General features: G+C 39.3%; 3 protein-coding genes across 15 annotated transcripts; 1 reads left to right on the forward strand and 2 right to left on the reverse strand.

Annotated features, from left to right (window-relative positions):
- Positions 1–8363: 8363 nt before the first annotated feature.
- Positions 8364–10028, forward strand: LOC5576487 (probable cytosolic iron-sulfur protein assembly protein Ciao1). Its single transcript, XM_001662630.2, has 2 exons — positions 8364–8776; positions 9196–10028. The coding sequence occupies exons 1-2, from the start codon at positions 8503–8505 to the stop codon at positions 9933–9935; spliced, it is 1014 nt and encodes a 337-aa protein (XP_001662680.2). The 5' UTR covers positions 8364–8502; the 3' UTR covers positions 9936–10028.
- An 18795-nt stretch (positions 10029–28823) lies between these two features.
- LOC5576488 lies at positions 28824–30239 on the reverse strand. The gene is made up of 3 exons (XM_001662631.2): positions 30133–30239; positions 30004–30074; positions 28824–29909 (listed from the first exon to the last, which is right to left on the reverse strand). The coding sequence occupies exons 1-3, from the start codon at positions 30148–30150 to the stop codon at positions 29015–29017; spliced, it is 984 nt and encodes a 327-aa protein (XP_001662681.2). The 5' UTR covers positions 30151–30239; the 3' UTR covers positions 28824–29014.
- A 39716-nt stretch (positions 30240–69955) lies between these two features.
- Positions 69956–198321, reverse strand: LOC5575639 (5-hydroxytryptamine receptor 2B). 13 transcript variants are annotated; one of them, XM_021845004.1, is made up of 8 exons: positions 198192–198321; positions 197205–197689; positions 189652–190225; positions 104588–105094; positions 92875–93338; positions 83025–83233; positions 82440–82965; positions 69956–71118 (listed from the first exon to the last, which is right to left on the reverse strand). In XM_021845004.1, the coding sequence occupies exons 5-8, from the start codon at positions 93332–93334 to the stop codon at positions 70073–70075; spliced, it is 2241 nt and encodes a 746-aa protein (XP_021700696.1). In that variant the 5' UTR covers positions 93335–93338; positions 104588–105094; positions 189652–190225; positions 197205–197689; positions 198192–198321; the 3' UTR covers positions 69956–70072. The 13 variants fall into 13 exon arrangements, 12 of the variants coding, with proteins under 12 accessions (XP_021700696.1, XP_021700727.1, XP_021700709.1 ...); XM_021845035.1 differs by lacking the exon at positions 198192–198321 and having other exon boundaries at positions 197205–197332; positions 197514–197720; XM_021845017.1 differs by lacking the exon at positions 198192–198321 and having other exon boundaries at positions 189652–190034; positions 190139–190225; positions 197205–197720.
- Positions 198322–288358: the final 90037 nt, after the last annotated feature.

The following is a 288358-nucleotide window of genomic DNA, read 5'->3' on the forward strand; positions in this document are numbered from 1 at the left end:
TGTTTTTATTTGCAATTAGGGCTTATTCACAAATTTCATAACGCTGCAGGCGGTAGGTGGGTGTTCTCAAAATGTTACAACTCATACAAAATTTGAAAATAACATTCATACAAAAATTTCTACAAGGGGGCAGGTGGGTGTCAAAAATGTCAGTTTTCTGCGTTACAAAATAAGCTTCTACCAATAAAGCCTATGTGTGAGAGAAACATAAAAAATATTGAAACTTCGTCAAATAATGAGTATGGTCAAGAAATGTCCTACAGTGAGCTCCATTTGAATTGACATTTATTGGAAGAAATTTCCCACGCATCGAGATAGGCGATTACTTTTCTGTTGAAGTGCATACTTCGTTTAAAGCTAAGTATGCTGTTCCGCTCAAGAAAAGTAAAAATTTCTGCGGAAGAAATGGTCAAGAAATTTTTTTACAACAAATTCAAAACCAAAAATTTTAGTCAATTTCTTTATGTTTTGCTCCAAAATGTATATACATAATCCATAGTTAATGTTCCTATCAAAACATTGCGTAATTATCATTTTTAATTTACATTTTACTACCAAACATGATTATAGAGATTTATAGAATAAATATTATTGCCATAACCGCAACACAAACGTTTTTTAAAATGATGAAAACAACAGGATATATTCTATTAAATAGTACATTAATGCTCTCTGCTCATTCAAGTTATTTTGTATTTTTCTTATAAAATCAATAAATTGCAAAATAGGGTGCTATTTTGAATATAATTTGAATATTATTTCAAAGATAATTGAATATTACGATGACATCAATTATGTGGAGGTATGTACAGCGAAGTTTAGGGTACTTTATTGTAAAACGAAGTTCGTAGTTCAAATTATTTTTACAGACAAATTCAAAATCAACATTTACCTGTTGTTTACAATGAAAATTTGGTTTACATTGATTAAAAATATCATTTTAGAAGAGTTTTGAACTTATGGCACAACAATTTTTTGAACTCAAAAGGGATAAAAACTGTTTATGATTTCTGTAAACTATATATATTTCAACTAAATTTCTATCAGAGCTTACGAGTATAATCTATAGATTGGATACAATGACAAAAATAAACGTTATTGTTCGAATTATAGGATTTAATAGCAAAAATCATTGGAAAACTGGCATTTCTCATAACTTTACCTAAATTTCATATATGTCCACTAATAAATTGTCCAAATGTATTTCACTACATCTGAACATCATAATAAAGCATTTCAGTAATCAAATAGAGCTTCTAAATTTATTTTTGAACGTTGTGCGTATGAATTTTGGTAGGTGTACGAATATGGAATTGGGTGAATTTTAGACATCAATTCAATACTTTTCTATTAATTCAAAGATGAATATAAATAGAAACATTTTGTGATTGGCAAACAATGGATGACACCTGTTACCTTCAATGTGGATAAAGTATTTGTAACTCAATACTTCATTTAATAGTTTTTTACTAACTTGATGTGGAGACAGTATCCTGTACGAATATGAAATTGGGCCACTGTATAAACTATCAAGACTGAGTATTATCACTTTGGAATTGCAAGCTGTAAAGTCATCAGGGTTTATTCACAAATTTCATAACGCCAAAAATGGCCATTTTTGACACCCACCCACCCCCTCGTAACGCTTTTTGTATGAAGATTTTACAAATTTTGTATGAGCCGTAACACCACGAGGACACCCACCCACCCCCTTTCGCGTTATGAAATTTGTGAATGGGCCCTCATTGCTGCCAAAACGAATGACGGGCTACTTAGCCTTAAGCCACAGCCTAGAGGTTTTTGCGTGTCCATGATTCCGAATAATCGCGCAGAAGACAACAAAATCATTTGAAGTAGCTGCGGCGATCTACAAGCATTTTAAGATGTTTTCAAGATCGTCGTCGCGATAAATAATCTCTCAATGCACAGTATATACTGCGATTTTCGAACAACTTCGCCGAGTCACGAGTCACTTCGCTATAGTGCGCATCTATGCCCTCCACCGTATGCATTATGCACACTATTGAGAAACGAGTTGCGACGCGGCTAAGTTGGTCAAAAATCAAACTTCGCACGTTGGTTATCCCATTTTTCAACGCAAGGCAGTATATATTGTCGCACCGCCACCAAACTGGATCGCGCCAGTGAGACTCGCGACGCGCTTCAACTCGCCGCATTTTGAAATCAGTTTTTTAGTGTTGTACCGCGTTGCCGTTCACATTGTGCTTGGGGCCTTACGTTTTTTATGTACTGCTTCGCGGCTAAAAATGGGTCAAAAATCTAACTTCGCAAGTTTGTTCACCCATTTTTGTCGCGAAGCAACCTGTAAACCTTGCATTACCCTTTAAGGTGTAAAAAGTACCCTCTATTTTCTGATATATGAAGCTGTCAAAATAAAGGGTAGTTCAAAATTTTGCATAGTGGGTAAATTTTGCCCATTTGTAAGTTCCGATGGTTTACCCTTTAATGAGTGAAAAAATTCTTAAGATATTTTGGCGGATGCTGTCAGTCCGTTATGTTTCATTGTAACTAAAGTCGCATCTGGGTCGTTGATATTGGAGGAGTATCTAGAATTGCAGGTGAGTCCAAAATCGAAAAACATTATTCATCTCATTTCTTCGCTGTTGTTTTTACAGAATGGATTGGGGAACCAAAAACTTCGTTGCTGTTCGTTCAGTTAGGAGCATGATACCAGATAGGAAACTGCGGCCAAACGCCCGAGAGCCGGTCGTGACACGCAGCATCCCAGAAGAAATTTTACATTACTTTTATATATAACTTGATGCTAATATCAAACAAAAGCAATATTTATTGAACTTAATAAAGTGCAAAACTGCTGTATGTTTTTTGTCCCTTATTTATTATTATTATTCATAAATTGATTTCGAAGAATTATTATAAGTCGTAAAACTAGAAAAAGAGTAAAATTTACTCTCTTCCCTAACTGAATTCATTTCGAATAGTGGGTAAAATTTACTCGTTAGATTGACGTACAAGCCGTTTACTCTTTAATGGGTACAGGCCCGAAACGGCGAGTGGGTTAATGGCGCAGGTTGCCCCCGTCCCGTAAAACCGTGGCAGGCCTTAGAGTACGTTCCAAATCCGTCGCCTGGTTGTTCCAACTGGGCGGGAGTAGGCTCAGATGCCATTACCTGACCTGCGCCGATCTGGCTCTGAACATAGTACCTCATAAAGGACTATGTCAACCCTAGCATGGCCTCCCTGCTTGCATAGATAACCATGGGATCATAAAGGCGACTATTCCAGCGGAGATGGATAGCGGCTCTTAGGGGGACCCATAAGAGATGATCAACCAAAACAAACAACCAGCGGAATGTGAAGGAGAGGCTTCTGGACCTATCAGTAACCGGCTAAGGTTCCCGCCAAGGAAGGAGGCGACCAACTTTATTGAAAACAGTGTGGGCAAAAGCCTAGATACTGTGACGACGGCAGGCACTGGCCGCTCCAGTGCAACATGTGTGGTGACCGATGGCCCGGGACTAATCGAGGCCATGGATCGCAATAGGGAGTACCTCCCTAAAATGCAGGTAGTTGCTGAGCAACTTGATGTCATCATCGAGTATGTTAAGAGCAAAACAAATATCAGCAAAGACTTGAAAACAAGTCTACTGAAATTGCGACAATCAGTCCTAGCTGCAAAGCAGGACTACGAGAAAGCCAAGGAACAACTTGGCAAGGTAGAAGGCCAAAAAGACACTAGGTCGTGTCAGACCGAAGTGTTTTCCTTCACAGGCAACGCGAATATATCTGATGATATTATTCGATATGCGATGCGGAAGAGGGAAGCTTCCGGGGATGAATACGTGGCGAAAAGACGTATGGTTGCTAAGGGAAAAGTGACCTACGCGGCCGTCCTCCAGAGCGGAAAAGCTGGCACGAGCCAAGCACCGCGATCAAGAGGACATGGCAACAAAGGAGAGGCCAACACCAAGCCTAAGGCCAAGAAAGCCAAGAAAAAGGAGCCACGGGTTAACCGGAACCAGGCAGTGCATCCACAGGAACCACGGGCGCAAGGCAACAGCAACCCGTGGATACGAGTTGGAAATAAGAAAAAACAGAGGAAACCGAAAACGGAGCCCAAGGAGAGCGCTAAACCGAAAACAGCGAAACGTAGGAATTTAGGCGAAGCCCTCGTTATCAAAACGGAGGAAGCAAAATACGCCGAGGTTCTGAAGGCGATGCGAAGCACAGAGAAGCTATCGCCATTGGGCGCAGACGTGCGAAGCATAAGGCGAACTAGGATTGGTGAAATGATCCTAGTCTTAAAGAAGGACGCCAAGGAAAAGGGTGCAGTCTATAAGCAACTGGCACAAGAAGTACTTGGTGACGAGGTTGATGTAAGATCCCTTACTGCTGAAGCGACTCTCCAGTGTAAAAATCTGGATGAGGTCACCGATGCAGCGGAGGTCTCGGCTGCCCTCAAAGAGCAGTGTGACATCGACGTAGCCAGTAAGGCCATCCACCTTAGAAAGGGCCCGCAGGGCACCCAGGTGGCGGCGATCAGGCTGCCGGTCGCAGAGGCCAACAAAGCGAAGAACTTGGGCATACTCAAGGTAGGCTGGTCGGTTTGCCGGCTGAGCATACAACAGCCTCCTGAAGTTTGCTTCAAGTGTTTCGGGAAGGGCCATAAGTCGTGGAATTGCAATGGTCCCGACAGAAGTAAGATGTGCAGAAAATGCGGCGCTGAAGGCCATAGGGCAAGCGATTGTAAGCAAATCGCTAAGTGCCTAATATGTATCGACAGAGCAGACAACGGACACTTAACGGGCGGACCCAAATGTCCGGGCACAAGCGGAGTATCAAAGCAGCCAAAACGGAAGTAACACAGTTAAATTTAAACCACTGTGATGCAGCCCAGCAGCTGCTTTGGCAGTCAGTCTCGGAAACCAAGACTGACGTGGTGTTACTATCGGACCCATACCGAATACCAGCCAACAACGGGAACTGGGTGGCGGATAGGTCTCAACAGTTAGCAGCTATAGGGACGACAGGACGATACCCAATCCAAGAAGTAGTCTCTAGCTCAAATGACGGTTATGCGATAGCAAAAATCAACGGCGTGTTCTATTGCAGTTGTTACGCGCCCCCAAGGTGGTCGATTGAGGAATTTTCCCACATGGTCGACAGGATGATAGCCGAACTAGCTAATCGGCAGCCAGTAGTGATAGCTGGCGACTTTAATGCATGGGCAGTGGAGTGGGGTAGCCGCTGCACCAATCAAAGAGGCCAACTATTGCTGGAATCCCTGGCCGCTTTAAATGTAGAGCTGGCAAATGTGGGTACAGTGAGTACCTTCCGCAGAAATGGTGCAGAATCGATTATCGACGTGACGTTTTGTAGTCCTAACCTTTTAGGTACCATGAACTGGCGCGTTGATGACGGTTATACTCATAGCGATCATCAATCGATTCGCTATAGTATAATACCAGGCGGGCGGAAGGCAGCGCGATGTAACTCGACCCATGCCCGAGGATGGAAAACAGCGCGCTTCGACGGCGAAGTATTCACTGAAGCCCTGAGGCGCGAACGGAACACTCTGGACCTAAACGGTGAAGAGCTAGTTGCTGTGATATCACGAGCGTGTGATGCTTCCATGCCGAGAAAAGCCCCTCCTAGAGAGAACAGGCCGCCGGTGTATTGGTGGTGCGAATCAATTGCAAATCTTCGAGCAATCTGCCTTCGGGCTAGACGAAGAATGCAACGCGCACGCACAGAAGCACAAAAAGAGGAACGCGGTGCAGCATTCAGAGAGGCAAAGTTGGCTCTCAAAAAAGGAAATCAAGAGTCGGAAACGGGCATGCTTTGAAAGCCTATGCGAGAGTGCCAATTCTAGTCCATGGGGTGACGCCTACAGAATGGTAATGGCTAAGACCAAAGGAGCCATAGCGCCCCAAGAGAAATCGCCCGAGTTGCTGCGATCGATAATCGATGTACTTTTCCCGCACCATCCCATAAGCCCATGGCCCCCAGCGCCGTATGCGGCAGATGAAGAAGAAGAAGTGGCGAGAGTGACGAACGAAGAGCTGGCAGAAGTCGTGAAATCATTCGCGTCAAACAAGGCACCGGGACCCGATGGTATCCCGAATGTTGCCTTAAAAGCGGCAGTGAACACGGATCCGGACATGTTCAGAACCACGATGCAACGCTGCATTGATCAAGGAATCTTCCCGGATGTATGGAAGCGACAGAAATTGGTGCTACTACCAAAGGCGGGGAAACCACCAGGTGACCCGTCGGCGTATAGACCTATCTGTCTACTAGATACGACGGGCAAGTTATTGGAGAGGTTGATTCTCAACAGACTAGTACCGTATACGGAGAGTGCGGACGGCCTGTCCAACAACCAGTTTGGATTCAGAAAAGGTAAATCTACTCTGGACGCCATCCAGTCGGTCGTTCAAACAGCTGAGGTGGCAATCGAGCATAAAAGGAGCGGCATCCGTTACTGCGCGGTTGTCACTCTGGATGTGAAGAATGCGTTCAACAGCGCAAGCTGGGAAGCAATAGCACACGCGCTTCACCGCCTCAAGGTACCGGTGCAGTTGTGTAAGCTTCTAGAAAGCTATTTTGATGGTAGGATTCTACTGTATGACACAGAGGAGGGGCAGAAAAGCGTTCGAATTACCGCGGGAGTACCTCAAGGTTCAATCCTGGGCCCGCTGTTATGGAATGCGATGTACGATGACGTACTGAGGCTGCCCCTTCCGACGGGTGTTAAGATTGTTGGCTTCGCCGACGATATCACCCTAGTGGTCTATGGTGAATCGATGGAGGAAGTAGAGTTGACAGCAGCGCACTCTATTTCCCTGGTTGAGGAATGGATGAAGTCTAGGAAACTAGGACTGGCCCGTCACAAGACTGAGGTGGTGGTGGTCAACAACCGCAAGTCCGAGCAACGGGCGCTTATCTCGGTAGGTGATTGCACCATAGAGTCCAAACGATCCCTTAGGCATCTTGGGGTAATGATTGATGACAAGCTGAGCTTCGCTAGCCACGTTGAATATGCCTGTAAAAGGGCATCTACGGCTATAGCGGCGCTTTCGAGGATGATGTCTAACAGCTCTGCTGTAATTGCCAGCAAACGCAAGCTGCTGGCAAGCGTGGCGCTATCCATACTAAGGTATGGAGGACCAATCTGGTCAAAAGCGCTTATAACGAGAAGAAACCTAAAGCGGTTGGAAAGCACGTACAGGATAATGTGCTTAAGAGTAGCAAGTGCATACCGGACGGTATCTAAAGAGGCCGTGTGCGTCATAGCCGGGATGACGCCCATCGGGCTCATCATCAAGGAAGATGCTCAATGCTTCAACCAAAGGGGTACCAGAGGAGTCCGCGACACGTGTAAAGAGGAAACGCTCAGAAGCTGGCAGCAGGAATGGGATAACTCCACTAAGGGTAGATGGACCCATCGGCTAATACCAAATGTGTCAGATTGGTATGGTAGAAGCCATGGGGAAGTGAACTTCCACCTGACGCAGTTTCTGTCAGGACATGGTTGCTATAGACAGTACCTGCATAGGTTCGGGCACTCAGAATCTCCTGCGTGCCCCAATTGTGCTGGTGTAGAGGAAACAGCGGAGCATGTCGTGTTCGATTGCCCCCGTTTCATTGTTGTGAGAGGTCGCATGCTCACTACATGCGGAGGGGACACGTCCCCCGACAATATTATAGAGAGAATGTGTGCGGATGCCGAGTGCTGGAATGCAGTAACCACGGCTGTCACTCACATTATGTTAGAATTGCAGCGTCTATGGCGCGCCGACCAAGAGTTGGCTGCAGAGGATTAGCCCTGCCGAGGCTGGTCCCTTGTAACATTGTTTAAGTCGGCTAGGAGAAGCAGTTTGCCTAGGCTACTTCTGCTACACGTGTTGTGCTATATGCACTGGTCCCTTCCCGAAGAAATACCGTAAGGTGGTTCCGGGGAGATGAGGGTCTGAGTCCAAGGGTCATGTCGATGCACTGTTCACCACTTGAGCAATTCTAAATGAATTGCTCAAGCACAGTGCATAGGCTGGTTTTAGCGGGTCGTCGTTGGTGCGTCATCCCCGCATTCCCTGAGTTATCTTCTCAGGGGATCTGTTTGCAGATTTCCCCCTTGTAAAAAACAAAACAAAAAAAAAAAAAAAAAAAAAACAAAAGGCCCTTTACTCTTTTTATGAGTTAAACTAGTTACTCTCAAAGAGGGTACTTTTTTACCCTTTAAAGGGTACTTTAGTCTTACAGTGAGGGTCAACATCACCAATAATTTAGAAAAATAAACCGAACAAGTGGTGATTTTTGGTTCCGTGCATGTAATGAAGCGGGATTTATCACACGTCAATTTACGGGTCGATTAACTGTCATTTTACGTTCCTTGCCATCTAAACAGCAGAGCAACTGCTGTTCGAAATCAAAACATTCACCACGGTTTTCAGCCGAAACAAGAACATTCTGCACAAGATTACAATTTTCAAGTGTTTTTCCTGATATCCCTGCCAAACCATGGGCAAACTGGAACTACTACAGTGTCTGACCGGCCACAGGGGGCGCGCCTGGGGAGCTGGATGGCACCCGAAGGGAAACGTGCTCGCAACCTGCGGCGAAGATAAGACCATCCGTATCTGGGCGGAAGATGCGAGTCAACGCTGGGTGGCCAAGACGGTCCTGTCCGACGGTCACTCCAGAACCATTCGGGATGTGGCGTGGTCTCCGTGTGGGCAGTATCTGGCATCGGCCAGTTTCGACGCTACCGTTGCCATCTGGGACAAGAAATCAGGTGAGGATGAGAAATGGTTTTTGAGATTGTGGGAAGTGTGTACAGACAGTGACTCGATTTAGTACTCGTACAGGGTACTTTCTTCATATCAAGTTGGTAAAAAAACATCAAAACGATGTATCGAATTTATAAAGATTTATAAATAATGAACACGGAGAAACCAAACTACTCAACAATGAGTTCAATTCCACTCAATTCTGGGGGTTGAGGGGTTAATCTACTATAGTAATAAGACGTCCTATTACCTATATTTTAAGATTTTCTTCTTGAATTCGGACTTCGTGGTGTGTTCTTTCTTGAATTCTTACAGACTATTACTCCAAGAATTTATTTACAATTTTTTTTACAAATTTGATGTAAAGACAGTGCTCTATATTAATATGAATTTGAGTCACTCACTGTGTTTCAACTCGTTTCAGGTGAATTTGAGTGCAACGCAACCTTGGAGGGCCATGAGAACGAAGTCAAAAGCGTATCCTGGTCGAAGTCTGGCTCCTTGCTGGCCACGTGCAGTAGAGACAAATCTGTGTGGGTTTGGGAGGTGGCCCAAGAGGACGAATACGAATGTGCAGCCGTGTTGAATACCCACACACAGGATGTGAAGAAGGTCGAATGGCATCCCCATGAGGATATCCTGGCTTCGGCCAGTTACGACAACACCATCAAGCTCTACAAGGAAGACCTGGCCGATAGCGATTGGAGCAGTTTCGACACGTTGGTTTCGCATGAGTCCACTGTTTGGAGCATTTCGTTCGATGGGAGCGGAAAACGGTTGGCGTCGTGCAGCGATGACCAAACCGTAAAAATCTGGCAAGAATACAAACCGGGTAACGAGTTTGGAGTTAGTTGTCCGGATAACACGCCAGTGTGGAAGTGCGTCTGCACCTTGTCCGGATATCACAGTCGCAGCGTGTACGACATCAGTTGGTGCAAACAGAGCGGACTGCTGGCCACGGCCTGTGGGGACGATATGGTGAGGATATTCAAAGAAGTGGAAGGCTCCTCGCCGCATGAGCCGACCTTTGAAATGGTCGGTTCGAAACATGCCCATTCCCAGGACGTTAACACGGTTGAGTGGAATCCGACTGTGGTTGGACTGTTGGTCACTACCAGCGACGACGGCGACGTGAAATTGTGGAAGTACGAGCCAGAAGAGTAACCAGAAGCCGTCTGCTACAACAGGCCAGATGAAAATTGATTTATTATACATTTCGGGATTTGTTGCGGTAATTATAACAGAATAACAAAAATACTTTTGTTGGTATATATTAGCTTTACGAAGAAGACCCTGATGTGAAGTAAAGAATAATGAAACAGGAATATCGAAAACGTTAATATGATAGACGAGAATAGAACGTTCAAACAGTAGAAGCATTAACCTAAAAATGCTAATGTCGCTACTGTTCGTGTTACAGGTATTTTCCATTTTTCGGAACGTGATAATCCGATTTTGTCACGTTCCGATTTCGCAAACAAATTATTCCGTTTTTTATCAACACACAACAATTGATTTATTTGAATTTTCAAAATGTTTAGAATATAAACTGAACACTTATTTTGTACAAATTTAAATGCTTTTTAATAGCCTCAGAGTTGAACTTTCAAATAGGGCAGTAAAGCGTCAATGTTAATAGAGAGTGTCGTGCGACTTTTGCGTAGACGCTTCCCTCACTGTCATCGGACGGCGAGACAATGACAGAGATTGTTTTCAAATTCTCTTTCATGTTTCCGTCGCTACGGCTTGTGATGGAATAGGAAACATGATAAATTTTGTTTCATTATCTGGTGTGATTGTTATTTATATTGCTGGAATCATGGAAGGAGATCCACTTAACTTGTCCAACACAATTACTTCCCGAAATTCTCCAAAATGAGATAGAAATTGTAATCGCAAAACAACATTAAAATTGCTCTCGTGAGAGCCCCGTCATTGCGACGTGACGAAATGAGCACATGAAATATAGCTTCGTCAGGTGACAGTGAAAAGACTAGTTTCGTCAGTGTCGCAAGTCGGTCATGAAACTTGACAGCCCTGCTTTCAACATTTTGGTAATGTTGAGCACCTTCGATACCGTGACCTGCTCTAATTCCGTGTGTTGCCTAATACCGTGTATTTGGGAATTATGTGGGTTTCTAACATATTATATTATTTATTTTTCTAAATGATTGGCACAAACGTTAGCACATTAAGTAGTATTTAGAAAGCCATGACAAACTTGAACTAAAGTTGCACACACAAACAAACAAAAATAATGTTAGAATGTAATCGCCTGGTGCCAACACACGGTATTAGGGCACGGTTGCTTATGTGTTCCAAATACCGTGTTTCAGTTTTGATTCCAAAATGGTGAAGTGAAATATATATTTTATTTCCCGAATCAATCATGCAAACCTCAATACGTTGTTTGATACAAAAGTTTTATTTTTGATGCGCTTCGTTCGTTCAATTGAGAGATGTTTCAATATGTGACCCGGCAGTCGTGGTCAGATGCACGGTATTTGGAACACTGGTATGTTTAACAATATCAACTGTAACTATGGTTAAAATTTTCAAAATGGTTCAAATCATATTTTTTATGCAAATTATATATAACGGTCTACTATATAAGACATGAAAGACTTGAAAATAATCATACGTTATTTTTATCTGATCGATTGAAACTTTAGTTTTTTTAACCTCACGGTAATAGAGCACGCCACGGTACATGGTAGGTGTCAAGTCATATACGATTCAATAAGGTTTGACTTCTTCGTAACCGCAACCAATTGGAGTTTTCAATCTTAGCATCGTCTGTTGGACAAATCTTTCAACAATCGAGAGTTGCTCGGGCCACGTCTGGAATTTGTGATTAGTTGAATATCATCAGTGTACCAGTATCCGCTCATGCCCTTATTTCCGCTCACTAGTGTAAAAATTGATTTTTCGTGTGAAAAATCAACATTTTTCGTACGGATATATTCTAGCAATATTAACAACTTTCGAAAGAAGTCGTCTGACATTATTTTCATTTGATAAAATAATTCTTTATATTGAAAACATAAGACCTCGTGAGCGGTTATTGGGCCACTAGGAATTTGTATGTGTTCCAATAACCGCTCATGCGAAAAATTGAACACAATTTTAAAGAAAAATCGATTTTAGTATACAGCAAAGATTCCCAAAGTGGGCGAATTCGCCCCAACATTTGGAGAAGACACTCAACTTAATAGAGGATTATACTCAAATAATCTGAAGACTAGTTGATATTGTCGCGCGCCCACCAAATCGCAACGTGCGTGTGGGACACGCGACGTGTGACTCGTTCCCGACATAACTGTCCTAATGACATATGTGGCGCTGCATTCTTACGATGTTTATGAACACAGCGCACTATTAAAATATTAGTCGTGACGCTTGGAGATTGAGAAAAAATATATTTGAAAAAAATGTTTGTCCTTATTTCTGTCGGATCCATAATATTTTGGGCAAACAATGACAAACTATATTTGATAGATAAGCATTTAGGTTTTTAAAGCGTTAGTGTTCACTTGAGCTATATATTTGCAACTGAAATTTTCTCAAAAGATATTGTATTCAGATCTACGTTATCTATTTGTAATCACAGACAACATTGAAAGTGTTATTGAAGTGACAAATATGTGAAAATTATTAGATATTTTTAGAAATGGTTTCGAAAATACAAAAGAAATAATTTGATGTTTTTATCCGTTCTCCGTGAAACAGGAAGTTTTAGATTTGGACAACTAATGTTACGATCATTGACATTGTTTTATAACCAATATCAGAAAATTTGACCTAAAAAAAATCAAAAGTCAATGTTATAGCCACTCATTACCGAAAACGTAAATCAGGAAACAAAAAATAGATTTGAAGAAATATCGTATAGAATCCTCCAGAGCGAGGTATTTTTAATTAAAAAACCTATTGACGTTAAATTGCAGTGAACAAGATAAATAATATGTTTTTTTACTATCCTTTTTTATGTTTTTTACAACCCACAATTTACCGTTTTCGAATTAAATAAAAAAATTCTCTCGGGTACTAACTTTTGTCTTTGAACAATCCTCTGAAACTCTGGAAAATGACTACAATGTAATAATTCTTTTACAGGCAAAACTTCAAGTTATTTGTAGTTCGTCATCCAAATTTCAGCCAATTCGAACTACCACAAGCTGAGATGTAGCACCCCAAACATGAGCATTTTGTATGGAAAAACAGCATTTGATTACTAACTTATATCACTGACTGTAATGTACAAAGGCTAGTTATGTTTGCTGTTATAAATTACTGACAAATACATCATTATAATAATTGTCATCACTGAAATTCAAGAAAATATGTTCAATAGATTTGTTGAAAATCAATGTATATGATTGTCGTCTGACTTTGTCATGGATATAAGTACGAGTCAAGGTACGTCAGACAAATTTGGCGGTTTTTCGACCCCCCATCCCCCTATGGTATGGGTTTTGTATGGCACGTTAAATATCTCACATCTTCACATCTGCTATTTCTAAAATTACTGCAATATTTTTCATAAATTGTGAATAATAAATGTTTGACGTTTCTGCAAAGCATTCGCAGAACATCAAACATTCATTCATTGCCAATCAAAATCCAGAGTGTTTTTAAACTAATTTATCAATACAATTTACAAAAAAGGTATTTTTTCCAACATAACAAAAAAAAAACAATTTTTTTCAGACGTTCTGAAGGTTCAAATCCGTTGCATCTCTGATGTTTCTTCAAATCTATTTTTAAATAGAGAGTTTTTCGTCTTCGGTATCAAGCGGTTTTATCATTGAAATCCGACTTTTCCGCTAAATTTTTCAAAATTTGTTTCTAAAACGATTTGTACTATAAGAACTGATAAGAGTGAAAGCAACCGAAATATCAAAATGGGTACTGTAGTTTTTGTTTTGTAAAAAAGCTGGATGTCATTACAATAAATATTGGCTTTCCTAATCTCAAAATTCCCATACAAAAAAATCCTTATATTGATTATTGGGCATTTACAAAAAAATATTGTGCTTATTCTGCGCGGCGTATGAGTCGAGACGAGTCGCTCTCACCTCGAGTGACGTGAGACGCCTAATGTTAATCAAATGAGAGCGAGTCGACAATTGTCACCTCATTCGACTCGTCTCACCTCACACGCCGCGCAGAATAAGCACATATAAAAACTCTCAGATATGTATATCCAAAATATGTTGTGTGTTTTAAACGTTATCTGTGACTTATCATTCCATTCTTAAAAATCACATGATATTAAAAAACCTAAATGTTATTTTTTGTGTCTGACAATCATCAAGTGTTTTTAAGGCACTCTGTGCTCGTGGCCACTACTGTGCCGGAATCAGATGATCTGTAGCTTCTTTACCGATACAGATCTATTTTCAACTTATCTATATTTACATCTACTTTCACTCTCTCCTACTCTTTTACTCTCACACCGAGCAGGTAGGAGATAGCTCTGCTGTTAGTGAGGCTAGCTGCCTGCGAAGAGGGTCTGTTTGTCTCAGTCACCATCTGGATCTGATACTGACGGAGGATGGATGTGCTCCCCAAAGCACGGTCCTCAGTGCAACGTCTTCTGGTGGCTGGACGGTTTTTTTTGTGGAGAGGCTGGGAATCGAACACACGACCTTCCGCTTATGAAGCGAAAGCGTAACCTCAAGGCTACAGACCCCCCTAATCATCAAGTGTTGTATATCATAATTTTAAAATGACCATGGTTAGAGATACAACGTTCTAAGGTAAAATAGTCCTGGAAATAGTTAAGTTTGGGATTGAATTACGTCCAGATATTTGTCCTCAAAAGGTTATGAGTAATTATTTTAAAATGCTCCAGTGTTAGCTTTTTGCCCCCATTCTGGATTTTTCGCCCCCCAAATTCTGTTTTACAAATTTTTGCCCCCTTGACCCTGAAAATTCCACACAGGTTTTGATGATTTCCACTCGTAATCATGCCTGAAATGCCATAGAAAAGAAGAACAAGCAGAAGGATGAGGATGAACAGTAGAAAAAAAAGTTGTTTCTTGTTTAATCTTTCTTAAAAAAAAAACAATGATCAGCTTGACCCACTTCCTTGTAGTTATGTTTACAAATGTGACACACCTTATGATGCAAAGGACATTTATGTATTCATTTCAATATTCTATATTACATTTATTGAAATTCTAACCAAAAAACTAAAACTATTAGTGATTTATTACAAAATCATATTGATTGATAGGAATCTGTAATCAACTTACATTACAATCCTATAAGAATGAACAATCTACCGTGTTGCTATAGCTATAGCTAACTATAGTTCTCCCCATAAGTTTTTAAAGCTTTCCATTTCAAATTCGTATGCGTCAACCTATGGGTGCTATGGATCATCACCCAACACGGATTCAGTGTGTTTAACTTATGATTATCTTGTGTCATGATCATCATGTTCAAGTTGATCGATTTGAAATCGTTGAGCTTGCTGTCGATTTCCGTGTTCCAAATTTCTAAATTATTAGTTATCAACCCTTAGCGAACTAAATTGCGGATGGACCTCGTGTCGTACGACAGTCATCATCATGTTCCAAAGAGAAGAGGCAAATTCTGAAGCTGAAAGTGTTAGAGGAAAATTTGCGGATTCGTTTTTCTTTCTATTAGTGAAGATGTCCGAGTGAATATGAGGAGTTCATTCTAATTTTCTATAAATAAAATGCATTACTTCCAGCGTTGGATATAATGTATGGTGTTAGAGAAAAATCAGACTCCACTAACAGATTTTCCTAGCTTTCAGCTTCGAATAAAATGAAATATGCTAATCCAGGGCTTCCCAAATTATGGATTTGCGGCGCCCCGCTTGTTGCTGACTCACTTGTTTGAAAAAAAAAAAAAAACGTTCAAGTGAGCTTGCGACAAGCAGAGGAGCCTCGAATCCATATTTTGGGGAGCAAGATTTCTTCTAACAAATTCCTTCTTTCAGTCTCATGACATTCATGTTCTATCACACATGACTATCTAAAGCCACTACATTTCGAATTCAATAAGCAAATCAGTTGGTTTTCATGATTTAATATTTAGACATTCATGTTTGTTTCTCATGACAACCTAATGTTGATACACATGTTATTATGCCGTGAAGTCAATGACGAAATCCATATGGCTACCACACTCAAGTCATGTGGTTTTCCTCATTGCGCAAATCTATAAGTAAAACACACGACCTTGGCGTGTAGATTTTTCTCAGTGTAGTCAACCTATGTGCCTAATAAGCGAACCTCGTCTAACCTAATGATTTTCTGGACTTTTTTTTCCTAGATAGTATGAACAATGGTATGAGTTTAAACCAAAACAAACTCGCCAGCTGTCACTTCTTATTTCAAAATGGCTGAATGAGGAATCTGACAGATTGAACTACCTCCCTTCTAGATACCTTGGAGTTGACATTCACTGCTGGAATTGTTGACATTTTTTTATATGGAGTTTCGAGGTTAGGTCAGGCGTGCAACGATCTATAGGCCTTTTCATGTGACAGATCCGTCTATGCATTTGTTTACATCGGTGGAGGACCGGTGCTAACACGGGCCTGTCATTTTCATAGAAGAAATGTCAAAGTGCTTCCCGATCAGCTGATTTGAGACGTCATTTGAATAGGCCTATACGCAGCTCACAAGCACTCTCAATATGTTTCAGTCAAATATACAGCTCACTCACTACACCTGCTTTTCAGCTTAGCGTTGCAGTTGCAAGTACATGCTCTTGCTTGTTATTGAATAAAAACAAGAACTCATTGCACATTTTAGGAGCCAATATCTGAAAATACGACTCTGAAAAACAGACAAATTACATCGTGCCCATAGAAGAACATGAACATGAACTATTTCGTCGAAGAATCCCTGAATGAATATTTGTTAGAACCCGTGTAGAAACTCCTAAACGACGTATTTTTTTTCCGAAGATTCCTAGAGGTGTCTTTAGAGGATTTTCTTCTACGTAAGCTCCTTAAGGAAATGCAAGTATTTTGATGGCTGCTTGGGCACGTCAGGTGTTAATCATCAATATTAACCTCCTTTTCCCGAGCAGCCTAGATAGCCGCGTAGTGTCGGTAGCGGTTGTTTCAACTGGCTAAGAATTAACACTACGGATTGCCTGTTCCGGTGGTAAAAGTCCACCTCACAGGTGACCCCTAATTTATGGTGTGATGCGTACCGTGCCTAAGAATGAATGGTTAGGGGGGTCTAAATAAAACCTAACCGCAAACGGAGCCTGTGGGGTACCAGGGCGCCCTCCACAGTATTGAGTCCTTCCTGTGCTACCCGGAGCAATGGTGCAGGTGACCTTGTGTTTCTCCGAGATAATCGGCTGCCCTTCTTCAGTCTCTATCTTGAGGCTTAATAAGGGTGGGATTATGAATATGTTGACATTTAATTTAAATTATCACCTATATGGATTCGCATTATGCGTTTTACACAGTGTATTCTGTGCTCTTTCGCCTTTGGCGACTTTAAATAGATACCGATCTGGTTTTTTCGTTGCTGGTCTTTTTCGTGCTGAGATTGCAAAAAGCTTAATCCTGCCTAGTTTGGGTAGTGGCTACGGTTAGGTTAGCTCAGATCAATCTTCAGCATAAAAGAACAACAACGACCAATCTTTGCAGACTCATGCAAAATGGTGCAGCCCAAGTGGCGCTAGTTCAAGAACCCTACTTTCGTAGAGGGAACTTCTATCTAGGTAACCTTGTGGACCCAGTTTTTGCTACTTTTAGCAAGCTTGAAATGGCAAACTCGCGCTCCATGCCCCGCGCATGCGTGCTCGTTAATAAAGCAATCGTTGCTACACTCATTTCTGAGTTAACTACCAGAGATGTATGTGCTGTCACAATCGATGTTTCTGTTGGTGACCTCAACAGGAAATACGTCTATTGTTCGGTATATTTACCACATGATGAACCATCCCCAACGGATGACTTCAAACGAGTTGTCGTACACTGCGTAACAAAAGGCCTTCCGCTGATTGTGGGCAGTGATGCCAATGCTCATCACATCATCTGGGGCAGCTCGGATATCAATTTGAGAGGCTCCAGTCTTTTTTTTTTTTTTTTTTCCTTCTAAGCAATGGGGGGATAATCTGCTCAACAGACTCCGGACCGAGGTCCGGGAGTGTGGGGTTGGGGACCATTTACTACGTACAAGCAGTAAACAGGACTACACCCCCGACCCACTAAACCATTTCCATTGCCGCCAAACCCTTCGTCTCTCCGGGACCACCAAGAAGGCATTGCTTCGGAGAGGGGCTATTGCACATCGCATCCTCCAGGTTAGCTGCGTAGCCATGCAGCAACGAACATCGATGACACGCTTATGGGGGTCCACCAAGGTAGCATGCTGGCGCATTGCCAGCTTCCCGGGTGGTCCTCACCTCCCGTTGTCCGCTGAAGGCGGGCAGGGTCGACCACTAAGCCCGCGCCCAGCTGCACCGCAGGTATCAAGAACTGATACTGCGGGCTTCGCAATTTGACCTACTGAAGGCTCAGGCCCTATCAGCTAGCACGAGCTGGGATTGCTGACGAAGGGGCCTCCACCTGCCCCGAACAACCAGAGGCTCGTACCCACCCAGTAGGCCGGCGCCACGACAGCAGCGCTACCAGGATGTTCTCCCCGCGGCCACTTAATCGCTGTAAGGGTCGATTTCGACCGTAGGGCACCGGTATGACCTACGTAGCCGACTGCGAACCCTTGGACCACCTGTTGATTAGCGTCTGCACTAGTCACTCCTCGAGTCCACACGCCACCTCCTTTGGAGTTCCGAGACGATGTGGGTGATAGCCGATGAAACGGCATTCCAGCCAAACTCGTCTGCACACATCCTCTGGACCAAATTGTCCGGAGTCGTGTCCCGACCGCATGTGGCAAACATGCGGTCACGCATTGTGCGGAAACGCGGGCACACGAACAAAACGTGTTCCGCCGTTTCCTCTAAACCTGCACAAACTGGACATTCGGGAGAACCCGCATGACCGAAACGGTGTAGATATTGTCTAAAGCATCCATGACCCGAAAGGACCTGTGTTAGGTGGAATGTTAGTTCCCCATGGCGCCTATTGACCCAGATATCTAACCTCGGAATCAACCTGTGAGTCCACACTCCCTTGGTGGAACTGTCCCACGCACGCTGCCATTTGACCATGGAGGCCAGTCTGGCAGTCCTGCGTATGCCTCTTGTGCCGCGCATTTCGAAGCACTCTATGTCTTCCATGATAAGGATACCAATAGGCATCATACCGGTGATGACACAAAGTGCATCGTGTGACACGGTACGGTACGCGCTCGCAACCCTCAGGCACATTAGCCTATAAGTACTCTCTAGCTTGCTACGGTAGCTATCGGTACTCAAAGCCGTGCCCCAAGCCGGGCCACCATACCTCAGTATGGACGAGGCGACACTGGCCAGAAGCTTACGCTTGCTGGCGTACACCGCAGAGCTATTGGACATCATCCGGGACAGTGCCACAATAGCTGTGGAGGCTCTCTTGCAGGCATAATCGACATGGCTACCGAAGGTAAGCTTGTCGTCGATCATCACCCCCAAGTGTTTGACGGAGCGCTTCGAAGTGATTGTGCAGTCGCCTACACTGATCACCGCTTGCTGCGCCGACTTTCGGTTGTTGACAACAACAGCCTCCGTTTTGTGGTGAGCCAATTCCAGTTTCCTGGAGCTCATCCACTCCTCCACAATTGCGATCGAGTGGGCTGCAGTCAATTCCACTTCTTCGATCGATTCACCGTAGACCTCCAGCGTAATATCGTCGGCAAAGCCAACGATGACCACACCCGCCGGGAATTTTAATCTCAACACCTCGTCGTACATGACATTCCATAACACCGGACCCAGGATGGAACCTTGCGGGACTCCTGAGGTTATGTGAAAGCACTTCCGACCCACCTCTGTGTCATAGACTAATACCCGATTCTGGAAGTAACTTCCGAGAATCTTGTACAGGTACTCGGGTATCCCCAGACGCAGGAGCGCATCAGCAATAGCCGCCCAACTGGCACTATTAAATGCATTCCTTACATCCAGAGTCACTACTGCGCAGTAGCGAATACCCCTCCTCTTACGCTGGAGTGCTATCTCAGCGGTTTTCTTAACCGCCAGAATAGCGTCTACAGTGGACCTCCCTTTCCGGAAGCCGAACTGGTTGCCTGAGAGACCATTTACACCCTCGGTGTACCTCGACAGTCTGTTGAGGATGATCTTCTCGAGCACTTTCCCCACCGTGTCAATCAAGCAAATTGGTCTATACGCCGACGGGTCACCGGGTGGTTTCCCCGCCTTTGGCAATAGTACCAGGCTCTGCCTCTTCCACGCATCTGGAAATACTCCCTCGTCCAGGCATATCTGCATAGCAGATCTGAACATACCGGGAGCCTCCAAGATTGCGACTTTGAGGACCAGGTTTGGAACTCCGTCCGGACCTGGTGCCTTCCCCATGCTTAGGGATTTTGCAATCCCTACAAGTTCCTCATCAGTTACTCTATCCTCATCACCAGCCCCAATCCCCGGCTGTCCTACAAAAGGAGGCCATGGGCTAGGGTTGTGGCGCGGGAAGAGCCCCTCGATGATCCCCTCCAGCATCTGTGGAGACTGCTCCGTAGGAGCAATTGCACCTCTTGTCTTCGCCATTACTATCCTGTAGGCATCACCCCACGGGTTCGCGTTGGCACTCTGACAGAGTCCCTCGAAGCAGGCCTTTTTGCTTGCCCTTATCTCAGACTTCAGCGCGACTTTGGCAGCGGTGAACACCGCCCGTCGTTCTTCACGCTCCTGCTCGGTACGTGCTCGCTGCATCCGTCTCCTGGCCCGTAGGCAGGCACGGCGCAGGTTCGCAATAGCTTGAGTCCACCAGTATGTCGGTGGTCTCCCATTCCTAGGGTGGACTTTTCTAGGCATGGTCGCATCGCATGCACGCGTAAGCACCGCTACCAGTTCGTCCCCGCTTAGGCCGAGTAGGTTACGCTCACGGCGGAGCGCCTCCCTAAGTACTTCATCATTGAAGTACGATGTCTTCCACCTACGAGGGCTTGGCCTTGACCTAGCCGCTTCCTCAACCCGCTGCCTGCTGTTGTTGTAGTCGATACTGTAGCGAACCGCCAGGTGGTCGCTGTGAGTGTAGCCATCGTCTACCCTCCAGTTCGAACTACTCGTTAGACCAGGACTACAGAAAGTAACGTCGATAATCGACTCCGCTCCGTTACGGCTGAAGGTACTTTTGGCACCAACATTAGCCAGATCGACATCTAGCACGGCCAGTGCCTCTAGCAGGATTTGACCTCGCTGGTTCGTGTTACGGCTTCCCCATTCCACGGCCCAGGCATTGAAGTCACCCGCTATTACAACTGGCCTTCGCCCTGTCAGCGCGGTCGTCATACAGTCCAGCATCTGCGTGAACCGCTCGGTCGACCAACTCGGAGGCGCATAGCAGCTACAGAAGAGGACCCCGTTTACTTTGGCGATCACGAAGCCCTCGTAGGTAGTAGACACCAACTGCTGGACAGGGTATTTACCCGTTGTCCATATCGCCGCCATTTTTCCGGATCCATCCACGACCCAGTTGCCGTTGCCGGCGGGTACTCGGTATGGGTCCGATATGATGGCGATGTCCGTCCCCCACTCAGCAACTGACTGGTACAGCAGTTGCTGAGCTGCGTCACAGTGGTTCAGGTTCAGCTGCGTTACCTGCACTGTGATTTTTCGTTGATGGCTCGTTTGAAGGTCGGGCACCTTGAGCCTCCCGTTGGGTGATTGTTGTTCACGGACTTGCCGGAACAAATCAAGCACTTGGGAGGGTTCTTGCAGCCTAGTGCCTTATGACCTTCCTCACCACAACGCCTGCACAACTTAGTCCTATCAGGGCCTTTACAGCCCCAGGACTTGTGTCCAGGTTCCCTGCACCTAGAGCAGATCACTGGTTGCTCATGTATGTTCAGTGAACATACTGACCAACCAACCTTGATCTTACCTACCTTAGCGGACTTATTTGCGTCTGCCACAGGTAGGTGTACTAAGGCCACCTGAGTACCTGCCGGACCTTTCCGTAGCTGAACGGCGGTGGTGGGCACCTGCACTTCGCACTGTTGCCGCAGTGCCGTGACGAGCTCTTCTGCGTTAGTGATCTCGTCAAGGTTCATCACCTTCAGAGTCACTGACTGCGTCAGAGCCCTCACTTCAACACCAGCGCCAAGGACCTCTTCCGCCAAACTTTTGTAGGCGGCGCCCTTGCGCTCCTTGTCGCGCTTGAGCTCGAGGATCATTTCACCTGTACGAGTGCGTCTAACACTGCGTACGTCGGCTCCTAGATCCGCAAGCTTCGCGTCGCTGCGCATCGCCTTCAGGACTTCCGAGTACTTGGACTCTTCCGTCTTGATGATGATCGCATCACCCTTTTCGCGCTTGGCACCTACCCTCCTACCTTTCTTAGGTCTGGTATCCCTGCGCTCCTGATTCTCCTGTTTCTTCTTCTTCTTCTTCCTCACTACGGTTGTCCAGGGGGCGTCCCCCCCCTGCTCCGCCCTGACCTGTGGTGATGGAGGACCTCTCAAAGGTCGCAACCCCCTGTTCCCATCACTCCGTGAGGGGCCAGCCTTTTCGGGCCCACCCTTCTCGGCTTTCCGGGACGCCTGGCTGGGGTCCGATTTTTCGGCACTTCTGCCGGTTTTCGGGGTCAGTATCCGCCTGGCCTTACGAGCGCCGCCGGGTAGCTCCTCCCCTGACGGCTGCCTCGCGCGCTTCTGCGATTGCTTGCTGTAAGCATTCGCTTCCACGCTTTTGGGGCTGCCCGCGAAAACGAAGGGTTCCGTCTGGGTAGACTTCGGCACCTTCAGTTCCACTGGTTCTGCCGCAGCCACAGTCACCATGGGTTCAACATGGTTCTGCTTGGCCGCCAACATTGACTTACGAAGTCTAAGCAAGGCCTGCTTGAGGTCCTTGCTGATGTTAGACTTCGAGGACGCAAAGTCAATTATGGAGTCGAGCTGCTGTGCAGCCACTTCCATCGCAGAGAGCCCATCTCTACTTTTATTGATGGCCCTCATCAACCACGCTCCATCCATAACTTCACCCGATGCGTTAGCCGGGGATGAAATATGGGTTCCAGCACTGGCACTACGTGCACTGCTGCCTCCTCCTGCTTCTACTCTCCTCAACGGAGATCTAGCTAGCCCACTTCTTGCGAAGGGGTTCGCTTCCCTACTACTGCTACTACCTGCACTACTACTGTTGTTTTGATTAGATATTGTACTCATTTTTGAATCCCACGAGTAGCACGGGAAAAGAGGTCCACCACGCCAGAGCCCTGCATTAACGCGGTAAGGGACAAAATACTGTGAGGGGTGCCCAGGTGCCCCACAGGCTCCGTTAATGGCCGAACATCTTTATCACCCCTTCGACCATTCATTCCTCAGCACGGTTTTTCGCATCACACCTTGAATTGGGGTTACCCCGTTTGGTGGACTCTTACCACCGGAACGGGTTGTCCGTAGGCTCCAGTCTGATGGAATACTTAAGTAGTACAGACCTTGGATTACTTAACATAGGCAATCGACCAACCTTCATGGTTTCTAATAGAGAAGAAGTGTTAGACATAACGCTCTGCTCGAATAGAATCAGTCACGAGTTGACGAATTGGCATGTATCAGATGAGGAATCATTATCTGATCATCGCTACATCTTCTTTGAACATTCAAATGTAACTGCGCAGACTTTGCGTTTTAGGAATCCCCGGTCAACAAACTGGGAACTCTACATTGAATTGGTTGCGACCAAATTTCATGGATATTCTCCGTCCATTGAAAATCCAAGTGATCTGGATGATGCCGTTGATACTACAACATCCTACATTATGGAAGCTTTTGAAGAAGCATGTCCTCTGCGGTCTGTAAAGACTACAAGAGGGACCCCATGGTGGAATTCCGATCTGACTAGACTCAGGAAACAATGTAGAAGGAGTTGGAACAGACGCCGTTTAGCTGGATCAGAGTCGTTCAAGTCAGCTCGCAAGGCTTACAAGAAGGCTCTTCGTTCTGCTGAACGATCCGGCTGGAAAAACCTTTGTACAAATGTTTCCAGTTTGAGTGAAGTCAGTCGGTTGAACAAAATTCTTGCAAAATCTAAGGATTTCCAAGTGAACGAAATTCGCTTACCTAATGGTGACTTTACTTCTTCCGATGAAGAAGTTTTAGAATGTTTATTCAATACACACTTCCCCGGATGTGTGGACATAGCATCTACGGATGAACCAAATGTCTTTTCATGTAGTTACGAGTCTCTGGCCTCGGCTCGCAGTATCGTAACTACTGAATCGATTCAATGGGCACTTAATAGTTTTGCTCCTTTCAAATCTCCAGGAGCGGATGGGATTTATCCTGTTTGTGGATTTGAGTTTATCAAACATGTTTTGAAAAAGCTACTTGTAAGCAGTTTTGCTACCGGGTACATTCCCAAATCCTGGCTTGATATTACTGTAAAGTTTATCCCAAAAGGAGGACGTGCGTCGTATGAGGAAGCGAAGAGTTTTAGACCAATCAGTCTGACCTCTTTTCTTCTGAAATGTCTGGAACGCATTATCGATCATCACATCCGTGATGTTTATTTGACAAACATGCCTCTTCATGTGAATCAACATGCTTACCAATCTGGAAAGTCCACTGTGACTCTTTTACACAAAGTTGTATACGATATCGAGAAAGCATTCGCTCAGAAGCAATTGTGCTTGGGTGTTTTCTTGGATATTGAGGGTGCCTTTGATAACGTGTCTTTCGATGCCATATTGGAAGCCGCACGAAACCATGGGCTACCTACAATGATTACCAATTGGATTCATCAAATGCTCAAAAACCGACATCTCTTCTCGACATTGCGTCAAGCAGCGATTCGAAAATTGAGTGTTTGCGGATGCCCCCAAGGGGGAGTCTTGTCACCACTTTTGTGGAATCTCGTAGCAGATACGCTATTGAGGCAACTCAAAAATTGCGGTTTTCCAACTTATGGATTTGCCGACGACTATCTAGCTCTGATAGTTGGTATGTGCATAAGCACCCTATTCGACCTGATGCAAAGTGCTCTTCAGGTAGTCGAGAGTTGGTGTCGCCAATATGGCCTTTCGGTTAACCCGAATAAAACATCTATTGTTCTTTTTACGGAAAGACGAAACCGCGATGGAATTCGACCTTTACGTCTTTTTGGCACTGAGAATAATGTGACTGATCAAGTAAAGTATGTCGGAGTCATTCTAGATTCCAAACTTTTATGGACAGCTCACATTGATTTCAGAGTCAAAAAAGCTTGTATGGCCTTCGGTCAATGCCGGCGAACCTTTGGTAAAACTTGGGGCCTCAAACCCAAATATATCAAATGGATTTACACAACAGTTGTTCGACCAATATTGGCATATGGATGTCTTGTGTGGTGGCAAAAGGGCGAAGTGAGAACAATCCAATCAAAATTGGGCCATCTCCAAAGGATGTGCTTGATGGCGATGTCTGGTGCGTTCTCTACAACTCCCACAGCAGCGCTCGAGGCCCTTTTCGACGTTGCGCCACTACACATATATCTTAAACAAGAAGCACTTTCTTGCTCTTACCGTTTATGGGTACTGGATCTACTGGAGAAAAATCCAGTGAATCGTAGATCTACTCACACTTCGTTGTTTCCACTTTTAATGAAATGGGACAAAATTGTCCTTGCTCCAAGTGATCTCACAATTGCTTGTCACTTTCCTTACAGGACATTTACCACACAATTCCCTTCACGGGAAGAGTGAACGTCTGGCTATTTGGAAAGAAGTATATCAAACAATGTAGTATGTTACACTGATGGCTCCCTTCTTGAAGGTAGAGCTGGTGCAGGAGTATATTCTCGTGAGCTAAGGCTGAATCAGTTTTACTCACTTGGTATAAACTGCACCGTTTTTCAGGCGGAAATATTTGCTCTTATGTGTGGAGTGCAATCAGCACTTCAACAGCGCGTAATGGGTAAAGTCATATACTTCTATTCAGATAGTCAGGCTGCTATAAAAGCTCTCGCTTCGGCCAACTCAAGGTCGAAGTTTGTTATCGCATGTCGAACTCAAATTGAGGAACTGAATTCAGTCAACTCTGTAAACCTTGTATGGGTACCTGGCCATTCTTCCATCGCTGGAAATGAATTGGCTGATGAGCTAGCTCGCGATGGAGCATCGCATGACTTCATTGGCCCTGAGCCGGCTATTCCAATTTCGAAGTGCTGGGTGAAGCTTCAGATAAATTCTTGGGCGGCAACTCAGCACAAGCAATATTGGAATAGTTTGGAGTCGTGTCGTCAAACAAAATTGTATATTACTGAGCCATCTCCAAAGGTGGCGAAGTATTTAACAAATCTGTCAAAGCAGAATTGCAGTCTCTTGGTCAGAGCGTTGACAGGCCACTGCCGACTCAACTATCACATGGCAAATATTCAGCGTGCTGACTCATTTGTCTGTGATAGTTGTGACTCCGATTATGGAACTTCGTATCACCTGATATGTAACTGTCCAGTTTTAGCGCAAATGCGATTCCAATTACTTGGTAAACACTTATTAAGTGAAACTGAATACAGAAGCCTGAATCTTCAGGACATCCTGTTATTCTTAACCCGCTGTGGTAATGAGCTATAGGCTCTCTTTACGCTCATGCGTTTTGCAGTGCCCTTTTTAGGGCGCTGTTTGAACCCATTGTGGTATGGAGCTACATGCTTTCAATTCGCTTATGCGATTCAAGGGACCCTACTCCTATTTCCTCCCATCTTTCCCTTCCCTTTCCTCTCCCATCGGGTAGATGATGAAATAGGCTCAAATATGGCGATGGCACAAATCTCCCAACTGGTGGGGAACGTGCCTTTGGAGCCGGCCTTCTGATACCTGATACATGCTCTTGCTTGTTATTGAATAAAAACAAGAACTCATTGCACATTTTAGGAGCCAATATCTGAAAATACGACTCTGAAAAACAGACAAATTACATCGTGCCCATAGAAGAACATGAACATGAACTATTTCGTCGAAGAATCCCTGAATGAATATTTGTTAGAACCCGTGTAGAAACTCCTAAACGACGTATTTTTTTTTCCGAAGATTCCTAGAGGTGTCTTTAGAGGATTTTCTTCTACGTAAGCTCCTTAAGGAAATGCAAGTATCATTTATTCATGTGAATATTGGAAGAATCTCTTGATAAATTAGAAAAAAAATGTAAAAACCCTTAGCAGAATCACTGAATATCTCCCTGAAAGAATCTTAGGATGGTGTTTTGAGAATTCTTTTGAATGGTTGCTAGAGGCACTTAAAAGTGTACATCATGTAATAATAGGGTCCTAAAGCCCTGTCCCGATTTTAGTGCCAAATGCTTAAGTTTAGGTCAAAAACACATGTCTACTCTATTTTCTAATGTTTTCCGTTAGTTTAAGTCCAATAAATATTTTTTTATGTTTTTTTTTTAGATTTTGTCACACCCCTTGGCTTAAACTCAAATTTCGAGTGTATTTTGTTTTCCGTGTCCCTTCCGAAATGTCAGATAGGAACAACCCCAGTGTTAAAACTAAAACCCCTGTGGTATTTTTGTTGACTAAGCGAACGTCAAACATGATCACAAGTGTCAAGGTTCATTTATGGACCCAATTTTTAAATTAAAATTTTAACATGATATAGCCGTTATTTTTAGTGGCATTGAAAATTTGCAAACAGAAAATCCTAAAGATATATCTGAAGAAATCCATGGAGAGTTTTCGGAAGAATTCATGCAGGTTTTCTTTGTTTTAGGGAAAACATGGATAAATTCCAGGAATATTAGGAATAATTCATAAGGAGAGATTTAAAAAATATGCATGAATCTCGGAAAAAAAAACTGAAACAAAACTACAAGGAAATCCTTGACAAATTCAAAGTGGAGGCCCTAAAAATCCCTTACTTCAAACGTTCTGAGGAATTCTTCAAATTATTTTTGGAAACTATTCAGGAACACTTGAGCCCCATAAGGAATCGATACAAACATATCGGAGAAATCCTTGAAGAGAGCTTTGTGAACAAAGTTCCTGGATACAAACTCAGAAGATTTTATGGAATAATCCCCGGTGTAACTACTGCATTAATTCCTCGACTAATGGACCCTGGTTCTAAGCCTTTTTGGAAATTATCTAAAATTTTGAAAAGAAAAAACCTCAGGAGCCAATACCGGCATAGGCCTATTCACATGACGTCTCAAATCAGCTGATCGGGAAGCACTTTGACAGTTCTTCTATGAAAATGACAGGCCCGTGTTAGCACCGGTCCTCCACCGATGTAAACAAATGCATAGACGGATCTGTCACATGAAAAGGCCTATTGGCTTGTGGGCTTCGTGGCCTTGCGATTAGCGGCGTCAGTCGTCTAGGCGTATTGTGCTACGGGATGTGGGTTCGATTCCCGCTCCAATCGGTGAAAACTTGTCGTCAAACGAAAAATTTATCGCTGGGCTACTGGGTGTTTCGTGTTGTCCGTTAGTAATGTTAGTGATTGTTCAGTCTGTGCAGCCTATGTGCTGAAGACGGTGTAAATTGTGTTTTTTTAAAAGAGGAAACAATATTACTAATTGCGAAAAAGCTCAAAAAAGTCCGCACAATTTCAATTTAGGATTCACTAGTCCAAATGAAAATCAAGTTACTCAATCAAGAGAACGTTTTAGACAATTTCTGGGAGTTTGATTTGAAAGAAGTGAGAACTATTATTAAAACAAATCAAAAATATGAAAGCTCCTGGCGATGGTGGAATTTTTACATTCTCATCAAGAAACTTTCAGAAAGTAGCTAGTTCAATTTACCTGTAAAAATTCTGAACTGTGTTTAGAATGGCTTAAATGAAGTTAAAGTTTAGCCAAATTAAGATGATAGCTGTTGTCTAACATAGATCATCTAGATCTAGATGTGAAAAGTGAAGCTTACGTTTAAAATGATGCTAATAAAGAAATCAAAAAAATCTAGTTATTCAGTAAAAAAAAAATACAATAAAATATTGTTCCGTACATTTTTTGAAAATTAGGTTTTTTTATTCATAAATTTATTTTTATTTCAGTCGAATCAATTGCATTCTTTGAATACATTTCAGTATTTTTGGACAATCAGCCTTGAGCTGCAATTATTTTCAACAACATACCTTCTGATAGTTATTATAGGCTACTTAATGAAGAAACAGATCAAGCATCAGCTGGCTCTCACTCAAGCAGAGATACATCATCAACATCATCATGTTTGGTCGAAGGCATTTTCAAATCTCGCACCGAGTGGACGTGTTCGCTGCCGCTATCCTGAAAGTCTATCAATTTGCTTTCCCGAACACCTGGCGCAATGTTCAAATTGTTGAGTTTCGGTTCGTCTCCAACGCTGCACTGATCGGACCCTGCATCGAAATACTTTTGCCGGACCTGCTGACTTGTGCTTGCTTCTTGCGGTGGTTCCTCTTCCGGTTGCCCTACAGTTTGATCGTTCAATGGTGGAGCGGCGGCACGTTCCCTAGCCTCCTTCCGCTGGGTAATGAAGTACATGGCTATGTAAAATACAACCGGTAGACCGCTGATACCGGAAGCGAACCAGATGAAAGCCTTCTGTGAGTGTTGCTTCCCTTTGCAGCAGTTATAAACGGCGCTCCAGGCATATCTTGTCTGGTTCATTCGATCTTCGATGTCGAAGCAAACGATTCCCTGGCGACTCTTCACCAAATCCTCATAGAATTGCTGCAGCTTAGTGTAATTCCCAGCGCACACATTGCACGGATCTTTGCTCACCTTGGTGCAGTTCAGTTGCGAATCGTACAACTTAAGGAACTCAGCCGTGTCGTTCTGGTTGGACACACAGTCCGCACAATGGGCATTTTCCCAGATTGAGGTCATCTGATCGTACAGAGTTTGTACGATATTAAGGCGATTGTGATTGAATTCCGCTGCACAGGATTCGTTAGCCTTGGCGTAATTGAACCATTCGAAGGCCGATTCGTAGTGGGCGACCGTATCGTTACTGCTGCAAAATTTGTTCACCGGATACGTTTGGATAGACATCTGCTTGATGAATCTGGCATAGTCTCCCACGAAATGCCTAATCAGCTCGCAGTCTCTGAAATGGATTATGAATCATTTTGCTTATCAGCAAGAAATGTACGATGCATCGTGAATCATAGTTTTGGGGGGGGGGGCACTGTTTAACTTACTGGGCCAGGATGCTGCTAAACCAAAGAAGCAACAGGAACTTCGTCGCCCACATGTTGAAGAATGGCGGAAGCTGCAAGGATAATGCGTAAAGTTAGTATTTAAAGTTGGTGTATAACCATTTTACCTACAATTTTGAAATTATTCATATTTTATGATGCACGTATATTTACGTCCGTCACAACTATCCATCTATGAGATCGTTGCACGCTTGACCTAACCTCGAAACTCCATATAAAAAAAATGTCAACAATTCCAGCAGTGAATGTCAACTCCATATAAAAAAAATCTAAACAATTCCAGCAGTGAGTGTCAAAGAGCAGGACAGTCAATTGAGCGTGATGAAAGAGGGACAAAGAAGGAGAATTTTTCGTGACGTCACCATGCACTCTTCTATAACAAAACATTCTGAACTACACACTCGGCGGATTCCCATCAAATTCAAATAAAATCAACTTTTTGCTTTACACACGACTATTAAATTTCAAAATCGCCTATTTATTTCGAAGGAAAATGACAGGGGTATGTATGCACTATATGATTATGTCATCAATTAAAAAGGCAATAATTCGGCTGTCATTTTCTCTTACAAAAATTAGTAGAATAACAGAACATGTAAAGTTTACATTCATTTAAATATTGAATTTATTAATATGCGCATACAACTTCGGCTCTGAGTTGAAATTTGTTATGGTGTCGCTGTTGCCAAAAGATAATGAGCCATTTTACGAAGCAGGTCAAATGACAGGAGACCTGGGACTTTTCAATCATCGTCGTCAGTTTTCGTGATGATGATGGTTGATGACTGTGCGCATTTCTAGCGTAAGTTTTCACACAGGCGAAAACTTAAATGGAGAGAAAAAATTAAAATATTTCTGATCACAAAAATGCCTTTTTATGTGAAATATAGGTGAATAAGAGTTATCTGATACACTAACTAGGTGTAATGTTGCAGTAACGAACATTTTTGGATCTCTTTTTTGTCATTTTCTCCATGTCCTCGTTTGGTAAGATGAGGCGTTGTTGAAAATCACGCTGGATTTAAACCCAGGTCCCCTGTCAATTGACGCCGTTGCGGCGATCAGCTGTTCCGAAACGTCTCGTAAAATGGCTTATTCGCTGGTTGCAGAGCAGTTGGCGTTTATTATATCCACAGACAAACAGACGTCACACTCTCATCATTGTCCATCGACCACCTTTTAAACGGTTGTTTTAAAAATATGGTAGGTGGCCAATCCACCATACGCAGCGCTCGCTTCGTTTTTGTTCGCGTTTGACGTTTACACACTACCGCCATCTGTTGGCCTGTCCGCCAAACAGACTAATTCTAGCATTGGGCGTACATGCCCTCGTGACTATGATTTTGTTTGAGATTTGTTCTAAGTGTTACGTCTGTTTGTCTGTGTTATATCGTTTATTATATATCGGTGCGATTCGCGACTACCGTTGCACAGTGGGCAAAAACGACACAAAAACCGATCTCTTATGGCCGCTGGTTTAGGTTCGTGAAGTAGACCGTTTCTGACATAGAAAAGTGCGGGAAATCGATTGGCGCCAGTTTCATTCGCCGCAGGGCTCGGCAAGTAGTCCATTTGTTCCCATATCGATCTCACGGTGCTCCCCTGACCGTTATTATCAGAAAAAAATCTCCATCAAATCTGTGCTCACCAGTCGATTTCTTTAGCCAAGCTGCATGTCTGGGCAACATTTTAAAAAAATCGTAGGGCCCGTTTTGAAGTTACGCCCTTTTGAATGTGTAAGTCCACTAATTCTAAGGAAATCTGAGATATTCAAACGAGTTTTTATTAGCCGTGATTATAAGAATAAATATAATATGAAAATTTGAATCAAAGATGGTTTATATAGTTATTTGTTACTTCTGAGAGGAGTTTTGAATGAGAGGATAGACGAAATTTGGAGTTACGTCCTTTTGGAAGTGTAACCATTGAAAACATTAATTTCTAATAGATTAATTCGGCATTCTTTTAAGCAGGCATTCCGTTAAGCATGTTCAAGTGTTTTCAATGACACATATGTCGCCAAAGTCTTTTACAAATGATTATTATTTCAAAGGCTCAAGCGCTGTAAGGCATTACGGAGCAATGTTCGTGTCATTATTATTATTCATAAAACATTGTTATGGCCCAACTAGCTACCGTGGGCCTTCCCTAACCGAATGGTTAGAGTCCGTGGCTAAAAAGCAAAGCTATGCTAGAGGTGATTGGGTTCAATTCCTGGTCGGTCCAGGATCTTTTCGTAATGGAAATTTCCTTGACTTCCCTGGGCATAGAGTATGTTCGTACCTGCCACACGATATACGATACAAAAATGGCAACTTTGGCAAAGAAAGCTCTCAGTTAATAATTGTTGAAGTGCTCATTGAACACTAAGTAGAGAAGCAGGCTCTGTCCCAGTTGGAACGTAATGCCAATAAGAAGAAGCAGAAGCTACCGGCTATTGCGGCTAATTTTGTATTGCCTCAGAACATAAACTTCAATCGCTGGGTGATCGTTTCCACTTTATTGTTGTTTTTCGGTGACGTCACCGAAAAATACCAATAAAGTGGAAACGATTAGGAGAACGGTGATCAAAACCACAGCAAGGTTGCTGAGTAATGCACAATTGGCCAAACTATAGAACTCTAGACCACTGTCAATACTTTTGTGATTATTTGTAGCATACATTACTACATTTATATTTTTCAATAAACCTACAATTTTACTATTGAGTTTCTCGGTCTTTTCGATTTCACGAACACGTAAGAGCTCTGTATGAATACAATAGTAAAAGAATCGTATAATTCAATCAGTCCATTCTCAGAGACTCAGAGAAAGCCTCAAAATCATAACACTTTCAGAGCTTTATGCTACATGTCTCCCTTGAAAATCAAACTTTCTTGAGAAGATTCTATACCTCAACTCCGAATTTCATTAACCCGAGTGTCATCACCCTGAACGCACTATTAGACTGAATGCAATTGTCCCGAATATATAATTACCTTGTATGACATTGTCCCGTGATAATGGAATTCGAAGTAATGCCATTCTAGAAACTGGAACTTGCGGAGATGGTCATCGGGTATTCGGGATAATGGAATTCAAAGTCAAGGGATATAATTTTGAAAAGATATATAAAATATGGTTAAAACAGAGTTGTTCATGGATTTTACGTAAATTCCAGTTTTGATTACCGGAAAATCGTAATTAAACTATTGGAAATAAGTGTTTTCAATGGTTACTCTTCCAAAAGGATGTAACTCAAAATTTCGTCTATCCTCTCATTCAAAACTCTTCCCAGAACTTACAAATAACTATATAAACCTACTTTGGTTCAAATTTTAATATTATATCTATCCTGATAATCTCGGCCAATGAAAACTCGTTTGAATATCTCAGATTTCCTTAGGATTAGTGGACTTACACATTCAAAAGGGCGTAACTTCAAAACAAGCCCTACGATTTTTTTTAAATGTTGCCCAGACATGCAGCTTAGCTATAGAAATCAACTGGTGAGCACAGCTTTGATGGAGATTTTTTTCTGATAATAACGGTCAGGGGAGCACCGTGGATCTGGTTTGCCAAAAATCACCACATACTGCAATAAAGAAAACAATGATACTCCCATGCAAAAGCATAACTTTCGATTGCATGCATCGAAAAAGATGAAATTTTTACCAGAGTTTGAACCAAGTTAGTTCCTAATGTCCTCCAAATTTCGTCATAATCGGTTAAGTATTTGCCATTTTTAAATAAAACAAGAAAAATAATGTTTGTGCCCTTTGGTCAATTATAGAATATACATACATTTTGTTGTAACTTTGTTCCGAGTAGTTCAAAGTGTCTGAAATTTTTGACTGGAAGTTATTTACAAACATTCAATTTTGCCCTCAGAAAGCATCAAGCAATGCTTGTGTGCAGTCGCTTTTCTAATCGCTGGTCGATTTTTAACCAATCACAGTTTTTAAACCGTTTGTGTTAATACGTTAATTTTTATCCACGGGGTTCCGTTTTTAACGGGTGGATCTTAACGTGTGTTATTCCGCGAGACGGATCAAGTGTAGTTTCGTGTACCATTTCCGCGAAGTACGTGTTTTTTACGCGATCGGTATACCTACCTGTTTTGCTCCAGAAGCATCGATACTCGCGCGATTGTGTGTCGCGGGCCCCTTCTACCCAAAATCGGGGAAGGGGTCTTCAGCCTGAAAAGTGAGTGACAATTGGCGGCCAGAGGGAACATAGTTTTCTCCGGTCCCACCAGTGTATCTTATCCCCTTCAATCCCAACATACCGGGAAGGGGGACGAAGAAATAAATACGTGGTGAGGGGAAAGAAACAAACAGGCGCCAAAAGTGTATGAACCAAGAGAAGTGCGCATCTGTGAACCTTGTTGAACCCTCGTTTCGGCAGCAAAGGGGGTGTGAAAAGCAAGGGGAAGAAGAGAGAACACAATCCCGAGTCTAGCCACCATTTCTGGTGTGTGTATCCCCCCAAGTGTCGTGTGAAAAGCTAATTTTATTTGGTACTCTTTTTTGTGCGTCTATTGCTCTTGTTGAACAGACGAAGAGAGTGAGTGCTTTCTCGGGTCGGTAGGAGTGATTGAGTCCTCGGTGAGCCTGTGTTCGCTGCATCTATCGCCGGCTTCAGTGAGTGTTACTCGGTGACAATCTCCGTGGGTGTTAGGGTGATCCAATTTTTGGTGTGCGCGATAAACAAGGAAAACATCGCTGAATATCCTTTAATAAAAACGCCGTTCGGGGTTGTAGGGATGGCATCCAGCTCGGGATGGCCCCCTGACGGGAGCCATTTCCCACCGTTGAGCCAGGAATTATCTGCCGAAAACATGCTGGGACCAGGCAGACGCACGATGCCGGATTTTATGGATCCTGACGGCGCATTTGGTCAACTACAAATCCTTCGTATCCAAGGCAAGAACGGCGCCCCATTGTCGATCGTCCCGTTCATCATTCGTAGATCCATTCAGCGTATCGTCGGTGGCCGAATCGAAGGGGCTTTCCCGGAGGCCGGCGGTAAATCTTACGCTATAAAGACGAGGAATACAAGTTCGATTAACAAGCTGTTGGAGATGAGTAGGCTGGACGATGGAACTGAGGTTGAGGTCATCGAGCACCCGGTACATAATCAATTTCGATTAGTAGTATCATGCAGGGACGTCGTTAACGTTGACACTAAGACACTCGAGCAGGAGCTTAGTGATCAAAACGTCAAGGAAGTGCGTCGCATCACTAGACCCGGAAGTGGCGAAGAGAGAATAAACACGCCAACCTTGATTCTCACTCTTCGTGGTACATGCCGACCCGAATTTATAAACTTCGGTTACATACGGTGTCGTACCCGACCGTATTATCCGAATCCTATGCAGTGCTTTAATTGCTGGGCCTTTCGCCATACGTCGAAGTGGTGCAAAAACACCACTGTCTGTGGAAAGTGCTCCCAAGGGCACCCATCGTCGAAAGAGGAACCCTGTGACAGTCCGGTCTACTGCGGAAAGTGCAAATCGAACGACCATGGAATCAGCGAAAAATCCTGTCCAGAATTCAAGCGCCAGGTCGACATCGAGAGAGTGCGGGTTGATCAAGAGGTCTCCTACGGGCAGGCCGCAAGAATTGTGGAGAGTAAAAACCATCCTCTGGCCCCGAATACCACCGCAGCCGTGGTAGGAATTTCGCCCCAAGGTACGAATGAGCTTACGAGCCCCAATCCGGAGATAGTCGCCTTGACTAAGCGAATCGACTCTCTTATCGAAGCCCTTCAAAGCCGAGATAACCGGATCGCTCAATTGGAGCAGCAGCTAGCCATTATAAATGGTCTACCCCATATAGCAACAGAGCCCGATCAATCGCCGAATCCGGATACTATCATCGAGTGCCCTCCATATATGAAAGCCTTTCTCGCACAGCAACAACAGATGTTCTCCAACGCGATGAAGCACCTGTACACGCAAAACCTCAAGATGCAGGAAGAGTTCGAATCGATGAAAAAATCATTGTCAACGATCTCACCACCAAATGCAAAGATCGTCGACTTAAAACAGTGCATTCTCTCTGCAACCCAGGTGGCAGAGAAATCGTTAAACAGCAACCCATCCGCTACAACAAACCAAGACGGTGCCGTCATCAGCATCCTGGACTTATCGTCCTCAACGATATCGGAGACGGATCCGATCGAGCCAGAGGAAAAAACTTCCGCCTTGGATTCAACTGCCGATATAAGCGATGAGGAATATAGCGATCCATCTCCAGTCGTCTCACCGAACACTATTCCAGCCAAATCTTTCGACACACCCAGGCCGAAAACTATTATCTCCAACCTGAATGACTCTTCTCACAAAACACCAACGAACTCTAAACCCACTAAAGCAGCGAACAAAAGAACAGCAACCGAACTTTCCCCTTTGGACAATGCTAGGGGAAACGATCCCTTGCCAAAACATAAAAGACAACTACCCGCCACCGGTCGTAACCGGTCAAATAAACAATAGCTTTCTCTCCCAGCAAAAACTCCTCCGTCAACAAACCTACCGACCCTACAACAACCAACTGTCCGCTTTTGATGGCAAATAGTCGGGGCGCCTTTGGACTGGAAGCTATACCCCAACCAGCACCATCGAATCGACCCCGGCATTTGTCCAGCATTTCGGATGAAGAAAATAGTGCCACGAACAGTCGGAGCGCCGACAGACCGGAAGTCAAGACCCAACCGGAACAGTCGAATCGACCCCGGCGTTCGTCGGACGAAAACATAAATTATGCAAGCCTTTCCCCAGCGAGAGCCCCTGGTAGCCTTGGTCCCTCCAGTGCGGACGACTTCTCCACACCGGAACTGGTGGACAACCCTTGGCGCTGGGGGAAGTCTGGAAGAGGGACGGATAAGGGAATAAACACCCATTCCCCTACGGACCACGTGGGAGTCAAACTCAATCGTTTTTCGGGACGCACAAGGGGAGAAATCCTCGTCCCCCGAAGGACTTCGAGGGAGTCAAGCCAACAAACGAAACCATCAACACCCCAGCCGGTGCTTCCTGGGCAGCCCGAGACTTCCGTTTCGGGTGGTAAGACCCGTTCCAATCGCTCTTCATCAACCCAAACCAAGCCATCTTTCCTCCCGGCGGGTTGCATTAAGCCCCCCCGCAGCGAAGCTCTAGCTAAATCTCGTTCGAACAAAATCAAAACGCCACCCCTCTCGTCGAACCAACAAACCCATGCTCATGGGGGACATCCTACAACAACCTCTTTTGAAGATCCAATCACGACGGGTAAGTCAGACAGCCATTTTTTATCAAGCCATCAAATTCAAACTGCAACATGCCAACCGGCGCTTCCTGGGCACCCCGAACTCCTGGTCTCGGGTGGTAAGCCCCATCCCAGAAGTCCAACACCAGACAACAATGAGCCATCTCCTCTTCTGGCGGGTCGTGTTATGTGCCCCCTCGACGGAGCTCTAGCTAAAAATCGCCCCCTCTCGAGTCAGCAACCCCCTACCCATGGGAAATCTCCTACACTAACCGCTCCAGATCATCCAATCACGATGGGTAAAATGGCACCCTATATCGCACCAAGTTCGCCACAGTCTTCCTCACCTCTGTGGGAATCATCCGCTTCACACGCCAACGCATCTTCGGGTCCTTTCTCCAAGGATCCGGCATCGCCCACTGACGAAGGAGCTAGATCGACTGTCGAATCAAACCGAATAAGCAACACCAGAAAACTCCCCTCCGACTGCCTCACCAACAGCGAAAAATACGATATCTTTATCGCTTTTTCGCTGGGCCCCGGCGCCTTATTGGCTCCAAGTTGTTCTACACACAGAGCATTTTCGATTGTCGACCTTTCTGGGCACCCTATGCACTCCAAACTAGGTGGTAAGTCCCGACAACCTGCTTTTTCCCGTGAAATTGCCTGCGACCTTGACCCTAATTCCGACTCTGACATGGAGGCCACGAATAGTTGGGGCGACAACCGACCAGAAGCCGTATGGAGGCTGGAACGGTTGAACCAACCTCAACGCTCGGAGGGTGAAATAGGATTCGAGATAGATAACAACGCAGATGAAGGTTGCATCACTGCCGTTTCCCCTTCTTCAAGCTTCTCTGAGACCTACTCCAGTACGCACTCGCACCCCAATGTCAATCAAAACGCTCCGCTGATTCTCCAGTGGAACATCAACGGCTTTCTCAATAATTTATCGAACCTGGAAATGTTGGTAAATCAACACAAGCCCTTGGTCATCGCTTTGCAGGAGACCCATAAAGCCTCTGTAGATATTATGAACAGCAGATTGGGAAAAAAGTACTCCTGGCACGCAGTTCGAGGATCCAATTTCTACCACTCGGTTGCGTTAGGGACTAGCAACGAAATCCCATACGAGGTTTTACAACTGGACACCGATCTACCCATTATAGCTATTAGAATCTCGTGGCCTTTCCCGATGGCAATCGTTAGCTTTTACCTTCCCAACGGTAAATTAGATAACCTAAAAAACCGACTGATCGATACCTTCGATAAAATACCTGACCCAAAGATTATCCTTGGAGACGGCAACGGTCACCACACTACCTGGGGCAGTCGCGTTAACAACGCCAGAGGTTCCGCAATTTTTGAAACTGCAACCGAAAAAGGATTATGCGTCCTGAATGATGGGTCTAAAACCTTCATCCGTGGTCGCGTTGAAACATCCATCGACATCTCGCTAGCGTCCCACTACATCATCGATCGGCTGCTTTGGTCTGTGGACAACGATCTGTCGGGGAGCGATCACTTCCCAATATGGATCCAACTTAACTCGTCACCGCCAAAAACCTCCCGTCGACCTCGCTGGCTCTATGACCAAGCCAACTGGGAAATCTTTCAAGACAGAGTGGAGGAAATTCTGGAGTCTTCCCCTCCGTCTTCCATCGATCAATTCTCGAACAGCATCATCGAGGCTGCTACGGCAGCCATTCCGAGGACTAGTCCCAACCCCGGGCGAAGGGCTCTTTGTTGGTGGTCTGAGATCACAAAGAAAGCGGTCAAAGTAAGACGCAAAGCACTCCGCGCAGCCAGACGACTACCGGCCGACCACCCGGAGAAAACTGCCGCGATGGAAAAATATCGAGACGCGAACAGAGTAATCGTGGACCACTTTCCTTGGCGAAATCAACGACAACCAGTCCTCCGCGGAATTATGGAGTAGGGTGAACGCCATCCAGGGTAAGCGCCAAAACAGAGGTCTAGCACTCAGATCCGGTAACCAGACGACCCGGGATCCTATCGTTGTCGCTGACACCCTGGCCGACTACTTTGGCGAACTTTCGTCCTTTCATCGATACCCGATCGACTTTCAAAAAAAAAAAAACATCAACCCACCAACGCCGCTTTAGCTATGACACAAGTGCCAGGTTTCCCCGTTCAGGACTTCAACAAAGAATTCTCCATGGACGAATTCCTCTTTGCCCTGAGTAAGGCGAAAGGAAAATCTGCCGGCCCAGACCAGATTGGATATCCTATGTTGAAAAAATTACCCCCGATAGGAAAAAGAAAGGCACTAGACCTAATCAACAGCGAATGGTTAGCTGGTACCCTACCCGACAGCTGGAAATGCAGCCTGGTAGTGCCTATTCCGAAGGCTTGTGGTACAAACTACGATCCCAGCGATTTCTGCCCAATAGCCTTAACAAGCTGCTTGGCAAAAATGATGGAGCGCATGGCAAATCGGAGACTGGTTGAGTACCTCGAGAAAAACGATCTTCTGGACAACCGTCAACACGCTTTCCGGGCAGGTTTCGGCACCGGAACCTATTTCGCGGCTCTTGGGGATATCCTCAACGGGGCATTAGAAAGGAATGAGCACGTTGAAATGGCCTCCTTGGATTTGGCGAAGGCCTACAACCGAGCCTGGACTCCGGGGATTTTAAAGTGCCTAATGGACTGGGGCGTCACTGGGAATCTTGCCAGCTTCGTTAAAAATTTTCTAACCAACCGTCGTTTCCGGGTCAGCATGGGGAATTATCAATCCAAAGAAATCCCCGAAGAAACCGGTGTCCCACAGGGATCGGTTATCGCCGTTACGCTCTTTCTAGTTGGAATGAATGGTGTCTTCCAATCGTTGCCGAAAGGCGTATACGTACTGGTCTACGCTGACGACATCTTGCTGCTAGCCACAGGGAAACACCCGAAGATAGTCAGGCGAAAATTGCAGGCAGCCGTAAATGCAGTCGCCAAATGGGCAAAAAAAGTGGGCTTTGAAATCTCAGCAACCAAATGCGCAAGACTACACATCTGCAATTCGAAACATCAACCACCAAAAAAGCCGATCACGGTCAACGGTACTGCCATGCCAAACAAGAAAACCGTTAAGGTCGTTGGCGTCACCCTCGATCGGCACCTCTCCTTCAAAGCCCACTTTAATAATGTCCGATCGGCATGCAAGAACCGAATCAACTTAATGAAGCTTATATCCGGGAAAAGGAAAAGAAGCGATCGAACGTCCAGAATCCGAGTTGCCGACGCAATCGTTAACAGCCGATTGTTCTACGGGATCGAAATTACTGGTCTACGCTTCGACGAACTGGTCAGCAACCTAGGGGGAACCTACAACAACGCGATCCGGATAATCTCTGGACATCTGCCTTCCACGCCAGCCGACTCGGCCTGTGCCGAAGCCGGAGTCTTACCTTTTCGATACAAATTGGCTAACAGCATTGGTAGTAGGGCCATCAGTTTCTTGGAAAGAACCAAGAACGACGGATCGGAGGCCTGCATCGAAATACAGGCCAACCAGATCCTAAGGTCCGTGGCCGGCATAGAGCTCCCTCCGGTATCTGAGCGACACCGTAACGGAGCCAGAAGCTGGTCCGCCAGGAAAGTAAAGGTGGATAATTATCTGAAGCAAAAACTCAAGAAAGGTGGCAACCCAAGGCTCGCACAAGCTCTTTTCCTGGACCGGATCAGAACCAAGTACAGAATATATAATTTTCGGTACACGGACGGGTCGAAGGCCCTAGGAAAAGTGGGGATAGGCTGGTGCGGCATCGGCTTTTGGGAAAGCAGGAGCCTTCCTAGCCAATGCTCGGTTTTCTCGGCAGAAGCAGCTGCCATATTTCAGGCAATCTTGCAACCATCGGACCTCATCGGGCCGGTACTCATCGCCACCGATTCAGCTAGTACCATCGCAGCAATATTATCGGACACCAACAAGCACCCTTGGATTCAGGAGATACAAGAGGTGCTTGACGATAACGAAAACATACAAAGGTATCGACCGTGATGATTTTATTTGAAATTGTTTATCGGCATATCGGTCTATTTTGCTCGAAGTAAGAGGGAGCATGGAGAAGAAAGCAATGAATACTAGATGGATAGGTACCGTAAGGGAACGGCGAGAGAAATTGGATTAGATGTTGAAGAGGGCATACCATATGTCTTGGTAGTGTCATTCTCAAAACACACCCAAGCCGTTCCCATAGGGGACGTTAGCCACAAGGAAGTGACGTTTCAAGTAATACTGTTTCATATGGTATGCCCTCTTCAACATCTAATCCAATTTCTCTCGCCGTTCCCTTACGGTACCTATCCATCTAGTATTCATTGCTTTCTTCTCCATGCTCCCTCTTACTTCGAGCAAAATAGACCGATATGCCGATAAACGATAACGAAAACATCACGCTTATGTGGGTACCCGGTCACAGCGGAATTGCAGGCAACGAGCAAGCGGATAGGTGTGCCAACACCGGTCGAGACAGCGCGCGTCTGACTGACACCGTCCCGAGCGACGACCTCAAATTGTGGCTACGAGAAAAAATCAATAACGCATGGAGGAGAAAGTGGCACAGCGAAAGGAGTCTCTTCACCAGGAAAATTAAGGGGGATGTTAGAAAATGGGAAGATCGCCCAGACAGAAGGGAACAAGTTATCCTCTCCCGACTTCGAACGGGGCATACGCGAGTCTCCCACTCGATGAGTGGCGGACCCAATTTCCGAAGAATCTGCGAGACCTGCCAGGTGCATAACTCTGTTGAACACTTTTTGTACACCTGTCCCACTCTGGAACTCCTGAGAAAGCAGTACAATATGGGAAGCATTCGAACGATCTTACAGGATGATAGAATCAGCGAGGCTACGCTTTTCTGTTTCCTTAAAGATGCCAAACTTTTTGACGAAATTTAAAAACAGAATCTGTTCATCTAACCGACGGAACTTTAGAGTTTTCGGATAACCTAAGCGCAACTGGGCTCCCCAAGCACTTAAACTTGGGTGGTAAGTCCCACGTCTACGCCAGTGAGAACGTTGACCTACCATTAGGCAACGAAACCCGTAACTGGGCACCCTGAGCACCCAAAACTCAGGTGGTAAGTCCCACGTCTGCGGCCGTATCAACATACTGAACAACACACAACAAGAAAGAAATCTGGATCCTGAAAAGAAACAAAAATCAATAAGTTAGGCACAATAGGGTCCTAAAGCCCTGTCCCAATTTTAGTGCCAAACGCTTAAGTTTTGGTCAAAAACATATGTTTACTCAATTTTCTAATGTTTTCCGACGGTTTAAGTCCAAAAAACATTTTTTAAAGTTTTTTTTTTTAAATTTTGTCACACCCTTTGGTTTAAACTCAAATTCTGGGTGTATTTTGTTTTCCGTGTCCCTTCCGAAATGTCAGAAAGGAACAACCCCGCTGTTAAAAAGTTCAACCACTGTGGTATTTTTGTCGACTAAGCGAACGTCAAACATGATCTCAAGTGTCAAGGTTCATTTATGGATCCAATTTTTAAATTAAAGTTTTAATATGATATATCCGTTATTTGAGCGGGATAAAATGCTAAAGTAGTTGCAAGAATATGCTCTTTCGTGTTATTAAATGAAAACAAGATTTCATTAAACATTTTAGGACCCTATTGTGCTACTTTGTAGCCAACTCACCCAGGCTGTCAGTCGATCTCCCCTCCGTCACGATACGATACGATGTTTTGGAGGAGAGAAACAGCCTCCTACATAAGGCATATCGTCTTGAATCAGGGATGCTGCCAGGATCAACCTTTTACTGAATCCTCACCGCTGCTACCGGTCGCTCATCGGTCCAATAGCTGGTGGGTGGTCTTTCCCCGCACCCGTCATAGCCTCTTTCGCTGGGCACATCCTCGTAGGAGGAACAGAATGCTGGCGACCAACACCCACGAGTCCATCACTGGTACTGACCAGTCCACGGCGGTTATGGACAGACCCGGAGTTTGCCCGAAATTGGTGGAAACAAGAGAGAAAGAAGAAGCGTGTAAACGTTAAACGTTAAAAAATACGTTGTAGTGATTTCTTTTTTATTCAATTCAAATTTTAACTTGTAGTATTGTTCCTTTCGTCTTACCTGTTTGTTTGAATGTGTTAACTGTAAAGTAATTAGTATCGTGAAATCTGTGAAAATCTTCAATGTAAGCTGCCTATGCTAGCCCACCTGGCCAGATTTTTTGCCGTTTTAAAGTGGCGAACTCGCCAAGGGCGAAAAGCCACTCAAATAAAGATAAATAATAATAATAATTTTGCCCTCAAAATTTCATCGAAATCCGTTCAGTACAGACCTATGAATGTCATTGAAAAAATAACACATTTTTATTGAGTATTTATTTGCATGCAAATCTTCAATGTCATAATATAAAAAAAAGTTATTTCTTACTCAAAGTTTGACAGAAGAAATAACAAATAGCTTGCTCATCTCAGTTCAAATTTCAACCATTTTGATAAAGTATTTACGAAGTAGTACCGTAATCCGGGGGCAAATTGATCATGAATGAATGAATTGTCTTTATTATCGAGACTTAATAAATTGAGCATTATTTCACAACTTTTTTTAATGTTATCCTTTGGAATTCAAAAATTGTCAAATTTATTTCGGTAAAATCAGTACTTCATTGATCTCTATCAGTTTATGTAATCGATTTTTTATGAAACATATACGATTTTTTTATGATAACATATCATAAAATTAGTTGTAATATCAAAAATTGAAAATGTCACATTGGGGCGAAATTGATCACTATATAATAAAGCATCTTTTAGAATGTAAAATTTCCCTTTCTACTAAATTTAGGTCTACTGAATCCAAAACTGATGTCAAAATTCTTACAACTTGTAAATATCATCATATTATTGCAAAATTAAACTTAATAAATCTGCATAATACGCCTAAATGTATGCAATTTTCCTTGAAATAAGCACGTTATTCAACAATAAACGGGTTTATGAGCATAAAACTATTCTTGTTATACTATACGATTTCAAACATGAGTTCAGCAGTTCACACTGAAGCGTACACAACATTTTTAACACTCAAAGTTTTCATGCAGGCTTAGCACCAGCAGATTGTTTAGTACCAACATTTCCAACAGTATTAATTACACCTTCAAAAATTGTGAATATTTCTATGCAAAACTGAGCATAATAAAAATAAAATAGTTTAAAATCCTCATTAGACATCTATAAACAAGAAAACATTGAATGTATGTGATGCCAACGAAGTATTAAGCAGTGCGCATCGTACCTTCGTGCTGTGCGTACACGAATTCTCTCTGCTCTTGGAAGTTTTCTTAAAAACTACCTAAAGCAATAAAACAGTACTTTTCAGTGCTACACAAACAGTACTTTTCAGTGCTAAAATAAAAAACGGTACTTTTCAGTGCTGCTTAAACAGTACTTTTCAGTACTATTTTTTCTACTATTGATCCCTTTACGATCCTTGTTTGGACCCGTGCCTTCGATTTTTCGTTGGACCCGTTGGCGAAAGCTAGCGGTGGTAATCCTTCTTGGACACCGTCTAGGGAAAAAACCTCTCGAAGGTCACGTCTTTCTCGTTTATTAACTAAACATGGTATCAACATCTAACAAAAGGAAGGGTGAATCTCTGAATTCACTACTTCCTTCCAAAAAAGTGGGTTTTAAAACTGTCACTACACGTGGCAAGAATGGAAGAAAGGACGCTTCCCCGGAATGCGAACTTTCTTCCAAGGGTGAAATGAATAATTGTATCGAAATGAGCAATCAGTTCGATGCTCTAGACAAATTTTCCGAACACCAAATCGAAGCAGCCTCTAGCCCAGGCTCTTTGATTCAAGTGAGGAAGCAAAGAGTGCCGCCTATCGTGGTCAGTTGTTCCGAATTTGCGGGATTTAGGCAGGAGATCTTGAACTCCATAAGGGGAATCAAGGTTTCCTTCCAAATCGCAAAGAAAGGAGACTGTCGCGTTTTGCCGGAAACTCTTAAAGATCGTGAACTTCTTCTCAGACATCTTGAAGAGAAGAAGCACAAATTTTTTACTTATGACGACAAAACTGAACGTTTGTTCAAAGTTGTCTTGAAAGGTCTCTCAAGTGACTATAAATCACCTGAAGAGATCAAAAATGGAATAAATGATTTACTTGGATTTTCCCCAGTCCAAGTAATCATTATGAAAAAGAGAACCCAATCTGGCATTGGTCGGAAAGGGCTTTCTCAAGAATTTTATTTAGTTCACTTTAACAAAAAAGAACTAAATAATATTAAAGCTTTAGAAAAAGCAAAACTTTTGTTTGATGTCCGTGTGACATGGGAACATTTCCAGAAACCTGGAGGAAATTACCAGAACCCCACTCAGTGCCGTCGGTGCCAAAAGTGGGGTCATGGTACAAAAAATTGTCGCATGGATGCTAAATGCATGATTTGTGGAGGTTCTTCTCACGCCAAGGACGTCTGTCCAGTGAAGGAAGATACCACTAAGTTCATATGCTGTAATTGCGGGGCTAACCATAAGTCCAATTTTTGGAATTGTCCTTCACGCAAAAGGGTCATTGAGGCTCGTGCCAGGCAGATGAAAGATAATATCCGTTACGATAACGGTCGTTTCCGGAATTTGCCTGGTAGAGTATCGAACAATGCTCATTTTTCAGTTAACGATCGCTTGATCATGAATCATACCCATCAGGAAGATCATAATCATGCACATTCAAAAACAAATTTTAATCCGTCGGGTAGCCGTTCGAATCTTTCAATTTCGAATGTATCTACCCACGGAAAATCCTTTGCCGATATCGTAGCAGGAAATTTGAACTCCTCCCCTGTTCGTTCCATGAGTACCCATTCTACTTGTTTCAAATCAAATGGAAAAAACCCTACCGCCACAGGTAACTCTTACTCAGCTTCTTCGTCTACCGAAAATTCTAATGGGAAATCATCAAATGGACCCACTTCAAGTGATATGTCTGCCTCAGATTTTAATTTTCTAACTGAACAATTGAATCTAATGATTGATGCAATGTTCAAAGCCACCACTATGACTGAAGCAGTCCAAGTAGGTGTAAAATTTACAAATCAAATTGTTATTGGATTACGTTTTTCTAATGGATCCAAATAATAATTTAAATATTTTAAATTGGAATGCTCGTTCTCTGAATGGTAAAGAGGACGAGCTGTTTAATTTTCTTACAGTTAATAACGTGCATATAGCAGTTATTACCGAAACGTATTTAAAACCTGGATCTAAACTCAAAAGAGATCCTAACTTTTTTGTTTATCGTAATGATCGACTTGATGGGGCATGTGGGGGAGTTGCAATCATCATTCATAGGCGTATTAAACATCAACTGTTTTCGTCATTTGAAACTAAAGTTTTTGAAACTTTAGGTGTTTCTGTTGAAACACAGTTTGGTAAATATACTTTCATAGCTGCCTATTTGCCTTTTCAATGCTCTGGACAGCAAGTTAATTTGCTCAAAACTGACTTGCGAAAATTGACTCGCAATAAGTCAAAATTTTTTGTCATTGGTGACTTTAATGCCAAACATCGGTCATGGAATAATTCTCAAAGTAATTCCAACGGCAGAATTTTATTTGATGAGTGCTCTTCAGGATATTTCTCAATTCAATACCCTGATAGCCCTACATGTTTTTCCTCTTCTAGGAATCCATCTACGATTGATTTGGTCTTAACTGACTCTAGTCATCTTTGTAGTCAACTGATTACTCATGCTGATTTTGATTCTGATCATGTCCCTGTTACATTTCAAATATCCCATGAAGCGATTCTCAATCCTATCAGCTCCACTTTCAATTATTTTCGAGCCGACTGGAATATATATGAAACATTTATTGACTCTAATCTTGATGTTAATATTCCCTTACAAACAAAACTTGATATTGACAATGCTCTTGAAACTTTAACAAATTCCATTGTTGAAGCCAGGAGCATTGCAATTCCAAAATGTGAAGTAAAATTTGAATCCGTGATTATAGACGATGATCTTAAACTCTTGATCCGTCTTAAAAATGTGAGGAGAAGGCAATTTCAACGCACTCGTGATCCTGCTATGAAAATTATATGGCAGGATTTGCAGAAAGAAATCAAGAAACGTTTTGCTCAATTAAGAAATAAAAATTTTGAAAATAAGATTTCTCAATTGGACCCTGGCTCTAAGCCCTTTTGGAAATTATCTAAAATTTTGAAAAAACCTCAGAAGCCAATACCGGCATTGAAAGACGAAAACAAATTATTACTAACTAATTGTGAAAAAGCTCAAAAACTTGCTATGCAGTTTGAAAGTGCGCACAATTTTAATTTAGGACTTACTAGTCCAATTGAAAATCAAGTTACTCAGGAGTTCGAAAATATTCTCAATCAAGAGAACGTTTTCGAAAATGCCTGGGAGACTGATTTGGAAGAAGTGAGAACTATTATTAAAAAATTCAAAAATATGAAAGCTCCTGGTGATGATGGAATTTTCTACATCCTCATCAAGAAACTTCCAGAAAGTAGCTTATCATTTTTAGTTGATATATTTAACAAATGTTTTCAATTAGCATATTTTCCTGACAAATGGAAAAATGCTAAGGTTGTTCCAATTTTAAAACCAGAAAAAAATCCCGCAGAAGCTTCTAGCTATCGTCCAATCAGTTTGCTATCCTCCATCAGTAAACTTTTTGAAAAGGTTATTTTGAACAGAATGATGGCCCACATCAACGAAAATTCAATTTTTGCCAATGAACAGTTCGGATTCCGCCATGGACATTCGACCACTCATCAACTTTTACGTGTAACAAATTTGATCCGTTCCAACAAATCTGAAGGCTATTCTACTGGTCTTGCTCTTCTAGACATAGAAAAAGCATTCGACAGTGTTTGGCATGAAGGTTTGATTGTAAAATTAAAAAACTTTAATTTTCCAACATACATTGTTAGAATAATTCAAAGTTATCTGTCAAATCGTACACTTCAGGTTAATTATCAGAACTCCAGATCTGAAAGACTTCCTGTAAGAGCTGGTGTTCCCCAAGGCAGCATTTTGGGACCAATATTATACAATATTTTCACATCTGACTTACCTGAGTTACCTCAGGGATGTCAAAAATCTTTGTTTGCGGATGACACAGGCCTCTCCGCCAAAGGACGAAGCTTGCGTGTCATCTGTAGTCGATTGCAAAAAAGTTTGGATATTTTTTCTTCATACTTGCAAAAATGGAAGATTTCTCCTAATGCTTCCAAAACTCAACTAATAATATTCCCACATAAACCAAAAGCTCTTTATTTGAAACCTTCAAGTAGACATGTTGTCACGATGAGAGGGGTTCCAATAAATTGGTCAGATGAAGTTAAGTATCTAGGGCTCATGCTAGATAAGAATTTAACTTTCAAAAATCACATTGAGGGCATTCAAGCCAAATGTAATAAATATGTAAAATGTCTCTATCCCCTTATTAATAGAAAATCAAAGCTTTGTCTTAAGAACAAGCTTTTGATATTCAAACAAATTTTCAGGCCAGCCATGTTGTATGCTGTACCAATATGGACTAGCTGTTGTAATACCAGGAAGAAAGCTCTGCAGAGAATTCAAAATAAAATTTTGAAAATGATTCTGAGACTTCCTCCCTGGTATAGTACCAATGAGTTACATAGAATATCCAATGTTGAAACATTGGAACAAATGTCAAATAAAATAATTAATAATTTCAGGCAAAAATCGTTACAATCTTCTATTGCCACGATTAATGCGTTATATGTTTAGGTTAAGTTAGGTTAAGTATATTAAAAACTTTTTTTTTTCCTCTTCTAAGCAGGTGAAATCAACTCACCTGTAAAAAATCTGAACTGCTACGGGAAATGAAATGTAATATGTTGTTAACAAAATGTTAATAAAATCTTAAATTTGTTTTACCAAATTAGGATGATAGTGTTGTCTAATAACACAGAACACCTAGATATAAGAAATGAATGTAATGTTTGGAATGATACTAATAAAGAAATTAAAAAAAAAAAAAAAAAAAAAAAAAAAAAAAAAAAAAAAAAAAAAAAAAAAAAAAAAAAAAAAAAAAAAAAAAAAACGAAGTATTAAGAATCCTTGAAAGTAAATGCTATTTGATACTTGATCAAATTCACCCCAGTGATCAATTAGCCCCCGGATTACGGTACCGTAAAACGGCGTAACTTTGATAATGCGTGTAACTTTGGTAGTGCGAGACCTACGACACACTTAACGAAATAACAAAGTTTCCATTAATCAATTAAGCAAAATGAATGCAAAAGTAAAGAGTATTAATATGACACTTCATATCAATGCTATTTTTGCTGGAATCAAGCACATTTGAAGACTTATATGCAAATATTAAAAATCTATAAGATTTTAGCATTTTTGAAACGCTCACAAACAATCTGTTCTACGATCACTAATTGATGGAGTCATAATGAAATCGTCGCTTATCCATGACAGACTAGTTGTAGTACACTCCAACCTCTTTTTACGACCGTATTTTTAACGGACGGTTCTTTTTCCGGCCACTTTTTTACGACCGAAATTCAGATTAACGACCGTTTTTATAAATGATCGTTATCTTCAAAAGTATTCAAAATAGAGGATCATGATGTTCAGCAAAATTGTTCAGTAGTTCAAGGGCTAACATGTGGTGGTCATTGAATAGGGCGATATTCAAAACTGAAAAGGCAGTAGATGGCTCTTTTTCAATGGTAGTAAAACGAAATCCTGAAGCGAAGAAAGCACCACGGAAGATGAACTAAACACAAAAAGTTATGTATTCACTTTACACTTGATTTCTAATCACTGCTTTTTTGATTCAGTTTCCTAACTGCAAGCAATTCACGATTTTCATTATTTTCCATACGTTTTGACAGCTCTCTGACTACCATTCTTCCATGCGCTTGTGTTGAAAGTTTGAGAAATTTGAGAATCCAGCGTAGCGCGAATAGTGAGAGAAATACAAACATCAGGGTCGCCGCTCGGCGGCCGGTTAGAGAAGCTGAATGCTCGAAAGGTTGTTGTCTGTATTTTTTTGCCGCTGGCGCCAACTGTTGGCGTTTGAGAACAAAATAAACAGTCGGTACCCTATTGCGGAATTCTGCCACCAGGCGGCGCTAGTGAGCATAGATTTTTTGTTTTGCGGATAGCTCAGGATGTTGACCACTTAGAAAGATGGCGTCTTCGGCAAAGTTGTTCAGAAGCTCAAGCACTACCATTATAAAAGCTAAGAGATTCAAAATTTTGCCACCAGGCGATGCTAGTGAGCATGAAATTTTTGTTTTACGATTATCTTAGGACCCTGGCCACTTAGAAAGATGGCCTCTTCGGCAAAGTTGTTCAGTAGCTCAAGGACTATCATTATAAACGCTATGAAGCATAAAATTTTGCCACCAGGCGGCGCTAGTGAGCATGAAACTTTTGTTTTGCGGATATCTCAGGATCCTGGCCATTTAGAAAGATGGCGCCTTCGGCAGAGTTGTTCAGTAGCTCAAGGACTATCATTATTAAAGCTATGAGATTTGAAATTCTGCCACCAGGCGGTGCTAGTGAGCACATAATTTCGAATCTCATAACTTTTATAATGTTAGCGCTTGAGCTACTGAACAACTTTGCCGAAGACGCAATCTTTCAAAGTGGCCAGGATCCTAAGATAACCGCAGAACAAAAGTTTTATACTCACTAGCGCCACCTGGTGGCAAAATTTTGAATCTCATAGCTTTTATAATGGTAGTCCTTGAGCTATTGAACAACTTTGCCGAAGACGCCATCTTTCTAAATGGCCAGGATCCTGAGATATCCGGAAAACAAAAATTCTATACTCACTAGCGCCACCTGGTGGCAAAATCTCAAATCTCTTGGCTTTTATGATGATATTCCTTGAGCTACTGAACAACTTTGCCGAAGACGCCATCTTTCTAAATGCCCAGAATCCTGAGCTATCCGGAAAACAAAAATTCTATGCTCACTAGCGCCGCCTGGTGGCAAAATTTCGAATCTCTTGGCTTTTATAATGATAGTCCATGAGCTACTGAACAACTTTGCCGAAGACGCCATCTTTCTAAGTGGCCAGGATGCTGAGCTATCCGCAAAACAAAAAATCTATGCTCACTAGCGCCGCCTGGTGGCAAAATTTCGAATCACATAACTTTTAAATGATAGCCCTTGAGCTACTGAACAACTTTGCCGAAGGGGCCATCTTTCTAAGTGGCCAGAATCCTGAGATATCCGCAAAACAAAAGTTTCATGCTCACTAGCGCCGCCTGGTGGCAAAATTTTGAATCTCATTGCTTTTATAATGATAGTCCTTGAGATACTGAACAACTTTGCCGAAGACGCCATCTTTCTAAGTGGTCAGGATCCTGAGCTATCCGGAAAACAAAAATTCTATGTTCACTAGCGCCACCTGGTGGCAAAATCTCGAATCTCTTGGCTAGAATAATGATAGTTCTTGAGCTACTGAACAACTTTGCCGAAGACGCCATCTTTCTAAGTGGTCAGGATCCTGAGATATCCGGGCTTCGTAGCCGTGCGATTAGCGGCGTCAGTCGTTTAAGCGTATTGTGCTACGAAGTGTGGGTTCGATTCCCGCCCCAGTCGGAGAAAACTTTTCGTCAAACGAAAAATTCTTCACTGGTCCATTGGTCGTTCCGTGTGTCCGTTGTCTAATGTTAGTTAAGTTCAGTCTGTGCAGCCTATGGCTGAAGACGGTGTAAATTGTCTTTTTGTCTTTTTAAAACAATAGTTGCATGCACACTTGAACTGCCTGGTGGCGCAATTTCACTTAAGCAGTGTTGCCAGCTACGAAAATTTTTTGAACCCTTCATGAAAAACTGGATTACAGTTGAAGAGTATTGGTATGTTGCTAAGCATTATATTTTTTTGTTCCGCTCAAGTTTGATGGTTTTGATCTTTACTTTATTCTTCTTAAACAGTGTTGCCAGCCACATGAACATTTGTGATTCGGCCGACTGTATGGCACGCAACACTTCCTTCAACTTTGGTGAACATTCGGTATCGTTATCTTTAAGTTTTTTTGGTATTTGCATATCACACCCCCATAAAATTTGCTCTTTTGATAACAATCGAGCAGTGTTGCCATCTATTACCAAAATATGAACACTTGAACGGCCATTTTGGAAAGTTCTCAACCCATGCTTTAACTTTGCCGAATATCTCGAATCAGTATTTCCGCATCTAGACGTTGCATTTTTCAAAAACATAATTATAACCCTGATTTTTTTTACGACCGATTTTTTTTACGACCCCCCGATAACGGTCGTAAAAAGAGGTTGGGGTTTAGAACATGAATAAGGCAATCCATGAGACAGCTGCGATCAGCTGGTTTTTTTGTTTACCATGTGCTTTTGACGTTTCGCGATCGGAGTGACTTTCGATTACAAAGGAAAATGTAAAGCTCCGATAACACTCGCATGATTTGTTTACTCTTTCATTTCGGTTGCATTCACACTTTTAGTTTTCAGTCCTATCACGAAAAGTCCTCATGGATAGCCTTATTCGGTCTCAAATTTCTTAGCGAAAGCCATTTTTACAAACAGGGATCATTTTTGTGATCCAAATCAGAAATTTTCATATACAGTAATACCTCGATATAACGTTACCTCGATATAACGTAACCTCGATATAACGTAACCTCTTTATAACGTAACTCGATATAACGTAATTTTTACCTCGATATAACGTAACTTTTTTTTTGGCCCCATTTATTTTTACAATTTTTATCAAAAACATGGTTTATGGACTGCTATAAACATTTTTCAAGATTCAAACACCAACCAATACTAAATCAAAGCGATTCAAGCGTTTACCACAGACAAACAGACGTAACACTTATAACAAATAGCGATCAAAATCATAGTCGAGAGAGCATGTACACCCAATGCAAAAATTGATGTATTTGGCCGGTAGACCAATGGATGGCGGTAGTGTGTAAACGTCAAACACGAACAAAAACTATGCGAGCGCTGCCGGTGGTGGACTGACCACCTACAATATATTTGAATCGACTGTTAAAAATGTGGTCGATGGACAACGGTAAGAGTGTGACGTCTGTTTGTCTATGCTCCATGGACTTATCTTAAACTGTCCTGGTTTCATGTATAAACTTAAAACCTATTCTTAAAATAATTCCGACAGGGATATTCCAGAAATTCTACAAGTTGACCCTCCAGATATTCATGTGTTATTTCTCCAGAATACCAAGTGGATTCAACTATGCATTCTACAAACAATTCCACATATGATACCATATATTTTTCGGAATCTAGAAATTTATAAATTATTTAAGCATTTTTTCATGAATTCTTCCAGCGGCCTTTTTAAAGAACTATCCAGTTATGATTCTTGGAATGCTCTACAAATTATTTAAAAAAAAAACCGTACATGTATTCGTCTAAAAACCTGAAGAACAATTTTCTTGGCATTTCTCCACCAATTTAATTATGATTTTCTGCAGAACTTTTTACAAATATTTATGCAGAAACCATTCTATATACTACTTTAGGTTCTTCAAGGATTCTATTTGAAATGAAATCTTTCATTGATTCCAACACGAATTTCTAAAGAAAGATTCCAATGATTTCATTGGGTTCTTCAAGTAATTTTTGAAGACGATAAGTCTAGAAATTTTTCTATGGATTTTTTTATTACAAAAATATATTCAGGGATTCCAAAAACTGAGCATTCTCCTCCGGAGATCCTCCAGAAATCTCTCCTAAAATACTACCAAAAAAACACAACGTATTCTTTCAGAAACTTTCGCATGAAAAATTACTCGAAGATAGTTCTTGTTTTTGACAGTTTTCTAGTGATTTCTTCATGAATTCTAAAAAACATTTTCAAAGAATTCTTGGGACATTCATTCTAAAATTCTGTCCAGAAATTACAAAAAGATTTGCTTTAAGAGTTTTACCACGATTTCCTCATAACAAAATTTTTGAAATTCCATAACTGCTTGCTAGAAATGATCATGGATTGCTCAACATTAACATTTTTAAAAATTTCTGAAAGATCTCATTTGTGAATTTATTGTATAGTTTCTCCGAGTGTTCAAGAATTCCTCCAAAGTTTTTTCCTGAATACATTTCATTAGGAAATACTGAAATAAAAAAGTAAAAGTAAAAAATAAAACAAAGAGAAAAATATAAGAAAATTTCATACGGAAAAATATTTAAAAAAATATGTGAGATAAACTGAAAATGCCTGCTAGTTCAATAATATCAATGTAAGACCCATTTTCTCACCAAACAATACATCATGAACGAAATTCAGAAAAAAAAATTGCTTCGATATAACGTAACCTCGATATAACGTAACGAAAATAAAATTCGAGTTACGTTATATCGAGGTATTACTGTAGTGTTAAACGCCTAGAGGTATGCAACGCCCTATAAATGTTCCGTAATTGATTCAATTTTGTTCGTGGTGGTCGATCAATGAGAGAATGTGCAAGTTGAGGATCAAAGGCCGGTTCTTCAACTTCAGCAAGAAAAATACCAATAAAGTGGAAACGATTAAGAGAACGGTGATCAAAACCACAGCAAGATCAACTTCAGCATAATAAACGTGCACAGCCCTCACTCTGGAAGCACAGATCAGCTTGAATGGTCTCTCTCCGGTTGTTGCATGCTTGGTGGCACGATACATCTCCAGATATGAGCTCAGTTGTAACGCCACCGACTTACGCTGGAATGCCGGATCCGATGACAACTTCTTCAATGCATTTTTCACAGTCTTCACAGCATTCTCCGCAGCACCATTAAAACAGGGACTATATGATGTTGTACGCAAATGCTTGATTTCTCGGGATGTACAGAAAGCTAGAAATTCTTCCGAAGAAAACGCAGTTCCATTGTCCGACACCAGTGTACCGATGGAACCAAATCTACTGATAACCTCCGAAGTCTTCTCGATTGATTCTTTCGAAGTCTGCGTACGAACCGGGAATGCTTCGATCCATTTACTATAGCTGTCCAGCTGCACCAGGTAATCCGCCCCTCGAAACGAGAAATGGTCCACGTGCACTCGGTCGCAGGGTGCATTCGTCAAACGCCATGGTGAGATTGGATCGCTCCGTTCGGGTCGCTGCTGGATACATAACTCACATTTCTTGCAAATATCTTCAATTTCTTTGTCTAGCGATGGCCACCAAAAATACGATCTGGCCAAGCTCTTCATCTTCACAATTCCCAGGTGAACGGAGTGGAGCTCGTCTAGCAGAAACTTTCTAAGCTTGACTGGAACTACGATGCGGTAGCCCCACAGGAGAACGTCTTCTTCTACGATCAGCTCTTCTTGTTTTTGAAAAAATGTCTTCAGATTGTCTTCTTGAACTGAGTTCGGCCAGCCCAATTTCACGTATTCAGCTACACGGCTGAGCTGCTTGTCACGACGGCTTTCAATAACGATTTGTTTGCGGTCCACCAGTGAACGTGTTTCAGCTTCGATGAAACGCTTCCGGTGGGATACCGGGACAAATAATCGCGGGAACATTTTGAATTCCTTTCACGTGTCGAATATCGTAATCATATCATGATAGGAACGCCGCCCAACGTTGAAGCCGATAAGCTGCCGTCTTCGGGACACCTTTGGGGCTGAATAGACCAGTCAATGGCTTGTGGTCTGTCACCAGTACAAAATGCCGGCCTTGCAAATAGTTGTTGAATTTGTTGTTTCCGTAATAAATGGCCAGTGCTTCTTTGTCGATTACCGAGTAATTAGCTTCATGCTTCTTTTGGTTTTCGTTACGCGAGTTTTGCTGGGCAGTGGTTTGGAAAGCCCAAGCAAGACGCTTCGTTTTCGGGACGCCGGTAGTTTGGGTTTCGTTACGCGGGTTTTGCTGGGCAGTGTTTTGTAAAGCCCAAACAAGACGCTTCGTTTTCGGGACGCCGGGAGTTTGGTTTTCGGTTCGCGGGTTTTGGTGGGCAGTGTTTTGGAAAGCCCATGCAAGACGTTTCGTTTTCGGGACGCCGGGAGTTCGGTTTCCGGTTCGCGTGTGAGTGCGGCACGCTGTGTGAGTGCGAGTGTTCAGTCGAGGATGGATTACCAACTGGTGAGCTCGTTTCATGCTTATGATAACACATTTTTTCATGTAAACGTTATTGTTTTGTAATATTCAATCAAACTTTGTATGGTTCGTCACTACAAGTGTCGGCATTATGCCTGTTTTATACAATTCTAATAAACATAGAAACTTTTTGACATTACTTAAAATATTTTTTGAATTGTTCGGCATTATGAATGTCGACGTTTATTTTGAAACTTCTACCAAAAACTTTTCTTCTTGAGGCATAAATGTTCAGTAATACTTTTATGTAATTTTCAGACAAACTATGTATGGTTCTTCACTACAAGTGTCGGCATTATTCCTGTTTCATATAATTTAAAACATACGCATATATATATTTTTTTTTCGCCATTAATAAAAACTTCTTTTGAATGGTTCGACATTACAGATGTTGACGTTTATTTCATATCTTCTGCCAAAAACTTTTTGAGACAAAACTAAAAACTAGCTTTAAGTATAAACCATATTTTTTCTCCTTATCCATGGATCGCATCACCGACCAAAGGTGACACCCAGATCTTTTACTTCTCCACTAATAAACACCCTTCCCGTGGTGATTGTGGAGATGCAGAGGTATTCTCGGTCTCTAGAAGCAACAATCATTACACCCTAACATTCCTTCCCCATCCCAACTGACTGTAAGGACTTGGCCGGCGCCGTTATTGATCAACAATATTAGAGCTGCTAAAATTGCACTCCGAGAGTAAGCGGAAACTCCCATCCCTTATTCATTTGGATCGCAGTGCAATTATTACCAGTTCCGATCAATCACGGAGTAGCAACCATTGACATGTACAGTCAGTCTATGCTATGCTATGCTATGCGTAATTGATTCAATTTTGTTCGATTTATACTCCACTATCAAAGTTACCCCAAAACAGAAAACCGACTTTCGATTATATGAAAAATAATATATCCATTCAGAATAAATCTTTTGGCAACCTATCTACAGGGTGATTACTATATCCTGTCAGTAAAATAAGTAATCATAGAAAAAAAAATGGTTAAATGAATTTTAATTACCAGTAAATATCCAGTTTAGGACATCTATAACATTTGTCTTTGCTATACATAGATAACAAATTAATTTATTTACCTCAATTTCCAGTCACAAGCATTGTTTCAGAAGCATTACAGTTAACACGCACGTTATTCAAAAGCATATATTTTAATCAAAAAATACATATTTTTTTTCGCTAAAATTTTCCATAATCAGTCTCATTCTATTCCCTAGTAAGTCTAAAAGATTGTGGTAACATGCTGTATCAATCAGGCAATTTTTTCAGCGAAGTTTAGTCAAAAATAGATATCTGTGGAAAACGTTCGTGCCAGGTGCAATGCCTTTAAAACAGCACATATGACTAAAAACTAAGGTAAATGAAAAAAGATTTAATCTTTACTTTGTCAAAACAAATTTTATAGATGTGCAAAACAGGATGTACACCGGAAATAAAAATTCATACATACATCTTTTATCTACGAACATTTACTTTACTGACAGGAATTAGTAATCACCCTGTACTGCAATTGATAGTTAGGATACCAGTACTTGTTTTAAAAATATAAATTAAAATTCTTTGAAACAGCATGCCTAAATATTCAAGTTTTCTTCGAAAAAACTATCAAAGTTACCCCGTTTTACGGTACCTATTTGCATGCCGAATTCACATGAATCTATGATAATTAAAAAAAAAACTGTTAACATAGGTATAGGTACTGTCATCATTTTCTATGTGTTTATGAAATGATTTTCATGAATTTATGTGTGCTTCTTAGGTTTACACTGCTCAACTTTTACTTCTTTTTTCGGGCATTACGCCCCACTGGGGCAGACCCTGCTTTTCAGTTTAATGCACATATTGTATTAGACACATTCACAGCTATTAATCGAAAGCTTTCTATATCAACTTACTATTTTTGTATATTGTGTTGGAAGTACACAAGACAATTCCAAACTCCAGGATAGCTTATTAAGCACAAAGAAAACAAGCTAGTCCATTCCTGCAGACAGCTATTGACTGATAACTCACCCCAGGGGGTCGCGACCCACAGTTTGGGAAACTATGGTGTATATTGTTTAGCAATCACGCAGATACTGTTTCGTTCATTGCGACGTGGTGCACTTTGATCAGTTATTCATGCTAGTTAAAATCAAGGTATCTAGAAGGGAGGTAGCCCAATGTGTCAGATTTCCCATTCCGCCATTTTGAAATGCCAAGTGACAGCTGGCGAGTTTGTTTTGGTTGTTTGGATATCAGATGCATGGCGTGACAAAGAAGGTATAGAATGTTTCTTTTACACTCACATCTGTGTGGTATACGCGGCAAAGTATCTGAATTTACTTCACTGTGTAATGCACTGATAGTAGAATGACTTAACTTGCGAGATAAAGTTACAAGAATACAACCGTCTTCGTCAGACGGCGACACCATGGCGCATCCTCTCTTTCTTCGGTAGACCATCGGTGGTGGGTGGCTCTCACCCGCTGCACTATTCGAAATTTCCACATTTACATGCATTACATGCAATTGTAAACCAATTTTTCAAATAATCTGCTTTTCTACGACACAAAACACCGGAATACTACATTAAAGACGAAAATTTGATTCGCGACAAAATGCTGGAGAAAATTTCCACTTCACTGTGTTTATGTTTGTTGGAACAAACATTCCCTAACAACCCCATAGAAACGGTTGAGTACACAAACCCGCCAGCTAGCCAACTCGCCAACTGTCACTTCCGCCTTCCCCGCAGCTAAGCACACCGCGCACCCACTGACTGCTGAGATCGGTAAACCTGTCATTATAATAATCTTGGTTAAAACGGTACTTTATTGACCACGGTGCTCCCCTGACCGTTATTATCAGAAAAAAATCTCCATCAAATCTGTGCTCACCAGTCGATTTCTATAGCCAAGCTGCATGTCTGGGCAAAATTTAAAAAAAATCGTAGGGCCCGTTTTGAAGTTACGCCCTTTTGAATGTGTAAGTCCACTAATTCTAAGAAAATCTGAGATATTTGAACGAGTTTTTATTGGCCGTGATTATCAGAATAGATATAACATTAAAATTTGAATCAAATTTGGTTTATATAGTTATTTGTAACTACTGAGAGTAGTTTTGAATGAGAGGATAAACGAAATTTGGAGTTACGTCCTTTTGGAAGTGTAACCATTGAAAACACTAATTTCCAATGAGCCATCTTACGAGACGTTTCGGAACAGCTGATCGCCGCAACGGCGTCAATTGACAGGAGACCTGGGATTAAATCCAGCGTGATTTTCAATAACGCCTCATCGTACCAAACGAGGACATGAAGAAAATGGCAAAAATGATATCCAAAAATGTTCGTTACTGCAACATTACGCCTAGTTATTGTATCAGCTATCTCTTTGTTACCCATATTGCACATAAAAAAGCACTTTTGCGAATTTCTGATCACATTTTTAATTTTAATTTTAATTTTGATTTTAATAATTTTTCTCCATTTAAGTTTTCGCCTGGATGAAAAGCTACGCTAGAAATGCGCACAGTCATCAACCATCATCATCGCGAAAACTGACGCCGATGATTGAAAAATCCCAGGTCTCCTGTCATTTGACCAGGCTTCGTAAAATGGCTTATAGATTAATTAGGTATTCTTTTTGGCAGGCATTCCGTTATGCATGTTCAAATAATTTCAATGCAACATTGCACTTATATGTCGCCAAAGTATTTCACAATTGATTATTTTTTCAAAGGCTCAAGCGCTGTAAGGCATTACGAAGCAATTTTCGTGTCATTATTGTTCATAAAATATTGTTATGACCCAACTAGCTGCCTTGGGCCTTCCCTAACCGAGTGGTTAGAGTCCGCGACTACAAAGTAAAGCCATGCTGGAGGTGATTGGGTTCAATTCCTGGTCGGTCCAGGATCTTTTCGTAATGAAAATTTCCTTGACTTCCCTGGGCATAGAGTATGTTCGTACCTGCCACACGATATACGATGCAACAATGGCAACTCTGGCAAAGAAAGCTCTCAGTTAATAATTGTGGAGGTGCTCATTGAACACTAAGTAGAGAAGCAGGCTCTGTCCCAGTTGGAACGTAACGCCAATAAGAAGAAGCAGAAGCTAACGGCTATTGCGGCTAATTTTGTACTGCCCCAGAACATAAACTTCAATTGCTGAGTAATGCACAATTGACCAATCTATAGAACCAAAGACACATTAAAGACCTCCATGTCCCTTGCAGTTGCCCAAAATTTTATGGCTGATAAGGTAATCTAGAATGCCGTGAAAAGTGTACTGTAATCTGTCAAACTTGGGTACCTTTTGCACTACCGAAGGACCAAATGCAGTACTAGAAGTGGTACCCAATCTGAGGCCGAGTGTGACGGACCTGATAGAACTCTAGACCACTGTCAATAGTTTTGTGATCAGTTGTAGCATACATTACTACATTTTTATTTTTCAAAAATCTACAATTTTACAATTGAGTTTCTCGGTCTTTTCGATTTCACAAACACGTAAGAGCTCTGTATAAATACAATAGTGAAAGAATTGTATAAATCAAACAGTCCATTCTCATGGTATGTCGTGAAACAAAGCCTCAGTACTTGAAATATGCTTAAGAAAAGTAAGAAAAATTCGTTATTATTTGGTTTTATTGAATTTAATATCATAACACTTTCAGAGCTTTATGTTATATGTCTCCCTTGAAAATCAAACTCTCTTGAGAAGATTCCATACCATAACTCCAAATTTCATTAACCCGAGTGTCATCACCCTGAACGCACTATTACACTGAATGCTATTGTCCCGGATATATAATTACCTTGTATGACATTGTCCCGTGATAATGGAATTCGAAGTAATGCCATTCTAGAAACTGGAACTTGCGAAGATGGTCTTTGGGTATTCGGGGTAATGGAATTAAAAGTCAAGGGGTATAATTTTGAAAAGATATATAAAATATGGTTATAACAGAGTTGATTATGGACTTTACGTAAATTCCAATTAGGATTACCGGAAAATCGTAAAATTTTCTGTGGCCCTGTTGATAACCTGCTGGACTATATACCAGAATATGGTTTCAATCCTACACAATCTAAAGATTTCCATGTACACTTTTATTTGTTTTCGATCGCAGACTGTGCTTGTGAAGTAAAGAGCTGCTATGACTAATCACAAACAAAAAAAAAAAGCATACTTTGGGAGCCTCACAAAGTTTTCCAAATTGACAAAGAAAAACATTTAAGCTCTATAAATGCTTTATTCCATACAATGCTATCCATAACCGAAAACTTAACTCGTAAAGTATTCCTTGACATATACTTCGCTTCGATGTACAACAGGTAACAATAATTGCATGTAAAATAAACTGAATCGTGAGTACATGGGTTCACCAAGCTATCCAGAATATGGTGCTACAAGAACTAATTTGGTTACATGATGAAATTAGCTCCGTAATGCCTTAAAACACTTGAGCCTATGGAAAATCAGTTGACTGTGAAATAATTTGGCGTCATATAAGTGCAATGTGCCATTGAAAACATTTCAACATGCTCAAAGGTATAAGAATACATAATTAATCTATTGGAAATAAGTGTTTTCAATGGTTATGCTTCCAAAAGGACGTAACTCCAAATTTCGTCTATCTTCTCAGTCAAAACTCTCCCCAGAATTTACAAATAACTATTTAATCCATTTTTGATTCAAATTTTAATATTATATCTATCCTGATAATCACGGCCAATGAAAATTCGTTTGAATATCTCGGATTTGTTTAGAATAAGTGGACTTACACATTCAAAAGGGCCTAACTCCAATACGGGCCCTACGATGTTTTCAAAATTTTGCCCAGACATGCAGCTTGGCTATAGAAATCGACTGGTGAGCACAGATTTGATGGAGATTTTTTTCTGATAGTAACGGTCAGGGGAGCACCGTGTTGACGAGTTACAAAATTCCTGAAGTGCAAATCAAAACGTTAGGCTTAGTTCACGAAAATAACTGTATATGATACTCACTATAGTAACCTCTCGTTATCGCACAACAACTTGATGACGAATTATTTAAATTTAGAAGTTGGAACCTTTATGAATTTAACTCTATTTAGTATTTTAAATCGTGATGTACCAGAACATTTTCTCCCCTCGTAGATTCAATAATATAATATATCAATGGCGTAGTGTTCTTCAGTAATTCTAATCCAATTCCTGTTTGTATATAGCATAGTATAGGTTCAAATTCATATTAGGTTATCAAATTCACCGATCTTACCGTTTTAGGCAAACAAAAAATAATTAAATTAGAATGTAAGTATGATAAAATTAGATTTAAGTAATAGCAACAAATTTCAATATCGATTTCACTTTCATTTGTTTCCTTCTGCACCTACGCTTCGTTATTGTGTCTTTTGACCTTCAATGCGATCACCCCTTGATGTACGATGCTTTAAGGCCGCACGGGACGTCATCATAATCACCCTATCCATTTCAAGAAGCACATCTCAAGAACCACTCCATACATCGATGCGAAAATGTATCACTATGATTCTATATATGTAGTGCACAACCCAATAAATTTTCAGCTTCATCGGTTCTCTAAAACTCGAGATTTGCTTCCACAAATTTTTGATGATAATTGTTAGAGTGAGACAAAAGATAGGGAAAATAACACGGTCTCCCGTGTTACCTTAAATCTATGGGTGTGGTGGACGCACTCAGCGGTGTAGTAAGGTCGCAGTTAGGCGTGGCGCCATCAACAGTGCCTGAAGAGATTCAATGGTGTTGACTCATACGCGACCTGTTTTTATAAATAAAAAATAAATTTCTGAAACATACTACCTCTTTGAAGGATATGAAATTATATTCTTTCGTTGATATTTTCCAGTGATTAGTTCTCAGTCTGAGCATAGTATGGCTGTAGTATACACTAAGGTTTTTTTTACGTCGGTCAATGTTACGCGTAAAAACAAACCGCGTAAAAAACCGTCATAATTCAAAAAACGACATATAAAAAGACCTCATGTTTTCCGACGTTCCATCACCATACGAATCATAATGTAGAACATTGTTTGTATGGAAAAAAATCTGACAGGTTTTTTTTACGTCGGTTTTTTATAATTAACGTGGTTTTTTGCGTCGTTTTTTTTCAATTACCGTAAAAACAAAACGCGTTAAAAAAACGCTCAACAATGAATCACGTTAAAAAAAACTTTAGAGTAAAATGTTCAAGTTTTATGGGCATAGCATTAATGGATTACCCATAAAATAGGATGTTGAACGTTTATAGTCTCATTTTGCTTTAAATCAAACACCTCAAACTAGTTTTGCATAAATCACGTGATTGTTAAACAAAATATTTCTAAGTCAGACTTTATTTATTAGTGCTAATACGATTATTGCCTATTTTAATGAAAATAAAAATGGTTATTTGACAAACTAAAAATACGATTCAAGCTGCGATTAATATGAAAATAGTCAAATCAAAACCAATTCTTTTGTTTATCATGTATTAAATTTAGGTAGCCTATCTACATATATCCTGAGATTTGATTCAAGTATATCTTAAATAATATACTTTTATTATTATTGAACCTTTTATTTTGATGCATAAAGCTACAACTTTGTGATATTGATTTATTTGATTGAAAAATTTAATTATTTTGACAAGATTCCCCAAATTTTGCAAGTGTTTGCCAACAAACCCAAATAAAATGTTAAACAAAACTTTATGTGAAACACCTTATAGTTTTGGGTAAAGCTGTGTTTAAAATTGTATTTATTAATACACTGGAATTTACCAAGTCGATTGATTTTAATGTAAATAATTCTACTAGTTTTAACAAATTCAAAAATGAGGCCTGTACTGACCGGACAAGAGTTATTTTAAATCATCAAAATTTTTAAAGAAAAAAGCTTATTCTAGTGACATTGGTGAAATATCCCACCGAGAATGAAAAAATAAAGCGAAACAAAATTTGCTTAAAAATATCTTATTATTCTAGTTATGAAAGTCGTGGGACACCCAATAAGGCTATCCATGAGGACTTCTCGTGATAGGACAGCCAAAAGTGTGAATGCAACCGAAATGAAAGAGTAAATAAATCATGCGAGTGTTATCGGAGCTTTACATTTACCTTTGTAATCGAAAGTCACTCCGATCGCGAAACGTCAAAAGCACATGGTAAACAAAAAAACCAGCTGATCGCAGCTGTCTCATGGATTGCCTTATTGTAACTTTGCTCAAATCTCCATATATTCAATGTGTTTGGGAGCAAACCTTCGAGCTTAGGCAGTTGGAGCGAATTTGGCTGGTATGGTGAGGGTCTGGTGGATTGATCGAAACGACAGAGCAACGACGAAATGGAAGTATGCTGGATCTTGCCAGCGGATAGGGTTTTAGTTGTTTTTCTTCCGCAGACTGAACGAACAAACCGGCCTGTATGATCTTCAATTTAACACTAACTTTATTTCTCCCTCATCTACAATTATATGTGTGGTGATAGTTTGATAATACATACATAAATAGTGATGTGTAATGAGGATAATCAAAATAATTTAGCAAGGTAAGTGTATTACAAGGGTGTGTGGGTAGGGTTACCAGGCGTACTCTTTTTAGAGTACAAGTACTCTTTTTTGCCTTAAAAATGTGTGTACTATTCTTTTTTGCATAACGGGCTCAAGTGTACTCTTTTTCAGATATTACTGACGTTAATCGACAAATCAAATAACCCGTTGAAGAAACCAGATCAACATTTTTCCCAGAATAACAGATAATTCACCGATTTTCGACAAACACTGGTTGAATAAAATGTTTTAACAAGAGATTAATAAACACACTTAATTCAGAATGCCGAATCTCGGCTAATTTTAACCGGGATCCGCACAGCCGAGTAGTCGGCAAACAAATTACCAGGGATCTCAGCAAATAAAAGCCGAGTATCAGTAAATCGTGCTTCGTTGCTAAGCAACCAGAGAATTTGTTAGCTGAGTCTCGGTTAAAATCGGGAAACCGAGATTCGCACAGCCGAGCTCGTGAAAAAATCTAAGTGTGAAACTTAAATCAAAGACAATGCTTGAGAGTCTATTTAGATCCACGTTTCACTCTTCTCAGTACTTCTGATTTCTTCACAAACTCATATTGTTCTACATTTTCTTAAGAATATTCTTGCTAAGTACTAAAAAAAGATTTTTTTCAACAAACCTTATTTGAAGGACAATATTATTACAAAAAGTCGAACGACTTTCGGTACAGTAAATGTAATTTAAAAAAATATTGATTGTGAAAATCGATTCACTCAGAGTCAATGTTGAACATAGTAAGACAGAACATTACAGAATTGGTGAGGTAAATAAGAGTTAAATTTCGTAAAATCTTCGATGAAAAGTTGAAAATAGTGTCTCCCTGAAAAACTTAACCTTAATTTAAATGTAGGAAAAGTGGCTGTGAGTAAGAATCAGACATTTTCTGCAAGAAAATGTTGAAATTATTAATTTGTAGTAGGGGCAATGGGGGCAATATGAGCCACCCCGGTTTGACCTCAAAAACAGTTTTTAATGTCTAGTGTCATTATGATCTGCTAAAGGATGCCTCAAATAGCCACCACAATAAAAACCGTAAGAATATTCATTTGAACACTCAAGATATTTACAAAAATGTACAAATTTGTCCTTCGTCATGAAAAGCTTATAATTTTGGCAGTTTTTAATTAAGCCTATAAGACAATTATATTTATAATTCTGGTAAATTTTACCAATCCATTAAAACTTCTGATCATAATAAACAGTTCGTGAGCGAAATAAGATTTGTTCGTGAACAAAATTATTAAAAAACAATATATTATTTTCAAGATGAAGGAGCGGGGCAATGGGGGCCACCTAGATTTAAGCAAAACAAACGATGTTTGGGACATAAAAATGCATTGTCTAAATATACCAGATTATTTTTTTTACTGCATAGTCATCTTTATGCACCATTTTAAGTGGAACACTTTGCTAGAAAATAAGTTGAATCAAGTATCGCAATTTAGTACTTGTATAACATGGTCTGTTTACTATGTATCGTTAAAAAATAAGCCGCTAGAATCAATAATTTCAAGCAAAGCTAATACAATTTCCTTTCCAATAATGTACTCTTCACCACTAACTCTTCTCTATACTGTTTTTATTAAAAATCATTCGATTGAATGAGGTGGCTCATACTGCCCCGTAGGGTGGCTTATAATGCCCCATATGGTTGGTGATCACGTAGAAAAAACATGGCTTTCCAAATAGTTCCTGAAATAATTTGCAAGTTGATGTTAACATTAATTATCGACGTAACATGGAAGATAACATTTTATAGTACAAGTCACTTGCATTTAAACCATAATTTTTGCTGTTTTTCTATGCATTCCATGACGTTTTCCTTAGGCGGCCCATATTGCCCCGATCACCCCTATATTTAAAATTTGTCATGGTAGGCTAAGTGTACTCTTAAGTACTCTTTTACAGAGCTGAAAAAATGTACTCTTTTCACTGAGAGCAAATATGGTAACCCTATGTGTGGGTATGGTATAACAAATTATAGCATAATTCAATCAAATTCAATATTATTTCTTCATTTCAGGTTCCAGAACAAGTTTATTCTCAACACAATGGTCAAATATTTTATACTTTGTGTGAATGAAAACAACTAAAACTTCGTGTGTTGAAGAATTCCGTTCGATGCACTACGTTTAAGTGCACTCCCGTTAAATTAGCTAATGTTGAAACATTGGAACAAATGTCAAATAAAATATAATTAATGATTTCAGACAAAAATCGTTACAATCTTCTATTGCCATGATTAATGCGTTATATATTTAGGTTAAGGTGAAGGTGAATCTTAGCTTAGCTTAGCTTAGCTTAGACTGACTACACATATCAATGGTTGCTATTCCGTGATTGACCGAAGTCAGTGAAAATGCACAAAGAATCAACTAGAAGTTCGGCTGGGATTGGCCATAATCTTCTTCAGTGTGCATAATTCAGTGCCTCTATTTATACAGGGTCAATAACGGCGCCGGCCACGTCCTTGCAGTCAGGTGGGATTGGGGGAAGGAATGTTAGTGTGTAACCTTTGCTATTTGGAGACCGTGTTTGCCTCTGCATCTCCGCAAAGGTTACTGGGATGGATGTTTGTTAATGGGGAGGATCGTTGGGTCACAGGTTTCACTTTGATAAGCGATTAAACCATGATAAACGATTATTTGTGAGATATAAACATACTTAGAAATATAATATTTTCGATTGACATGAAAAATTGTCAAGTATGAGAAAACAATGCCGTTACTTGAAGTGACGAACCATTCAAAGTTTGTTGAACAAATAGCTAAAAGCAACATTCCCACAGGATATTTTACTTAAATTGAAAAAAAAATATCGATTGGCTAGACCATCACATAATATTCTTATGCCGACACTTACAGTGGCGAACCATTCAAAGTTTTTTGAATAAAATGAACGTTTTGCAAGTTTACACTTCTAGCACAGACCAAACCATTCAAAGCATTTTTTTATGTATAAAAATAAAGGTAAGTGATTTTATATAAAAAATAAAAAAAAATAAAGTTATGAATAAGAGTTTATGCCGACACTTACAGTAACGAACCATTCATAGTTTGTTGAAAAATCATATTTATGTAACGATTAAATGTGCGGTCATACATATTTTATAGACTTGAAAAAAAAGCATGAAACGAGCTCACCGATTGATCCTTCATCCTTGATTGAGCAGCCACAATCCACTTTCAGCTTCACTCGTGTGCTCGGCCATATAAAAGCACTCACAAAAGAACGCATCACCTGAGAGGAAAAAAAACTGACGACTTCTCGGACTTTCTCGACGCACTGCCCGGCAGAAAAGAACGCGTCATCCGAGAGGGAAAAAACTGACGACTTCTCGGACTTTCTCGACGCACTCGTTAAGGTGAAGGTGAATCGAAGCCAAACTTCAAACTTTCAAGAGCACGGATCTGGAGAACCAAAAATCCATTTAAACTGAAAACTTAATCGATTGATCACTAACTGGTGGTCATTCAAAAATGACGTCCATCATTTGGGGGAATGGGCTGGTCAACGAAAGTGTGACAGTACGTGTATAAGGTATTGTGCAAGTTTGCAGGGCTATACCCCCATATTAAGCTAAATAATAGCAAAAGCTAAATAAGGGTTCTCAAAAATTTTTAAATTTTGAACCGCCCTATTGTATATGTATGGGCTACATTATAGGCATATAATTTTGAGTTTTATATTTTTTTCTCAATATGCTGCTGATTCTATAGTTGATCAATAGTATAACCCCGTACACTTAACAGAATTTAATTAAAAAGTGTTTTGAATTTTTCAGAAGCATTTGAAAATTGACTTCCTATGCTATGCCATGTAAAATAATCGGAGCTTCACGCATAGGGTCAACTGTGGTAATTACCTTCGTAGACGCGAATTTTCTCATTCGTATAGGGTAACGGTCGTATTTTGGACCCCCTAAGGAAATGATTTTAGTTTTTTGTTCCAATGGATTACCTGCTTTGCTCTTGTCCACAGTTAATCAGCAGAAGTTTTTTCGTTTAATTTTGTATGGGGAAAGGCATCTAACTTCAAATTGCTCGTAAATGAAAGCATTAATCGAAAAAATATTTGATAGGCGTGATAGTCATTATCATTACGTACAACCGGTACCAAATATTTTTTCGGAAAAAGTTCCCAATTTTGAGAAATAATTCATTAGATACATTTCGCCATGCAAATATTTTTATCATTACCTTTTAGCGATTTTTCGTGCATATACACTAGCGCAAGTGCGTTACTATGTGGCGAGTAGCGAATCAGGGCATGCATGTAACTTATTAATAAATTGCACAGCGTAACCAAGTCAAAGAACATGCCAAAATGTAGCGAAAAGCTTCTTCTACGAGATAAAAATGCCCATACAGTCGTGTAGGATCCGAAAAACGTCGAAAATAATTGAATTGAGAAGCACTGTCTACCATTATTTTGGACACACCAATACATTTTAGACCCTTAAAGTATACATTTTGGACCCATGGCAGTTTTTATCCTTTGGCGACAAAGTCCACGACACTGGTTGTATAATATGCTTGCTCATAGTTTAATCAATCGATTGACAATGGAAAACCGAAGAAATTCTACGCTTTTAGTTCATAAATTTGAAAAAAGGTTTTGTTTACATTTGAAAAATTTCTGACGGCTTCGATTTCTGTGTGTAACGTGTTGTAACGGTTTCATGGATGAACCGATTAAATTTAATTAATTTCAGATAGAATAAACACATTTGCTATGTGCAAACGCTTGATGCAAGTGTGGAATAGTCCTATCTTTCCAAATGGCATGTGAATTGAGTTGGTCTTTCGATTTAAACTGGGAAATTTGCAGGAAAATATCCCAGGGGGTCCAAAATATATAGGGGTCCAAAATATGTTGGTTACCCTATCGTGTGGCAGGTACAATTATACTCTATGTAAAGGGGAGTCAAGGAAATTGATTTGGGGCTTATTTTAAGTGTTGATGGTTTCTTGGGTACGGTACGGCAATGCATCAATGCATATGTGAACCGGTAAACTTTGTGATAAAATACAGAAAAAAACGTGTTTTAATGAGAGATATGGTTTTGGCTTTATTTTCTCTAGCACATCGGAGAAAGATCTAAACATATCAAATACTTCACAGTTACACTTACAGCTAGGCATTTTTTTTCCGAAATAGATTTATTTGTCGTTGGACAAAGAACGTTTGTTAAACCTTAGACTACGCACTCGCTGCTTTGCCCCGCTGGAGCTGAACAGCTTGAAAAGGCTGGAATGTGATGATTCGCCACTATCGGTCAAAGGGATAATCGGCGAGTGTGGCTTCGGTGATGAGTTGGCATGCTGAACGCTGTTAAATAGCGAAAACGACTTGCTCATGGATCTATGCCGGGATGGTATCGTTGGGGTTTCCCCAGGCAGCGAGGAATTTGGACTAGAGACATGATTACAGAGTTGACTATTGTTGTTCACGTTATCGACTAGGTTGAGACTACGAAGGTAAGCGCAATCGGCTTCACAATTGACACTATTGTTGTTGGCGCTGTTACGTGAGACGTGTTTAGCGAGTATTTTAGTAGGGGAATGATCCTCTATCAAATAGACGGAATCATTCACGGATTGGGTGGTTATGGTGGTGTCCTGTAAAATACAGCACGTGCTTCGACTCCTTCGTTTGGAGGTCACAATATTATACAGCGAGCTGATATTCCTATCCTCCTCTGTATGACTAGGCGGTAAGTCTAGTGTCTGCTGGACTTCGTCTGCCGAAAAGTCTTGGCCAATGTCCTCCAGGTTAACCTCCTCGGTCATTTGCTCTATGCTCTCGTTGTTTTCGATGATTGGTTCCTCGGTACCGTTACAAATCAGCACCAGTCCTCCGCGGTCATCATCTTCAAGGGATTTCCTATGAATACTGTCTTCGTTAATGCTGGACACTTCTGCTATTCCCCACATTCTAAAACTGTTTCGCTGGATTCCATCCATGGGTCGTAGATCATACCGTTGAGGAGAGGAGCAATTAGATTCGACAGGGCTTGCACTGATTGCCGAGGTACTGATTACAACGTTCGGAGAGCCTGGATCGGAGCGGGTAGTACTGATCAAGCGCTTTTTATTCAGACTGTTGTACGAAGCACCACTTTCCGAACGCTCAAGAGAATGCCTCTGGAGAAGCTCAGATTGTTGCCGTCGAAGTTGCTGTTGGGCTCGGAAATATACTGGGGAATCTATGATCGGAAAGAAGAAAAAGATTGGATTTACTATAAACACATATTATTACAAGACTAGTAAAGGATCATGCTCTTATTTAGACAAGTAAAGATACTATTTGTTTAAAATGGGGTTTAACACATGTTAGATTTTAATACAAGTTCCTTCTAAATGGAATGTTATCAATCTATGAAGACCGTTCTGGGCTAGTAGTGCTACTTGGATTTCGAGTTTATATCGCACACAATTATAATCGCAAGATTATTTATTTCGTAGTTTAGAGAACATAAATAAATTAAAAAGTGCAGTCTTACTGTGTCCTATTATATTATACCTGTAATAGGTATCATTGCAAATTTATCGCTTCAAATCAGCGTTATAGTGCTAATGGGGCTTTTAAGTCGTTCAATAGTTTTGTATTAGCACTATAGATCAAAATTGGCAAATAAATAATAAATAAATAAATAAATAAACATCTTTAAATAAAATTGGCAAAATATACAAATTAGTATTCTCTGCAAAAATAACTAGTGTAATATGACACATTTAAAACTGGCGCAAGGAAGTTAACTTCATGAAATATAGATACAATTTCACAAAAAATGTATGTGGATAATATGAGTCATCAAATCAGTTATCAGAATTCCGGCTCCAGACGCACGTTCCCCGCAATTTGGGAGATTTGTGCCATCGTCGTATTTGAGCCAATTCATCATCTATCCGATGGGAGAGAAAAGGGAAGGGAAAGATGGGAGGAAATAGGAGTGGGGTCCCTTGAAGAGGGAAAATCGCATAAGCAAAATGAGAGCATGTAAGCTCCATATCACCATGGGTTCAAACAGCGCCCTTAAGGCGAGTAGGCCGTCATTGAAATTTGTACGCATCGTTAATGATTGTTGCTAATTCATCTCACGATTTCGTATCAAAGAAAATCAGTTGGTTTTGCACTGACATAGCTGAAAAAGTATCAGCATACTTTATGCACGTACAGTGATTCTTTTTCAAGTCAATATAAACTATCAAGACTGAGTTTTATCACTTTGAAATGCATGCTGAAAAGTCATCATTGTCACCAAAACGAATGACGGGCTACTTAGCCTTAAAAGGGCACTGCAAAACACATGAGCGTAAAGAGAGCCGGGTTAAGAATAACAGAATGTCCTGAAGATTCAGGTTTCTGAAATCAATTTCATTTGATAAGTGATTAACAAGTAATTGGAATCGCAATTACGCGAAAACTGGACAGTTACATATCAGGTGATAAGAAGTTCCATAATCGGAATTACAACTATCATACATAAATGTATCAGCACGCTGAATATTTATCATGGGATAGTTGAGTCGGCAGTGGCCAATCAAGGTTGTAACCAAGAGACTACAATTCTGCTTTGACAGATTTATTAAATACTTAGCCACCATTAGGGATGGCTCAGTAATGTACAACTTTGTTTGACGACATGACCCAAAATTATTCCAATATTGCTTGTGCTGGGTTGCCGCTCAAGAATTCCTGAAGCTTAGACAACTACGAAATTTGAATAGCTACTTGAGGGCCAATGAAGTCATGCGATGCTCTATTGCGAGCTTATTTCTTAGCCAATTCATTCCCAGCAATGGAAGAATAGCCAGAACCCATACAAGGTTTACAGAGTTCGCTGAATTCTGTTCCTCAAATTGAGTTCGACATGCGATAATAAGCATAGACCCTGAGTTGGCCGAAGCATGAGCTTTTAAAGCAGCCACACTATTTGACACATTCCTGTACAAACAGCCAGACGTGCACTCTTCCCGTGAAGGAAGTTGGGTAAAAAATTTGCTATAAGGAAAATGACAAGCAATTGTGAGATCACTTGGAGCAAGGACAATTGTGTCCCAATTCACCAGAAGTAGAAACATCCAAATCACTAGGATTTCCAATGGACGGAGAGAATCCAAGGAATTTGGTCACAACCAACCAGTTTTTGGAGTATAAAAATGCAAAGTCTGCGGAGTTACATTCATATGTTCATAGAAGATGTAGCGATGATCAGATAATGATTCATTATCTGAAACATGCCACTTTGTCAACTCGTGACTGATTCTGTTTGAACAGAGCGTTATGTCTAACACTTCTTCTCTAGCAGATGCCATGAAGGTTGGGCGATTTCCTATAATAAGTAATCCAAGATTTGAACTACTTAAACGTTTCATCAGACTGGAGCTTATCAAACTTATATCTGAGCTGTTCCAGATGATGTAATGAGTATTAGCATGACTGCCCACAATTAGCAGAAAGCCTTTCCATAGGCAGTGTACGACAACTCGTTTGAAATCATCCGGTAGGGATGGTTCATCATGTGGTAAATCTCTGGTTGTTTACTCAGAAATGAGTGTAGTAACGTTAGCGCCATTTACGAGCACGCATGCACGAGATCTGGCACGCGAGTGTGCCATTTCATGTTTTTGAAAGTAGCAAAAACTGGGTCCACAAGGTTATCTAGATAAAAGTTCCCCTCACAAAAGTAAGGTTTTTCAACGCCACTTGAGCTGTACCATTTTGCATGAGTCTACAAAGATTGATCGTTGCTGATGTTTTATGCTGAAGATTGATCTAAGCTACCCTAACTGTAGTCACTACCCAATCTAGGCAGGATTAAGCTTTTCGCAATCTCAGCACGAAAAAGACAAGCAGCGAAAAAACCAGATCGGTATTCCTTAAAAGTCGCCAAAGGCGAAAAGCACAGAATACATTGTGTAAAACGCATTATGCAAAACCATATAGGTGAAAATTTAAACTAAATTACAACGTATTAATAATTCCACCCTTATTTAGCCTTAGGCTTGAGACTGAAGAAGGGCAGCCAATTATTTCGGAGAAACACAGGTCACCTGCACCATTGCTCCGGGTAGCACAGGAAGGGCACAATACTGTAGAGGGCGCCCTGGTACTCCACAGGCTCCGTTTGCGGTTAGGTTTTTTTTAGACCCCCCCTAACCATTCATTCTTAGCGTTGAAGTGGCTCGGTAGCAGGTTTCCAATGATGTGGCTGGACTTTAGCTGGCATTGGCCGAACTAACTGGCAATCCACGCAGTTTGCGATCAACTCTTTTATGACCTTGTCCATACCGTTCCACCAACAGTAGCCCCTTGCGAGTGATTTGGTTTGGGAGGTTCCAAAATGTGTGGAATGTAGCTCCACTAGCACCCGCTTGCGAAATACTACCGAAATGTAGACACAAATACCACTAAGTAGACATCCATCGAGAACTCAGATTGGTCGATCCAAATCTATGCTTTCCGTCAAAGTTCTGTCCATGTTTGAGACCTTGAATCAATATGCTCACAGACTTATACGCAGCTGTCGCTTCCGAAAGTTCAGCAGCGGTCAATGGAAAAGTGTCAATTTGGTTGATTTCTACGACGTCGCACCCCCTTTTCCTTTTTCAGGATCCAAATGTAATGTTGCATACATAGAAATACTGGAATAACTTCCTCACGCCGGAAACTACAGCGTAAACCTAATTTTCGGTTCAATATCTGTGAAGCAAAGTGTATAGGACGCTTAGTTCCATTCGGCCAGTGAATCAATTGTCATCCAACACGCAACAACAAAGGCATTGTCATCTCCTCTTCTTGTTGCAACAATTTTATTTCGCAACATCAGTTTATCATCACTTGAACAGAATATGACAATGATCGATCACCACGAGCGCAGCGATTTTCTGGGCTTCGCATTGCAATTTTCATTTTCGAGAACTTTCTCCGTGTTGGTAAACATTGCCACATTATCGAACAACATCCATAAAACAAAGATTGTTTTGTGTTTTAAATAACTGATTAATCGAGAGTTGAAAAGGTTGTAACAATGTTGCGCCCTGTGATTGTCATGACAATTTTGCTTTTGATTGTATCCCTATCCGCAAAAGGTGGGACACACGGTTATGAGCAAGCTTGCTTTGTTGTTTTTTTTTTAATTTCTTTATTTGTATCATTCCAAACATTACATTCATTATTTCTTATATCTAGTTGTTCTGTGTTATTGGACAACACTATCATCCTAATTTGGTAAAACAAATCTAAGATTTTATTAACATTTTGTTAACAACATATTACATTTCATTTGCCGTAGCAGTTCAGATTTTTTACATGTGAGTTGATTTCACCTGCTTATAAGAGAAAAAAACGCTTTGAATATACTTAACCTAACATAACCTAAACATATAACGCATTAATCGTGGCAATAGAAGATTGTAACGATTTTTGCCTGAAATTATTGATTATTTTATTTGACATTTGTTCCAATGTTTCAACATTGGATATTCTATGTAACTCATTGGTACTATACCAGGGAGGAAGCCTCAGAATCATTTTCAAAATTTTATTTTGAATTCTCTGCAGAGCTTTCTTCCTGGTATTACAACAGCTAGTCCATATTGGTACAGCATACAACATGGCTGGCCTGAAAATTTGTTTGAATATCAAAAGCTTGTCCTTAAGACATAGTTTTGATTTTCTATTAATAAGGGGATAGAGACATTTTACATATTTGTTACATTTGGCTTGAATGCCCTCAATGTGGTTTTTGAAAGTTAAATTCTTATCTAGCATGAGCCCTAGATACTTAACTTCATCTGGCCAATTTATTGGAACCCCTCTCATCGTGACAACATGTCTACTTGAAGGTTTCAAATAAAGAGCTTTTGGTTTATGTGGGAATATTATTAGTTGAGTTTTGGAAGCATTAGGAGAAATCTTCCATTTTTGCAAGTATGAAGAAAAAATATCCAAACTTTTTTGCAATCGACTACAGATGACACGCAGGCTTCTTCCTTTGGCGGAGAGGCCTGTGTCATCCGCAAACAAAGATTTTTGACATCCCTGAAGTAACTCAGGTAAGTCAGATGTGAAAATATTGTATAATATTGGTCCCAAAATGCTGCCTTAATGAACACCAGCTCTTACAGGAAGTCTTTCAGATCTAGAGTTCTGATAATTAACCTGAAGTGTACGATTTTACAGATAACTTTGAATTATTCTAACAATGTATGTTGGAAAATTAAAGTTTTTTTAAATTTTACAATCAAACCTTCATGCCAAACACTGTCGAATGCTTGTTCTATGAGCAAGACCAGTAGAATAGCCTTCAGATTTGTTGGAACGGATCAAATTTGTTACACGTAAAAGTTGATGAGTGGTCGAATGTCCATGGCGGAATCCGAACTGTTCATTGGCAAAAATTGAATTTTCGTTGATGTGGGCCATCATTCTGTTCAAAATAACCTTTTCAAAAAGTTTACTGATGGAGGAAATCAAACTGATTGGACGATAACTAGAAGCTTCTGCAGGATTTTTGTCTGGTTTTAAAATTGGAACAACCTTAGCATTTTTCCATTTGTCAGGAAAATATGCTAATTGAAAACATTTTTTAAATATATCAACTAAAAATGATAAGCTACTTTCTGGAAGTTTCTTGATGAGGATGTAGAAAATTCCATCATCGCCAGGAGCTTTCATATTTTTGAATTTTTTAATAATAGTTCTCACTTCTTCCAAATCAGTCTCCCAGGCATTTTCGAAAACGTTCTCTTGATTGAGAATATTTTCGAACTCCTGAGTAACTTGATTTTCAATTGGACTAGTAAGTCCTAAATTAAAATTGTGCACACTTTCAAACTGCATAGCAAGTTTTTGAGCTTTTTCGCAATTAGTTAGTAATAATTTGTTTTCCTCTTTCAATGCCGGTATTGGCTTCAGAGATTTTTTTCAAGATTTTAGATAATTTCCAAAAGGGCTTAGAGCCAGGGTCCAATTGAGAAATTTTATTTTCAAAATTTTTGTTTCTTAAATCTGCAAAACGTTTCTTGATATCTTTCTGCAAATCCTGCCATATAATTTTCATAGCAGGATCACGAGTGCGCTGAAATTGCCTTCTCCTCACGTTTTTAAGACGGATCAAGAGTTTAAGATCATCGTCTATAATCACGGATTCAAATTTTACTTCACATTTTGGAATTGCAATGTTCCTGGCTTCAACAATGGAATTTGTTAAAGTTTCAAGAGCATTGTCAATATCAATTTTAGTTTCTAAAGAAGTATTAACATCAAGATTAGAGTCAACATACGTTTCATATATATTCCAGTCGGCTCGTAAATAATTGAAAGTGGAGCTGATAGGATTGAGAATCGCTTCATGCGATATTTGAAATGTAACAGGGACATGATCAGGATCAACTAATTGGCTACAAAGATGACTAGAGTCGGTTAAGACCAAGTCAATCGTAGATGGATTTCTAGAAGGGGAAAAACATGTAGGGCTATCAGGGTATTGAATTGAGAAATATCCTGAAGAGCACTCATCAAATAAAATTCTGCCGTTGGAATTACTTTGAGAATTATTCCATGACCGATGTTTGGCATTAAAGTCACCAATGACAAAACATTTTGACTTATTGCGAGTCAACTTTCGCAAGTCAGTTTGGAGCAAATTAACTTGCTGTCCAGAGCATCGAAAAGGCAAATAGGCAGCTATGAAAGTATATTTACCAAACTGTGTTTCAACAGAAACACCTAAAGTTTCAAAAACTTTAGTTTCAAATGACGAAAACAGTTGATGTTTTATACGCCTCACGCTATGTCTGAACCAGACGATTATAAAAATCGAATGTACATCGGATTTTTTCTCGCTAGAGTTTAGTATTTGGGTTATATTTTAATAATCGGAAAGTTTTAAAATATTCCATCGGTGAAATTTTGATTTTTTCTACTTTTTAGCCATTTTTCATACTAAATCCCTTGAAAATCTCGTTTTCGACGCATTTCAGCCCATACAAAATGTATGGAAAAAATTTCACCGATAGAATATTTTAAAACCTTCCGATTATGAAAATATAGACCAAATACTGATCTCCAGCGAGAAAAAATCCGATGTACATTCAATTTTTATAATCGTCTGGTTCAGACATAGCGTGCGCCTATGAATGATGATTGCAACTCCCCCATATGCCCCATCAAGTCGATCATTACGATAAACAAAAAAGTTAGGATGTTTTTTTAGTTTGGATCCAGGTTTTAAATAAGTTTCGGTAATAACTGCTATATGTACGTTATTAGCTGTAAGAAAATTAAACAGCTCGTCCTCTTTACCATTCAGAGAACGAGCATTCCAATTTAAAATATTTAAATTATTATTTGGATCCATTAGAAAAACGTAATCCAATAACAATTTGATTTGTAAATTTTACACCTACTTGGACTGCTTCAGTCATAGTGGTGGCTTTGAACATTGCATCAATCATTAGATTCAATTGTTCAGTTAGAAAATTAAAATCAGAGGCAGACATATCATCTGATGATTTCCCATTGGAATTTTCGGTAGACGAAGAAGCGGGGTAGGAGTTACCTGTGGCGGTAGGGTTTTTTTTCCATTTGATTTGAAACAAGTAGAATGGGTACTCATGGAACGAATAGGGGAAGAGTTCAAATTACCTGCTACGATATCGGCAAAGGATTTACCGTCGGTAGATACATTCGAAATTGAAAGATTCGAACGGCTACCCGACGGATTAAAATTTGTTTGTGAATGAGCATGATTATGATCTTCCTGGTGGGTATGATTCCTAATCAAGCGATCGTTAACTGAAAAATGAGCATTGTTCGATACTCTACCAGGCAAATTCCGGAATCGACCGTTATCGTAACGGATATTATCCTTCATCTGCTTGGCACGAGCCTCAACGACTCTTTTGCGTGAAGGGCATTCCCAAAAGTTAACTTTGTGAGGGCCCTTGCAATTGGCGCATTCAAACTTTCTGGTATCTTCTTTCACAGGACAGTCGTCCTTAGCGTGAGAAGAACCTCAGCAAATCATGCATTTAGCATCTATGCGACAATTTTTTGTACCATGACCCCACTTTTGGCACCGACGGCACTGAGTGGGGTTCTGGAAATGTTCCCACGTCACACGGACATCGAACATAAGTTTAGCTTTTTCTAAAGCTTTAATATTATTTAGTTCTTTTTTGTTGAAGTGAACTAAATAATATTCTTGAGAAAGCCCTTTCCGAACAATGCCAGATTGGGTTCTCTTTTTCATAATGATTACTTGGACTGGGGAAAATCCAAGTAAATCATTTATTCCATTTTTGATCTCTTCAGGTGACTTATAGTCAATTGAGAGACCTTTCAAGACAACTTTGAACAAACGTTCAGTTTTGTCGTCATAAGTAAAAAAATTGTGTTTCTTCTCTTCAATATGTCTGAGAAGAAGTTCACGATCTTTAATAGTTTCCGGCGAAACGCGACAGTCTCCTTTCTTTGCGATTTGGAAGGAAACCTTGATTCCCCTAATGGAGTTCAAGATCTCCTGCCTAAATCCCCCAATTTCGGAACAACTGACCACGATAGGCGGCACTCTTTGCTTCCTCACTTGAATCAAAGAGCCTGGGCTAGAGGCTGCTTCGATTTGGTGTTCGGAAAATTTGTCTAGAGAATCGAACTGATTGCTCATTTCTATACAATTATTCATTTCACCCTTGGAAGAAACTTCGCATTCCGGGGAAGCGTCCTTTCTTCCATTCTTGCCACGTGTAGTGACAGTTTTAAAACCCACTTTTTTTGGAAGGAAGTAGTGAATTCAGAGATTCACCCTTCCTTTTGTTAGTTGTTGATACCATGTTTAGTTAATAAACGAGAAAGACGTGACCTTCGAGAGGTTTTTTCCCTAGACGGTGTCCAAAATGGATTACCACCGCTAGCTTTCGCCAACGGGTCTAACGAAAAATCGAAGGCACGGGTCCAAACAAGGATCGTAAAGGGATCAATAGTAGAAAAAATAGTACTGAAAAGTACTGTTTAAGTAGCACTGAAAAGTACCGTTTTTAATTTTAGCACTGAAAAGTACTGTTTATGTAGCACTGAAAAGTACTGTTTTATTGCTTTAGGTAGTTTTTAAGAAAACTTCCAAGAGCAGAGCGAATTCGTGTACGCACAGCACGAAGGTACGATGCGCACTGATTGCTTTGTTGTTTGTTTTTCGTATGTTTTGATGACAATTTGATTCACTACTCTAGGCACTTCAGTCAGCACAGCTTTGCCCTCAAAGTGTCAAGCCATAAAAATCAATGAACTGAAATTATGGAAAGAATTATCTCAGCAAGCTTTGACATGTAATTCCCCCCCCTTCCCTTCCCGATGACCGTAAGGACGTGGCCGGCGCCGTTATTGACTTTTAAATTTGAGCTCTCGATTTGTGCACATTGAAGAATGGTAAGCTGATCCCAAGCCCCATTCATTAATTCCATGTGCAACTTCGATTGTTCTGGTCAATCACGGAGTAGCAACTACGAATTGTACGGTCATCTATTTATGCTTATGCTTATGTTTGTACTCTCCGCTCGTTTATTTACTTACACGCAAACAAATTTTGTTGTATAATCTACCGAATCCATGGTAGAATTAAGTACTGCACCAACGATTTTCAACCGACTACAAAAATCTGTTAAGTTTACTAAAATCTGGTAAAAATCACTGAACAGTGCAATAAATTTGACTATGTCCATAGTAACCTTGACTGCAATCCGGGATACCCACCGTACAACACAGTGTGGTCAAAAGTATAATGCCAAAATTGTTAAATCTATAATGTTTCTAGTCATAAATATAACAAGTCTGGTTAAATTAACAGAATATATTTTCTTGTGTAGTGATGTTGACTATGTTTTGGTAGAGTTAACAGATTGATGTAGTTGGTTGAAAATCGTTGGTGCAGTTCTTAATTTTACCATGGATTCAGTAGTTTCTACAATAAAATTCATTTCAGTGTATGACAGTTCAATACAAGGTAATGTTATTATACAGGTAAGCACATATTTGGATTTCAAGGTGAGTGTAATTAAAGGTATGCTAAATGTATTACAGTGTCTCAAAAAACCGTTTTATTTACACACCGCTCATTCTGAGCTCAGTTTGATGAAAACTGAGACTGCACAAGCCTGTGGTGTAATAAAGTATTAACAATTACATGCACATGTGCCTCCACCACTTTGTTAGTAACGTGCTAGAATTACTACCTGTTCGAAATGCTTGTCGTAAGGCTGCTGTTCTTCATCTAAATTCGACATTCATTCTAAATTATCTCTGTTTCGGTTCGTGTGTCTTCTATAAATAGCAAAGAAAAATTAATTAAAGCTGTTGTCTGGTTGCTTCTCCAGTATCAAATTTTTTACAAGTTGCTGTAACCCAAACAAATATTGAGATGTATAAAACAATAGATATTAAGGTAGGTAAAACAATAGCAAATTCTTTCGAAACATTATTTCCGATTGTTTTTTGTAGTAGGTTTTATGTATTCTGACTTCAACATAGACAAACAGACGTAACATTTTGAACAATATGCGATCGAAATCTGGTCTTTTTGTGTAAATCAATATGCTTACCAATCTTGAAAATCCACATAGTATTTAGAGTTTGGTTACCTACAAGGAGCGTCTGATTACCAAACACTTTTGAAGAGTCTCGTAGTATATACGTCATTAATTGTTGGTAGTTCGACTGTAGTTCCTTGTTGGTGATATATTGGCTTTTCAGTCTTGACAAAATTAAAAACTGTTATTTTATTTTGTCCAACGTTTCGGTCCGTTTGGAACCTTCCTCAGGGACTCAATTGTTATAGTTCTTTCGTCCAGTGTGGTTCGGTAGAACCTGTAACTGTTTGGTGGATCGATTTTTCTCGCAACTGGCTGCGGTCGTGCGGGAAAAATCGATCCACCAGACAGTTACAGGTTCGTAAAATCCGTAAATCCGTAAATGTAAAATCCGGTAGATCTTTTTATACTATTTAATACTCACAGTCTGTCATTTGATTTCAAGCAAGCGCCAGCGTACGATTAAGTGTCAAGAGATGAGCAGTGGTAGATTATGTCTGAATTTGGCGCAGACCGCAGTCTGCGGTTCGCAGAAGGTATCAACTTTTCAATTTACTGTTCAACATTGCACTCTAAAATGCGATTAGCAGATCTGGCATGCAGAGTAACGGCGCTTCCGTCACACAGTCGCATAGGCTCTTTCGCTTTAAGGACGATATTGACCTCAATGGAATCAATCTTTAGGCTATGGAGAAGGCCTTCGGGATTGTGAGGGGGAAACAACGAGAATGGCTTGACCATTGATTCTACCAAATTCGAAGTTGCAGATAGAGATAGAAGACGCCCTAGTGCTGTTGGAGTTGAAGTAGTGTTAGATGTTTTTGAAGAATTTGTTTACCTTGTGACATGTAACAATGGAGTTTCCCATGAAGTGAAAAAAACGTCAATTCATTTTGTATACTTCCTCTGCTGTTCTAAACAGTCGATTAATACTCACCTATATAAACTTTAGGTTGCAACGAAAACCTTTTGTCCATAATGGAATGTCGATGGATGATTTGCTGCTGTTGACTGGCCAGTGAGGCCCGATAGTTCAACTCTTGGGTGGTGACATCATACCCCAGCATGCTGAGAATGAGATTCCTTAGGGCCGCCCGGAAATCCTTCAGATGATAAGCGTACAGCAAAGGATTCACGGCCGAGTTAAGATGGGAAAGGATAATGCAAAACAACATCAACGTGGGTGGAATTGTACAGTCGCGGCAGAAAGCCACGACACAGTTTATGGTGTACAAAGGAATCCAGCAGATCATGAAGAACAGCACAATGATCGATAGGTTCTGGGTTGCCTTCACTTCTCGTTTCTGCGCGGCGCCCAAAACTCTCAGCATCGTACCCCCGTGTCCATTAGATTTACAGCGGCCAGGTTTTATGGCCGATATTCGGATGCGGCTGCTCTCTGAAGAACGACGGCTTTCCGATGAAAGCCCTCCGGATGGATTCATCGTAACGATTTGACGGAGCTGAAATGGAAAGATCGTCAAAAACTGTTGAAAAGAATACTCAGCAGCATGGTACATACTTGCTTAATTATTACTCGATATATGTGTGCGTAGAATGCCAGCATGATAAGTGCCGGCGTGATGATTGTCGAAAAGTAGAGGAAAACTAAATAGTCATAGTCCATGACTTTGAGGAACAGACAGGTGTCGACTTGGGGCGTTTCGTGCCATCCGAATAGCGGAAGAAACCCGATGATGGAACCGGCCAGCCAGCACAAACTGATGATAACTGTAAATGAAACGAAATCAGTTGTTGAAATTGCATATGAAAGCCATGGTAGTACATTCAATTACTGATTCAATGAAATGTATGTTGGTAACATTTGCATTTTCCTGATATCCGAAAGAGCTAGTTAAATATTCAACCGTAATTGAGTATTCGAATCTATGATTATGTCTGTGACAGTGGTGCACTGGAATGCGTAATGAGTCAATTTGCAGTATTTATTAAAATGTTAAACAATCCTCTTCTCCACTTGTTCGGCAGTTGAGTTAAACAGATGTCATCTATAAAGTGTTTATTTACGGCGTGACACCCATGCAGATAAGCGGAAGTCGATATGGCATAGGTTTTCACTGGATCGATTAATTATATTTGCATTCACATATACCTACTGTGAGCCACGGTTTTACGATATTACGTAGCAGAAAGTAGTGTGATGAACTGGCACATAACCTGAATAGATAAGACCTAGCGTAACTGATTCTAATCTTTATGTGATTTAGAGAAATAATTGTTTTATCTGTTCGTTTCGAAAATTGTTTTTGAAAATAATTTTTCAACCAGCATGTTTGTCTTTAAACACTTTTCTAAATATTTTTTAGTAATACTTACTATTAGTATTTAACGGTTGTCCATTAGTGCTAGTTTGTTTGTTTGTTTGTTTGTTTATTATCGACACTTTACACCAGTGTGGTGCATTCGTGTCCGTTCGAATTCAGATTAACAATATAATTCATTTCTATTTTCTATTGATTAGTCATTCTATCGACAAATTCAATTATTAGTTATTCTACCTAGATTTGCAAACAATTCAACTATTATTTATTTTTTTACATTTTCTAGATCTGGTTATCCTCCAACCCGTACCAGAAGATTCGCATAACTCTTTTCGTTTTTTATCTGTTTCATTTTCTTTACGATGCGCTCGCTCTGGATCGTTCTCATCACTGCTGCTAGGCGCAAACTCAGAAAACCGCCAGAAGTCGCCCATTGTTCTCAATGAAACATCTAATCAATGATCTTGATAGGTATTTTTATGATTTAAGAACATTGTCGAAAACCAATAAGATATTTGACATTTGTGAAAATGTTATTTAATCTAAAGTAACCGAAAATTTTGCGACTTTGGCGGCATCCACTAATTACGTAACGCTCTAGGAGTAGGGTGAGTAGGCTCAAGCGTTACGGCTCATACAAAAATTTGAAATTATTCATACAAAAAGCATTACGGAGGGGGGGGGGGTTGTCAAAAATTTATAATTTTAGCGTTACATAATAAATGGATGCTTTCTTTTTGTTATCATTGATGTTCCTTTACGTATATAGTAGCTAGGCCTTTCGTAAGGATGCTTTGAGATCAACCCACCTACGGAAATAAAATTGGTTGAAAAAAAAAACAGGGCTGAGCGTCACTAATATAAGTGGTATTAATTGAAATATGGTAAGAACAAGACGGCTGCACTTACCAACGGTTCTTGCCAATTTTTGTAGCAGTAGGTATGTACCTATTTTGAAAAGGGTGATTGACACTCACAAGATAACATGTCTTGTTTTACATCTGTACAATTCTTGAATCAAATCCTAATCCATTTATATTTCCAAACCTAGTTTAATAGGAGCAATCACTGAAATTCATCATTCTATAGTGTTATTCCGTACCAAAAAGAGAAACCATTTCGAGAGCGGTGCTTAAAAATAAATTTATGACTTTTTAACGAATCGGGCCGCCACTTGTTTTATTAACCGGCCGTCGTTTAGCGTGATTATCTTCATCATCATTGTCACCGGTCAGCATCCGTCAAACGCGCGCCCAGTGGTTCGATCTAGACCAAATGTCGGGCAAAACCTCAAACATCATTTAATTGGTAAGTATTTCTGTTGTAACGGTAGCCGAATGTGGGTCTTGGGAGAGGAACGCCATTCAATTATCCGTAAAGCGGATTTCACTGATGTTGGAAAACGTGTCTTTATTGTTTGCTTGCTCGGTCTCAACTAAAACCTTTTACAATGGAGCGGGAAGTCTTTGACAGCTGTCGCACGGTAGGTCTAATACAAATCAGGTATAACGCAATGCTCTAGAAAAATTACACCCAGAAAAACGAGTAGTCACAGAATGACTAAATTTTAGTAATTTATGACTATTTTCTATCTGCCTTTCTTTCATTCTGCAGGGAATTTTATTCCTATTTGTCAATTCACCTGGGTTGAAGCATCGCTAAGCTTCAACCCAGTCGAAATGATAGTTAGTGTGAAAGTTCACAGCAGAATGAAAGAGAGGCAGATAGATAGTCATTAATGCATAAACTTTAGTAATTCTGTGACTATTTTTATTTCTGAGTGTAGTGTAACTTATGACAGCTCTTCCCCCCTAACAAATGAAATTCAACTTCAATACAAAATAGTAGTAATGAAATATTTAGTGTTAGGAACATTTCAAAGATTAAGTCTATTTGGCGGTCTAATGACTCTGCCCGATCGCCTCGGTGATTCATGGTTGGCCTTCTGGTTGGAGACAGCAGGTGTCCGTAAACCAGAAGCAGCTCCGACGGATCTCTGCTCTGAAGAGCCAGTAATTTCAGGCGGGGATTCAGCAGGAACTTCTTGAGTAGGCGATGGTACATTCGGGGTAATACCAGGTCCATCCCACTCGGGCTCAGATTGGGTACCACTTCTAGTACTGCATTTGGCCCCTCGGTAGTGCAAAAGGTACCCAAGTTTGACAGATCGCAGTACATTTTTCACGGCATTCTAGATTACCTTATGAGCCATAAAATGTTGGGCAACTGCAAGGACATGGTGGTCTTTAATTTGTCATTGGTAACACTGACACTAGCTGATGCAGCTTGCTCAAGAACATTCGGTTGCGGAACTTCAATAGGCACATCCTCGACCAGAACTGGTGTAGTCTGATCTCGTCCCGTTGGTAGGTTCGGACCAACTTCCCTAAGCTGATCTATATGGTGCTTCCATGTCCTGCCATCGTCGAATTCCGCAGCTTTTCGGAAACCACACCGTACTTCCACTTAGTCTTATCCATATAGTCGCGCGCCGCTACTCTCGTCCCCTCAGAGAGATTGCGAACTTTTCCGTCAACTTCCTTTCTCGCAGCAGCACTATCCGGAACCAGCAGATCAAGTCGCGATCGTAACTGTCTGTTGTACAGCATCATAGACGGTAACTTGCCCGTCGCCGGATGAATGGTCTTCCGATAGGCAAGTAGTATGTTGCACAACTCGGCATACATCGTACTCGCGTCGCACTGCAGGCATTTCAACTTACCCTTAAACGTTTGGACAAATCTCTCGGCCTGCCCATTCGTTGTCGGGTTGTACGGCGCTCCCATTTTATGGTAAACTCCGTTCATCTTCAGGAAACGCTGGAATTCCTCCGCAGTGAACTGTACGCCATGGTCCGTCACCAGCACGGAGGGAATCCCGTACGTTGAAAAGTATTCTCGACAAACTCGAATCGTTGTAGCGGTGGTTATGTTGTTCAGGATGCGTACACCGGGCCATTTCGTATAGGCGTCCACTAATACGATGAAGTACGTGTTCTTGAACGGCCCTGCAAAATCTACGTGCACCCGTTCAAACGGCCTTGATGGTGTCTCCCAGCAATGCGTCGGAACCTTTGTGAGTTCAGCCCTTGTTGACTGACTGTTGTTACAGTTGCGTATCACATCTTCTATGTCGTTGTCGAACTTTTCCCACCAAACGTATCCACGATCAAGGACTTTCAATCGACTGGTGCCGAAATGTGTTGAGTGTAACTCAGCTAGAACCTTGGCACGCAAACTCGGAGGTACGTAGACACGAATTTCACGCATGATACACGCTTTTTGCAGCGTGAATTCCAGTTGATCAACACCGAAACGTTCTCTTGCATCCACTTTCTTTCCATTACGCAATCCCTGAAGCAGCACCTTCACCGTCTGGTCCGCCGCGGTCGCCTCAGTGAGTTCGTCCACGGTCAGCGGTAGCGTTTCAATTATATTGATTTCTAGATAATCTGCCTCCTCAATCACGTTCTCAGCTGGCTTCTCCTTCAGCGGTAAACGCGAAAAGGCGTCCGCATTGTAGTGTTGGCTCGTTGGTCTGATCTTGATTTCGTAGTTGAAGGATGCCAAGAATGTGGCGTAGTGTTGCATTCTCAGTGCGCTCATCTTAGGAAGGCCTTTTGTATCAGAAAAGATCTGTTTAAGCGGTTTGTTGTCAGTCAACAGCGTAAATCTTCTCCCGTACAGGTACTGGTAGAAGCGGCGAACTCCAAATATGATCGCGTATGCTTCCCGGTCGACCTGTTTGTAGGCCTGTTGCGTCTTATTCAGCGTCTGAGATGCGTACTGTATTGGTCGCTCTGAGCCATCGGAGTAGAAGTGACTCAGAACTGCGCCGACTCCATACGGCGAAGCGTCGGTGGCAAGTACCAACGATTGAGTGGGATCGTAGTGTACCAGGAACTTATTCGACTGCATCTCGAGCTTGACCTTGTTGAACGCATCGCATTGCCTCGACCATTCGAAGCGCACGTCGTTTTTCAGTAAATTGTTGAGAGGGTACAAGCTGGAACTAAGATTTGGGAAAAACCTACCGTAATAGTTCACTAGTCCCACGAACGAGCGAACTTGATCCTTATTCTCCGGTACTGGCATATTCTGGATCGCAGTTATCTTCTTCTTCACCTTATGGATACCTGTCTTGTTGATTAGGTACCCGCAGTAATCGATCTCGTTCGCAAAGAATTGGCACTTTTGCAGATTGATGCGCATGTTGTACGAACGGAGACGCTTCAGAACTTCCTCGGATATCGTCCAAGAAAACGATGACGCCAGTTATCCCGTTCAGGATCTGCTCCATCAGTCTCTGCCAAATAGTGGGTGCAAACGCAATGCCGTACATCAAACGTGTAGGCCTGTAGCGACCCTTGTGCGTATTCAGGGTCAGCACCTCCTGATCACCCTTCTCGACTTGCAGTTGTAGGTAGGCTTGATTCAAGTCGATCTTAGTGAACTTTTCTCCTCCAGCTACGTTGGCGAAAAGTTCTTCGGTCGTTGGCAATGGGTGATCGCCGACCACCAGGTTCGGGTTGACCGTAATCTTGTAGTCACCGCATAGTCGCACCTTATTGTTGGCCTTGAGAACAGCTTCATTGATCAGCTTATCAAGTTCCTCCTCGACAGCTGCTCGCATCGAAAACGGAACATATCTGGCTCGCAGGTAGACTGGATTCGTAGTTGGCTTGAGGCACAATTTTGCAGACACTCCTTTGATCTGGCCAATCGACTCGTCGAACAGAGCGGCGTACTTTTCCACAAGCGATTTAACAGCAGCAGGCGTCGACTCCAATGCAGGAGTAGCAGCAACAGCCAGTTTGTTTACTTTCGCATAGGCGATCTCGTTCAAGTCTATTCGCATCGCCCGCATCCACTGTCGCCCCAACAGCGGATGTTTCTTCACGTTCGAAACGTACAACGGAAGAACCAGGGATTTTTCACCGTATAGCACATTCACTTTAAGCATTCCATGAATTTGGATTTTCGTGTCGCAAAAACTCACCAACTTCAGAACCGACGGCAGCATACTATCTGTAGCGAAATGCTTCTTCTTATCTTCGGCACTAATAATCGTAACCGGGCACCCGTGTCAACCTCAAACCGGATCTTCGCACTATTCACTTGGACCTCCAGTCAGAACTTCGTGGATGGTTGCTTGGCCGCAACCTCCAGCTTACATACTTCGTCCAGCGAAATCACTTCCGAATCATTTTGGTTAACGTTTGGGCAGCAAATTTGCCTCAGATTTTTCCACCTTGCCCTGAGCACTTTTTTTTTCTTTTTTTATGCACACTTTTTCCAAATGTCCGGGGAGTTTGCAGTAGTTGCACTGTGTGCGAATGTGAATGCACTTGTCAGCGAAATGCCCATCATTCCCGCACCGAAAACACTCGCCCTTTTTTTCCGCTCGAACTTTTCACTTTTCTTCTTGCCTGCTTTCGCATAGTTACCTTTGGCAGCACCACCTCGGGAATTTTCCACAAGATTCACTTCCGATTTTCCTTGTTTCGCTTGAATTTCTCGTCCGCCTTTGTTCGACAGCTCCATTGTAACGTCCATTTCCCGAGCTCGATCCAGCGTCAGGTATCGCACTTCCAGTAGTCGGGATTGTATCGCTCTGTCCTTCAACCCAAACACGAACTGATTCCGCAGAGCAGTGTTGAGATACGGCCCAATATTGCAGGTGATCGCGAGCTTCCGCAGTGCAATTAGGTACTCATCGATCGTTTCCTCCGGGCGGTCGTCTGCTTGCTTGAGGCACTTGAAACGGAAATTCTCTAGAATCTCCAGCGGTTCAGGATTGAAGTGAGCTTCCAGCACAGCAACGATCTGATCGTACGTCCTCTGCTGCAGTAGCTCGGGGGCAATTTTGTCGCTCAATATGTCATAAGTTTCTCCCCCCATGTAGTAAAGCAACATGTAAAGACGAACATCGTTCTATATGCCAAACAAAACAAACGCACCTTCGAGCCGCTGCACCCACCGCGACCACTTCATCTTGTGTCGGTCGAATGGGTCGATTGAAAACGAAGGCGGCACTGCAGCTGGAACAACAGCCGGTAGCACCAATCTCGGAGCAACGGGCAGAGCACCTCCCTGTGCACCTTCGTTTTCCGCCATCTCTCAAAGCGTCCAAAACCACTCGTCGCCAAAATACCTGTTGTAACGGTAGCCGATTGTGGGTCTCGGAAGAGGAACGCCGTTCAATTATCCGTAAAGTGGATTTCACTGATGTTGGAAAACGTGTCTTTATTGTTTGCTTGCTCGGTTCTAACACAGACAAACAGACGTCACACTCTCATCATTGTCCATCGACCACCTTTTTAACGGTCGATTCAAAAATATGGTAGATGGCCAATCCGCCACCCGCAGCGCTCGCATCATTTTTGTTCGCGTTTGACGTTTACACACTACCGCCATCTGTTGGACCGTCGGCCAAACACACTAATTTTAGCATTGGGCGTACATGTCCTCGTGACTATGATTTTGATCGAGATTTATTCTTTGTCTGTGGTTCTAAGATAGCTCGGTCTCAACTAAAAGCTTCTACAAAGGAGCGGGAAGTCTTTGACAGCTGTTTCAAGGTAGGTCTAATACAAATCAGGTATGACGCAATGCTCTAAAAAATCTAGTGTAACTTATGACAATTTCTTTATATAGTATACAGTCATCTCTCCTTTACTCGATATTCCGTATCTCGATATCGAGTTAGAGAACCATAGTAAAAGTTGGTTTTCATGGCTAACTCGATGGTCCCTTGGAGCGCAGTTGCACTCAAGGTATCTAGAAGGGAGGTAGATCAATCCGTCAATCAGAGTATTCCGCCATGTTGGAATAATAGTTGACAGCTGGCAAGTTTGTTTTGCATGATCAAGTCAGCAAGCCATGGAATCCATGAAACGTCTCCCCCAAAATCATTTGATTTTCAAACGCTTCTTCTCATGTTATCCTAATCAGTTCTGATTTACGTTGTTAACTGATTAACAATCTTGTTCTATTTAGCAAAACTCCACACCACATCCTTCTTACATCTGGAGATTACCAAAAAAAAAACTGACGGATTAAAATGGGATTCGATCTGATAGTCTTTGAACAATCTGAATTGTAATGTTTCACTTGAATACATATAGAATTTTAAAACCTACGTGTAACATCCACTATTCAACACCTAAACGATTCGCCTGGCCATTTCAGCTGGTCGTTTCCGGTGGTGAATAATGCATCTCTTTTCAACTGAAAGCACTCTTTTATTGTTGCCTTGAATCAAAACGGTATCCTGAAAGCAGTAAAACTAATGTCGAATTCGTTTTTAAACCTTGGTTGGAACTGGCGCAACCCGTTCTAAATCACAGTTCCAACCCCAACCCGATTCAGGTTCGACCGAACTACAATTTATTTGACGTTGGTTGATTTATGTGTTGATCACCGACTCAGTTCCTAAAAACGAAAACGACATAAAATTAAATTTGTGCCAATATTACGAAGTTTCAAGTATGAAATTTTCTACTCACTCAAGACGCTACACGATCAACAATAAACAATCCCATGGAAACGATAGCAACCGCTAGAAGTGAAATCACATGGACGAAATACGCCAGCTGACCGACTCGCCAGCTATCATTTTCCAGCTCCCCACTGTTTACCACTCCCCGGATCCACTGACTACTTAGATTGTATTACCTTGATATAAATACGTTGGTTGCACTGGTTTTGTGTTCTGTAACTCGATACCTCCCTAACTCGATGGTCCCTTCAATATCCAGTTAGGGAGAGTTGACTGTATTTATATTTACTATATTTTATGTAATGTTCCAGCATTACACAATTTTATTTCCTAAAGTTTATTGTAATGTTATTTATTGAATGATATTTTTCACGCCTGGCGTGCAAGGCGTGATGAGAATGATTAGTAAGCAAGCGATCGTTAACTGAAAAATGAGCACTGTTGGAGATACTGCCTGGGGAATTCCGGGAACGAAAAACGTTACCGTCATCTGCATGGTACTAGCGTCGATGATTCTTTTACGCGAAGGGCAATTCAAAAAGTTAAATGTATTGTTGCACCCGCAATTTGCGCATACAAACTTTTTGATATCTTCCTTCACAGGACAGACGTCCTTAGCGTGAGAAGAACCTCCGCAAATTATGCATTTAGCATCCATGCGGCAATGTTTTGTGCCATGACACCACTTTTGGCACCAACGGTACTGAGGTTTCTGGAAATGTTCCCATGTCGTTTGGACAACGAACATATGTTTTGCTTTTTCTAAAGCTTTAATATTATTTAGATCACTTTTGTTAAAGTGAACTAAATAAATAATATTCTTGACAAAGCCCTTTCACAAGAATGACAGATTGGGTTATCTTTTTCATAATGATTACTTAGACAAGGGAAAATCCAAGTAAATCATTTATTCCATTTTTGATCTCTTCAGGTGACTTATAGTCTTTTGAGAGACCTTTCAAGACAAATGTGCTTCTTCTCTTCAAGATGTTTGCGAAGAAGTTCGCGATCTTTAAGAGGTTCCGGCAAAACGCGACAGTCTGTTTTCTTTGCGATTTGGAAGGACATCTTGATTCCCCTAATGGAGTTCAAGATATCCTGCCTGAATCCTCCAAATTTGGAACAACTGACCACGATAGGCGGCACTCTTTGCTTACTTACTTGAATCAAAGAGCCTAGACCAGAGACTTGATTGAGCACTCTTCAAATTTATAAGTAGCTGCTGAATTATTGATAGCAAACATCATGGCCTCAGTCCACTCGAAGAGTTGTAAAAAAAAACAAAATGAAACTAATCTGTTTCAAACTTTGGATTCAAATCTCAAAAGTGTTAAAATGCTGGGAAAATATTACCGTTCAAAGAAAACAACTTCTTAATTTGAGGCTTTGACCGCCTTCGAACCACTGTGGCGCGGTGTCTGGCTTTGCCGTCTAGTATCAAAACGCTAATCCAATTTATGTGTATCTATTCTGTGACGAAGCATTGTGCCGCATAAGCATTTTGTTTTATTATCTGGCTCGTGCGCATGATGAAGATGATTCGTGAAATTGTTCTCGTGTGTCCAATTGATGTGACCTTGGAGGACTTACCTATTGCAGTTTTCGTGCGAACGTTCCGTGAGTACGCCATCGGATGTAGAATGGCCCAGTACCGATCGACGGATACAGCGACCAGGCAGAAGATCGAAATCGTACACAGTACGATCAGTAACGAGATGGTGAAAAGGCATGCGTGGAGATTCCGTGGTAGACCCACGGAGGATAGCACTGCAAAGGGAACTCCCAGCAGTCCAACCAGGAAATCGGCCGTGGCCAGCGACACTATGTAGAAGTTAGTCCGTCTGCGAAGGCGCCGTTCGCGTTTGAACACCACAATTACCATGGCATTGCCGACCACGGCCATCAGTGCCACCAGGCCCTCGAAAACGGCGTACGTAACGTCTAACCTGCCCTCACCGGTGGTCGACACGTAACGGGTCGTAATGTTCCAGTCAGCCACATCTGTGCCATTATACGAGTAATGCTCGCCGACGAAGTCGATGTCGGTCATTGAACTACAGGGGTTAGATAAAATGGTTGAGATAGGTAAAATTTTGTCAGCATTCAAGCATGCACAGCTTTCTTGAAAATTGATGGAATTTGGTTTGTTTAGTTTCATAAAATAAACTTACTGGACAGGATTACTTTTGGTCATCGTAATGAATTTCTATAGGGTATGATTCATTAATTTATTTAGTTAACATTTAAATGATTGTCCGACATTTCCCCAAAAACCATTTCCCCGAATGCAATTTCCTCGAATGACGTTTTCCGGAATGAACTATTTTCCCGAAAATATCACCCTTTCCTTCCACTCCTCCAGTAGCTGTTCTGTTTCCTAGATTGTGCCTATCAGCCGGTGCAAACAAATGGCCAGCCTCTACGGGTCCATCTTTATGAGTTCAGCTCCGATACCATCCTTACTGTCATATACCTGCGCATTCTAAGCGCCGTCGAACTGTCATTCGATGCGAAGTTCGAATAACGAACAAGCGAACCGAAGGGTTCGATCTAGAACTAGAATAAATAGACGATTAGTCTGATCTGAAACTTCAAGCTTATCGGTCTATAGCATCACACGTCCAATCGCTGTCATAAAGTTCAGAGTACCTTTTAAGGTCGGTCTTTTCCACCCTTTGGTTTAAATATTTAAAAGTGGCGAACGAGGAAAAAAAAATAATTTGTGCGTAAAAATATAAACCCCGGAAAAAGTGGACGGCTTGTAAAGAGCCAACTTTCCAGTTTCTGCACGGCACATCGGCGGACGCCATTGTATCTGGGGCATTGAAGGACGGCTGATCATTTGTGGCATTACTGCGGCGGTAGAAAATCAGCGGCTTCATCCGACAGGTGCTTGAAATCCAGCTGTGAGTCGAAATCACCGAATTGATTGGTAGTTCATCCTCCGTCGTAAGTAGAAACTCTCCGTGGGTAAGCGGAGTGATTTCTGGTTATTTTTTTATTTCTAACATTGCGTAACCATTTTGTGCAAAGCGTCTGAAGAGACAAAGAAAAGGCCTTTTCGTCTATTGAAACACACAACATAATAGGGTGACCCAATCTTTTATATGTTTAACAATTAATGATAATAGACTTGCAAAAAGATTTCTTTTGTGGTTCTATTTAATAAGAGATTTTATTCTTTTTTTTAACAGATAACAGCTAGCGTATGAAGCCATTGTGTAGTGATTTTTATCACATGATTCATTAGCTGGGGATTGTTTCTAGAACAAAAAGAAAAGTTTCAACGGAACAGTTTTGGATAAGTCACTAGTGCCTTTGGACATTGCTGGAAGGTTAAGACACGGTCCGGAGGTGAGCCTAATCCAAATTCTTCACATCAGCGACAGTTATTAAGGATTGACCGTTTGGAAACCCACCAACTGCGTCCGGCAGGATTAACGACAACGGTCGTCTCGTTGGCAAAGGTCAAAAGGACATTATCGGTAAGTCAGTTTTTTATTTTTCTCTTAATTGAATCACAAAGCCAGTGATATTTTTCTAATTGCTAATTGATTTTGTACATTTGTTTTGTTTTACTATTGTTATTTTTTGTGGATTTGTGCAATTATTTCTGGCCATTACTCCTATATTCTTTATCATTGACGAACTGCGTACATATTTTCGCATATATTTTGCATAATCATATAATTGTATAGAAAACATAGAAAGTTTAACGATGAGTTCCAACATTGCCTGTACCATTGAGCCATACCGCAGAGGTGCTAGTTTTAACGATTGGTACTCCAGGCTGAAATTCTTTTTTAAAGTTAACAAAATCGTCGACGAAGACAAAATGGCGTATTTCGTCACACTCAGCGGGCCAGTGATTTTTGAAGAAATTAAACTACTGTACCCTGCTGGCAATTTTGAAGAGGCGGCTTTCGACGATTTAATCGCGAAATTAAAAAACCGTTTAGACAAAATAGAACCCGATTTAGTCCAGCGATATAAATTTAGCACCAGAATCCAAAATCACGACGAAACTACTGAAGATTTCATTTTGTCGTTAAAATTACAAGCCGAATTTTGTGGTTTTGGGAATTTTAAAGATATAGCTATCTTAGATCGCATTATTGCGGGAATTAAGGACAAAAACTTGAGACATCGATTACTAGGAGAAGAAAAGCTGACTTTGGTAAATGCAGAAAAAATCATAGCGACTTGGGAGGTGGCAAAGGCGAATGCTGATACAGCAGAGGAGAGACAAACGTCGAACCCAGTACAGATTGCAGCAATCCAGAGCGGATCAAAAGGAAATTATGGAAAAGCTTATGGGAAAATGAAGCAGACGTTTGAACTAGCGAAAAGATACCAAAATGATGACTTCCATGGAGAGGCAGGAACCAGCAGGGGTCCAGTTAAAAGTCGTCTTGGGATCAGACCATACGATTATGGACAACAAGCGAGAGGATATCGACCAACCGGATCCAAAAGGGTTAGTTTTAAACCGCAAGGAGGAGCTGTACCTCGGGTTAGACCGGATTATTCGCAAATGATTTGCAATTTTTGCGGTATGAAAGGCCACATAAAGAAAAAGTGTTTTAAGTTGAAGAATCTCCACAGGGATGCGGTCAATCTAGTTGACAGTTACAGACCAGGACCTAGTGCAGATCGACACATAGCAGAACTGATGGAGAGGATGCAAACTAACGAGTCGGAAGACGAGCAGAGTGATTCAGGTGATTGTTTGGAATGTATGTTGGTTTCGTCCATTAACAAAATAAGTGATCCGTGTTTGGTTTTTGTTGAAATTGATGGTAAAACTGTTGAGATGGAAGTTGATTGTGGTTCGTCAGTTTCTGTTATTAGTAAAAGCAGATATTTTTCGAAATTTTCAAACCCTTTGCGAAAATACAGCAAGAAACTAATCGTGGTCAATGGATCAAAACTTAAAATTGAAGGTGAGGCAAAGGTCATGGTCAAATTTAACAATAAACAAGAGATGATGCAATTGCTTGTGCTTGATTGCGATAACGAATTTTATCCTTTATTGGGGCGTACTTGGCTAGATGTGTTTTATCCAAATTGGAGACATTATTTTACTAATTCATTAGTTATTAATAGTCTTGAAACAGAGTCCAGCGAAATTGCTGTTGACGAAATAAAAAAGAAGTACAGTCAGGTGTTTGAGAAGAATTTTTCAAAACCCATTAAAGGATTCAAAGCTCAACTTGTAATGAGAGATGAGTCACCTATTTTTAAAAAAGCCTACGACGTTCCTTATAGACTTAGGGAAAAAGTTGCTGATTATTTGGACAAATTAGAGAAAGAAAAAGTCATTACTTCTATCAAGACAAGCGAATGGGCATCACCTATTGTTATTGTTATGAAGAAAAACAACGACATACGTTTAGTTATTGATTGCAAAGTATCTATCAACAAATCAATTATACCAAATACTTATCCATTACCTACAGCACAAGATATTTTTGCAAATTTGGCAGGTTGTAAGATTTTTTGTGCCCTTGATTTAGAAGGAGCATACACTCAACTTGAGTTGATGGAGAGGTCCAAACAATTTGTGGTTATCAATACTATGAAAGGATTATATACATATAATAGACTTCCACAAGGAGCTTCTTCAAGTGCTTCTATTTTTCAGCAGGTAATGGATAAGGTTTTAGAGGGTATAGCGTATGTGTCATGTTACTTAGATGATGTGTTAATTGCTGGGAGAAATCTGGAAGAGTGTAGGAAAAATCTTTTTTTGGTCTTAGAGAGACTAGCAAAAGCTAATATAAAGGTAAATTTTGAGAAATGTAAATTTTTCGTTACTGAGCTCACTCATCTAGGGCATATAATTAGTGAGAAAGGGCTAATGCCATGCTCTGACAAAATTGCTACAATTGAGAAAGCCAAGGCTCCCAGAAACGAGACCGAATTGAAATCATTTCTGGGTTTGTTGAATTACTACCATAAATTTATTCCACATTTGTCTTCGAAATTATATCATTTATATAATCTATTGAAAAATAATGTAAAATTCGTTTGGGATGACAACTGTCAAAAAGCTTTTGAAGAAAGCAAAAATTTGTTATTGAAAACCAATTTTTTGGAATTTTATGACCCTAAAAAACCGATAGTAGTTATTTCTGATGCATCAAGTTATGGTCTCGGCGGTTTGATAGCACATGTAATAGAGGAAGAAGAGAAGCCAATTAGTTTCACATCATTTTCATTAAATGAAGCACAAAAAAAATACCCTATTTTACATTTAGAAGCGTTAGCATTGGTCTGCACGATAAAAAAATTTCATAAATATCTGTATGGTCAACACTTTACAGTTTACACTGATCATAAACCGCTAGTAGGAATTTTTGGAAAGACGGGTAAAAACTCGATATTTGTGACCAGACTTCAGAGATTTATCTTGGACTTGTCCATATATGATTTTGATATAATCTATAGACCATCACATAAACTTGGGAATGCGGATTTTTGTTCGAGATTCCCTTTGAGGCAGGATGTTCCTGAAAACCTTGATCCAGAAATTATTAAAAGTATCAATTTCAGCAAACATATTCCGTTAGATTATCAAATGATAGCGGAGGGTACGAGGAATGATGAATTTTTACAAGAAATCAAAGGATTTTTACACAAAGGTTGGCCTGAAAGAGTGAGCAAACGGTTTAGTCAAGTTTTTGCGAATCAGCAAGAATTAGAATTAGTCGACGATTGTTTGCTCTACAAGGACAGAGTGATTATACCAAAAATATACCAATACCAAGTTTTAAAACTATTGCATAATAATCATGCAGGTGTGGTCAAAATGAAACATTTGGCTCGAACCATGGTTTACTGGTACGGAATCAATGCGGATATAGACAATTTTGTTACACAATGTGATGCTTGCAATAGCATGATGACTCCGCATAAATCAGAGAATTCGTCCAAATGGATGCCCACGGCTAAACCTTTTAGTAGAATACATATAGATTTTTTTTATTTTGAACATCGTACCTATCTATTGATTGTTGACAGTTTCTCAAAATGGATAGAAATAGAACTAATGAAAAAAGGCACTGATTGCAACAAGGTTTTAAAGAAGTTAATAGCATTTTTTGCTCGTTTTGGCTTACCAGATGTGTTGGTATCGGACAATGGTCCCCCGTTTAATTCCCATGATTTTAATTTTTTTCTTGAGAGGCAAGGTATCAAAGTGATGAAAAGCCCTCCTTACAACCCTTCAAGTAATGGACAAGCCGAAAGATTGGTAAGAACAGTGAAAGAGGTATTGAAGAGATTCTTGTTGGAACCGGAAATCATGGAGATAGATCTGGAAGACCAGATAAGTCTATTCTTATTTAATTATAGAAACAACAACATGACAAGTGATGGACACTTTCCAGCTGAGAGGATATTCTCTTACACACCAAAGACCATCTTAGATTTGATTAACCCCAAAAGACAGTATAAACACCATTTAGAGGTACCACAACCAGTTGATGAAATCATCAAGAAATCCTCAGCGGGGAAAATCCCGATGTATCCAAAAGATACCATTGATGATCTGATGGTGGGAGATGCTTTATGGTACAAAAATCATAATCCTAACCACCATTCTAGATGGATAAAAGCATCTTTCATTAAGCAATACTCTCCCAATACATTCCAGATACGTATTGGAAGCGCAGAGACCATGGCACATCGGGACCAAATCAGGATTCGTAAAGATGACTCAACGTGGCGAAGGCCTAACGTTTTCATCACGCGATATGACCCGAACAAAACATTGAACGATGCAGTTGTGAATCCAAGCGAAGGACAAGAGGTTCGCAAAGGCGTAGATGATGGTCTGTTGGTCGAAAGTACACGAAGCAGAAAAAGGAAACGTGTGGTCCCCGAAGCTGATTTTCAGGAGCCTAGACGGTCGAAGCGAAGTAAAAAAGTGAACCGAAGTGATGATTATCATTATGATTAAGTTTTGAATTATCTATTAACGAGCTCATGTTTAGATTTTAAATTTTTGAATTCGATTCCTTGATAAATGTCAAGTTCTGATTATATAATATACTTTCTTGGTAAAGGGGGAGAATTGTCATATACCTGCGCATTCTAAGCGCCGTCGAACTGTCATTCGATGCGAAGTTCGAATAACGAACAAGCGAACCGAAGGGTTCGATCTAGAACTAGAATAAATAGACGATTAGTCTGATCTGAAACTTCAAGCTTATCGGTCTATAGCATCACACGTCCAATCGCTGTCATAAAGTTCAGAGTACCTTTTAAGGTCGGTCTTTTCCACCCTTTGGTTTAAATATTTAAAACTTACCAGCAGCTTTATTGTTCTTGAGCTGGTGAATGGCATCCTTAACCTCCCTCAAAGTGGGGGCTGGTTAGTTTCCATCACCCGCAGTACCAACGAAGGCATTTCCTCCGTTGTCCCGACTTTCATTGCCTGTGCTCTCAGCGCCATTCAGATGTTCGTCGATGAGCTGCTCCCACCTTTCGATCACCTCACGCTCGTCCGTCAAAATGCTCCCATCCTTATCCCTGCACATATCGGCTCGCGGCACAAAGCCGTTGCGGGATGCGTTGAGCTTCTGATAGAACTTGCGTGTTTCTTGAGACCGGCACAGCTGTTCCATCTCGTCAAGGCACAGCTGTTCGTCTCCTTCAAGCGGCGGTTTTTTTTTCTCCCGAGAGAGGCGGGTCTGCTGTTACCGTTTCCGTCTATAACACTCCACGTTCTGCCGAGTCCCTTGCTGCAGCATGACCGCCCACGCTGAGTTCTTCTCCTCCAGAATCTGCCTACATTCCTCGTCGAACCAATCGTTCCGTCGACCCCGTCCCACGTACCCGACGTTGCTCTCAGCTGCATTGTTGATGGCTGCCTTCACTGTTCTCCAGCAGTCCTCAAGAGGGGCTTCATCCAGCTCACCCTCTTCCGGTAATGCAGCCTCGAGGTGCTGCGCATATACAGCTGTGACAATCGGTTACTTGAGCCGCTCTAGGTCATACCGGAGCGGCCGTCGGTACCGTACGTTGTTGACGACGGAGAGTTTTGGGCGCACCAGATAGTGGTCAGAGTTGATGTTAGTGCCAGGATAGGTCCTGACGTCGATAATGTCAGAGAAGTGCCATCCATCAATAAGAACGTGGTCGATTTGTGATTCTGTCTGCTGTGGTGCTCTCCAGTTGTATTGGTATGGAAGGCTATGCTGGATGTAGGTGCTACGCATGGCCATATTCTTGGAGGCGGCGAAATCAATCAGTCGTAGGTCGTTTTCTTTCGTCAGCCGGTGGGCGCTGAACTTTCCAATAGTCGGTCTGAACTCCTTCTCCTGGCCAACATGAGCGTTTAGATCTCTTATGATGATTTTGAAGTCATGGTTTGGGCAGCTCGCGTTCGAGCAGCTCGTAAAAGCGTCTTATTAGCGCAAACGCTTATTCCTCCCATGATAGAGATTTTTAAGGCCAGTTTAGTCTTAGGACATATTCCAGATGGCTGGCGTCAAGTTCGAGTTGTCTTTATCCCGAAGCCGGGAAAAAAAGACAAAACCAATCCCAAAGCATACAGACCGATTAGTCTGTCGTCAGTGATGCTTAAAATAATGGAAAAGGTCTTAGGAGAGTTCATAAATTCAAAATTTATGGAAGCAATGCCTCTTTCCAAATACCAATTCGCTTACCAAAGTGGAAAATCTACGATCTCAGCACTACACATGCTAGTCAACAAGATCGAAAAAACATTTCATGCAAAGGAAATCGCCATCGTGTCATTTCTTGACATTGAGGGTGCATTCGATAACGCTTCCTATTTGTCTATAGTGTCAGCAATGCATAGGAGAAAATTTGACCCATGCATTGCTACCTGGGTACATGCTATGCTAGCAAATCGCCGAATCTCATCCGAGTTGAGCGGATCGTGCGCCACTGTCATGGCCACAAAGGAGTGTCCTCAAGGAGGGGTACTTTCACCTTTGCTATGGTCTCTAGTGGTGGATGATCTACTTAATAGCCTGGAAAAAGAGGATTCGAGGTTGTTGGCTACGCTGATGATGTTGTCATCATTGTGCGCGGCAAATTTGAAAGCGTTGTCCTTGCAAGAATGCAATCAGCTCTCGATTACACGCTCTCCTGGTGTCTGAAAGAGAAACTGGGGATAAATCCTTCAAAAACTACGATTGTTCCTTTCACAAAGCGCAGAAAGGTACAGCTGCAACCTCTTTTCCTTAATCAAACACAATTGGTTTACTCAAATGAAGTCAAATACCTTGGCATTACGCTTGATGCTAAACTCAATTGGAACACACATCTTCAAAACATGGTAAATAAAGGTCTCAATTCTCTGTGGGTCTGCTCAAAGACCTGTGGAAAAAAGTGGGGTCTAAAACCTAATATGATCATGTGGATATATAAAACCATCGTTCGGCCTAGAATAGCCTACGCTTCCCTTGTTTGGTGGCCAAAAACAAGCGAGGTTACGGCTAGAGCCAAGCTGAACAAAATCCAACGCGCCGCGTGCGTCGCCATTACTGGTGCAGTTCGCAGCACCCCTTCATTCGCCCTAGATGCAATGCTTAATCTGCCCCGGCTAGATCAATTCATAAAGCTGGATGCTGAGAAAAGCGCTCTGAGGCTAAAACGATCAATAAACCTTCTGCCAGGTGATTTAACCGGTCACCTAAGCATACTAAACGAATTTTCTATAAATCCAATTGTAGAAAAATGCAGTGACTGGATGGAAATGGTTGTGAATTATGACATATCATATACGGTGTTCATTCCTTCTCGCCAAGAGTGGCAAGAAGGTGGACCGAGTATTCCTCCAGGCTCAATCAAATTCTACACTGATGGATCGAGAATGAACAATTGTTCTGGATCTGGAGTGCACGGACCAAGAACCAAAATCTCTGTCCCTCTCGGACAGTGGCCTACAGTTTTTCAGGCTGAAGTGTATGCTATCATTGAATGTGTGCAGCTCAGCATAAAGAGGAATTACAGAAATGCCACAATCTGTATTTTCTCCGACAGCCAAGCAGCTCTTCATGCTCTGAAAGCTTACACTTTTAACTCAAAATTAGTGTGGGAATGTGCTCTTGCTCTAAAAACCCTAGCCATCCGCAATCGAGTTAAACTATATTGGATCCCCGGGCATATGGGTCTAGAGGGTAATGAAATTGCCGATGAGCTAGCCAGGAATGGATCGGCCAATACATTCATTGGTCCTGAGCCATTCTTTGGCATATCAAACTGCTCACTAAATATTGAACTGAACAGCTGGTTGTCCAGGCAAATTATATCCAATTGGAAAACAGTTTCCAATGCGAATCAATCTAAAAGATTCGTCACAATTAATTCGAAACAAACACAAAAACTCATTGGTCTCAACAAAAGGGACCTCAGCACCTACACCGGTCTTATAACTGGACACTGCCCCAGCAGATACCATTTACAAAAGATCGGAGCCATCCAAAACCCAAATTGCCGTTTCTGTAGTGAAACGTGCGAAACCTCACAACACCTTCTCTGCTCCTGCAGTGCACATATACAACGAAGATCCAAAATATTTGGCAAGCCCTTTTTGGAGCCGGCCGATATTTGGAACGCATCTCCCAGGGAAGTGGTCGGCTTTATCAGGCTGATCGTACCAGATTGGGGGATTCACAATGCTGCAACTTAGGACTTCTGCCCATCAATGGCAGATGGCTAAAAGTTCAGTCACCCCGCAAAGTATTCCGGTGGCGTTCCCGCCACTGAGGGTCTTGTAAAAGCAAAAGGGTATATCACAATAGTTCTAAAAAAAATGGACGCAGTGATCTCACACCCGACAGAAGGAGAGAAAAAGCGTCTTGATCATCATCAGTGCTTCCGGAGTGAGGGCTGTGCACGTTTATTATGCTGAAGTTGAAGAACCGGCATTTGAGCCTCAACTTGCACATTCTCTCATTAATTGGCCACCACCCGATCACGTGCCTCTGCATATCACCCATCACTATATAAGCTGTTCCCAGCTCGTGTGTGTTGCCGCAGCTCTGGTAGATGGTATGGTTACCTCTAAACGTTCGCACCATTGATCCCTTCCAACACACTTCCCGCAGCGCTACGATGCCAAATCCACGGTCCTTCAGCTTGTCGGCGAGTATGCGTGTGCTCCCGTTGAAGTTGAGAGATTTACAGTTCCACGTACCGAGCTTCCAATCGCTAGTCCCTTTATGTCGCTGTGGTCTTCGTTGATTGTCTCGGTTTGCATTCTCGTTGATTATTCGCTGCTTGTTTTTTTTTACGGCTGGCTTGCAGGGCCTACCAACCCCCTAGATTTCCAGAGGACCATTCCCCCTAAATGTTCGGAGGACCATAGTGCGCAGTTTAGCTTAGAGTCCTTCTCTGGCACTTAGACGATGATCAGCCACCCCTGACATGGGGAACAGACGCTGTTGTGAGCCGCTCCTAACATGGAGTACAGACGCTACAGGTTTGCTGAAGCAAAAGCTAAAGCAAAACCTCATTTCCTGTCAGCATACGTCCAAAGTTTCCACCGGAATTGGTTACCAGATCTTCCCTAAGGTTACTCTTACCCCGGCCAGTACCGCGAGGAGGTAGGGATAGGAGTTGCAGGGTAAGAGGCTAAGGACCACACAAAGGGGCTTATTCCTGCAGGTACGCGAGGTACCAATGGTACGCCATGCCCAGCCATTTACCAACTATTTCCATGTAAGATACCAACCATTTTTTTATAAAAAAATATTGTATGGAGACTGCCAGCATGTTGAAAAAGTCGATTTGATGTAAATGTAATGGTGCAATTGAAGCCAAATTATATCTTGAATGCAAGCTTATTTCATATGTTTGGTGAATTTTAAATCATATTTTGTTACCTTTGTTACCAGCGACTTTTGGAATCTCGCAAACAACTGTTCAGATATTGTCTTCTAACATCATGGAATGCATATTGACATAATTCAAAAAGAGAAAAAAATGATCACTTATTCGAAATAGTTTTTTTTTGCGGAAATGGCCGTTTCTCCGATGGATTTCAACGGATTATGTCTAGATTTTGGCATATGTCTTCATATTAGTTCTAGTTTATAGGAAAAACATCAACAAATGTAGAGAATCACACCAGCTGAAAATTTAAGCGTCGAGAAAATGAAAACCCTACGGAAATCCATTACAACTCCGGTAGTCGATAGGCCCCATATCCATTCAGGTCATTTAATGAAACTAGACCAATTTTCTCATAGGATGCTTCTGGACAAATAAAATTTAATATATTTTCAAAAAAGTTATACATATTTATATTTTGACAAAATTTTACCTATCTCAACCTTTTTGTCTAAACTCTATACTTTACTAGTTAGCACCCACGTGTATCACACTGTTTTATAAACCGCACTCACACACGGAACCTTAATCCCTGGTTCACGATCAACAAATCGAAAAAGATTTGGTTGCGGTATGGACAATATTTTCCTCCGGACGGCTGTCTTGTTCACTAGAATTTTCACTTAACTTTTCCGTCGGCCAGAACCGCGATAATTCACATCTCGCCAAATAACACCTCGTTCATTTATTTATCTCCCTTTGATTTTTCCGTCTCTGTCTGGCAACCATCGCATGGAAAACACACATCGGACGCGATAAGCCGTTAAATTTCATTGGTGGTTCGGATTGTGGCACGAGCATCCGGTTCCGGTGACCCATTAGATGAACTTTATCCGGTTGCACGCTCCCCTGGGTGAAAAAGGAAGTGGTGGTGCTTCAAAGGGTCGACGTTTCTGCGGCACTGGGATATCCGGTGGAAACCACCAGCAATGCTAGGAACCTGCAACAAAACGGATAGGAAATATAATTATTATTTTTTCACAGACATTCTTTGTATCTGGTTGGATTGGTTGGCTCGTGGACAGAGTCGGATCAAGAGGTTGCGTCTAACTTTTGGGATTGGCCTTCGCGCAAAAGAATTGTTGAGGCTCGTCACCCCAGTTTTAAATAAATACATGTGGCGAATATTGATACATCTGCCCTATAAAAACTGTTTGTCCATAATGTTTAATAATTTTTGTTCCAAAAACAGAGCCGCTCCTGCCCAGCACATACATATCATGTCGTGGACCGCTGATGAATTTATGAACTTGCAAGATTAATGGAATATCGAGTCATCGTCGTCGCGGCGGAAAGGAATGCGATCTCGTGCCATTTAACCGGCTTGTCATATATATGGATACTGAAGTTGATAAATGAAGTTTTGAGACCCATTCGACGGGATAATCGCCATTACGGGGATGGTGTCAGATTCCATGAAATCAGCCCACGCAGAAATTTATGACATTTTTTTTGTGCTCGGGTCGCAATCTATTGGAAGTCTGAAAGAGTTGAAAGAGAGGTCACAACCACCGTCTAATGGTGGCTGTAATTGCTATTTGAGGTGGACAAATTTGGATGAACTCATTAGCTCCCAGTGGATAAAGCGAACGTTGAAATGTTGTATTTTAGAAATTGTTTAGATTTATGGGTTTGCGAGTCCTTTAAGGTGAAACATCTCAGAATCCAAAGATGGCCGGCACAATGGCCGACTTCTCCCCCTACTCACGTTTTCAAAGGCACAAAACGGGAGAAATAGTTGGCAAACGTTCCTGATCTTCTTATTTTAAGCTTTCTGCTAGTGCACAAAGCCAAAATAAAAAGTGCACTGTTGTGGGATGCTTTCTTCACGAGATTTGTGCCTTTGAAGTTTTAGTGCAATCTTAGAAGATGATTCCAAACTGTTTCACCTTAATATTTATGAGTTTGGGAGTTGGAAAGGATCGGATTTTTTTAAGGTTTCAGCTGTACTTCACGAGATTTGTGCCTTTGAAGTTTTAGTGCAATCTTAGAAGTTGATTCCAAACTGTTTCACCTTAATATTTATGAGTTTGGGAGTTGGAAAGGATCGGATTTTTTTAAGGTTTCAGCTGTACTCACTCTATAATGACACCTAAACTACTTAGGATACTAAGTTTATGAAGTTTGAGGGGACATGTTGCCCAGAATTATGATGGAACTAAAAATTAGGATTTAACGAGAGACAAAGACCTCTTTTCCACTCCTTTTTGAAAGGGAAACAAAGGACAGTGAACGAACCACAATATAACTTAAACGCTGCGCCTATAGTGTCTTCGTGTTTGGAGCCATCGGTGTAGACGACGGTCGATCTTTGGAAACGGTTATTGATCAGTTGCTGAACTATTGGACGAACTGTTTCTGGTGGGTCACCGGTTTTAACGCTTGGTTTGGCGTCCCATATAATGAGTGGCTTTTGTGCGTGCTACAGCCAAGAGGAAGCTCCGAAGCATATTGAACATGCGCCCACGTATCCGTCAAGACCGCAATATCTGCAGTACACCATGTTTCCAAGTTGTGTCATATGCCTCCGACAGATCCGATAAGGGAGGGTCACGATAGCGCCCCCCGGGGATTTCAATCGGACTGTTTTTGTTAGATTCTATATGTCAAAATACGGAAAAATCCAAAGCCTTTCGGGTGATGGGCCAGTGGTGTAGCCAGGAGAGGCTCTTAAAGGTGCAAATTTTGCATCTCTTTAATGAATGCAAATTTTGCATATCGAAAAATATTGTAAAAATTTCTTATTCAACTAAAACTATAATTTTAATGCTGATTGCAGTAATTACAGACAGAATGAATAATTATCTACATTAAAAATGTATGTTTATTATAACAGAGGCGTAATCAGGGTGAAAACTCGTGGGCACAATTTTATTATAAACTACATATTTTTGGTGTTTATTTCCGACCACTTGACGCTTTTCCCGTCTTTACCACGAAAACGGAGAGAGACCACGGAGAAAAAAGACATGATTTCTCCAGTCATGAAAATATTACCAATGTTGAAGATGAGGAAATACGGTTTCTACTGATAGGTGAAAAAAAGCGATATGGCTTACGAGTGATTTCAATGACTTTTTTTTGAACTACACAAAATATAAAAAAAAGTTTTTATATGAATCGAAAGTGTTGCCAGTAAAGGCATTAATTTAAAAACGTAGTTATAAAAATTTTATTAGTTAATTTCCAGTTATACCGAGCTATATAAATTACATACCAAGTTTTTTTCGGTATCAAACATCGTATCAAAGCAGACAGTAACTACATTATTTAAAAAAAAGAATGTTAAATACTAGTTTTTTATTTTTGAAAAAAAAAGAAGATCATGATTTTATGTGAAGTTTATGGATGCTGTTGAAGTTGAAACCAAACATATCTTTCAGTTCAAATGGATTCAAAAGTAGAAATTGGCACAATAACTACAAATGAAAATTTATTGAAATCGACTTCCAAGGGGTAGTGGGTGTATGCATTGATTCTACCCCATAACCCCGAATGCCATTTCCTCGAATGCCATCACCTCAAATTTCACCTATTTCGAGTACTAATTACTTGATATTCAAGTGGTTCAGGTTTGATCCATCTAAAATTTTCCACTTTTTCAGGTATGACTTAATGTTCAAGCAGGTTAGGGCTGATTCACTTCATTTTCAATTGATTCATGCTTGAATCACTGTATGTACGTGTTTCAGGTTTGATTAGTTCAATATCCAAGTTATTGATGTTTGATTTTTGAAGTAAATTTAAGGCATTCAGGTCTCATTCACTCTATATTCAAGTGTTTCAGATTTGATTAGTTCCATATCCAAGTGACTCATATCCAATTCACTTCATATTCAAGTGTTTCAGGTGAAATTCACTTCATGTGTGTAATATTCACTTCATCAGTATTTTCATGAATTGCAGATCGTTTTTGGTGATTTCGTTCACCGAACTCATAAAGTCTGTTTAAGAGTGTATGATTGGCTTTATATTGAAATGATTCATGTCATGAGACACTTTATTTTTGAAGAATGCAAATGATTCAGGTCCGATTCACTTAATTTTCAAATGTTTCAAATTTCAAGTGATTCACATCTATCAGTTCATTTATATTCAAGGGTTTTAGATCTAGTTTGCTTCATATTCAAATGTTTCAGTGATAATTAGTTCCATATCGATTCATCTAATATCAAAATTCATCTTCATATTCAAGTGAATCGTGTCTGAGTTACTTCATATTCAATTGACTCAGGTGGCATACACCCAGACTACAGTTATTCCGGTACTCAGAGCTTATTTACTCAAGTGGTTCATGTCTGATTAATTTCATACGTGGTGCGTTCTTTCTTGGCTCGATTGTTGCTAGGCTTGCTTGATAAACGCCATCATCTGCTCGATACTTTCGTCTGCATTCTTCCTGGAGTTTTGCTATTTATTTACCCTTCGCCCACCTAGTTGCTTCCAGCTCCTTCAGCTTCCTCTAAAAAATGCTCTGTTAGGCCGCTACCTGGGCGTAGTTACCAGCTTGTTGCTGCACACGTTTTCTGGCCTCCGGGAAACTCAAGTTTTCATTCACTTTCACTTTGATCTCGTCCACTTTCATTTTGTAGACCGGGCTTTGACGACTTGTAGGCCGATGGCCACCATTGCAGTTACGGCACAACGGAGCTTCACCGCATTCTTTCCCGTGGAAGTTCGGTGAATAATTGGCGCAACTTTGGGTTCGGTGAATAATTGGCGCAACTCAGTTCTCTTTTGACGTATTCCATAAGAAGGGTTGTGTCATAGATAACCAGGGATTGAATCCTGAGAAAATTGAGAGAATCTCTCATGTATCGTTCTCTGTAACTATCATAATATGCAGCACATTATAATCAGATCGGGGGGATAGCAGTGCATGATTAAACACTTTTAAACAAGCTCCAAATTTGGGGGACGCTATTGCTATCGGATGTTCGGGGATTGTTTATCGTGCCAGAAAAATAAAACACCTACCCCCAACGGTAAACAAGCGAGAAGAATGGATTTTATTATCGCTCTCTCTTTGGGGCTCTCGTTCACTGTTTCTAATTATCAAATTTGTTACAATATGCGATACATTGCTGATCGTGGGCCGCAACAATAGAAATATTAGTAGTAGAACGCTAATGACGTGGTTGTCACCAAACTGATTTCAATTTTTATTACCTTAAATTATGGTTTTTCATTGTTTGTTCTATACCATGATGTTGTTTTGGTTCTTAAAATTAATCTGACATTTTGAGGCCCGGTACTCACGCTGTCAGCTCGTGGCAAACTAGATGTTGGTAACACGAACAGCAGCGACATTAGCATTCTTAGGTTAATGCTTCTACTGCCGCAACAGATGGGATGTTTTTTTTTCGCTTGCTTTGATCGTGCTTCAAAATGAAATGTGAGTGAATTTTGCATTGCCTGTAGATAACGTATCCTTAGACTGAGCATTAGGGTTGTTCATATTTTAGAAATGTTTGCAAACCCAATCTTCCATATCTTTCTTACCATCCTTACAATAAAAATAGCGTTCTATGAAATTTTCCGCTTTTTAGGTGGTGATTTAAAGGTGGCCCAAAGACGCTGTAGGTTTAAATGGAAATTACTATGGAGAAATTTTGAAAAGAATTCCAAACACGTTAGTGCTTGAATGTTAATACAAACTTATTATGTCATATATTTTTTTTTTCAATCTTTATTAACGAGATTTTTAGCCCTGGGCTAGTTCATCTCGGGGCCAACGGTTTTACTTCCCTTCCGAAGGAAGTCGTCACTAAAATTTTTAGTGACTATCTCGGGGATGGGATTCGATCCCAGGTCCTCGGCGTGAGAGGCGTGTGTTCTAACCACTACACCAGGTCCGTCCCCTTGTCATATTATGTCATAGTGGAAACTCATTTTCTTAACCGATTCTACCCCATTACCCCGAATGCCATTTTCCCGAATGACACCACTCCGAATTCCATTACCCCCAATGTACCATTACCCAGAATTCCATCACCCCGAATGCTATTTCCCCGAATTTACAATTATCTTGACATGAATTGATGACATTTCCCCATGATATTGGTATTCGTGGTAATGTATTGCGGGGTGATGGGTCGTTCGGGGTTTTGGAATTTGGGGTGATGGCGTCCGGGTTAATTCGTGATCAAACGTCAACATCCCACCGCAAAATCGCAAGTGTTTGGAGGTGATTTTAACCTCCAAATTGCCAAACAACCTCCAAAACATCACCTCCAAGTTAGTTCTAATAACCTCCGTTATATGAAATATGGTGGCGCTTCGATCGTCGCAAGTTTATCGTTAAACAGTCAAATGGCGTTCGGGGTAATGGGATTCGGGGTAATGGGGTAGAATCATTTGGTAATATTTTGCTTCGTATGAGATTATAGCCCTGCAAAAATTAGCTCAAAAGAAAGTTGTTTCTTCAGCAACATCCTTCATTAAGGTTTGTAGATTGTGATGATTTGATGTGTTTTGACCATTATTCAAAATTTCTACATAGTAATTTGCATATACAGTCGACTCTCCACATCTCGATGTTCTACATCTCGATATCTCTCCCTATGTCGATGATTGCTTCGGTCCCTTCATTCTGCATACGATTTCTCTCTCCATATCTCGATATCCTCCTTATCTCGATATCTCCATATCTCGATCTAATCCTGTTGATTCTTTGTTCCCAATTTTCTCTCTATATGTCGATATGAACATTATCAAAGGTTACTAGACCATATTTAAGCGATTCAAAACAATTTGGAAACCCGAAATGAAGTTTGTTTGTTTATTATTTTCCTAGTAACGGAGTGATTTTCAATCTAGTGTTCATTAAATTAATGTTCTTTGTCTCGATCTCTCCCTATCTCGATGGTCCCTTCGATATCGAGATGTGGAGAGGCGACTGTAATTTCCCATACATTGTATTTGGGCCATTTTCTAATCACCTCCGAAAAAGCTGAAAATTTCACAGAACCCTATTTTATGGTAAGGATGGCAAGGAAGAGATTGAGATTTTCAAACATTTTAAATTTTGAATCTCCCTCTTGAGCATTCTGCCCCTTTTTCCCACAAAATATCTTGGCTGATGCATTCGAGACCACGTGAGACGATTCAGGCGCACCGGGCACTGTCAGATTCAATTAATTTTGTATCAGACCTCAGCTTTTCAATTCGAGTAAGAATCGGCGAAAAGCGGCAGACAAACAAATTAATTAATTATAATCGATTCATTATCCCGATCGAGTGTTTTTGTCAGCATTTCGCACCTCCATTAATGCGTATTTAATTGGTTCTGTTCGAATTTTTGCAAATATTTTTACTACCGCACACAACAACCCCAACCCCCCCCACCGCGGGAATGGCGGTGACATTAAAACAATATTCCACCCAGGTCCGCGTTCCGCGGTGACCTTTTGCCCGAGAGATTGGTGCATTTCGTTCCGACAATAGGCCAGGTGTGCATTTATCAACTCTGTTAACCACCAAAGTGCCAACATGAATGCGACACATAAATTGTTCGTAAAAGTGAAAAATACACGAGGGTGGAATTCCATTTGGATTGCGAGTGTGCAGTGGGTCGAAGGGGGTCAATACTTATCTCAAAAATCAAAGCAGTGTACTACGTACTAAAACCTTTTCCCAATTCAAAAATGAAATTGTTACTAAATTACGTTTCTTTAATAAATCCAAATTAATCCCCTCATTAAAAAGTTCATAATGTTTGAATATGGAATAAAAAATCTCAAATGTATAAGCAAAATAAAAATATAAAACATATTTACTATTACAATAAGACTTTAAGGTTTTGGCCGACATTTGTTCTAAACCGAACCACTAGGAGTGGGAGACAGCAAATTAAGCGTCCAATAGTGCCAACGAATGCATGTCAAATTTGTACAAATTGTTTCACGAGGTCGAGAGATATTGATTCGAGTGGTTAACCACTCAGGGTAGGTTTTCCGAGGGTATATGGGAATGGATATGCGTCCCCCTGGTCGCGATTGTTTCCCGGGGGAGTTCATTTATCTTTCGATAAAAATTCTCATTAACCGTTGAAGTGTTGCTGAGCGCACCGTTAAATATTGTAAACAATGTTTGTCTGACCGCGATTGCCATGGTGGGCGAATAATTGCGCTGAATCGCGAATGTTTCAGCTTATTTGAATGCTTGAATTGCAGACTCTATAAACAGTAACGGTTGGCGTGATTTTGTGTGATTGAATGGATAAAATGCACAACAGTTTGGGCATTTGCCAACAGATTAGGGTAAACGCTCCCTCAAGCTCCAATAGTGAACAGCGTACAATTCAGCAAGAAAAGAGATGAGCTGTGGCAGATAATGTCTAACCATGGTTTACCGGCGAAACTAATTAGGGCGATACGTGCAACGCTAGATGGTTCAAAATCAGGTGTTCGGAGATTGCAGATAAAGTGTCAACCAGTGTTGACCAGGCTCATTTCCCCGAAATCCGAATTGTGAAGCCATGAACTGTTATTACTGTGCGTTGTATTCCTGAGATGGAGAGGGATGTGGTTGGGCTTGAGTGTTGCACATGGGATCCGACAATTTCGATCTCGGTGGGCCGCAATTCAAGTTTCGGTGAAATGATTCGCACTCACTCACTCACTCATTTAATTTCACCGAAACTTGAATTGTGGCTCTCTGGGATCAAAATTGATCGATTTTGTGTGCAGTACTCAAGCTTAACCATCTGCTTTTCTATCTTAGGAGGATAGAGCATGGTTGTAGTAGTTCGTGGCTTCGTAGTTCGGAAAATTTTCGGGGAAATGAGTCTGAACAACACTGGTGTCAATCTCGTTTGTGGTGTTAGACGGATTGAAGCGAGGAGACGTACTTTCGTGCTGTTCAACATTGCACTCGAGGGTGCTATTAGTAGATCTGGTATGCAGACAAACAGCACTATCATCACACGGTAGCATTTGCTCCTTGGCTTTGCGGATGATATCGACCATATTAGAATCGATCACAGGGCATTGAAGGAGGCCTTCTTGCCTCTGAAAAGGTTGACCACGAGGATAGGCCTGACCATTAATTCTATCAAAACGAAGTACATGGTTGCAGGTAGAAATAGAGATAGACTTGGTAATGTATGTGCTGAGGTAGTGTGTTTGAAGTTGTTGAAGAGTTTGATCACCTTGGAACTCTTGTGAAGGTGAAAGACGAATTGTGGCTGCGAATAGGGCCTTTTACAAACTACGTAACTAGCTTAGGTCCCGCAACATGCAAACGGAAACAATGAAACATTGATTATTCCGGTGTCTCTTTAAGGGCACGAAGCGTGGACGTTGAAAAAGGTAGACCGGAAAGCCTTCGGTGTTTTCGAGCGTAAAGTGCTGCGGATGATACACGGTAGGAAACTCGAAAATGGTGTGCGGCACAGACCAAGTTGTACTGGATGGTCACGAATACGCTGACCGTACGCAGTGGAAGAGCATCTGGCGACCCTAAACGTTCGGGGAAACTGATGAAGTAATACAGCCGACAATAGCGTGGTGCTACGCTGTAGCCAGGTACAAGGTGGTACAGGGTGGGTAATGAAAGTGTTTATGAAACCAAAGAGTTTTAAAATTGAGAAGTTATTGGTTTTAACCCCTCTTCTTGAAGCTTTTTTTACCACAAAAAATATATTAAAATCGCGATTAGTTTTTTGTTTCTCGATATTTTTGCACCATTTTTTCACAAGTTCTCAAAAACTCTTCTTGTTTTAGAATCTGTGTCGATATTGATCATTGGTCATCTGGATCCGGAGATATTCCATAATTCTTTGGGAAACCAACGCGTAGCCACAACCCACATAAATGTCTCAGGCTACATATTTTTTATCGTATTCGGGTATTCAATCTTCGGAACAATACATTAATGAGAGTATGTTGTTAAAAGGTTAAGCAGTTTGGTACAGAGCATTTAGGTTTCTGGTACCACGTTGATCAAATAAAGTCTTGAAAACTTTAAAAAGCATCATACTGCAATTTTCAGATATCTACAAGAGCATGAGGATGAGCATGATTGACCGCTCGTAGATGCTACTCCGTTATTGCAAGAACAGCTGTACTTATACAGGGAACCAACAGACGCTACTCAGGATCAGTAGCATCCTCAATGTGTAAGTACTGGTGCTCGCTTTATTATAACTAACAATAACGGCGCCGGCTGCGGACGTATGTAGGTCAATTTGGGGATGAGACGGAAATGTTGACGCGTTACTTGCTTTATGGAAGCCGAGGAGTCCTCTGCACTTCCACAAGAAAACACTGGGAGTTTAGATATGGGAAAGATTTAGAAAACGTTGAGGATAAAATTTGAAATTAATACCTGAGCATATACACGGATGACCGATATCGATAGTGCGGTTACCACGCGAACCGGATACTATCCTCATTTCATTGCTCGCTCCACAGAAACATGCAACCGATTCAACGGATCAAACACTACTGACGCTTTTCTTTTCGTTTTTTGTCACCCGCACGCAGGAATTCCAGGTGATTTTTTTAAATGTCTTCCAATATCACGGAAAATGTCTTTCACATGAAAATTTTCAGTTATTAAGACTACTTCACTCAGTAACTGGTGATATTAGAAAAAAAAAGACAGAGAAGAAGAGAATTTCGGTGAAAACTATAATTCGGGATCCTTAAGAATGTTTTCAAAAATAATGATTTTTTTTTTGAAAAGGGATTTTTGAGGAAATATGATTCTGGAAAAAAATAAAGATATTGTATATTGCTAAAAGTTTTTTTTTAAAGAATTGCTGCAAAATTATTTATGCAGTTTAAAGAAGATTCTCTAAGGACTCCCAAAAAAAATGCACAAGAACACTTTACACTTCAAGATTTTTCAGGAATGTCTCAAAGTACTTAAAAAATTCTTCTAGAAGTTCTTTAAGAATTATTCCAGGATTTTTTTTTTTCAAGTCCTTCTACAGATGATTCCTAATGTTTAGGGATTACTCCAAGCAATTCATCGGAAAAAAATCTGGGTGTTATTCCTCTAATAATTCCTTAAGAACTTTCAGGAGAGATTTTTCCAAGAACTACTCCCGGAACACCTCTAGAAGATTCTCCAAAATTTGTTTCAAACATTTTTCATATTCCTTGAAGAATCCCAAACCGAATATATTTGAAACTAGTGATCCCGGCAAACTTCGTCTTGCCATCAAGTAGGCTGTTGAAAAACGCAACGAATCGTCCCATGCAAAATGACAGTTCCGTTTACGCTCGTTTATTCCGACTTTCCCGGTGTATATCCTGGGATTTTTATACACACAAACACGTCGGAACCCATGATAAACAAAACGACGAAAGATTAATTCAAATCCGTTCCCCCGTTCGTAAGCCATTTCGTGACATACAAACACCATTCCATTTTTATTTATATAGATTTCTAGCGAAGATTTATCATAGGTTTTTTCCTCGGTTCCCTTGATATTTCAATTATATTCTGCACGATTCGACCCAAAAAATCTCCAAAGAAAGTTGTTCATGAAGTTCTCAAGGAAATCACTACTATTTTTTGACAAATATGTTCAAAATAACCAGCAAGGGAGATCGCAGCAACCCACGCGTGCAAACTGAAGTGTTTAAAATTTTCTGTCACGTTTTTTCTTGCGTAAATTTTTATTTCGGCTGGCGGAATCGCGAATATGGGTGTAGAGTTTTACCAATCAAATTTATTGATAAGTGCAGTTGCGAGATAAGTTGCGAAGGCCCAAGCGTAATAATTCGTTTTCGCTCTTCGTCGGAGTGATTTTATATTGTTGATGCCGAGATTGTAACTTCAGTTGATAACCAACTGGTGAGTTCGTTTCATGCTTGTAAACGGAAATGTCTGTTATCAATGGCAATGTTTTATTTATATAATCACTATAAGTGTCGGCATAAGCTCTTACCCAGGCAACCAAAATGTACTTATATCGAAATCACCTGGAGGCTTTGTATGTGCAACATTTCACTTATAAGATGTTGCGAAAAGGCCTTCTACGTACAAAAGTGGAGGCGATATGCGTGAATATTAGACTGATGCAAATTTTGAAGTTTTTGCTCCCCTATGCTTAAACGATATCAATTATGATGAAAATAATCCTTCCAAAATTTGAAGTGATTCGGAAGAAATTTGGTTGTGCACACGCTATTTGAAGTTTATATGGAAATTACTATGGAAAAGGCAAACTTTTTGTGTTCAGTCCTCTAACTGCTCGAAATAATAATCTATGGAAAAGTGAACACACTCATCGCATGTGAAAACTTCCCAGCTACTACTTTGCCGAAGACCACATTTTGATGGGACATAAGGATAATTTGTTATTATTGATAACAAAGTCTATATCATGCTGAGATGATCATTCAATTACTTTCAGAGCAACACTGCTTTTTTGCTGTAGAACATAGTAGCCTGGATTACTTTGATCTATTCTTCCCGCCAGGAGCACCACTGTAGCCTGCCGAGCAGTTGGTTAAGCATGCAAAATGCAAACCCAGTTTATGATTAAGGATAGCAATTTATCCTTAAGTCCTATCAAAATGTGGTCTTCAGCAAAGTTGTAGCTGAAACGATTTCACTTGAGCAGAGGTTGTTCACTTTTCCATAAAATATTATGTCGAATAGATAGAGGCCTGGACACAAAAAGTTGGCGTTTTCCATAATCCATACTAATCTCCATATAAACTTCAAATGGCGTGTGCGCAGTCAAATTTCTTCCGAATCACTTGAAACTTTGGGAGGATGCTATTTACCATAATTATAATCGTTTAAGCATAGGGGAGCTAAAATTTCGAAATTTGCATCACTCTAGTGAATATATTATGTGATGAATAATAACAAACAATGCGAGTGTATAAATATTCTACCGAACTAACCTGTAATCTTATGTGACTTAACTTATGATAACAAATGTTGATTTGACAGCTGCCACGGATTGATTCGACTTACTTTGCACGAATGTACGGGACGAAACAATTGCTCCAGAAAACTTTAAAGTGTTCCTAGAAATTAAAATAATATACATTTTTCCATAATAATACTCCAAGAATTCCACCAATAATGCATTAAGTAATTATTCTTATTAGTTCCATGATTTTTCAATATTTCCCTAGACTTTTTTCGATAAATATTTTTCAGATTTCTTTTCTCTTCCAAAATAATCTCCGAAGATTTTCGCTGAAGGTTCATGATAAAATCTATTCAGAGATTGCTTCAACAATTCTTCCAGAGTTAACACTCAAAATCCCTTATACTTTTGAACTTTTTAAATTTTTAGCCCACTAGCTATTCCAAGAATTCTTCAAACAATTCTTTTAACAAATTCTCAAGTGTTTTTAGCGCAATTTTATTTAAATTCTTCATGAATTTCTTCATGATTTTGTTTAGATCTTTTTTTTTTAATTTCAATCCTTACTGATATACTTCCTGGATATTTGTATTTGTAATCCTTTGATATTTATCCCTACCAGCCTTGTTTTTATTTGAAGAAATGTCTAATGGCTACTTTAATTTTTTATAAATTTCTTCAACTGAATTTGTTGAAGAGTTTGTTACAAAAAACACCATCTTTTTTTCTGGTATTAATAAAGAAAACTCTTCTAAATGATAATTTTCCAGAATTATTTGTAAGGATTACTCGAACAGTTCCGCAGTAAAAATCCTTGAGTTATTCCTAGATAATCAAAAAAAAAAAAAAAAAAAAGACATCTTGAAAAAAATAAGACGTATCCAAAAATTTTACTAATATTTGAGGAATCCTTGCTAACCTTTTAGGAACATTCCAAAAACGTTAAGAGTAATACATGAAGAAACTTTACGTGAACTCTTGGAAGAATCTTTGGAGGAATATCCAGAATAATGGCCTGAGTTATTTAAAACAAAATTCTCATTGTGAGAATTTTGTTTTAAATAGCTCAGGCCATTACTCTAGATATTCCTCCAAAAATTCTGTCAGTTAAATATATGAAGGCGTTCCTAAAGAAATTTCTTGACGAATCCTAGTTACATTTTTAAAAATGTTTTTCCTGGTGGAATCAAAAACATCTTGGTACTGATTGACGAATTCACGATTTGTTCTCAAATGAACACCGTAAAAATTATGTTTAGCTTAATTCAAAATGTTTGTTTTTTAATATCTTAGATGAATCATTTTTAAGAGCTTATGATTTTGGAAAAAAATAAGGTTTAGAGATTTTTGAAAAAAAAAACTCCTGTAAAGATTCCTCTACGTACCAAATAAAAAATAGCGCATGTTTTTCAAAAACTGTAGTAAAAAAATCTTAAAAGAATAAAACAAAAATCTTAGATGTCTGTAGAAACTCCAATAAAAATTCATGGACATATTCTCAGACGGATTTAAAAAAACATCGGGCTTTTTAGTCATCAATAATTCTTGCTTCTAACTTTCACGTGCTTCTAAATTCCACTCTTAATATATCACAGTTGATCTATCACAGTTCATAGCGTTTGCTAGAGCCAGGGACGGACAAAAAACCGTTTCCTTAAGCTTCAATTCTTCCATTATTATATCACGCCTTTCCTTACGCCTGATACATAGGCAGTCTGCTCACCAAAAAAGAAAGCCTCTCTGCCATAAAAAATACCGCTCCTTTACACCCTTCCCGCATGAGCTGGCGTAGACGCAGTGGTATACACGGTCCACCGTGGGAGCCAGTTTAATGCATCATCAATTCCTTCTCCCTTCAGCTCAAGCTCAAGCTCATCATTAGTTCTTGGTTGAATTCATGACAGAATTCACAGTAGTTGTAATATTTTATAATGACATCTTGTGAAATCATTGATACCTTCCAAGAGAAGAGTTTAGATGAATTTTGTAATTTATTCCTTAATGACCAATTAGAGTATTTCATGAAAAATTCTTGGTCGTTGTGAATGTTTTACAAGATAAATTCTTGTAAAACTCTAACCAAAAAACTTTGACTAGTTAGAAAGAGTTTTTTTTATAATAATATAAAGACAATTTCCTCACCAACTAGACCAGAAAAACTATGATGCAATTATTTAATTAAGATGCTGAAGAAAAACTTTGATAAACAAAGTAATGTTCCTTTTTTAAATTGGCTTATGATTCGTTGTGTGTTCAAATTAGCAATAAAGTTTGAAGGAAATAAATTTGTGCTCAAAGAGTTTTTTTTTTTAAATTTTGTTGTTTGAGTAATACCAATATTTTTTAATATTTTTTTCAAGAACAAAAGTATTCTAAGCTTATTGAAGTGTAGAACTAGCCCTCGTGCGTTAAAATACACTCTAATAAAGATTTAAAAAAAAAAAAAAAACTAAGCTTATTGTGAATAATTTGTGTATTATTTTTTAATGGATAAATTAAAAAAGAATCTTCCAGAAACTTCTCTCAACATTCTTCCAACGATTATTTTAAGAAGTATTAGAATTTATGTGATAACTGCACAAGGATTGCTTCAATCAGATTCTTTCTGAAGTACCTAAAATATTATATTTATTCAAGTTCATTCCTGCAAATATTTTTTGAAGTATTTTTGAAGATTTCTGAGTGTGTAAGTACTATTTTGAAACATTCTATAGAAGATCCAGAAAAAATCGTTAAAAAATAAAATCCAAGGAAATTCCATGGAAAGTTTTTTAAGACATTCCTCGAAGAATCAGTCCTTAACCCGTATAGGCCTGAGTGAAAGCAAAAATACTAAAACCCTCACCGCTCAGCGAATTCTTAGCTGATTCAAAAGATTTATTGTCTGTTTACTGGCCCACATATTTAGCTTCTAGAAGTGGTCAGAGGAACTAGGAAATATTCCTGTGGCCGGAGTTATTCCGGTGGATCACTGGGTCAAGTCGGGTTAAAGAGGGTTTTGGGACATGCCAAGTTACCTTTATTTATTTGCAATGACAATCATTTGAATTTGCATAAATCATTAAGATCTGATATTCAACGTTATAAATGAACAGTTTTGCACCGTTTAAAATTTACCGGATGTGGCCATTCGGACATAATGCCCGTAAGAACCGGCTATAGATTTGTTGAATTCTAAACCGTTTCAATTCTCGAAAAGTAGAAATCAAACATAATTGTGCACTATAATGCATTCCTATAAGCTTGGCTCAGATGTGCAGATACAAATTGGCTAGTTTATAGTTAGTTTGAGTCGTCGCCGGAACCGAAAATGGTCATTTGTAGGATCAATCAAATGCAAAATTCATAGTTATCCAGTTCAATCGTTTCTCAAAAGTTTTACACTGATGCAATTTTCTTAAAATTCCGTTATATAGTGGCCACATTATAGCCGATTTCGGAAATTATCTCTGACTTGAAATTTGTCTACCTCCAGGGCACAAACGCGCAGTACCCTTTTCACCCGACCAGACCCAGTGACTCACTGGAATAACTCTGGCCGCAGGAATATTTCCGCGATCCTCTGTCCACTTCTAGAAACTAGATATGTGTGTCAGTATACTGACAAAAAATCATGTAAATCCATTAAGAATTCGCTGAGCGGAGAGGGTTTTAGAATTTTTGCTTCCACTCAGGCCTATACGGGTTAAAGGAATCCCAGGGAGTAGTAGAGGAACTTCTCCTTGAATCCCTGTGAGAATTCATGGAAGAAATCCTTGTAAGAATTTTCAGATGAATATCTGAAAGGGAACAACGGGTTTATTTTTGTGGAATGAGGAAAAAGATTATCAGGAATCTTCTAAAAGGGTTCCTGTAATTTACAACTAATTTGTTTTATTTTTTATCCAGGCAATGTTAAACTGTCTTTCAAATGTCATCACAAATTCTGAAATGTCTTCCAAATATCTTTCGATTTCCAAAAGTCTTCCACAGAACTCAAATGTCTTCCAATTAAAGACATATGTTCCAATCTGGCATCTGGCGACACTAGAGTCGGGTCTCGTGTTTTCAAACCCAAAATCCGAACCCGATGGGTTCGGGTCGGGTTCGGATATGAAAAATTCAAATTTCGATTCGGGTCGAGTCCGGATCTGCTTTTGAATTATTGTCTCGGGTCGGGTACGGGTTTGAAGAAATAAAATAAAGGCCAATTCACAAATTTCATAACGCTGAATGGAGTGGGCGAGTGTCGAAAACTACCATTTTTGGCGTTATGAAATATGTGAATGAACCCTAAGTCGTGTACGGGTCAGGTTCGGGTTTGAAAATAAGGAACTCGACCATCTCTACTGGATACAATTGATTCGGGTTCAAAGGAGCATGTAACAGATAATTTTTTTCACCCGTACGCTTTTTTTTACCGGCACAAAGCGAACCCGTAATTTTCAGATATCTACAAGAATATTTAAGGCTAAGTAGCCCGTCATTCGTTTTGGCAATAATGATGACTTTTCAGCTTGCATTTCAAAGTGATAAAACTCAGTCTTGATAGTTTATATTGACTTGAAAATGTATCACTGCACTCGCTAACATGCATAAAGTATGCTGATACTTTATCAGCTGTGTCAGGGCAAAACCAACTGATTTTCTTTGATTCGAAATCGTGAGATGAAATAGCAACAATCATCAACAACACGTACACATTTCAATAACGGCCTTCTTCGCCTTAATCAACTTTTATGATTTTTTAAGAGTAGCTCCTTATTACCTGGCATTGAATAGTTCATATATGATTTTTTTGATAAATTGATCAAAGACAATGGCTGCTGGTAGAGGGGTGTTAATTAGGGTCCCATTCAAAAATTTCATTATGCTGGATGATGGTGAGGATGATTTTTTTTTGCTATACATCACATACAAGTTTTTTTAAAATTCTCACCAAACTAAGGAATGCCAAAAATGACCACAATTTCCTTCATACAATTGCTCTTTTTTTAGTAACATTTTCATGGTTTTTTTTTACTAATATAAGGTATTAGTTGACGCGATTTCATTTCAGTTCGAACGTAAGAGGTTTGTTTGCCTTTTGGTAGCAGAGCTCGTGGGAATTCCAAGCGATATTTTCGAAAACTTATTGCATTCGATCGTTTTGTGATCTGTTTACGTATCATAACTACGAACCTGTGCTGTTTAGACAGGTGCATTCGGATGATCGTTTATTGAACTCGAGTATCGCAATTAGCAATGATTTCCCCATGTAAAATGATAATATATAGCAATAGCTCAGGGCGCTTCGTACTTTCATGCTAAGCATACACAACTTTTTTCTGCTCACGAAAGATTTAAGACTACTGAAAACAATTAAACTGCACTGTTACAAAAACAGTATTTCTCAGTGCTACTTCTTATATCTATTAATCCCTTTTCGACTGTTGTCTGGAACAAAGCCTCGAATTTTTGTCGCAAATATGTTTTACTTTTTTAATATTATTCCTCGGGTATTTAAACGTGACATTCAACAATAAGTCTATTAGAAATCAAGGTTGTTCGAATATACTTTGAAAAAGCAGTATGAGTTCTTTTACAGTCATACTGTCAAATGAAAACATTTGTTAAATATATCAACCAAGAATAATACGCTTCTCTCTGGAAGTTTCTTGATGAGGATGTAAAAAAATCCATCTTCACGAGGGGCTTTCATATTTTAGATTTTTTTTTTATTAATATTTCTCACTTCTTCATAATCAGTCCTCTCGGAGTTGTCGAAAACGTTCTCTTGATTGATAATGCTTTCGAAATCCTGAGTAACTTGATTTTCAATTGGACTACCCGAGCAAAGTCGAATAACAACCGCATAACATAGGGATAACAAGATGTACATCATGATCTCATTTTGTTATTTTTTGTTATCAATACGAAGACTCTTGTTATCAACGCATTTTGAACTGTCAGATCGAGGATGCCACCGACGGGTGAATGATGTCAAATGTTTGTTATCATAATTTGAACTTTGTGTTCTTTTTGCAGACCCATAATAATAATAATCATAGCAGGATCGCGAGTGCGTTGAAAATGCCTTCTACTCTTGTTTTTAGGACGGATCAAGAGTTTAAGAACATCGTATATAATCACGGATTCGAATTTCACTTCACATTTTGGTATTTATTGCTTCAATGCATGGGATATTTGAAATGCAACTTGGACATGATCAGAATCAAAATCAGCGTGAGTAATCAGTTGGTTACAAAGGCGACCAGAGTCAGTTCAGACCAAATCAATCGTGGAAGGGAAAACGAAGCATTCCTTTAGAAGAAATCTCTTCTATGAAGCGTGGAAATATTGATTTAAATACTGCTCAGAGGAACGGGCATATTAATTGGAACAATTGGTGGGAAAACTAAACATGGAGCACTCGCCACTCATTGGTTTTCCCCCCAATCCAACTTAGTTGCTTCTGATATTATTCCAGATTCACAAGGTTATTTTTAACTGTGAATAAAAATTGCCCTCTTATCGACGCCGACGTGCCATAGGTCATCGCCAACATTCCACCCACTTGTTCGTTCGACCATCGCATCCGATCCATCAAGTGGCTATATTATTTCTCTGCCACTTCTGCTGTAGACAGTTTCCCGCCATGATGGAGAATCTGCCAGACCACGTTTGGCATGGATTGGCGCAGCCAGTGGTTAGTGACAACGCTACCGAAACCCGTAATTAACTTTGGTACGTCATTTCCATCCTCCTTTGCATAGAGCTACTCGACTGTAGTGAACGACGCCCATCTGGCAGCTTCGAAAGCACTTTGATAACCACTTTCGATTTCAGTTCCTTTTCTCTTTGGGATCATCCAAAAATGACGTCCATCATTAGGGGGAGGGGGGGGGGGGGGGTCTACGAAAGTGTGACAGTACGTGTAGAAGGTATTGGAAAAAGCGTGACAGAGGGGGGAGGGGGGGGTCTAGAAATCTCAAAAAACGATGGACGTCATATTTGAATCGTCCCTTTGCTTGAATCAACGTTTCTGACTCATCAAGCGTTCGTTTTATACACGTGCATACAGTACACACCAGCATAAAGTGCCCACTCGCTTGTTATCCCGCAAATTGCCAAAACCCACGCCAAGAAGGTAAAATAAACCTCCATATATTATTTGTGATGCTCAGTAAACCATTCTAATTCTTAAATAAAATTTTAACATTCGTAAAAATGAAACAAAAACATATTGCATTGTATTTCCATTTGAAGTGTATCACAATTTCAAAACTCCTGAAATTTTTGCTTCTCACTCTAGTGCTATGATTACCTCGAGTTATTGACTGTAATTAAGTATTTTTGTTGTTAAAGCCAGGGGGCATTGCAATACCAAAATGTGAAGTACAATTCCGTGTTTATATACGATGATCTTAAACTCTTGATCGGACTTAAAAACGTGAGGAAAAGGCAATTTCCACGCACTCGCGATCCTCATATGAAAATTATATTGCAGAATCTGCAGAAAGAAATTCAAAAAACGGTTTTCACAATCAAGAAATAAAAATTTCTCAATTGGACCCTGGCTCTAAGCCCTTTTGGAAATTATCTATAGTTTTGTAAAAACCTCAGAAGCCAATTCTGGCATTGAAGGAGGAAAACAAATTATTACAAACTAATTGCGAAAAAGCTCAAAAACTTGCTATGCAGTTTGAAAGTGCGCACAATTTGAATTTAGGAATTACTAGTTTTATAGACAATTTACTTACACAGGACTTCGAAAACATTATCAATTAGGAGAACATTTTCTAGAATTCCTGGGCGACTGATTTGGAAGAAGTGAGAACCATTATTGAAAAGTTCAAAAATATGAAGGCCCCGGGCGATGATGGAATTTTCTACACCCTCATCTAGAAAGTTCCAGAAAGTTGATTATCATTCTTAGTTGATGTATTTAACAAATGTTTTCAATCGGCATATTTTCCGGACAAATGGAAAAATGCTAAGGTTGTACCAATTTTGAAACCAGACAAAAATCCTGCAGAAGCTTCTAGCTATCGTCTAATCAGTTTGCTTTCCTCCATCAGTAAACGTTTTGAAAAGGTAATTTTAAACAGAATGATGGTCCACATTAATGAAAATCCAATTTATGCTAATGAACAGTTCAGATTCCGCCATGGACATTCGACCACTCATCAACTTTTACGTGTAACAAATTTGATTCGTTCCAACATTTTTCAATTGGACCCTGGCTCTAAGCCCCTTTGGAAATTATCTATAGCTTTGTAAAAACCTCAGAAGCCAATTCTGGCATTGAAGGAGGAAAACAAATTATTACAAACTAATTGCGAAAAAGCTCAAAAACTTGCTATGCAGTTTGAAAGTGCGCACAATTTGAATTTAGGAATTACTAGTTTTATAGAAAATTAACTTACACAGGACTTCGAAAACATTATCAATTAGGAGAACATTTTCTAGAATTCCTGGGCGACTGATTTGGAAGAAGTGAGAACCATTATTGAAAAGTTCAAAAATAACTACTGGTCTTGCTCTTATAGACATAGAAAGAGCATTCGACAGTTTTTGGTATGAAGGTTTGATTGTTAAATTAAAGAACTTTTATTTTCCAACATACATTGTTAGAATAATTCAAAGTTATCTGTCAAATCGTACAACTATTAGAACTCCAAGTCTTCTTGTAACAGCTGGTGTTCCTCAAAGCAGCATTTTGGGACCAATATTATACAATATTTTCACATCGGTCTTACCTGAGTTACCTCAGGGATGTCAAACATTTTTGTTTGCGGTTGACACAGGCCTCTCCGCCAAAAGACGAAGTCTGCGTGTCATCGCAAAAGTGTTTGTGATTGTATGACATTTCCCAGAATGACGTTCCCCAGAATGACATTCCCCAGAACGCCATTCCCCAGAATGAGACATTCCCCAGAAATCCATTCCCCAGAATGGGACATACCCCAGAAAACCATTTCCCAGAATGGGACATTCCCCATAAAAACAATTACAAGAGCTTTTTGGGCTGTTAAAATCCAGGTAAATGGTAAATAGTAAACACATTTACCTGAAAAATTCGAGGAAAACCAATATTATAGTTTTCATGAGTAAAACATTTTATTTTTTTTTTTTTAACGTCAGCACTTCCGATTTGTTGCAGTCTTTCATTTATTGATTAGAAATTACGAAGACAATAAACCTATGAAGAACAGCATATGTTCAAAAGAAGGGATGGTATGGATGCTATGAAAGCAAAACAAAAAAAAAAAAATATTCCATTAATTTATTTTGTACATATGAAGAATATTACACTAATATAAATCACCCTTTGGAAATACAATTAGAAAGAACAGCCTATTTTAAAAGAAGGAAGAATAACTATAAAAACAAAAAAAAAATCAATAGCTTGGGTCAAGTTTGATCATAAAACATAGTATGACATATGCAAGAGCAGTTTTTTTGAACGGTTGTGCTACTTTTCTCCGAATGACGGTTCCCCGAATTTCGTTTCCACGAACGCCAGTGCCCCGAATACCCTATTTCTCCGAATAGCCTAGTTCCCCAAAAAGTATTTAGCTCTTATAATTGTCATAACTTCATGACTATTTTTTACTATTCTTTACTTGATTTACGGTTCTTTCGAGTTTCACCATCATCGGCATTTGTGGCAAAATGTACAAACATATTTAGTCGAGGATAACCTTATAATCTACATTATCTTCTTCTTTTAATTGCTTATCATTCTTTCTAGTTCGACACCTAGTCCCAATGACGATTCGTGCACCTGTTTGAACTGCATCACTTTTCAGGGAAACGAGTCATTCGGGGAAATGGGTTATTCGGTAAGCTGGCATCCGGGGAAATGATATTCAGGGAAATAACAGTAGCAAAATCATGTTAAGGTGATTATAGAACGAAACCACACCTCAAATTTTCAAGAGCACAAGACTTGAGAACCAAACAGCGCACCGCGTTGAAAATTTATCCCATTGGTCACCACCAGCAAGCAAGGAATTTGATTGATTTTCATCGCGAACTGTTGTCAGATTCTCCAGTCTTGTGCACTTGAAAATTCAAAATTTGGCTTTGTTTTATAATCACCTTAAGCAGATGTATGTAAAATTGTTAAACAATATTTTCCCCTTAAGATTTTGGTTGGTGAACCACGTACACAATTATTTTGAAATTTCAAACCCCCATCTTTCGTATTTTGCCCGTACAAACGTTTTGAAATTTGTATTGGCCGTGGTCTTTGGCCAAACCATGGACCCCCCATAGATGACCAAGTGGTTTATGGACGGCCCCAGATGGTTTGCAGGAGAAAAGGGGAGCAAACACTCGCCTTTTAAAAACAATATTTTTTGACTCCATCCCGATTTAATTTGCTTGAGATCCATAATAATAATTTTGACCAAATAATATTTTGGGTAACGCCTGTGTCCGGAATTCGAAGTTTCTGGCAATTCGAATCAATTCAGCAGGTACATTTTTTAACGACAATAAAACTAAATAAACAAATTTATTTTTTCCACTCTTCTATAACGTATAAAAACGATTCTGGGGAATGTCCTATTCTGGGGAATGGATTTCTGGGGAATGTCCCATTCTGGGGAATGAGATTCTGAGGAACGTCATTCTGGGGAATGTCGTTCTGGGGTTTGGCTTTCTGGGAAATGTCCTACAACCGTGTTTGTATATTTTTTCTTCATACTTGCAAAAATGGAAGATTTTTCCATATGCTTCAAAAACTCAACTAATAATATTCCCACATCAACCAAAAGATCTCTATTTGAAACCTACAAGTAGACATTTTGTTACGATGAGAGGGGTTCCAATAAATTGGTCAGATGAAGTTAAGTATCTAGGGCTCATACTAGGTAAAAATTTAACTTTCAATATCAACTCATCTGTAAAAATTTAATACTGCTACGGCAAATGAATTGTAATATGTTGTTGATCAAATGTTAAAAAAAGCTTTATTTTGTTTTAACTATTTAGGATGATAGGGTTATCTAACACAGAAAACCTAGATATAAGAAATGAATGTAATGTTTGAAATGATACTAATAAAAAATTAAAAAAAATGTAAAATACAAACCTATGAACAATTGTTTTTTTTTTATTAACAATTTGCGCCAAGTTACGGGATGACACGCAAGTGGACACTTTATTTTGGCGGCAACTGTACACATCAAGCTTGAATTGGATTAAATGTGTAAAATGTGGTAGCATACTGGCTCCATAATTGAGCTTCTCTACTTTTTTGTAGAAGGTGGGTTGACCGGGGTGAAGGTCACAGTTGGATTGAAGTAGATTTAAATTATGTTGATCGTGAGTTTGTTGCTCCCGCGCCGTGCATCCATTCGGGGAAGGAATTCCGTGTGGTGATCTTTTCATAGGGACAGGCGTTTGAATTTTATATTATGTAGTACGCTATATCGGGCCGTTTGTACTTCGCAGATTCCGTAAATAAAATCGGCAGAAAGATTTAATGTCGCATAGCACATGGTTCGTTTGGCCTTCGTTTGCATAATGTTTTTATATTCATCAACATAAATCAGTCAGTCGCAGTCTGAACCAGTACGGCTGACGCCAGCTAAAGATGATCCTGATGCTGTTCATCCGTTTTCGACCGGAATAAATGGAAAAAGTGTGCCTATGTCAACAACTACTGTCTATGGTATCAGTAGTTGCAGGCTATTTTATGGTACTTTTCAAACAATAAGAGTATCTGTGAAACTTCGATGTATATAATCTTTACAAAGTTTCCAGTTTGTTGTTCATAGAGGATCACCGGTTTTATCAGCGTCTCATATATGATCCATTTTCTGCGGGAAAAAATATTTTGGCACGATTAAGATACGCTCTTCTATCGATTACTTTGGGCGCAACTTGAAAGCATACATAATATGGATCAATAGCTTTATTTTTTTTAATAAGCTGGCCTTATCTATACTGGCATAGATGGTTGAATTAAGCTGTACAGTAGCAGTGTTTAGCAGTTATACCATCCCTGTGTTTCCTAAAGCCAGAATTTTCGTTTATTCTGCTCAATTTCTGCTTTACATTCACAAATCAAAATGTATAAACTACTTCATTTTTTTCCCATAATAAGAATATTTCGCGCCAGTGTATAATACTCACAAAGCAGCAGCCTCAGACATGAGCTATCGCACATCAGCCAGAGTAGTTATTAAAACTAATTGGAGCCTGTTGGGAAAGATAATCGAGGCCAGCGCTACTGCTATTCTATAACATCATCCTCCTCGTGGTATGTGTTAACCAATGCGCCTATCCTCCTGCCAGGAGTGTTGAGTTACACTTTGGTCCCAATAATCGCGTGGGTTCGACATCAGGGTTGACATCAGAAAGTTGTTTCAGCCTTTTTGACTTTAAAAATAGGGGAGGCCTATAAATCACATTTCCCGAAATTTTAAACCGACTGCAAGGATTCCAATCGTTTGTAACTTAACTCGATAGCAAATGGAAAATCAGATAAATCACATCGTAGTGCCAATACGTCGCAAATCGAGCAGAGATTGTTGAGCAGAGCTCATGCCTCTGACTGGTATACCACTGCAGTAGAAGTGGGTGGCTTTCTCCATTTAAGAATAGAGGGTCTTGTTCGAGATCTCTGGAACTTAAATGACTAAAATTTCATATTGAAATATTCATGAAATGTTAATATTTAGGAGAAGGTATGTTTCAACATATTTTTTCACACGGAACAAATTCCTTTTTTTATTTTCTTTATTAGTATCAATCCAAACATAACATTCATTTCTTATATCTAGCTGTTCTGTGTTTGACAACACTATCATCCTAATTTGGTTAAACAAAATTAGCTATTAACATTTCGTTAACAACGTACTACGTTGCATTTGCCGTAGCAGTTCAGAATTTTTACAGATGAGTTGATTTCACCTGCTTATAAAAGAGAGAAAAAAAATGTTTCTGAACAAATTCAATATTTTATGGAATGTTATATTTATCCTAAATCACTCGTTTTCAAAATATCCAAGAGCTAAAATGTAACCATTAATTTGTCAAAATAGACAGACTTTAAAATAAAAATATACACCGAAGCTACACAGCAAATTTTATTTACCGTTTTGACTCATACTCCGAACACTTAAGGCCAACAGTGACTTCAAATGCATCTGATTGGCATAAATTGGCAGATATTTGTGTAAATTTTAATTTCTTCGCAAAGCCTCACTGTTAGCTGTTGGGTGTATCGATAATAATGTTGATTTAATTAGTTTTAGTATTGTTTTTACGTTAAAGTATGGAACAACATTTTGATTCAAATGCCGAACACTGTGTTCATTCTGTCTCATATTCCGAACACCTTGATTCAAATTCCGAACATCACGAATAAATCGTATTCAAATGAATACTTTCACAAATAAATTTACTTAAGCTTGTTCTACTGGTCTGAAACTAGAGAATCATCACTACTCCCGCGGTATAAATTACATTGGAGACGTTAAAATTGAATTGCAAGGAAATGGCACCTTGTTATTTGGTGACATATTTCAGCGAAACATTTCAAGCAAATCGCCATACAAAAACCGAGTGTTCGGAATATGAGTCTGTTCGAAATTTGAGACAAAACGTATGTAGGTGGGGTTTAGAATTCATAGTGGCAAACAGCTCCATCGAAAGCTCGACGCTCGGCATCTGACTGGAATCTTACTGGAAGAGTGCGGTGTTCGTTTCCGCTATGCCTACTTGATTGCCTGATTGGTAGTCGGGTGTCATCTTCATATTCTATGGCTACTAGGTTGTCTCTTAGGGTTATCAGAACGTCATTGAAAGCATAGGTTTACAACAATGCGGATCAATACTACACATCCTCCCTCTTCTCAGGAATAAAAAATGTTTGAAAACCATGATTATGAACAACAAATCAGCATTTATTTTATTTTAATTTTCACAAAAATATATAGGGGGAGATCCCCCAGTACCGGACACTTAAGCCACTAAATTCATAATTCCAAAAATATAGGTTTTATGTGCTCATGTTACCCATTTATGATAAGTATTATCATTTTTATAGTGTACAAAAAAAAATTTTAAAATATAAATATGCATTTTGACATTGCATTTTGATGATGTATTTTAGTACCAAATTGATCGATCTTGAAAGGTGGCACCCAATACCGGACAAGATGTGGAAATGCCCCGTATTCTATAAATTTGAGCATAATTGAATGTTTTTACTATAGGAATATTATATAATTGCCAATTCAATGCATTTGCAACATTTACGAGAACAATTTGAGTTTTTCTTAGTTTGCAAGATGTCCATCAAAACCTCTTTCATATATGATGAAAAATAGCACATTTTACGATGTTGTTCTGAATGTTCATTCATCTTAATTTTATTGCATGTTTGATACCATGATCGAGGGAATCCATGAAAAATGTATGTATTTTGAGACACTGGTGCAATAATTACAAAGATATCATATAACAAACCTAGCTGTCCGAAACTGGGGGACAGGAAGTGCTTAACCAAAATTGTAATTTGTCCATATTAAGTTCAATTATGGTACAAAATATATTCATACTATCAAATTAGGATTAAGTTCGATCATGCCTGCGTGATCCAAAGTATTTTTTTCATATTCAAAATAATTACTTAATTAGGGCGATACGTCAAATTTGTTAAGATTTTCAAACTTTTCTACTTTTTTAAAAAGGCATGCATATTTCAAGGATGTGTTATTCTACGCAAAAATTAGTCTCCATAATAGCTTTCTTTTCTTCTTATACACCATCTTGATTGGACTATGATTTCTCAATTTTTCAACTTTGTCCGGTATTGGGTGCTGTCCGGTACTGGGGGATCTCCCCCTATTACCAGTAATCCTGGCCCACTTCATTTTGCTATCATGTATGATGTTGAAAATGACATGTAATCTTTCATACAAAACTATTTTGATGCCTTTGCTGGATGGTGTAGTTTGAATCGCATAGTGGTGAATCCTTGAAAAAAGTATTGTTTTCTCATTCTCTCGTACTTTCTATTTTGAAAACCAGATGTTTGTAAAAAACGAGTTGATTCACGTGAAGAATTTGGGTATCATTCTGGATTCTTAACTAACACGCATGTATTATAAGTCCTACGTGACCGTGAATGCTTCTAGGATTTGAGGACTTGTATACTGGCTCAAACCTCTCTACTGTCCACTTGTATATGTGATTTTTCAATATTATTCTGCTGTTTCGTTGCTACAGTATCAGCAACGGTATTGAAATGATTCGATCGGTTAAAAGTTGCTTCGCACTTCGCCAACTTCCTTGACGCGATTTACATTGATTACCGAGCTATAATTTTAGATACCCTGAAAAGCGACACTCATGCCGAGACATAAGTGCAAGTGCATGTCAGTGCACATCGTACCTTCGTGCTGTGCGTACACGAATTCTCTATGCTCTAGGAAGTTTTCTTAAAACTACCTAAAGCAATAAAACAGTACTTTTCAGTGCTACACAAACAGTACTTTTCAGTGTTAAAATTAAAAACGGTACTTTTCAGTGTTACTAAAACAGTATTTTTCAGTACTATTTTTTCTACTATTTATCCCTTTACGATCCTTGTTTGGACCCGTGCCTTCGATTTTTCGTTGGACCCGTTGGCGAAAGCTAGCGGTGGTAATCCTTCTTGGGAAAAAAAACTCTCGAAGGTCACGTCTTTCTCGTTTATTAACTAAACATGGTATCAACAACTAACAAAAGGAAGGGTGAATCTCTGAATTCACTACTTCGTTCCAAAAAAGTGGGTTTTAAAACTGTCACTACACGTGGCAAGAATGGAAGAAAGGACACTTCCACGGAATGCGAAGTTTCTTCCAAGGGTGAAATGAATAATTGTATCGAAATGAGCAATCAGTTCGATGCTCTAGACAAATTTTCCGAACACCAAATCGAAGCAGCCTCTAGCCCAGGCTCTTTGATTCAAGTGAGGAAGCAAAGAGTGCCGCCTATAGTTATCAGTTGTTCCGAATTTGGGGGATTTAGGCAGGAGATCTTGAACTCCATTACGGGAATCAAGGTTTCCTTCCAAATCGCAAAGAAAGGAGACTGTCGCGTTTTGCCGGAAACTCTTAAAGATCGTGAACTTCTTCTCAGACATCTTGAAGAGAAGAAGCACAAATTTTTTACTTATGACGACAAAACTGAACGTTTGTTCAAAGTTGTCTTGAAAGGTCTCTCAAATGACTATAAGTCACCTGAAGAGATAAAAAATGGAATAAATGATTTACTTGGATTTTCCCCAGTTCAAGTAATCATTATGAAAAAGAGAACCCAATCTGGCATTGTTTGGAAAGGGATTTCTCAAGAATATTATTTAATTCACTTTAACAAAAAAGAACTAAATAATATTAAAGCTTTAGAAAAAGCAAGACTTATGTTCAATGTCCGTGTGACATGGGAACATTTCCAGAAACCTGGAGGAAATTACCAGAACCCCACTCAGTGCCGTCGGTGCCAAAAGTGGGGTCATGGTACAAACAATTGTCGCATGGATGCTAAATGCATGATTTGCGGATGTTCTTCTCACGCTAAGGACGTCTGTCCTGTGAAAGAAGATACCAGAAAGTTTGAATGCGCCAATTGCAAGGGCCCTCATAAAGCTAACTTTTGGGAATGCCCTTCACGCAAGAGAGTCGTTGAGGCTCGTGCCAGGCAGATGAAGGATGATATCCGTTACGATAACGGTCGTTTCTGGAATTTGCCTGGTAGAGTATCGAACAATGCTCATTTTTCAGTTAACGATCGCTTGATTAGGAATTATACCCACCAGGAAGATCATAATCATGCTCATTCACAAACAAATTTTAATCCGTCGGGTAGCCGCTCGAATCTTTCAATTTCTAATTTATCTACCCACGGAAAATCCTTTGCTGATATCGTAGCAGGTAATTTGAACTTCTCCCCTGTTCGTTCTATGAGTACCCATTCTACTTGTTTCAAATCAAATGGAAAAAAAACCCTACCGCCATAGATAATTCCTACTTCGCTTCTTCGTCTACCGAAAATTCCAATGGGAAATCATCAGATGTACCCACTTCAAGTGATATGTCTGCCTCTGATTTTAATTTTCTAACTGAACAATTGAATCTAATGATTGATGCAATGTTCAAAGCCACCACTATGACTGAAGCAGTTCAAGTAGGTGTAAAATTTACAAATCAAATTGTTATTGGATTACGTTTTTCTAATGGATTCAAATAATAATTTAAATACTTGGTAAATGGTAAAGAGCACGAGCTGTTTAATTTTCTTACAGCTAATAACGTGCATATAGCAGTTATTACCGAAACTTATTTAAAACCTGGATCCAAACTAAAAAAAGATCCTAACTTTTTTGTTTATCGTAATGATCGACTTGATGGGGCATGTGGGGGAGTTGCAATCATCATTCATAGGCGTATAAAATATCAACTGTTTTCGTCATTTGAAACTAAAGTTTTTGAAACTTTAGGTGTTTCTGTTGAAACACAGTTTGGTAAATATACTTTCATAGCTGCCTATTTGCCTTTTCAATGTACTTTCAATTGCTCCAAACTGACTTGCGAAAATTGACTCGCAATAAGTCAAAATGTTTTGTCATTGGTGACTTTAATGCCAAATATCGGTCATGGAATAATTCTCAAAGTAATTCCAACGGCAGAATTTTATTTAATGAGTGCTCTTCAGGATATTTCTCAATTCAATACCCTGATAGCCCTACATGTTTTTCCTCTTCTAGAAATCCATCTATGATTGACTTTGGTCTTAACCGACTCTAGCCATCTTTGTAGCCAATTAGTTACTCATGCTGATTTTGATTCTGATCATGTGCCTGTTACATTTCAAATATCCCATGAAGCGATTCTCAATCCTATCAGCTCCACTTTTGATTATTTACGAGCCGACTGGAATATATATGAAACGTATGTTGACTCTAATCTTGATGTTAACATTTCTTTAGAAACTAAACTTGATATTGACAATGCTCTTGAAACTTTAACAAATTACATTGTTGAAGCCAGGAGCATTGCAATTCCAAAATTTGAATCCGCGATTATAGACGATGATCTTAAACTCTTGATCCGTCTTAAAAACGCGAGGAGAAGGCAAGTTCAACGCACTCGTGATCCTGCTATGAAAATTATATGGCAGGATTTGCAGAAAGAAATCAAGAAACGTTTTGCTCAATTAAGAAACAAAAATTTTGAAAATAAAATTTCTCAATTGAACCCTGGCTCTAAGCCCTTTTGGAAATTATCTAAAATCTTGAAAAAACCTCAGAAGCCAATACCGGCATTGTAAGAGGAAAACAAATTATTACTAACTAATTGCGAAAAAAGCTCAAAAACTTACTATGCATTTTATAAGTGCGCACAATTTTAATTTAGGACTTACTAGTCCAATTGAAAATCAAGGACTCAGGACTTCAAAAATATTCTCAATCAAGAGAACGTTCTCTAGAATTCCTGGGAGACTGATTTGGAAGAAGTGAGAACTATTATTAAAAAAATCAAAAATATGAAAGCTCCTGGCGATGATGGAATTTTCTACATCCTCATCAAGAAACTTCCAGAAAGTAGCTTATCATTTTTAGTTGATATATTTAACAAATGTTTTCAATTAGCATATTTTCCTGACAAATGGAAAAATGCTAAGGTTGTTCCAATTTTAAAACCAGACAAAAATCCAGCAGAAGCTTCTAGCTATCGTCCAATCAGTTTGCTTTCCTCCATCAGTAAACTTTTTGAAAAGGTTATTTTGAACAGAATGATGGCCCACATCAACGAAAATTCAATTTTTGCCAATGAACAGTTCGGATTCCGCCATGGACATTCGACCACTCATCAACTCTTACGTGTAACAAATTTGATTCGTTCCAACAAATCTGAAGGCTATTCTACTGGTCTTGCTCTTCTAGACATAGAACAAGCATTCGACAGTGTTTGGCATGAAGGTTTGATTGTAAAATTAAAAAAACTTTAATTTTCCAACATACATTGTTAGAATAATTCAAAGTTATCTGTCAAATCGTACACTTCAGGTTAATTATCAGAAATCCAGATCTGAAAGACTTCCTGTAAGAGCTGGTGTTCCTCAAGGCAGCATTTTGGGACCAATATTATTCAATATTTTCACACCTGACTTACCTGAGTTACCTCAGGGATGTCAAAAATCTTTGTTTGCGGATGACACAGGCCTCTCCGCCAAAGGACGAAGCCTGCGTGTCATCTGTAGTCGATTGCAAAAAAGTTTGGATATTTTTTCTTCATACTTGCAAAAATGGAAGATTTCTCCTAATGCTTCCAAAACTCAACTAATAAAATTCCCACATAAACCAAAAGCTCTTTATTTGAAACCTTCAAGTAGACATGTTGTCACGCTGAGAGGGGTTCCAATAAATTGGTCAGATGAAGTTAAGTATCTAGGGCTCATGCTAGATAAGAATTTAACTTTCAAAAATCACATTGAGGGCATTCAAGCCAAATCTAACAAATATGTAAAATGTCTCTATCCACTTATTAATAGAAAATCAAAACTTTGTCTTAAGAACAAGCTTTTGATATTCAAACAAATTTTCAGGCCAGCCATGTTGTATGCTGTACCAATATGGACTAGCTGTTGTAATACCAGGAAGAAAGCTCTGCAGAGAATTCAAAATAAAATTTTGAAAATGATTCTGAGGCTTCCTCCCTGGTATAGTACCAATGAGTTACATAGAATATCCAATGTTGAAACATTGGAACAAATGTCAAATAAAATAATCAATAATTTCAGGCAAAAATCGTTACAATCTTCTATTGCCACGATTGATGCGTTATATGTTTAGGTTAAGTTAGGTTAAGTATATTGAAAACGTTTTTTTTTCTCTTATAAGCAGGTGAAATCAACTCACCTGTAAAAAATCAGAACTGCTACGGCAAATGAAATGTAATATGTTGTTAACAAAATGTTAATAAAATCTTAGATTTGTTTTACCAAATTAGGATGGCAGTGTTGCCTAATAACACAGAACACCTAGATTTAAGAAATAATGAATGTAATGTTTGGAATGATACCAATAAAAAAAAATGGTTTTGTTTTGTAAACGATGGTAATGGAAGATCATCCTAAGATAGTCGCTGCAAGTGTTGTTCTATGGAACCCTCTTAAAACCAACCTGATAGACAACCGTTCCGCTATAGTATGGAAACGTTAATACACTTGTACATGTTAGAAAAACGGCGGTTTCTGATTGCAGTAAAAACTTTCGTTGGTTTGTGGGATCATTAATTCGAATTTCGATGAGACAACTACATTTTTTTTATTAAAGACAATGAAGAAACGATGATGGCGAAAACTGGTGAGCAAATCCATTGAAAATCTGTCTGTTTTAATACAAGAAGATAAAAGAAAGGGAAAATTTCTGATTAGAATTATAGCTGAATTTACTTCAGTGAATGCCTTCAGGATATATTCCTTTAAAAAAGCTGTTCTATATGGAAATATTAGTTACTAGCTGTTTGCAGCTATGACGTGAATGATCACTGTAACAACGTGATGCTATGACACAACCTATAATCATAAGAAACGAAAATGTTAGTTTAAAAACAACATTTAAATATGAACACTACCATGAAGTCCAAATACCGGTGATCAGACCATATTTCGGGTTATGGCTTCGAATTACAGCCCATACACAATATGTAGAATACAAGAAACATACAAGACCATACAAAAACGGTACGAGGACCTCCTCTTAGGGTAGGTGTAATGGCTCATTCGGGGTAGTTGCGTTCGGGGTAATGACCCATTCGGGGTAATAACCCATTCGGGGTAGTGGCGTTCGGGGCAATGGCGTTCGGGGTAATGGGATGGAGCCGTTCAATATACTTGGTTTTGCACACCGATGTATAATATGTTGAAATTTGATTCATAATGTGAAAAATTATCCATAATAGTGTTTCCAGCAAAAGATAGAATTTTCAATTTTTGCGCAATCCTGAGTGAATATTACTAAAAAATATTTAGTTTACTAATTGAAATTCCAATTTTTAACAAGACTATTTACGTTTTTTTGTTAGAATTTTATATTTTCCATATTGTTTTATTTAATTTACTAGTTTAGATTCAACACTTATTGATCCATAACTGTCGGATGTTGATATGATCACTGGAAGTGTTCGTGTTTCACACTTGATTAACATTTAGACCATTTTTCTGATTTTACAACAAATTTGGTTTAATCCCGGAAATTCTCATGATTTTAAAAATACAAAAATCCCTAGTCCCGATAATTTCTGAAGTCTGCAAAACAAGACTCTCTCTTTAGGTCTTTTAAACAATCGAAATACCGAAGTTGAGTACATCAAAATTCAACGTGGAACGAGAAGCACTTCAGCCAAATTAGTTAATATTTCTGCTCAGATCGTACCATAGATTCGGATGGCGAACAAACGCAGCATTTATAATTAATTCCGAAGGAACCACCCCGTGCCGGTAGGATACTGAACTTACTGATTAGTATGCTGCTCCTCGTGCTGTACTTTGAAGGAAAAGACGCGTCACTTTATAACCAAACGGGGGAGGCATAAAAGTAAAGGAGGATCTCGGCGTCTCCGAGAGAAAGTTCGCCATCCTCTGGGGCTCATTGAGAGATGCTGATCCTTTTACCTCCTCGCTGCTGGAAGGATATGTGGCGAAGCGTATGAATGGTAAAATCAATAACTTTATCGTGCGGATATAATCATTGGTATTGTACCTTGCCGTTTGCAAGTTTGTCATACCGCAGTGATGGATGTAAGGACCTTGTAATCATTGCAGGAAATGCTGTTCTACTGAGGCTTGAAAACTGTTGTTTTCAATGTTTTATTCTGAACGGTGAAACTTGGGAGCCAGCTAACGTTGATAGTGCAATTAAATTACAACCGGATAGCTGCTACAAGGTTATGTGCAATTTGATTGATGAAATGGGTGTAACTTAACCGTAACAATGCTGGCTGTGTTGTTGCTGGGAGGTAAAACTCGTAAAGAGGTTATTCGTCGAACTACGAGCATTTTAATATGGATCATACCTGTTTAATTTTGTTTACAGTTTATATTGATCACAATAGAAGCCTAACCAGAGTTTGTCTATACAGAACAATTTATTTTTTGATGTTATAAATTTTAGCTTCACTCTGATAAATTTAATCAACATAGACAGAGAGTCGGTCGGTCGATATAGCATGATAAATGATTATTTTATCATATGGGCGTAGATGATTCTATAAGTCAAAATAATAATAACTGGATGAGCTTGTCAAACCTCAGGGTCTACTGTACTGGGCCTCGCTCTATTCACGTAATGCAATAGTCTGTCTGATAACATTTCACCATAAACATCTCTGTATATAACTAATGTGTCGTATTCTCAACCGTAATCGAGAAAATTACACGAATTTATGTATTTTTCAATATTTTTTCGGAGCTGCAAAATACCCGAACCTTCGCGTTTAAAATCGTTCACAGAATGCCTCGCTTCATTCCTTTCTCCTTTTACCTCTCCCAACCGGCATCCGATTCGAACTTGGCGTTTCATCTTTGCGTTTTCTCTCTTTCTGTTTTCCCCTTCAGAAAGTTCTCGTGGAATACACTTTAAAAAAATAAATGTTCAATGTGCAAGATGAACAATAATAAATTATTTATATTTCTAGGTCAAGACACTTTGACTTTATGAAATTTATCAGAACAATATTTGCAATATTAAACAAAGAAACTTTTGTCTAGCATAAACATTTATTATTATTATTATTTTTAATTATCGCCTAGATTACTACATCTTTCCCCATCTGTACTCTCTTCAAGAAAAAAAAAACATCTTGTTAGTTGATATTATTTTTCTAAACAAAATAACTTTTAAAACGACATCGAACACACACCAAATATACGCTAAATGCGTATTCTTAAACTAAATTCAGATATCAAACAAATTATGCTGTTCCGCTCAAGAAAAGTGATAATTTCTGTGGAAGCAATTTCCCACGCATCAAGATAGGCGATTACTTTTCTGTTGGAGTGCAAAGTTCCCAATACATTCGACAAAATTTTCGCTACGAGAAATAAAAAAAACAAAGTAGGTAACATTTTTTTCTCTTTTATTACTTAACACTTCAATTTTTCTTTGTCAGGTTGCCATGACATTTTCATCAAATTATTTCCACTGCTTCAGGAAAAAAACTATTCAGTAGCGTGAAAGCTAATGGAACACACGGTATATGAAGTCGTCGTTCAATCTGGAAGGACGTTTTATCAAATTTCGCTTGCGAAGTAATCTTGAATCGTTTGTCGGGATGACAGAAGACGGGCTGATACCATCTGCTGCGTTCGGAAAACTCTCAAGCATTGAAGAACTGCCGTTATCTATATGGATATCCTGCTTCTCTTCGGATGACTCTGGATCCACAACAAAGCCAGGCGCTTTCTTGATTTCTTGAACATTCCTCGCGTATTGAACACCTGTTTTGCTCATAACTACCACTTTTGCTCCCTCTCTAGCCACTACTCTGAAACGCTCCGCTGAAAATGTTGAATCCGTCTTTGATCGTTTTTGTTGGGCAAGCAAAACCACGTCGCCGATTTTGATATCGGACTCCTTCGCACCACGCACTGAATCCGCATACACCTTACTTGCAAGCTTCGCTTCTGCATCGCGATCACGAATCTCTGAACGATCAAGCTCAGATGAACCGCTCCACAGGCTGGGAAAAGTGCCACGATGTTTCCAGCCCACCATCAGTTCGAAAGGTGTCACCGCCAGTCGCGAATGTGGAACCAGTGTATTGTGACGATGAACGTACTCCTGGAGAGCATCACGCCAATTTCTACCATCAAGTCTAGAAGCTGATAGGGCTTTTATAATACCCTGGTTTTGTCTTTCGACAGCTCCATTAGACTGAGGACTAAGAGGTATGGCTTTGCGTATATCGATCCCTTTTTCTTTCCAGAACTTGATAAAAACGGAACGGCGTCCGTTCCGCTTTGGAACGGCGGTCCGTTGTCGCTCTGAATCACGATTGGTAGTCCCCAGGTCTGAAACACCTCACTTAAGGCTGAATTCGTACTCTCTGCATCCATAGATCGCATCTCCACGACATGAAGATACCTGGAGTACGTATCGATCACAATCAAAAACTCACCTGAACCAAAGTTGGGAACGGACAAGAAGTCAATCTGTAAAACTTCCCATGGACCATCTGGAAGTTCCCTGGATACAAGTGGTACCGGAGGATTGCGTTTAGACAAGAGGGCACATGTTTCGCAGTTCTTAACAAATCGAGAAACTTCAGCAGACATCTTTGGCCACCAGAAAAATTGACGCATTACACGCTTCATGGCCATTACACCAACGTGTCCACCGTGAGCAGAATCAAGTGCCCTTCTACGGAGCGCCCGGGGTAGAACCACACGCTCATCTTTGAAAATCAATGGTCCGAGAAAATGTAATTTTTTTCTCTGAGCTTCGTACGGTCGTATTTCGGATGTCCATTTCTTCACCTTAAGCGCCTGTCTTACCAATCTTAGTTCTTCGTCACTTTCTGATGCCTCTTCAATTTCAGTCCAAGTAAGCTCCATACACCCAGAGTCCAGAGCACGAAGAAAGTGTTTCTCCTCATCTTCATCGAACGATTCTGACTGCTGCGTTGCGGGTATCAATCGGGATAATGCATCTGCTACATTCTCGTTGCCTGGTATGCGCTTTACAGAAAAATCATAGGACTGCAATCTTAAGGCCCATCCTTCAGCCCGCGTCACTGCTCTTCGTCCCAATCGATGATTGGCGTCATAAATAAATTGGTTGGCCTCCGCATCCGTTCGAACGACAAACGATGTGGTTAACAGATAATAAGTGAATCGTTCCACTCCCCAAACCACAGCAAGAGCTTCTTTTTGTGTTTGAGGATAGCGTTGCTCAGTGGGAGTCAGTACTTTCGACGCGCAGGCAATGATTCGAGGCTGATCAGCATTGTTATATTGCACTAGCACAGCACCAAGGCCAGTTGGAGACGCATCGACAAACAACTCAATTCGATCGGACGGATTGTAATACCCCAAACGCCTGATCGTCTTCAACGCTTCATCCCTAAGGTAACAAAATTCTCTTTCTTCATTTTTGGTCCAATAAAACCTTTCCGAAACCGCAAGTGCTCGCAAAAATTCCGTTTTGGTTGCTCGATGTATAATGAATTTGTCCACAAACGTAACCAATCCGAGAAAGCTTTTGACCTCGGAGCAGCTGGCTGGGGTTCGGAAATGTTTGACCGCTGAAAGTTTCTCTTCCTCTATCATCCAACCTTGTGGCGTCAAGGTGAAACCCAGAAATCCAACGATCTGGCTGCCAAAAACACATTTGCTTTCATTAAGCTTAACATTGTGATTGGCCAGGCACGCCAAGACTGCGGCCAAATTTTGGTCATGCTCTTCTTTACTCGATCCAAAGACAAGAATATCATCTTGATAATTTTTGCAGCCTTTACATTCTCCCAATATCTTCCTTTGCAGGGTCTCTTGGAATAAATCCGGTGCATTGCAGAGCCCAAATGGAAGTCGAACACATCTAAACATTCCGAATTCGGTAAAGAAGTTGGTCAAATGCCTGGATTCTTCATCCAATTCGATGTGGAAAAACGCGTTGGCTATGTCAATAGTCGAGAACCAGGTGGCGCCGTCTAGTTCTGCCAAGATCTGCTCCAAAGTTGGCATTGAAAATGGTGTCCTGAATATGTAGCGGTTAGGGCCTCTCAGATCAATAACCAGCCTTATGTCATTTTTCCCCTTAGGTACCACCAACATGGAGGAACAAAACGAAGTATCCATCCCCTCGACTACTGGCTCAATTATATTCGCATTTATCAGCTCTTGGATTCTTTTCTCGACCAACGGTCTCACGGCCAATGGAATATTGAGGAAAATGTTTCGACAAGGCGGCTTAGATCTATCGTAATGGATCTTAACCGGCGGCAAATTGAATTTGGGGAAAATTTCATTTGTGGCTATCGTTGCAATTTCACCTGCAATCAAGGATATATGCGATCCAAAACGCTGTGATTGTACAGGAACCTTTAGACCAAGCATTAGAATACTGTATCGTGATGCAGTTGATCTACCTAGCAGAGCACGTACTTCGCTGACCACATAGAATTTCTCCAGCAGAAGTGGCCTATCATCCGAAATAAAAAGGTATGCGAGGAAAGTAGCAACTACCTTGATTTCGCCGACGGTTGCGTACGCCTTCAGTGGTCTGTCGGTCTGATATTTTACCTCGAACACTTCATCTCTATGCTTAGGATTAGAAATCAGTTCTTGAAACAAATCTTCAGTAAATGTGTTGACCTGTGCTCCAGAATCGATCAAGAATGAACAGCGCAATCCAGCCACAACTCCAACTATAACTCCATCATCTGTTGTAACATTATACACATGGGAGCTCGTGCCAGGTGGTTTGTTTGGCATTGATCGATTAAGCTAGCGTAACATGAGGTGAATAAGTTTAGAACCATGCATTGATCAACAGTATATCAATACTTACAGTATTTACACTTATAGCGTCCATTTCAACATGTTTTGAATCCTTTTCCGGAAGTGCAGCCTGAAGTGTTGCGACAAGAGATGAAGAATCTGGTTGTTGTTTGGGCGGCATCATTAACTCAAGATCGCTTACAAGAGGATCACAAGGACTACTGTGAATTACCACTCTGTTGTTGGGAATCGATTCCTGCATAGTAAATTTCAAAATAATGATTGTTTCACATTAATTCATTTATTGAAGTCAAGAAAATCATATAACAAAAGGTAATTTAATGCTTCCTTTCAAAATTCAATGCCCGATTAATTTTCCGTAGCGACACTTACCGAGTCTTCGCCAGCTGAAACTTCTTCGAACTTCTCAACAGCGGCAATTTTGGCCGGAGCTGCTTCCATTCCCATCTGAGCAGTACGCTTATATGCGCTTGCGGTGCACGCCCTTACAATGTGCCCCACAACACCGCATCTGTTGCAAGTTTTATCTCGAGCATTGCACACATTTGCCGAGTGATAAAAACCGTTGCAACGCCAGCACGTTTCTCCTGGTGCAGACAATGTTTGTGGTTGATACTGATTCCTTGGGATTGATTGCCTGCCTCTTAGACCCCGCCAGGTGCCTCGGCGACTCGGATACCCACGAGCAATAGCATTCCCACGAATAGGACGATTTGGTACCCAGCTGTACGGCGATCTTACCGGAGCAATCAATGCGTGACTTGGATTTTCAATCTGCTTTTCATGTTTCTGCATAACATATTCTTCATTGAGTCTTATTGCTTCCAGTTCGCGAACTTTGTCAACCAAGTCTGCGAAGTTTCCCTTGCGACTAAGCATCTTCAAAGCAGTAGTCCGTACGTCTCGATTCCTAGCGTGTTCGGCGACTGTAGCCACAACTTCCTCGAATTCTTTATCTGGATCATATTCACACAGGCGAGCTGTTGAACCAACCCTTATGATGAAATTCAGATCAGATTCCTCACATTTTTGAACCATTAGTGCCAGCCGACGTCTCATCAACATGACATCAGACCCAGAGCCAAAATAGGTCTTCAGACGATGCATGGCGTTTGAAAATGGAGCTGATTTTTCATCTGGCGCATCTCCTTGCGATTTGGTATTCCTGTAGATTTCAAGCAAACCTGTTCCAGCCTTGACCTTGAAGATCGTGTACATTGTTGCCTCTTCCTCAATACCAGCCAAATTCATAGAATCAATTAGCAAGTCTTTCCACTGTTCGAAGGTCTGACGATGGATTTGGTCGTTTTCGGCAGCCTTGCATTCTGGTACATTGATCGACGCTACCGACAGTTGGTTCATCGATGATAAAAAACGATATTCTTCAAGACTTCGGAACGCACCGGGAGCGAATGCCATGTGTCGAGTACTACTGAACCTGTTTGGCACATCGAAGTCAAGATTGTGGTGATCTGGATTACTTCCCGCATCCTGCGCATTAAGACCTGCTCTTAGCTCCTCATTTTCTTTGCGAGACTGCTCAAGTTCATTAGCCAATTGGGTTCTGATGGATCTTTCTTCCGCCAGTTGTTTGGACAGTTCGGACGACACCTCTTCTTCCGTGATCTTTGGTGCTCTCACATATTTTCCTGAAATCGAACACAAACACTGTTTGAATTCACAAAGCATTTGCAGTCCTTCTTGTTATATAGAGCACCACATCATTCTTATCTATATAAATAAAAATGGAATGGTGTTTGTATGTCACGAAATGGCTCACGAACGGGGCAACGGATTTGGATAATTCTTCCTCCATTTTGTTCGTCAAGGGTTCCGACGTGTTTGTGTGTATAAAAGTTTCAGGATGTTCACCGGGAAAGTAGGAGAAACGGGACTGAACGGAACTGTCATTTTGTATGGGACGAATCATAGCGGTTTTCAACAGCCTACTTGATGGCAAGACGAAGTTTGCTGGGTCCACTAGTTAATCATAAAATTGAAATAACTTTTAGCCTTATATTTCATTGTTTGTCATTAAGTATAGATAACATCACGTTCCATACTAGTACTATGGTGAAAAAAAGGAACCGATTCGTGTTTTTTTTCTCTTTTTAGAAACCTGGCTCTTCAAATACTCGATATTCATTTTTTTTTACTATGAAGGTAGAATTAACTCGTCCATTGCACTTTAAAAAATCATGGTTTATCATCCAGTACAGAGATCATCACGCTCTATTTTTTTAAGAAGAAAAATTTCGCCCATCACTCAAAAAAAAACATGGTTTATCATCTGGTATAGAGATCATCACGCTCTATGCTTTTTTTTTGAAAAAATAAAATCAATTCCATTTTTTTGTTTTTTTTTCAGATTCTCATTTTTTTCCGTGCATTCACATAAAAAAAACAAGGTTTATCATCTGGTACAGAGATCATCACGCTCTATACTTTTTTTTTTTTTTGTTATGTGGAGAAAAAATGATTCCATTTCGTCTCGTTCATTTCACTTAAAAAAAATTGAGACTTATCATCTGGTACAGAGAACATCACGCTCCATACTTTTTTTTTTTTCTTTTGTCACCACTCCACTAGGCCATCTCGCCATTTTTTTTTTCATCATTCGTTCTTGGGAAAAAAAAAAAATTCCGGTCAACTTTCACCCATTTGTAGTTGAAATGCAATCTTTTCTCTTTACTCACCTGGCGACCATGACCACGCCATGTCGTATTCTCAACCGTAATCGAGAAAATTACACGAATTTATGTATTTTTCAATATTTTTTCGGAGCTGCAAAATACCCGAACCTTCGCGTTTAAAATCGTTCACAGAATGCCTCGCTTCATTCCTTTCTCCTTTTACCTCTCCCAACCGGCATCCGATTCGAACTTGGCGTTTCATCTTTGCGTTTTCTCTCTTTCTGTTTTCCCCTTCAGAAAGTTCTCGTGGAATACACTTTAAAAAAATAAATGTTCAATGTGCAAGATGAACAATAATAAATTATTTATATTTCTAGGTCAAGACACTTTGACTTTATGAAATTTATCAGAACAATATTTGCAATATTAAACAAAGAAACTTTTGTCTAGCATAAACATTTATTATTATTATTATTTTTAATTATCGCCTAGATTACTACATAATGCACACATAACCAAATGCGTAAAGTAGATAAAATCCCCCAAATAACCAAACTTACGGCGTAATGCGTGCGGATTTTCCCAGCACGTGTTGATTCACAACCACAACACTACTAAGAGAGTGATTTTGATTAGATAGATATCTGCAGGAAACAATTATCTGCTAATATTATGTGTCTACGGGATTGCGTGATAGTCGAAAAATGGACCATCCCGATGACGAATTATTTAGCTGGTAGCAACAAAAAAGATGCAAAACAAACCCATCAATAATGGCAATTGACGGACAGTAAAACACCCACAACACTTAAGCGTTAGCCAAACTAACTAAGTGATAATAATCTATCAATATGGCGCATCGAGTTGTTGCCTACTCCACCACCGATTAGGTAGGTCGTAAACATTGCTGTGCACCCCAAACCATCATCGATTCCTAATAGGGCTGAGTACTTCCGCTTGGTGGCACCTTGTGGAACATGCAAAGTTGTAAATTGCGAAAAAAATAGGCAATGGAAGTTTACAAAATTGAGGATCTAATTTCATAAAAAAGACCTATTGTGTTATGTCATGTTAAGCTGCTTTTAACTTTTCTTTTTACCAAGCTGTTTAGATGCAATGAAATGTTTTAATGCCGGTGATTCACGCGGGAGTGTATTCCTCAATGCACAGTGTTTTTGTTTCGTTGATTTTGTGCTTAACATAAAATAACCGTTGACTCTATCAAAAAAGTTTGTTCAGAGGAGTGTTTTGATTTGTTAGAGCCATTTTTAATCAAACGGCTTGAGGAACAGTTCACCTAAGAGTGCGATATTTTTTTTTATCAAATTGAGATAGACGGTTGGTGTCTTTGGAAAAAATGTAGATAATAGGGTAGATGCACCGGTTTTGGTCATAGGCCAGTCGTAGCCATAGTGCAATATATAACGTTTCACATGTCCGATCAGCATGAAACCTTTTGTGTTCAGTAGATCACATTCACATTATGGACCAATGCACGAGTTCTTGTTTCCATGGCCACATAAATAACACGGCACCGCTCAAACGTCAGATAATGAACTCGTGCATAGGTCCATAGAGCTACATTCATTTCCTCGTCCAAATTGATTAAAAACATGAATGAACTAATCTATTTACCTATAATTTTTACTTTCATACACCTAATCTGGTCAGGGTGCTCCTCATTAGGCAGCGTCCATTTATTACGTAACGCTAAATTTGGAAATTTTTGACTCCATTCCCCGTTCATAACGCTTTTTGAATGAAAAATTTCAATTTTTTGTATGAGCCGTAACGCTTGAGACTACACACTTAAAATATTTTACGGATTCCTGTGAAATCTCAACACGGACGTTTTATTTCACCGAACTGTTCAGCTGTTGAGATTTCACAGGAATCCATAAAATAATTTAAGTGTGTAGTCCCCGTATTTTGTGGACGGCGCCAAAGAAATCAATGTGATTGGCCGAAGCTAAATATCTGGCTGGTAGACTATATTGACCAACGAGATTTTCAAAAGGAAAAAAGGATTTCAGCTTAGTTCCGATATTTTTCATACATAATATGGATTGTAAGCTTGCGATTGACATATTCGTAGTATAAACAGGGCTTTTCATATATTTTTAAAAGGCATTTTCTATTATGCTGGCTAAAACCGTCGCTTCTACCCTAATAACACGTATAAGACATTTGTCGAAGACGCAGAATTTTCATATCGTAAGTAAACATTACAAGACATTATCTATTATCTTCATAGTGCTTATAAGAAAGCTAAGCCGAGAAGCAGAATTTTTCCCACTTAGGACGTGACGCCAGAAAAAAATGTATAAAAGATGAAACCTTGGGCTTTTTAGCATAAATGCTGTAAATATTTTTGAATCACTGAAAAGGAGCCATTGGGACCACTATGCAAAGAAGAAACGAACTATCCACATCATTTAGCCACATAACGAAAGTTGAATGTTACCGTTTCGCTGATGACTTTGTTTGAAACGGCTTTCCTCTCGCATGAATGGCAAACACGGGCAAAGTAGATAAGCCCCTTCTTTGCAATTTTGATGCGCTCAATGCCGGAGTAATGGAAGGCATGACATTCTTGAATAGGACAATGTCAAGCATCATGCATCGGATGAAAATGACTCTATTGAAACTGCGGATTATGAGCGGTGCTTACCCAAGTGAGGTTGTCGAGTGTTGTGACCTATAACTGCATGTGGCAGAGATTAAGGCTTATTTAAGAGTGGAGTATTTGTCGAAACTGAAAAAAGCAGATTTCTCCAGGATGGCAAACAAATTTGTGAAATTAGGAATACCCATGATTCTATACCATTACCGGAATACCATTACCCGGAATGCAATTTATCGGAATACCACTTACTGGAATGTACCATTACCCGGAAAAACCATTTACCGGAATGTATCATTCACCGGAATGCACCATTACCCGGAAAGCCATATCTTTCATTTTCGATGCCATTTTTCAGTACATTTGTATACAATATATATTCTCTTTCATTGATGCTCAGCATAAATTATGTCACGCTAACCATGGACATTCTTGACTCCCTCGGTTTCCATAAAAACTTTTTCAAAAGACATTTTCAAACAGCTATGGACCAAATATGTGTTTCGATTCTATACCATTACCCGGAATACCATTACCCGGAATGCAATATACCGGAAGTACATTTACCGGAATGTACCATTACCCGGAAAAACCATTTACTCGGATGTACCATTTACCGTAATGCACCATTACCCGGAAAGGCAAATCTTCCATTTTCGACGACCTTTCATTGATGCGCAGTACAAATTATGTCACGCTAACCATGGACATTCTCGACTCCCTCGGTTTCATAAACACTATTTCAATATACATCTCCAAACAGCAATGGACCAAATATGTTTTTCTTCTTGCCGACGTTACGAATCAACTGGGACAAAACATGCTTCTCAACTATTCTAGGGGCATTTCTACAGTTATTAGCTGAGATCCTATGTCAACCGACCATTTTTGCATTCGTTCATAGTTTGACAAGTATGTTAGCTCTAGCTCTGAAACGTTGTCAAATATGTCAACCAGAAATAATTTTGAACCGGCGGTATTCAATTCTACCAACCTCAGCTTGATCTTTCTGAATAACTTCACTTTGCCGCAACGTAAGCCTTAAACTATTAACGAATATCACGATACCAAAATTTGATTGACCATGTAATTTTGTTGGCGACGTAATTAGAAAAGAATCGCCTGATATAGATCGGAAAACTATGTCTTCAAATTTAGGGTATAAAACTAAACATTACAGGCGAGGACAGAAAGAATGAAAATATTTTTTTATTTTCTTTTATGTCTGAGACCACTTGAAAGGTTACCATAATTATAAATCGAAATCAAAAAAGGCCTAACAAATATGTTAGGTTGCATTTGAGTAAATGGAACATCCCAGCATTTAAATTTTTTTTGGCGTTTTGATGGTTTTCTTATTTCCTTACGTTAAAACAGATCAGAATCCAATTTCAATATTGTATCAAAATTAAAAAAAAAAACATTTATCTTGCGAGGGAAGCAACATACAACAGTTCAATTCTCACGTCAGCTTTATAGTTTGGGGAAAACTTAAAAAAAAAATAAGACAATAACTAGGAGTGCCTTGGTGATTTAGAGTAGGGACACTATTCGCCATTGTAACGTCCATCTTTGGAACCTCAATAGATCTACATTTCCTTTGATTCTGATTGATTGTGCTATTTTTCTCCGAATGTTATAACTCTGAATGTCTGTACCCCGAATTCAATGTCAGTGTAATTAACAAGAAAGAACAATAAGCAATCAAAAAAATAAGATATTTGGTCATTTTCGACTAAACACATTTTGCAAAAAATGCCGAGATCGGTAGAACTCGAAAGAACCGCCAACCAAATAAAGAAGGGTGAATAACAGATGACCCGAAATAGGTCATTCTAGAAAAAGGGATATACGGGGGATTTACAATCGGTTGATTATCGTTTGCGGAAACGACATTCGGCGAATTGACACTTGGCGAAAAGTATAAAAAATTCTAATAATTGCTTATTTATTAACATTTGGACACTTGGAGAATCGACTGTGGAATATTAAACGTAAAGCTACATAGTTGTAGCCAAATTTAGCCAGTTCAGCCAAGACAAGCTGAAAATATAAGTTGAAAGAATAGCTTATTTTTAAAAGAAGGGTGAATCATTTATGAAATGCAAATATATGAAGATGGTGCATATTGACATGATCAAGTATGAAGATATCTTAGACTCCTCTCTGGTGCTTATCGTTGGTAGTCATTTTAAATATTTTTAAGTTAACATACTGATCTGAATGACCGTAAAACGGTTACAAGGACGGTAATGAAACAAGTAGAGAAATGGTGATATAATTTTCCGGTGAATGGTCCTTCCGGGTAATGGTTTTCCGGTAAATGGTTCATTCCGGTAAATGGTTTTCCGGGTAATGGTCTTCCGGTGAATTGCATTCCGGGTAATGGTTTTCCGGGTAATGTCGGAGAACCTGTGTTTCTTCTTGTTGGCGTTACGACTTAACTGGGACAAAAATATTCTAGTAGCATTTCTACAGTTAATAGCTGAGAACCTATGTCAATCGACCACTTTTGCATTCTTTCATAGTTTGACAAGTATGTAAGTACTCTAGCTCTGAAACGTCGTCAAATTTGCCAATCAGAAATAATTTTGAACCGACGGTATTCAATTCTACCAACCTCAGCTTGCCGCAACGAATATTACGACACCAAAATTTAATTGCACATGTCATTTATTCGCGATTTAATTAGAAAAGAATCGCCGTGCAGAGCTACTTGGACACTTCCATGATTCACTTTGGCATGGGAAGTTTTTCTCGGCCGAACTATCTGAAATTTTGCAAAAAAAAAAAAAATACTACAGTGCGACGCACATTGTGGCCATATATGAACTAAGTAGCTGGCCCACTGCCGAAGTGAATCAAAAGTGTCAAGAATAGGATCCCTATAGATCAAAAAACTATGTCTTCACATTTAGGCTATACAACTAAACATTACAGGCAAGGATAAAAAGAATAAAAATATTTTTTTTTATTATATACACTTGATAGCAAATATTAACGAGGTCAATATAAATCGAAAAAATCGCGGTAGGGTGCATTGGAGCAAATGAGACATCCCAGCATTTGAAAATGTTTGGATTTATGATGGTTTTCTTATTCCCTTCAGTTAAGGTGAAACATCTCGGAATCCAAAGATGGCCGTCACAATGGCCGACTTGTGCCCCTACTCACGTTTACAAAGGCACAAATCTGGAGAAATAGTTGGCAAACGTTTCTGATCTTCTTATTTTAAGCTTTCTGCTAGTGCACAAAGCAAAAATAAAAAGTTCACTGTTGTTGGATGCTCTCTTCGCATGATTTGTGCCATTGAAGTTCCAGTGCAATCTTAGAAATTTATTCCAAACTGTTTCACCTTAAAACAGTTTAGAATCCAATTTAAATATTGTATAAAAAAATACTTATCTTGCAAGGGACAATACAACAGTGCAATTCTCATTTTTGCTTTAATGTGAAGATGAATCGAAGCCAAACTTTAAATTTTAAAGAGCACGGATCTGAAGAACCAAACACCCGTTTGAGCTGAAAACCTAATTGGTCACCACCACCACCACCCCTAAATCAACACGATTTTTTAAGCGACTTCAACAAAAAATCGGCGTGATTTCGTTGTTGAGTCGTAGCAAGCACTCTTATATGGAACCATCTAGACCGACACGACGAAAATCGCCGCGAAATTGCGTCGCTGTGGGTTAGACATGCTCATCAAACTGTGCATGCAGCGCATGACATGTCGTTGTCGCAGTAAAAAATCGCCTTAATTTAGGGGAGCGTTTATGGTTTGAGGAAAGCTAAAAATTCAAGACGAAACTAAGAGTACCTTGGTGATCAAGAGTAGGGACACTTTACGCCATTGTGACGTCCATCTCTGGATTCCGAAATATTGAACCTCAATTGATCTATTTTTCCTTTGAATTTCCTTGATTGTGCTATTTTTCTACGAATGTCATAACAGTGAATGTCTGTACCCCGAATCCAGGATAATATACTAGAAAGAATAGTAAGCATTCATAACAAGAAGATATTTGATCATTTTCGACTAAACACATTTTGCCAAAAATGCCGCGATCGGTAGAACTCGAAAGAACCGCCAACCATATAAAGAAGGGTGAATATCAGATGACCCTAAAAGGGAAGGGAAAAAGGGATATACGGAAGATTTGCATACGGTTGATTGACGTTTACACAAACGACATTCGGTGAATTGACACTTGGCGAAAATTAGCACAACCAATCGTGTTAAAAATTCTAACTATTGCTTATTAATAAACATTTGGATAATTGTAGAATCGACGGTCGAATGTCAAAAGTAAAGTTACATAGTTGTAGCCAAATTTAGCCAGTTCAGTCAAGACAAGCTGCAAAGATAAGTTGAAAGAACAGCTTACTTTTAAAAGAAGGGTGAATCATCTATGAAATGCACTGCCCATACTCGCATAATAGTCCCATTTATATATGAAATCCCATATAATATGGGACTGTTATGCGAGTATGGGCAGTGCAAATATATGAAGATGGTGCATATTGACATGATCAAGTACGAAGATATCTTAGACTCCTCTTCGATGCTTACGTATTTTGAAGGAAGAACATCCCCTGTCCATTATTGTTGGTGATCAGTTAAAATATTTCAAGTCGAAATACTGACCTGAAGGACCGTAAAACGGTTAAAAGGACGTCAATGAAAAAGGCGAGAAATAGAGAAAAATTGTTCGGTAAATGGTCCTTCCGGGTAATGGTTTTCCGGTAAATGGTTTTCCGGTTAATGGTATTTCGGTAAATTGCATTCCGGGTAATGGTTTTCCGGGTAATGTCGGAGAACCATCTCAGTAAGGTTACGTGACTACCAAGTAAGATGGTTCGGTTGGTGAACTATCAAACAAGTTGAAGTGTGATTCATTCACACGATCAATTTAAATCACTTCGTCGTCTTCGGTACATTTGTGCCACTTGAAATAAGTACTCTGTAGTCACCAATGAGATTCGATGTTAGTGTTCAAGTACAGCTGAGAACACCGCTAGGGCATGATGGCGTACTATAGTACCATATTCAAGGACACACCAAGCTTGATTGGCAGCCCGTGGTTGCCACTCCAGTATCTCCAGATCAGCTGCATTTACACAAGAAACCAACCAGATGACTGCTTGGGACTAACAGACACCCTCAGTGTATAAGTGCTGATGATCTTCAATCTTTTGGCGATAATGGCGCCTGCCACGTCAGAATGCAGACTAATGAGGTGAAGGGGGAGATATTTATGATGCATTAAACTGGCTCCCACACGAGACCGTATATACCACTGCGTCTACGCCAGTTCATGCGGGAAGATGTAGCGCTGGTATAATTTTTATTGCAGAGGCTTGCTGTTTGGTTAGCAGATTGCATATGTATCAGGCGCAAGGATATGCGTGCAATACTGCCCATAAATGCATACCAGTCCCACTAGCAAAACAACGCACCTAAGAAAAACGCGATACAAGACGTGAACACTTCAATGCTTTATTCACTCCAATTAAATTGAAAATGCGATGTTTTCGCACCCAAATTTGCACTCAAATGATGCAATGAACTATTGATTACAGTATTACATACATTTTGTTTATTAATTTTCTCAAATAATAAGTTAATATACGGGAAAAATGTTCTTCTTCTTTTCTGGCGTTACGTCCCCACTGGAACAGAGCCTCCTTCTCAGCTTAGTGTTCTTATGAGCACTTCCACAGTTATTAACTGAGAGCTTACTATGCCAATGACCATTTTTGCATGCGTATATCGTGTGGCAGGTACGAAGATACTCTATGCCCTGGGAAGTCGAGAAAATTTCCAACCCGAAAAGATCCTCGACCGGTGGGATTCGAACCCACGACCCTCAGCTTGGTCTTGCTGAATAGCTGCGCGTTTACCGCTACGGCTATTTGGGCCCCTCAATGTATGCTTGACTAATATGCGTATATTCGCTCTTGAATGTACGACAATAAACGCATAACAGTATCAGTGCTTACAATGATACATCAGTCTTCACATGTAAATTATTGTTGTTTTAACAGTTTAGTGTCCGTATTCAAATTCGTGAAAATATCTGCTCTCGATTATTTGAAAAGTTATGGTACTTCTGATAGTTCCGAGGATGATTGAAGGAATTTGGCCGATAGCGACCCGTTGGACAATGAAGACAACTTTGCTGGCGTCGACAATAAGGACGGCTGTGACGGAGACGGCAGCATTGGGTAAGCTATTTGAAATCGTTGGAAGACACTGAATATGCGACGGGGACTGATGAAACAGACTCAGACGGACGTTATACGGCCGTTGATGAATTCGCCAAAAACGCAAGAAAATAAAAAAAAATAATTGAAAGTGACCGTCTTTTATCGCACCAAGTAAAGCTTGTCGATTGTGAGTGTATAATTAACTGCGGGCTTAAAATTCCGAAGGAAGACCGTATTCGTCTTTACACGGTGTTCTGGGCATTGGATTCACGAGAGCAAACCAGCAATATTCGCCAGAGCGTGGAACGAGTGAATGTTCAAAGACGGCGTTGCTACAAGTACGAGAAAGGACGTTAGAAACGATCCAAGAAAATCCAATAGCTCTGTAGTTCATCTGGCTGAATCGAACGGTTCCGTCAAAGTGTCGGAAATTTTTACTGAGCACTCTGAGTTACGACAATAATTTTGGGTAAACATATTTCCCTTACTTGACTTCCTTATCAGCAGAACTTGTTTTGAGTCCTTATCACGCAAGTCGCGAGACTGGCATGCGTTTATTAGTAACGTGAGACAGACCAAGTTCCATATTGTTTTTATCATTTCTAAAACAAAAGTATTATATTCTTATAGTACCATGAAAGTGCATGCAATTTAATGACGTTTCCCTTAAATAACTAAAAATTGATGAAAACTCACGTGGGACTGTTATGCATTTATGGGCAGTATGAGCCTATGCATGCTTTAACTTTTTTAACTTTTACTGTGCGCCCTGTTTTCAAGTTGCCCGTGAAGAAGAGTGAGACAGCACCAACACACGGCGCACAGTAAAAGTCAAAAGAACAAAAGAATTTATGGCACGTACAGAGGCTCATAGCGATAGAAGCATGGAAGCGTAGGGAATGTTTTTTTTGTCCGTCTCGGGTTCTAGCAAATGCTATGAACTGTGATAGATCAACTGTGATATATAGGGTAAATCGGGAAATTCAAAAAATATTGAAAATCAGCTTTTTGGCGTAAAATTTTGCCGCCGATAAGCAAGCATCGTTGTAAATGAAGCCCATCCTTTACTATTGTGCTCATAACAATAACTTTTACCGGGAGAAAGCTGCTAATGAACCCTTTTAAGCTTAGCAAGTTGTGGGATTCTTCTTGGAAACATTTTTACAACGCTGTGGATTTTTTTTAAGGAAGAGGCATATTGCCCGGTTTGTTTGAAACGTCAAGATTTCGATAACACCTTGACATCAAAAACGATAGAAGTTATGCATTTGAAACTGCGATAGAGCAGTTTTTTCCTTAGGGTAGGGGGGTGGTGATCGTTTGGTGATGCGTATTATACCTGTTTACCCTACTGCCTTGCGTTGAAAATGGGTTAACCAACGTGCAAAGTTTGCTTTTTGATCAACTTCTGAACGTCGCATCGCGATTCTCAATACATATTGGAGGGCATAGATGCGCACTATAGCGAAGCGAGTCGCGACGTGCCGAAGATGGTCAAAAATGAAACTTCGCACGTAAGTTAACCTAAATATATAACGCATTAATCGTGCCAATAGAAGATTGTAACGAATTTTGCCTGAAATTATTAATTATTTTATTTGAAATTTGTTCCAATGTTCCAACATTGGATATTCTGTGTAACTAATTGGTACTATACCAGGGAGGAAGTTTCAGAATCATTTTCAAAATTTTATTTTGAATTCTTTGCAGAGCATTCTTTCTGGTATTATAACAGCTAGACAATATTAGTACAGCATATAACATGGCTGGTCTGAAAATTTGTTTGAAGATCGAAAGCTTGTTCTTAAGGCGAAGTTTTGATTTTCTATTAATAAGGGAATATAGACATTTACATATTTATTACATTTAGCTTGACTGCCCTCAATGTGATGTTTGAAAGTTAAATTCTTATCTAGCATGAGCCCTAGATACTTAACTTCATCTGACCAATTTATTGAAACCCCTCTCATCGTGACAACATGTCCACTTGAAGGTTTCAAATAAAGAGCTTTTGGTTTATGTGGGAAAATTAATAGTTGAGTTTTGGAAGCATTAGGAGTAATCTTCCATTTTTGCAAGTATGAAGAAAAATTATCCAAACTTTTTTGCAATCGACAACAGATGACACGCAGGCTTCGTGCTTTGGCGGAGAGGCCTGCCCTGAGGTAACTCAGGAAAGTCAGATGTGAAAATATTGTATAATATTGGTCCCAAAATGATGCCTTGAGGAACACCAGCTCTTACAGGGAGTCTTTCAGATCTACAGTTCTGATAGTTAACCTGAAGTGTACGATTTGACAGATAACTTTGAATTATTCTAACAATGTATGTTGGAAAATAAAAGTTTTTTAAATTTTACAATCAAGCCTTCATGCCATACACTGTCGAATGCTTTTTCTATATCTAGAAGAGCAAGACCAGTAGAATAGCCTTCAGATTTGTTGGAACGGATCAAATTTGTTACACGTAAAAGTTGATGAGTGGTCGAATGTCCATAGCGGAATCCGAACTGTTCATTGGAAAAAAATGAATTTTCGTTGATGTGAACCATCTTTCAAATTACCTTTTCAAACAGTTTACTGATGGAGGAAAGCAAATTAAATGTACGATAGCTAAAAGCTTCTGCAGGATGTTTGTCTGGTTTTAAAATTGGTACAACATTAGCATTTTTCCATCCGTCAGGAAAATATGCTTATTGAAAACATTTGTTAAATATATCAACTAAGAATGATAAGCTACTTTCTGGAAGTTTCGTGATGAGGATATAAAAAATTGCATCATCGCCAAAAGCTTTCATATTTTTGAATTTTTTTAATAATAGTTCTCACTTCTTCCAAATCAGTCTCCCAGGAATTTTCGAAAATGTTCTCTTGATTGAGAATTTTTTTGAAGTCATGAGTAACTTGATTTTCAATTGGACTAGTAAGTCCTAAATTAAAATTGTGCGCACTTTCAAACTGCATAGCAAGTTTTCGAGCTTTTTCGCAATTGGTTAGTAATAATTTGTTTTTCTCTTTCAATGCCGGTATTGGCTTCTGAGGTTTTTTCAAGATTTTAGATAATTTCCAAAAGGGCTTAGAGCCAGGTTCCAATTGAAAAATTTTATTTTCAAAACTTTTGTTTCTTAAGTGTGAAAAACGTTTTTTTGATTTCTTTCTGCAAATCCTGCCATATAATTTTCATAGCAGATCGCGAGTGCGTTGAAATTGCCTGCTCCTCACGTTTTTAAGACGGATCAAGAGTTTATGATCATCGTCTATAATCACGGATTCAAATTTTACTTCACATTTTGGAATTGCAATGCTCCTGGCTTCAACAATGGAATTTGTTAAAGTTTCAAGAGCATTGTCAATATCAAGTTTCGTTTCTAAAGAAATGTTAACATCAAGATTAGAGTCAACATACGTTTCATATATATTCCAGTCAGGTTGAAAATAATTGAAAGTGGAGTTGATAGGATTAAGAATCGCTTCATGGGATATTTGAAACGTAACAGGGACATGATCAGACTCAAAATCAGCATGAGTAACTAATTGGCTACAAATATGACTAGAGTCGGTTAAGATCAAATTAATCGTAGAAGGATTTCTAGAAGAGGAAAAACACTTAGGGTTATCAGGGGGGTGTTTGGTTCTTTAGATTTGTGCTCTTGAAAATTTGGGGTTTGGCTTCACTCTATCTTCATCCTGAGCTGAAAAGAAGGATCTGTTCCAGTTGGGAAGTAATATTCATGGATTTGTGAATAAACTCCCTTGGAACAAATTTAGAACGTTGGTTTCACTCTATATGGGACGTTCCATAGCACTCCTTTTTATGTAGTAAAATAATTGTTCGTAATCGCTGCTACGCGAACAGACTCACCACACCCTCGTGTCAAGCATTTGAAGTTTGAACCAAGCAATGATTCGATGTAAACCATTCAACACGTTCAAGCACATCCTTAGAGACGGGCACTTCATCGCTACCCTTTGGGATACAAGTTAAACGAAGCTAATTAATTAGAATCGAGACATTTTACTTGACACTTTAGCCCTGTCCGTTCGAAGTCCACAGCAGTAAGAATATTTTCGACCACCTTGACGGTAGTGTCATGAAGGGTAGGGTTATTGAGCTGTTGAACAATTATGAACACTTTTGCCAAGAACGGAACACAAGTTTAGCAGTTGATTGTTGTAGCCAATTAGCCCGGTGGATCACCGGACACCTTAGGGAGAACGTTGTTGCGCAAAAGTTAATTGGCTAATTGCGGAATGGATACATTTTGTTTGGCGTACCCATTTTTTTTTCGTTGGCACAGCACACTCAGAATTTAAATCATGCTGTTACTTACACGGCCTTGAAAGGCAATTTTCAATAAAAATGTGTCCGCTTAAAAAAACAAATGAGTGGCTTGAAATGTTTGATTGCTGATTTTCGCAGTGCGGTAATTTTATATAAAAGAAACAAAATATATTACACCTCAGGGGAAAAGAATTCAAGAACTCTAGTTTGAAGCTGATATTTTGTATAGAATTTGTTCGCCATATAAATTATTTGTAATTTTCATACAAAACATCTTATCATGTGGGGAGGAGGGGTTCTAAAAACTGACAGAATTGTATTACGTAATTAATGAACAGTCTCTTACGGCAGTTTCATTCCTTGAGACGAGTATGAACTCTAAAAACATAATATTTGGCTAATGTACCAAATATTATGTTTTTAGTGTTCATAGTCGTCTCAAGGAATGAAGCTGTCGTAAGGGACTGTCCATTGATTTCGTAAGACAGTTTTGGCAGTTTTTAGAACCCCCCTCCCCCCATGGTAAGATTTTTTGTATGAAAATTACAAATTATTTATATGGCGCGTAAGAAATCTCAAACCCTCTCTCCACCCCATAAGCCCATACGTAATGAATGGACGACCCCTAGCAATAGAAGGTTTTAAGATTTAAACTATGCAAACGTGAATTTCGTTGTGATTTTTAAGATTTTTTCAATTTAAAAAAAAGGTAGGATAGGATTCGAACCAAAACCGTTCTGATTGGGAGCCTCGTACTTTATCACACTGCCAAATTGTCGTTTTGAAATATGGGTGATCGATACAAATCAGTTGAAGCAAAGCACACCGCTTAGTGTAGTCACTCTGGATGTTACGCTAATGAAAAGTCATGTTTATAACTCCAGGAACTATGATTTCTCGCTGAACTTTACTAAAGAACCTATGTAACAATAAGTTATTCTATCCTCTCTCGCTCTCTTTGTTTGAAGCCTTGCGGAACAAATGAAATCAACAACTAACTCGATGGTGATATAGAACTATGGAGAGTTAACTGTAGCTTAACATAACTGTGAATATAGGTCGTTATTTTCGAGCATACCCCATTAGGCATAAAAACGTTTGACATAAGGATGTTACGCATAAGGGTGTTAGGCATAATGTACGTGTTCGGTCTCACCGCAACGACTCTCCCATTGAATGATAGCTGCAGCAGCAGCGCAGCAGTGTGTATTTAATTTGTCTCATTTCGCCCCAGCTAGCAGCAAGCAGCCCGTTTGCTTTCATGCTGTTGCTTTGGGCTGCGTGATGCTAGCTGTCGGCGCATCAAACCCATTACATTCATCCGTACTACCTCTAGGATATATAAGAGGCACCCCGTTCTGTATGTAAGTTAGTTGTAAGCAGATATCTGTAACGAGTAGTATCCCCCACCGAGCAGGAGCACTGCCTCTCGGTGGTGGGCAATAAATCAATTATCGTGATAGTAGTTTGCGTAGTTCGTTCATTCGTCTGCCCCTTCGGGACCAATTCAAATAACACAACGTAGGGCCTGGTCTACCCTGGACGAAACAGTACGTTTTGAATAGAATACCATGTAGGTGGACCTATTTGGAAATAACGTGGTCGGTGTTCAGACGGGCTAAACCAAGAGTGTTTAATACTTTCAGGTGAACTTACTCATTAGAAATATCAAAATTTGTATTATTTGCTGTAATAATGAAACTTATCTATTTGATGACACAAATGTATCAAATCAGCATAGAAAAAAAGAATGTATGGAGTCCTTAGCGTATATTTTAAACACTAAAATATCTGGGTTCATTCTGTGAGTGACGTGAATTGCCTGTCTCGTATAGCGAGGTGACAACTCTCGACTCGAGTGAGGCGAATAGCCGTGTAAATCAAATGGAGAGTCACTTCACTCGAGTCGAGTACTGTCAACTTCCTATACGAGACTGACAATTCTCACCTCACGCCACTCGTAGAATATACCCAATCCTTTGTCTGTCTGTCTGAACACCGACCATATTGAAACAGAAATTTGCTACCCTAGTTTGCTACTTACGGAAACATTTAAACATTACACTCATTATTGGCGAAGGGGCAAGGAACTTTCTAAGAAAATGTTACAGTGCATGTTTTAAGTATTAGACAATGCGTGTCACACGGAGGAGGGGGTATAGGGTAACGTATATAACTTGGACATGCATACAATTTGGACAGGCTAGTTGTTCTATGCTCATTTCCAATGATGTATCGCATTCTCATTTCCAATCATGTATCGCATTATTAAGGTGCAAGAAAAAATGAGGCAAATGTCGAAAATGAAAAAGCAGTTTTCGCCCTTGAAATCATCAAATCGGAAAAAAATAAGAACACACAGCCTTTTTATTTTGCAAATAAAACAGCTGTGTGTTTTTATTTTTTTTCGATTTGTCGATTTTAACGCCGAAAACTGCTTTTTTACTTTTGACATTTGCTCCATTTTTACTTGGGCCTTAATACACTATGCTACTAATTAATAACGACCATTTTCATAACAATTACAAATTGGCTTCAAAAATATCAAAGTTGTAAGTTATATCAACAGAACATCTGTGAAACCTACGAATGCAAGAGGATGTGTATTTCAAGAACATACATTAAATGCAATAATAGCGCTCAACATTGGCATTCATAAGAATTTCAAAAGTGGCAATACATATGATAAAATAAGTCTAAAATTAAAGCTAAGTTCATCTTAAATCTTAACATGATTATATAAGGCATAAATCAGATGATGTCCAAAACAAATTGTGGTTTTTGTTCAGTTGATATAATTTGGCCATCTGAAGAAACACACTAGATTGTCGCATTCATGTATACTTGCAGGCGTATTCCGTGGATCTGGTGATATTTGCTTGCAATAAATTGAATTATTGATTACCACTATTATACACATCCAATAGGCGAAAAAATGCAAAAGTCACATGTAAACTCTTAAAATTTTATGATATGACCGTCTTTTTAAGAAAAAAATGTATGGATATTGAGATAACGCCTCTGTCCAAATTATATTCACATGAGGATGTCCAAAATGTATAGTTGGTGTCCGAAATGTGAATCTATGGCAAAAGGTCGAAAGACAAAAGGTCGAAACAACAGAATGTCGAATGGACAAAAGGTCGAAGAACAAAAAAGGAGGGACAAAAGGTCGAAAATCTATTTTCAAAGAAGGATAAATTTCCCACCAAGCAAATCGTTTTCGACCTTACCCGTTTATAAACTAGACAACTATTTTCGAGCAGTACAACCAAAGTATTGTTTGTTTTAGTGTTTTGATTACAACAGTAAACATTTTTTTAAATCATCCATCGCTTAGTTTTGAAAATTATGCCAATCGTCCGTTATGCCTAACGTATATTATGCCTAGCGTACCTATGCCTAACGTTCGTATGCCAAACATAGTTATGCCTAACATCGTTATATTCTAGTGAAACAATAACATAAATCACTTTGCGTTCCCACGATTGCCATAATTTGTACTAACTCAATAATTGGAACTTCTTCTTCATCTTGTTGGCATTACGTCCCCACTGGAACAGAGCCCACTTCTCAGATTAGTGTTTTTATGAGCACTTCCACAGTTATTACCCCTCTACCGGCAGCTTTAATTTTCACCGCTGAAAAAATATTCAAATCGCGATATCTTTTTTGTTTCTTGATATTTTTGCTCCATTTTTTCGCAAGCCCTCAAAAAACTCTTCTAGTTTAAGAATATGTGTCAGTATTGATAATTGGTCATCTGGATCCGGAGATATTCCAAAATTCCTTGGGGGACCGACGCGTAGCCATAATCCACGTAAATATCTCAGGCTACAGAATTTTTATCGTATTCGGATATTCACTCCACGGAATGCTACATTAATGCGAGTATGTTGTGAAAAAAAATGACGCAATTTGGTGCAGCCGTCTTTGAGTAATGAGCGTTTATGTTTCGGGTACCACGCTGGACAAATAAACCCCTTGAAAACTTCAAAAAACCTCACATCGTAATTTTCAAATTTCTCCAAGAATACTGAACCGATTTATATGATTTTTTCAGAGTAGCTCGTTATTACTTGGCTTTGTATAGTACACATTTTATTTTTTTGATAGATTGACCAATAATAAAATGGCCGCCAAAGACATTTTATATGGAGAATGTCGGTCCCCCAAAGAATATCTGAATATCTTCAAAACTAGGTAACCAATGAGTAATATCGACACAGAGTCTTAAACTAGAAGAGTTTTTTGAGATCTTGTGAAAAAATGGTGCAAAAATATCGAGAAACAAAAAAGTTATAGCGATATGAATGTTTTTTTAGCGGTAAAAATTGAAGCTGCCGGTAGAGGGGTTAACTGAGTTGCAATTTTTCGCATTCGTATACGTGTGGCAGATACTGCGATGATACTCTATGCCCAGGGAAGTCAAGGAAATTTATTTTACGAAAAGATCCTGTGCCGAACGGGAATCGAACCCAGACACCTTCAGCATGGCTTTGCTTGGTAGCCGCGGACTCTAACCACACAGCTAAGGAAGGCCCCCTTCCTTCTTGGTGTCCAACCATTTGGCCGAATGTCGTTTGGCCGAATGCCGTTTGAGTCGAATTGAGTTGAGTTTAGTTTTCAACATATCTTTCTGTGGTCTTTCAGCTGCACTAATGGGACAACATGATTTGTTTGGAAAATGCCAGTAAAATACTCCAAGTCGAAGTCCCACTACTGATTTCCGCACAGTGTAACACAAAAAAGAGATGATGTTTTGGTCATTTTTATATTTTTATTGGAAAGATATGAAAGTGAAAAGCAAATTGTGAAAGTTTCATTCAAATTAAAGCATGCTTCGATCTTCTGGAATTTTTGAACTTTCGTATAGAAAACGAGTTTGTTAACTTCAAAGCCGATTTTCTCAATGCAAACTTTTTACAGATGGGACTGAGGCAGCATCCACAAATTACGTAACGCTTGAAGGGGGAGGGGTAGGCTCAAGCGTTACGACTCTTACACATTTTTAAAAAGTTCCATACAAAAAGCGTTACGGAGGGGAAGGGAGGGTTCCATTATCGGCCCATGGAACTATCGAGTAATGGAACAAATATTTTCTGGGAAGCTGAGAGGTGACATCATAGCACTCATGATTTTTTTTTATTTTAGTGAAGTTTACGGTGTCAAAATCTTAATTACTATCAAACCTTCATGCTCCTCCGATATTTCTACGGAATTGTTTAGCATTCTGGCTAAGATTTAATGGTTGGAAGAATGAAATGAATTCTGTCGTAGAAAATTCCCCATGGGAACTGTTTTAGCTGCAAAATTGGCTTTTCTTGTATAAGGTATGTGAAATAACCCTTAAATTTGAAAATATTCAATTTTCTCCGCCAAGGTTTCAAGGTTTGAAAGATATTTTCAGGGTCCAAACAAATCTGAGGTACATACTGAAAAGTCAATTATAATCGAAATATTGATCCCGTGTGGTTCCGTATTGAGCATCTACTCGTGGAGGTTTGACTTAATTGGAAAGTTTTGCAAGAATATAATCTGTTCTATATGGAATTTTGATAGATGTCGAAACAATTCATAGTTGTTATAAAAGTTTCAAACAATTCATGTTGTTATAAAAGTTTTCTATGTTAATATTTTCATCTTGTAACGAGCAGCAATCAAGCATAGTGCATGTAAATGTCAATTACGTCTTGTGATCAAATCCCATTTCGAATGAAGTAATAAGTGATCTCAGAAGCTTCAGTACAAAACTTGTCTCTGGACAATTTTCCAGTGGTGGGTCACAAGGAATATGCTTATTGGCTAGGTGGGTCGCGCAACCAAAAAGTTTGGGAATCTATGCTCTAAGGGAATGATAAAACCAACCCGTTAATTCAGGACGAAGTTGTAAACTCCTCACATCGTGCCAAGACGCTGAGGTGATGGTTGATTCGCCTCTGGATTGCCAACGGTGTAATAAGGTATCACGTGTATTTAATGATGTCATCAGAATTTTTTCCTTCTTTTGAACATAGGCTATTCTTTCGATTTATACTGATTTCTTTTCAATTGCCAATAGTTTTGCTTATATTTCAATTGGGAATTTGGCCTTCTTTAAATCATCGGCAGTTCTTTGTAGTTGTACTGATAAAATTATTATATACATTATACTTGCTTAAATTTTCATAAGAGGTTGTTCCTTCTTTTGATCATAGGCTGTTCTTTCAAGAGATGTATTTGTCATAGTTATTGATATTAATGCTTATAATAAGGGTATCAGGGGTAATATGCACCCAGGAGCAAAACGACTTTTCGGGGATTCTATAAACATTTTTCTCGAAGTATAAGGATTTGTAAAATCGCATGTTGTGGGTCACTCCTATCAGCCCTTGGCATTTTTTTTCCAAATTCTTCACAAATAATCTTAAAAGGCACCGTGGGTTGTTTTGTCTCAAGGGTGTATATTACCCCAGATTCCCTTACGTCTTTTTCAAAACACCCAAGGCTTAACTTGGGTGAGATGTCATTCTCCTCCAAGATTAATATTGCAACATGTGAACTGAACTCGGCACCGTTGCTTGCGTATAACAATAAAGCACTCGGGGAACGCTTAAGTCAGAGAAGCCAAGACTTGTGGTTGCTAAAACTATGGCAAATATTATTTAGTTCGATTCGAGGGATCAAAGCAACCCGATCAGCAGAAGGACTTAAACCGTTTTAGTTACTGTCAAAAGCTAACTGCAAACGTGATGCGAAAACATCTGCAGGTGGCTATTACCGCTAGCAGAGAAGTGAATAACTGCTTATGTACATTCAGGATGATCTTTTTTCACCACGGACAGTTTCTTGAACTATTACTTAAAAGCTAATTATTCGTATATCAATGATAGTTTAACCTTCTTTATGAATAAACCGAGTAAGTTCTTCCAAATTCATTATACAGTCAACTCTCCATAACTCGATATTGAAGGGACCATCGAGTTAGGGAGGTATCGAGAATATTAAATTAGTTGAATATTAAATTAGTTGAAATGGGATACTAGGGACCATCGAGTTAGCCATGAAAAACAACTTTCGCTATGGTTCTCTAACTCGATATCGAGATACAGAATATCGAATAAGAGAGAGTTGACTGTAAATCCATGCTGTAGTTCACTTTTGTTTTCAATTTCGGCCAAACGGCATTCGGCCAAATGGCGTTCGGTCAAATGACCCTTTCGGCCAAATGGCATTCGGCCAAATGACCCGGAACCTTCCTTCTTGAAACTTCTACTCAACTTGTATATCGTGTAACAAGTAGTCGAGAAAATTTTAACCCAAAAAGATTTTCGACCGGTGGGACCGTAATCCAAGGCCTTAAATTTGGCTGAACTTAGCTGCGTTTTTTCTGCTACGGCTATAGGATCTAATCAATTTAAGAATATTTTTTAGTATTGTGTATTTCAGACATTGAGCTGAGAAACAGTCCCTGGTTCAGATGTGATGTGATCATAAAACGAGCTCTGTAATTTCCCATCTACATCAGGTGATTGTGCGTGCGCAGACATCGCACTGTACGCTACGTCACAAAAGGTAGCACAAATTCTCCCGAAGAAAAAATAAAATGAAACGGTAATAACAAAATGCGAGTATCATGAAGTAAACGGTGCCCGAATACCACGTCGGCAGCGATAAAAAACGGCAATCGAATCAATGTTTAATGGTCTCCGAGGCTCCGCAGCAGATATGCACGTTTGCACGCGTGAACATATCGTTTGTTTTACAGTTTTTGTCACTTTCCCTCGTTGAACAAGTTTTACGCGTACGATGGCTGAGTGTTGACCTTTTTGATATGGGGGGAAAACATTGTTGCATAAACCACTTAGCAAGCTGAATTCAATTTGATGGAAACTTGAAAAAGCAATATGCAATAGCCGGTTTAAATAAGTGTTTTCCATCCATTAAACGGCGCGATATATTTTACTAATTTTTCTGCTTTTTTCTGATCTTACAGAATCTGCTTCTTAGTTTGGTCATCTCTTACAACATTTCCACAGTTATTAACTGAGAGCTTACTTTGCCAATTGCTATATCGTGAGACGAGCACGACGAACACGTATGTCCTAGGAAGTCGTGAAAATGCCCTTTACAAAAAATCCTCTACCTATGAGAATTAAACCCCCTCACCCTCACCTTGATCTCGATGCATAGTATCCCAATAGGGCCCTAAAGCAAAACGCTTAAGTTAAACTTAAGTCAAACGCTTAAGTTTAGGTCAGAAACACATGTGCACTCAATTTGTAAATGTTCTCATTTGTTCGAGTCCAAAAAAACATGGAGTTTGGTTTTTGCGATATTGTCACACCCCTTGGTTTAATGCCAAATTTAGGGTGTATTTTGTTTTCCGTGTCCCTCTTTAAATGTCAGATAGAAACAACCCCAGTGTTAAAACACCTGTGGCGTTTTTGTTGTTTATACGAACGTCAAACATGACCACAAGATTCAAATTTTTAAAATTAAAGTTTAAATAGTATATAGAAGTTTAACCTTTCGGTAGTTGTTAAACTTCCACTCGGCTGGTTAGCCGTAAACCACGATTCATAATTAAAAACAAGTATATAGACGTTATTTGAGCGGAAAGATTTGCCAAAGTAGTTACGAAAACACGCTCTAACGTATTATTTGACAAAAACAAGATTTTATCACAAATTTAAGCACCCTATTGTCGTTATATTTTATTCATTGTATAAATATAGCTATGAGGGAATAAACTGTTAAACTCAAAAAGAAAATATATTTTGCCTTTTTTATAAACAGCAGGGGTTCCGCTACATGCTTCAACTGCGAATGGCAGGAAAACTGGAAAAAGAATTTTTATTTTCAAATCGATATATCGTTTCGCAATAACTTTCTCTCAACAACAACAATTCAATTAATCACTTTCTTCCATTCATATGCAGTAGCCAGCTAATAGGGAGGGTTATTACATTTTTTGCTTCATCCATTTGTGTTGTTGATTCAGCATCCTGGGAACATCCATCCTCACTCGTCATTATTTGCTGCAACAAAGGAAAATTCCATCCAATCACTGAAACAATAACTCTATCCCATTGCTCGTCAAACGTAATGTACATCGTCGAGTAACTCACTCTACTTAGCTGCGTGTGTAACCCAAAGCTCGATGAACCTTTCCGTTTGCGACCTTTCGCCGTTCGCAATGAAAGTCGTCGTTTCATTTCTCATCAGATGAGTTCTCCAGTTTTTTTCTGGATTCAAATGAAAATAAATCAATACAACGTAAGTGGTGATACGGAGCACATATGTCATAATTCTATGAATTTTTTATAAAGGTTTCTCGTAGACTGCATGTCGGTTAAAAATATCCATAGGAGAAACGTAGAATCAAATCGCCCTCGTGAGGTGAAGAGAGCGAGACAATACTTTGGTGGGCGGGTAAGTAATACAGATTTTCATTCTTATTGGAAATAAAATATTTATGGCGTTAGCGATAGAAAACAAGGTGAAGAAAAAGGGTTTCACTTTCATTGATCCGGTATAATGCACAGATTTCTTCATGAGTGTAGTACAATCATGTGAGATTTGAATGATCCGTATAAATGTGCTATGTAATTGTAGTTAATACATTTAAAAGATGTATCAAGAAGATTAAAAGGACAAGAAGGACAAGAAGGACAAGAAGGACAAGTAGGACAAGAAGGACAAGAAGGGAAAGAAGGACAAGAAGGACAAGAAGGACAAGAAGGACAAGAAGGGCAAGAAGGACAAGATGGACAAGAAGGACTAGAAGGACAAGAAGAACAAGAAGGACAAGACGAGAATGTTGTTCTGCAGCCAGTCGCTGATAAACAACATGAACTTGAGAGCCAATGAACAATACACTAATAGCGTGCCTCAGACGATACATTACAGCTTTGGCTAGCATGGCGGAGGAGGAATGGGGAACGAAATAGATAGACGAAGTGCTTCGACAACGACCGTTTCATCTATTTATTTATTCATTTATTTATTAATTTGACGTCAAGCATTTTGTAGACCATTCTTAAATACATTGTGTTCTTAATATCTATTGTTTTGTATATCAAAAAAGTATTTTTTTTCAGTTTTGTTCGAGACATGTTAACATCAATCATTTCACAATGCTGATTATATATAGTCATCATCTGATTCAACGGACTAAATTTAGCGTAGTTCGTGTGATGATGACCTACTGTGAACAAGTAACGATTACGCAAGTGACGAGTTGGAGTATAAAAATTCAGTTTTGAAAGCATATCAGCAGAATCAATGCGCTGTGAAACAATATCGTTTACAAAAGAAACCATAGCAAGGCACTTCGAGAAGAGAGCGATGTTCTAAACTTGAATGCTGGCGAGATAACAGAAGCCTTAGCGAGAGCGTGTGAAGTAACTAAGCCTAGAAAACTGGAGTCAAGGAATCAGCTGAATCCGGGGTACTAGGGGGGTGATAGATCCAGAACTCTGCATGCGGCTTGCTTTAGAGCTAGAAGACGCATTCAGGAAGCTACATCGGAAGTCGATATATAAGAGCGTAAGGTAACCTATCGGCTGGCCTAACAGCATTCACACGGGCAACGAGCAAATCTAATTTTTAGAAGGAGTTGTACCATGAAGCTAATAGGGTAACAGTCGTATTTTGCACCCCTTGAGGAAGTGATTTCATTTGTTTGTCCCAATTAAATCCCCAAAAAACGTAGTACATAATTGAACTGTGAAGCACTGTTTTTCATTATTTTGGACACACATTTTGGACCCTCAAAGTATATATTTTGGACACCCGGCATTTTTTTATCGTTTAGCAAAAAAGTCCACGACACTGGTTGTATAATATGCTTGCCCATAGTCTAATCAATCGATTGACAATGGGAAACCGAAGAAATTCTACGCTTTTAGTTCAACAATTTGAAAATTGTTTTTGTTTACATCTGAAAAATTTCTGGCAGCTTCAATTTCTGTGTGTAACGTGTTGTAACGGTTGCATAGATGAACCGATTAAATTAAATTAATATCAGATAAAATAAACACATTTTCTATGTACAAACGGTTGATGCAAGTGCGGAATAGTCCTATCTTTCCAAATGGCATGCGAATTGAGTTGGTCTTTCGATTTTAATTGGGAAATATGCAGGAAAATAGCCCAGGGGATTCAAAATATATAAGGGTCCAAAATATATTGGTTACCCTACTAATGCTTGGGGTCTCTTCCCAAGGCATTATTACCTACACCGTACGTAAACGAGGATGGAGAAAATACTGCCAACATTGAAGTGTCCAACGACGAGTTGATAGCAGTTGTGAAAGGATTGACGCTGAATAAAGCTTTTGGTCTGGATGGTATTCCCAACGTTGCGCTGTGGATACCGATCTTTGAGTTTACGGATAGTTATATTTTGGGCAGCCTTGCAGAAATGATTAGCAGAAGGCTGTTTTCGCCACAGATGTAAAGAGCAGACGTTGGTGTTGCTGTCAAACTCGGGAAAATCCCATGAGATTTTGCTTCATATAGACCTATGTGCTTGCTGGATACAATTGATGGGCAACTGAAGGAGGTTATTCTCTGGCGATTTACACGGAAAGCCACCATGTATTATCGAAGAGGCAGTCACCAGAAGCCGGATGTTAGTGTCTGGTACCCGGCAGAGTAGAGAGCGGTTGTGTTCAACCTGTTCAACAGATTGAGGCCGCTGTAGAAGTCCTTCGTCGGCAAATACCAAGCTGGTTTTCGTGAGGGCCGATCAACAACGGATCACATGTTAACCTTGCTACACATCCTTGATATGTTCCGGGAATACAACGTTCAGACTCACCATCAGTTTATTAATTTCAAGGCGATGTACGATTCAGTGAATATTATCAAGTTCATACAGCAAGGCAGGCTGTGTTGGGCTGGTTACGTGGTACGAATGTCGGAAGAAGGACAAGCAAAAATAATATTCAGTAAAGAATCCGGACGAATCGTCGGCGGCTTCGTGGCAGGCCACGCACACGTTGGCCTTGTGCAGTTGAAAAGGACTTAAGGCCACTCTATGTTCGTGGCGACTGAAAGCGGTTGGCTTAGGACGGAGCCCAGTAAAGAAGAATAGGTTCCTGAAATGTCCAATGAAATCTTGTTTTATTTAATAACACGAAAGAGCAGTTTCCTGCTACTACCTTAGCAATTTTTCTCGCTGAAATAACGGCTATATCATATTTAAACTTTAATTTTTTAAATGGTTCCAAATATGAGCCTTGACACTTTTGATCATGTTTGACGTTCACTTTGTCGACAAAAACATCATTGGGGTTGTTCCTATCTGACATTTTGGAAGGGACATGGAAAATAAAATACATCCAAAATTTGAGTTTAAATCAAGGGGTGAGACAAAATCTCAAAAACAGAAAAATATGTGTTTTGGACTTAAACCAACGAAAAACATTAAAAAATTGAGTAAACATGTGTTCTGGCCTAAATTTAAGCGTTGGGTACTAAAATTGGAACAGGGCTTAAGAACCCTATTGTCCATTCGGCGTAACCCTCTTATTCCCAAACCCGCCTTTAGACAATGTACACTTTGGAATTATGTGTTTTTTTTTCGATGCTCTGAAATGACAACGATTTTATTCTTGGCTTAAGCCTTGGCTCATAACACGCATGTAAGAAAAGTTTTTTAAGACTTTATTTTGTGTTTTTGAAAATTGTATTCCATTATAACCTACAAATGCCTGGGGTTTATTTAACGTGTAATATGAAAAATCGTACCTTTCATATTTTTCTACTATCAACCTATCACAGAAGAAGAGCTTGGTGGTATTGAAATAATTCCAAACATGTTTTTCCGTTAATTACACGGAAAATAAAAATATTTCCAGAAAAATATTAAAAATTTAATGTTTTCAAAAGTACCGTAAAAACTTGAATTTGTATTATTGCCAAATATCAGTTATTAAAAGAGGCTTAAAGAAAAAATTAAAAAGGATAGGGATGTTCAAAAATAAAAATTATAAAAATCAATAACCGACGATCAGTTACCGACGTTAGAGGTTACCGACGGGGCGCGGTACATGGCTGGGCATGGCGTACTATTGGTACCTCGCGTACCTGCAGGAATAAAATAGACCCCTTTGTGTGGTCCTTAGCCTCTTGCCCAGCAACTCCTATCCCTATCTCCTCGTGGTAGTGGCCGGGGTACGAGTATCCTTGGGGAAGATCGGGTAACCAGCCCCCGGTGGGAACTTTGGTCGTATGCTGACAGGGGGGGGGGGGTGGTGATTTGCTTTTGCTTTTGCTCAACCCCCTCCCCAACGCACCAGAATTGCGGCCAATTGAAAAGTACTGGGCCATCATGAAGCAGGCACTTCCTAAGCATTCTAAGGGAGTGAAATCGGAGAAAGATATGAAGAAAAAATGGACTGCCAAGCAAAAAAAAAAAATGGTGCAAGTGTTCTACAGGACCTTATGAGTAGTGCGAAGAGAAAAGTTCGTACATTTGGATATGGAATTGAAATTGAATAAAACTAACATGGGAAAATATTCATAACATGTTTTATTTTACTCCCTGAAAGTACAAAGATTATTGGTTGAACGTGCGAATTTTGCCAAATATTTGTGTGTGTAGCAAATTGATTCCGTACACCCTTTATACTATTTTCTGCTGATTAAGCTGTTACTCTCCTATTAATTACTTAAGAGTTGACGACGCAGGTGTTCAGCGTTGACAGCAAGGATGGCCAATATAAAGAAGAATCAGTGACGGGAAGTGATGGGGTTTCCTGGTCATGAAGTGATGAAAAAGAGAGCCGTGGAGAAGAACGTTGTAAAGAGGAAAGTGCTGGAAAGCCAAAACGGAGCACCTCAGGGGCTTTGCCTAAGAAACTCAATGTTTGTTTTTGTTGCTGTTGCAAAAATCGAGGAGCGAAATTCAAAGGGCTATATTGAGCTCTCGCCGAGTGGTGTCACGAACACAATTTACTGGTTGAAAATACTGCCGTTTAATTTTGCTGGGAACAGCTGAACTTTGTTTATATTTTCCACCAGCACTTTTTAAAAAGTGTTAGTGACATGTAACGTGTATGTACACGAGCGCAGAAACCTCTATAGAAGAAATTGCAAGTGTATATAGAAGAAAGTGGCGTTAGGCTATGAAAAGTGAAGTCTTCTTTCAAACAACACACGGAAACTTGTTCCTCTGCCAATAGGACGTCACGTAATGTGGGTTCGCACAGAAAAAGCACTCTGGTGAACAATAGTGGGACTTAAAGCGCGCTTGGTAGCTCAGGACTACGTGCAACGCTTCGGTGAAGATTTTGATGAGATGCATGATCCAGTTCAATGGCTGCAAACGTTCAAAGTGCTACTGACTGTGGCGGGACAAAAGAAGTGCATGCAAGTGCATCATGTTGATGTCAGGAATGGGTTTTTCAATGGAGTGCTTCATGAAGCAATCTTCATGCGTCAACCGCCAGGGCGGGTACACTTTGGCGGGCAATGAAGCGCTCGTCTGTAAACTGAATCGTATCATTTAAGCCTTAAACAAACCACCAGGGTTTGGAATGCGACCATCAAGGAAGTGCTCATCGGTCTTGGATTCCGGCAGCCGGAGGTGGATGCTTGTCTGTTCAGTAAGGAGCTGCCAAACGGTAAGTAGATTTATTATAAATTAGTATGTCATCAATATGTTCCTTGTTTGTTGAGATGGGCATCAAATCGACGTAGTTGAGAACGTGCTAAGAAAGCATTCTGAGATTACCTCGCTAGGGGAGATAAAGCAGTTTTTTTGGTATCAACGACGCTAAAGACAAGAATGGAATGTATATGCTGAGCCTTGATTAGGGAAGTATCAGAATGGTTTGGGTTGACAGATGGAAAATCGTTAATATATCCTAATTCTTTTCGTCTGAATAATGTAGAAAACTTCCTAATAACACACTGGAACTAAAGCGTACTGTGCAATATTTGATCAGGCTTGCCAGCGATCGGATGAAGAATTGGAAATTGGTTGGATACAGGCGATGTAGACTGGGCCGGTGACATCACCGGTCGTAAACCTACTAGTGGATTCGTTTTTCAACTTGGGAAGGCTAGTGTCAGCTGGGCTAGCCGAAAGCAATCGTGCGTAGCAACATAGACGATGGAAGCCGAGTGCATCGCGCTATCCGAAGCAGCTTAGGAAGCAATTTAGCTCCGTCGCTCACTGGGAGAACTAGGACAAGAGCAACGACAGCCAACTATGCTTAACGAAGATAATCGCAGTTGCTTTGGAGCGGCAGAATAAACAAATTGATACTATGTTTTATCATACTCGGGATCTATGCAGTCGTGAGGTCATCCAGTTACACTACTGTCCTACCGACAGAATGATCTCAGATGTGGGCGTACCAAGATGCAGTTGTCCGCAGAGAAACTTGGCCTGTGTCCTACGCAGAAGTCTACTGAGAAATTTCAGTGATTGGTGAAGAGAAATGTCGGCGTATCCAATCTCACTGATGCACTGGCGACTAGGAGCTGCGGATGCAATACTAAAGCTTTTAATGGAGTTCTGCTCTGCTAAGCCCGTACCTTGGTTCCAACAAGACGTCTGTGATTCGGTGGTTATGCCTGGATATCATCGGTTTGGTTTTCCAACTGTTCATGGTAATACGATAGATCCACTGCAGGGAACTTTTCCGGTTTGGTAATTGCGTGTCGAACGCTAGGGGCCTAGATAGCCGTAGCGGTAAACGCGCAGCTATTCAGCAAGACCAAGCTGAGGGTCGTGGGTTCGAATCCCACCGGTCGAGGATCTTTTCGGGTTGGAAATTTTCTCGACTTCCCAGGGCATCAAGTATCTTCGTACCTGCCACACGATATACGCATGCAAAAATGGTCATTGGCATAGTAAGCTCTCAGTTAATAACTGTGGAAGTGCTCATTAGAACACTGAGAAGCTGAGAAGCAGGCTCTGTCCCAGTGGGGACGTAACGCCAGAAAGAAGAAGAAGACGCTTGAGTTGTTGGAGCGAAACGCCAATCAACTGAAAGTCATCCTCCATCACGGATCGCTGAACTGGCTTCGGCACTTTACCAGCCAGTATCACAGTAATAAGAAACGTGATTGGGAGGTATTCCTCCATCAGGGAACTCTTCGCCAGAGTAAACTAGCTCCACCGTCAAGTTCTAGATCTAGAATCATCGATCGTAACGGATCAATAGTTTTGGGTCGTCGTGGTGCCAGGGAACCGGAAGCCATTCTACAATCGGAATCGTTGGACCAACCTCGATATCCAACTTGTCAATTTAGAGAGCCCTGGATACACAGATTTATGGTAAAGTTACTCATACAAAATGGACCATCAAGCCAGAAAAAAAGCATTTGAATTATAATCCTATAATCTACGTATTTTAAATTTTGCTAACATTCTTTTGATTTCTCAGAGTCACTATTATTTACCTGTTTTAAACTGTTAAAATTCCCGAAAGTCATGGCGTCACATCCAACCATAATTTCTTCCCCTCGTTGTATAATTGCTTTTTACAACTGCAAGTGTCCACATCGAAAATATTTAATCAAGCAAACATCAAGTGAATCGCAGCTGGGGTCCCTCCGCGGTGTCATTTGCCAATGTTAATATTTTTACGTTTTTTACCATTTTAAACACATCAATCCGAAGTTCCTCCGTTTCCCAATGAGCTTCCCCATCCTTCACTTCTCCGCACGTTAAATGGATGTCGAACAGGCAATCACAACCAAAATTACTACCGAGAAGACAGGAAAAAAAGACCTGCACTGCCTGCAGAATAACCGACTGACAATCATTCTGGGGAATGTCGCATTCACATCCACACACACATACACACGCACAAATGGGAGGAAGCGCGTTTAACAAGGTTCATTATTTTTATTAACCGTGTACCGGGAGCCATCGGAGGAAATGGAATTAAAACGTGTTATTACAATTTTCGGCGATCTTCACGGTGCATGCGACGCACAGAGGCGTAACTGGAACAAATACATAGTCATGATTTCAAATTTGAAAAAAAAAAACACATTGTTGATCCCGATATATTTAAAAAATAGCTCATCGTAGGTAGAGTTAAGATCTACTTCGTCACAAGCGCTATTATTCGTTGTATCTAATTTATAATTCCACTACGACGGATATTTGAACTAACCTACAATATAGATTTATTTTCCAAATGTAATTTAGTGAAAGCTGTTATTATTCGTTCACTTGTACACCTAAAATGCAATAAAACTACTGCATTTTGATAAATAACTTCAGCTCAATTACACATCTTGCACTTTTTCACCGAAACCATATGGACGAAGACGTACCGAGCGAAATCTGTTTAGCGATCGACTGAGCCACGCCACATTACGATTCAAATTTCTTCCCGGCTCTCTGCGTGACTTACTTCACCGGGCACCTATTTACATAATGAAAAACCTTCATACATGTTCACTGAAGGATTTTATTCCAATCACACGCTGTTAAACTTGTATATTTAACGAAATTTAGAGAAATTCCTTCAATGACCGCATATAATTGAGAACGTAAACAAAGTTTTTCATCCGTCCGGACTGAGAAAAAACCTTGTACGCATCAATGTGTGCGTGGTATTCGACGTAGAAAACGATTACTTTGATTGTGAATGTTTTCGCTCTGTGAGCGTCATGTTCGTTAAAGAGTAATTTTGCTCATATCACAGACAAACTGACGTAACACTTAGAACAAATCTCGATCAATATTGTAGTCGTGAGAACATTCGTATATCGTGTGTTAGGTACGATGGCACTTTCAGCCTAGGAAAGTCAAGGATATTTCCAAGACGAAAAGATCCTGAATCAACGGGAGTCGAAACCAGACACCTTCAGCATGGCTTTGCTTTAAAAACAAAAGGAATGTTCATATAAGGGCATGATAAGACCAGGACAGATAAAAATATTAGCCATGATTGACCCAAATTACTCCTGCGTGCGATGCGACAATCTACTCTCTGGGCTTTGTGGCCGGGTGAAATTGCCCGGTTCGGTAAATGTCGAATCGCTACGGGAAGTAGCAGTGTAAAATTATTCTCGACAACGACTCAGCATGCTCAGTTCAGCCTCGGTGGGGGAAGGGAGGCATCGTATCGTTGGAACAATTAATACCATTTTTTTGTCAATTCTCTGACGGTAGATTTGTGGTATTTGGGAGATGCGTAAGTCCCATGCAGTTGCAAAACGAATTGAGAGCATGTTACTGTGGATGTTAATAATACAGATAACATGGATAAATTGTGCGGGAAATGTTGATTTTTACCCAATGTGTTTAAATGGGAATAACATTGGCATTCGATTATGTGTATTCTATACATCAAACATCAAACATTACATTATTTTCTTATACCCAGATGTTCTTTGTTAGGCAACACTATCATCCAAATTTAGTAAAACTATATTAAGCTTTTATTAACATTTTGTTAACAACATATTACATTTCATTTGCCGTAGCAGTTAAAAATTTTCACAAGTGAATTGATTTTACAATTAAGAGAGAAAAAAAACCCGATTTAAATTAACATGACCTAACTTAATCTAAATATACAACTAAATTTGCGTTGCAATGAAAGAATGCTTTGATTTTTGTTCAAAATTATTGATATTTTATTCAACATATGTTCTTATGTCTCAACATTCTATGTAACTCATTAGTACTAGCAGAGAGGGATCTCCAGAATCATTTTCATTTTTTTTTAGGATCTTCTGCAAAGTTTTGTTCCTGAAGTATTGTACGCCAGTCCATATTGGTACAGCATACAACATGGCTGGCCTGAAAATTTATTTGATTAGTGTTAGATTATTAAGGTCAAGTTTATAAATAAGTGTTTTGTTATTATTAAGCAGGTGAATTCAATTCCCCTTTATACATTCGTAAGTGATGCGGTAAATGTGTACAAAATATTGATAAAAGCTTAATTGAGTTTTACTACTTAAAGATGATAGTGTTGCCTGACACTGAACATCTAGATATAAGAAATAAATGTCGTGAAGTAAATGATACTAAGAAAAAAAAAATAAAAAAAAACTGTCACTGTGGATGTTAGTAATACAGATAACATGTATGATATATTGAATGGAATGTTGATGTGCAATGCATAATTGGGAATGATTTCGGCAGCCTTACCCAATTGACCGATACTTTATCAATCTTAACAGTTGGATTTTTTGTGTTCTATTAATTTAGGGGCGTACAGCTGTCTTGGTGGTCTATCCCTCCTAGGCAACCCATGGTGACATCCTGGTGAGAGCAGGGCAGAGGGTGATTCCAGATGATGACTGCCCGGCGCCTACGGATCAATGATTCGATTGCTTCATTTTCATTCATTCCCGATTCCCCTGCGTTGCACCGCGTGAAAAATATAGAATTGGGATGGAAGTTTTAATTTGATTTCGGTGGGAATCCAGAAATGAGCAGGAAATTGAAGCAATTATAATGGAGAATTAATTGTGATTATGTGTCGATAACGTTACTCGAATATTTTTCGTTCTTCGAATTCTGTCTTACAGAAACCTTTTTTTTTATCATTAATAACAAATTTTAGTTTACACACACTAAAAACATATGTTTACGCGTCATGTTATTTTAGCGTAGATCATGTATATAGATATTAAAATTATATAGAACTAGTGGTCCCGGCAAACTTCGTCTTGCCATCAAGTAGGCTGTTGAAAAACGCCATGGAACGCCCCGTGCAATATGGAAGTTCCGTTCACTCCTGTTTTTTTCAACTTTCCCGTTAAATATCCTTTACTTTTTATATACACAAACACGTCGGAACACTTCAGGAACATAACTATTGAAGAATTTTCCAAATCCGTTAGCCCGTTCTCAAGCCATTTCGTGACATACAAACACCATTCCATTTTTATTTATATAGACTACTAAGAGGGTTGTTTTAGATGGCATAGGAAAAATTTATTCGGTCATTGTTGGTTAAATTTATATGCAAAGCAGGATATTTCTCTGATGCGTTTGGAAGGTGAATGGATCTTTGTAGAAACTGAGTTCTTGAAAAAATAACAGGAGAAAAACTAAGAATTTACAGAAAATCAGTTAAGACAGTAAAAACTGGAACAGGCAGTGCTTCGGGGAAGTCCAAGCAAAAGTGTTCGTTTTTTTGCGTGTCATCGATTCGATTTCGCTTTCTCCGTTTGCGCGTGATTTGGTGGGCAGTGGAGTATTGTGCGGTCCTTTGATTTTGTTCCATGTTCCTGTGGAGCAAGCAATGGAATCAAGGAGAATCGTGTCCAATGCGAAAATATATTCGCGTTCAGTCGAGGATGGATTACCAACTGGTCTACTCGTTTCATTCGTGTGATTTCACATTTATGTCTATGCAACGTTACGTTTTTGTATTTTCCAGACAAACTATGGATGGTTCGTCACTACAAGTGTTGGAATAAACCTTTATTGTGTTTTAATTAATTTAATAACAAACAACAAATAAACAAAAATCTGTATTTTTCCGCCATTACTTCTTAAAGATACCCTATCCCGTTTCTTTTACAAAATATACATGACTTTTTAACAAATTTACATCGAACTAAATAAAATTAATGAGATTGAAAAGCGTTTTAAACTTTTTCTTTTCAACTTCGATCAATATCGTTTTTGTATTTTTCAAACAACCTCGTCAATTCAAGTGTCGGCATAACTCCTTATTCTTACATTTTATAATTTTATTAAGCATAGCTTTCTTTTTTTGGCATTACTAAAATTAGTTTCTGACTAGTGAGACATTTCGAATATCGACGTATTTTCTTAATCTTCTATCCTTAAATATCTTTTTTAAAGACCAAAGGTGACTCCCAGATCTTTCTCTTTCCTCACTAATAAACACCCCAGTGAACACAAACTCGTATACGATAGTGCATAAGAGTACAGAAGTGGAGGCGATATACGCACGTGCGCCATAAGGCTGCATGCAAGATGTACGTATATCGCCTCCAACTTTGTACTCTTGTATAGCATCATTTACGAGGGTGTGTTTACTGGGACCCTTCCCGTGGTGATAAAAATAGTGATAATAAAATGAGAGCTGATTAAACTGCACTTAGAAAGTAAGCAGAAACTCCCATCCCTTATTCATTTGGATCGAAGTGAAATTGTTACCAGTTCCGACTAATCACGGAGTAACAACCATTGACATGTACGGTCAGTCTATGCTATGCTATGCAATGCTTATCAAAAACATGCTGGAACAATCCTTGGAAGATATTCGTTGGAAAAGTTCCTGGGTGGAAAACTCGGAAAAAATGAAGTAGAATATCATGTAAAAGCCTTTCAAACTAATACTTTGACAAATTCTTGAAGATGTCCATAATGAACTTTAAGAGTCTTTGGAGAAACTTCTGAAAAAATCCATCAAGTTTCTTCTAGAAATTCTGTACCTTGTATCTAAGTTATGACATAATCACTGGAGAAATTCCAGAGAGAATCTATGGATCAATCCTTCCTTGGAGATTTCTTTAAAGTATTTTCTTGAAACTCTTAGAGTGGTTTTTGGATGAATGCTTTCGCAATTCCGTTGGATTTTTTTGTAGAAATTAGTAGTGAAATTTTTTGGGTATTTTTAGGTTTTTCGAAGGGTTGGGTGACAAAACGTTGAATTCGTCGAAAAAAATAAAACTTCGAATGGACAAAACTTCGACTTAACGGGAAGTGTAAAAAATACGAGTATTTCTGACAAAACAAGTCGACGTTCTCGATTCAATCAATGAAGAATACGACGAAAACTGATAAAAATGTAGAGTCCAATCCAAATACCTAACAATGTTTTGAATATATTCTTTTCCATTGTTATCTCCGTAATACAGTATTTTTTTGCTGGTATTGGAAGAAATAACAAAAAACCTGATTGCAAACAGTTAACATTTTTCGAAATTGCGTTAGATTTTTTTTTCTTCAGGTTATTAATCAATTATTGAGGCCTCACAAACAAAGTGCTAGTTGTAGCCTAACATTGAAAGGTTGTTGCGAGGGGCGTGTATTTAAAGAAAAAAAAACTATCAATTGATGCTTGCATTGTTCTTACTCTTTTGTGTTTACACTATAAAACTATAAACGTTTCCTACGCATAAAAAAAATCGATGTATGGAATTTCGACGTTTGTCTCCTCGACGTTTTGGCATTCGACGTTTTGGGCTTCGACAATTTGTCCTTGAACCGTTGAAAAGCAAGAATTGGAAGGAAACAAAAATTTCTTCAAGGAATGATCCTTTTCCGAAATAATAAATAACTCACTGTGTGCCAAACGTTTCTGTGAAAAAAAAAATTTGGAGAATAATTTCAAATCGCTGTTGAATATTGACTGCGTCCTAAGGCCCTGTTGTAATTAAGAATGAATCAATTACATACAATTGAGGGACAAAATGTCGAATGACAAAACGTCGAAAGATAAAACGTAGAATGCTAAAACGTCGAATCCCAAAACGTCGTGTTTCAGGACTCACTCGCTCGGATTCATCGACAGGGACGGACTCACCTGGGAAACGGAGAAGGACCAAATGCGACGGGAACGTCTTCTCGGGAGCTTTTCTTGCTTTTGCACAGAGGATGGTACGGAATCGCTTTTATAGTTTCGCTCACCTGCAAATGGTTGGAAACAATTCAACGGAACACTTCCTCCGTTTTCTTCGAGAAATCTCCGCAATGGAGAATGAAATTACAATTTAAACGGTTTCTACACGGAAGAGTTCTGGAAAACGTGAACTGTCAAAAATACACCATGAACTATCGCCAAAGGTCACATTAACATGATCTAGTTCACGGTGTATTTTTGCTTGTTGACGAGTTCACGTCTGCTGTTCACGGATACGAGAACGGATTTTTTTCTGTGTAATTAGAAGGTTTTCACTTGATTGAACTAATCCAACACGCGTTTTAATAAGTAATGTTTTTTTTTCTGTCGTTGTTTTTCATGGCCCACTGCTCTCCAACACGTCGAAAGGGATATAACTTCGAAAGTAAAAAAAACATCGTAAGCGATGAATTTTCAACATTGATTGCTAAACATCTTTATTTTTCTGATCGGGTTCGTTCAAATATGCTATGAATAACGTTTGACACATTGAGAGCTATACATTCTTTCGGGAGAGAATCATTCTTGCAATAAATTTCGTTTCCTTCAATTTCTTTCTTTTCGACGTTTTGTCACCCAATCGAAAGCAAGCATTTCATTTGTTTAGAAATGAGATACTGCCTGACAATACCACCTTAATCCCAAGATGTTCTCGAGAAGCCAAAAGTCAGAAAATTTCTGATATCATCTTCCTTTTTCGAATTGTTTGTCCTGTATGATACATCTAAAACATACAATACATAAAAAATGATGTTCATGATGAAAGTAAAATTTATAAGGGTTTCGGAGGACCACAACTAACCATTTTTGGAAAATGCAATACTGATGATTATATTCAACATATTCTTTTTAAGGTAAGCTTTTTTAGATGCAAAGGATACAAACTCTAGTGGTATTAAACGGTATTGTACTAATTCGGTTTTTTTCATCTACTCATTATGTGATCTCAAATAAAAAACGCGGGAACCCCAGAAAATTTTTGAGAGGTCCTTAGGGACAATTTCTAAGAGATTGTGTAATTTTTTTTCTGATACTGTAAAAAATCATTGAAGAAATCAGAAATTCATTAAAAACTAGGTGAAATAATTAAAATTTTCTCTAAGCTAGGATTGACAGAAAGTTAGAGGAAAACATCATTTGATAGTATTATAACTTATTCAAATTCGCGTTAACAGTCTTGCAATATAGATAATCATACTTGATCCACTTACCCCTTGACTAAATGTGCTCAAAATTCGGTAACAAAAACAATCAAAGGACACCTAGCAACGATGTTCAAAATCACAGCCGACCTAGCAATAAAACCTACCTATCTTTGACACTGTATTTCTTGTAGAAAATCTTACCGCGTTTGGTGTTCCCGTATTTTAAATTTGCGTTTCAAACGCACACAGCAATATATCTGTATTTATTGAACAAAAATCTCATTTTATCTCTGTGGTTCATTCAATTACAACTGAATATTCAGCATGTGTTGAAAAAACGTAAAGTATTCGATTTTGGGAGACATACAATGGATTTGTGATCGACAGAAAACATTGATTAAATGAATTGATTTTTGCAGTTAACAAATTTGCTTATGTTAGTGGACGTGTGGTATCATTTTTGCAGTAGTATCAGTGTAAACGTGATAATATAGATTGTACCCCGTTTGGCATAAAGTCGTTTGGCATAAAGCCGTTTGGCATAAAGTCGTTTGGCATAATGGTTGTTTGGCATAATGGCCGTTTGGCATAATGGTCATTTTGCATAATGGCCGTTTGGCATAATGATTGAATTTAAATAATTATCGGCATTTTTTAGCTTTTTCCGAGATCAACACCACCGAGCCCATAGCAAAATATGTTGGTAGGTTCTTAGCAAGCGTGGTGTTCGTTCAGAGATTTTCCAAGCTAAAATTTCAAAAACTGTTGTGACATTAGAGAGCATAACTATAAAAAACTCGTGACGGGTCCCTACATCTCAGAACATAGAGTATCTTTGAGCTTCTTGCGATATACATATCTGAAAACAGTAGATTGGCAAAGAAAGTTCGCAGTTATTCATCAAAGGAACGCTCATAGAATATTTTGCTGCAGATCAAGCACATCTTTAAAAGCAAATATTTGTGGCAAAACTTTTCTACGGTTCAATATAAATTCCAATTTTGGAAGTGTACATCAAAAATATCGTCTATTATCGAGAGAAGGGAAAATTTGTGACTGAAATAATATCTTTCCCAGCATATCTCGAAAGGAGATCACGGGTTTGCCCCAAAAAAGTTTCTAAAGTAATTATCATTCTAACAACACATCTGGCAAGAATTGATAAAACAGCAAAATATAAAAATCGTTAACATTTAGCTTTACTAAATAATTAAAATTAAAACAGTATAAATATAAAGAACAGCCTATTTTTAAAAGAAGGCAAAATTTATAATTAAACTAATAGAAGAATGGGCGCCAAAAAATATTGCGGCGTAATAAAACGAAAAGACATAAAAAAGTGTGCTACTTTTCCTCGAATGTCATTTCCCCGAATGACTGGTTTCCCCGAAAAGGGGTGACGATAAAGAACGATGAACAGTCAAAAGAAGGAAGTATTCTGTCATTCTCGGCTACACAAATGTTGGCAAAAATGCTGAGGACGGTGGAACTCGAAAGAACCGCCAATTAAATAAAGAAGGGTGCATATTAGATGGTCAATTCGTTCACCACCCTGAAATGTATAAAGTTACGACAATTATGAGTGCTAAAAACTTTTCAGGGAAGTGGGCTAGTCGGGGAAACGGGATATTCGGGAAACTGGCATTCGGGGAACTGGTGTTCGGGGAAACGACATTCGGGGAAAAGTAGCACAACCCATCGAAGTAACTGCAGTAATCGATTTCCGTTTTCGCTGCTAATTTGAGCAGAGCAATGTTATCGATTGCCGCCCTTTTGTCAGTTGGAAACAAACAAATACTTTAAAAATATAGCTCTAAAGAACAGCCTATGCATAAAAGAAGGAGACATTTATTGAAATTTAAATTAACAGTTTTCATACCTGCAATTATGGTTACATCATATTAAAAAAAAAACATTTAAAAGAAGGGTAAATCTGTGCTAAATATATAAAAATCTTTAGTGCAAAAATGTGTTCCAATAGCGAAGCTCAAAAGAAGAATAAATATTTGAAAGAAAAAAAAAATAAAATTCTATTGGAAATAACTTTCCTAATATGCTTAAATTTGTTCAAGAGCGAATTATTGTTAAATAAAGCGTCATTTTGTATCAGTTGGCTCCAAAACAAGCCTGATGTCATCAAAAAGATTCAATAGAAACGTAAAAATGAAAAATTGAGAAATTCATGGTTTCAGACTCATTATGCCAAATGACTATTATGCCAAACGACCATTATGCTAAATGACCATTATGCCAAACGACTTTATGCCAAATGACCATTATGAGAAACGACTTTATGCCAAACGGCTTTATGCCAAACGACTTTATGCCAAATGACCTACCACCGATAATATAACCTGAAACGAAGCCATGGTAAGAAAACATTCAAAATATTCAAGTATTTATACTTTATTTAGACAAATGATCCACTTACCCTGCTGGTACACTTTCCCCACTCTACCCTATAGGAATTCTTCCATTTTATACAGCTAAATCAATATATAAATATTAGACAGTTTCACAAAAATCAAAATTTCTGGGATTCAACCAGTCACCCCCTAGTCCTAGTTGCAATACTTAAACAAACTACCAGACAAATTTTCATCCAATTTGGAGAAGATTACGAGGTGCCTCAAATTGAATTTGTGTTTTTTGGCTATTTTTTACATTCAAAAAATTCTAACGAGAATTTGGAAAAACGAAAATCAAAATAAATACCACTAATTGAACGTATTATTAGTACGTTACAACTTTTGAGAAACACTGTATGCCGATTAGAGATGGTTTTGACCTCATAAAATTGATTTCTGTTCATTAAAGTACCTGTAAAACATACATTTCTCTACAGTTTTTGTTCTACAAGATTCTTACCCTAATGCCTAATCATAAAAGTTCAATCGTAGTATCATTCCTTTGTCATTTCTGAACATTATTGTAGTACATCATTTTTGTATCCGAATTACAGATAAATTGTAAAAAGTCGTCGGAAATACGACATTCCTTATTCCCCTGCATTTAAAGCTGCTGCCAAATGGTGCAACTGCTGACATGTTACAAAATTGAACATAGTAGCTTTGCTTTTTCAATGATGGATGATGATTGAAGAAAACAGCTATCAAATGCCATCAACGCAGTCGTGTTTCAAACAACATTCGTATTTGGTGCCAAGCAATTACGTATGTGCTATAGTCCCGAGGTCAAGTTTCTCGACTACTGATCTAGAGGATCGGAGTTCAATTATGATGCTTTTTTTGAGTGAAACCAATGTTTATTTATGCAGCATAGAAAAAGGACTAAAGGCGCAAATCACTACTTGAGCTTTTCTCTTCATTCACTTAGGTGTGGGAGATTTTTGTGAGTCCTATTTACCGTTTTGATTCATATTACGGACACTTAAGGCCCCAGAGAAGTATAACACAGCATAGAGCATACATAATAAATAGTTCTGTATGATTCCTCAACGTTATCGAACGCCGGAAACCTTTAACTTTCGAATGGTGGGTAAAGAATACGCTTCCGCTACTTGAATAATTTAAAATAAATCGAAATGTATGGCCTTTTGATGATTCTTATTCCGGACGCTTCCTCACTTTTGCCTTATATTCCGGACACATTGATTCGAATTCCAGACAGCTCATGAAAATCATGGTTAGAAAGGTCAAATCATCAATTGAAATCGTTAAACCACTAAAGAGACGTCTATGGCAGTTGGGCATTATAATTTTGCATAGATATTTATGGAAATAGCTTATTGAAACAAGCCTCGAAAAAGTGAACTTTTGAACGGCAAAAATTGAAACGTTTCGTGTGAAATGTTTCCCATACAAAGTAGAGTGTCCGGAATAAGAAGCTGTCCGTAATATGAATCAAAACGGTATTAAGCCTCAGACACAAGATGCACTTTTGAACAATGAATCGTGATGAAATGTTCTGGCCTCAAGTCATTTGGTCCATGGCAAAAAACAACACTCTAAATGAACTCCCGTAATTCAATCTCTGATCCTCAAGATCAGTAGTCGAGAAGCTTGACCTCGGGGTTATATCACATACGTAATTGCTTGGCATCAAATGCGAATGTTGTTTGAAACACGACTGCGTTGATGACATTTGATAGCTGTTTTCTTCAATCATCATCCATCATTGAAAAAGCAAAGCTACTATGTTCAATTTTGTAACATGTCAGCAATTGCACCATTTGGCAGCAGCTCTAAATGCAGGGGAATAAGGAATGTCGTATTTCCGACGACTTTTTACAATTTATCTGTAATTCGGATACAAAAATGATGTACTACAATAATGTTAAGAAATGACAAAGGAATGATACTACGATGGAACTTTTATGATTAGGCATTAGGGTAAGAATCATGTAGAACAAAAACTGTAGAGAAATGTATGTTTTACAGGTACTTTAATGAACAGAAATCAATTTTATGAGGTCAAAACCATCTCTAATCGGCATACAGTGTTCTCAAAAGTTGTAACGTACTAAACATATGTTTAACTAGAGGTATTTATTTTGATTTTCGTTTTTCCAAATTTTCGTTTGAATTTTTTGAATGTAAAAAATAGCCAAAAAACACAAATTCAACTTGAGGCACCTCCTAATCTTCTCCAAATTGGATGAAAATGTGTCTGGTAGTTTGTTCTAGTATTGCAACTAGGACTAGGGGGTGACTGGTTGAATCTCAGAAATTTAGATTTTTGTGAAACTGTCTAATAAATATTCTCCATGTAAGACTGTTAGTGTTGTGAAAAACTCAAATGCTCATAACTCACGCTTGAGATTTTTCATGCGTGATTTGTCAAACACACAACTCAGCAGTAAAAAAAATCATGGCTGGGTTGCCTAATTTGTTTAACTCATTGCTTTTTATTTCCACATTTTCTGGCAAGAAGCAATGAAAATCTCAGACATGAGATTTGCTTTCACGAGAGAGCTCAGATTTAGAGTGAGTCTAACACTGAAGTTTGTATTTAAATAACATGTGCGGTAGCACATATATTGTATGAGTTATACTTATCAATGAATACTAAGTGCTGCAATGCTTGATTGCCAAAGTATACTTTTACTAAGCAATTATCATTCTTTCGTAAGAATTCCTGAATGAAAGTTTTGCAAGGATTGCATGAAGGATTTTTTAATGTAACACACTTGAAAGTTTGCTTGGTTTGAGCACGAATGCTTAAAATACCATCCATCATACAACGCTTTTCAGCAATAATTTAGGAAATTTATATATTAGGCCTATCAACCTAAAAGAATCATTATATTCTTGCCAGAATTGCTGTTCACGATGCGCGAATGTATGTGCTCCACTGAAAATTTATGTTCACTACCCAACGGCAGCGTCTACTCCAAAATGAAGATAAAATTAGCATTTCCCATCAAATTTATCTCCGATCTAAGTCAAACTTTGTCGCCGGAGGTAATCCCCAGCACAGCACACGAATGAGCAATTGTCGTGTCGTTGTCGTCTTGTATCCTTGGTCAGGGCCACCGCTTTTTCGCGCTGTTTGTTCTGGTCTCCAGTTTGGGCTATCATTATCCGTTGAGAAGGTCGGCTCCTTACATCTCCAAACACAACCACGCGTCAAGAATAGTTGGTAATTTGGTTCGTTTTGGTCTATTTTGGGTGCAGTGACGATTGTAAAGGATCCTAGCACCACTCGTTGTGGTGGTTGATCCTTTGAGACTTTAACGGCCAACAACTTTATCAGTCAGTCGTTTGACAGTTTACGGCGCGCTCAAGTCACAAAGAGTGGAGTTATTTCACCCGAGGAAAGGTGTCGTAGACAAAGCCAATGACAAAAAGATGACAGATGGCATGGAACGTGATGAGCAAAAACGAAGCAAAGGGTGATATATTTTGATTTAGGGTAGATGTACCAATAGTGGAGGTACTAGGCACGATTGAACTTTGTTTAACCAGCTTAATTCAAGAAGCGCAATTAATGTACATGTTAATGTTGTAACGGGAAGTAACGACCATGGACTTAATGAGGAAAATGATTTCATCGCAGTAATCCACGGCATGTCAGTGAAAAATAATACCTCCACTATTGGTACACTGTTCCTTTAGTTGCGGTATATTTTTAATTTGTGTTCCTATAGTTGCGGTATCCCTTGTTTTCCTATGGGATCCTCCACTATAGGAACACTTTACCGCAACTATTGGTACAAGTAAGAAAAGTTTTAATAATTTTAGTGATATTTCATCAGTTTTTAAACAATTTGATCGCTCTTTTCAACTATTCCGTGTATCAACTAGCTAATACGTCGATTGGCAGTGTCGGTTCTGTGGCTAATTCAATGAAATCAGTGAAAACGGCACTACCGCAACTATAGGAACACCCACAACTAAGGGAACATTTACCCTACTGGTTAAAGTGAGAGCTGAAAACCGTACCAACGTTATAATAACACCGGCAGTCGGAGTTACACTGGGTCAAAAATCGAAATTTTTGTTTTGTTTTCGATCTAATTTCAAACATATAAAGCCTATAATATTCTAGTAAAATCATTTGTTGAACTAAGATAAAAATTAAACCAAAACAATAAAATCATGAATTTTGAAATGTTCAAAGTGAATCAAAATTATACTGAAAAAATACATAGTTAATTTTGCGTTTTCTAAATGCAATAAAAAATTTGCAAAATATACAATCAAATTTTATAATCAAAAAATTATCGACTATTTTTACTTACCTTTTTTGCATTCCAAGATGGTCGCCAATATTAAGCACCAGCTATGCTTCCGTTGAAAGATTGGCATTAACCACAGCTTCAAATTATCAATCTATATATTCTCCACTACAACATTTTCACATCTAAGTCGCTTCACTACATCTCCACTTCTTGTCATGTTGGTTAATTAGTTCCACTCACTTTCTTTAATTGGCTTCAATGTTTAGCATTCTCAGTACATTTTCTTCCATTGATCCGGTTGCCACATAATTGACGCTCTTCTTTTCGGCCTATGATTCACGATTTGACGGTGTGGGATTGCTCGTTTTGATTAACTGCCAATACCACAAGCACTATACTTTGTTCGGGGATGAATCAGAATCCACTGCTAGGCAAGTTGTTTCCTGGTATCGGCGGATAAAACCATACTGTATTATGCTGGATTCTACAGTCTAATGCTTATCATCTGCAGTCTAAGGGTTTGTCCGTAACGGCTCATTTCACACACCACACAGTAGACTGTTTCGAGTGATTACATAAGGTTTGGTACATGGAGAGATTTTGAATCTAATTGATTAGTAACAGTGAGGTGAAGCTGAAAAATATGTTTAAAACAATTTAGTACATAGTGTCTTTCCTTCTGGCGTTACGTCTCACATATCCCAATCCCAAATCTTAAAGTATTAATTGAGAACTTTATTTTCAATTGATCTATTTAATTTAATTTAATTTAATTTTGAATAGTTTTTAAATTTTTCCGTAAAAATTTTGTGAGTGCTCTTCAAAGAATATAAGATTACGATTCTAATGACACCTTGTTTTAAAATTTTGGTCGATCCAATGCTGCGTAAATTAGCTATGTTTTCAGCGTATTTTTTGAAAAATGTCATAACCTTAAGTAAAAATTTAGTACACAAAATTCAAATAATGTTTTTGGAAAAATACATACGAAGTAAAAATAACTCCATGCCTTTCGATGTGTTTAGGGGGTGAACCCAAACTTATGCACGGGAGTGTATATTGAGCTTCTCGGTAATCCAATCCACATGGTTATTAAATTAATTAACTCATAACGCGTGGTAAAGATGGATAAATTATGGGTGAAATTAGAAAAAAAACATCCACGTGCTCGGCTGGAATTTGAACCCAGGACTCTTGTATGCTAGACGAGCGCTTAACCAACTAAGCTATGGAGCCTTTTGGTGACCCAATAACTCAGTTGGTTACAAGTTTCGAACCTAAATTCCCACAGATCACGCGGACCCTTTTCATAACCCACATCCATCCATCTCATTTATACTACACACGCGCGCAGAGCGAGTGCGATTTATGTTGTGTTGAAACTGTTTGTCTATCATACCCCATCGCTGTATTGAGGAAGTGTATAGATGGAGGAAGGCCATCGACGTGTCCTTCGTATTCAAGTGACGATATGATTACTACAGAGAGGCAATCACTCTAATATATGATTAAAATATCTAATGATTAGTTTCGTTTTTCTCGGTTCTGCATTAGTTATGTGAATTTGGACACTTATTCTCAAACTCACCACCAGAGATCAAAGTTTCAACCAAATAACCCTATGAACTAATGGTATATCTATCGTAGTTCTAAATTCACTCGGTCCAAAAATTATGACACTAGAGCGGGGCACGCTTCTGTATACTCCCCACGTGTTTCGGACCCGCTCAAGTGTCAACATTCTTGGACCAAGTGAATTTAATACACAGGTAGATAGGACCATTTACGATGACGTCACGCTGAAATTTTTAGAGAGAAGAAAACCTTTACTGCGGGCGATGTTTACAAAAAATGAACGATTTCGTTGCACATTCATTCGCAACTGTTTGCATTGTTCATCCGTTGAACATTCGTGTTGGTTCGTGGCGGAAAAGAAAAACAATCGACAAGAAAAAAGACCGTGGATAAGCCCATTGGGTAAACTATCCAGCTTTTTAAAAGCGGTAATGGCCGCCAAAAGATAGTTTACTTTCTGGTAGGGATCCAACAGTTTGATGTTTGGCTTGGATCCGTTCAATGGTCTTATCAACCGCTGTACTGAATTCTATATGTTCATGAATTTTGAAAAATGAGCGGGTCCGAAACACGTGGCGAGTTTGCGGTTGACACTTTAGCGGGTCACACTTCTCAATGTTCTTGGACTGAGTACATCTAGTGCACCGGTGGATAAGTCAAACGACTCAAATCAAACGTCAGATCAATAGATCCCTATAAAAACGTGGGTTAATTATTGGTTATATTAGTGCTCGTAAAAAGCTGGATAGTTCATCCATTAAGCTTATCTGACTAAAATTAGACATCTTGTGGTGAGCATGAGAAAAAAAAAATTGTTCAAATCCGCAAAGCAAATGTGTTGCGAGTAAAAAAACGTTATATGATTTCAGATTGATATCAAGCTAATAGTTATAGTCAATTTCCATAAATTACTGATCATCATAAATCATATTATATATCATCATCATCGTATTCCAAATGCCAGATGAAAATTGAAAAACTTGTTTTATGTCCATCAAGCATAACTCTAATTTACGCCCTATTTCGAGAACACTCCATGATTTCATTGAGTTTGACAGTACCACGGACCAAAATTTTTTGGTACACTGACCTTGTACTGCAGCTGTCATGATGCTCCTGGGTTGAAAAAAGTGCAACTTTGAACATGCATATCTCTGTCGTTTTTGAAGCGATTTATAATTTGTTTTCAGCAATGGAACCGGACACTAGGGTAACCGTCCTATTATGTTTATTTTTTATGTTTATTTATGTTTATTATGTCCTATTATGTTAAGTATTCAAGCACTTAAGCACGGTGTTGAAATTTAAATCGTATTTCAGTGTTCAAAAACCTTAATATTATAGTATATTGCAATATGAAGTGTTAAAAATATCCTTTATCTGTAGTATAGTGAAGTTAAAAAGTAAATTTTGGAATCAAACGTACATTTTTATAACACAAATGGTCGGTGTTCAGACAGACCGGACTAGATGATATTTTGGCCTTGTAAAGATAAGCCAAGAACATCGCTAAATCTGAATTTTCCGATGCTTTTTTGATACAGATGTATCATCAAACAGATAAGTACCATTACTTTAGAAAAAAATGCAAATATTTTGTTATTCTGGACGCTTGGGGTAGGTTTTTCTGTAATCATTGGAAAAGCACTTAGTTCAGTCTGTCTGAACACCGACCAAATATGAAGCGCTTCCTATGTCCTATTTTTGTGGTATTTCGTCCCATTATTACGGTAGTGCCGTCCTATTATTGCGGTATACAAAAAATCATAGAATTTATTACATTCAGTATACATTCAATGCCACACAATGTTCTATCATTGAAATTATGCTCCCTCCATGTCAATGACACTGCACGGTACTGTCAGTTTGTGTGACTTTGGACACATCTATAAAGTAAGGTGAGCAGACGTCCTACGCTATTTTCAACATGACGACAACGCTATTTTCAACATGATATTATAGCGTCCAATCCAATTAAACTGAGCAATTAGATCATGGTTTCGACCTAAAATGTTTGTAGAATACACATCCAATACGACTAATGTTTAATTGGGGACGAGATCTGACAGGGTGTCCTGCGTTTCGCGGGACATATATGGTCACTTTACTATAAAGAAAACTAATTCATTACTTTATGTCACGATTCGAAAACAAATCAACTGAATTTCTGCTGGTTTCGTCTCCCCTTCCATCGTAGCTGGACAATGTTAATGTAAAAAGACAAGGCTCTTCCATCTGAGACCACTAGTCGCTGTATGAGAAATGATTTTTTGACTTAAGTGTAATCACAATGTTGGTGCTTTTAACCCGTATAGGCCTGAGTGAAAGCAAAAATACTGAACCCTTACCACTCAGCGATTCAAATATTTTTTTGTCAGTATACTGGCCCACATATCTAGTTTCTAGAAGTGGCCAGAGAAACTCAGGAATACTCCTATAGCCGGAGTTATTGCGGTGGGTTACTGGGTCAAGTCGGGTAGAAAAAGGCGATTTTTTGGGTCATGCCAAGTAATCTTTATTTATTTCCAATGACAAACTTTTTAATTTGCATAAATCATAAAGATCTGATATTGTGCTCTGCAAGATAAATCCACGTAATGCGATTATCTAAAAATGTCGATATACCGTCGCAGTGATAATGAAAATCACCAAATGTTTCAGATTTAGCAAATTTGAAATATGTGCCTCCTTGAAAAACGAAAAAATCCAAGCCTACTTGAATTTTGACATTGCGTTTGAATTGCGCGCATATCTTCTGCGCGTTACCGCCGCCGCTGGATGTGGATTAAAAATGAGCGCCGCAATATTCAACATTATAAATGAATAGTTTTGCACCGTTTAGAGTGCACCAGTTGCGGCCACTAGGACTTAATGCCCTATAGAACCGGCTCTAGATTTGTCAGGTACTAAACCGTTACAAATCTCTAAAAGAATAGATCGACCATAATAGTTCACTAAAACGCGTTCCCATAAGCTTGACACAGCTGTTGAGATACAAATTCTGCACTTTATCATAAATTTGAGGCATCCTGGGGACCCGAAAATGGTCATTTGTAGGATCTATCATATGCAGTTGACATAATTATTCAATTTAATCGACTATCAGAAGGTTTACGCTGATGCGACCCAGTGATCCACCACAGTAACTCCGGCCACATGAACATTCCCGAGATTTTTTGACCACTTTTAGAAACTAGGTATGTGTACGAGTATACTGACAAAAAATAATTGAAATCCGTTAAGTATTCGCTGAGCGATGAGAGTTTTAGTAATTTTTCTTTCACTCAGGCCTATACGGGTTAAAAATGTGTTTCACTAGTTTTCACCAATCCAACGAAATTTTAAAAGATTGCTTTCGTGCGATCATCTTGTATCATAGTTTTTCAACGCATTTTTGGCATGTGTTATAGTTTTCAATCAGTTTACGTGATTTTTCAGTAAAACATTGTGTATATTTACAATATATTTGTAAATAAGAGCAACTACAGGGTAAACATAAAGAGAAATCTTTTGTTTGACTAAATAAATCTATGAATGACAAAAAAATATGTCACAAAATTGTATCCTTATAATATAATTGATGTTACCAGCAATAAAATTTAAAATGAATTTTGAAATATCACATTTTTGAATGCGATTGCTTTTTCTCAAAAATGTATAACATTTATTCAAAATTCAATTTCTATCATGTAACTACATCCATACTGAACTGATATACCAGCTGCATATAATTGTTTTGGTTCGAAACTTAAAAATTCACGCTTATGATAACCTGTCCGTAGATAGAGGGACTGGTTAAAAATATAAGCTTTTCTTAATGCATCATTTGAAACTGTTCTTCCAACGATCAAAATCGTTTTATTTTTAAAGCATTTATCTGGAACAGCTTGGGAATACTATAAGCTTTCATCATCATCAATAATATCCATAGAAAATAGAGTTTTCGATTAGCAATAAGGGTTATACTCTTATACCGCAACATAGGGAATACCACAATAATGGGCAAATTACCATTTTGATTCATATTACGGACACTTAAGGCCCCTGTGAAGTATAACTGATCGAAAAGCTAGTTGCACAATATAAATTTTCATGGATTGCTATGTTGCTATGAAAGTTGGGAACTTTTAAACGGAAAATGTTGAAACATTTCAAGTGAAAGCTTTCCCATACAAAGTCGAGGGTCCGGAATTAGAAGCTGTCCGGAATTTGAATCAGAACGGTACCCTATTCAAAATTGATGTTCATTTTTGGGTTTTTGAAAGAGATGCGTCTAGTAGAGTCAAAATATCCCGGGATTCAAGAAATTTCGGTATTACCGGTTTTCCAGGGTATAAGTTCTAACATCCCGGGATTCCAGAATTATCTAAAATTTGATGAAAATCACTAAATTTTAATGCTTAACAATTACATTTTTTCTCAGAGTCAAGCTTTGTCCCATTAAAAAGGAAAAGCATAATAAAAAATATTCAGCAACCAACTTTTAGCATGATCCATTACAATAACTTCTTTATCATTTATATTATGCAGATTTTGAAAAAAAATGACGAAAATTAGTCGAGGTAAGCTTTAACTTTTGTAAAGTTACTTCGTCAGAATAAAAAAGACATATATAAAATACCATGTATTCAATTTTTTTTTTGAAAATTGCTTCCTATTTATACAGTACTGGACAGAATAAAGTACGCAATGGCCGTTTTTCCCTACAAAATGGTCAAGATTGTGTTTAAAATACAGTGATATTTTAATTGAGTAAAATCTATGTTATATTTGAGCTATGGTGGAAATTTCAGACCAATCGGACCTCTAAAAGCTGAGATTCAGCTCTCCAAACTTGGCCATTTTGTATGGAAAAACGGCCAATGCGTACATCATTTTGTCCAGTACTGTATTTGAGGGGGTTGGAAGCAAAAGAATGTAAGTAAATATGCTGTTGCGAAAGACGATTTTGAAGTTTTCAGCTATTATTTTTCCCAATAAGAGTTCAGTACATCTCTACGGGCTTTGTGGCGTAAGTATTATAATGTTCACAGATGTCACTGATATTGAATTCTATATGACTGCTTAAGTTGCATCGTAGCAAGTTGAAACGGCTGGGGTAAGATGAAATGGTAAGGAATTATACTAAAATTTTATAATAATCAGATCGATAGTGTTATATGAATAGAAATATCGCATATAAGCAAGTGTTGCGACATTTACACCCATTTAAATTCACCCAAATTTCTTATTATCACAGTCGAATCTCGAACACGCTTTCGCAGTGCAAATGTATACAAGCAAGGTATGTTATGAGATAGGTTGTTTCAGCGTTTTGACTGTTAGTCAGTTAGCCTACCTATTTAAACGGACCTTGATGTGCGCAATTGTGATATTTGTGCGCATCATATAATCGGACTGCGATAATCGTTGAGTCTTCTTCTTCTTCTTGGCATAACATCTTCATTGAGATAGAGTCTGCTTCTCAGCTTAGTGTTCAATGAGCACTTCCACAGTTATCAACTGAGAGCTTTTTTTTTTGCCAAAGTTGCCATTTTCGCATTCGTATATCCTGTGGCAGGTACGATAATACTCTATGCCCAGGGAAGTCAATGAAATTTCCATTACGAAAAGATCCTGGACCGACCGGGAATCGAACCCAGACACCTCCAGCATGGCTTTGCTCTGTAGCCGCGGACTCTAACCACTCGGCTAATGAAGGCCTCGTTGAGTCTAATCGGGGAGAAAAATGATTGAACTGTTTGGATACTTCGTAATTCTGGATGAGATGTTATCCATTAAAAACAATTAGATTGGAAAATGAGTTTTCAAGAGCTGATCGAAGATATAAAATTGATTTTTCAAGTAAAAAGAAAATTAAATGATAGCTACGATAGCTTAGCATTCCGATCATTTCTTACACTAAATGAGCTCAATTTTACTCTCATCAGGTATATACATTATTGTTAACTTCCAGTATCCATGAATTCAAATCACACACTAAAAAAACATATTTACAGCTTCAAATATATCACTCCGCGTTTTATCCCCACTGTTACCTGCTTTACAACGTTCTAGCAATAAAGCAACCGTGCGCCTCCATAATTTTAGTGACGCGCGGTAGAGTTGACTGCAACAGTCTGCCACTAAGTAAGCACTATCTAACATTTACGTCTTTTTCGAGCAGCTGGACATCAATTCATCCATAGTCAAGCACATTAACGTCATCGGCGCATTTCCACCGTTTATGGCACATAAAATTGCTTCCCCAATATGTATCAGTCGGTTGTATCGCACAAAATCACGCTTCCCATCATCACTGGATAATCGCTGCAGTAACGCGATTCGAATGCACTTCACGTTCTCACATTCCAGCTGCCACTTGTTGTAGCAGGCCAATCCAAATTCGGCTCCTAATCGTCCCACAAACACAAACACACACAGCAAAAAGTTCCGTTTCGCGTCCGGTGGCCACCGATGTGAACTTCACGAGATTTGCACGGTGACTGAACAGAGAAGACCGAGGCGACGCGCCGTTGACCATCTACGAGATGTTCCCGTCCAGGCTGGGAGCCGAGTTAGTTAGAAAGAACCCGGAGACTACACACAGTAAAAAAATAAATAGTAATATCACGTCTTATTAGCTACACATCAGTCCCGCCGCAAATTTGCAAGTAATATGATGCACAATTAAATCTTTTAAAGGTAGAAAATTAGCCGACGACTGCTAAAAATAGAGGTCTAGGAATCGATAGAACCAGTTTGAAAAAAAAAAAAAATATATCTGGACAAACATTTCAAAAGGGCACATCGACATTGGTAAACATTGACTTTGCAAGATGCTGTTGAGCCCAATTCAACTCGTCAATTTTTTAGCGTTTTCAGTTAACTTTTCAAACTCGGCCTATCGATTGCTAGTCCCCGAGAAGTAATTGTACTCCATATTTGCGGCAGCACTGATGTGTTCTGCATATTGTGCAGAGAAAATGACGTGATATTACAATTTATTTTTTACTGTATATGGCCAGAGATTTGCGCCCACCTACCGCGCGCGCGCTCGCTCGTTATCAACGACAGGGTAAGAGACTGCTGCTAGCGGAAGAAACAACTTCGATGCGGTGCACTGCCAGCGTTTGCTAAGGTGTGACTTTCTTGCGCCTTTTCCCGTAAGCGACTGAAGCCGATGGCGGATAGCATAGTCTCACCAAGCGACGACCGGAATCGCGCTTAGAAAGTAATAAGAGAGAGCGAAATGGTCCTCCTGTTGCTTGCCGTTGCGATGTATATGGGGGCAAGTAAAAGCCGACTGGCCCCACGTGTGACGCGTAAGGGTGCGATTATTTTGGGGGAAATGGGGGTTAGATGAGGATCATAACTTAAGTTTGAAGTTGAACCATTTGATATTTGGTTCCAGTAATATTGTTTTATGTTTATATTTTACTTTGCCTACATTAGTGTGATTGGTCTAAAGGAATGCTTCGTCAAATACCTTCGTGATAAAATATCGTGGAATTGCAAGTCGGAAATATTTTGCCGACATTTTCGGTAAGAAATGGAAAAAAGAATAGCTTAGCTTAGACTGACTACACATATCAATGGTTGCTATTCCGTGATTGACCAAAGTCAGTGAAGATGCACAAAGAATCAACTAGAAGTTCGGCTGGGATTGGCCATGATCTTCTTCAGTGTGCATAATGCAGTGCCTCTATTTATACAGGGTCAATAACGGCGCCGGGGGGCCTTCCTTAGCCGAGTGGTTATTTTCAATAGTTATAAAAAAAGTAGTAGAAAATAATGTCGACACTTGAAGGACGAACCTTTCAAAGTTTGTTGAACAAATAGATAAATACAGCTGTCAGAACGAAAGCATGTGTTATCTTCAAAATTCATCACCCAGTTTACACCATCATCATCTTTGGATCATGTTGCACGAAATACTGTTTCGTGCAACAAGACCTGCATATGGCGGTAGAATGAAACGTCAAATGCGAAGAAAAATGATACGCGCACCTCTGGTTGTGAGATTTATAACACGGTTTATTTTTAAATGATCGTTAAATAAGTGTTCGATGGAAATTTCGCCAGTGTTTCGTCTGTTTCTCTGTGCATTCATAGTTTGTTGAAAAATTATATTTACTTCTCACCACTGAACGATGAAATGTATAGTGATACAAATTTTACAGATTCGAAATAAAACCATGAAACGAGCTCACCAATTGATCCTTCATCCTTGACTATGCAGTCACAATCCACTTTCTTCTTCACTTAACGCGGCGACCGAGAAAAAAAACAAACCGGCAACTCAACGAAAAAAACACATGCTTGCTCGGGCTCTTCAAACCGCCCTCCCCGTACTCTTTTCGGTAAGAAATGGAAAAAAGAATCAACGAAAAAAATATTTCTAAACAAAATTGAAATACAAATTGAATCTAAATCTTATATAGGATTCTGAACTCTGAAACTGAAATTCTTATAAGCGGTTTCTTCACCAGTACTTAGGCCTTACCTACCTTGATAGCTTGATGGCTACAGCGTAGCGTCACGCCATTGCCGGGCGTATTGTAGAGCTCAATCTTCATCGGTCTTGGGCAAAACTTCTCCAGTTGCCCCGAACGTTTAGGGTCGCCAGGTCCTCTTCCACTGCGTACAGCCAGCGTATTCGTGGTCTTCCCCGAAGCCGCCGACCTCTACCTGGTCTCCTGCTGAATATTATTTTCGCAATTCTTTCTTCCGACATTCGCACTAAGTGACTAGCCCACTTAAGTCTGCCGTATTTTACACGCTTGATAAAATTAGCATCTTTGTATACTTGATACAACTCGTGATTCATGCGTCTGCGCCACACTCCATTTTTGAGTTTCCCACCGAGTATTGTGTACAGCACTTTACGCTCGACCACACCGAGTGACCGGTCTGACTCTTTCAACGTCCACGCTTCGTGCCCGTATAGAGCCACCGGAAGAATCAATGTACTATACAGGGCGATTTTTTCCGTTTGCAAGCTGCGGGACCTATGCTGGTTACGTAGTCCGTAAAAGGCCCTATTCGCAGCCGCAACACGTCTTTTCACTTCGCGGGAAACGTCGTTGTCACATGTCACAAGTGTTCCAAGGTAAACAAATTCTTCAATAACTTCAAACACTACATCAGCACCTACCCCACCATGCCTGACTCTATCTCTACCTGCAACCATGTACTTCGTTTTGGTAGAATCAATGGTCAGGCCTCTTCCACTGACCTGCGATCGATTCCAATTAGGTCTATATCGTCCCCAAAGCCAAGGAGCATGTGCGACCTTGTGATAATAGTGCCATTTCTCTGCAAGCCAGATCTCCTGATAGCACCCTCGAGTGCAATGTTGAACAGTAAATTCGAAAGTGCGTCTCCCTGCTTCAATCCGTCTAACGTCACGAACGTGGTTGACACCTCGTCTGCGATCCGAACACTTGATTTCGAACCGTCCAGCGTAACACATGTCAGCCTAATTAGGAAAACCATTTTCAGACATTATCTGCCAAAGCTCATTTGAGTGATTCCAAGCAACAGCACCAAAATTTGGTAAATTTTTTAATTCATTTTTTTCTATTGAGCTGAAACTTTGCACAGTTTTCCAGTTCCATCTAAATCGTCATTTTCCGATATCAAATCTTCAAGTTGAGTCACGACTAACTTTTCAAAAGGGTCTATGTGAAAATGGTTCAAAAATATTCAAAAAGCTGCACAGCAAAAACGGTTCGTTCGATTGTTAGACAACTAAAGAAACAAAGTTAGACAACTAAATAAAGATTCCAAAAAAAAATACACACAGTAAAAAATTTTTTTTTTGCATTAAAAAACATAATTTTTGACACAAAAACTCAAATATCTCAAAACCCTATCGGAATACCAACGTTTTTGAGGGAAAACGGTCCATTATATTAGCTATCTACCATAAAAATTTGGTGATGGTAAACCAATAAACAAAAAAGTTATGACATTTCAAACATGTCACAATTTTCACATTTAGTAGAAAAAAAAATTTTTTTTTCGGTGTAAATTATTACGGGAACCGCAGTTTGTTGCTGATTTTATTGTTAAGGGCCTTGCGTGAATTAAACAAGTCGTTTTCATGTATTCATTAGTATTATGTATATTATATGTATAAATATTATGTATATGTATAAATATTATATGTATATGTATATATGTATAAATTAAAATGAATTAACAGATTACACGAAAATAAATTTTTTTTTTACCAGGATATTTTTTTTAGAGTATGATCGATGAATTTCTAAATGTTATATATAAACTTTAAAAGTTTTGGATTTGGGTATGCGTTATGAGATCATGAAAACATTTTATTAATACTTATTTATTTATTTATTGTTATTCAATTTTTTACAATATCGAACACTTTTGCATCATTATCAGTACAGTTCGAGTATAGTTTTGCTTTAATTTTATTTTCTGACAATGGAATGAACCAGTGAAATTTTTGGGTTCCTTGGATCGTTTTCGCGTTATTATATTGCTCGCTGAGCTCTGATGCCGTTAATTCGTACTCTTCAGTAGTAGTAAAACAAAATGATAATTTTGTTAAATCTTCTTCTTTTCTGCGATTCGCCCAATCAAATAGTTCTTTTGCGGTTTTAATTGGATGCTCACGTTCTTTGGCTAAACTTGCTCTTGTGGCCATGCGCTTTATGGTTCCTCCAATAGCATCACAAGGACCTTCGCCATGTGACGTAGCAAAGAAATGCCATTCTGCATCAATTCCGTACTTTGATTTAAATTGACATAGGCTCGAAAAATTCTTACGGTTTTTGTACTGCGATGCTGCTCCATCAGACATGAAATATATCTTTCTGATTTCTTTATCCTTATCAACGCGTAAAAAGTTAATCATTTTGGCAATGAACAAATTTACAGATACTGAGTCGTGTCTTAAATCTTCGGAAATTACAATAAAACTAAAATGTTCAATTTGCGTACTTCCATTGAAATAAATAACGAATGGATGAATTGTAGCTTGTTGTACGTTCCAGTGATGGGACTGCACTTCATCTTGCAATACAAAGCTATAGTTTTCAGAAAAAATCACAAATGTCTAAAAATTCACCATCTTGTAATGTATTTTTCGTATTTTTTAAAAAGCGGGATTTCTCTGTTTTAATAAAGTCGTGAGGAATTAAACTTTCTAATTTCAAGCAAAAAAAATGACACAAACTCATCTACAGGTTTTACAATAGTTTCTAGGTCACACCTATCCGTGGTCACCCATTGCTCAAATGATAACTGATCAATATAATTTTCTTCAAACTCAGCGAATAAAGTATTTTCCAATGATGAAGAATCTGGACAATCCGAACAAGATCGTAGATAGCAATTTGATGTTGTATTTTCACACAAAAGACTACCAGTTAACATTTTAATATCCTTTGATAAATTGATTCTTTTCAAACTATGTAAGATTAGGTTAATATTTTCGTGTGTTGTGCACACACAAACATTATGTGTTCCTGAATTGGATAGAAGCTTGCATTGCCTTGGACGAAGGCTTGCAAATGAGGAAAAACCTACCTTAATATTTTCGTTAATTTCCTTGAAGCGTGTATACGCTTCTTTCAAAGTAGTCATCATTAATCGTTTTTGGATTGCTTGACGCTTTCCATCTTTTTTACAGATACATAATCTTTTTGGCCAGGCATAGCTCTACTTACTTCATCGTCTTCAAAATATTGAATTATTTTTTCTTTTGTCTCATCTGTTAATGAAGTACTCGACCTAGCATTTTTGGTTGCAAGACAGTTATTTTTGAATTGTTTTGCCTCTTTTGCTGTATTTCTATTGGTTTTGAACTCATCAATGGCGTCTTGAATAGACCACGAGCTTGGCAGCATCGACAAAATCAATAATTTTTTTTCCTTGTCGTGGCTAGATTCGAGAACCTTTCCTTCATATTCATAATTACCTCATCGTAGTCTGTATTTTCCACATCCTCAGGTCCTAATTTGAAGAGGTTTCTTCGTACAGCTTCGTTGATTTCACGGTATTTTTTCTCGGGATAATTGACGTAACCCATCTTCGTCCATTTAATCGGAGTCACTTTTATTCCAGCTGTCCCTTCGTTGAAGCGTTCGATGTTGACCTTCTGGATGCACTCATCTTCTGATTGATTTGTTGAAACAGATGTCGCTGATGGTACCGTGGCAAGACTATCTGCACTTGGTACTTCTGGTAACTCCTCAGTTGTTGTCGGTGCATCTAGTAATTCCTCAGTTGTTGTTGTTTTCGAACTTCCTGCAACCTGATCCACCGATGATGTACAGATTGCCCGTTTGTCAACGTTTAAACGGCAGGACGTACAAATGCGTAAATTTGTATTCAATGTAGACATTGGCGCATAACCAGCCGCTTTCAGTTTATCTATGGTGCTTTCGGTGAGATTTCGTAGCTCTTTCGAACACTTTTTTTCTGCAAACGGCCTGCAACAGTTGAGAAAGCAACTACTCATGTTGCTCGTTAGATTTTAATAAACAAAATGACTAGTTTGGTGTCGTTTGCTTGACTGAAGAAAAATTTTACAATTAAATCTTTTATAACCATAGTGGTAGTATATTTTTAGCTTTTTCGTGAGTATGTTCATGGTATGTACTTATCATGTTTTTGATGTTGTTGAAGTTACTCGCTTTCTCCCAAATATGATTAACAAAGTCTATTCTCTACCAAGGCGGGTCTATACCCAGGTGTAATCAGATTTTAACTTTGTGGAGAAAACCAGCGCTGAGAAAACAGACCTGCTTTACGTATACTAGATCACCTGGGTATAGACCCGCCTTGTTCTCTACGAGGTAAACTTTTTGCAGGTAAACTAGTCGTATACCTGTATAGAAAACTTTTTTTGTAGCTTTTGTCTTCAATATTAGATTTCTTATAGGTTTCTTTTATCAAAAGGTTTCAACACTATTGAGAGAATTTTTCTTCAGTTACGTACAATAAAAAATATCACACTATTAAGACTTTAGATCACAACACTGGATCGCGTCTAACTTTCTAATAGATGCTATAATAGTTATGAATAATTAAATAAAATATCATGAAAACAACTTGTTAACCTCATGTGGTACCCTTAACAAAAAATTCAGCAACAAACTGCGGTCCTAAAAAAAATTAACAATGAAAAAAAAAAAATTTCACTAAGTGTCAAATTCGTGAAATATTTGAAATGTCATAACTTTATTGGCTTATCATCTCAAAATTTTTATGGTAGATAGCTAATATAATGGACCGTTTTCCCTCAAAAAATTACGTTGGTATTCCGATAGGGTTTTGAGATATTTGAGTTTTTGTGACAAAAATGATGTTTTTTAATGCAAATTTTTTTTTTTTTTACTGTGTGTTTTTTTTTTTGGAATCTTTATTTAGTTGTCTAACTTTGTTTCTTTAGTTGTCTAACAATCGAACGAACCGTTTTTGCTGTGCAGCTTTTTGAATATTTTTGAACCATTTTCACATACACCCTTTTGAAAAGTTAGTCGTGACTCAACTTGAAGATTTGATATCGGAAAATGACGATTTAGATGGAACTGGAAAACTGTGCAAAGTTTAAGATATTTTTGAAATGGTCGATCAGAATCGACTTGCATGCCTCCGTGGAATCCCTCATTTCTTTGGCGGTGTGCAGGAAAACGGCGTGTGGCGGCGAAGGATGAACCTCGAGCTCGCCCAACTCTACGGCGAACCCAGTATTCAGAAGGTGGTTAAGGCTGGAAGGATACGATGGGCAGGGCATGTTGCAAGAATGCCGGACAGCAACCCTGCAAAGAAGAAGTGGTGAGAAGTTATAGCTTTGTTTTTTAATTAAACGAATAACGTGGAATTCAATGTGTATATTCATTCAACGTTTTGCGTATAACGAACCGAGCCCGCGAAAAGAACCCCATATCACAACTCTTTCAAAACTATTCGGCCAGAATGGAAGTGTTGAAATATTGAATATTGATTGTTCAATTAAAACATTATATAAATAAAATACATCTGTACTTCAAAGAGCTATCCTTTAAAATAAGTATCATGAACTTGAGGCTTTACACAATGTAAATTGTCAATAGACAAGCTTTGGAAAGTTTTACTTTATCTCAAATCAAACTAAAAACCAGTTGATTGTTAAATCAAATAAGACCTCAGTTCAGAACCCAACGCGATTCGTTCTGATGCTTCAAGATTTGGCCGCATAAAGCTTGTAATTCATGAAAATTTCGGTATCAACACGCCAATTCGCTGTACACTTCGGGAAACAAATATTCACTTTGCTTTCAGCATCCAATTTGACTTTTACGGCTCTTTCACCTATTACTACCTCGATTCAAATCTGGTATTGCATCCATTTCTTTTCCCATAACGTCCCCACCACCACAAAACCGACGACGCGCCAAGATAGGCTTAATCTAAAGCGGTCGCATTTCCTTCTGGCCTTTTAGGTTCTAGCATATGTATGTTTTTCGCCACCTCCAACTCTGGACCAGTTGCTCGTATATTCTGTAAACCTAATGTTGGGTTCGGGGGGAGAAATTGGAACAGCAGAAAAACGCCGGCTGCTTTTCAAATTTACTCTCAACGTGGGATTCTGTGCACCGTCACACACCGATACCGACCACAACGGCTGTTTGCTTCTTGGCTGGCAATGACCTTCAGTTGACTTTCACTTGCGAGCTGACGACAACGACGGCGCACTAAGGGGTATTTGGATATTCTAGCTGGCCAAAACTATTTTGGGATGTTTTTGCATTCTTTATACAGCCATTCCATGAAAAACCGATCTAGTGGGTCAATGAATTCCGTGTAAATTAGCTATTTTGTTCCTTATTGGAAATGAGGATACACGTGTTTTTGGATTTATTTTATTTGGGTGACCATTTCCGGAATAGGGTGATAAGAAAAATCAAAACTTCGCAAAGTATTATTTTTTAAAAAATTCATAGCTTTTGAACCGCTTGACCTATTTTTAATTTTCTTGGATGGCATGAAAGCTAAAGATTTTGACTTTTCAAAAAAAATTTAAAATTTCACAAAAATTGGGTTTTGACACAAAAAAACCAATCATTTCCGTTTTTTTCGTGTTTTGAAGGCCTCGGGTCCAAAAGGGCTATTTCTGTTCTATTTGTTCTTGAAAGTTTAGTGAAATTGGCATTTATTGACAAATTTTTAACGATGTATGTTGTTTTATTTTTTGAGATATTTTTATTTTTGAAATTAAAACAATCAGTTATTTTTCATCGGCAATAGATTTTTAATTTAAAAAATCATAATTTTTGAATAGCTCAACCGATTTTCAATCTTTTATTTTCTGGAATGAAAGCTTAAAATTTAAACTTTCAGAAAAAAAAATTAAAACTCCGAAATTTTTTTTTCACATGAAGAAACATAAAAAATTCTAGTTTTTCAGGACATTTTTATGTTTTTTCATGAAAAAAAAATCAGAGTTTTATTTTTTTCTGAAAAGTTGGCGTACGAGGGGTCTACCAATTTGAGAAAACTGAAACGACTACCCTCTAGTCTTAGCTCTTATTAGCATCAGCGATCAGTGACATATAATTTGAGTTCTAACGATGTGTGCCGATGGCGGCCTGGCTTCAGCAAAAGTTGCAGAATAATTATTTCGAAATCTGAGCGAACTTTGAAAATCACTTTTGGCCAGCTAGATTCGCCAAATACCCCCCTTGTGCGGCGCTGCACGCCGGCTGTGAATATTAAACCGAATCTTGGGACGATGCTAACCGGAAAAGCGTAGGGCCTAAGCTCGGAGACACATAGCGAGACGAAAACTGTTTGCTGCGGCATTTGAATGTCAAGCCGGTCGATCGCTTTTTGGCTGTTCACCTGTAGATACATACAGAATACCTTCCCATATCGAGATCGTTTATTCAATGTGTGTAGCTTGCACGCAACGATTTGGAGATAGCGACTTTTTCCCTCTCTATTAGGAGGCTCAAAGATTCATAGGAGCAAATCCCGGCTACACAGATAAATTTTCGCGTTTTCGTGATTTGCATTGACTATGGTGCGGTTGCTTTAGGGGATTAATGATTCACAAGCATGGCAATTCTTGCACTGCTTTTGGCGGAGGGAAATATATTTTTGGAATGTGAATACTGAAACGGGTGCCTGAATTTTCTGCTACTAGATTAGTGATAGTATCTCAGACACAGTTGATTTATCGCGGTCCATGTAACTCGATGAGGGGGAGATGATTCGAAGACTCCCCTTCAAACCAAGAAGAGACGTATTTTTTTACTCTATCACGAGATTCACTACGCTCTCTATAAAAGCTTTCAATCCAATACAATGCAGATGAGTTGAGATAAGGGAGGGGCCTTCCTTAGTCGTTTGGTTAGAGTCTGCGGCTACAAAGCAACGCCATGCTGAAGGTGTCTGGGTTTGAAACTCGGTCGGTCCAGGATCTTTTCATAATGGAAATTTCCTTGACTTCCCTGGGCATAGAGTAGTATCGTACCTGCCACACGATATACGAATGCGAAAATGGAAACTTTGGCAAAGAAAGCTCTCAGTTAATAACTGTGAAAGTGCTCATAAGAACACTAAGCTAAGAAGAACCTGAGGACCTTAATGCCAAGAAGAAGAAATAAGGTACCGTGGGGTAAGTGGATACAGAAAAATCAATAGTCAACTTCATTGTTATGTACAGCTAACGTTAATAATGTTATTCAAACTTTTTTCTGTGGATGAGAAGTGAGGGATTAATATACTTCAAATCACCATTAATTTGATTTTTTTGATTGTTATGTAATGAGTATGAGGAACTTGAAAATTTGCGCCAAATGATCCACTTGCCCCACCATGGTGGGGTAAGTGGATCACCAATAAAAAAAATCTATTCTCAAAACAAATGTGGTGCAATTATGTATAGTATGAATGACAAACAATTCTTTCTCAAAACGTTCTTGTTCTTGTTATAAGTGCTGTTTATGTTACATTTTGATACCTTTAAAATTAAAAAGTAACTTTATTTTACCAAAATATTATGAAAAATATTTAAACATTAGTTTATACTAATTCAAACAAAAAAAAATATTGTAACTAGAGTAATTTGAAGAAAAATCATCCATTTAATACTCATAAGTTGTACAGAAGTATTGTAGGATTATTCCTAACGATGTTTTTGAAAAAAAATCATAATTTAAAAATATTAGTTACATTTACTTTTGATTAACATACTGAAATCTTTTTATTCTATTTATTAATTTAGTTGTTCCATCTGTCTAGAATAATTAATATGGTCAAATAAGGTTCCTTAATTTGCTTCAATTGAAAAATTTGTATACTTTGCCTTTTTTGCAATTAAACAAAAGATATACCACAAAAAGTTTTGTTTGAATTTTGCAATATTCATTCTTTTATATTTTTTATACCAGAAAGATTGATATACCTTTTAGGTGGATTAATTCAAATTTTCTATGGCCACTTTGACAAATTTAAGCTAGGAATGGACAAAGTTAAAGGAAAACAACATTTGCGGATATTGAAACTTATTTAATTTCTTGTAAGTAGTCTGCCAACAAATGATAATAATACTTGATCTACTTACCCCACCCCATGAAGAAGTAGGGGTAAGTGTACCATGTCCAATATATCTGTATTTATTTATAAAAATCACATATTTTTCATCGATGTTCATTAAATTTGAACTGAAATGCTCACCATGTGTTGAAAAAACTAATAGTACCGTTAAGTCACCAGTCACCGTGCGGCCTCCATTCACCGTGCACACATACAAATTCCTACAGAGTATTCATACAATTTTCACAAATTATTCTTTTGTCAGCAATACAAGGTAAAACTGATGGAATGAAGTAGTTCTTGTCACAAAGCCTTCTAAAAAACCTAGTTCTAGTAGTCAAAATCATGTGAATTCTGTTTAATAATAGGATTTTTTGAAACCCTTAGTAGAAACGCCAAAAAATCACATTTTTCATTTTAGCGTTAGGGTATCGAATTTTTAAAAATTTCAATAAGTTTTCGCTGTAGATACTTCTAGTTACATGTATTTCATCGTATGAACCATAACATTTTATGCAAATTAGATTTTTTTATTGTGTTTCAGTCGAAACACAAATGCACGGTGAATGGACCCTTCTTAATATTTATGGTTCCTATTACCGTGCATTAGTGTAAAAGGCTTGAATTGATTGGGTAATATTGGATTTATTGTTATGTCGTGAATAAACTACTCAATATTCAATTTTTGAGCGAATATGAAATGGTTTGGACAATACAGTCAAACCTCCTATAACGATTTTAATGAAAAAATAATGATTAAGCCATTTTTTCAACTTTCTATGGCTTACATTGTAAAATAAGGTTTAAATACTTTTAAAACTGAGTGCGCACACTACTAGCAACATAGTTGCTCCACCAACAACGTTTCTTCAAGATACAAAATTAAATCATGACGAAAACTATACGCACGGTGAATGGTGCACCAGTGTGCACGGTAAATGGTGACATAGCACGGTACGAGTCGACCTTAAAATAACATTTGTTAACATCATTTTTGAGTAGTTTTTGGTTTGCATCGCTAATTTTAGATTTTTTCCTGAATTATGGTATAATTGTACGCCTCATACTGGTATTCTAGTTCGCTTTGAACGATTTTAGAAAACAGTATAATTTTTTGAAGTGCAGATTTTTCTTAAATGCACGGTGAATGGTAGCTTGACGGTATTCGAGTTTAGACTGAGATACAATGGATTTTTGATTGGTAGAAAACAATTTTGAAACTAATTGATTTTTGCTGCTAACAAGTTTGCTTGTGTTAGTGTATGTGTAGTACCAGTTTTGCAATAATATTAGTGTGGACGTAAGAATATAACCTAAAACAAAGCAATGGTGCGAAAACATTCAACATTCCGTCGTTGGGGGTGACAATGGGTCAAAAAGGGATATGTGCGATTTATTTTTTGAATAACTATCGCAATTTAACTCCAATAAACTTCAAACTTGGTGAGTATGTACTTGGATGGTACATTAACAACTGTTCAAAAAATGAAAGACAAATATTTATTCACAGCGGCACCACAAGTGAATGAAAAATGACCCAATCTCACCCCATAGAGGGGGTGACATTGGGTCACTGTAATTAAAATAACTTGTTTTTGAGAATATTATTTCAAAACCATTCACAACTGAAAAATATTGATAAAAAAACGATGCAAACAAGACAAAAAGATATCTAAGATGTTTCACAAGTATGATAAACCCACTTAAAAGAAAAATTATACAGAAAATTGAAGAGCTATGAGAAAAAATATGTAAACCCAACATTTATCGTCAAGTTTACATAAATTTTCTTGGTTTTTCCCTCAAATTGTCTTCAACGTCTCATCCCCATTGCTATAAAGCCCATTCAGTTTCCCCAAAGGTGTATTGAAACAGTGATTATTTTAAAACTTTGCAAATAGTTAAATTTCGGTGCGACATTCCACGATCAATAAATTTCAGGCAGAAGTTGACGTCATAATCACAGTATTTCAGCGATCCAACTCATTTGTACTTCCGTGAGATGTTTCTATTATATGAAAACACTGATAAATAATCAGATTTAGAAAAAAACACCCTTTTGATAAAAATTTACGAAGTTGCTGCCAAGCATGGGAAACATTCACTCGAATATTGCATTTCTCTCGCTCACATCCACAAGCGGTCAAGAGCGAGATTGCCGTTTCTCCGACCAAGCTGAGTGTTTCAATTTCCAATGCGCTTTCTTCTTGTTCGCCGAGCGACAAGTTAGACAAAAACGGAAACAGAATGATTTACTACTGACTCCTTGTGCCGAAGGCATCCGATTGCTGTAGCGAACGATTCTCTACATTCCGATTCCGCACGAGTGGCATTCGTATTTGAGAGCTGAAGAGCGTTCACTGACTGGTAATACACAAGGCGAAATGTTTCAGTGAACGCAAAATCTGTACATTTCGCAGGAAGCTTTCAGTGATCGAATGGCGAACGCGTTCTTTCGTGTCTCCAATTTAAGAGATGATAGGTGCTCTCTCCGCTCCGTATATCTTTTCATTTTCGGTTTATCTCAATCGTTTACGATTCGTCGGGATTGCGCTCACCCTAGTAGCGTTCGGCAATCATTGAACATTCGGTGGCAGCAGATACTTTGCAGATATTTTATCGGTAGCGTTCGGGTGAGTGAGTGAATTTTCCCATGCTTGGTTGCTGCGCACGAAACACAGTTGCTGGTTTGAGAAGTTGTCAAAATGCGTTGTATTGTTATTCAATGCACGGAATACTCAAGTAGATGTTTCAGAGATGCTGTGTATAGAAAGAATAAACACATCTTAATGAAAAAAAAGAACACCCGACACCGTAAAATGTCAAAATAATGGACTTGGAATTTCATTTACTATCGTTCTTGCTTGACCCAATGTCACCCCCATTTTCAATGTTTTAGACATCGTACCGAAAAAAATTATTTTTTTGTGGGAAAATCAAACAGATTCCGGAAAATACCTGTGATGTGTAATGAAAAGACTTTCAACATTCTACTAATACAACGATAGAGGATAGAGTACATGCGTGATACTTTGTACAGGAGAAATTTAATGTTGTAAATTTTATCTAGTTTCAATATGCAAGTTCATTGGTGTAGTAAACAAAAACTTCTATTTCTAAAAATGTATAGTGTTATGAATTATGTGTAATAATATGTTCCCTAACATATGAATTATTAATTTTAATAATATCAGCGTTATTAGCTGAAATATTTCACAAAACATATTTTTCCGTTTTGACCCAATCTCACCCCCTAGACCCATTGTCACCCCCATCGACGGTATTCAAGTATTTATGCTTAATATGGACAAATGATCCACTTACCCCACTGCTACACTTCCCCCACTGTACCTTAGTTGAAATAAAGGTAATGCATTGTAGGACGAGGAGATGGAACAGCTGTACCGGTCTCAAGAAACGCGGACATTTTAACAGAAGCTGAACGCATCCTGAAACGGCTATATGCTACGGGCCGAGATGTACAGGGATAAGGATGGGAGCATCTTCACGAACAAACGTGAGGTGATCGAAAGATGGAAGCAGCACTTCGATGGACACCTGAAGAGTGCTGAGAGCACAAGCAATGAGTATCGTGATAATGGAGGAAAGGTTTTCGTCAGCACTGCGGACGATGGAAACCAACCAGCCCTCACTTTGAGGGAGGTTGAGGATGCCATTCATCAGCTCAAGAAGAATAAAGCTGCTAGTAAGGATGGTATCGGAGCTGCACTCATAAAAATGTGCCCGAAGAGGCTGGCCATTTCTCTGCACCGGCTGATAGGCACAACCTTGGGAACCGAACAGCAACCAGAGGAGTGGAAGGAAGGGGTGATATGCCCTATGTACAAAAAGCGAGACAAATTAGATTGTGAGATCTTTCGAGCAATCATCATTATAAATGCGGCCTACAAAATATTATCCCAGATCGTCTTCCATCGTCTGTCACATGTAGTAAATGACTTAGCGGGGAGTTACTAAGCCGGCTGTTCCGTTCCCAGATTCTGACTATCAACCGACAAGCAGCCAACTTGTCTGGGCTCATCTTGATGAGTTCGGCTCCAATACCATCCTTGCCGGCGGCCTTGTTGTTTTTGAGCTGTTGAACGTCATCTTTAACTTCCCACATCATGGAACCTGGTTGGTTTCCACTGTCCGCTGTGCTGACGTAGCCATCGCCTTCGCTGTCCTTGATCTTCTGTGCCTGTGTTCTCTGCGTATTCAGGTGTTCATCATAGAGCTGTTTCCACCTTTCGATCACATCGCGTCCGTCCGTCAAGATGCTTCCATCCTTATCCCGGCACATTTCAGCTTGCGGCATGAAGCCTATGTTGAGCTTCTGGTAGAAATTCCGCGTTTCTTGAGAACGGTACAGCAATTCCATCTCTTGGAATTCCACCTCGTCGCTTTTTGTCCCGGAATAGGCGGGTTTACTGTTTTCGCTTCAGTCTGTATAGTTCCACGTTTTATCACGTACCATGCTGCAGTATAGCAGCCAGCGCTGCATTCTTCTCCTCTAAAACTTCCTGGCACTCTTCGTCGAACCAATCGTTTCTTGATCTCCGTTCCACATATCCGACAATGCTTTCGGCAGCATCGTCAATGGCTGCTTTGACTGTCCTCCAGCAGTCCTCAAGAGGGGCCCTATCGAGCTCACCCTCATCCGGCAACGCTGCCTCGAGAAGCTGCGCGTACGCATTGGCGAAATCCGGTTGTTTCAGTCGCGCTAGATTGTACCAAGGCGGGCGTCGGTACCGTACATCGTTGATGACAGTTAGTTATGGGTGTAGTTTCACCATCACCAGGTAGTGTTCGGAGTCAAGGTTAGCGCCACGATAGGTTCTGACGTCAGTTATATCGGAGAAGTTCCGTCCATCGACCAAAACGTAATTGATTTGCGATTCTGTCTGCTGTGGTGATCTCCAGGTGTACCGATACGGGAGGCTGTGCTGGAAATAGGTGCTACGAATGGCCACATTCTTGGAGGTGGCAAAATCAATCAGTCATAGGCCGTTCTCGTTCGTCAGCTGGTTGGCGCTGAACTTTTCAATCGTCGGTCTGAACTCCTCTTCCTGGCCAACTTGAGCGTTCAAACCTCCTATGATGATCTTGACGTCGTGGCTTGGGCAGCGGTTGTACTCGCGTTCGAGCTGCACGCAAAATTCGTTATTGTCATCATCAGATCTTCGGGAGTGTGGGCTATGCACGTTGATTATGCTGAAGCTAAAGAATCGGCCTTTGATTCTTACCTTGCATATTCGTTCATTGATCGGCCACCACCCGATCCATCCATCACTATGAAAGCTGTTCCCAGCTCGCGTGTGTTGCCACAGCTCTAATAGATGGTATGATTACCTCTAAACGTTCGCACCATTGCTCCTGTCCAGCACACCTCCTGCAGCGCGACGATACCAAAACCGCGGGTCTTCAGTACACCGGAGAGTATGCGAGTAATTCTAATGAAGTTGAGAGATTTGCAGTTCCGAGTTTTCAATCGCTAGTCCATTTTTGTCGCTGTGGTCTTTGCCGATTGTTCCGGTCCGAATTCTCTCGTTGACGTTCCTGTGCTGATGTGTTTTTACGGTTGTCTTGCAGGGCCTGACACCAATCCCCTAGATTTCCCGAGGACCATTCCCCCTAAATGTTCGGAGGACCATAGTGCGCAGTTTAGCATAGAGTCCTTCTCTGGCACTCGGACGATGATCAGCCGACCCTGACATGGGGCTGTTGTAAGCCGCTCCTAACATGGAGTACAGACGCTCCAGGTTTGCAAAAGCAAAATCAACCCCCCCTTCTCTGTCAGCATACGACCAAAGTTCCCACCGGGGTTGGTTACCCGATCTTCCCCAGGGGGGACGAACCTGGTGTAGTGGTTAGTACACACGCCTCTCACGCCGAGGACCTGGGATCGAATCCCATCCCCCGACACAGTCACTTATGACGTAAAAAGTTATAGTGACGACTTCCTTCGGAAGGGAAGTAAAGCCGTTGGTCCCGAGATGAACTAGCCCAGGGCTAAAAATCTCGTTGATAAAGTCAAACCAACCTACCGATCTTCCCCAAGGTTACTCGTACCCCGGCCAGTACCACGAGGAGGTAGGGATAGGAGTTGCTGGGCAAGAGTCTAAGGACCGCGCAAAGGGGTCTATTTTATTCCTGCAGGTACGCGAAGTACCAATGGTACGCCATGCCCATCCATTTGCCGTGCCTTTTTCTGAAATGTCTTGAACGCATTATCGATCATCACATCCGTGATGTTTATTTGGCAAACATGCCTCTTCGTGTGAATCAACATGCTTACCAGTCTGGAAAGTCCACTGTGACTCTTTTACATAAAGTTGTATACGATATCGAGAAAGCATTCGCTCAGAAGCAATCCTGCTTGGGTGTTTTCTTGGATATTGAGGGTGCCTTTGATAACGTGGATGCCATATCGGAAGCCGCACGAAACCATGGGCTACCTACAATGATTACCAATTGGATTCATCAAATGCTCAAAAACCGACATATCTTCTCGACATTGCGTCAAGCAGCGATTCGAAAATTGAGTGTTTGCGGATGCCCCCAAGGGGGAGTATTGTCACCACTATTGTGGAATCTCGTAGCAGATACGCTATTGAGGCAATTCTGTAAACTGAATTCAGTCAACTCATGACTTCATTGGCCCTTAGCCTGCTATTCCAATTTCAAAGGGCTGGATGAAGCTTCAGATAAATTCTTGAGCGGCAACTCAGCACAAGCAATATTGGAATAGTTTTGATTCGTATCGTCAAACAAAATTGTACATTACTGAGCCATCTTCAAGGGTGGCGAAGTATTTATCAGATCTGTCAAAGCAGAATTGCAGTCTCTTGGTCAGAGCGTTGACAGGCCACTGCCGACTCAATTATCTCATGGCAAATATTCAGTGCTCTGACTCATTTGTGTGTGACAGTTGTGACTTCGATTATAGAACTGCTTCCGGAGTGTGGGCTATGCACGTTGATTATGCTGAAGTTAAAGAATCGGCCTTTGATTCTTAACTTGCACATTCGTTCATTGATAGGCCACCACCCGATCACGCGCCTTTGCATCACTATGAAAGCTGTTCCCAGCTCACGCGTGTTGCCGCAGCTCTGGTAGATGGTATGATTATCCCTAAACGTTCGCAGCACACCTGCAGCGCTACGATGCCGGAACCGTGGGTCTTCAGTACATCGGAGAGTACGCAAGTATTGCCGATGAAGTTGAGAAATTTGCAGTTCCACGTACCGAGTTTCCAATCGCTAGTCTATTTCCGTCGTTGTGATCTTTGACGATAGTTCCGGTTCGTATTCTCTCATTGACGTTCCTGTGCTGATGTGTTTTTACGGTTGGCTTGCAGAGCCTGACACCTTGGCTTTTCAGTCTTGACAAAATTAAAACTGTTATTTTATTTATGGACAAAATAAAATAACAGTTTTTAATTTTGTCAAGACAGAAAAGCCAATATATCATCAACAAGGAACTACAGTCGAACTACGATACGAGCCTGACACCAACCTCCTAGATTTCAGGAGGAGCATTCACCCTAAATGTTCGGAGGACCATTGTGCGTAGTTTAGCTTAGAGTCCTTCTCTGGCACTCGGACGATGATCAGCCGCCCCTGAGATGGGGAACAGAGCCGCTCCAAACATGGAGTACAGACGCTCAAGGTTTGCAGACGCAAAAGCAAAAGCAAACCCCCCCTTCTCTGTCAGCATACGACCAAAGATCCCACCGGGGTTGGTTACCCGATCTTCCCCAAGGTCACTCGTACTCCGGCCAGTACCACGCACAAAGGGGTCTATTTTATTCCTGCAGGTACGCGAGGTAACAACGTACCCTTGTTGCTTTAAAATTATTAGATTATTTAGTAATTTACAGCGTTTGCAAAGCCTTGACAGTCGTATCAACTTTAGGAGTTCGGATATTATAGGTCATCCAAATCATCCTGGGCTTTGGGTCCTAATGATCCACCGACTATTTACAGTTTATACTTTTGATATTCTTGAATATTTTTTCGTCCTAATCCATACAGCTTCATTGTGCATCGTTATTGAGAGCAGAATAGGTATGTACATATCTCATGAAGATACTTTCGATCCGTCCATCCCATATTGTAACAACGCTGTCACTCGCAGTATTTTCTCATCATCCTAGACATCAGAAATTGTCCTTGCTCAAAGTATTGAAGCTCAAAATAGAATCAACCTTACCACGACAATAAACTTCAGCAGTAGGCTACTGACAAATGCTTTGCAGGTGGTAAAAATGAATTCTTAGGGGTGTCCGTTTATTATGTTTTATGTTTCAAATCGCGCTCAAATTCAAATATGCGAGCATTGCAGATCCCAAATAACATTTGAGGTTTATCGTGCTTTTATCATTGGCTTTGAAACAGAAGTTGGTCTAGAAAATCGCAAAGAAACTAAATTTAAAACTAAACATAAAGTCTACAACAAACTCCTGCTTATTCACAAACCTTAAATTTGCTTGAATACTTATAGAATTTTTTATCATTTAATCAAATTTTATCGAAATAAAACTACCAATTGTAGATATCTGATGAACATAATTTTTGGACAAAATTTCAGAATTCCATCGGCGTACAGAGAAGGTAAACACATACACTAACGACATTATTTGAACAACTCTAGTGAGCATACGTTGGTATCATTTCCGGCTAAGCATAAGACTAGAAAGTGAAAGTTATGTCCCAATGCCAGCAATCCGATGCAATCAAATTAACTTTTCAGGGCCAAAATGAAAATGACACCGAAGCCTAGATTGCGACCCGGCCGGCCAACCCTCCAACCAATCCCCCTCCCCCATCGTCACAACATTGTAGTGTCCCCATGTTTCAACCTTGTCTGCAGGTCAGCAGTTGGTTCCCCGTTTCTATCAATTTACGATTTCCGGCGGTGACCGATCCGACCTTGTCCCGGAAGTCCAACATGCGACAGCAGCCAGGTTCAAGCATTACGTCATTCCGGGAAGTACGGTGCTACCTTCGGACATCATTAAGTAACGATGGAGATTTCTTTCGTTTCGGTTTTTGTGACGGTGTGACGGTATATTGATTGGGGCGAACCCCGAAAATGCCCGAAAATAGGAAGTTGGGATTCGGTTTTATTGCTGAGGTGGTAGCTCAGAAAGATGAAGCATAAAATAGATCTGAAGAACGTGACGAAATGTATGTTTGGTTGCGGTACTGCTTTTGGGTTGGGGTAGTCTTTGCAATTGTGGAAGGACACAAGCGCAACAGTTTAGCTTCTTGGCACAGTATGGGGCGTGGATGAAGGAAAAGGGTAAGGATAGGACACCGGAAGGAAATGATGCTGGATAGTATATTTTTGTCGTGCTTGACGGGTGGTCCGAGAGATGAAAGGGATATGAGCCTTAAATTGTATCCAATTTGTGTGATGTTTAAGTTCATGTCGTTTCCGATATTTCGATCTGTTTGGGGTTCATCAAATATGGTCCATTTGAAATAGCATTGGTTCGCAATTGTTAGTCCACCCTGGTCACTTGTTTGTTAGTTAGTATTTATTGTTTATTATTGAGAAAACACACATAAAATATATATTGTTTTATATATCGAAATCGTTAGCTTAAACTACGAAACTATTCGTTGTTTTTGCCACGAAACAGTTTTGTAGCATGTATGAAACCAACTTCGTAATAAAATTCAAGCTCCAAATTGAAATATACAAATATTGTTATAATGTATCACACTTTTTGTAATCGAAAGTCATGAATTTCGTATTAAGAACGAATGTACGGATCAGTAAATCGTAAAAGTACTTTTAGGGTTTTAGTACATTCGTCGAAATGGTTTCGTACATCTTACAAAACATACGATTTGCTGGTATAAATAGAATGATTCAAATTAGTATGCGTACAGGGCACATCAAGTTGATAAATATTGATCAAATAGTATATCGAATTTAATATACTTTCTCATTAATGGAGGTTCATTATTGATGAAGTATGTCGAATATATCTTTTGATAGCTTGATTATCTGATACACCAGCCAAATCTACTTCAGAGGAATGAATCGGGAGCTGTAGGTGCCACCGATACCAGGCCTTCCGAGCTTGCCTGGGCCTTGCAGGAACTCCTTCAGGTAGTGGTCGATCATTCCCGGTTTGATTTCAATCTCTTACAGTTGTAAATATCGAAAAACGATCCGACCATCTGAGACGAATGAGCATTAAAAATTAAAGATTTTCTTCCCGGTGGAAGTTGCAGCGTGACGACATCGTTAGTTCATTCTACGAAATGTGTCTACGAAACCATTCCGTTGCAGAAAACAACGGATGATTTTGTAGAGCAAACGATCAGTTTCTTAATACTAATCAATTCTCGATTACTTTTTCAAATCGACGTAACTTACTTTTCCACGGTTTGGAGAAAAAATATTGATTGAGAGGTATTACAACTTAATTTTTTTCTTACTATATTTAAAAATAAATCTACATTTTGGATTTTGTTTTCTTTATATGTAAGCAGCACACGTTCAATTTGGATTTTCTATAATTTTCCCATAAAAAAACATTGATAAAATAATATATCGTTTTGTTCAATTAGAGCTTAAGAAAAAAACATTATACGAAACCTATTTTCAACAAAGTTGTTTTAAAATTTGTTTTCCATAAGTTTGTTTGATGTTATTCAAAATAAGAGTGGTTCACATTTTCCAAGATGGTTTTCTGTACACAGAGTTTTTAGTACTGATATATCATCAAATTGATTGATTTGACTTTATTAACGAGATTTTTAGCCCTGGGCTAGTTCATCTCGGGACCAACGGCTTTACTTCCCTTCCGAAGGAAGTCGTCACTATAACTTTTTACGTCATAAGTGACTATGTCGGGGATGGGATTCGATCCCAGGTCCTCGGCGTGAGAGGCGAGTGTTCTAACCACTACACCAGGTCCGTCCCCATATATCATCAAAGTAATCTGTGCACTAAATTTAAAAAAATAAAAATTCGTAATTTGTTGAGTGAAGGAACCTTTCCGTTTAGGAGTTATCGTTGTTTGTCTCTCAATAACACGCCTACTTTGATTGTGAATATTTCTGATTGGGCCAATCAACAACATATTTTTTTATGGCATTCGAAAGAGAAAATGTTTGTATCAAAAAATACAGATGTGTTATTCTAAATGTTTAAATGTGTTTAAATTCTAGATAGAGAAATAACAAATCTTATTTTTTTTATATAAAATCATTTTGTCTTTTGAAAGCGGTCAAATTATATTTTGTTCATTTGCCCCAAGCAGACGTGTTTTTGCGAGGAAAACAACTACAACACTTAAACAAAAAGAGATACCAAGTTCTTTCAATCACCAAATTTACGTTTTTTTCAAAATTTCTTAAGACTACTTTGATGAGATACCAGAATTGAAAACACTGCACTTTGGTCCAGGAATCAGTTTTACGCGGAAAGATGCATTTTGAGCTTTAGAATGAAACATTAGACAAAAACGGTCTTCTACAAAGTTGTTTGTATTAGTTGAGCCCTTTGTTTGGTTTTATTGAAAATTAGGGTGGAACACATTTTCATAGAAATTGTGTAACTAACTTTCATATTTGTAGAAATTATATTATACATGCTTCAGCAAAGTTGTAGACCATTCAATTTCAAGCAAATTTGCCAAAAAAAGTTTTTTGTATCTCTTAAATTGACCGATTTAGAGCTTTTTTCCTACGGTGACATAGGGTGGTCCGAACAAAACTGGTTTTCTGGCTCTAGAGTTTTCAATTCAAATTTCTCATCAAATTAGTCTATGAAATACTTTTAGAGCTTTGAAAAATGCGTTATTTGGTGAGTGAAGAAACTCGCTATCTCCTTCCGCTTAGGAGTTATTGTTGTTTTTCTTTCAAAAACATGCCTACTTTGATTGATCTTTTGACGGCGTTCAAAAGACAAAATATAATTGTATATTATATAAAAAAAATACAGATGTGTTATTTTTGTAACTCTAATAAAATGCCTTGAAAAACAAAGGATTTTAAGCAGAAAAACTTTAATAACTTTTGAACTAAAATAGATATCATCAATATTTTTGCATGAAAATTTGCGTTTTGTTACGTTATAAAAGTCGTTCATAGACGACTTTGACGAGAAAATAATATTAAGAAAACTAGACTTGAAAAACTTATTTTTGTTGGACCACCCTGCGATGATTAGGAAAAAATGCTTTAGATTGGTCAAATTCTGAGCTACAGAAAACCTTTTTTGGCAAAGTTGATCAAAATTTCAAGTTCTACCGCTTTGCCTAAAAGCATATGCCAGTATTTTTGCAAATAAAAAAGTTGATTATATGATATGTGTGATATTGTTTCCCTAGTTTCAAATGACACAGTATGAAAGCTTACATTTTGAGAAACAATTTTCGTCTAAATTTCATTTTCATGCTCAAAATGCAAAATAATAAAGAAATACCTACATACTATGAAAATCTTCAAAATAGTTTTAAAGTCCTATCTTTCTTGTTTCAGATTTCTCGTTAAAGCGGTCTATGAACGACTTTAACCTTCGGGCTGTCACGCTGTTGTACTTTGTACAACAGTTGTGATCTATATGCTATCATATTGCAACCAAGATATCTATTGACACCAAACCAAAATGTATTCCTCAAGAATTATCTTAAGTACAATACTCGACAGTTTTTATTCACAGTATGGCCCTTTATAATGCGGTAAAATCAACAAATGTACATAGAAGTTGCATAATAATGAACGCACTATATACGGTTCGAGTAAACCACAGTTTGAAATCGGTATATCTCAAAACCCAGATAATTTAGAAACTTGGGATCTTTAGCATAGTAGTATTTTGGAGGTGAAGCGCTATCTGATGGTACCTCATTTAATTCGGAATTTGACCGCTAGGTGGCACTAGTGGGCATGGAAGTTTTACTTTTGTTTTGCAGAAATTTCAGGATCCTGACCATTTAGAAGGATGGCGTCTTCGGTAAAGTTGTTTAGTAAGTTAAGGACTATCATTGTTCGAGCTAGTTGATTCAAAATTTTGCCACTAGGCGGCGCTAGTAAGCATGAAACTTTGTTTGCAGATATCTCTGGAGTCTGACTACTTAGAAAGATAGTGTCTTCGGCAAATTTGGTCAGTAGTTCAAGGGCTATCATTATTTGTGCCAAGAAATAGGATATTTTGCCACCAGGCGGTGCTAGTGAGCATCAAATTTTTGTTTGACGGATACTGCAGGATCTTGACATTTTAGACAGGCACCTTCGGCAAAGTTGTTTAGAAGCTCAGGGACTATCATTATTTCACAAAATCTCGAACTTCATGGATCAAACAAAGAAAGAATTTGATTTACTGAACAACTCTACCGAAGACGCCATCTTTCTAAGTTATCAGGCTCCTGAGATATTTGCGAAACAAATGTTTATTGCTCACTAGCGCCACCTGGTGGCAAAATTTTAAATCAACTAGCTCGAACAATGATAGTCCTTGAGTTACCGAACAACTTTGCCAAAGACACCATCTTTCTAAGTGGTCAGGATCATGAGATCTGCAAAACAAAAGTTTCATGCTCACTAGCGCCGACTAGTGGCAAAATCTCGAATTTCTTAGCTAGAATAACACTGTTCGACAAAAAAATTTTTTTGGATGGATCAGGGACGCGTTTATATGGGTCTTGAAGTGCAAGAAAAGTATAGAAAGAGGCCGTTTTCAAATGATTTGCAGCACCCCTGGATTATTTTTTGATAAAGCTTGAAAATTTGGCATTTTTAATCACAAAAAGTGTAATAAGCAAAATATCAATATCTTTTTAAATTCATTTATACAGCCATTGAATTTGTCAAATCAATATTTTTTAGCACTGGATGACTTCAGGGAAACGTGCATCATTTCAGAAGAATATTGGCATCTATTTTGTATATGAATTCGGAATGTTAACGATCATTAAGCAAGTACGTTAGGATGTGCACCATATAAATACTACTTTTTTTCTATTTCACACATCTGGTTCATTATATAATAATTATTATAGGTTCAAGAAGACGCTTGATTAGGATTTTATTCTTTGCTTCATTAGATAAAGCAATGAGCAATGCAATCCAGTAACATTTGATTTCAACAAGGATACGACGACCACGGAAAATTTATGTGTCTGTTATATTTATATGGGCTGGTTGGTCCAATAAACTCTTAGCAGTAATAAAAAATTAGGTTAGACACCGACATGTAAGTGGTCTTACATGAGCTAGTCGGTTTATCAGGAACCGATGGCGAAGTCTATGAAAAATGTGACAATATTGTTATTTGCGATTTCCAAAGATTTTGATACGTACTCATTAAAAATAGATTATCTATCGTGAGGTCCATTTGTTATGAGAATATCCCTAGAAATTATAGACTCACGTAAAATAGCAACCAACAATTCAGTAATCAACAATTTCACCTTTGCTGTGACACCACTAGACAGCCAGTCAGGCAGGCATGAGCTCTTTTTGATTCAGTTTGTGTACAATACTAATCATTTGTGAAAACTGGTTAAGTGGTAACATGCCTGCTTCTTACTTGTATGATGAAAAAAATTCTGGTCGCACCATTTCCAAATCTTTTTTTTTTGGTTTACATTTTACATCTTTTCGGCAATTTTAATCAAACTTTCAAATGGAGCGTTAGTTTCTTGTTCAATGGGATGTTTTCTTCAAATGGGTTTAGTTGTAAGCATATTGGAAACATAAAAAAGTCGACCATTAAAATTAATTTTAAACTCGTTTCCCTTATGAGGCCAAACGTGTCCATTTATGAACCCCCATTCCCACATCCTCTAAAAGAGTAGAAATGCTTTCGATTAAGTGAAGAAATAATTTATCAATACATTTACGATAAACAATTTTGCGAAACTTCACGTAATGCCTGTTTTTCTTTCTTTAAACAGGAAGACATATAAAAAAGTGTTTTACTCATTTAGATTATATCACAATTTTTTGTGAAATTTATTCTAAATCTCAAAATGTTTGAATGTTTGATTAAAATTGCCGAAAAATATGTGAAATGTAGAATCAAAAAAAAAAAAACGGAAATGGTTTAACCAGAAATTGTTTCATCTTACAAGTAAGACGCAGGCATGTTACCACTAAATCAGTTTTCACAAATGATCAGCATTGTGCTCAAACTGAATCATAAAGAGCTCATGCCTGCCTGAGCGGCTTTCGCAAAAAAATGTGACAATGTTGATTACTAAATTATTTATTGCTATTTTCTGTTATTCTGTAATTTTTGTAGGGATATTCTGATGAAAATTAATCTCACGATAAGTAAACTATTTTTAATGAGAACCTATCGAAATATTTAGAAATCGCAAATAACAATGTTATCACATTTTTTTACAGACATCGTCTCCTGATAAACCAGCTAGCGCATGTAAGACCACTTGCATGTCAGTGTCCAACCTATATCAATTTTGTATTTCTGCTGAGAGTTTATTGGACCAACCAGCCCATATAAATATAACAGACACATAAATTTGCCGTAGTCGTCGTATCATTGTTGAAATCAAATGTTACTGATTTGCATTGCTCATTGCTTTATCTAATAAAGCAAAGAATAAAATCCTAATCAAGCGTCTTCTTGAACCTATAATAATTATTATATAATGAACCAGATGTGTGAAATAGAAAAAAAGTAGTATTTATATGGTGCACATCCTAACGTACTTGCTTAATGATCGTTAACATTCCGAATTCATATACAAAATAGATGCCAATATTCTTCTGAAATGATGCACGTTTCCCTGAAGTCATCCAGTGCTAAAAAATATTGATTTGACAAATTCAATGCTTGTATAATTGAATTTAAAAAGATATTGATATTTTGCTTATTACACTTTTTGTGATTAAAAATGCCAAATTTTCAAGCTTTATCAAAAAATAATCCAGGGGTGCTGCAAATCATTTGAAAACGGCCTCTTTCTATACTTTTCTTGCACTTTAAGACCCATATAAACGCGTCCCTGATCCATCCAAAAAAAATTTTTTGTCGAACAGTGTAATGATAGCCCTTGAGTTACTGAACAATTTTGACGAAGACGACATCTTTCTAAGTGGTCAGACTCCTGGGATATTCACAAAACCAAGGGTGTTGTACAAAGTACAACGCGCGACTACTCGCGTTACAAAAATTCGCGCGATGACCGAAAGGTTAAGAACTTAACAAAACGCAAATTTTCATGCAAAAATATTGATGAATAGATATTATTTAATTTAGTTCAAAAGTTATTAAAGTTTTTCTTCTTAAAATCCTTTTTTTTTTCAAGGCATTTTATTAGGGACTGTTCATTTAAGAAAGTGGACACTTAAATACAGTCATCTCTCCCTTACTCGATATTGAAGGGACCATCGAGTTAGGGAGGTATCGAGTTACAGAACACAAAAGCAGTGCAACTGCGTTCCAAGGGACCATCGAGTTAGCCATGAAAACCAACTTTTACTATGGTTCTCTAACTCGATATCGAGATACGTTATATCGAGTAAGGGAGAGATAACTGTATTAGCATTTTGGTGTAAAAATTCCATAAAAACAAATAAAACAAATTTGTTTCAGTGTGATCTCAAGTGTTTATTTTGACAGCAGACAAAAGTTGACATAAAAAAATTTTAAATTCTAAACGATGGGTCGAATTGACATGGCGACTCTCAATTTCTTTCTGCACAAATGGTGTACAGAAAAACTGCCGTTCCGAGATTTGGCTTAAATCGCGAAGTGTCCAAATTGAATTTTTTTAACCCTGTGGCCAAAACAGATATTCCTGACGACGTACGATACATCCCAACAGAAAAATTTGGGAAAAATGGGGACAAGGCACCGCCCATAAATGACGTAGCATTTTAGGGGGGAGGGAGGAGTCTACGACTTTGCTATGGACCATGCATTAGGTATGGGAAAATAGGCTACGATGGGGGAGGGGGTGTCAAAAATGCTACGTCATTTATGGACGGCCTAAATAAGAAAGTTGGTTATTTAAATTCTATGATAATGTGGGCCACCCTTATTTTGAATAACATCCAACAAAGGGTTTAACCAATACCAACAACTTTGCAGAAGATTGTTTGAATTCCAAATCTCTAAATGCGTCTTGTCGCGTAAATCTGTTTTCTGGACCACTGTGCAATGCAAGATTGACTCAAGTATTGTTTTGTTTTTGGTAACGTCGTGATTCCGAAACTTAAACGTAATAAAAGTGATAATCAAGTTAGTTCAGAGTGGAAACCAACTTTGTTTACTCTCCCGACTTACGACTGTTTGAATAGGTATTCGAGAATTTTAATCCAGTGCGAGTAGCGCGTAAATGAGAGACAAAGGCAAAAATAACAAAAACGCATATCTACGAATTGTGAATCGTGCATCTTACGAATATTTCATAAAGTAGGTAGAATCGCGAAATTCTGCCAGGTACAAATAATTCGTACGTTGAATGAAAATAGCGTTATATGTACAACATATTGTTTTATGAAATTGATTTTGGATAAAATACGCAGATATTTTTTCAGTGCATACAAAGCAAGTTGGATGGAGTTCATCATATATACTTGGAGGATTGTTTATTCTAGATGAACAAAAATTACACGATGAGTTTTCTATGGCTAGTCATTTCATTCGTTTATTTAGTTAACATCTGATCCTAACAAATATCGCTGAATCAACGATTTCACGCTACAATGCTTGCCAAATCGTTGTGCACTTGATCTGCCCATCTAGCTCGCTGCTCTCCTCGTCTGCTTGTGCCAACCGGATCCGAAGCTAACATCATCATTGAAGTGTTGCAGTCCGGCATGTTTTGCAACATGCCCTGTCCATCGTATCCTTGCAGCTTTGGCCATTTTCTTGAAAATGGGTTCGCCGTAGAGTTGGTAGAGCTCGTGGCTCGACTTTCACTGCCACACACCGTCAGCAAGGATCTCAGGTAGACGACCACTTTGAACGTACCCAGTCTGTTTTTCAGGCGAACACTATCGCACTTGGCTCCATACCATAAGCGAAGCAACCAAATTGACTGGATCTGTTGAAAATTGATCATCGGCTGTCAAAACCACAATATGGAATAAAAGACACGAAAGGCCAGCACCTTGTCGTTATCCCCTGCAGGATTCAAACGAACTGGAATGTTCGTCAAAAACCTTCACACTATTTTTCACAACTTTAATCATTGCTCGTATTAGTATTGAGAGCACCCCGGGAAAGCTGATCTCGTCCAAGATATTTCATAGCTCTACGCGGGCGAGACTATCGTTTGTCGTCTTGAATTCGATGAAAAAGTATTGCTCAAATTTGTCTAAAAATGATAAATATCAGAAATAATCGGCCCCGTTAAGCCTTTGGGCGTTTGGGCCTGCCAAATAAATTGATTGAAAAAAAAAGTATTGCGTTGGAACCTAGTATTCATTATATTGCTTAAGGATTCGTCGAACAGTCAGGGCTAGTAGCAGTTCTCTTTTTCGAAATTTGATCTCTAGTTTTAAAAAAGTCTCTCTAAAGTCCATATTTTCAATGGAAGTTCTTTAAAGTCTCTATTTCAATCAAAATGGTCTTTAAAGTCTCTTTTTTCCTTTTTTGGAGGAATTCTTAAAAGGTATTAGTCGGAATCTCTGGAGTAATTCCTGAAGGTATCCTTAGGTTCTCAATCTTAAACAGGGTGTCTATTCACTTACAGAAATGAAATTTCCTGATAAATCCTGGTTTTACTGGTTCATTAAATTCTCCAAATTTCAAACACAAAACACTTAAACAAAACAAATCTAACGATAAATTTCGTAAAAATCAGTTGTTATTTTACTTCAATGAAAAAATATGTTGGAAGTTTGTAAACAAAATTGGTGATTTTAATGCTATTTCCTCGAAAAGCAAGAATGCTCATAAAATGATCTGAAAGTTTCTTCAATCATCAAAGTCAGATAGTCTAGTCAAACTGGGGCCTTCCTTAGCCGAGTGGTTAGAGTCCGCGGCTACAAAACAAAGCCATGCTGAAGGTGTCTGGGTTCGATTCCTGGTCGGTCCAGGATCTTTTCGTAATGAAACTTTCCTTGACTTCCCTGGGCATAGAGTATCATCGTACCTGGAACACGATATACGCATGCGAAAATGGCAACTTTGGCAAAGAAAGCTCTCAGTTAATAACTGTGGAAGTACTCTTAGAACACTAAGCTGAGAAGAAGGCTCTGCCCCAGTGAGCGCAATGGCTTTGTGCCGCTAGCCGAGATGTGCAGGGATAAGAACGGGAGCGTTTTGACGGACAAACGTAAGGTGATCAAAAGGTGGAAGCAGCACTTTATGAACACCTGAATGGTGTGGAAGGCGCAGGCTATGAAGGTCGAGACAACGGAGGAAATACCTTCGTCAGTACTGCGGTCGATGAAAACCAACCAGCCCCCACTTTGAGGGAGGTAAGGGATGCCATTCACTAGCTCAAGAACAAAAAAGCTGCTGATAAGGATGGTATAAGAGCTGCACTCATAAAGATGGGCCCAAGAGGCTGGTCATGTGTTTGAATCAGCCGATATCCACAATCTGGGAAACAGTAAGCTACCGGAAGAGGGGAAGGAAGGGGTAATGTGTCCCATCTACCAGAAAGGTGACAAGTTAGATTGTGAGAACTTCCGAGCGAATGGCTACCTAACGGAAGAAAACTAGCTTGTGAATGAGCATAATTATAATTTACCTGATGGGTATGATTCTTAAGCAAGCAATCGTTAACTAAAAGATGAGCAGTGTTGGAGATTCTCCCTGGGGAATTCCGGGAACGAAAAACGTTACCATTCATCAGCGTTGTACGAGTCTCGACGATTCGTCTACGCGAAGGGCAATGCTAAAAGTTAGATTAGATTTATGATTGCTCCCGCAATTAGCGCAATTTTGTAAAACAAAATTAAGATTAGGAGGGTATCGCTGAGGCGGAGGCCTCTCGTTTAGTAAGTGTTACATCAACATTTCCTTCCCCCATTCCCAAGTTACGGTAAAGATGGGCGTGGCCAGGAATAGCGATTTTTATGCTTTTGGTATTCTTGTTTAAGATTGGTTCAAGGTTTACTCCCCAGCCTTGCTCGTGAAAGCAGTCTTGAAGAGATTATCCAATCTACGAGGTATACCGTAACTACGCTAACGCTAACGCTAAATTGAGATCTCTTCGTCTTTATTTCCCCATAACTCATTACGTTAACTTTTCATGACGAGTACAATCCATTCTGGAGCTATACCGCTTATCAGAGAAACTTGATCCTATAAACATGTAAAATCATTCGTTCCAAAAGGGTTATATAGTTTAACAATTATAACGGTAATGCATTTTCACGTATTTTAATAGATTCACACAATTCCCTCTTCAATAGCACTAATTGCCTTTAAAATTCTTCTAATAAATCAGCAAGTTGTCACTTAAAACCACACGTGACTATAAATTTTCCGGGCCCCTCAGCGCGCGTTCACTTTTGCGGTCGAACTTGTCCAATTAATATCCCTGACAGTATCCCTGCGGATATGGATTTCTTCCCATCCCAAACGTGAAACGATAAATTTTCCATACATTCATCTGCAAACTGAACAACGCATTCGCGCCAATCCAGCATATTCCAGGGACCAATCAGCAATCATTCCACGGGTATACTATCCCGTTGGCAAATACCACTGCTGCAATTGCAATTTCAATTAACTTTTGCTGGTGAGCCGACGCGAAAAGAACATTCTACATGCCCACTGGTGGTGCAAATAAAACAATCAATTCAAACCGACGACGAGTAGCTTCAATTCCAAAAATCCAAGCGCAAAACAAAATCACTGTTGAATGGATCACATTAAAAATTGAAATTGTACAATCGCTGCTCGTTGAATCATAGCCGGAGGGATGAGCTGTTATAAGTAGGAGGAAATATTGTCATGATACAGGGGAAGGAAACCATCAATAGTTTATTCAATGATTCAACTTTTTTTTTAGTTTTTTGATGTTAACGTGCATATTTTTCTATTGACGTTGTTCGATTAAGATTGACCCAGAAAGTATAGGCATTTTTTGTATTTTTTATTGTTCATTTTGTTTATTTTTTAAATTGCGATAATTTTTAATGATAAATTTTATTAATTTATTGCGCTGCTTATTCTCAATTATTATTTAATTGCTAATTATTTTATTAGTCGCTTTAAGATAAAACACAGTGTGTTCCCTTCTTTAAACGCTTGTTAATTTGGCTGCCAATATAAGTATGACACAGCCACCTGAACCATTCTCGAAACGTGAACGATAATCTGGAGCGGCATGAGGTGTACAGACAACGATGCATTATGAAGACAATCATTTTATCAAGGTTGTGCTAAATATGCGCGAATTGCTTCAATCAGTTTAATTCAGCAAGTAAAGACGATGCGAAGCTAAACTAATGTAAATTTCTAGAAAAAAGTGGTATTATCAAGTACAAGTTTTTCGATTTGATAAGAACTAAACACAAATGCAGACAACAAATTTAATTTTAATTTATTTAAATAACATTACTAGAATAACTTGTACAAGAAAGGGTTTTGACTAGAGTGCACAAATTATCGTGAGATAACACTCCTTAATTCGACGCACAAAATTATGTCTGGAATTCTGTTCAAAAGATTGAGACCGGATGAGGAGTTCTTTGTCGGCGAACACCAAGCTGAGTTTCGAGTGGGCCGATCAACAACGAATCAAATGTGCCAAATCCTAGATAAATTCCAGAAGCACAACTTGCACACTCATCTTGTTTGTAAATTTCAAAGCAGCTTACGATTCAGTGAAGAGAAACGAGTTGTGGTGAATTAGGTCCAAACATGGGTTTCCGGCGAAGCTGATTAGACTGATTCGTGCAACGCTTGATGGGTCAAAATCATGTGTGCGGATGGTGGACAAGATTTCGTCATCGTTCGTAACCTTAGAAGGATTGAAACAGGGTGATGCTCTTTTCAACTTGCTGTTTAACATATCACTCAAAGGTGCTATTAGGAGAGCCGGTTTACCGAGAAGCGGTACCATTATCACACGTTCTCGTATGCTCCTTGGCTTTGTGGACGATATCATCTGGATTGACCGTTAGGCAGTAGAAGAGGCGTTCGTGGTGGAGGAATTTGTGTGTCTTGGAACACTACCCAAGTAACCAATTAGGATTCTAATTCTCCTCCATGCCAATATAGTGCTATTATACAGCAGACATGCCCTGTACTAGCCGTATAATAGTCTTTTGAAGTCAAAAAGGCGAATTAATGTGCTAGTGGTTACTTGGGTAGTGACGTGTGATAATGAGGTTACCCGCGAGGTGAAAAAACGTATTGTAGCTGCGTGTGGGGTTTTCTACGGGCTCTGTAATCAGCTGAAGTCCCATAGCCTACAAACGGAAACAAAACTCGCTTTATACAAGACACTGATCCTTTCAATTGCCCTATATGCAGGGTTTCCATCCGTCCTGATTCAGCAAGACATGTCCTGACTGTGAGATTACATTGAGGTGTCTTGATTTATTTTGACGTCGGATAACGTCGTTCATCCTTCGCCGCCACACGCCGTTCTCCTGCACGCCGCTCTCCTACACGCCGCCGAAGATCGTCCTTAACACTCGGCGTTTGAAAACCCCAAGAGCTTGCAAGTTCTCTTCGAGCATTGTCCATGTCTCATGCCCATATAGGAGTACCGGTCTTACGAGCGTTTTGTACATCGTGCATTTGGTGCGGGGATGAATCTTTCTTGACCGCAGTTTCTTCTGGAGCCTATACTGCCGTTATACGCATAACTGTCCCATGTTCTAAAATATGCAATCGAGAAAAACGCGTTTGAAGATTTTAACACATTTAGGCCTCGTATTGACCAGGTGTGTGGTAAATTAAATTAAAATCATTACAATAGTATAAAAAATAGTGTGTTCATTAGAGTCAAGAGTTTTGATTATGGGAATAAAGTAAATTTAGCTACAAAATTCAAAGTGGGACTGTTATGCCTAGAAATACGAGGTTTTTGGTCAATTTCTACGCATAACAGTCCCACTAAAAGTAGTGACTAATTATGTGCTAAGCATACTGCTGTAGATGACCGTTCTTACGTATATATTGTACCGAATGTAGAGGACGTATAACCTCAGGACTATGTTAGAGCATCGAATGAAGGCTCAAGTGACATGTGCCAAACGGAGCCACGTGTGGTACGTGTATAAAATACGATTTTATAGTATGGGATGGAAAGCAAAGTTTTCTGTATGTGTGATAATGAGAAAATGTATGAGTTAGTGATAGAAAGAGTGGATGTGTAAGTAAGAGTTTTTTCTTCTTCTTTCTGGTGTTACGTCCCCACTGGGACAGAGCCTGCTTCTCAGCTTGCACCGAAGAACCAGTTATCCGTAATAACCCAGTATGTGGTCAGGTCATCTAAAACCTCTTGAACTATTCTTCTTTTGACTTGATTTGCAAATTCATCATGTTTGATATGTCGCAAGTCTTAGAACCGCCAATATAATAGCCACTTTCTCTGGGGAACAGGGTATCCAAAACAACCTGGCATGTTATCAAGTCATCTAAGAACCTTTGAGTTACACTTCTTTAGCCTTGATTGGGAATTTATGAAGTTTAATGTTGCCAGTTAGGTTTCAGATTCGACAGTTTGATTTGATCCACCTTTTACATTGATATGTCGCAAGCCAGGTTTCAGATTCGCCAATATAATGGCCACTTCCACCAGTGAACCGGTATTCGGAACAACCCAGCATGTGACCAAGTCATCCAATGTCGGTCAAACTATTTTAATTTAGACTTCGTTTGCTAAATCATGAAGTTGGTTTGTCGCAAGCCAGCCACTCGAAATTAAAGTGGTTACTAATTCTTCAAGTGGGATTATTTCAGTACTTCCCGTGATGAATCCAAAATAACGATAAATTTCTAATCGATGACCGCGGTTTCAAAAACTAGAAGAATTTTGTGATTGACCCTGAAAATTCAACTGAAATTCATTGAAAAACGGATGGGAAATAATATTTTGATATTGAAAATTGCAATCAAATTTGACGTCAGTCTCGCATGAATGATGAATGCATCCCGACAATTCAAAAACTGGTTGTGTTCCACATGGGATGTAAAGCCAACATAAAAAGATGTTCAAAACGATTTTCCCAAACACCAGCTAATTTTAAACTGCCTACTGAATATTTTGCTCGAGTTCAACGCAGCGAATTGTATAGTGTGACAGTTATGCGTAGAAATACAGTAGTGGGACAGTTATGCGTGGAAATTCAACAATGGGACAAATTGACTTAGCGTGCTTTTTATTGAGTTTCCGAACAAAGTTAGTTTTTGGTAAGTGTTGTCTAAAACTATACGTAAAAATAAACTGTTTGATGGCAAAAAGTCAAAATGCATAAAAAGTAACATGGGACAATTATGCGTATAACGGCAGCATAGTAGGCACAACTTCCGCTGATGATGCGCCTTCGTATTTCCCGACTAACATTGTTGTCAGCCGTCAGCAAGGATCCGAGGTAGACGAACTCGTCCACAACCTCGAAGGTATCCCCGTCTATCGTGACACTGCTTCCTAGACGGGCCCTGTCGCACTCAATTCTGCCAACCTGCATGTACTTTGTTTTCGACGCATTCGCCATAAGCCCGACTCTTGTTGCTTCGCGTTTAAAGCGGGTAAATAAATCTGCCACCGTTTCAAATTTTCTCCCAATAATATGCATGTCGTCCGCAAAGCAAACATATTGTCCGGATTTCGTGAAAATCGTGCCTCGACTGTTAAGTCCGGCTCTGCGCATGACACCTTCAAGCGCAATATTGAACAACAGGCACGAAAGTCCGTCGCCCTGTCGTAGTCCCCGCCGAGACTCGAACGAACTGGAGTGTTCGCCCGAGATCTTCACGCAGTTTTGCACACCGTCCATCGTTGCTCTGATCAATCTTGTGAGCTTCCCGGGAAAGCTGTTCTCGTCCATGATTTTCCATAGCTCTACGCGGTCGATACTATCGTATGCCGCCTTGAAATCGATGAACAAATGGTGCGTAGGGACCTAGTTCTCACGGCATTTCTGGAGGATTTGCTGCACGGAAAAGATCTGGTCCGTTGTCGAGCGGCCGTCGATGAAACCTGCTTGATAATTTACCACGAACTCGTTTGCTATAGGTGAAAGACGACAGAAGAGAATCTGGGATAGCACTTTGTAGGCGGCGTTTAGGATGTCGCCCTTTTTATAGATAGGGCATATAACGCCTTGCTACCACTCCTCCGGTAGCTGTTCGGTTTCCCAGATTCTGACTATCAGACGATGCAGACAAGCGGCCAACCTGTCCGGGCCCATCTTGATGAGTTCGGCTCCGATACCATCTTTGCCAGCGGCCTTGTTGTTCTTGAGCTGTTGAATGGCATCCTTAACTTCCCCCATCGTGGGAGCTGGTTGGTTTCCACTGTCCGCTGTGCTGACGTAGCCATCGCATTCGCTGTCCTGACCTTCTGTGCCTGTGTTTTCTGTGCCATTCAGGTGTTCAACGTAGTGCTGCTTCCACCTTTCGATCACCTCGCGTCCGTCCGTAATGATGCTCCCATCCTTATCTCGGCACATTTCAGCTCGCGGCACGAAGCCTTTGCGGGATGTGTTGATCTTCTGATAGAACTTCCGCGTTTCTTGAGAACGATACAGCATCTGTATTTCTTAGCATTCCACCTCTTCCAGGCAGCGCTTTTTGTCCCGGAATAGGCGGGTTTGCTGTTTTCGCTTCAGTCTGTATCGTTCCACGTTTTGTCGCGTACCATGCTGCAGCATTGCAGCCCGCGCTGCCTTCTTCTCCTGTAAAACCTCCTGGCACTCTTCGTCGAACCAATCGTTTCTTGAGCTCCGTTCCACATATCCGACAATGCTTTCGGCAGCGTCGTTAATGGCTGCTTTGACTGTCCTCCAGAGGGGCCCTATCGAGCTCGCTTTCATTCGGCAACGCTGCCTCAAGATGCTGCGCGTATGCATTGGCGACATCCGGTTGATTCAGTCGCGTTAGATTGTACCGAGGCGGGCGTCGGATAGTTTTGGGCGCAGTTTCACCATCACCAGGTAGTGGTCGGAGTCAATGTTATCGCCACGATAGGTTCTGACGTCGGTTATGTCGGAGAAGTGCCGTCTATCGATAAGAAAGTGGTCGACTTGCGATTCTGTCTGCTGAGGTGATCTTCAGGTGTACCGATACGGGAGGCTGTGCTGGAAATAGATGCTACGAATGGCGATATTCTTGGAGGCGGCAAAATCTATCAGTCGTAGGCCGTTCTCGTTCGTCAGCCGGTGGGCGCTGTACTTTCCAATCGTCGGTCTGAACTCCTCCTCCTGGTCAACCTGAGCGTTCAAATCTCCTATGATGACCTTGACGTCGTGGCTTGGGCAGCGGTCGTACTCACGTTCGTGCTGCGCGTAAAATGCGTCATTGTCATCGTCAGTGCTTCCGGAGTGTGGGCTATGCACGTTGATTATGCTGAAGTTGAAGAATCGGCCTTTGATTCTTATTCTGTACATTCGTTCATTGATCGGCCACCACCCCATCACGCGCCTTTACATATCACCCATCACTATAAAAGCTGTTCCCAGCTCACGTGTGTTGCCGCAGCTCTGGTAGATGGTATGATTACCTCTAAACGTTCGCACCATCGAACCTGTCCAGCACACCTCTTGCAGCGCTACGATGTCGAAACCGCGGATCTTCAGTACATCGCACACTGGGCCAGAAGCTGAATTTAGCCAGACAAAACCTCTAACGCTTTAGGAGTGCATTTTTTCGGGTTGGTGTCAAAGGAGACTTATCTTGAATTTGTTTGTTCTGCAACTTGATGATAAAAGTTAGTTGGAAATTTCGCCGCATAGGTGGCGCTGCGATGCAAACTTTTTTGTTTTGCGTCCTAGAGCTTTCGCGTCTTCGGCAATGTTTTAGAACGTGTAAAAATACGACAAGTTGTCGAAGACACCAAAGTTCTAGGACTTCAAATAACAAAGTTATGGTAAAAAATGTGTAAATCACTTAAATTTTACGTTTTTCTACTTTTTACGTCAAAATCGTAAAATGTTTCATTTTAACAACCATGCGTCGTTTAATTTCGATAACATGCATATACTTTATGAAGAAAAAATCTTATTTTTATATAAATATTTGAATTTTTGAACAAATTATTGTAAAAATATGATAATTTTTAACATAACTTAACTCAAAAAGTTGCAAATTTTTGCAAAAACTTATCAATGATCCCAAATACGCTATATTTCATCTACCAAATGTCAAAGTTTGCCGGATGTATATTTTGGTATATTTGAGATATCTGAATTCAAAATAACCACCGTTTTCATATAAATAGAATAGACTTATTATCAATTTTATCATTGTACTACAATATTGTTAGACACATTGCGTCAGTCAAGTTTTATGAATCAAATACTTTTTATTAGTCAGGTGTTACAGTATCTAGATATTTTCATATTGTTGTGTGGCTCTTATGTCATCTCCAGCAACTGTCTAATTAGAACTTCGCTATGGCCTGCTATAATTCATTTTTTACATCCTGTTATGACCGCGTCGAGACAGTTCTCTCTGACATAAATCACAATTTACAAATCACTAGTATCAAAATAAAAATATTTAATTACCAAATCTTAACTGACGCAATGTGTCAAAAATCTTGTAGAATAATGATAAAATTAATAAGTCCGTTCTATTTATATGAAGAGATGGCTATTTTGAATTAAGATATCTCAAATATATCAAAATATACATCTGGCAAACTTTGACATTTGGTAGATGAAATATATTTCGATGAAATATAGATTCGTATTTCGATACATTGATAAGTTTTTGCAAAAACTTGCAACTTTTTGAGTAAAGTTATGTTAAAAATTATGATGTTTTCACAATAATTTGATCAAAAATTCAAATATTTATATATTAATAAGATTTTTTTCATACAGTACATGCATGTCATCGAAATTAAACGACGCATGGTTGTTAAAATAAAATATTTTACGATTTTGAGGTAAAAAGTAGAAAAAACGTAAAATTTAAGTGATTTATACATTTTTAACCATAACTTTGTTATTTGAAACCCTAGAACTTTGGTGTCTTCGACAACTTGTCGTATTTTTACACGTTCTAAAACATTGCCGAAGACGCAAAAGCTCTGGACGCAAAACAAAAAAGTTTGCATCGCAGCGCCACCTATGCGGCGAAATTTCCAACTAACTTTTATCATCAAATTGAAGAAAAAACAAATTCAAGACAAGTCTCCTTTGACACCAACTCGAAAAAATGCACTCCTAAAGCGCTAGAGGTTTTGTCTGGCTAAATTCTGCTCCTGGCCCAGTGTGCATCGGAGAGTATGCGTGTGCTTCCGATGAAGTTGAGAGATTTGCAGTTCCACGTACCGAGTTTCCAATCGCTAGTCCATTTTCGTCGCTGATTGATCCGGTCCGTATTCTCTCGTTGACGTTTCTGTGCTGATGTGTTTTACGGCTGGCTTACAGGGCCTGAATCCAACCCCCTAGATTTTCGGAGGACCATTTACCCTAAAAGTTCAGAGGACAATAGTGCGCAGTTTAGCTTAGAGTCCTTCTCTGGTAGTCGGACGATGATCAGCCGCCCCTGACATAGGGAATAGACGCTATTGTGAGCTGCTCCTAACATGGAGTGCAGACGCTCCAGGTTTGCATAAGCAAAAACCTAGGCAAACCCCCCCTTCCCTGTCAGCACACGACCAAAGTTACCACCGGGGTTGGTTACCCGATATTCCCCAAGGTTACTCGTACCCCGGCCAGTACCACGAGGAGTTAGGGATAGGAGTTGCTTGGCAAGAGGCTAAGGACCGCACAAAAGGGTCTATTTTATTCCTGCAGGCAGGGTTGGGAAAAAATCTGAAATTCACTCTACAGTAGCCAAACAAAGTCAATCACAGTCAGCGAAGCCAGTGAAACTCACGCCCATCGCTGATGTAGGCAAAATGCCATGAAAATTGCAAAACACCCGTTGCTAAGGGCAACCCAAAATTACTGTAGAAAAATGCTCTATTTCCCGCTGCATTTCCCGCATTTTGAGCTTTCAATGACACTCATGATTTAGAAAATTCGTGCACCCAACAGAGGCTACTTGATGAGATTCACGTTTTTGAACTACTCTACTGGGAGCGCCACGTGATTTTCGCGAAAATTCAAGCCTACTACTATTACCATTCCCAGCACTGCCTGCAGGTACGCGAAGTACACATGGTACGCCATGCCCAGCCACTTACCGTGCCAAAGTATTTGAACTAATCGTTTTTTTTTCTACATATTTGATAGTTTTCAGAGTTGAATCTATTATTAACTTGTAGGTAGTTATAGCAAATCGTCACCTAACAGGAAAAAAATCACACTGATTGATTTGTATACTGAGAAGTGAAAATATAATGAATCATTTTCACATTGAATTTTCTAAAAAAGTATTGATCAGGCAAAGGGCTCTTAAGGATTGTTACTTGAGAGTTCTTGGAGTACTGATATGAACGAAGAGCAAACTATTATTTCAAAAATGAAAAAAATAAATAAATAAAAGCCCCTGCAGACGATGGAATGTTTCACATTATCTTCAAGAAACTTCCAGAAAAATAACTAATCAGTCTTGGCTGATATATGTACATTTTATTCGATTGGAATATTTCTTTAAACTTTGTACCAAATTTGAAACCAGACAAAAATGATAATAAATCTTCGAGCTGTTTAGTAGAATACCTATAAGTAGATAAGTAGACTTTAAAGTCGAGTCTAATATACGACACTGAAGACGGCCATACAGTTGAGGTCGAAATACGCGTATCTGACAAAGGATACAAACTCTAGTGGAATTAAATGGTATAGCACTAAATTCGGTTTTTCATCTACTTTCAGACAAAAATGTTTTCCGGAGCTTCTAACTATTGTTCAATTAAAAATATAAAAATTCATTTTTTGCCTATGAACAGTTTGGCTTCTGAGTTGTGTTTGATCCTTCGACCTTGACGCTTGCTCATGCGGGGGCCGGCGATGAGGGCAGGGTCAAACATGTCGCGCATCGATCGAGTAAAGTGAAAAAGTGCCGCTTTCGATTAGTTCTTTTCGATCTTTCGACGTTGACGCTTGCTCCTGAGCAGTGCGTTAAGAAAGCCCGAGCAGTCGTCAGTTGTTTTCCCTCACGGGTCGCGCGTCTATTTTCTCTGAGTGCTTTTATATAGCCGAGCAAACGAGTGAAGCTGAAAGAGGATTGTTGCTGCTCGAGTATGATGGATCAATTGGTGAGCTCGTTTCATGCTACTGTTTCTAATCTATAAAATATGTATGACTGCACCTTTAATCGTTACAACGGTGAGACGTAAATATGATTTTTTTCAAAAAATATGAATGGTTCGTCACTGTGAGTGTCGACATAAACTGTGATTCATAAATTATTTATGTCTAATTTTTTTTATTCAATACAGCTTCTTATTTTTACCTTTATTTTTGTTATTAAAAAAAACTTTGAATGGTTCGATACTTCAAGTGTAGACTTCCGAAAGGTTCACTTTATTCAACAAACTTTTAAAGGTTCGTCACCTCAAGTGTCGGCATATTTTTTCTCTACATAGATATTGTTCATATCAAATGAAAATATTATATTTACATATAAGCATGTTTATATCTCACAAATAATTATTTATCATGGTCTAATCGCTTATCAAAGTGAATCAGCCTGTGACTCAACGATCCTTCCCAGTGAACCACGTATCGTTTTAGGATGTGCGCCAAAAATCTCATATTCATGCGTCAAAAATCAGAATCGCACAATATGTCAAATCAAAACGAATAAATGTTAACACAAATTGTATATAATTTTCCACTACGATTCATTGTCGACAAACTTTGTTGACAACAAACCATGCTGTAACTAGTATAATCTAGAATCGCATCAAGTTGTATAAACTGACAGATCATATATCAATGCAGATTAGCATCAAATGAAATCGCAATAACTTAGCAAAACTTGCCACCCGAGGTCGGTATCTTCTGGCGGTGGGCTTCAAAGAACAACAAAGCGTGTGTGCTGTTTAGCAAACTCCCTTTCATGTTGGCAAATAATCACATCGTATTCATGTAGCGGTGTGTAGTGTAGTGGTATGGTACCGGTTAAGGGATCCAAAGGTCCGGTGTTCGAGTCTCACGGGAAACTTTTTTTTAAATTTTTATCGGTATTTTGTGGCATCGTATTGCTGACTATGGAAAGTCTGAAAAAGTCGTGCGAAGTGCGTATATGGCCTCCACTTTGATGTATATAGCGTTTTCATGCATTTTATACGAGTGATTTGATTCATATATAATGATGTAAAGCAAAAAATATACCAACCGAAATGTTGACTGGGTATAGCGGTTATTACCGAAACGTATTTAAAACCTGGATCTAAACTCAAAAGAGATCCTAACTTTTTTGTTTATCGTAATGATCGACTTGATGGGGCATGTGGGGGAGTTGCAATCATCATTCATAGGCGTATAAAACATCAACTGTTTTCGTCATTTGAAACTAAAGTTTTTTGAAACTTTAGGTGTTTCTGTTGAAACATAGTTTGGTTAATATACTTTCATAGCTGCCTATTTGCCTTTTCAATGCTCTGGACAGCAAGTTAATTTGCTCCAAACTGACTTGCGAAAATTGACTCGCAATAAGTCAAAATTTTTTGTCATTGGTGACCTTAATGCCAAACACCGGTCATGGAATAATTCTCAAAGTAATTCCAACGGCAGAATTTTATTTGATGAGTGCTCTTCAGGATATTTCTCAATTCAATACCCTGATAGCCCTACATGTTTTTCCTCTTCTAGAAATCCATCTACGATTGACTTGGTCTTAACCGACTATAGCCATCTTTGTAGCCAATTAGTTACTCATGCTGATTTTGATTCTGATCATGTCCCTGTTACATTTCAAATATCCCAAGAAGCGATTCTAAATCCTATCAGCTCCACTTTCAATTATTTACGAGCCGACTGGAATATATATAAAACGTATGTCGACTCTAATCTTGATGTTAACATTTCTTTAGAAACTAAACTTGATATTGACAATGCTCTTGAAACTTTAACAAATTCCATTGTTGAAGCCAGGAGCATTGCAATTCCAAAATGTGAAGTAAAATTTGAATCCATGATTATAGACGATGATCTTAAACTCTTGATCCGTCTTAAAAACGTGAGGAGAAGGCAATTCCAACGCACTCGCGATCCTGCTATGAAAATTATAATGCAGGATTTGCAGAAAGAAATCGAAAATCGTTTTGCTCAATTAAGAAACAAAAATTTTGAAAATACAATTTCTCAATTGGACCCTGGCTCTAAGCCCTTTTGGAAATTATCTAAAATCTTGAAAAAACCTCAGAAGCCTATACCGGCATTGAAAGAGGAAAACAAATTATTACTAACTAATTGCGAAAAAGCTAAAAAACTTGCTATGCAGTTTGAAAGTGCGCACAATTTTAATTTAGGACTTACTAGTCCAATTGAAAATGAAGTTACTCAGGAGTTCGAAAATATTCTCAATCAAGAGAACGTTTTCGAAAATGCCTGGGAGACTGATTTGGTTGAAGTGAGAACTATTATTAAAAAATTCAAAAATATGAAAGCTCCTGGCGATTATGGAATTTTCTACATCCTCATCAAGAAACTTCCAGAAAGTAGATTATCATTTCTAGTTGATATATTTAACAAATGTTTTCAATTAGCATATTTTCCTGACAAATGGAAAAATTCTAAGGTTGTTCCAATTTTAAAACCAGACAAAAATCCTGCAGAAGCTTCTAGCTATCGTCCAATCAGTTTGCTTTCCTCCATCAGTTAACTTTTTGAAAAGGTTATTTTGAACAGAATGATGGCCCACATCAACGAAAATTCAATTGTTGCCAATGAATAGTTCGGATTCCGCCATGGACATTCGACCACTCATCAACTTTTACGTGTAACAAACTTGATCCGTTCCAACAAATTTGAAGGCTATTCTACTGGTCTTGCTCTTCTAGACATAGAAAAAGCATTCGACAGTGTTTGGCATGAAGGTTTGATTGTAAAATTAAAAAACTTTAATTTTCCAACATACATTGTTACAATAATTCAAAGTTATCTGTCAAATCGTACACTTCAGGTTAATTATCAGAACTACAGATTCGAAAGACTTCCTGTAAGAGCTGGTGTTCCTCAAGGCAGCATTTTGGGATCAATATTATACAATATCTTCACATCTGACTTACCTGAGTTACCTCAGGGATGTCAAAATTCTTTGTTTGCGGATGACACAGGCCTCTCCGCCAAAGGTCGAAGCCTGCGTGTCATCTGTAGTCGATTGCAAAAAAGTTTGGATATTTTTTCTTCATACTTGCAAATATGGAAGATTGCTTCCAAAACTCAACTAATAATATTCCCACATAAACTAAAAGCTCTTTATTTGAAACCTTCAAGTAGACATGTTGTCACGATGAGAGGGGTTCCAATAAATTGGTCAGATGAAGTTAAGTATCTAGGGCTCATGCTTGATAAGAATTTAACTTTCAAAAATCACATTGAGGGTATTCAAGCCAAATGTAATAAATATGTAAAATGTCTTTATCCCCTTATGAATAGAAAATCAAAACATTGTCTTAAGAACAAGCTGTTGATATTCAAACAAATTTTCAGGCCAGCCATGTTGTATGCTGTACCAATATGGACTAGCTGTTGTAATACCAGGAAGAAAGCTCTGCAGAGAATTCAAAATCAAATTTTGAAAATGATTCTGAGGCTTCCTCCCTGGTATAGTACCAATGAGTTACATAGAATATCCAATGTTGAAACATTGGAACAAATGTCAAATAAAATAATAAATAATTTCAGGCAAAATTCGTTACAATCTTCTATTGCCACGATTAATGCATTATATGTTTAGGTTAAGTTAGGTTAAGTATATTTAAGGCGTTTTTTTCTCTTATAAGCAGGTGAAATCAATTCACCTGTAAAAAATCTGAACTGCTACGGCAAATGAAATGTAATATGTTGTTAACAAAATGTTAATAAAATCTTAAATTTGTTTAACCAAATTAGGATGATAGTGTTGTCTAATAACACAGAACACCTAGATATAAGAAATGAATGTAATGTTTGGAATGATACTAATAAAGAAATTAAAAAAAAAAGAAAATAAAGCTGCATTTACATCTTAAAATAATATTAGTACTCTGATTAGATATAACACTGCCATGAACGAATAAAATTTTGAAGCTTAGAATTAGAACGAAAGCTTCTCATGCAGTAGTTTCGATTGTATTCTCAAACGTGGCAGCACCGTACAGTCACCGTGGAAAGCTTTTCGCCAGCAAACTCTTCCTCAGTATAGCCCCGATGTCATTTCGCCTCACCCACCCACGCTCTTTGGCGGAAATTTCTTCATCGTATGCAACGTGGAAGGCCGTCGAAACAGATGATGCGTGAAAACATAAATCTTTATTAGCTTAAACTCTGTGTGGGAGCGCGATGAATACGACTTTGTGCGTGTGTTTAACGTCGTCAATTTTCTCCCGGGCGTTTCTTCGGAATAATTTGTCAACCTGTTGTATGGAAAGCGGGTTGACTTGGTCCCTCGTTGCACTTTTTTTGCTTTATTTAGTGTATAATTAAGTTTTTCCCACGTGTTTGCCGAGGGTTGAAGACATAAATGAACGCCAATCATAATGGAGAGAACCTGAAGCACGATTCGCTCCCCTCGACGAAATAGGAACCACTAGGCGAATACACTTAAGGTGAAGATGAATCGAAGCCAAAGTTCAAATTTTCAAGAGCACGGATCTGGAGAACCAAACATCCGTTTGAGCTGAAAACCACCACCAGCTAGTGACCAATCGATAAGGTTTTCAGCTTAAACGGATGTTTGGTTCTCCACATCCGTGCTCTTGAAAATTTGAACTTTGGCTTCGATTCATCTTCACCTTAAATAAATATTGTACCAAATTAAGAAAATTAAAAATGAATACAATATATAGAATGATGTAAATAAAGAAATTAAAGAAAATGCGTTCACAAATACGAAAAAAAAAAACAAACTTTTTGCTAGGAATTTGCTAAATTACTCCGATGTTCGTCAGTCAGTGAAGCGTGTTATGTTACACAGTTATGAAAACATTTCCTCGCGACTGCAGTTTGCCGACGACGTTGCTATATTTGGTTGGGTTCTTAATAATTTATAACTGACTAACTGCCTGGCAGGATGGAAACATGACTGTGACATCCAGCCAGACTCTTCACTTGTTTTTGGAACCAGCCAGCGTCGTGGCGTTTGGGAGAAAAGGAAATGTGTACATATTTTTGCAAACTTTTTAGATAATGGGACGCATCACAGACATCAGCTGAGGAAAGTTTGTTCTTTAACTGCCAAATGCAGCGTCACTCACCACATAACTTCGTGTGTCTTGGGTGCCGGATTGTCTCATGTGTCTTCTCTCCAAGCGGGTAACAGGCAGTGGCACATTCTGTCAGCTAACTTTGCCATGTTGGAAAAATACCGTTAATAAATAGGAAAATTCACCAAGTTTGATGCATCTTTGTGAGTGTATCACATGCAGCTTGGGGTCATAGCCTTCGTAGAGTGCATTATTACACCAACACCTTAATCCACGAAGTTTTTCCACGTAAATTTAAATTATTTAGCTTTTTACGAAGTTCGTAACTATCTACGAATGTTTCGAAAGAGTGTAATAAAATGGAAAATTTGATGATATTTTTAAATTATTCTGAATCGCTTTATTATCAAATTCAAACATATGCGTTATTATCAAATTCAAACATGTTTTACTTATATTATAACACATTCTATTGTCTGTCCTAAATTTCAGAACACTCAGACATATAGGGTGATACGGTCAAAATGTGGTCAATTTCAACTAAACGTATTTCTTTCAATTTTGCATTTAAAATACCTGAACACACCTCATTTTAAAAGGGTGTGTAGTGTGTAAGGGCCCAGATAGCCGTAGTGGTAAACGCGCAGCTATTCAGCAAGACCAAGCTGAGGGTCGTGGGTTCGAGTCCAACCAGTCAAGGATCTTTTCGGGATTGAAATTTTCTCGACTTCCCAGGACATAGAGTATCTTCGTACCTGCCACACGATATACGCAAGCAAAAATGGCCATTGGCATAGTAAGCTCTCAGTTAATAACTGTGGAGCTGAGAAGCAGGCTCTGTCCCAGTGGGAACGTAACGCCAGAAAAGAAGAAGAAGTGTGTGTAGAATGCTGCGAATAAGCTGTGTGTGTCATCTACAACCGTGCATCGAGCCAAAAAATTAGCCGGACTGCCATCTTACAAGAAGGTAGTGACTCCAAATTGCAATGATAATCAAAATACGACGGCCAAAGCGCGACTACAAGCAGCTTCCGGGAAAGGAGGTTTATACAGCAAAAGGAACTTGATGGGCTACAATCCGCTACATTGAATCTATGCCGAATGGAAAATTCTCCTCCATTGGTCTCTGTCCTAATTGGATTAATCAAATCGCCCTGAACTGAGTGCCCTTAGGTCCTCCTCAACTGCAAAAAGCCGTCGTGTGCGCGGCCTACCACGAAGTCGCCGGCGTCGTCCGGGTTCTCTACTGTATATTGCTTTTGCTTGTCGTTCTTCCGGCATTCGTACCACGTGACCAGCCCAACGCAGCCGGCTGTGTTTTATGAGCTTAGTAATATCCACTTCTTTATATATATTCGGTACAATACTGCCGAGTATTGTTCGCAGCACCTTACGCTCAAAACCCCCGAACGCTTTCTGATCGACCTCTTTTCACGTCCACGATTCTTGGCCGTATAGAGCTACCAGGAGGATCAGTGTCTCATATAGCACGAATTTTGTCTTCGTCTGCAGGCTACTGTGCGACAAACGACTAGCTCATAGGAAAGCCTTCTCAGGGTCGGCACTGCCTGCTTAGGGAACACACGGAACAATACGAAGTGGAAATGAACGGTACAGAGTCAACGGACGTGCATGCAACCCAAGGCTTTGTGTGTAGTGTTGAAACAAAAGCAACATGATACATTTTACTTAACTTTTATTTTCATCTTAGCGGGCTACCCAGTTAACACACCATCGTATTTGATGAGATATAAGAGTGCAAATGTGGAGGCGATATACGTACATCTTGCATGCAGCCTTATGGCACATGTACGTATATCGCCTCCACTTTTGTACTCTTATGTGCCATCGTATACGAGTTTGTGTTTACTGGGTAGGGTTAAAGGGGTTAGTAACGTTGCAGCCGATTGATGTAGGTGGGGCCCATAGTAGGCAGAACAGAGGGAAGAGGGTGCTTATACCACATACTTCACAGCTTGTTCATCGTCGCTGATTGTTAATCTGTTCTGAGACGCGTTCATGTTCTCTCCGTTCAACAAATGCTGAAAGTACTCTTCTCCACCTGGCAGCCACCATGGTTTTGTCTGTCAGCAAGTTATCTTCACGGTCATTGCACATGACGGGAGACGGCGCTGATTTTCTCTGTACGCCATTGGCAGTTTCGTAAAATCTCCGTATATCATTTTAATCCATGCTGTTCTGCGCCTCAGTAATGATATCTTCTTCAAACTGCTTTTTCTTTCTGCTATGGATTCTTTTCTCGGCTGCTCTCGCTTCCTTGTACCACTCTCATTTTTTTTTATTCTCGTCAAGCATAGGTAGACTACATACAATAATTACAATACTTTCTTACATGCTATGGATTACTTCTATTGTTCTTTTGTCGTGTTTTAAGCTGCTCTTTGGACATTGTAATGCCAATGAATTGGCAATGTACATTATACTAACGCATCATATGGTTTATTGGTCCGTTCTGAGCATAATGCGTTCTGCATGATTTTTCTGAAAATAATTTTCTTGCTCTTAAATGCCGAGAGGGTGCGTAGAAGTTTAGTTGAGAAAAAAGTGCAGCAGGGTCTAAACGGTTCGAAATAATGTTGTTTATAAAGAGAATCATTGCGAATTCCCGGCGTTGCTTGAGTGTTTCCAAGTTGATGAGCATGCAGCGTGCTTCATACGACGGAAGTGGCAGTACAGTCCAATTCAATTTCCGAAGGGCGTATAAAAAGAATTGCTTCTGTACTGGTTCTATGCGTTCTTCGTGTACGACATGGTACGTGTTCCATACTTGGTGACAGTATTCCAGAATTGGTCTTACATATGTAGTATACAATAGTTTAATAGTATATGGGTCTTGAAAATTGTTGCTGAACCTCTTATTGAAGCCAAGCATGCTGTTTGCTTTGTTTATTATGGAATTGTAATGTTCTACAAAAGTGAGTTTAGAGTCTAAGATTACGCCCAAATCCCTTACAATTTTACACTTCTGAACTACTTGATTTCCTAAAAATACTTCAATTGGAGGTGTAACGTATTTTCGACTAAATGCTATTGAATTACATTTTTTGATATTTAGCTGGAATACACTTTTTTGCACCAAGTGAAGAATAAGTTAACCCCTCTACCGTCAGCTTCATTTTTCACCGCTAAAAAAATCAAATCGCGATAACTTTTTTGTTTCTCGATATTTTTGCACCATTTTTTCGCAAGCCCTCATAAAACTCTTCAAGTTTAAAAATATGTGTCGATATTGATAATTGATCATCTGGATCCGGAGATATTCCAAAATTCCTTGGGGGACCGACGCGTAGCCATAACCCACGTAAATATCTCAGGCTACAAAATTTTTATCGTATTCGGATATTCACTCCACGGAATCATATATTAATGCGAGTATGTTGTGAAAAAATGAAGCAGTTTGGTGCAGCCGTCTTTGAGTAATGAGCATTTATGTTTCTGGTACCACGCTGGACAAATGGAGATCTTGAAAACTCTAAAAAACCTCATATCGTATTTTTTAGATTTCTCCAAGAATACTGAACCGATTTGTATGATTTTTTAAGAGTAGCTCCTTATTATCTGGCATTGTATAGTACACAATTTATTTTTTTGATAAATGTACCAAAAACAAAATGGCGCCAAAGACATTTTGTATGGAGAATGTCGGTCCCCCAAGGAATATCGGAATATCTTCAAAACAAGATCACCAATGTTTAATATCGACACGGATTCTTAAACTAGAAGAGTTTTTTGAGATGTTGTGAAAAAATGGTGCAAAAGTATCGAGAAACAAAAAAGTTATCGCGATTTGAATATTTTTTTTAGCGGTAAAAAATGAAGCTGCCGGTAGAGGGTTTAATGGGTGGTAGGTCATTTGGCATAAAGTCGTTTGGCATAAAGCCGTTTGGCATAAAGTCGTTTGGCATAATGGTCATTTGGCATAAAGTCGTTTGGCATAATGGTCGTTTGGCATAACGGTCGTTTGGCATAATGGTCGTTTGGCATAATAGTCATTTGGCATAATGAGTCTGAAACCAAGAATTTCTTAAGATGAGATTCGGGCTTGTTTTGGAGTCAATAATTGACAATAATTGATACAAAATGTCACCTTATTCTACAAACATATGCTCTTGAATAAACTAAAGCATATTAGGAAAGTTATTGTCAATAATATTTTATAATTTATGCAGAAATTACCCTTCTTTCAAATATTTATTCTTCTTTTGAGTTCCGCTATTGGAATATTTTTTTGCATTGAAGATTTTGATATATTCAGCACTAATTTACCCTTTACTTTTTCAAAAATTGGATTTTTTTAAATATGATGTAACTAATTATAGGCATAAAAACTATTCATTTGAAATTGAAACAAATTTCACCTTCTTTTATACATAGGCTGTTCTTTTAAGATTTCTTTATTTTTTAGATATTTTTTTAGATTTTTGATAGACTGACAAAATGGCGGCAATTGATAACATTGATCTGCTCAAGTTATCAGCGAAAAGAGAAATCGATTACTACAGTTAATTTGATGGGTTGTGCTACTTTTTCCGTAATGTCGGTTCCCCAAATGTCATTACCTCGAACGTCAGTGTTCCGAATACCAGTTTCCCGAATATCCCGCTTCAACAAAAAGTCCACTTCCTCGAAAAGTTTGTGACACTCATACTTGTCGTAACTTTAAACATTTCAGGGTGGCTAGCGAACTGACCATCTGATATGCACCCTTCTTTATTTAATTGGCGGTTCTTTCGAGTTTTACCGTCCTCAATATTTTTGCCAACATAAGTATAGCCAAGAATGACAAAATACCAGCTTGTTTTGATTGCTTATCGTTCTTGCTCGTTTACCTTCCAGCCACTAAAGACTATTATAGCACCTATTTAAACTGCATTACTTTTCGGGGAAACGAGTCATTCTAGGAACTGGCATTCGGGGAACCGACATTCAGAGAAACGACATTCGGGGAAAAGTAGGACAAGAGCTATGATTCTGAACGCAATGTTTGATGTCTTTTCGTCTTACTATGCCGCAATAGTTTTTGGCGTCCAATCTTCTATTGATTTAATCATAAATTTTGCCTTCTTCTAAAAATAGGCTGTTCTTTATATTTATACTGTTTTAAATTATATTATTTAGTCAAGCTAAATGTTTACCATTTATATATTTCGCAATTCTTGCAAGATGTGCTGTTAAAATAATAATTACTTTAGAACCTGTAAATATTCAACACATTTTTTTGCAAACACAAGATCTCCTTTCAACATATGCTGGAAAAATATTATTTCAATAACAAATTTTCCCTCCTTTCGAGAATAGACAGCGTTTTTAATGTACACTTTCAAAATCAAAATTTATATTGAATCGTTCAAAAGTTTTGCCACATAAATTTTCTTTCAAAAATGTGTAGTTCATTTGAGTTATGTTGTGAGAAGATATACAGTGTTAGAGCCGTAAACATTTTAAACGAAAAATAATCTGCTCTTGTATATAGGCTATTTTTGCATTATGCTGCAATAATAGATCTTTGGATAGGAGCTTTTAATATTTTGCAAAAAAAAATTTCCTTCTTCTACCAAGTAATTTTCATCAAATGTTACGTACAAACTGGGACAGTGCTTGATCTGCAGCAAAATATGTGCGTTCCCTTTATTAATTACTGCGATTTTTCTTTGACAATTTAATATTTTCAAATATGTATATCGCAACAACTCAACGATACTTTATGTTCTTTTTGCTATGGGCTCAGTGGTGCTGATCTCGGTAAAAGTTTCGAAAATGCCGATATTCATTCTAACTCAATCATTATGCCAAACGACCATTATGCCAAACGGTCATTATGCCAAACGACCATTATGCCAAACGACTTTATGCCAAACGGCTTTATGCCAAACGACCTTATGCCAAACGACTTTATGCCAAACGGGGTACAATCGGTTTAATGTCATTCTGGAATTCGTCTGCTTCGCTAGAATGACTTACTTCCATGAAGAGCTTCATGTCGTCTGCATATATAAGAAATTTTATTTTTCTAAGTAAAAAGGAAATGTTGTTTACATACAAAATAAAAAGAAGTGGGCCTAAATGAGAACCTTGGGGTACTCCAGAGGTTACAGAAATGGGTGCTGATAATTTATTTTGAAAGCGCACTATTTGTTTCCGATGTGATAGATATGTCTGGATCCAACTCAAGAGTCCTGGTTCCATTCCTATTTTTTGCAATTTGAAGATTAATAATGGTATGTCGATTCGGTCAAATGCCTTACTGAAGTCAGTATAGAGGGCTTCTACGTGCTTGCCATTGTCCATTGCGTTGAGAAAGATAAAATACAGAAGAAAGAAAGATACAAATTCTAGCAGATTGGAAGATGTTGAGCGGCCTTTAAAAAGCCATGCTGCCTACAAGTAATTTGGTTTTTTACTTGCTGGAAAATTTTGTCGTTTACGAGAGATTCGGAGAGTTTGGGAATACAGGAGATAATCGTGCCTATTCTGCGCGGCGTGTGAGGTGACACGAGTCGAATGAGGTGACAATTGTCGACTCGCTCCCATTTGATTAACATTAGTCGTCTCACGTCACTCGCGGTGAGAGCGACTCGTCTCGACTCACACGCCGCGCAGAATAAGCACAAATGGCAATACCGCGATAGTTCCGTATGTCAGATTTTGTACCTGATTTGAAAACAGGCACTAAATATGAGGATTTCCAAGCTTCTGGGAATTTTCCATTATTTGGAGACATGTTGAATAGGCGTTCTAAGGGAAGGGTAAGTTCTTCTGAGAGATTTTTGAAGAACACGGGTGCAATGCCATCCGGTCCTGCTGCCTTAGTTGCGTCCAGGTTTTTTAGTGCCGATAAGATTTCTTGTTGTGATAGTTTTTCAATAGGTATACTATTAGAAATTTCTGGGAAAAAGGAAAGAAATTGCGGTCGCGGTCTTCTTCAGAGTAGGGGGTATACACTTCTTGGAAGAAATCTGCAAAGAGGTTGCAGATATCGGAAGAGTTTTCACCTACGTTTCCGTCAAAATGCATTCGCGAAGGGAAATTGCTACTTTTTAATTGTGTGTTTACATAATTAAAAAAAGTTTTTAGGACATGATTTGACTTCGGATTCGACCTTACGATTATATTCTTCATGTGCGGAGTTAATGGCTGAGTTGAGTTGGTTACATATGTCATGATAATTTTGTAAGTTCATGGCAATATTTTCTTTTTTGTGTAATTTATGCGCTTTCTGTTTCTTGTTCTTTTGGTTTTTCAGTTGTGGGCTAAACCACACCGGTAATTTGTTATAATTTTGCCGGGTATCAGACACTAGCATCTGGCTTCTAGCAAATTTCGTCTCATCTGTCACCTTTTGGCACTCCTCACCAAACCAACCTTCCAGGCTTCCAGGAAACAATAGTGGATTTATCTGTAAAAAATATGTGTTGTAAATTTCATGTAGTGTTTTTTTAGAATCAGAAGAAATACTTTTAGGAAATCGTGCAGAAGTGCTTTGAGGAAGTTGTCTTTATGAACTTTGTAATCCGTTAACGTTCAAGAATCCCTTATCGTAATAATCAAAACTTCGAAAGCAGTTTCAGTGTAGGGGGACTGGGGGTAGTTTGCCCACGTTAAGGAAAACAGCGATTTTAAATGTGAAAAACATTATTTAATGCTCTTTTTTAATTATGGTCGGATAAACAAACATGTTTTCTTTCAAATAGTAGAAACAGCTATCCATTTTAGCTTTTCTGGGGTTTAGAAATTAATTAAAAAAAAAAAAAAAATGCTTGCTTAACTGCATACACTGATAGGCAAAATAAAGTGCCCACCTTACCAGTTTTCGAATTTCTCCCATTGATATGGTTCAAATTAAAGTTAACACACTTAAATCTTTTTTGATATTTTATTTTTGATATTCTTTTAAAGTTGCACTTACGAAAATTTGATGAAAAAATGAATTTTACTCAAAGAAAAAGAAAATCAATTTGTATTGAAAAAATAATAGTGACAAAATAAAGTGCCCACTTCCTTCTTGACCCCAGAAAAGATGATTTAAGAAAAATAAAAAGCAAATTTATAGTTAATGTGTCCCTTTTTGGCTTCAAGGACTTGCTGGAGGCGCTTCGGCATGCTTTTCACCAGGTTTTGTAGGTGTTGTGGATTTAGTTCTTCCCAGGCGCGCTCCAAGGCTTCAAAATAATTATTTTTGTTGGTAACACCAGTTTTGTCAACCCTGGCATCGAGAATCGCCCACAAATTCTTGATGGGGTTGAGGTCTGGGCTTTGTGGAGGCCATTCCAGTGGTTTAATCCGACAAGACCGGAAGAAAGACTTGGTCTTCTTGGCAGTATGCTTCGGGTCGTTGTTCTAGAGAAATATGTATTTCTCTTCAAGGCCCGTCCGGATCAGCGAAACCTCCAGATTTTCCCGCAAGATGTTGATGTAGGAATCTGCCGTCATTATTCCGTCGGTTCCGTCGAAGCTTCGTACTCCACTCCATGAGTACGAAGCCCCCAGACCATCACATTTCATCACATCACACCTCCATGCGTCACCGTTCCTTGGATGTAGCGCTTATGAAGCTCGAGCTGTTTAACCAAAAGCGGCGGGCTCGTGTGTGGTGCAGAGCGCCACATCCAAGGAACGGTGAAGCATGGAGGAGGAAATGTGATGGTCTGGGAGTGTTTTTCATGGAGTGGAGTAGGAAGCCTCGACGGAACCGACGGAATAATGACGGCAGATTCCTACATCAACATATTGCGGGAAAATCTGGAGGTTTCGTTGATCCAGACGGGCCTTGAAGAGAAATTCATATTTCTCTAGAACAACGACCTTAAGCATACTGACAAGAAGACCAAGTCTTTCTTCCGGTCTTGTCGCATTAAACCACTGGAATGGCCTCCACAAAGCCCAGACCTCAAACCCATCAAGAATTTGTGGGCGATTCTCGATGCCAGGGTTGACAAAACTGGTGTTACCAACAAAAATAATTATTTTGAAGCCTTGAAACGCGCCTGGGAAGAACTAGAACCACAACACCTACAAAACCTGGTGAAAAGCATGCCGAAGCGCCTCCAGCTAGTCCTTGAAGCCAAAGAAGGACACATTAACTATAAATTTGCTTTTTATTTTTCTTAAATCATCTTTTCTGGGGTCAAGAAAGAAGTGGGCACTTTAATTTGTCACTATTATTTTTTCAATATACACTGATTTTCTTTTTCTTTGAGTAAAATTCTTTTTTTTTATCAAAATTTCGTAAGTGCAACTTTGAAAGAATATCGAAAATAAAATATCAAAAAAGATTTAAGTGTGTTAACTTTAATTTGAACCGAATCAATGAGAGAAATTCGAAAACTGGTGTGGTGGGCACTTTATTTTGCCTATCAGTGTATGTATTGTTTTGCGGGGTAAAATGCCCCGCTTTAGTCCGGCGTTAGCCGTTCTGTAAACGTACACTCCCGTGCATAAGTTTGGGTTCACCCCCTAAAAAACATGCAAAAGTGTTCAGTCCATATCTCTGTGATTTCATGTCTGTAGTGTCGAAGTAGTAACAGACGTTACAAGGGAATACTAAAGAACAACAGGGCATACATTGTGTGGTTGGATGTATAAGCGAGCGAAATAAAGAAATCACTTTTGTATCGACGAGCAAGTAAGCTAGACGCGTGTTCCTCATTTATTGCGAGTTCCGATCCTACATTTTGGCGACTCGAGGAAATAATTTGGAGTGAGTTTTCCGGGAGTACAAATTCGAGGTTCCGGGAGTGCAAATTCTAATTTAGAGTAAAGGTTCTGCATTATTTTCGGAGGTGAGTTATTTTCTTGATGAAATAATGCCGTTTGATGCCATCACACGAGGAAGAAAATGGCGGAGCGCATTGGAGTCTCTAGAGAAGTGTAATGGAAGTGGATGGATTAATATATAGTATAAAAGAAAAATAAGCATTTAGAATGGATTCGCGATCCGCAGTGGTGTTATGGAAAATGATCAACTATTAGTGAAATAAATGGAAATTTTGACCTAGAATGTGCTATGAACGGAAGCCATATTCACAGGAGTGGAAAGCCACTTGAAACGCGGAATGTATTGTAGTGTATGTGAGCATTAGCATGGGATCTAAAAGAAGATGGTATACTACAGCACAATTTATTTTGATAGTGTTGTGTGAGTGTGATACAACCATGAGACATGGTCAGCGGTACACGATAAAGAGCTGAATATGAATTCGTGGTATTGTGGTTTATGTGAGGCTGTATGGATAAAAAAAAAAATAAAAAAATAAAATAAGCTCAAGGGGGAGTCGGCTGTGTTGGATACGACGAATGTGATGCGTTGCAAATAAAAGTACACAGTGTGTGTAGGTATGTGAATGGGAAATGGAAATGGAATGGCAACCTGGGTGTCGGCTAGTTTTTTTGTATGTGTGAATTCATGGAAAATACGTTCAACGATGCATGTAATAATTTGCAACTGGGTGCAAAGATGTGGCAACCGTTTGCCTTAATGAAGGTTGTGTGTGTACCAAAATAATTACAACTATTCGACAGCCACTGATGGCAATGGAGAACAATGTGAAATGTTCAACAGTGCTTTGACGCATCAAAGGTATTTGCTTGTCAAGGTAGGTTGCATGTATGGGATCAAAAAAATCAATAAAACAAAAGAAAAAGGATGTGATAACAAATGTGTAACTAGAATGAATTTTGAATGTATGGCAACTGTGTGCCCAGCTATATTCTACGAAGAGCCTCTGGATGAGATAACGGCAACTGTTTGCCTGAGTGAATTCTGCAACTGGGTGCATAAAAGAATACATGATATCAGTGTAACTGTATATAAAAATTGTGAATTCAAATTAGAGCATAATAATTCGTGGTTGGAATTGCGGCAACTGTGTGCCTAAATAATATTTGCAACTGGGTGCAAAGAAAAATACGTGATATTTGTGAACATGTACAACGAAAACGCTGTTATGAAATTTTGGCAACTGTGTGCCTAAATGATTTATGCAACTGGGTGCAAGAAGACATACACTAAGCGAAACATAAGGATACTATTAGATGCATTCGAACAAAATATTCAGCTGCAGCGGAGTATTATATCTCAACACAGCACAGACACCAGCACATATTCCAGGTTATATTTGACGGCTCAGGTAAGCAACCTTTTTTTTTTTAACTATTTTGAACAAATGACAATTCCATTTGTATTAGCGACGTGTACTTGCTGGTAACAAACTACAGGTAACAAAATAGTAACACTAGTATACATAATATTGTAATTAAGAGTGGGACTTGATATTTATGTGGCATAATACTCAAATGAGTTCAGTTCATATAATTAAATGCTTTAATATCAACTATGGCAAAAGTTTTTGTGGAAAATAAGGTGATCCATCCATTCCATTCACTTCTTATAGTATAATATAGTTGAGTATTGCAAAATTAGTTTTATCATTGATTTATACAGGATGGATTCGATGCGTCGCATTCGGCCGTTTGAGATGTCGGCAGGTAGATCTCGGCTACCAACGGAATGGCAAAAATGGAAAAGGGAGTTGGAGAGATACTTCGACGCTTGCGGGGTTACATCACAGTGGGAAAAGCGATCACAGTTATTGCATTTGGCGGGTTCAGAAATTCAAGAAATTTTTGACCATCTACCCGGTGTTGATCAAATTCCGCATGTGGTGGCAGATCCTCCTTATTACGAGGTGGCTATTCAAAAATTAGATGAACATTTTGAGCCGATGAGAAGACGTAATTACGAGCGTCATTTGTTCAGACAGATTGTTCAGAAACAGGATGAGAGGTTTGCTGACTATGTATTGAGACTACGCATTCAAGCGAAGAGATGCGAATTTGATCGTTTCGATCCAAGAGAGATTGAGGACCGCATTATCGAGCAAATTGTGGAAACCTGCAAATCAAATGAGCTTCGGCGGCAAATATTGGCAAAAGATCTGGCTCTTGAGGAAATCGTTACTCTGGGAACGACGTTGGCTGATGTTCAGCTGCAGATGAGAGAACTTGATCGTTCGCATGTTGAGACCAAACCGGCAGAGATGGTGAGCAAAATTTCGAAGCGCCCGGTCCCAGAAAGACAGAGGCCAAATTTTACTCCATTCAAGACATACAGCAGATCCTGTTTTGCGTGTGGCCGGAAGGGACACTTAAAAGGTGACAATTTCTGCCGAGCACGAAATGCAAAATGTCTCAAATGTGGTGAAATTGGACATTTCATAAACCGATGTCTAAAACGTACTAGCCGTTTTGAACCGGAAGCTACTAAACCGAAGCGAATCAGACAGATTGCAGACACGTCGGACAATCATGCAGAGCTTCAGAAAGATGATTCGATTTTTTATGCGATGGGCAAGAACGTTTTTGATTTTGTTGTGGGGGGAATAAAGATTCCAATGGTTATCGACTCGGGCGCGGATGCCAATATTATTGAGGAGCAAACTTGGAAGCGTGTACGGGAAGCCGGCATAAAAATTACTAAGATGTCCCAAGACGTTGATCGTAAATTGGTTGCCTATGCCACAGACAACCCAATGAAGATTAAAATTATGTTCTGGGCTGTCGTGGAAGCGGGACCAAATTCAGTGAACGCAAAATTCTACGTCGTAGAGGGTGGAAAACAGAACCTTCTCGGCGATGCCACAGCAAAAGCGCTAAAAGTCCTAAAGGTTGGATTCAACATCGGAACAGTAAATGCTTCAGTTCCAAGCGTTTTCCCAAAGATAAAAGGCATCATTTTGGAGATTCCCATCGACAAAACAGTACAGCCAATCCAACAAGCATACCGAAGAGCTCCGATTGCCTTGGAAGAACGTATCCATGATAAATTGAAGTACTTGCTCGAAATGGATATAATTGAAAAAGTAAGCGGTCCGTCTCCCTGGGTTTCTCCAGTTGTTCCTATTCTGAAGCAATCTGGAGACTTGAGGCTCTGTGTCGACATGCGACAAGCCAATCAGGCAATATTGCGTGAAACGCACCCGTTGCCTGTGATCGAAGAGCTGCTTTCGGATGTAGAAGGAGCGTTCAAATTTTCAAAACTGGATGTGAAAGATGCGTTCCACCAGCTTGAGTTATCGGAAGATTCCAGAGTTATCACGACGTTCATAACAAAGTATGGACTCTTCAGGTAAAGAGTTTGGTGTAATTTTACAGAGAAAAGACGAATAAATTTATTTGATTATTGAAATATTTTCTTTGTTTTCATTAAATTTCATTTAACTAGATACAAGAGATTAATGTTCGGGATCAGCTGCGCGCCAGAGCTGTTCCAGAAAGTAATGGATACGATCGTTGCTGGATTAGATGGCGTAATAGTTTACTTAGACGATGTTGTTGTTTCTGGACGCACTCAAGAGGAACATGATTCTCGCCTGAACAAACTCTTGCAGCGGTTCCAGGAATATGGTGTGGTTTTAAATAGCGATAAATGTCAATTCAATGTTGATAAGCTTGAATTTGTCGGTCATGAGTTATCCACAAGCGGTGTTAAACCAACAGCTAATCGGGTTCAGGCTGTAAATCAGTTCAGGAAACCAAACAATGCATCTGAACTCAGAAGCTTCCTGGGTTTGGTAACCTACGTAGGAAGATTCATACCGCATCTTGCAAGTAAAACAGATTCTCTAAGAGCGCTTCTGAAAAAAGAGAATAGATTCGTTTGGTCAGAACAGCACCAACAGGCTTTCGATGAAATCAAGCGAGCTGTCAGTGATATCAAACAATTGGGATTCTTCAACGTGCATGATAAAACCATCCTTGTTGCGGATGCAAGTCCATTCGGACTTGGGGCTGTATTACTGCAGGAAAACGTTCAGGGCCGAAGAAGAATAATCGCTTATGCCAGTAAATCTTTGACTCACCTAGAAAGGAAGTACTGCCAAACAGAGAAGGAGGCTTTGGCACTGGTCTGGGCAGTTGATCGTTTTCGACTTTACCTTCAGGAAGCAAGATTCACGCTAATCACGGACTGTAAACCATTGAAATTTTTGTTCAGCCCAAAATCTAAGCCTTGTGCTCGAATAGAACGCTGGGTTCTACGACTTCAATCGTACAGCTATGATGTTGTATATCAACCAGGGGCAACCAACGTTGCAGACGTACTATCTAGGCTTTCTGAATCGAGTCCAGAGACGTACGATCCGGACAATGAATGCTACGTTCAGATGCTGCTCACTCTCGCAGCACCAGCAGCTATAACCGTTCAGGAGATTCAAGAAGACACTAGTAAAGATGAAGAAATTCAGGAAGTCTACGAAGCGTTGGAAACTGGAATATGGTCTGAAAAGGCAAAACCATTCAAGGCATATGCAACAGAATTATGTGTAGCGTCGAGCGTGCTTCTGCGAGGAGAAAGAATTGTGGTCCCAAAATCTTTGCGAAACAGAACGTTGGAAATCGCGCATGAGGGACATCCGGGAGTCGTGGTAATGAAAAGACGTCTAAGACAGAAGGTATGGTGGCCGGGTATGGATGCAGAAACTGAGCGTTTTGTCAGAAGTTGCAAAGATTGTACCCTAGTATCCTCCCCAGCGGCACCAGAACCATTGTTAACAACAAAAATTCCAGATAAACCTTGGGTTCATATTGCAGTTGATTTCATGGGCCCATTACCTTCAGGCCACAACCTCCTAGTCCTGATTGACTATTTTAGTAGGTTTGTTGAGGTCATCATTATGAGGGAGATTTCGGCTAAAAATACGATACAAGCATTGCACGAAACCTTCTGCAGATACGGAATTCCGGAATCCATCAGATCAGATAATGGTCCCCAATTCGTAAGTGAATCGCTGCAAAGTTTCTGTAAGGAATTCGGAATTGAATTGCGAAAGACGACGCCATATTGGCCACAGGCCAACGGTGAAGTGGAACGGGCGAACAGGTCACTGAAAAAGCGGCTGCAGATCAGCCAGGAGTCATCCAAGGTAGATTGGAGGTGGGATCTGCGTATGTACTTGCTAATGTGCAATTCCACTCCTCATTCCACCACGGGAGTTGCACCATCAGCACTCATGTTCGGTAGGGTGCTTCGTGATAAACTTCCAGCTTTTCCAATGAATCCAGCGAAGACTATTGAAGAGATACAGGACACAGATCGTGAAAAGAAGTTAAAAGGAGCGGAGTACACGAACATAAGGCGCAAGGCTCGTCCAAGCTCGTTGAAAGAAGGAGACGTTGTTGTCGCGAAAAGGATGACAAAAGACAACAAGCTTTCGACTAACTTCAATCCCGAAGAAATGATAATCCTTAAGCGCAATGGAGCAGACGCAACCATACAATCGAAGGCTAGTGGAAAAATATTCCATCGTAATGTATCGCATTTAAAGCCAATCATCCCGAGAACCGAGATAAGAGCAGAACTTCCAAATGAAGAACCATCGACTTCGCATCGCAGCCTTGAACAAAGTGAGCAGCCCGATGATAACAACAGTAACCCGAATGTAACTATCGAGCCACTATGTCGATCACGTCGTGAATCGAAGAAACCGAAATATCTTGAGGATTTTCAACTGGGTATAGGTCAGGACTACCGAGAAAGTGGGGAAGTGTAGTGTCGAAGTAGTAACAGACGTTACAAGGGAATACTAAAGAACAACAGGGCATACATTGTGTGGTTGGATGTATAAGCGAGCGAAATAAAGAAATCACTTTTGTATCGACGAGCAAGTAAGCTAGACGCGTGTTCCTCATTTATTGCGAGTTCCGATCCTACAATGTCCAATTGAAACTCTCTAAGCCGCATTCGAAAGGCAAAGAGTTATTCTTACTTCGTATGTATTTTTCCAAAAACATTTTTTGAACTTTTTGTACTAAATTGTTACTTAAAGTTGTGACATTTTTCAAAAAACACAGTGAGAAATCATATCTAATTTCCTCAACATTGGATCGACCAAAATTTTAAAACAAGGTGTCTTTAGAATCGTAATCTTATATTCTTTGAAGAAACCCCATGAAATTTTGGCGGAAAAATCTGGAAAGTATTCAAAATCAATCAAACAGTCAGTCAAGTCATCGTGCAAAAGTTTGGGTTCACCCCTCAGTATGGTGTTTGGGTTCACCTGAACTTACTTAAATCTGTGAAATCTCAAACCAATCATGTACGCGCCATTATTTGCGCTCAAAAAAACTTTAAACTATTAAAATCGGTTGAAAAATGTCAGAGATTTGTATGTATGTATGTATGTAGGTAGCCACCATCCTAGCTTGAGTCTTGCTCTGCATGCGGTTCCACTTTACAGTAAAGACAACCTTCATTATCAATCTGAATTCAAAATACTATTGTTTGAAGGGCCAAAGGGGGGTGTGGCGGACCCGTAAGTAAAGGAACTTACGCGAAACCCGCGGGAAATAGAGAATCTCCTTCCAATAATATGATCCAACAGAAAGTTTAATGAAATTTGCAATATCTGCCAAGTTATCCACGGGATGGTTTGTTATAAGAAGGGCGCGTCAAATCCATTACAACTGTTGGGATAGAAGAACCCATCTACAAGGATGTTACGGTTACTTCAACCCTTGACTCCGGTTGGCACTCCACTCCATTGTCCAGCTGTAACTTCAATGATGCCCTGATGCACCATCCCAAATCCCAACATATAATGAAATAAAATCCATTTAATGAGATGCATAGAGATGTTATATATGTTCATATATGATTGATATAAATATTTAAATTAAAATAATTATATAATGACGAAATACATTTTGTATAGACGAAGGACATGCTGAAAAATAAGGAGCAGTGATTAAGTTAGTATCTGCGGTATTCAGATTCCATGATGCTCCTGGAAATTTAAATAAATGAAATAGGATAATAAACTGAATATAAATAAGTAATTTGAATATACAAATAAGTAACGAATTAAAAACATTTTTCCTCTTGGGGCCACGCCTGCCTAATGGTTAGAACACATATCTCTCACGTCGAGGATCTAGGATCGACACCGATCCCCGAGATTTCCACTTATGATTATAATGTTATAATGACGACTTCTTTCTGAAGGAAGTTAACCCGTTGGCCTTGAGATGAACTTTCCTAGGGCTAAAAATATCATTAGTAGAGATAAAAAAAAACTATGTTCCTCCTGACTCCGACTGGCACTTCACTTCACCGTCCAGTTGCAACCTCAATGTAGCACTGAAAATCACCTCCTTTCATTATAAAGGTGAAGTGTTATATAGTAGAACATGATGTAATGAATATAATATAGGATTAAATAGAATGTAATAAGACGTAATATAATAAAATATAATTTAATATAATGCGGCATAATGTAATAAAATATAATATGAAAAAAATCTACTGCTGTTTGCCTTTGAGGTAGAAACCCTTGACTATATGTACTTCATATAGTCACATTAAAAAGTAATCAAGGAAAATCTATCAATGATCATCCCTATCACTACTATAATAAAAGCTATTTTTGACATTTTATTTATTGTAAAAAACACGTTTCAAATGCACACAGCAATAAATAATATTACAAATATGACAAAATTAGACTAGAATTGAATGATATAATAAAATTATACTATGTTGTTGCAACAGTGCTACTACAGATCTACTACCTCAATTGGCCAGGACGAACCTGCCACGGGCTGAAAGTCTCACAAATAAAGTTAATATTAATAATAACCTCAATTGAATTTGTTCACTTGATCTGAAATAAAATGGGAAATAAACTGGCACGTTATTCATTATTAAAATGATAATCTCGAAAAATAGAGTTAAACATCCGATAAGATAGGCTGTTTGATTCTTATGATATTTCAATTGACAAAATCGGAAGCCGTCGTCCAAAAAAGAGCTTTAATGCTTTAAACTAGAAATGTTCAGGTAAAAATTAGTATACAATACAAATTATGTACTTCGGAAATTTTTCAGCTGGAAATACTTCCACAAAATAAGTATAACGTTGCCGTCAAACGTGCATGAAAAAAAAAACTGAGGTATATTTATGTTTTATGTAGTTCTTACAGCGTCTCTCCAGCGGCCAAAATTAAAATACAACAATTATACATAAAAGTGTAATACCCGGATTCATAATAATTTATAAGAGCAGAATAATAAAACAAAAAAAAAACATAATATGCTATTCGTCATTGCCTTCTGATTAGAAGTAGAATTTAGCGGTATGGTTCTACAATATCGCTGGGATCCCGATAGGAAACTGCATCTGAAACTGAGAGTAAAATTTATTTTATCTTGGGGTGTCGACAATACAAAAAAAATATTACATACATCGTACTGGACAACACTGCAACCTAAAATTTGCCACTTCGTTAGAACCTATTAGAACTCATTAACGCGGGACAACCTTTTGTCTTTCGACCTTTTTTCCTTTCGACCTTTTGTCCATAAACTCTGTACAAACATACGAACACTTACCGGAACATTGTATGTATACTATTACAAACCTACACGTGTCTGTTTTGCATCCGCTCCAATATCATGCAGAAAGAAACGAAGTAAAACAGAAGCATCTTGCACTCACCAACACATAATATGGTAACATAGTAGAGGATTTGCACCAACGTGTCATGATCGATATCCAACACCCACACATCAATTATCAATGAGATGAGTCTTCAGACAAACACACTTTTTTTTTAGAGATGGAAGAATATCTGTCTTACACATACGCACACATATATGAGCTAAAATGGTAGAGTGATAGAGAAAGATGACAAGAATTTAGTCTTCAAACATGTACATCCACACAGTAATACTCGTCTTCATTTTTTCCTAAGCTCGGCCGCTTCTTGATACACCGGCACCTGAGTATCACTTTTGCCTATTTGCCTACACCACGATTGAAAACGAACATGCCTAAAATTATTGAGTACTGTTTTCACAACATTAACATCAACCTTCTTATTCCACAAAAAAATAGCATATCACGCCGAAATAACTGCAACATATCACTTTTCATTTTCAAACAACTAAGCCAACATTGATTTCCTTCGATTATCTTTCCCGTTTCTATTTTCAATATATGTACTACACTTCTTCACTGGGTGGTCTAATCCAGGCCGACCACCCATTTTCATCATATGCACACATCGTTGTAGACTTTGTATTTCACACGCACACTTCCAACAGATTTTCATATGTGGTTGATTCTAAGCAATCAAAATGGCGATGATTTATGCCAGACAATTCCGCACCATATAAAACACGAATTTCCACGGAAAAACAGTACAATTTTGGTTCACTTCACTAATATGATAGTGTCCGGCAATGCAAGAACACAAAACTTCTCTTTTCAAGAAATAAACATTAGTTTTTCAAACAAAAATAGCAATATTATTAAGCACCTCGTCACAAACGAACCTGGACAGCATCAGTGTTGCCTGTCCGAATGGTTGAAAAATGTCAGAGATATTGACAAAAATGATGTGCGTGCGGCTCAGGTGAACCCAAACTTTTGCACGATTTGCATCATACTGAGGGGTGAACCCAAACTTTTGCACGATGACTTGACTGACTGTTTCATTGATTTTGAAAACCTTCCAGATTTTCTGCCAAAATTTCGTGGGGTCTCTTTAAAGAATATAAGATTACGATTCTAATGACACTTTGATTTAAAATTTTGGTCGATCGAATGCTGAGGAAATTAGATATGATTTTTAGTGTGTTTTTTGAAAAATGTCACAACTTTAAGTAAAAATTTAGTACACAAAGTTCAAAAAAAGTTTTTGGAAAAATACATGCGAAGTAAGAATAACTCTTTGCCTTTCGAATGCGGCTCAAAGAGTTTCAATTGGACGTGTAATCACAGAGATATGGACAGAATACTTTTGCATGTTTTTGAGGGGGTGAACCCAAACTTTTGCACGGGAGTGTACGCACACAATCATGCTTGTTCATAGGTTGCATACATCCGGGCGTTTGTTCAGATGTTATTGTTCAATAATAGTATACATGTTGATGCGAAAAGTGTACATTCGTAAGGTTCCACTTTGTGCGTAACTTTAACGTGACATTATGTTTGATAGAATTTGAATTCAAACGGCTATTTTAGTGTTATGAAATAGGAGTGGGCGTTTTGCCCCCAGAGTTGATTAAAGTTTAGGTCCTTCGTAAAGCTTTTTTAGGACAAATTTAACATATTTTTTGCATGTAATACAAACTATAACCGTGCACAAATTGGCTCTCGGCGATAGTTTCAAAAATTTGGTTGTTTATCGACCTAAAAAATGACCTTGAAAATCGCACTAAATTGCAACGAAAACAGCGAAAAACGTTTTAATACGATTTTAAAGATATTCTTGAGAAAAACACATAAAAATATATTAATAGAAGCATTTTTTTCCATTTTCTATGATCTTGGGTGGAAAAAAGCATTCTAAAACATTTCGTTTGTCCAAATCGAGGGTGGCGCGTTTTGCCCCCTATGGGCATATTACCCCCAGTTCCCCTTATACCGTTTTGATTCATAAGGAGAGTATCGAAAATAAGCTATCCACATACATTTGCGTTGTACGCATGTATTTGTGATGATTTTTTTATGTTTTCATCACTGCTTGCCCCTAGCAACACACATGTTATAATTGTGTATTATCAACTGATATATGACCAAAACTAGTCATATATAAGTTGATAAAACACAATTATAACATGTGTGTTACTCGGGGCTGTTCGTTTGCCTGTCAGCTTCCATTTGTTTACTTGTTTGCGCGGTTCAAATTCTTGGTTTCCAAAATGTCGCGTATTGAAAAGGAAGTGAAAAAAAAGGTTCTGGACACATGGCCAAGTGAGAAGTCTATCACTATGCGAAAATTGGCGAAGCGCTTTGGAATTCATCATGCAAGTGTTAAAACTAAGGACTGTTCATTTTATAAAGTGGACACTTTTGAAAGGCTGTAAAACGCAAACGCATTACTCAAATTTGATGCAATTTTTTTTATCGTGTAACACATTCCATTGACAGTTGACAGTTATTTTTCTTTCGGCTCGGAACGCTTTGAGTTAAACAAAAATGGAGCGTATTGACAAGGAGACTCGAAATTTGATTATTCAAAAGTACTGTGCTGGAATATCTTGTCGAAGGATTGCCAAACTTGTGGCAAGATCGAAGAGTGGTGTTTACAAAATCATCAGGAAGTTTGGAGAGGAGCATACTGTTGACGATTTGCCGAGATCCGGAACAAGAAGTGGCCCAATCAATTCGCAAAAGCAGAGAACATGTGTAAACCTACTTTTATCTGGAAATGCCTATCAGTCCGACAAATTGCCAAGAAACTTAATGCATCCGTCGGATTTGTTCAGATCGTCAAAAAGAGGAACAACATCAGAACTTATAAGAAGCAAAAAAGTCCGAAACGGAGCGCGAAACAGCTGCAACGACCCAAACAGCGGTGTCAGAATCTTGACAAATTTTTGAAGAAGCATCCAAACAGTTGCATCTTAATGGATGACGAAACATATTCGAAACTGGACACATCTACGCTACCAGGACCACAGTTTTATAATGCAGTAGTTGGAGTAAGGGTACCAGATGACCGAAAAGTGATCGGAATGGAAAAGTTCGGGAAAAAACTCCTTGTGTGGCAAGCTATATGCTCGTGCGGAAAAAAAAGTTTGCCATTTTTCACAACAGGGACCATAAACGGAGAAGTTTATCGCAGAGAATGTATCAAAAAGCGACTTTTTCCTCTGTATCGTGAGCATAATGTTCTTCCACTCTTCTGGCCTGATCTTGCGTCGGCTCACTACGCCTCAGCAACGCTGAATCTGATGAAATCGAAGGGGATCCAATTTGTTGCGAAACGGGATAATCCACCAAATTGTCCAGAATTGCGTCCCATTGAGCGCTACTGGGCAATTATTAAGCGACTTCTCAGAGAGGATAGTAGAGAAGCACAATCCACCAACGAGTTCAAAAAAATGTGGTCATCTGCTAGCCGAAAAGTCTCGCCGAAAACTGTGAAGCAGCTTATGGCAGGTGTTCGTCAAAAAGTGCATTTGTTCCGTAACTAAGCTCACATTAATAAAAAGTGCATTTTTCCATATATCTAGATAAGTTGGAGATTATAACACGGAAAACCGTTTTTGAATTCGACTATCAATAAAGAAAATACAGCCCGAACAAAGTGTCCACTTTATAAAATGAACAGTCCTTATCATTAACAAGTTTGGGGAGCACTATACTTTGGATGAGCTACGAGGAAGAGGCAGTGTCGGAGTTCAAGGTAAGCTGCATTGAGCCTCCCCTCGATCATTGGCTACCAATCTAACGATCGTTACCACTCACAGCGATCGTTGGGTTTCTCGCTTGGGCGGGAATATGAGAGAAGAAGATTTTGTATTATACAATAGACTGGCCTTTTGCCAAACCCCAAATTGCCCAATTTATCAGTTCTATAGAAATTTGCAATCCGGTCAGCCGCGTCGAATGCTCTGCATTGAAGTTCAATTTGTTTTGTAATTAAGTAATTAGTATAAGTAATTTAGTCGAATAAACTACAGTTCTAGTACGGTGTGTGTTTAAAGTAAACCCGATTTCTATTGTGCTACGCCGAAAGACCGCGAAAACAGTGAAAATTGTCCACTTTCCAAACGTGTTGGCTGCCAACGACTCCACCCCCGCGAGGTACCCCAGGATTGCGCTGCGTTGAGATTTTCGGGAGGTTCACACCCACGGAACCAGTCTTGCTATCGAACAAGTGGTCCTTCGAACCGGATGGTTGAAGGAAATCCATCCGGTAGGCAATCTATGGTATTCATTTCACCAACGCAGTCGCACAACCCCACCTCTATTGGCAGCCGAGAAACGCCATCTTATTTCACGGCGTCGGTTGCAATTGGCGCCATCATAGGAGTATTGAATAATTAAATCCAAGGCACATTACTTGCCTTGAATAGGTGAGTGAGATTCCAACAAAATTATTCTCCATCTCCCAGTACTGCTCGTGGTCTTTCTTTCGGATCAGGTGGAAATTTCGATCATCGTAATTCGACGCCGGCGAGACTATCACCATTGCTCGGTGACTCACTGCAATTGCAACCGGACTTCGTTTGTGGAAACGAAGCATTTCCCAATTCCTGGTTCACGCTTGATGGTAATCACTGGTGATTTACCACACATCGGGTTAAAAGTGAATGGACATACCTACCGGTGCTGAGGGAGCATCCTAACCCCATAGGTTCAGCTACGTTGTTTCAACCGCTACTACAGTAGCACCCTACTGGTTCGTCTTTGCGGATTGTGCGGAGCATCTTTAACCAATAATCTCAAGGCTCAATTTATGAGCTAATAAGGTAATTAGCTCTCCAAACACATTACTCTCCCCAAGCTTCGCTACTTGGTCTTCTTTTTTCGAGGGAACATCATGTCGAAACGTAAAATACCGCTGCGGACACTACAGGCGCGACTCCGCGGACTCCAGACGACGTTCACGAACTTGTACACGTTCATGGAGAATTACACGGCCAACACGAAACCGTTGGAAGTCAGCGTGCGACTGAATAAACTGGACGATCTGTGGGATCAGATGAACGAAGCTATCGACGAGATAGTTGCGCACGACGAATCACCCGACGACCCTGAAGCCTTCGTGAAAGATCGGCTTGACTTCGAAAACCGATTTTTCACACTGAAAACGTTTCTGTTGGAGAAAGGTCAACCAACTCAAAACACCCCGTCCACTTCTACCGCTGGTACCTCCTCTGCGTCTACCCCACACGTTCGATTACCGCAGATCACCCTTCCTAAGTTTAATGGCAAGATAGATGAATGGCTCACGTTTCGGGACCTTTATACTTCCCTCATTCACTGGCAGGTGGAACTTCCTGCCGTGGAGAAGTTTCATTACCTTCGCAGCCAGTTGGACGGAGAAGCCTTAGCCGTGATTGATTCTCTACCCCTTACTGCGGCAAACTATAGTGTGGCATGGGACCTTCTCAAACAGCGGTATACAAACTCCAAGTTTCTGCGCAAACGGCAAGTGCAGGCGCTTTTCGAGCTGCCAACGGTCAAAAAGGAAACTGCCTCTGAACTACACGGTCTTTTGGATTCGTTCGAGAAGATCGTGAGATCCCTGGATCAAGTAGTCGTAAATAAGGTTGACTATAAGGATCTGATGCTGATACACGTCCTCACGTCCTGGTTGGATAGTACCACGCGAAGAAGTTGGGAGGAACACTCTTCCAATCAACAAACGGACACCCTAAAGGACCTCACCGATTTTCTTCAGCGTCGTTTGAGAATTCTTGAAGCTCTCCCCGGCAAGGCTCCGGAACAAAAGGTGGAACCCGGTCATTCCAAACTGCCGAAAAGGGTTTCGGCAGTGAAATCCTGTAACGCTACGTTCCAATCCTCTTCACCTAGCAAATGCATTGTCTGCCCTGAAAACCATTTGCTATATCAATGCCCCCAGTTTCTGAAAATGGCTGTTTCGGATAGGGACGGTATACTACGAAGCAACTCATTGTGCCGAAATTGCTTTCGTAGAGGTCATCAAGCGAAGGATTGCTCGTCTAAATTTTCATGTCGGCACTGTAGAGCGAGACATCACTCACTCGTTTGTTTTAAAGGGAAGGTAACCGAAGTTAAAACGAGTGATAAACCCGAATCAACCACTACAACGTCAGAGTCGAGTGCAGAATCGAATACATCGAGGGTCGTTAACCTGGCAACGACAGGAGTGAAGATATGCAACTCAGCCACATCGGGTCAACAACATCAAGCACCAACAACGGGCGTCGCTCTGCTTACTGCAGTCGTAGAATTGGAAGACGACAAGGGCAACAAGCTGCACGCTAGAGCGTTGCTGGATAGTGCAGCGGAATGCAACCTGATCAGCAGGCGGTTGAGGAAAATGCTGACTGTTAAGGAGGAAAACAGTACGGTAGAAGTCATTGGAATTCAAGGGATGGCCTCAAAAGTTCAAGGGAAATTTACGGTCCTAGTAAAATCCCGGGTGACAAATTTCAGTCAACCAATGGAAGTTTATGTTTTGCCAAAACTTGCGGTACAGGTGTCCACTGCAACGTTTGATACCAGTGTGTGGGACATACCCAAGGGGATCGAACTTGCGGATCCAGATTTCCTTAAGGGTGAACGGATTGATCTTCTGCTGGGAGCGGAATCATTTTTCGAATTCTTTGTATCTGACCGTCGCATACGGTTGGGGGAAAATTTACCATTATTAGTCGACTCCGTTTTTGGATGGGTGGTAACAGGCAGATATTCAGTTGGCGGTCCAATCCAATCTGTCCTGTGTAAGGTTGCAATTTCCAGTCGACTTGATGAAGTTCTCGAACGATTTTGGAGGTGCGAAGAAATTGGACTGGAGAACAATTACTCTCCCGAAGAAGCAAGGTGCGAAGCCCATTTTGCACAAACGATAAAGCGAAATGCGTCTGGTCGGTATGTGGTGTCATTGCCCAAGAACGAAGAGGTGTTAGTCAAGCTGGGTAGCTCTAAATCCGTCGCCGAAAGGAGGTTTTTCCAATTAGAGCGGCGGTTAACCAGGAACGAGAAGTTGCGGGAGGAATATTGCGCCTTTATGGCCGAATACGAGGCTCTGGGACATATGCGATTGGTTGCGGAAACGGTAGAAGAGAATGGTCGGTGCTACCTCCCACACCATCCAGTTGTGAAGGAGGAAAGCACAACCACAAAAGTGAGGGTTGTTTTTGACGCTTCCGCTCAAACCTCAACAGGATTTTCCCTCAATGATGGGTTGCTCGCAGGTCCTGTTATTCAGGATGATTTGAGATCCATTATACTGCGAAGCAGGACTCGTCAGATCATTCTAGTGGCCGACATTGAAAAAATGTTCCGGCAGATAGATGTCTGTCCGGAGGATTGCCGTCTTCAATCGATCTTATGGAGGTCAAGCCCAGACAAACCATTGGCTACTTATGAGCTATCCACTGTAACCTACGGCACCAAACCGGCTCCTTTCCTTGCAACCAGATCCCTCAGTCAACTTGCCATGGATGAAGCAGAAGAATTCCCTTTGGCGGCCAAGGCCGTAATAGAAGATTTTTATATGGACGACGCCATTACCGGAGCAGAGGACCCAAATGTTGCCAAGCAGCTGAGAATCCAACTACAGGAACTACTACGGAGAGGCGGTTTTGTCCTTCGAAAATTTGCCTCGAATTGTGAAGCGGTTTTGGAAGACCTGCCGATCGAAAATCGGTCAATCCAAACGTCGGATGGAATCCATTTGGACCCAGATTCATCGGTCAAGACACTAGGCTTGGTTTGGATGCCCAACAGCGATACTTTTCGGTTCAAATTTCGATTTTCGCCATTGACAGGAGACACCATTCTAACCAAACGGAAGGTTTTATCCGAAATCGCAACCCTTTTTGACCCCTTAGGGCTTGTTGGAGCGGTCATTACCAAGGCTAAAATCATCATGCAACTTCTTTGGCGCTTGCAGGATGAAAACAACCGTCAATTGGCATGGGATGCTAAATTACCTGCGAAGGTGGAGGAAGAATGGGTTCGCTTCTATCAACAGCTTCCCATTTTGAACGAACTGCGTATAGCAAGGTTGGTCACCCTAACGAATCCAGTCAGCACTCAACTACATCTATTCTCAGATGCTTCCGAGAAGGCGTTCGGCGTTTGTGCTTATCTACGAACCCAAGACGAAAACGGAGAGGTAAAGGTTGCATTGCTGTCATCGAGATCGAGAGTTGCCCCCTTAAAAACCCAATCAATCCCCAGGTTAGAGCTCTGCGGGGCCCTACTCGCCTCAGAATTGTATCTGAAAATAAAAGCTTCGATTCGCTTCAGTGGAGAATGCTTCTTTTGGGTGGATTCTACGACCGTGTTGCGATGGTTACACGCGCCACCCTTGACATGGGCAACGTTTGTTGCAAATCGCGTATCAAAAGTGCAGGCATCCACTGAAAACTGTCATTGGCGGCACGTACCCGGGGAACAAAATCCGGCAGACCAAATTTCACGGGGAATATGGCCTCAGGAAATCGTCGACAACCAACTATGGTGGAAGGGGCCCTCCTGGCTTCAATTAAGCCCGGAAAACTGGCCATCAGATAAAGCGTTCACATCGGAAGGACACGAAGAAGAACGGAGGCGAGCAGCTTTCGTCGTAGCTGCGCCGATGGAAGCAAATTTCTTCGCTGAGTATCTTGCTCGGTTCTCCAGCTTCACCACCCTCATTAGGACAACGGCCTATCTCTTACGATATTTCCATAATCTACGAGCAAAAATGGAATTGCGACGATCATCTGGTTTCTTAACGACGGAAGAATTGCAGCAAGCGGAAAATTTCATCGTTCTTCGAGTTCAACGAGAAACCTTCCATCGCGAGGTCAGTGCACTAACTAAAGGAGAATGTGTACCACGATCATCACCTCTACGTTGGTATCATCCGTTCGTGGCCGAAAATGGTTTGCTACGAGTCGGTGGAAGAATAGGTCAAGCGAACGAGTCCGAGTACACTATCCATCCAATAGTACTACCTGCTCGTCATTTGGTCACCAAGCTGTTAATGCGCTATTATCATCAACGTCTATTACACGCTGGTCCACAGTTGATGCTGAGCACTGTTCGTCTTCGGTATTGGTGCCTCGGTGGACGAAATTTGGCGAGAGAGACCTATCATCAGTGTGTGCGATGTTATCGCACGAAACCAAAGGCTATTCGACAATTTATGGCGGAGCTGCCCGCACCTCGAATCACCCCAACGAGACCATTTGCAACAACCGGAGTGGACTACTTCGGTCCAGTATACGTTCGGACGGGGTATCGGCAGCGAGCGGTCAAGGCATACGTTTCAGTTTTCGTGTGCTTTTCGACCAAAGCGGTTCATTTAGAACTGGTCACCGATTTGTCGACCGCGCGATTTCTTCAGGCATTACGGAGGTTTGTGTCGCGCCGCGGGAGGTGTGCCAGCCTCTATTCTGATAACGGCACCAACTTTGTTGGGGCCAAAAACCAAATGATGGAGCTTATCAACCGGTTGAAATCCAAGGATCACCACGACGTTGTAGCGAAGGAGTGTGCGGAGGATGGGATGTCATGGCATTTTATCCCACCCGGCGGGCCCCACTTCGGCGGGCTGTGGGAAGCCGCCGTGCGATCAGCAAAGGTGCATCTGTTACGTGTGCTTGGAGATACCGTGGTGTCATACGAGGACATGGTGACACTTCTTACCCAGGTGGAGTGCTGCCTCAATTCAAGGCCGCTAACTCAGCTTTCCGATGATCCCGAGGACCTACAAGCATTGACCCCTGGCCATTTTCTGGTAGGATCAGCCTTGAAAGCCTTGCCAGACGAGGATTATATGCAGACCGCGGTCGGAAAACTGCAGGATCTCGCGGCCACCCAACGCAGACTTCAGGATTTCTGGAAGAGGTGGAGGTCTGAGTACTTGACCCAACTCCAGGCCCGAACCAAATGGTGGCAACCACCTGTCGACGTCACTGTTGGCAGCCTGGTTGTTATACGAGAGGACAACGTTCCACCAATCCGGTGGAAATTGGGCCGCATTACCAATACACATCCTGGACCAGACGGCGTTGTAAGGGTAGTCACGTTGCGGACGATGAACGGTACCAGTACGCGTCCAGTTTCCAGAATCTGTGTTCTACCCGTCCCGGCCTCTACGGAGGTGAAATCAGCTGAAGGAGAAGAAAACTGAAACTCCAGTCGTTTCAGGGAGGCGAGGATGTCGGAGTTCAAGGTAAGCTGCATTGAGCCTCCCCTCGATCATTGGCTACCAATCTAACGATCGTTACCACTCACAGCGATCGTTGGGTTTCTCGCTTGGGCGGGAATATGAGAGAAGAAGATTTTGTATTATACAATAGACTGGCCTTTTGCCAAACCCCAAATTGCCCAATTTATCAGTTCTATAGAAATTTGCAATCCGGTCAGCCGCGTCGAATGCTCTGCATTGAAGTTCAATTTGTTTTGTAATTAAGTAATTAGTATAAGTAATTTAGTCGAATAAACTACAGTTCTAGTACGGTGTGTGTTTAAAGTAAACCCGATTTCTATTGTGCTACGCCGAAAGACCGCGAAAACAGTGAAAATTGTCCACTTTCCAAACGTGTTGGCTGCCAACGACTCCACCCCCGCGAGGTACCCCAGGATTGCGCTGCGTTGAGATTTTCGGGAGGTTCACACCCACGGAACCAGTCTTGCTATCGAACAGGCAGAAAACCCGGTTCTGGAAACTGGACCGGAAAGTGGTATCTCTGATCATGAAGAACAAATCGATGTCAATACGTGATTTGGCCAAAAAAGCAGGAACAAGTGTCGGAATGATCCAGCGAATCAAGCAGCGGAACCTACAAGAAGCAGAAAATCTCGAAACAAAGTGCAGAACAGAAGAAGCGAGCAGCAACAAGGGCCCGGAAGTTGTACTCGCGTCTTTTGCAGCGTCCGAATGCATGCGTTTTGATGGACGATGAGACCTATGTAAAAGTGGACTCAAAAACCCTTTCGGTTCCACAATACTTTACTGCCGTCGTAGGGGAGGATGTAAGCAATGCGGACAGGTCGATTCAAGTTTAGAAATTTGGTCGAAAAGTGCTGGTATGGCAAGCAATATGCACCTGTGGTTTGAAGTCGACAATTTTTTACACTACCGGAACTATAAATGCGGAAATCTATCGATCTGAGTGTCTTCCGAAGAGATTGCTGCCTTTATATAAGAAGCACACCCCTTCACTGTTTTGGCCGGACTTGGCGTCGGCTCACTATGCCAAAACTACTCTCAATTGGCTTGCGGAAAACGGTATAGATTTTATTGAGAAAAACATCAATCCAACAAATTGCCCTCAGCTTCGACCCATCGAAAGTTACTGGGCAATCGGGAAGAGGGTCTTTAAGTAGACTGGTAAAGCAGCTGGGAACACGCAGGAATTCAAACAAATTTGGGCTCAAGCGTCCAAAAAATGTGATGCAACTCTTGTCTGGAACTTGATGAAAAGTGTTCGATCAAAAGTTCGAAAGTTCGTAAAGTAATAGTTTTAATTTCATCCGGTCTTCTTTATGTTCAAGTTAAACCTTGTACAATACAGGATCAGTTTTTTGTTTGAATAAAATATCAATTTTTCACATGATTTGAAAGAAAAATATGTGGATAGCTTATATTCGATACACTCCTTATTACGGACACTTAAGGCCTCAGTGAAGTATAACTCACAAAAAAGCATGTAAAATAAATCACTCTTTATGATTCCACCGCGTTATCGATCCTTAAAATTCCTTAACTTTCGAATAGTAAGTGAAGATTTCGATTCCGAAACATGAATAATTTTAAATAAATAGATATGTGTGGACTTTACATGATTCTTTTTCCGAACGCTTCCTTACTTTTGCATCATATTCAGGACACTTTGATTCGAATTCTGGACAGGTCAAACAAATCATAAATAGAAAAGTCAAATCATAAAATGGAATCGTTAAACCACTAGAGAGACGCCTAAGGAAGTTGGGCATTATTAATTTTCATAGATATCTATGGAAAATGCTTGTTAAAACGAGCGTTGAAAGTGAGAACTTTTGAACGGCAAAAATTGAAACATTTCGTGTGAAATGTTTCTCATACAAAGCAGAATGTCCGGAATTTGAAGCTGTCCGTAATATGAATCATAACGGTATATGGGCAAACAGTTCGTCCTTGCCGTAGCTCGAACTTTTCGCGTGAATATCGTGCGAATATTGTTGAACGAACGTTCGTGCATTGCACGCGTAGTGTAATCAAGGCTTTAGTTTCAACGTGCTCATCCGTTTTCGATTTCACGCGACAGTCCTTGGCTTTGTGCCCCTTCTTGTAACAGCGGTTGCACATTCCGGTGAACTTACCAGGTTTCTGCTTCGATCTTTGAAATGCGGCAGGTTTCTCTTGGTAGGAATCCACCCGGTCGATTTTCTTGAGCTTCTCGGCAAGCGGACAACATTCAGCTTGATATTTTCCTCACCTAGATTTTTCAGCGCCGTAAGGGGCGATCCATTAATTACGTAAGACAATTTTCGAGGTTTTTCAACCCCCCTCCCTCCATGGTAAGATTTTTTGTATGAATATTAAAAATAAATTGTATGGCGCGTAAGAAATCTCAAACCCCCCCTCCCCCCATAAACCCTTACATAATTAATGGACCGCCCCTAACTAACGAATCGAACGACTCAGGAAGGGTAGCAAACAACTGGGACACAATAGCGTTTGCGTCACGGTTCGCTCCAGCCAGCTTAAGTTGCCTGATCAACTCTTCGAAGGTTTTCAAATGATCTTTTACGGACGAACCTTCCAGCATCCGCAGCTTCGCAAGTTGCTTCCTGAGGAACGTTTGCGACGAGACGGACTTCTTAGCGTTGACGGTTTCAAGGCTCTTCCAAATCACCTTGGACGTCTTCTTGTCCCGCAACAGATCCAGCAACTCGTCATGGATGAATGAAATCAGCAGGTGCGCCGCTTTACCGTCATCTTCCTGGAATTTCGTGAGCTCGGTCACTTCCGCCGGAGGATCGTTCTTGATGACATCCAAAAGCTTCACGGACTTCAAATATTTTTCCACTCGAAAACGCCAGTTGTCGAAACCGGTGTCTGAAAATAGCGGGATCCCGTGGACCGAATCTTCGCGTGAGTCGCTCATTACCTCTTGATGGTTGTAAATAACCGGAACACAAAGTTTTAGCAGCAGGAAGGAATTTTAATAACTAGCTTCAGTGGAGGCTTGAACCAAAAAACAGGAATGAAAAAATGCACCGTTGTTTATTTAAGAAAACATCGGTCTCCAAGGAGATCATCAGCACACTGCGTTAGCGATTTACTCCAGCAAAGATTTAAAAAACTGCTAGTGAAAAGCGGAAACCTAACTGAATATTTTTCCTGAATTTTCTTCTTCTTTCTGGCGTTACGTCCCCACTGGGACAGAGCCTGCTTCTCAGCTTAGTGTTCTTATGAGCATTTCCACAGATATCAACTGAGAGCTTACTATGCCAATGACCATTTTTGCATGCGTATATCGCGTGGCAGGTACGAAGATACTCTATGCCCTGGGAAGTCGAGAAAATTTCCAACCCGAAAAGATCCTCGACCGCGTTTACCGCTACGGCTATCTGGGCCCCCCAGATCTATCTGGGTCCTGAATTTTATGATATTTGAATTTGAAAAAGAAATATAATTTGATTGTTTAAATAAACGATTTCATCAATCTACACGCATTTTCCCTTGACCAAATTTTGACCGTATCACCCTTTATAGTATTCAGTTTAAAAGCGTAAGCAGTGATTCTTTGGTAGCATTGCACACTGGGCCAGGAGTAGAATATACAAAAACATATATATATATATATATATATATATATATATATATATATATATATATATATATATATATATATATATATATATATATATATATATATATATATATATATATATATATATATATATATATATATAAAACATATATATATATACAAAACCTCTAGCGCTTTAGGAGTGCATTTCTCCGCGTTGGTGTTCTTTAATTTGATGATAAAAGTTAGTTGGAAATTTCGCCGCAAAGGTGGCGTTACGATGCAAACTTTTTTATTTCGAGTCCTCGAGCTTTTGCATATTCAGCAAAGTATTAGAACTTGTAAAAATACGACAAGTTGTCGAAGACACCAAAGTTCTAGGACTTCAAATAAAAAAGTAATGTTAAAAAATGTGAAAATCACTTAAATTTTACGTTTTTTACACTTTTTACGTCAAAATTGTAAAATGTTTCATTTTAAACACCATGCATCACTAAAATTCGATAACATGCATGTAATGAATGAAAAAAATCTTGTTTCTGTTTAAATATTTTGATTTTTGAACAAATTATTGTAAAATTATCATATTTTTTAACATAACTTAACTCAAAAAGTTGCAAGTTTTTGCAAAAACTTAACAATGTTCCTAAATACGCTTTATTTCATCTACCAAATGTCAAAATTTGCTGGATGTATATTTTGATATAGTTGAGATATCTAGATTCAAAATAACTATCTTTCTCATGTAAATAAAATAGATTGATTATTAATTTGACCATTATACTAAAAGATTTTTGACCCATTGCATCAATTAAGATCTTAATCAAATTTTAATCAAATACTTTTTGTTAGTCATGCGTTTAAATGTCTAGAAATTTGCATGTTGTCTTCTTCAACCGTGTCAAAATCGAGCGGTTGTTTTTTAAATGGTTTTATAACCACAATAATTAACATAAATTAAATTTACATGGTAAATCTTAAAACGTCTCACAGAAACGTTGAGATTGAAAAGACTGGTGACGGATCATGATCCATTTTATTGTATATGGATTTCCGTGTCACCAAAATCGGACAGTTTTGTTGCGTTAAGTTATGTTAAAAATTATGAAGTTATATTTTTTTGAGTTAAGTTATGTTAAAAATTATGATTATTTTTTATTTTATTTTTTTTTAATCAAAATATTTAAACAAAAACAAGATTTTTTTTTCATTCATTACTTGCATGTAATCGAATTTCAGTGAACGTGTTATAATTTTAAACGTTTTAAAATTTTGACTTAAAAAGTGTTAAAAACGTAAAATTTGAGTGATTTTTACATTTTTTGATATAACTTTGTTATTTGAAGTCCTAGAACTTTGGTGTCTTCGACAACTTGTCGTATTTTTAAAAGTTCTAAAACTTTGCTGAAGACACGAAAGCTCTAGGACGCGAAATAAAAAAGTTTGCATCGCAGTGCCACCTTTGCGGCGAAATTTCCAACTAATTTTTATCATCAAATTAAAAACAAATAAATTCAAGATAAGTCTCCTTTGACACCAACCCAAAGAAATGCTCTCCTAAAACGCTAGAGGTTTTGTCTGGCTAAACTCGGCTCCTGGCCCAGTGTGCATTGAAATTTTGTTTATACGTAAAGATTTGAAATAAAATGGATTGTATTTCACTTTCACTGAAAATCACTTCGATGTTACGTTGGTTAGTTTGATTTAGAGGATGGCTAAAGTTTGCTCTATCATTTCTCGAAAACTTATTCAAACAGACTTAAGTCAAAAAAGCATACTAAAACTACATACTACTTCATTGATCCTACGTGTTTCGCAGACGAAATTCTACACGTTTCGCTCTGAACCAACTCGTATTTTAACTTTTAGAACGTTTAATTTCTGGATTTACAAAACGACGAAAGTAAGATTTTCAACTTTCGCAATGTAACCACTACTTTCGCCGCTCGGATGTATGGAGAGACAAAGTGACTTAACCACGAATCAAAACAAAACACTACTTGAGTCGATTTACACTGGTACAAAAACGTCACAAGTAACGGAATAAAACGGTTTATCATTTTGTCATAAAATTTTTGTGGAAAGTGATAGGAACTCTCTAGTTTGTGAACGCGAGCTCATTGTATGCAAAATTTAAGCAATGTACATGGCGAAAAATTTTAAAAGGTGATTCATTCTAAAACAGTTTTAAAAGACAGGTTGTGATACTTCTGAATTATTTTCTCAAAACCGTATGGAAGTTACTTACGTCGATTTGAAAAAGTAATCGAGAAATGTATTTCAAATGAGAGAAACCAAAATATTTTGAGCACATGTAAAGTACATGTATAAATCCGATTGATTCGAACATCGAATAAAAAATTTAGTGTTATCGAACTCAAAAAAAAAATAAAAAATGACTCTTAAGAACTTAAGATAACGCTAGCTTTCATACAAAGTATATGTAATATTTAGTTTTACGGTAATTGTTCAAACTTCCACTCGGCTGGTTAGCTGTTAAACAAAAAAACTGTTCTTCATGCTCCGTAACTGGTCGCTTAAGAGCCTCGCAATCCATTGGAAGCTCGCACTATACAAATCTCGTCCAGCCTGTCATTGGCGAGTAGGGTGTGGTCTTATAAATAAAGCGCCCTCGGCTAGGCATTACATATACAGTAGAAAGTGTTGTGTTTGGATGGGCATCTAATTCTCCCGAAAGAGGTGTGCTTTGCGAAAGAGAAAAAACGTGATTATTAAACAATTCAGGTTAACTTCTGCGTCCATGAGTCCTCTCGTGGTGTAGAGGTAACGCGCTCTATCTAGTGAACAGGGAGTTGTGAGTTCGATTTTCACCGAGAAGACGTGTAACTTTTTCGCTAATTTCACATTAATTTGTCCATTTTATTCAATTGCAAAGTATGTGTACCGTTTTGACTCATATTGCGAACACTTAAGGCAAACCGTCACTTCAAATGCACCTGGTGGGCATAAATTAGCTGATATTTTTGAAGCTTTTTGTTTCTTCGCAATGTCTTACTGTTAGCTGTTGAGTATACTGATAAAAATATTTATTTAAACTTGTTTAGTATTGTTTTAACGTAAAAGTATAGAACAACATTTTGATTCAAATGCAGAACACTTTGTTCATTCTGTCTCATATTCCGAACACCTTGATTCAAATACCGAACAGCACGAATAAATCGTATTCAAATGGATATTTTCGCAAATAAATTTATCTGAGCTAGTTTTACTGGTCTCGAACTAGAGAATCATCACTACTTCCGAGGTATAAAATAAATTGGAAGATAATAAAGTTGATTTGTAATCAACTGCCATTTACTGGTAATTTAATGTTATATATCAGCGAAAAATTTCAACCTCATCGCCATACAAAAACCAAGTGTTCGGAATATGAGTCTGTTCGGAATTTTTAGACAAAACGGTAAGCTTTTTGGTAGTTGTTATAACTTCCAATCGGGAGGTTGGCCGTAAACCACGAATCATAAATTAAAAGTAAAAATTTGTATCAAAATTTTGAGTGTATAAACCTATCTAACTGTCAAATTTCAGGAGATTGGGCTGACAAATCTCTTCAAGACGAAGAGCACAAAACGGCCGAAAATACATAAGTTCCCCTATTACCCCTATTGCAGTGGCAATATCCAAATGCATATGAACGATGATGGGTCGAAGCATGTCTGAAAGCTGCAGTCAGCAAAAGAGTTCAAAAGTTTCTCGCTGCTGCGTCACAAACGAGAAAGTTGTCGTCATACGGGATTATAGCACATGGCATTGGTTCATCTGGGCATGTATCATCGTTCCTTGGAGAGGAAGTGTGAAATGCCCAGGGCCAAGAAGTATGTTTTCTCGTCTGGAAGTGATTAAATGATACTAAACATATCCTCAAATTGCTGGCTATCATTATCTAATCTTCTTATGAGTTCTTGGATGGCAATTACGAAATGGAGAAAACGGAGGCTAGGTTCGGGTCTCGGGTGCACAACTGTAACTTAGGGATGGGGCATGCAATTTACTTTAGAAGCTCTACGGACCAGTGAATGCTGTTCATTTTAGCTGCGTCTGCTTTGGGATCTTGGACAGGGACACGATTTTCTAATGAGGAGGGTTTTACGATGTGAGTGTGCGAGTGTGTTTTAGTGCCGTTGCTGAATGTGTCAGCAAGTTGATTTGAGCGGATAGTGATTGCAAGAAGATTTGTTCATCAAACAGACTAATGTGCCACAGGGGAGATTCTTGTTCGGAAGGAGAGACTGACATGAACATAGTCAGGATCTTGATCCAGGGGAGGGGCGAGCGACATCAAAGACGTTATTCGCAAGTTTCTACAAAAATGTCTCCTTTTGACACAATGGACCACTGATGGACCGAACGCTATTCGATATTTGTGAGATTTTTAATTTATTTCTTGATCTGTTTAGGCCTGAATGGACCCTTACCGCTCAGCGAATACATAACGGATTTCAATTATTTTCAAATGAATAAAATCGCATATGTATAAGCAATTGCTCTCAATTTTTTTTCTAGCAAATTGTGTAATAATCATGTTATAAATTGAAACAAACCTGAAGCAGCCTTTGTTATTGTAACTGATTTTATTTTAATTATGTTATAATTTCCTTCATCATCTCAAAGTGCTTCTAACAAAAATGAAACAAAATTTGTTATTTGTAATAAATCTTGACATAGAAGGGATATAATTATGTTGCAATTCACTGATCGGATAAGTTTAGAACACTCAGCTAAGAAGCAGGAGGACCTAATGCCAAGAAGAAGCAGAAGTATAAGGAGAAGTGTGAGGAGGATGTACACTGAGTACGAACGGTACGCAATGTCTAGTTATTTATTATCCGACCTTCAGCTTGGTTTTGCTAAACAAAATTCTGCGCGTATACCGCTGCGACTATTGTGACTTATTTCGTACCAATCCTGTTTCTTTCTCATCGGCCAACCAGGGAAAAGGAGGTAACGGTTCCCCTGTCCCCACTGGATACTACCATGAAGACCGAAATCATTTGAAGTTTGGAAGATCTTTATATGCCATCACAAGGGCAGTTAGCCTCTAAAAGTGAGCGGGAAAGCAACCATTTCAAATCCTTGAAGGAAATTAAGCTTCTTAGTATGTTTAATTTACGACCTGGAATCAATGTGGTCGCCTTTGATGAATGGAGTTCAGTAACTTTCCCTACAAGGATTCCATCCACATTCGAGAAAAAACCAAGATTGACATTCTCTTTTCTGCCTTGCGTTTTGGGTACGTTGCTAACAGTGGATTCGTGCTCTGAAGATGGATTAAATGAACGCATGTCTCCCAGGATCGTAATCTTCGCTTCTGCTCGTTCACAATGTAACTATGCTGTCGACACCAGCTAGAGCGGAAGCTTGAAACACATTGCCTGATAATCGCTTGAGTGGTTTGCTAATTTGTCAGCGATTAATCATGGATCGAGTTTCAATGGGCCGTGCCAGAGACTGGGCTCACGGTGCTTTCTAGACCGTTATTTTCAGCAAAAATCCCCATCATTTCTGTGCTCACCCGTCGTTTAATTTAGTTAAGCTGCATGTCTGAGCTAAACTTCAAAACAACCAACTTGTTTTGAATTGCGAGCTAAAACTGTGTAAAAAAAGTTGTTTGGCGAGCCATTTTTTAGTACACAATGAATTCTACATTGTCTAAAGATTCATCAAGTCGAAAAAAGTAAAAAGATCGTTTAGAGAATTTTGCTGAATAGATGAATAATTTAAAGCATCCTGCTCAGGACTCTGTGAAAATACTTCCAAGGAATTTGTTCCTTATAATCTTACTCATAATTCTGTGAGAATTGCATACTCATGATTGCATTCGAAAACTTAAGATCCTGTTTTAAATTCTGTAAAAATGATGTCTTGATATGATTAAAATACTACTCAGAGTTCAGCGAAAAATTCCCAAAAAATCTTCAAAACTCATCCACACATTCATATCAGAATACCGATCTCAGCTGTGCAAATCTCGGTTAATATTCGTTTACTGACATCTCAGCAAATGTGACGTTTGATGTCAGCCGCACCCAAAGGGTATGAACAAACAAACTTGATTTTTTGCTGACATATCAGTTAAAATTCAGTTGCTGACCGCTCGGCTCAACTGAATTTTAACTAATTGGCTGCAGTTCCGGTGCGCTCGGGGGTTGAGATTCTTCGGCACGAAATTGACCTCCTGAGCCTTGTACAACTCCAAAAGCTCTTTGGGATGGTACACAAATTATGTCACGCTAAATTTTAACTTTCTCGACCGCCTAACCACAATGCGCCACCTCTGTTGAGGACCATTCGCACGTGTTGAAATGCCCGGTATGAGACCTAACCTCAGGTAGGTTCAGTTCGATCCCACATTAGTCTTACTAAATGCCACTCTTCTCAAAAGATCATAATTGACGACTCTCTCCTAATTGTTATTTTTGTTATTTTATTTGCAACGTCTTGGATAAATTTCCTACAGACTGATTTACTTATCATATACTACTTATTCTACGTTCTACCAATGCACGAGTTCACTAATTTGACGTTTGAGCGGTGCCGAATTCACTAGTTTCCATGATTACCGTCAAACGGGGCTTCTTTTGACATTATTTCCACATTCTTTAACTTTGATGATTTGTAACTCTTAGAATTATGGATAGATGTTGATAATTTTTGCCTATATTTAAGTTGTATATGTACGTAACAAATGTGCAAAATATGAGGTAAATCCATCAAGAAATAACAAAAATGCTTGAATAGCGAAAAAAGTGTGTCCATCAAGACAAAAAAGTAGCTACTTTGGACATTTTCACAATTTGTTAATGAAATGATTTTTCGTTATAGCTTTTAATAGATTGTCAATAGATTGTCGACCACTGTGATGTTATTGAACGTTTTTCATTGATAAACTTAATGTAGAAAATTGCAAAACTAGAATCAATTACACATATATAACAAATTTCAACGAAACATGCCATTTACTATTCGCAGTTTGCAGTATGAAACTAAAATTTTCAACTTCCTTTTAAATGAAACTAGGAACTATCAGTTACGAATGCTCGGTTTTCACAAACGACATAAACGAACGACGTTACTACAAGGTACTGCGATGATAAATGAGTTATGTACAAAAACTCTTTTTTTTCATACTTACTGTTATATGAACGATATGTTGAAGGATCACATTAATACCGGTTACTAATTTAATACCAGTAAGGCTGATACAAATATTATATTTCTTTTATGTCCGAGACTACTTGGAAGGTACGAGGGGGGGATAAAAATAAATAAGGAACAAAAAAATAAAAATGAAAAAAAAAAATATTTTTTCGAATTTTTATTTTTAACGATAATTGTTAAACTTTTTTTTAAATGTCCTCTGGATCATTATATTACATGTTTTTTTTACTCTCAAAATTGAAAAAACCTAACTGATGTCAAAAAAATGATGAATCTTTTTTTTTCTCCCCTTCAAAATTTTCGGACTTTTGAAGGGGGGGGGGGGTGACATAAAAGAAAATTGATATTTGTATCAGCCTAAGTAATTTTCATTAAAACGCAATCTATGAAGTAAAGTTCAGCAAGATCGTAAAGAAGTAAGTTTGCTTTTGTAATATGCTTTTAGCTTATTAGCAGTTTCGAGCTGGCTTAAGAGTAGTTTAATTTAAGCATGTGAAGGATGCAACTGTTCTGTACTACAAACTCATGTAAAATATGACGAAAAATAGTTTTCTAGAGATTATGTTGTGAATTTGGCATTGGTACGTATTGAAAGGGGCCCAGATAGCCGTAGCGGTAAACGCGCAGCTATTCAGCAAGACCAAGCTGAGGGTCGTGAGTTCGAATCCCACCGGTCGAGGATCTTTTCGGGTTGGAAATTTTCTCGACTTCCCAGGGCATAGAGTATCTTCGTACCTGCCACACGATATACGCATGCAAAAAAATGGTCATTGGCATAGTAAGCTCTCAGTTAATAACTGTGGAAGTGCTCATAATAACACTAAGCTGAGAAGCAGGCTCTGTCCCAGTAGGGACGTAACGCCAGAAAGAAGAAGAAGAACGTATTGAAATATGTGTATATTCACTTTACAAACATTTATTTTATATTTTTTTATGTTGTAAAATTCACAAACCAAAAAATTATAATAAAATAAAAGTCACAAAAATAAGACCTTTGATCAATTATTTCAATAAAACAACAATTTTAAGCAAAGCAAATCATAAGATTTTCATGAAACATGACGATTCGATAGTTTTGTGATGCTCCCAATAAGTTTCCACGTAATGGGTAAAATTCAAACAATGTTTGTATAGCCAATGTTTTATACCTTGTGAATATTTATTCGGGCTTTTTTTAAATGTTTTCTTGTTTATCCTGTTATTGTTGATGTTGTTCCAAGAAAAAAACATGCCTAGTGGTAGAGCATATATTGGTCAATAAAAGTGCTGAAGACACAAAATTGCTCAGATTAATATTTACGCTGCTAATAAATACAAAAGGTGATTGTCCAAAGTAGCCCCTGGAATCAAAAGTAGCCGCGTCCGACGGTACCTAAATAACACGGCACCGCTAAAACGTCAAATAATGAACCCGTGCATCGGTCCATTGATCCATTGAGAACGCCGCAAATCGCTGCTAATCGTTCATTGACGAATCTTTCGTCAGTCACATGTGCACACGGACAAAAAAATAGAGCTCTAATGGCACTTACACTTCCGTTCTACGCCGTCCATTATAAAAACATTTTTTTAGTCGGAACGAAAATAAGGGTGGCTCTCTGTAAAAAAGGTAATCATCAAATCTTTTTTTTTAAAGGAAAAAAGTGTTGGTGATTATCTTTTTTACAGAGGGCCACCCTAATATTCGTTCCGACCAACAAAATTGTTTTTATAATATACAAACAACTTTGTAGAACATCATTTTTACGTAAAACCGCAATTGGAGGCATGAGTTCCACCTTTCCTCATAAAACCCCGTCCCACTGTGCATTGGTCATCTAGATCTGGAGATATTCCATAATTCCTTGGGGATCGATGCGTAGCCATAATCCACGTAAATATCTCAAGTTACAGAATTTTTATTTATACGGATATCCACCCTACAAATAATACATTAATGAGAGAATTTCGGTTTTTTGTACCACGCTGGCCAAATTAAATCTTAAAAACTTTAGAAAACATTCCAATATCTACAAGAATACTTGACCGATTCAAATATTTTTTTAGGAGTAGCTCTTCATTATCTGGCCTTGTATATATATATATTTTTTTTTGATAAATTGACCAACAACAAAATGGCTGCCAAAGATATTATGTATGGAGAATTTCGGTTTCCTAGGAACATCGATCGCCAATAAATAATATCGACACGGATTCTTAAACTAGAAGAGATTTTTAAGAACATGTGAAAAAACGGTGTAAAAATATTGCGAAACGAACCTCGTTTTGATCGTTTTTTGCAGTTAAAAATGAAGCTGCTGGTAGAGGGGTTAAATGAAGCGTTACTCAAAATATTGTTGATCTGATTCCAAAATTCACACAGAGGTTGAGAAGAATCAAATAAACTAATTTTGAATCAAGTTTTTATGGTATATTTCTTCTGATAATCACGTTTAATAAAAACTCATTTAAATATCTCTGAATTTCAGGACATATACTATCTAAAATACCGACGAAGACAAAACGATTGATTCGATGAAGAGTGCCAGAAAGTGACTGACATGATCGATGCCCGACAGAACAGAGAGCGGTACAGAGAGAGTCGACGAAAAGCGTATTTACCACAAAAATAAAACGCAGTATGAAGAAAATGTGGTAGCTGAAGCTCAAGATAATTTGAACCGGATCGATAGGCGGAGATTTGATGCAACGATCAATGGCGCGCGGTACAATACCATACTAGTGTCCGCCATGTGCAATGATCAGTGGCGTCTCTTCTTGTATAGGTAAAATCTGGTTCACTCCACTTTGTGCACCCGAGAGAGAAATTGCCCATGGCGCGGTTTGTGAGAATTGAGAAAGCGCGCGCAACTGGCGTCACGACGTCTGCTGTTGGAAGAGAAAGCCTCAACGCCAAACATGCGTATGAATATATTGCATGGAACTTTCAGGTGTCGTACTAAGCGACTGTTTTTGTTCGACGGACTAACAGCTAAAAAATTGCGGTGGGCGTTATAGGCAAAGAGTCAGTCATCATTTCATTAAGCCTTTATGTAGATATCAAAACTAGTAAAATAATATTCAGCAGGGAACCAGGTAGAGGTCGGCGACTTCGTGGAAGATCACAAATTCGTTGACTGTACGCAATATAACAGGACCTGGCGACCCTAAACGTTCGAGGCATCTGGAGAAGTATCGCCTGAGATCGACGAAGATTTACCTCTACAATACGTCCGGCAATGGCGTAACTTTACACTCGAGCCATCAACATACAAGGTATGTAGGTTCCATCAATAAGCGTAACATCAAAACGGGCCCTACGATTTTGTAGAAGTTTTGCCCAGACATGCAGCTTAGCCATAGAAAACGACTGCTTAGCACAGAATTGATGGAGATTTTTTTTCCTGATAATAACGGACTGGGGAGCACCGTACTGTTCGGCTGGCAGTCGTTGGTCAATCCATAACTCCATGACTATTGCGTACGCAGGCGGCCCTTTTGAATGAAACTCATTCATCGATGAAACTTGTGCTGATTGATGAGATTTTAATGTTTCGACGACGTCAATCGCGCGGGGTGAAAGTTGCCGACTGGTTCAATTGATTTTTGCTCACTAGAGCCCTAGCGCAAAAGTTAAACGGAATTTAATTACGTATACAGTACTGGATTTGCGTTGCGTTGGTTTTCGGAACGCTTGATTGATGCTGCTGGGAATAGAAGAGGCTTGTTTGATAATTAATTTCCCGTTAAAATTGAACATTGTTTTAAATCCCTATTGATTCTGGGAAAATAGAAACAGTTCTATAATATGCGCGCTGCTGCTGAGCCGCGATAGCAAACAATGGGTGGAAAGCGGTTTACGAGCTCCTGATGGAATTTAGGGCTGTAAAATTCACACTCCAACATTGTGCGCGTGCTTTTTCAATTTGTTGTGCACTAACATTTTATCATGCTACGAAGCTTTTCTGTAAATAGACAAAATGAGCTATTTTGGATAATTCAAGGATGAAGTAAATACAATGTATCTTTTTATTAATTATTTCTCATATCTTTGAATTGTGCACTGTTCAACATGACTCAGTTCAGGAATCCTACAACAGAAAATTTTCACTTTAATCGTAAAGCCAACTTTAATCATGATTTCAAGTCACTTTGTCCTCTCTGCTCAACGCTTTCATATCGCAAGCACTTATTTTTCAAGGCCTAACGATTGACTCGATGAATCACAAGATCGACAAATTCTACGTCCTACGTTACGTAGGGCATGTCGTAAGAATATACGTCTTCCCTGGAATTACAGCAGTGACTTTATTTTGATTTTTTTTTGTAGTAATTCCCTGAGAAATTACTCCTGGGATACATATTTACTATTTTTAGTCATGACCGTCGTGAAAAAATTCCATCCTGGACGATTGCTCGCAATCGCCTTGACCTCTGGGTTTGCCTCTGCTGCGATGTTCTGCTGGGTTCGAGTCTAACACTTGCTCGCAGATTTTGTTTCCGTCCCTTCGTAGAGTGTGATCGACCCATCTCCACTTCCGTTCCCGAATTTCTGTTGTTACCGGCTTCTGGTATCATTGGCGAAGGAGATCAACATTGAAGATCCAGTTGTGAGGCCACCAAGCATGAATAATATCCCGCTGCCATCTATTGATGAACACCTGCAGCCGTTGAGTGTTCTCTGCTGATACATACATTTCACGTAGGAGTTGAATATTCGGTTCTTCGTGCATTGACTAATCTGACTGTTTTTCCAGATATTTCTTAAACTCGCACAAGTAGCTCTCGCCATCTTGATCCGTCCACTTATGTCGATATTTCTTCAGCGTCAGGCTACCATGATAGGGGTCGTC

This window comes from Aedes aegypti, chromosome 1, assembly GCF_002204515.2.
Source record: "Aedes aegypti strain LVP_AGWG chromosome 1, AaegL5.0 Primary Assembly, whole genome shotgun sequence".
NCBI classification, from domain to species: domain Eukaryota; kingdom Metazoa; phylum Arthropoda; class Insecta; order Diptera; family Culicidae; genus Aedes; species Aedes aegypti.

What these genes read in the sequence shown, in the direction of transcription:
- LOC5575639 (XM_021845045.1), bottom strand. Translation starts at nt 93,334, where the DNA reads ATGACCGACATCGACTTCGTCGGCGAGCATTACTCGTATAATGGCACA. An exon ending in TCGCACGAAAACTGCAATAG is followed by an intron (nt 83,234 to 92,874) that starts GTAAGTCCTCCA and finishes TTTCATTTACAG; the next exon opens with TTATCATCAGTTTGTGCTGG. An exon ending in ATCGAGTAATAATTAAGCAA is followed by an intron (nt 82,966 to 83,024) that starts GTATGTACCATG and finishes TTTCCATTTCAG; the next exon opens with CTCCGTCAAATCGTTACGAT.
- LOC5576487 (XM_001662630.2), top strand. Translation starts at nt 8,503, where the DNA reads ATGGGCAAACTGGAACTACTACAGTGTCTGACCGGCCACAGGGGGCGC. An exon ending in CATCTGGGACAAGAAATCAG is followed by an intron (nt 8,777 to 9,195) that starts GTGAGGATGAGA and finishes AACTCGTTTCAG; the next exon opens with GTGAATTTGAGTGCAACGCA.
- LOC5576488 (XM_001662631.2), bottom strand. An exon ending in TTTAGCAGCATCCTGGCCCA is followed by an intron (nt 29,910 to 30,003) that starts GTAAGTTAAACA and finishes AATCCATTTCAG; the next exon opens with AGACTGCGAGCTGATTAGGC.